This window comes from Streptopelia decaocto (assembly GCF_964273445.1).
Source record: "Streptopelia decaocto genome assembly, chromosome: Z".
Lineage (NCBI taxonomy): Eukaryota > Metazoa > Chordata > Aves > Columbiformes > Columbidae > Streptopelia > Streptopelia decaocto.
In genome coordinates, this window is record NC_138657.1 from 71,872,524 (window position 1) to 72,128,692 (window position 256,169).

Below are 256,169 nucleotides of genomic sequence, written 5' to 3' on the forward strand. Positions count from 1 at the left end.
GGGACACATGTCACAGGGCCCATGCCACCATTGTATGCATTCATGAAGAGGCAGAAAAGTCAGCTTGAAAATTAACTAAAGGCTGAGACATTCGCCAACCACACTGCTATTTTAACAATGACCTTGTATACGTAGCAAGACCCTACCATCCTATTTAAAATATTTTTCCCACATGATCATGATTTCTCACTATTTTTGTCATGTCCTATGAGCCGCTGTTGCAAGCCCTCTGTAGAGGACTCATTGTGCTGTGTTGGAGCAAGACCTCTGGCAGAGCTGCTCCGACAAAAACCAACGTGATTACCTTGCAGAGAGACACCTGTGGTTGGTTGGAGCGGCACTGGCCCAGCAAAACCGCAATGCTTGCAGAGTCTCATCTCTGTATTCCTGCATGGCACCGGGTGGTGCGGTATGACCCCGCACAAGGTAGGATCCTAATGGAGGTAGAAGCTTGCATGAGTGGTGAAGGACACACTTACTCCTGACTAGAGTGCCACACACAGACCAGGACTAGGGCATGTTGGTGTTGTGGGTATGTGGGAAATCTGCTTGTGCTGCCATGCTATAGAAAAAATGAGGCTTGCTTTCACACTATTTGACAAGAAAATTATTTTATCCTCACCAAATACCCTGTGTCAGTATTTTGGGGTGTTTATAGTTCTGCAAAACGGTCCATTACTTAGTCACAAAACACCTGCTACATGCAAATGACAAACGTGAGGGTGCTACAGAGCCATAAGTGCCTCCAGAGGCCTGAGAAACCTAACCAGAGCAATACAAGTCCTGCAGCATTGTTTCTGCTACAGAAATAAACTAACTATGGTCTTTGCTCGATTGTGCTAGAACTAGATATTGTATTTTCTCCATTATTTGCAACGTCAGTCACACAGAAAGAAATCCCTGAACATCCAGAGCGCTTGTTTTTAATAGGGGAACAAAAACTATTTCTGCCTGGGATTCCCATTCTACAGAACTACATGATCAGATAAGACTCTCTAAGGAACTGGCTAGGTGTAGAAGAGAAGCTGGTAAGAACCCAAACCACTAATTGGCAAAAATACCTCAGTCCTCAGTGGGCTGACCTGCTATTTACCACAAGCAGTTAACAGGATTAATTGAGAGGCCTCCAGCAGGCAAGGTCCTTTAATTGAAAAAGCTTTACTTGGGACAGAGATGCCAAAGGAGCTCAGAAAATTATTTGAAGCTGTGAAGAAGAGCCGGGTGGAAACCCTCTGCAGCACAAGTCAACATGACCATAGGACCTGAAAGAGTACTTCTGCTTCATCCCAAATCTGTTAACCGTTATGACCTTGAGCTTTTAAGCAAGATGTATCCACCAGACGTGCTTAGAAATACCTCAAGGGTGGGTGTGAAGAGGATGGGGCCAGACTCTTTTTGGTGGTGCCCAATGACAGGATGAGGGGCAACAGACACAAACTGAAACACAGGAGGTTACATCTGAATATGAGGAGAAAATTCTTTACTTTGAGGGTGCCAGAGCCCTGGAACAGGCTGCCCAGAGAGGCTGTGGAGTCTCCTTCTCTGGAGACATTCAAAACCCACCTGGACACATTCCTGTGTGATCTGCTCTGGTGAACCTGCTTTAGTAGTTGGGTTGGACTGGATGATCTCCAGAGGTCTCTTCCAACCCCAGCCATCCTGTGATTTAAGTAAAGGGAAGCTTTTTGCTACCTATAACCCATGGAGGAAGGACTAGATGAATCTCTGGTATTTCACAGGAGAGGCTGGAGAAGGAAATAAATATATTTAGTCTTAGCTTATTTCTAATCAGCTGGTCAGTGGGATGGAGAGGGGGCAATGCTGCCTGATCCTTCCAAGAGACGCCCAAAGTATTGAAGCATATGACCAGATAACGATTTGTTACATGGCATTTCTTTGTTCTGGGCCTAACGCCGAGCTGATTGGGTCCATGGGTGCATTTCAGCAACTAATGCTTTTCTGGCAAACATGCAGCTGGACAACCCCAGCCAAACCTCTCATCTTCTCTTGGTCCGAACACCTGCCCTCCTGTCACAAGTGTGTAATAAAGTAAGAACCAGTGGCTGTAAGCTTCAGACCAAACAAGCATCAGGAAGCAGAACACTTCCAAACCATTAACCAACAGAGCAAAACACCAACAGCTGATCTCCATTTCTTAGTGTTTTATCAGCAAGATGAAGAGTATCTTTCTGGGAGTGTTGACAGACACGTCCAAAGCCACTGAGCTCTGTGCAGAATTAACTGGGTGATGCACTACGGCCTGGACAATGTAGTAGATTAGGTGGAATGATCTGCTGGTCCTTCTCTGCTTGAATTCTATGGATGTTACAAATACAGCCATCGTTGTTGCTTTGGTGGAGTATAGGGAAAGGTCATAACAGTCTGTAGGGAATTGAGCAGATGGTGGGGTGGCAAACTATGAGAGGGCTGATGGGCTCTTCTGTCACAGAAGCTGATGGCTTCTAATTGCTTTAGAGGATGGCTTTTAAAACTCAAACTAGCAATGCTTTCTGCCAAGTCACGCTTTTCTGTCAATCTTTTAAAACCACACTGCATGACTTGGATGAAACACACAGCATGGACAAAATTTGCTACAGCATTAGCACTTGATTTACTGATTCTCAATATATTGTAAGAATTCTGAGCTATTTCCAAGGGTGAGCTATTACTGGTTTGGGGGTGGCACTGGACAGATACTGGCGACTGAACAGTGTCAATGTCAAGGAGTAAAACATGTTTCCTCATCTCCCATCTCATCATCCCGCAGTGTGCAAAGAAAATTACAAGTGGGATATCCTCAAGCAACGTTCCCTTCTTGTCCTCCTATTTCCATTTCCTCCTGCACATTAGCTAACAATTTTCAAATTTCACCAAAATGCCTGTGCTACGGTTACTCCAGGTAGCATGGGTGAATCCTGCAGATTTTCTTAATGTCAGAAACAGAAGACTGAACATAGACAGAGGCACAACTCACCTTGAGTGTCTGGACAAGAAATGCTGTTATGAAATATAAGAGAAAGCCAGTAGATGACTTGTCAAGGAGAGAGAAGAAAAAGAATTCCCATGCAAAATGTATCAGCCTGCATTTCATTTGTTGTTATTTTTAGTGGAGAAAAGCATTTTCTGGCATTGCTACATTGATGAAATTTGAGGGTCATCTGTTGCTTACAAAGGCATCTTTTTATCATGAAAAGTCCCCAAACAGACAGGTGGGGGTGATCACTGAGTGCCATCAGGCCAATTGCCAGGCAACTGCTGGGAAGCACGGCTTGTACCCTCTGGCTTATGACCGTGGAAATCCTTGGTCTGCTGGCACAGAAATGTGGAAACTGGGTTTGAGGTGTGGGTGTCTGAGTCTTCCAGTGGAAGAGGTTTGGCTTATCACCCTGGGGCTGTCACCTTCGTGTTTCTCCTTTTTAGAGAGTGCTCCTAAAGAAAAAAAATGTCACTGCCCTACAGATCTGTCAAGGAAAACTTCCTCTAGCAGAGGTTTTGCTTTCATAACTTGTCACTTCCAGAGGAGGATTTGATGGCATGCAGCACTGGCTGGGTGACTGAAGCCCTTTCACCTTCTTCATTAGGGTGATAATGGCAGAAGTTTAGTTAATCTGGACTCCAGCTGAGCAAACCAGATGTTTTGCAGTTGGTTTTTCTACTTCAAGTGTCTAGACTGGACTACAAGCTCCCCCTGCAGAAAAACCAGCATGGATTGCTCATGCAGCATTATCAGATTAAAGAAAGGGCGGTTTGCAGAAATCAGCTGCAATACCATAATCTCACATCCAGCAATGAGCGGGGTGTCCTTCTTTAGCTACTTCCAGTGGCGAGAAAAGAGACAAGGAAGAAAATGCCTTCACTTGTGCAGCATGTGGGGGTTGAGGGTATCTGCGAGAGGGTGGGTGGTTTTCTTGAGAAATGCTTCAAAACTGAACAAGAAACTTCCCTTGACACTCAGAGGGTATTTGTGTCTCACCCCGCCCAACACACACACAAGGGAATAAGCTCTTGCTGCTGCCAAGCTTGGAGAGAAAACCTTGTTCGCTATTGTGTGGGTTTATTGCATCCGTGATGGTCATCCTCAGAAACTTCCTCCTCTGGTGAAACACATGACCTGATCCAGGCTCCGCTCCAGCCGCACTAAAATAATTCCAAATAAGGATCTGCAGCCTGACAAGCTGCTGTGCTCCAGAGAAGGATAAACTGACCATGTTTAGCAGCAACTTGAGTGCAAGGAGGCTTTTTGACTGCATCACCTCTCGCAGCTGCCAAAGTGATACACCTCTCTGCACCCATAGCTCTGATTAAGAAGAAGTTAAATCACAGTAAATTATATTTTCTGCTTCTGGAGATGCTGACAGACAAGGTTTGGGTTCCTCATTTTGCAAAGCACCAGTGGATAATAAGAGGGAGTCTTGGGAAAGAGCATCACACGTAGGCGGGGAGGGGGAAGTGGCACAGAAAAGAAAAATGAAAAGAAAAAAGGAAGAGAAAAGAGAAGAAAAGAAGATAAAAGAAAAAGGAAATACCCAGCAGGCACTGTGAGTGCTTCTTGGTTTGCAAAATTCGCATAAATCAAATATACCTCCATATAGGCTGGTTCACTGGGTGGATATTCTCACATTATCTGGATTATAGCCAACAGAGAGAAACCCCTTTGGTTGACAGTTGTCATTACAGGCCACTAGCATCTCAGTGATTGTTGAATAGCTGCTATTAATAATGGCAATACCAGATGTGACAACTGACAGGTTTTGTCACCACATAGTCGCAAAGATGACAAAAAGAGGTGTTATTCTGGGTTTGGTTCCAATAAGTAGTAAAAACACTAAAAAGAGCAACTCATAACAGCACTATTTTCCAGTGAATAGTTATCTGCAGTTAAAATGCAAGGATAAGTAAAGGGTTTTTAATTTCTGAAACAACAACAAAAAACCCTGTGTGTGTTGAAAATCAAGTGAAAATAAACAAGAACTGGTTAAAGTTCGTCTGAGTTAATCTTGCCAAGGGAACAGAGAAAATTTAGAGGTTCTTTAAGACACATGTAGCTCTGAGCGCTACGTACTTTGTCATGGCAGAAATTTGTGCTCGTGCTTTGGTCTAAAAGTGAAATCATTACTGGGCTGGAAGAAATCTTGGGCACAGTTTGTGATGAACGCTGCGGGCCTGACATTATCCTGAGTGCTGCAGGGTGAGATGAGTATCTCAGAATGAAAGCTTCAGTCTCCAAGTGTTCTGAATCTTATCTGATATTCCTTGAACTTTAAATACGTTTACATTATTTATCACACAGTATTGTACTGAAATAACTAATGCCACACTTCCAGACTTCTGCTTGTCACCTGTAGGCTGCCAGAAACCATCGCTCTTCTTTCCCAATGCGTAACTGCTCTAATTTTCAGTATATTTTGCAGTGCACTAAAGTTGCTAAGAAATCGGCTCAAGCATCTCACCATCGTGCTTTTGGTCAGTGTTAAGCAGGATTATGGGTACGGAGGTCTCTGGGTCAGACAGACAGATGTCACCGGGGTGTGGGATTAGGGAGGCGCAGTTCACCTGCCTGCTCTTCTGCTTATGTTTGGCTTGGACACGTTTAAGAGTGAGGAATTTGCGAAGGCGGTTGCAGTGCTGCCATTCTGCCTTGCTCTCTCCTTGCAGCTCATCACAGTTTCTTGAGCTTTTGAGGTTGCTGATATGATGCTGGAGGATCTTCACAGAATCACAGAATGTCAGGGATTGGAAGGGACCTCAAAAGTTCATCCAGTCCAATCCCCCTGCTGGAGCAGGAACACCCAGATGAGGTTACACAGGAATGTGTCCAGGTGGGTTTTGAATGTCTCCAGAGGAGACTCCACAACCTCCCAGGGCAGCCTGTTCCAGTGTCTGTCACCCTCACTGAGAAGAAGTTTTTTCTCAAATTTAAGTGGAACCTCTTGTGTTCCAGTTTGTGCCCATTGCTCCTTGTCTTACTATTGGTTGTCACCGAGAAGAGCCTGCCTCCATCCTTGTGACACTCATCTTTTACATATATATAAACATTAATGAGGTCACCCCTCAGTCTCCTCTTCTCCAAGCTGAAGAGACCCAGCTCCCTCAGCCTTTCCTCATAAGGGAGATGCTCCACTCCCTTCATCATCTTTGTTGACCTGCATTGGACCCTCTCCAGCAGTTCCCTGTTCTTGAACTGAGGGGCCCAGAACTGGACACAATATTTCAGATGTGGTCTCACCAGGGCAGAGTAGAGGGGCAGGAGAACCTCTCTTGACCTACTAACCACCCCCCTTTTAATACACCCCAGGTACCATTGGCCTTCCTGGCCACAAGGGCCCAGTGCTGGCTCATGGTCATCCTGCTGTCCACCAGGACCCCCAGGTCCCTTTCCCCTACACTGCTCTCTAACAGGTTGTTCCCCATCTTATACTGGAACCTGGGGTTGTTCCTGCCCAGATGCAAGAGTCTACACTTGCCCTTGTTATATTTCATTAAATTTTTCTTGGCATTCTGCTCTAAGGGGGAGCAGGGCAGATGTTTCTGGGGACTCTTCCGAGTCCGAAGTCTGTTTCGTGGTCATGGGCAACTGAGGGACAGGCTTCAAAGGGACCCTGGGGTGCCTTCTGTCACATGCTCCTTTTCAGGAAGATGGTGGTCAAGGACAGGCAGATAGCAGATAAAAAATCCCACAAAAGAAGAACTTGGCCTCAGAGGGACCAGCCATAGAGAAAGAAATAGCTTGAAACAGAAAATGAGGAAATAGAAAGCACGCCACCGCAGTCACTGAAAGTTCAGAAGGCTCACAGTTTCAGTAACAGTCAAAGGTGGAGCTGGAGGTTTGGCAGAAAAGGTCTGATCATCTGTGGAGATTTTGTGACTGGAGAATAACATGCAAAATACATAACATACCCAAGTGACTTCCAGCATGTGTGGCTGACCTGGACAGCATGTGAGGCTTTAGAAGAAGTCTTGAAGAATGATAAAAGGACAGATGGAAAGTGAGACAAAGGGCAATGTTGGTTTGGCAAAGATAGAACGTGCAGGACCAACTTGACCCGGGCTCTGCTAAATGACTTCACAGCTCCAACCCGTAAAGTTGTACATTTCTGTAAGCTGGCTCCATTGCTTATGAGATGACTTGGGAGCAGTGGCTGCTTGCGGAGCTAAATGTGTGATTGTAAGTGGCATCCAGTGTCTTTCAGGCACTAACAATCTTATCACGGGTTGCAGCTGGGTAAACCTAATTCTGGGGACAAATATAGCAGCTCAAATTTAGGTGGACTCGGAAAACAACGCTGCCTATATTGTCAGATGGGAACTCTTGGTGAAGCTGAAGGAGCCTGAGGTTAGTGAAAGGACTTATGAGGTGACATAACAGAAATGAGCTGAGAAATATGAGAAGCCCACGAAGGCAGGAACTGGTAATGAGTAGTTGTTCTTAAAGCTGAGAAAAGTGGTGCTTGAAGGGCTCCACATTAGAGCAGATGCAATGGAACTGTTCACAGATTACTAGAAATGGAGAGCACTTCTTAGGAGCAGAAATCTCGCTCTTGTCCAGTTTAGCGGAACAAAGTTTAGTGGAGATGGCAATGTTTTCCAAGCATTAGGAGCTACTGAAGAGGCTTCATCATTATAAACAACACTGTGCTGCAAAACCAAGTGTTGCTAGATTGATGTTGAGCTTTAACCCCAGCCATAAATCACAGGCAGCAAATAAGAGCAGTTTTAAGAGCCAGAGAACTGAGACCCTGAAAAAAAATCCTCCAGTGCCCACACTCCTGGTTCTGAGCCCCAAGGAGGGCTCAGACCCACAGCATATGTCCCACTGATCATTAGGGAATACCATCAGCCCCATTAGCCATATTGCACATGTGCACAGGCCCACATCCAGAGATTTCTCTGGAAGGCGGAAATGAGAATGTAAGAGCAGAAAAGGAGGAAGATGACGTGTCTGCAGGAAATCCCACGAGCAGCCCGACCTCCTCTGCCACCACAACCCTGCCTTTTCCTCCTCCTGCTGCTCAGAGACAGGGATGCTGATTCCCATCCCTGCAGTGCCAGTTCCCTTCTCAGTCTGTCCCAGTCACTCCCCAAACCCTCCTGCTCCCCTGCCCGCCTTCTTGTCTCCATCCATCGACTTGCTTATCTCTTGCAGGCAGAATGACAAGCTGCCCTCTCCCCACCTCTGCCCTGGGTTCTCTGCTGTCTCCCATCACACACTCAGAAACACAACGTTTCTATCACCCTTCTATCCCCATCACCTGCTCACAAGCACTGAGTCCTGCTCTCTCACTCCCCAAACTCATCTTTCCTGGCGGTGTCACAGCTCCGAGTTGGCCATGGCTTTAGGAGGGACTTTCCCAAAGATCAAAAAGTCTGTTAAGTCCAAAACACAGGCTTCCTCTCTTCCTATTCGCAGAAAATTATCTCATCTTTACAAATAAAGGCTAGAAATAAAAGGATTGTTAACAGCTCTCTACCGAGTCTCAGAAGGGTGGCTTTATTCTCTCTCAGGTTTTCTCTGAGTAACAGAGTTCCCAAGCTGCAGCAACCTCTTGAACTTCAACTTCTGGGTTCCTACAAAAGGTGTCCCTGTCCCCAGCGAGGTCTGGAGGTTTGCCTGCTCCCTGCTCGCCCAGCAGCCTGACAGTGTCTTCTGCTGGAAGCTTTTTTGAATTACTGACTACTGCTCTTAAGATTAGCGGCAAACTTCTCCTTTCCGAAGGCTACGTCCTGGCAGCTGGTTCACATTTTGAATGCTGGGTGTTGATTTGGTCCTCACAGCTCAGAAGTGATCCATATAAATGGAAAAGGTTCAAAAAATGGCAAATATTATCTAAGGTTTGAGGTAAGTGAATAAACTGGGACACTGCAGTCCCAAAGAGCAATGACTAGGGTGGGGTATGGTAGAGATCTACAGTATCTCTATTGCACAGGTAAGGGCAGGTAGGACCAGCACTTTAGCATCTTTCTGAACAGAATGGCGGGCACGAAACTAAAGTAGTTGGAACCAGGTTCAAAGCAAAAAAACTGTATGTCTTGGCATATAGATAATGTTCTTAGGGACATAGTTAAGTGCAAGAGTTAGGTTATGGTTGGACTTGACCATCTTGAGCGTCTCTTCCAACCAGAACGGTTCTATTATTCATGCAATGATTTATAAGTCCCCAGAATTGTTCAGAAGCCCAAGGTGGGATAGAACAACAAATTAGGACTTACTAAAGAGAAACCATGGAGTCTGAGACAGCCCCCGAGTCAAAAATTACCACCATCGGGAAATGCATCATTAATTTACCTTGTTCTTACCCCTCTCTGGACAGCTGCTTGTAAGCACCCTTGGAGGCAGAACTCTCGGTCTGACACGGCTCTGCTGTTCCCACAGATCCATGGGAAAGCCCGCAGGCAGGAACAGTGAGACCATCGGCAGAACCCACCTGCCCGCCTCGAGCATCCAGCACCTCTCCCACCTCTCTCCTGTCCCACCTGAAGCTCGTGTCACTCCACAGACCCTCCTGGGTGGGACAACAGGTGACTTTGCATTCCCCGCTGCTTGTCACCTTTGCCACAGCGTTCTTGGACCAGGCTTTTCCAACTCAGGATAGCCGCTCCCACCCCAAGTACACCAGCATACCTATATACTTATAAATATGTATTCTATTTACTCATTTATTATTATTTTTATATATATTTGATACACACAGTGTATACCCTAAATCCAGCTGTCATTTTGAGAAGTGTTCAGAGTTAAGAGAGCCATGTGCACAAAAGAGCATTGTTGCCACAGGTACGAGAAAAAGCCGGAGTGTTTGTTGCTTTGTGATTTTTCAGGGAGGAAGGAAAATTTGAAGGCGTCACAATGAGTTTAAGCCCAGGAAATAAGGCAAGATGGGCAGACAGTTTTAGACAAACATGTTACAAAGCAACACTCCTGGAAACTGAATCTATGATAAAGAAGTTCACACACTTGGTTTGCAGGAGGAGCACTAGATAAGCAATATATTCAGGAGCCTCCGGTTCCTGTCTCTGTTAATAACAGCCAAACCTTTTGCCCTGGCCCGGGCGTCCTCCCCATGGTTACGGGCAGTGCTTTTCCTTTAAATAGTTCTTTATTGGCTCCTCTCCACTGCAGCACTCGCTGAAGTGATGACAAGCAAGCACATTGATGGGTTAGAAACCTGTGCACCATCTACCTTAGTACTGGAGTGGGGCTTTGGAGTCAGGCTTTAATCAACACATCCCATGGGATATGCCATCAAACTCAGTAACTTCCCCATGATGAAGCCAGAAACAGAAATACAGCTGCGAGCCATACTGTCAGTTACCAGAGTTACTCGCATTGATAAGCATATGTTACCTAAGGAAAAAATGACATCTCGGATCACAAAAATTCAGAGACCTGCATTATCATGAAATACGAGTTTCTGAGTTATTTGACCTTGTCTGTTGGAAATTGGCAGCACCCCCCAAAAAATGAGGAGGGGGAATAATTTATTTGGCATCAAGGTTTATTCTCTCATCTCTTGTCAATACCGTCTACAGATTATTAATGCTCATATCAGACTCAAAGTTATGAATCAAGTTTGGTATATAATTATTTTTCTTCACGTGTTATCTGCAAAGTACCTTACTGCCTGCCCGAGTCTCTCTGTTCAGAAGGCTACCTGAGCACACATAAAACTTGACTTAAAGGCCAAATGGGAGAAAAAAATAAGTTATTGTGTCTCAGTGTGTTATCAGAAGCCAAGAACTTCATGGAAAGACGTCAAAGACAGAGGCGCCACGGACGAGGGGGAAATGTCTGACTCATACCCCTTGCTGGGCACCTACAGCACCAAGGAAATATCTACATACTAAACAAGAGTAAATTGCAAAGATGCAGTAGTGATTCCATCCTACGTGATTTAGCAAACCCAATTAGAGTCACGCTTCAACAGACAACTCCAAATGCTGCTAAAAGAGTTTATTAAAGACTGTACTAACAGTTCTCATAACAATGGCACGTACAATGATTCAAAATCATGACAAAGAGCGTGGAGTCTTGAAGAGCATTACTATAATACACCATGGACAAGAACAAAGCAGATGTGCCGTCTCAGAACGTTACGAGCAAGCCCATGTAATACAGGAGTTGTATCATACAGCTATACAAGTGTCAGAGAAGATAGAAAAAAAAAGTCATTCAATATGCAGTCCTTGAATTTATTGACAGCATTACAGTACTTTATGGGCAAGGACTGGCTTGTTCCAGCTGCACTTTCCAGAGTACAAGGGTAGCTGGAAATAGCAAAAATATCCCCAAAAGAATTAAGACCCTCCAACAAACATACCTCAGATGCAATCATTACTCTAGACCTTCCTGCTCATGAATTTTCAGTCAGAAATTCTGACCTCCCTGCAATCTACTTTGCTCAGGACAGCGTTCTGTTTCGCAAGAAAACAAAACCAGGACGCTTCTTTAAGACAGTGCAAAAAATATTTTCAATGGTATCATTAAATCACAGATTAGTGACAATCAGCAAGGATCAACCACAGCACGGCCAAGAGCGACTTCATGATCAGAACTGGCGGGACCTGCTGCCCCTTGACCAGCGCTCCAGACCGAGCGCTTGCCCAGGGGGAGGATTTGCTCCCCCCGAGGCGAGCCACCATGTCTGGGTTCATTGTGAGGAATAGTCTCAGCTACTCCAGGGTAACAAAATGCTACAGAGAGCCTGCAAGTAATAAATTATCTAATCCTATGTCAAAAAGCTAAAAAAAAAAAAAAACCTACTGAAGTGGAAAATAAGTATACAGCAGCCATGCTATTTGTCATGGCTCTAACGTTGTTCCCTTCCTTACTGTGCTGGTCACAGTAGCCAAAGCGTGACTGGTGGAGTTCAGCAGCTTACAGCACCCACAGCGATGCCGGATTCTCAGCAGCACGTGGGGATTCATTAACATGTTCTCCGAGGCACACCATCTAATTAGGGCAGCGGGGCAGCTGCGGGCTGCTCCGGTGTGCTGCCCTCGCAGCTCCTGGGTACGAGATCTCCGGTCCCACGGCTCTCGCCCATGCTCCCAGCAGCACATCCGCGGCCAGACATCCGTCCCGAGTGCATCTTCAGAGCAACCTGCAACTGGCGTGAGCAGACGTTCGGTATCTGCAGATCACGTTGGGACACTGGTATAATCTGTGCAAGAATATGCCCTGGCAGCTCCACAGTACAGGGTTTCAATGGGAGACAACTGTGCTTTGCCAAACCCCCAAATCATTCTTATTCTCCCAATTCCCACACAGTTGTGTGTTTTTATCACAGGGTGATTATGTAGAACCTTTTTAACGCCTGCCAGCTTCAGAGGATAAAATCACAGTGCTGCATATCAACAAAACCCAGCATATCCAGCCTCCAATATAAAATAATTTATATACACAAAGCAGAATTTGCATCTTAAATAAGAAGAGATTGTCTCCTTCTCTATGGTGTCTTACCCAGCTACTAAAAAATAAATAATTCACATCAGATTGATGGATTTGTTTCCTGTACAGCACACGTGCGCTATCGGAGCTCACAAAGACAACATGAAAAAAAAAAAACTTTGTAATTAATAAAAGAGAATTGTTGAACACTTGCACATATTGGCACAAGGCAGAAGAGGAAAGGGAACATTACACAGCTGAGCTTAGGTGCCCTCCTCCATGGAGCGGGACTCGGATTTCAACTTCACAAATTCTTTAGCGACTTCATCGTTGGTTCTTTGAGAGAGAATCCTCAGGACTGTAAGTCCAGTCTCATCCATGTGAATCCTGCGCCCGAGGGGGCACCAGCAAGCGCAGCTTCCTTTGTCTGCGATGTCTCTGAGCTGCATCACCGCTATCCCCAGCACCCGGTCCTCCCGGGCAAAGCAGTAATCCTTCACGCAGACTTGGAGCTCGTAGGCGTCGGGGCCGTCCTCATTCCCCAGGATGCTGAAAAACACACAGAGGTTAACCTGCAGTTTCTCAGAAGGTATAAAATCCTCTGCAAAATAAAGGTGTCAGTAGCTGACTGCAGAGCTTAGATGAGACACAGAAAAATCCTTTCTACAGATAACCCTGGTCAGAGAGAGAAAAGTAAAACCTGCAGTGTATGGGCATTTACAGCTGATAAAGACAACCTGGCTACTTGAAAAAAACAAACACTTATGAAGTTGCCTTTGCATGTGTGTGTGTGTTAAATTGTCAAATAATAGGAGCAGGGAATATTAAATCGATTCTAATACGTTTTCAACTCAGATGACTTTAAATATTTCTGCTTCTGTTCAGGGTTGCTACATTTCAGTAATGAATATTTTAATTGGATGAAGTCTTTGTTAAAGATTCACAATCTTCCATTAAAGAAAAAGATAATAAAAATACATCCCCAACCTTTCTGATATTTCTAAAATTAAAATAATTTTTTAAAGGGACAAAATCCCTTTACTTAGAGGAAAAGCCTGCCTTTTCTCACACTAAAGAGAAACTGCATGGACAGTTCCTCTCCCCCAGTACATTTATAGTCTTTTGCTGGTCGTATCTTCTTTCATTCTTACTGCACAGCTGGGTGAGCACTAGTCTGTAGCTCCCTTTGTTGAGCCTTCCGAGAAGGAAGATGCCTTTGTAATAACGAAAGACAAATAAGAAGAGATCAATACTCGGCGTTGAGAAAGACAGCAATTTCAGCAGTGCAACTTACTACCAGCTGCAAGGGCTGTCTCCTTGGAAACAAGTTCAGAAAGCATGTCCTACAGGTCAAGTTGCGATAAAAACACACACAAAGATTAAAAGAACTACAAATAAGTAAGGAACTTTCAGCCTCTATCAATAAAAGATGCAAAGTTCATTAAAACAATGGAGCACAGTAAAATACGTTGATAGGACAAAACGTGTTTCAGAAGGTAGCCAAAGGACACTGCTGGTACAGAACAGACCTCAGCATCCCACCCAGAGCAAAAGCTCCCATAAAAGCTTTTCCTGCCAAGACTCCAAACACTTGGCCAAGCCACTGGTTCCCACACTCTTTTGGGCCCCGAGCAGGGTGTTGGTGTCTCTTCTGCATCTGCACTTGCCATGTCAGACCTCCCGGCTATTTTTCACACTTACAAGTGAAAGGTTTCATTGTATTTGGGAGCCCAGTTGTTGCTCTTCGACTTGGTTGTGAACTTCCTCTTCTTGTCACTCTGATGGGGCCCGATCATGGTGATTTCAACGAATGGACGGAACATGCCGGACGTTTGCCACTTCAGGTCATTGGCTGCCACAACTGGAAAAGAGAGTCACAACCTGTTTTACAGTAAATACTCATTTGTTCACAGTGCTCTGGACACCTTTCCGTTCTGCTATCAGTGTCTGGTTTCAGAGGACAAAGTCCAACTCAGAGCACGCGAGTTTCTTAACACACATGAGCAGGACTTCTTTGCAACAGAAAGATATGTTTTTTCGCTCTAGCTTAAGTTCTGTAAAGGGAATTTAATGTTTTGGACAGCACATAGTTTTTGCCATATGCAAAAGTTGGTCCAAAAAAAACCCCAAACCAGTATTCATGCATCTCTGGGCAGACTGACCTGCCAGTTCAGTGCTTAACTCTACGTCATGTGTGGGATGAGGGGAAAAAAAAGGGGGGACATTTTGGGGACCTCTATAAAGGTCTCTGTTGAAAAGGAAAATGAGACTGCAGGTAAGACAAACAAAGCCCATAAGCTGTGGGTGGTTCCAGAACCCAGAAGTATTAGCTCTTTAATTCTCATTCTCCCAGGTCACTGCAGGGAGCAGACTAAAGCACAGGAAATAGCTCTGAAAATCAGCTTTCGTATTGCGGTGTAGATTTAGCCAAGGGAAGAGAGGCCTGAAGAGCTGTTTGTATATATCTTTAGAGGAAATTAAAGTAGTTAAACATGCTGTCTATGAGCAAATGAGACCGAGGAAGAGGAAGCCTGAGATGAATCACTGCTATGGTTATTTTCAGAGCAGCTCTTCAGGGACCAACGTGGCCTTCGGGATGGGGGAGAGGAGCCTCTGAACTCTTGCTGGCTCTGTGATGTCTCGGTTTACACTGAGCAGTTTCACAACGCGGCCCTGTCACGCTGCCCTGTTCTCTGCAGCACAGGCTGAACTGTGGCGCCTGGCGAGAGCCATCATCCGATTTTTGTTTACTCTGTGTACCACTGCCAATAAACAACAGGACTGCACATCGCTGTGTCACTGTCTGGACTGGACGAGCTCGTTAGCTGTTTCTCTACATGTTCCTGATGTGAAACAGAGGGAAGAATTCTGGGTTCACGTCCCATGAGCTAACACACAGATATAAGGACTGCCAACTGGAGGTTTGCCTCGACACAGTCGCAGAGCCTGAGCGGTACCGCGTGCTTTGCCGTACCTTTCACCGTGACCTTGTGTTCACCAGTCCCTGGGTGGGTGTACAGGTCGATCTGTATGGACACTTCACCCACAGGATCGTCCACACCAGAGCCTGTTGGAAGAAAATCGACACCCCCCCCGTGGACACATGAATTACAGTTTATTGGCACCTGTCTTTAGTTTATGGCCTCAGCACGACAGTGTTTTCACAGTACACCTTCCATAGCCAGCTTTTCAGTCAACATCCATAATGTAACATCAATGCAAAATAACATCAGGCTTGCATGCCCAACACGCATAAACACTAACTTTGTTGGTTTTCTTTACACTCCACCATAAAGTTCGCATCCTGTTGAGAATACTGGTAAGAATTTTAAAAGAATTTAAGAGATCTAAAACTTGACGACAGATTCTCACAGACAGCAAGGATTTTTCAGAGATTCCTGCCAAGCTATTGTGTGCACATGCAGGCATTCCAGTGGTGGGCATCGGCATTCCTGTCTGTGCAGGGAAGAAGGGAGGACACAAAAAAACAAAGAAACACCACCAAAAAAAACCAAAACAAACAAACAAACCACAACCCAAAAAACCCAAACAAAACACCAAACAAAAAACAAAGCCAAAAAAAAGACAAAGATGTTAATGATTTGCACTGAGCCACAGTGTAGTCTCACCCTCCAAGAAGCTTTTTCCATGTTGTACATCAGATAAAAGTTGTCATCCTGACTGCCTATCTCCTTCCCTCCGGAGGATAATGAGAAGCCCTTCACTGTTGTGCACCAAAAATGATGAGAGAGAAGCACTCACGACTGGCATACTTATTGCCCTTCATCAATTAGCCAGGGAGAAAACAAGGTGTAGCTTCACAGAGGAAAAGATAATGTGTTGTAACAGAGGGAGATGAACTTTACAGTTCGAGTACTAAGATGTTTTCAACTTCTTAACTTTTAATCATAATTTTTATGCAATATGTGGAAATGACATTTTTCTGAGTAGGAAAGTCAAGATGTCACGTAAATTACAGAAAAAGACTGCTTTGCAAAATGAAAATGAAGTCTTTGATAAGACAGCCAGATTGACTTTACGTCCTTTTTGATAACTGTCTCATCTCAGGTTGACAATTAGCAATGCTGTTGCAATTGAGGTACCTACAGAGTAATTGGGTACCTACGAACAGCAGTGTTATTTTGTCAATTTTGGGGCTGACGCACTAAATAAGTGAAAGAATTGAAGTGTTTGAAATTCAAGATAAAGAGCGTGAAAGTATCATTAAACAAACATTTTGTTAGGTAGATCTAACATGTCAACTTTCACAAGAACAGTCTGCAGGCTGCAAAACCACACATTTAACATTTAAAAACCAAGAGGTTGAGAGCTAATCTGTGCAATCTCTGAAGAGAATTACATGGCACAGAACCGTAGGCAGTGAAAGTCACATTAATATACAAGTAAAAGTATCTGAGCAAACATAAGAGAACCTCAAATTATTATCTTAGGGTAGAATCTCATTCTTGATCTGAGCACAGTAAACAGCCCCTAGGCTGTAACATTCGTACGTGATCCTGAATGTACTGTTCTCTCCCTGCTTAGAAGGGCAGCGTGCCTTCTTTTCTGTACATAAGCACAGACTTTTAAAATCGGTAGGCTTAATTATTGACCTGACACACCTGATGGTGTGGATATGTCACTTACACTGTTGGCATTTTCCGTAGGAACAGACAAGTTTACCAACAGCACATAACTACTTTATCAAGCCACACTGGCGAAAATATCAGCTGTCAAACACTCAGGTCTTCATTTTACTGATCTTCAGTGCGATTAATAGGTGTTAAAGGAGACACTGATGCTTTAGAGGAATGACAGCAGAACCATCTCATCACCTTTGAGGGAGACAAAATTTAGATATTTTCTATCTTCATTCTTGTCTTTTCATACAAAAATATTGTTCCATTAAGTTAAATGTTCGGAAACTAAAAACGCCACTTTGTAGATGGCCAGTGAAAAATATTCTGATCATGTATAACTGTATATATACACATACTTGCACATCTAGTGACAAGCAGATTTAAATTGTGACATAGAAGTCTCATTTGTATTGTGATACTGGAAGGTGAAACTGCAGAACTGAGCTTGTGCAACGTTTTACAGACGTATTTCACCTAAGATAACAAAAAGACTTTGTACAGCAGAAAATAAATCGAGAGATGAAACAGAACAAGACTTAATTTTTAGGGCTCTCCAGAGCACCAAGATGTTTAGCTATCCCCCTTCAAGCCAGATGTTTCAAGCTCGGCCATAACCTTGAATGCATATCAGACATTACCATGTATTACTGTAGCCCATCTCAGCAGACCATACGCATGCAAGTCTAGGACTTAAACCAGCCATACATAGCCCACGGTAAAGGGTCGGGGAACAAGTCTGTAGCATCTCTCAAGAAACAGTTTTTGAGACAGCTTTCACAGGCCGTGAGTCAATCTCAAGGCTGGGGACAGGCTCTCAGGCAGGGGACAGGCTTCTACACCGCACAACCCGAGGCTCCGTCTGCAGGATGCAAGCATTCGGTGCGAGCTCACGTCTACAGGGAGCTACGGGGAACGGGTCTCTGGAAAAGGTTTCTGAGCATGGGCAAGGTGACTTCAAAAGCAAGGCAGTTGGCTAATGTTGTTATGGTAACAACATTAGTCTTGAACATACCCTTATCAGGAAGAACATCCTCATTAGCGGTAAACCTAATACCTTTCCCATCATGCACTGAGACATGAATTCAAAAGGCAAGAAGCAAGCAGGATAAAGAGAGAAGAGTGTGAATTACAATCCAATTAGCGGTGTCACTTAAATAAATACAAGACAAATATTCTAGCTCTTAATAAACAAAAATATCTTCTTAGATCTTCTGCACCAACACAGGCTTTGGAGAACAAGGCTGTCTGAAAGAAAAGGGTTGTCTGGGTTAAAAGAAGAACAGAATTTGTGCTGGCATAACTAAACTGCAAGCCCTGATCCAGCTTCACAGAGCAAACATTCAACAGCAGAGTGGTATAGAAGCCTGCTCAGCAAGGAAATGAGCACAATAGATACCTCACAAAATGGAAGATGCAACCATTGAGCAGCAAAGTAAGAAAGGCAAACAGCCAGCATTTAAATAGCTGTGCATGCAGCCGCTTCCTCCTGTAGGGCTGTGGGAAGCTTGACTTATGCAAACATCAGTCATAGTGCCCTGGTAGCAGATGTCGGCTGTAAATACTGGTGTTGTCCCTCCTGTCCCTCCAATGCATGTGCAGATCTCCAAACCGATTGATCAACGAGGGATACTGAGAAGTGTATGCAAGCCATACCCTTTCTTATCCCCAATCTCAGCACCAAGTCATGCCTTTCTCAGACATACTCCATCATGGATCCTACAGATATTAGGTGGCATTCCCAAAACAGGGTCAAAAACTCTCAAAACGCAGAAGATGCTGATTTGGACCAGCTCAGTGGCCCACCATGTCCAGTACCTGTCTCCTAAAGTGGCTTAGATGAGACACAAATAAATGTCATCAGTCAGCTGTGAGATACAGCCCATGACCTCAAAACAAGTGCATGTTATGTCCTAAAACTAGAGCTTAAATATTTCTAAGCTTCTGAAAAAAAAAAAAAAAAAAAATAACACACACACTTTTGTGGCAACTCTATATATCCTGCTCCTCTCAGATCATGTTCAATTCTCTTTGTGTGTCTCCAAAACACTCAGCCTCAGTGGAATTTTACAATCACACCCTCCGTGGACTCTGACAATCAAATCATGCATTGCATGCAGCTCCTTCCTCATATCACCTTCGAACTTGCCACTTCACAACTTCAATGGAGCATTGCCTTCCTCTAATTTTAAACACTCCTGCCTGTAGCATGAAGTGTAGAACAACAGTGCTGCACACATCCTTATATCTTGGCTCATCACAACAACTTAATAGCACCCACATTAAAAAAAAAATAGATTCAGTTCATATTTTGGATATATAATGGGAAACTGTTGCAGATATATAATGGGAAACATTTGCCATAGAACAGCAAAGCTTGAAAACACACTGTACACACAAGTTCCCAATTAAAGAGTGTTTGTATGACTCCAACAGCAACAGCCAAGCCCCCGGAGTCCCTTGCAGATGCAGCAGACTTTGACCTGTCTGGCCACTGGATGTCATCGTTGCTCTGCTGGGACACAACTATAGGACCACGCTCTCAAATGCATGTACTGACTCTTTTGTTAATGCAGTGTATTTTATGACGCAGTATATGTCAACCTAAGCAAGAATATATCATGCTGCTAAAGGCATGGATGATTCAGTCCCCCAAAACTACATTCAACTTTTCAGTTTAAAACTTTAAAAAATAACTTTGTTCTGCTCAAGAATTCTCGGTGATTTCTGCAGTGTTTGGGGAATCTCAGTATCAAGCTGTCTCACTTGCGCAGGAGGGAACGGTGTGTTAACTAGGGAGTGCTATCCCCTTCATTTCAGGGCTCGGTGTGACAATATACTGACGCAGTTGAGACTGACTGATTCACTCTGACTGTGAATACAGTCTGAGGGACCGCCAGCTCTCATAGAGCTTGAAAGGATTAAAGGAAAAAGGTCTCAGAAAGACACCCCATGGAGTTGTATGACTTTTGCTGCTGAGATGCAGCAGCCCAACACCAAAGGCTTGTATTTAAACAGCCTAAAAACTTAAAACATCAGTTTCAGGTTTGATCTAACCTCTAATAGCATCTGTCCCCTCTCTCTGAGATTAGTGAGATTCTCAGTCAGTCAGTGAAGCTTCCTGACTATAGACCAAATTGTTCTGTACAACAATCTGGAGATGTTTGCATGAAATCAATGAAAGACAGAGACAATTAACTATTTATCCCTTCCAAATCAATGAAACAGCATCACTATTGTGCCTTGCCGAGAGAGATCCAGTGACACATCCCAGCAGCTTACTAATACGTTGTCGTGGTTTGAAATAATCTAGCTCGCACATACCCTGCTACTGGCTGCAGACAGAACAGTGCTTTTGTTTACCCTCCTACAAGATCTTTCCCTTTACAGGCTCTCGTCACACTGCTGTCAATCAGCCCCAGGCTTGCACGGGGTGCTGGCAGCTGGCCGGTGACACAGGCACTGACCCGTTTCTGCGTGGTGTCCTGCTGAAATGGTCTCTCTCATCGACATGCAAGCCTCGGTACCTTCAAGTTTCACTCCTTTTAAGACAACTACCCATTTTAATTCATGAAACGTGACTGTTGAATGAGGATTGCAGGGAAAAAAAAAAAAAAGAGACCACAAACACCTCAAGACTTATGTTCCACATATTTTTGCGCACTCAAAATGTAGCTTTTGAGTGGGAAATAACCTCCTCTCTCTCCTTCCCAGTTTCAAAAGCCTGAACTGTCACGTTTCCAGAAATGTTACTGCCAAAAGCATTCTACGAGCTGGCAGTACAAGACAGAGCAATTACCAACAGAGCAGATAGCTCCATTCAACTTTGCCAACAACACAAAAGAGTCTTACCCTGAGCGGTCTGAGTCTGGACAAAGGTTTTTATGAGAGTGTCTGTGGTCTGAGTGTAGAGAGAAAGAGCATATCGAAGCGATTGCAGGTCAGGACTCTTCTCCAAGAAGGTTTTCTTCAGACCGTTTCCACCAGCATGGAAATATTGCTAAAAGTAAAAAAAAAAAGAAGAGGAAAAATACTGAGAAAGAATTGCAACCAGCAAACAATGTTTATGGGCTATTGTGTGTGTGGATGGGATAGAGCTGGAAAAATTAACAAAATAGCTTCTGTACTGGAAATACAGCTCTTAGACCAACTGGCACCAAACTGCTCATGACTCTCCTCTTCCAAAGCACTTAAATACAAACATGCTGGCTCCCAGCACACGCCAGCCACCTGAGGCTATTTGGGTTTACACAGACACGGCAGTATCACTCACTTAGTGCATTCAATGTTGTAACAGCACTGAGAGACTCCTACTATCTCCTGAATGGGGCAGGCACTATCCTCCCAAATACTATTCCTTTGGTGCATTAGTAAAAGGGTGGCCAACAGGTCAGGGGAGGTTGTCCTTCCCCCCTTACTCTGCCCTGGTGAGGCCACATCTGGAGTTCTGAGTCCAGTTCTGGGCTCCTCAGTTCAAGAAGGACAAGGAATTACTGGATGGAGTCCAGTAGGGAGCTGTGAAGATGATTTAGGTGTCTGGAGCATCTTTCTTATGAGGAGAGACTGAGAGAGCTGGGTCTGTTCAGCCTAGAAAAGAGAAGCTGAGAAGGGGATCTCATCAGTGTTTATAAATATCTCAAAGGTGGGTGCCAAGAGGATGGGACCAGACTCTTTTCAGTGGTGTTGAACAACAGGATGAGGAGCAGCGGGCACAGACTGAAGCACTGGAGGTTCCATCTGAATGTGAGGAGGGTGCCAGAGCCCTGGAACAGGCTGCCCAGAGAGGCTGTGAGTCTCCTTCTCTGGAGACATTCAGACCCACCTGGACACATTCCTGTGTGATCTGCTCTGGTGAACCTGCTTTAGCAGGTGGGTTGGACTGGATGATCTCCAGAGGTCCCTTCCAACCCAAACCATTCTGTGATTATTTGGGATGGAGCAAGGGGATGAAGGAGACAGAAAAGGAATCACTTACTTTGATAGTATCCAGTGCCAGATCCAAAACAGCACACTGCTTTGGAGTGAGGCTCCTAGTTTCTTCTCTCACCATGTGATCCTGCAAACAACCATTATATTTGACATGAGCAAGCTGTAAGAGACTAAATGAAAGGGAGTCCCCAGTATCATCTCTTTCTCTGGATTCATGCTGTGTCAATATGGCCACAGCATTTATTCAGCTGTCTATGGAATGCTTAATGGAGTCTCTCAGAGTCACTTATTACAGCTTAACTTAAAAATAAAGCCACTGTCTCTGTTTCTTGCAGGCACAGAAGAGAGAAATAGGAAAGGAACTGGACAGAGGTAAGTGACAATTTAAAATCTCAGTTTGTCTCTCAGAAAACCCAAACAGGATTCACAGGAGTCTGCTTGCTACCCCTGTCATTCTAGAGCAGCCACAACAAAGCTCTCAAAACACCACCTGAAACAAGGAATTCTGAAAAGCAGATATTGGGCAAAGTTGCTAGATGTAGGTTTGTTTTTGTTTTTTCTTCCATCTACAAAGGTCCTTAATTGATCATATTGTTGGTGTAGAGGAAGAAAAACAAACAAACAAGCAACATTTTCTAGGAAATACCTTTGCTAAAAGAAGTCATTGCCATTAAGATCGACCATCTTCAATAGCAAAGAACCAGGGTACCCTTGGGAACGGATTCCCTTTCTTGCGTGGGAATGTATCCCTGTTAGACTCCTGCCTGACCACAAGGATGTATCACACTTTCCTGTTTCACTAAGCTCTTTCTCTCTGATGCTTAATCTTGGTCTCAGGGAAAACAAAACCCAGATTCTAACTGTTTGAACTGCTGGAGGGTCAGGCCAGCTGGCTGCAGCCTGGATGCTGAAGCGTTCGTGCATCAGACGCAGGTAAATCAGGCAAAAGCTACTTATCCCTACCTTAAACATGACACAGCCTCTGATGAGAGACACTTTCCAGGAGATGTTCACTAAATTGTCTTTCAGTAAAGCATGCCTAATGTGCAGCATCATGTCTGCATTTCATGCTTATAAGCTATGTCACAGCCCGGTGATTTTGTGGTGGAGTCACCAATCCTGGAAGTGTTTAAAACATGTATAGATGATGCTCTTAGGTACATGGTTTAGTGCTAGATTTAGGTTATGGTCAGACTCAGTTATGTTAAGGGTCTCTTCCAACCAAAACGATTCTGTGATTCACATTGTCTAGTGCTGCTCCCACACGTTTTCCACCACCATCCATCTTCTGCCCAATGGAGATAGGGCTCACTGTGGTCTAGGCGCAGTGCCAGGGGTCTGCCACGCTCCCCACAGACACCGAGACAGCACCTTTGCACAGTGCTGCACCAAACTGTGCAGAAGATGCCTCTCCAGTCACCAGTACCTCTGACAAGGCTGTATCGTGTTTTCTTGAGCACTAGAGACATGAATCAAGTTGCCTCTTTCCCCCACACGGGCTGGTCCTGGTCTGCAAAGCGACGTGCCGCGGCACAGCAGCCTGTAAGCTGCAAAGCATCTTCTGCTGTGACAAGCTGTCCTGAGGGGAGCAATAGCTCTCCTCCCTCTTCTTCATGAGTAATTCAGTTGAAGATGATGTGGCTTCACACTTCAGTACACAGAGGGTAAAACGTTCTTTCTCTGTCTGACAGTCAGATTAAATGCACAATCAGCCAGAGCCCAAGGCCATGTCCATGGGAGAGGCCAATTTAGTCAGGGTAGCTGTGTCGCCAAGGCAAGAGTGACTTTTGTGTCTGTTGAAATGACTTCTTGGGTCTGCCTGCCAGATTCCCCACACTGTGACGGAAACTAGGTGGTCAGGATTTTTCTTTTAAACTCCTAAAGAGTTCATTTAGCCTGCTCTGAGTGGCCGCTCTGCTGGTGTCCATGCAGAACACCGTGTCACAGCTTTCTAAGAGGGTTTCCCGGTGCCATTTACTTCAACACGTTATGTAAAAATAACGCAGTGACTGGACTCGTAATGCTTGCACCTACACACAGAGGAGCCCACGGCTGCCATTCCCCTGCACACCTGCCTTCTGCAAATCCCACACTGTTCCTATACAGGACTGCACAGCGTGCTACTGCGCACCTCTCAGATTGCCAGCCAGCAGCAAGTCACAAATATTTACATCAAGTAATTATGCAACATCAAGTAGAAGAAGTTAAAGAAAAAAGCCTCTTTTCCCGGTCTCTCATACTCATCCTTGTATTCTCCACAGGTTACCCTGGGGGAGCACAAGGGAGAAGAGGCAGCTGCTCCCTGCTCCAGCTGCTGGCTGGTAAGCAAAGAGTTTGGTAATAAATGGAAGGCAAATATGTGGCACCAGTGTGCCAGTTTTATGGTTGGTTTTCTGAGCATTATGAAATACACTGTGAAATTGACTTGTCATCAGGATGAGAGCCTGTGCTTGTCAGGTCTGTCAGTCTCAGTTTTCAGATGAGTTATCTGATTCACTAGGACTCTGTTCCCCCTGTTCTATTTAAGACAAAGCTTAAAATTCATCCCATAATTTTCCAAGGCTTTTAGTGGAACTGTAAAATACATAGAAGAGGTGATCTGAAGAGGCATTTACTCGTGCCTTCCCTATCAGCTTCTATGTGCCCACAAAAACAAAAGGACAAAAAAAAACCCAACAAACATCCATGATGCTTACATAGACCCAAGCAACTTACACTCTTGTAACATCTTTACTCTTCTGGAAATTTTTGGATGCAGTGTTGATTCACACCATCTGTCTGAACAAAAGGTTTTCAGAATTCAGGTGGCAGAGCGCTTTCACACTTTCGTACGGTTCTCTTGCCACATGTAGAATCCTGTGTACTTGTGCTGCTGTAGTCCTATATGTGGATATGCAAATATGCAACCTCGAACACACACGCCCAGGTTTGCCTGATTTACATGATTACACGCATTTCTAAAAATGTAGTCCAGAGTTACCGAAGTTAAGGTTTACAGTAACTGAACTAACGACAGGCTGCTGCTGAGGGCCTTCATCTCACCCGTGCGAATGGAAACAGGCAAAGCTTCCAGCTCACTCCCGCCAAAAGGCACCTTATACACATATATTAAGAAATTCCAGTAATGAGAAAATATGGAAGAAGTAGAAGATAACAGTGAGTGCCACTGACTATGCCTGAAAACACAAGCAAGCCACAGGAACTCACAGGTGTCTGTGCACAGACTTGTCCTTCTGGCCTGGGAGGAGAAATGGAGCAAATTCAGAGCTCTCCCCCTTTGACAACAGGATGGCACGTAGATGGCAGGCATGTCCTCTCTTCCTCCAAGTGCTGGGAGACAGATGTTTTTGAAAGAGGAAGGGGATATCATAGGAAAATGGAGTCACATTTGGAGGCTGTGGTCCAGCTCCCACCCTCCCAGGCTGGATACAAAGCTCCTCTCTACCCATTTCTCCCATGAAGTGGCATGGAGCACAGTGCAGAGCACAGTGGAGGTATCGCAACCCTTGGGAGCCACCAGGTCACCAGGAAGGACAGGATGGCTGTGGGAGTGCAAGGGGCCATCCCTCAGCACAAGTGACAGCTATTACACTGGGGAACCACAGCTGAGGGTTTATGTTATGTCACTGCTCACTGCTATGTAACAGCCTCAAAATGTGGCTGGAGAAAAGTGTGTGCATCTACTCACACACCTGCATGTCTAGATTACTTATTAGGATTGCTAAAATGTGCCTGCTCGCCAAGGGAAACTAGACTGGACATGAGCCAGCAACGTGCACTCACAGCCCAGAAGGACAACTGTATCTTGGGCTGCATCACAAGGAGCGTGTCCAGCAGGTGGAGGGAGGTGATTCTGCCCCTCTGCTCCGCTCTGGTGAGACCCCACCTGGAGTCCTGTGTCCAGCTCTGGAGCCCTCAGTACAGGACAGACATGGACCTGTTGGAGAGGGGCCAGAGGAGCCACAGAAATGATCCGAGGGCTGGAACAGCTCTGCTGTGAGGACAGGCTGAGAGAGTTGGGGTGTTCAGCATGGAGAAGAGAAGGCTCCAGGGAGACCTTACTGTGGCCTTTCAGTACCTAAAATGGGCCTATAAGAAAGATTGGGACAGATTTTTCAGCAGGGCCTGTTGTAACAGAACAAGGAGTGATGGTTTTGAACCAAAAGAGGGGAGATTCAGGTTAGACATGAAGAAATTTTTTACAGTGAGGGTGGTAAAATACGGGCCCAGGTTGCCCAGAGAGGTGGTGGATGCCCCATCCCTGGAGACATTCGAGGCCAGGCTGGACAGGGCTCTGAGCAACCTGATCTAGTTGAAGATGCTCATGGCAGAGGGGTTGGACTAGGTGACCTTCAAAGGTCCTTTCAAACCCAAACTATTCTATGGCAGATAATTGTACCAAGACAGCTGTAATAAGTGCTCAATACAAAAGGAAGAAATAATGAGAAAAGATGAATGCATTTTGAAATTGCACTGATCACTTAGAAGAACGCTCTCTGCTGTGGGAAGATTTCCCTGATCACGCTCTGAGGCAGAGTTCACATTCGGCTCCATCTTCCATGCAGTGCAATTTGTGCACCGTGATACTTCAGATTTAGACCTCCTCTTGCACAGTATCTGTTTTGTAGCACACGTCAAACCACAGCATAGTGCAAGTTGAATGTTGTAAGGCATCACTATTTTCATACCATTCCCGTCATGACCAGCGAATTAATGCTTGATTGGCTTATGATGAGGCGGCGTGCACTTAGTAATGCTCATGTCATGCACTGTCACGTCATGCACTGTCAAAACACATCAACATAGCCTTCATGCTAAATGCCAGCTTGCCTGTAAAGAGAGCCCACGCAGAAGGAATTTACAGACACAGGCTCTCTTCTATAAGCAAGTTATTTTTGTAACAGTTCATATAATTCATCAATAGCTAGCACAATCATCTTTCCTACCGAATCTCATTATCAGGATCACATAAGGGACTCCCTTTAATAGATGGGCGTAAAGAGGAACTGGCCAGATGCTAAGATCTCTACTTTTTTCATTTTAAATTGATATACCAAACGAATCACTGTATATACAGCAGAGAAAAACTACTTTGGTGATTAAAACTACAGTAAAATTTAACAGTTAATTTAAACACAATACTAATGTTAGCAGAATGCATTTAAAAGCACATTTGATGCATTTAAAAACATTTCTCTACAATTGCATTCAGCGACACACCACGGGAAGCACAAGACATGCTATGTGCTACTACACTTCTGTGCTTACACACATGGACGTTAACACAAGCCATGCAGAACAATACCTTCAACTTTGACAAGTGTCCCAGTTCCTTAGCAGCACTGAAAATCAACTGTGTGCCCTATGATTGCAAGAAGTTAGAAAAGGAGGGGGGGAAAAAAAGATTATAAACAAGCTTTGCATGATTTTCCTTCAAGCAAGTCAGTTTGCAGATAAAACTTTACATAACCATCCCAAGGCCAGCCACAACAACTTGACTCCTTGCCAGTCTATTACCCAATATAAAACCTGGCATTTCTGTAGACACCACTTCAAGACCTATTTCAGAGCACAAATGCTCTGCTAGCTGGTTCACCCTTGATTACAGCAGCCACCCATTTAAAGAAACGGATTGCACAGTGTGGGGTGAAGGCAGTGCGCTGGCTTGGTCTCCAAGTGCTCCTTTAGATTTCAAGTCTAAATACTCACAAAGACACCATAATATTGGCCAAAGCAAAAGATAACACAACTGATGTCAAGCTGTCTATACAAGTAGAGTCCAATCAGCAGGGTGGGGGTGAGCATACACCAGATAAGAAAGAAAACTGGATCTGAGCAGTTTTTGTGTGAGAGATAGCTAAACAAAGTCCAGTGAATACTACAGCATCACCTTTGCACGTCGAAGGTTTGGCAAATGGCTCTTCTTTCCCCACAGTGGTTTACTGAGGCTGTAGGACCAATGAAGTAACATAAAGGGAAGACAAATCCCAGTGATGGGAAGTCTTGCTTCAAGTCGCTTACACTCTAGTATAATGGATTTTTACACACTTTCTCTGCAGTGGTTATGACAAAGATATTTTTTCCTTTTCCCTACCACATCATTTGTCTGTTGTGTAATATTACTTTTGCCTGGGGACATAAGTCCAAAATTTAATGAGAAAGCCAAAAGCAAACAAGACAATTCTCCAGTCTTTTCTCCTAGAGATGCTTCATGGGGTGTGCTGGAATTTTTCTTCCACTTTGCTTCTTTTTATTCATCTAATTTTGCTTTTTTCTTTAAAAAAGTCACAACTGCCTATTACTCCACTTGGAATAAAACCCCAGCCTATTGTAATTCTGGCTATGAATTGGGCATCTACCATATCACGAAACTTTACCATCCACTTCAACTGTCACAAACTAGTCAGATTTGGGCTTTACGGCCAAGAGAAAGCTCTTCTCTAATTAAACCTCCCCTCTATTACGTGTCTCAGAAATGCCTCAGGTATGTCAGGAGAGCTGCCCTCTCAAAGATTATCTTTGTCTCTCCTTGATTGCAACTGATCATTAGAAGCTTCCTCATCTTAACAGTTGTTCACCTTCTCACTTAACCCCACCTGCCATGACCACTCCCCAGCCCGAAACCCTTTGAACTGTAATGAACCAAGGTGTAAAACCAGAATTATTAGATTGCCCTTTGCCCCTGCATATGCCACTCAGTTTGTTTTCTTTGCTGCCTTCTTTGATATGTGCTTATTTGTTGCCTTTTAAGTCAGTACTCTGTGGAGCAGGAACATGTATGACACATGTATTTGCAGAGAAGACTCTTAACATCAGCCTCACTCACAGGTCTTTATATCTGTTGCTAGAGGTAGCAGGTGCCCTTTTACAGAAGTAAACAGTTTACAGCTGTTAACACTGGAAAGACAGACCCGTTCTAGGGACACTGGACACCACCACTCTGCCCATTACAAGAGCAGTCCAGAAGTGAATTTTCAGATGAGATACCTTTTCTTTAGCTTTGGCAGCTTCAGAAATGTGTTCACGCTGAAAGACTCTGCCCTGAAATCACAGACTACCTCTTGATTTGCTCTATTCGTAACCATCACCTAACCCTCGCTGCTCCTCAGCCTTTTATGTTTGTTGAATACAAATCAATACAGAATGAACATTATTGACCTTGCAGCTAAACAGAAGCTCTTGATAATTGATTAAATTCACAACTCTTGGAGGGGGAAAAAAGCGCAGGCAAGGGCAACACATCCGTAAAGGAAAGTTTCTGACATAAGACTGGAAGCTTCACTCACTGTCAGTATCCCATGAGTAGCGTTAGAGTACAAATCTGACTGGAAGAGTACAAAATTCTCTGTATTTCAACAGAGAGAGATTGAACATGACTGCGCACCAGAAGCAACAAAGCGATTTCACTGTGGGCCACACCAAATAATCCACCAAGGGACACAGCTTCAGCCAGCGCTCGGTACCCAACGGATGTGCCAGCTGTTCTGTACAATTGGTCATAAAGTTTGTTTGGCTAATGGGTCTGGAAACTTAAGGTTTACATGCCTGTTGACCAAGCAGAAAAAACAAAACACATTTTTATAATCTGAATTAAAAAAAAAAATCAGTAAGTAGTCTCAAAACACACTAACACAAACATTTCTTGATCCAGTATTTTCAGCCTTCATCGGACACTTCTGTTTTTTAAAAAAAATACACATTTGATCAACAACATTAACTGATCTAGGCACGTAGTCTCCCTGCCACAGGCTTCTAAAGAGGGCAGGTCAGTAACACTGAGCAATACCCAGTGGCTTGATACGCTTCAAGGAACAAAGCTGCTCAGATAACTGCTCCTCAGTTCTTGCCCACTAAGAAAATCCTCATCCATCAGTGCCAATCTCTGTCAATGTGTCTGCAAAGAGAAGTGATTTCACTGTTACGTTGAGTTTATCATCAATGCTGGTAACATCTAATGAAAACCTGGGCAGTTCCTTCCTCTGCCAAATGGCATTCTTGTAAACAAGATGCTGTAACTCCTCAGAAAAGTTATTTATTCATGAAAAACATATCATACAGCCCTACAGATGGCACTTATTCCAGGTGTGCCTCTGGGGAATGAAAACAACTGAACTGAAATATCATGTAGTTTTGAGAAAAGCCACCCACAACGGATCTGATTAAAACATCAAGGATGGAAGATGTGGAAATAGTAGGTCCTTATTATGAATAGTTTCTGCCTAGCTCTGCGGCAAACATAGATGGAAAGAGGACAGACCTCAGTGCTGGTTTTCATGAAATTAGTTTTACCTTCCTAAATTTTTTTGGAAACAAGGAAGACATCTATAGTCCATAACACAAATATTTTAAAATCCTTTTAAATTCCTTGTTACGGGTATGACTGCTTTTTTTCCCCCAATAAAAGGATCATCAGCTGACTCAAGTCTAATTGCTAGAAGCCAACAGAAATGCACTGATTTATATGTGAAGAGGTTCAAACTCTCACAGCTTAACTGTCCTATCGCTTGGTTGACAAAGTTAGGAAACAAAAGCCTACTGCAAGTCTTTTGAATCCCAGTCCTTTTTTGGAAAGCATATTATTACTCAGTCTTATTTTTCTGAGACATACCAGTGCAAGGAAGTTTTATCTGGTGTTGTACATTCCTTTGCCCTCCCCCCCCCTTTTTTTTTAATTTTTACATTCAATGAGATCTGATCATTTATTAGCAGCATTTAAGCTCATTTTTAAAACTTCATCACCAGGATATGTTTGCTAGCACCCATTGAAAATTAGCCTATATTTTGGTTGTTGTGGTGAATTTACCAGTGAGAAAATAGTCTTGAAGTTGAGGATGAAAAAGGCAAAACAATTTCCTTTCTTTACAGAGATCTGGGCGTACGTGCAATTCACAGACCATCACTTCATTCAAGGCTAGGAAAGCTTTTTCTCCACATCACAGTGGCAGCCTTGGACTTTTTCGCTCCTGGCTAGCACAAGGGAGAAGATTCATTTAAACTAACACAGGTTAAGAAAGGTTTCAGAAAACCTCTTAAAGCCACACACTGTTCCACCACAGAACAGCTCCCGGAGCGGTGCGGCTGGCAGACGAGCCTGATGAACAGCCAGTTTGGAAGCCACGTGTAAAACCTGTCTGCAGCTCGAAGAATGTTTTTTTCCTTATCCTGGACCATGTTCTCATTTAGTGAAGAGAAATCGGATGAGTAGGAAAAAAAAAAGCACAGTAGGAGCAAGCACAAATAGAGCCTCACATGGACAGCTACATCATTCCTTGTGAAATAAATAACAGAGAGGCTCCAGAGTGTGTAAATTAAGCAGCTCTTCATTGACCTGACTAGTCACCAATGGCATGATAGAGTTTCATCCTAGGCAGTGAGGGAGAAAGAAATGTATAACTAATCCATTAATATCCCCAAGCATTGTGCACTGAACCCCAAAATAAGGACTCCAAGAGAGCTGTGTTTGCATATCCACTCATCCAGGAGAAGACAGTGTTTAATTAAATGTTGATCGTTACTTAAAGCTAGTGAGGTGTGCACTGCTTGGTGAGTTAATGGAGATCATGTTGCTACTAATCTCCAAGTCTATGAGCAGTCAGTGCTCGGAGAGACAGAGGCCAATTGTCTGAAAGGCATTATAAGGCAGTTCAGGCCATCAGGGGCTGTAGAACTGCCCTGTTCCCATTGCATCCTTCATGGACTTCCTTTCTCACCTGAGTCCCACCCTACACAAAATCTTCCAGAAGCAGCAGGGAACTGAAGTGCAGAGCTCAGATTTTCTTCCCTGTGTGATACAGGCTTAGCTGATTTCAGTGGAATAGATCCGTCCGGAGAATAACAGGCATTAAAGCACTGTGCGGTGACAAGGTCATGCAGGTGACAAATGAGACACACCGCAGCCAGTCGAGAACCTTCTACATGCTTTCCATTAAACCACTTCTGCACCTCTGGCAAGTTCACAGAAAGGAGAGAAAATATTCCATAAAATGGATTATTTTCTACCATGCATAACCCTCCTTTAAGGGCTGTAGAGAAGTTTTAGGACAGAAACGCTCATCCAGTGGTCCTTCAAACACACAGAGGCCGCACTAGGGCTTTCTGTTGTTGGGGACAGGGAGGACAGTGAGTTACCATACCTGGGCCTGTTTCTGAGTCTGATGTGCCTTCTTTTAAGACAAAGCAAATTAGATAAGAGGTGCATGGCACAGAGGAGAACAGCCAAGGGGAAGCACTGCTTCTGCCCACACTGCCCGGCTTCAGTTTTGCCTTGCCCTGCCATTTTTCACTGCTAGGATGATGGACCCCGGGTGGTGACAGAATAAATCACTATATCGCAGGGGAGAGTGGAAGCAGCTCTTTGCCTCTGTAGCCCATCCAGCCTCACCACAGGTTGACAAGGACTCCAGACAAGGCCATTTTAACCACTGCATTGTTCACATTGTTCACAAACACCTTTCTGAGACAACTACTCTCCTCCAGTTTGGACTAGTTCAGCCGCCTCACTAAGATACAACTGACTAGACAGCTGAAAATCCAGCTATGAACATTTTGCATTGTCTCAGAAAACTGAGGGTGTGCTTCATTACACAAAAAGAGCTTCTCAATTTGAAACTGAAGTGATGGCAACAAGAAACTCTTTGTAAAAAAAAACCTCAAAAGTGGCTTATAGCAACATCCTGCAGGTTGGAAGAACTGGTTGATCACAGTTACTGCCTTCATCATGACACAAGCACTGAATCACTCTCTTACTCCACCTTTAAAATTCATAACTGGCTAGTATGAATTTCAAGCAGCTCTTTCCTGGTTCTCTCTGAGGTCCTTGATCTCACTGATTCCATTCTGAGGGGTCATGTTAATGCAGCTCTTAGATGTTGATTTAGCACCTGTCCCCAAAGACTTACTTTTAAAGCAATCCAACCAAGAGAAAGAAACTTGACGGTCTTAAATTTAGATTTTTTTTTTTTTTTATCCTTTAAAAATTAAAAAGACAGGCAGAAATGGTTACTCCAAATCTGAGCTCGGAGTTAGTGATCTTTACCAAATTTACGTCTCATGCTAATTTTATGCTTAGTAGGTATGACAGCACACCACACCTCAGCAGTTTCGTTTAGAGTCCACATCATCAAGGCCAGAGGCAAAGAGGCCTTCCCTCTCACAGCAAGAAACACCTAGTAGAAGATACAGGTTTGCCTTACTTCTCTAGAGACTGCAACCCAAGAAGTCCACTCAAAATATGTAGGCAACCGCTGAACAGTGAAAACCGCTATTGTTCTACCCACTAATGGGAAAAAGAATCAGCATAAATTAGCCACAGACCACAAGTTTATTCAAACACAGAGATGAAAAGTAGTTCTGGATCACCTCCAAATAATGAGGTTATAGCCCAAACTTCACACTGCCTCCAATTGAGTATCAACTTCCCCAGCAGCTGGGTGTGTGTGAATAACATTTTATCAGTTTCTGTGGTATCTCAAAACTTGGGAAGAGATTCATCTTCCATTGTTAAAAATGTCACTACATGCATGACACACGTTCATCCAGCACATCCACACAGGTGAACAATTATATAAAAGACTGCCTTTGAAGAAAAACTATCTGGATACGCTTCCAGCTTCCCAACATCAGAGATACAGAAATCACGGAGCCCATACTGATGTTAAAACCTTCTGGGGAGTAAAATGGGGGGTGGTGCCATTAAAAAACAAGCCCAAATTAACCACATCTATACAGAGAAACACTTGACTAATAGATGAAAATAATTAGGCAAAAGGTGTTGATCTAATGCCATTAAGACAACACTAACTGCTCGACAATCCCACATATACAGCTGTCTTTGAAGGATGGCAAATCCCTAATCAATGAGATTTGATATACTTGATGGCAACTCCTTTTGGATCATGGATTTTGACTTTTTTTTTCCTAGAGTATGCTCTGTATCTTGCAATCCCACTATAAATAGACCTGTTCTCTGACTTTACTAGGTTACAGACATATTTTTCCATCCTTGAGCAGGCTACATGCAGGTAAATTTACCTGGATAGATGACTCATTATTTCAAGGCAATTAATTACATAGGCAATGGCAACACTTTCTGCTATGAGTCAGGAAGGAGAAAATGTTTTACCGTATGGTCTGTAAGAGGAGGCAGCACAATCAGCTTCTCCATGGTGTTCATTACCACCCTCCAGAGCTCCTTCAGCACCCGTTTCAACACCGTCTTTTCACACACAGTCGCAAACAGCGTCAGACTGCAGGGAGAAAGAGCAAGAACTGAGTAAGTTCAACAAATGGAATTTGCAGGGAAAAAAGGGATGTGTACGGCAGAATCAGTGGCCCATCCAAAGCAGTTTATCGTAACAATTGCTTTAAAGGTAGAAGTCTTCGCTTTTCATAAAGCACAGTCTGTCTTCACCCTTGGAGTTCTAGCACTAAAGACAGTTGGCCAAAATGGATTGTTGACATTTCTGATCTCAGCCATTTCTATTTATTGACCTGTGGGTTACAGAAGGTATCACAGTTATCATGGTTGGGAATAGTCCAAGTAAGAGCAGGTATTATTGAATTGGTTCCCTTTAAGAAGATACTTCCTGATGTATTGGGTTTGCAGAGCATATAAGAAAAAACTGCAAACACATATAGAATAATAGGTTTTAAACTTGAAGGGGTTATTATAACCTAAATTTATACTTCCCAGATGTTTATGCAGAAGTTCCTGCACAGCTTCTGAAGTTTCTAAATCTTTCGTCTCTGTAACCAACCCAAAGCATTTCTGGGACTCTTCCGTATTTTGTAGCAATGGCATTCACCACCAACCAGCTGCCACACATTTATTCCATTTTACATCAAGATGTTCTGCTTTATCTCCCTATTTATGCCCCCTTTATTACTGCAAAGGCTACCCAAAATGCCAAAAAGGTTAAGATTTTTATTTGAAATGATCGTTGTATTTTGGCATTTACTGATCAGACTTGGAGAGCTACAAAACAGGAACTGTGCAGCCAGTAGCAGTGCACAGGTGATGGCTGATTCTACTACACTGTGTAACATCTTCTTCCAGAATCCCCCTCTTCCCACGGCTGGTTAGACAGTAAATGAACAAAACTCAACAGGGACAAGACTGATGAGTGTAGGAGGTAGGAAGCACTGAAAATTACTTTCCTTCTGTAAAGGAGGAAAGAAAATAATCCAGGCTCTGATAATGATAATCATAATCATAAGCAAAATTACTTGCTCCACAGCTGGATGAAAAGCCTGTAGCATACTAAGTTCCCAGAGACACAAAGGAAGGTAGCTTCTCAGGATTCATGAAGGCATGCAATGGAAAATGCTCAAATGAGGGGGCTCCTACATGCAGTGCCTGTCACAGAGAGTTACTCACTACATGGTGACTCAAAGGAAAGATGGGACAATCAATACAAAGTGTAGGAAAAAAACCTGTATTTTTAAACTTGCAAAGCTTCACATCTCTTGTACCATCTATTAGGAAAATTGCTGGACACCCCTTTCAAAATAAATAACTGCTGTGTATCAACAAGAATTTAAACTTCTACAACGATTAAAAACTGTTTCTCATTGTAGATCAAGGTTTAGCTGATGAGAATTATGCACAGCCACAAAAAGTCCCTGTACAGCTGAATCATGCTGCTCGGTGTCAATGGTAATAGTTAATCAAAGCAATGGATCAAGCTTACGTACCTCTCATAGCTCAGAAGCTTATTTCCTAGTCAGAGCAGCACCAGGTATGACTAGAATACACATGCTTAACGTGACTGGGACACTGAATAGTGTATGCATCAAGTAAGAATGGTTTGCAATACCACTGGATACAGTATGATTTGTATAGGAAAAACCCCATAGTCAGTAAATTTAGAATTTCAGTATTTCCCACTACCTGATCAGCAGCGTGTTTTGCTGTAATTGCCACAGCGAGAATGAACAGAATGTGCTCAGGCACTGAATGAAGGCTGAAGAGGTGATCCATGGCTTGAGAGAGGGGCAGATATGGGAAGAAAAGCCACTAACTCTTCCTGCGAATTCAGAGGCTGGACATCTCAAGAACCTTCCCCCATCCTGTTCTCAATCCAATACATTGTACATGTAACTTATATTTGAACACTTGCTTACTTTCCATCCAGAAAATCCATCAACGGCCTCAGGACATTATCTGCATCTTGTGCGACTGTGTTTCTGGCATTAGCAGCAACATTTCCTGTTCCTTTCACTTGACACAGGATATCAGACATTTGCTTGACACACTCATCAATACGAGTTTGAAAGCTAAACAGATAGGAGAGAGGCAAAACCAAGATTATCAGTGGCAGAAATCTCAACTCCAGTACATAAGATAAAATATTGCAAGTCCATAAACCAGGTACTCCATTACCTGCCCTTCCACTCTAAAAACTGCTGCTCATTTCCTTACTGTATTTGTTGCCAAGGGGCACGCTATCCAGTTCCTTATGCCCATCGTCCACAGACAGCCTACCACCTCTGAACACAACACAATCACATTTGAGAGGAATCCATCCTGCTTGCAAAAATAAACTATCATTTTCTGATTTCAAGAAGCACTGTTATTCTTAGCTCAAAGTGCGCTGCTGTATCTTTGTTTTCTACACAGGGTGTTATGCCACAAAGGCTGGGACAGAGCATGGAGCAACGGCACAATGAATGCACAACTCTGAGCATCCAGGGGTCCACCAGTAGTGATGTGGTTATGACCCAGCAGAGGTCTTTAGAACAACAGAAACAGCCTGAAGGCAGGCTGAAACCAGCCCACTGCTGTACAGTCCATGCTATATCAAAGTGTCAAAATGGGATGTGGGGCTCAGCCGCGAAATGAGCAGTGTCACTGTAATGAAGTGACATGCAAACCATTAGAGCACAGTTACTGTTCCAACTCTTACTGCTAAGTGGAGGTTCAAAATGAAATAATACAATGGTTAAAAATGATGAATAGATCAGCAGAGCTGTCAACACATCAATTCAGCGAATAAAGGAAAATGCTTTGACATTTAAAAGAACAGTTACTAACAACAGGCATTACAAGTGACATTTAGCTATCCACTAATGGCACACAGGTTTGAAAACAGAAGAGAAGCCAGTGTTAGGAGCTAGGGTAAAGATTTAAGAGCAGGAGCACAAGTCTGGAAGTCAGCTTTATATCTGCATAAGTGGCCTGAACTTCTGCTGTGTGAGCCACCTCCGACATCCATGGGTTGGGTGACAGCACACAAACCCTCTGCCCTACAGCTCTCACCTTCCATCTCCACCCCCTCACCGCTTTGCTCTCCTGCGCTGTCACCTCCAGCCACACCGTCCCTCTTCCTCACTTCTAACCTGCCTCCAATTCCAGAGAGCAATTCCAAAACTCTTTTGACATGCAGCCTCCAATTCCACTTTCCCCATTTCTCGCAGAGTGGATTGCAGCAGTCAGTTGTGGCTACGATGACAGCTCAACCGGAGACGTAAGTCACATCAAATGAAACAGTACCAAGAATTTCCTGTACTGCTGACAGACCCTGTCTGTTACAGGCTAATCTGACCCCACAGTCCTCCCAGATACTGCATCAGTTGCAGGACCCTGCTTCAAGATGCTGTAAACCCGTAGCCAGGGGAAGAAAAATAACAGAATCCCTTAAAAGATAAAAATTATTATGATGCAAAATTGTCGTCCATTATGAAAAATGATAAACCAGTTACTGTGGCAACAAGTTCACCTGAAAGTGAAGCTTGTTAGATGTACAGCTTAACAGGAGCCCTTGGCAGCAGCATGTTAAAAGACAACGTCACCTATACTGTCAGACAAGGCGTTCTGCTCCCTAATTCCCGCAGGAATTCCCTCCTTCACTCCTACAGCCTCCAAGAACAAAACAGCAGCCTAGCTTTGCGTGAAGCACAAACCCTTTCAAGGCTCCTTTCCTCTATGATATGCTTTAAAGCAGAAAATGCTTCCGCGTCCAGACATAATCCTCTCTCAGCACAAAGGTAGTGAGCCTCTCCGGACGCCTGCTGCTTTCCCAGCAGGCACAATTATCTCACAGGGATGAAGAAAAGTTAAAATCTGCAGCGTCAGGTGTGCACAGTGTTGTAGGAGTAACTGTTTACAGACTTCGCACAGAATACTGTAGATATTTGTCTTATCTCCCACACTTATACCCTTCAGAAGATCCTGCTTATCCAGTAGACTCCAGCTCTGCTTTTCATTCCCTATTACTGTTAAAGAATGAGCAAAGCATCTGAGCTGTCTGACTGCCTAAATCTCTTGCTGGCACATCTCTCTAAACACTCCCTGGTACGTATGCTGGTACTGAATAAGCTCTTTAAATTATACTTGCAAATGTCAAGATTGTACCTTAATTGTCTTATAGCAGTGACACCATGGAGACAGGTTTCAGATAACAAAATTCAACCCCTAATTATAATTCCTCTCTCATCCCCCATCTAATTATGAACCTTCTCGATTCAATTAAGTTACAGTTTGAATCTCTCCATTTCTTGCTATAGCATCCGTTACTGGCAATGGGAACCCCTCACTTATCTCCCGACTTAGCTGTCTGTGCTGAAATCCAAATAGTTGCTGACAAATCCTACCATTATTTTTTGGTCCTAAGTACTGCAAATCTGTAGACTGGAGGAGGCCAAGTTGGTACGAATTTGCTTTATTCCCCATGCCCATATTTCAGCTGTACTACAGTTCATGCCTTCATTAATCTTGTTATAAAGAACAACATTAAATGAATGGGATTTATTATGAGAAGTGGATGTTTTTGAAGATCAGTGGGGAACCCTGTATTTCTAGATTTTGCTTAATTGACATCTTTTTATGGTTCACTACAAAATTATTATGAAGTTGAGCACACTTTTATACTCAGGTAAATGATACCACGATTTGCAATAAAACTTAATTGCCATCAGTTACTCTGGCAATACTTTAAAGAGCTCCTCCCCTTGAAGTGTTAGAAAACACCATTCACTGCAACATTAGAACAAGTCAATCTCAAATTCTAAACCTGTTTCCTTCTTATTCCAATATTCACTTAACAATCAGAAATCAGTCAGCTGTTTCATACATTCAGAGCAAAGCGTTTAAACAAGAACGTTACTTCATAAACGCTAAGCTGGAAACCACTTTCCAAGCAATAAAGGAGCAGGCAATTCTGTTATTGACAAGCACTACTTACAGAAAAAAATCACTTTATATAATTCAAATATATTTCACAGTTGAGAGATCTCCATGTTACATTTCTAAGCAGAGCAACATAGAAAAGAGACTTCAAAAGCATTTCTCGCTTCTTTAGATAGTCTCAGTATTTGAAAGACCACGAATTTATGACAAAAAGAAAAATATAATGCAGCTGACACGATTTTCTTAACCTTACTGAATGAGATTAGCCAAAACAAAGGAATGTTTCAAGGACAGAGACCTTGTTATACTCACCTGTTACCAAACACAGCACTCAGCTCATCCAAAACATTGTTCAGCTTCACCTGGAGCTCTTTGAGATGGTCACTTGCTTCTGCATCCAACTGTGGATGAAAGAAGAGCACTTAGCTTGAACCCAGAGGGCAGTCTGCTGCCCCTCACATTGCTCCTCCTCACTGCGGAGGCTCCTCTTAGCAAGCAGGTGAACTACCACCACTGGCCTCTGCCAGCTAGATGCTCTCCTCCACTGCCTGCTGCTGTTGCAGAAGCTCTGAAATCATCAACAGATACTCGCCTAAACAGCAGCAAGTGGTTTCCCCAGGCTCCAATACCCTTCCTGGTATTTGCAAAGTTGAGAAAGAAAAGTGAATGCAAACTCCCTGTGGCCAGCAGAGTAAGCAGGCTGAGAATCATAAAGCACTGTCCATTACCTTGGGCTCACGGGTCATTTCACTCTTCTACATCTAGAAGGAGAAGAGGCTTTTCAGACTCAATCTTATTAATATTTACTTGTGCAATTCATGCATGGTCTGGAAAGATGTTATTTCACCTGACCCAGCCACTGCTCTCACAAGACTGGACCCCAGCTATTTGCAAATCTAGCCACAATATCGAACTGTTGTGCACTGATCGCTTTTGGAAAGCATAATGCCAGCTATGGATATTAAGCACAAGTCGCTCTACCCTCATGTGGAGCCAAATAGCTTTTTTGTATACAGCTGTTCAGAGCAGACATCACAAAACAAACAAACAAAAAAGTGCCCCAGGCACTACATGGACGCTGTGGACACCTTTGAGAATTCTGTCAGAAAGTGTTTGCTTCATTATTATCAGCCTAACAATGCCTGTTTTACATTCAATAATACCATGTATTCCAGCTGTAGTTGTCCCTCCAGTCTCAAAAGAGCCAATTCTGAGCAACCTGCTTGTGCGTATACATAACGATACACGTTGAACGCTTTGGGATCATTTTCTCTGAAAAAGTAACTCATAAAACAGATCTGCCTTTGTATGCAGACAGGCAAGCTGCTTGTAAAACAAAAACCTTCCAGAAATGTTTGCATTTGGCATTCTGAGCTTCCGCTCTTACCTCTGTGGAAGAGATCTATTTACAAATGTAATGAGACAGATGCCAGTACAGAGGTTAAAAATCAGTTTAGATTTCTACGGTATATCCATACATGCAGCTATACAGGATTTGAACATTTCAGGAGTTACCACTTTCATATTCAGTGCTGAAGCCCTTTTCATATTCCTCAGCATCTGTCAGAGAAAATCAAGCCACAGGGGATTTGGAATCTGATCTGTCCATTTTTCTGTTCTAAGCTGGCATGGAAAACTGACTCTATTAGGCATCTGAGCCTGTGCTAATGAAACTCCTGGATCAGAACAAAAAAAAACCAAAAAGAAGCAAATTATGATTACTTAAGCCTTATAACTTCAAGCATCGCTAGCTCTGATTATTTTTCCTTTAATAAAGTGAATTTGTTTTCCTATAACCTTTATAACTCCCTCACTCTGTGAATGCAGAAGGAAGCCAATGTCATGCCAACTAGCAGTCATTCTATCCAGGCTTGTAGACAACAAAACAAAACTGGCATCTGTTGGTGGTGGTTTGTCTTGCCCCTGCATTAATCCTTCCCTTCTCCTGCTGTGTAAAAAGGTCAATGAGTCACAACCTGACTGGTTCGCTATCTACAAATAATGGTATTGAACAGCCCTCTGATTGTAGCTGTTTCTAGTAGATTTGAGGCAGGACCAGTTCATGATTCATCAAAACATCTCAAGTTACTCTTTTTACAGATGGAAAAAAACGAAACAAAAGAGAAAACAACAAAACCCAGAAGAATTTGGCACAAGATACCTGTCCCTCACTATTCACTCCTGCTTCTTTATAAGTTACCAGATGTGTGGTCTACAGGATGTTTGAGGTCAGGATTAACAACAGATCATCCTTCCTCACGAACCATGCAACAGATGACTGGTTTTAATGTGAGGTGACATGGGGAGCTCACCAACTACCTCTAAGCTTCCCCTTGCCATTGTACTTGTTGACTGCAAACTGATCATCTCAGGAGCAGAAGAAAGGCTGGTTGCCAGCCCTGTAATGGCAGAAGGGACATCTGGAGCAATGATTTGCCAAGGGGATGAGCTCCATTACCTGCAGTGATTAACTCTCTCTCCTCCAGAACACGAGCTCACAGCTCTCTGGGTGCAACTGCCTAAACAGCTGCCCAGATTTAACTCTGAGGTGCCCAGTCTCGCCCTCAGGAAGCAAAGCTCTGGTGGTAAGCACTTCAGTTCAGTATCCACCAAGTCCTCTGTCATATTAGAAAGGCTGTTGTCTTCTGAGCAACTGCTACTAGGGAAGGAGGAGTCCAGATGATATATTACTGATTGTTAGTGCTTAGGCATTTGCAAACTTTGGCGTGCAAGCCAATTTCGTGGAATTACTTGAGTGTGATTTAAGTCCATTAGGATGGTGCCAGTAGGTGTGTACTTCTGTTTCACATACATAAATCACACATCGGCTACTGAGTCCCTGTAGCACGTGGTATAACCGCAAACTGTTCTTTGCCAATGTGGTGCAGCACTGATAACAGCCCACAAATGAAACAGCCTACGTTTTGCTGCTGCTGCTCAGCCAAGGAATTCTAAGCGCATCAGCTATCACTGATAGCAGGAAATGCATGAGAAATCTGGTTGGTAAAGCAAAAACCAGTATTAGGCAGGTGGGTCACTGCCATGTGTCACATCCAGACCACTTCTATTGGAAGCAAGAGTTCAGCAAGCTTATGATCTCCATTCTATGCGTGTATTGGAGATGATTCTGAGGAAGAAAGCTAATGAAAAGCTCTCTGTGCAAAACACTGACAGTAGCCACAGGGAGGTGGTTGCTGATCTCTAAGCAAATGCTCCAATTCCAGTGGAAATAGTGGCTGGCATGGCTACCGTCCTACAGTTGAGACTGAATATGCAATACAGAAAACTGAGGTTCATGTGAAGAGGTGACCACCTGTTTACATTTCAGGGAAGAAAGTGGGGCCCTGTTTGTTTCCTGCAAAGATTTGGGACTTGGCATTTCAGAGAATCCATGCCCCAAATCTCACCCAACTTCAGATTTGGGGCTGGAATCTGAAGTTCTCTGCTAATCTGAATGGTGGCACTTATAGCATAGTGCTATGAGCTTCAATTTAGGTTGATCTACTCTCATGGATGAAATGGAACCCACGAGACCGAGACTTTGCTGTAATGGGCTTCCAAGTTTTCCAAGAGATGTCATTAGTTCTTCTTTGGTTTCTACATACAATGGTGAAGTACAAATGACCAGAATTGGAAGGCTCCTCTGTAGCTGGAGAAACACAGCTCTTGCCTTCTTGAAGGTTGAAGATATTAATCAATTCACATCTTCAAGCCAGAGAACCTATTAAATCATCAGGTCTGATCTGACATAGCAGCAGCTAGAGACTTTTGTCCTGCTGTCCTGTTTTAGCTTTCAGCAAGTTAGTCTGGTTCCAGCTTGAAGTTGCTGCCTCTGCTGGCACCTGGGAGCTGCCCCCTGCAGAGCTGGCTGTGAGGCTGGGAGCTCAACAGATCCAGCCTCTTCAGGGACTTGCACTCAACTTTGATGCATTGCCCCTCTTTCCTATAGGATTCAAGAGTAAACAATCTGTAGCACTGCACCCAAACAGTCGCCAGCTTCTCACATACTACGGTAGCCTTAGCTAATGGCACATGGGATGCTGAAGAGGAGCCATCTGTAGATACTGCAAATTCTTTAAGAAAATTCCTGTCTTGGCCATTTCTAAGCTGTCCTGTAATTTGTTATTCAGGTGGCTAGCCTAGGATTTAAAATGTGGACTAACCCTGGCTGAGCATTAAGAGGAGAGTTTCCTGAAGCATTAATTGTACAGATTAGCTTGAAAGCAAAAGCATGAAAATTGTATGATGACAATCTGCTGCTACTCAGCAGCTAATTCTTTGGGTTCCCTAGGCAATGCTTGTCTCTGATACTCACCTCACATGCTTGACTTCGGAAAAAAAGAAGCGCAGAAATGCTTTAAACTAAGCTTCTACAGCATGTCTAGACTCCAGCAATGGGCAATGCAGCACAGCACCGTTTAATTTCAGTGCCATGAGTTCATAACCGAGCAAAATAATGGCCTGCAGAAAGTCATCTCTCTCAAGCAAAATAAGAAAGGCTTATTCCGGTGTCAGGGACAGAGCACAGAGCAGGCTGAAATCTGCAGGAAAGCTGCACAGGTGCGTAGAAAATACAGGTCACATTAGGTTTTATTCGATAATGTATGAATAATTAAATTAATGGGGCCAAGTTCAGGCAAACACTAGCAATGAATCTATATAGCCAACTTTAGCACAAAGCTAAATTACAATCTCATTTCTGTGGGTGTAATGGAGATGATTCAGAGGAATGAGAGGTTTCAAAAGGTATTTATGTACCCAATTTCTGTCCAGCATTCACCCTGATTCCAGCGTTCATTAAGCCTTTAATGCTAAGTGCCAGTACGTGACCACTGCCTTTCCAAAATCTAAATCAGAAAAGTCTGAGAATGCTACTGAACCACGCTGAAACTGTTCTCATCCTGTTAGATCAACACATCTCAGAAGGGAAACAAAAGTACTAATTAAAAATCCTAAAAATCATTTAGGATACTTTTTATGGTATGTATGTGTATATATATATATATATATGTGTGTGTGTGTGTGTGTGTGTGTGTATGTGCCTTGAGATCCCAAGCACAGGCTCAGGAGAATCACTCCACACAGAGCTCTCTAAAGCTTTGCTGTCCTTACTGGTTCTGACTAGTAATGTCCACAGACCACACGATATCATCACATCAAACCCAGAGATGCAGGGTAATTTTTGCTCTGTTTTATGCCTTCTGAGTACTAAGGTTGGAAAAAAGAATAAGGAAAGTAGAGGTAAGGGTATCATTCCTCATTTGGAGAAAAAAATAAAGGAAGGCACTATATCAAGGAGCTCAAACTAAAGAAATAGCACTGGGCAAGGGTGTCTGTTCCACGCTATGCCATTATGTGTTCTGGCTTCACACATGGTACATCTAACATACCTGCCATAGGAACAACGGAGTATTTGGTACTTAGTTCTCAACAACACCTTTGAGAACACAAAAAGGCGAACAGTTCAAAAGGACCAGGACACACCACTATGCTACTTTCTTATTCCCCAGGGAAGCAGTTCCTTTCTGGGTAGAGAAGTCAGGACAATGTTTACATTTGTGCAAGCTACTTTGTAATGTATAGATGAATATAAATAAAACCTATCATAGAAAGTAAGAACTGCCCTTCCTGAAGGAGAGGATAAAACCCATAGATCCACTTCCAGCAGTGTGTTTGTCTACGTGCTCTACTTTCAAAGCTGTTGTCTCACCAGTTGTTACTCGCTAGCCAGGTTCAACCTACATCAGAAAAAGCATTACTCAAACTAGGACAAGACCTTATTTACTGCAGCAAAACAGAGCACCTGGCAGGTTTCAAGAAGCAACGTACTACATAGCCACCAAGGGGAGACCCCTGGGGATAGCAAATAATGCAGGCACCTAACACAACACAATTTATTTCTGGTGATCAGCAGCAGTCTAATGAAGTGGAGAAGCAGTATTTGAAAAAAAAAAAAAAGAAAAAGATCACTTCCAAAAACCAGCTTCCTAGTGTGTTAACCAGGTTTCTTCCCATGTGTTTTATTGCTCACAGTTTGGGTTCCCCCTCCTTTTTTCTTTTAATTCCACAGAGCAGGGGAAATAGTGGATCCACCACTCCTGTTCTACCTTACCTACACCTCCTGAGGAATATTTTAAAGGGCAAAATTCAGATAAAAGGTCTGGCCTAGCAAAAGTACCTGACAGTCTTAATATTTTTTTTTCTTCCTCTATTTAACACATTATCAGGTAGTATTTTCAATTTGCAGCTGGTATTTTAAACTCAAAATATAGGGAAACCCTACTTAGGGGCCACCACTATGGCAAAAAAGTACCAAATTGATTCCTTAAGGGAAATTAAGTGCACACGAGTTAAAAATGTATAAACCACTTTAAACATTTCATCACAAGTTCATTTTTTCCTGAAAAATGAACGTTTAGCTACCACTGCTATTGGAGCTGGGAGCACGTACTTCTAGTTCTTCACACAGAGGTCAGAAATTAGGATTGTTGAGATCACATGCAAAAGAATGGCAGTTGTTCCCCTTGCCTCATGGGCTAAAACTACATGTTGAGACTTTTGCCACTTCATAGAATTCTGCCACTGAACACAAGAAAAATCTGAAACAGGAATACAGGCAAAATCTGAGGTGCCCATCCGCAAAGCTGACTTTCCTCTTGGTATACAGGTCACAGCATGGGTTCTACCACAACACAACAACAGCAAATGCACTTAGACTTTGACATATTTTTTTCCTAACATCAGCATCAGCAGCCTTTTCTTCATCTTCCCGAATCTTGAAAAGCAATGAAAAAAAGAAGAGGAAAAAAAACAGATACACAAATTATATCAGAACAGACACAGGGATCTGGGGTAGGAAAAACCTTATTTCTCTACAAATGGTTCTCTCAGAGCAAAGAACAAAAACTAAGATATTTAATAATATACCCATGGACACATCTGAGAGTCCAACAAAGCATGAGTACATTACTCTTATTTGCATGTCTGCAATATATTAGATGTTGGGTATCTAATGCGAAAGGTACTGTCCCACATTTATATGCCATATAAAATGACCTGACGTCAACAGTTCTTAGACCTATCTCTCTGTCTTCAGAGCTGTGAAACCACCAGCCATTCCCATGTGAGCACAGGACATACCCTTCTCTTTCCCCCTCCATGCTGTTCTGTTCCTCAAAACATTCACTACTGCATCCTATGATGAATTTTTTTGAAAATTCTTCAGGCATGGCTGACCCCTCACCCTTCTTATAGTGCCTGGTGTCATGGGGCTCTCCTTATGATTGCAGTCTGCAAGTACCAGTATGATGCACATAACCTAGTAAACAGAGCAGCAGGAATGAGTAATACTCAGTCTCTTAGCCCTCTTACCTCTTTGCCACCCATGGCTTCAAACATCTTCTCTAGCTGCACCCTCAGCTGTTGGATGTTATTCATCAGGATGCAGGGCTGAAGGGACAAAAGCAGGTGTCTGTTACTGCTCAGGATGTCAACAGATTTTCACCAGTGGTACAGTCTGTGCCTACACACCCTTCCCCAAGTACCACCAGATCTGAGAGTCCAATAGGAGGTAGGGCATGCACAGATTTCAGCACTCAAACCTAAAAAAGACAAGCCATTTCCTTTCTCCAGCTTGAAATGGGATGGCTGGTTCCAGGAACCACAGATCAGGGAAATCTCTGCTGTTGTATTTTCCTCCTCAGCTTTATTACAAACCAAAAATGAGCTGACGAGAAATCAGCAACATGACAAGTCCCAACTCCCTGCAGCTCCTGCCATGCCCTCCAGTGTCCAAGCTGCGTCACCTTCAGCCTCATAATGCTGCAATATACTATTGTGAGTGAGGATATACTATTCCCCCAGATCAGAAGGGGAACTGCCAGTCAAAGCTGTGTTCAGAAACACAAATGGGTCCTGCCAGGCCAAGCTTGGGAGCAACAGACAAGGGCAGCCTGAGCAATAGACTTTTCCCTCTACAGTTACATCCCCAGCACAGGTGTGTGAGACAGCAAACCCAGCATGGGACAGACCCAGGGTTCAAAAACATAAGAACATATTTTATTTAATACACAGAATCCTACTTAAATCAGGATTAAATAGCAAGGTAATTAGATAGAGGCGACAGTAAACCAAGAATGCTGCTGAGTACCACATCTACAGAGCAACTTGTGCCCATGTTTTAGGCTTTTTTCATTTCATTTTGTTCAGGTTTTTTTGTTTTGTGGTTTTGTTGTTGTTGGGGGATTTTTTGTGTGTGTGGGAGGGTTTTGATTGTTTTGGGCTTCTTGTTGTTGTGCATTTTTTTTTAATCATCTCTGTGACACACAACCTAGACAGGCAGAGTCAAAGTTAATTTCAAGGGCACCTGACAGTCTCCATGCCCTGCAAATAACCCTCAGGCCCAGTCTCCAAGACAGAATTCAGTCCAGAAAAGTTTGGGAATTGTGACAAAAAAATATACTGAAAATATTTACACCATTGAGATGGTCAGGTGCAACGCAAGTAACCTGTTTTTATGAGGACAATTACATGATTCTTCAGGGCAGAAGAGAAACTCAGCATGACTCACCAGTTTCTCCTTGGAACAGTAGGACTGGAAGCTCTTGGAGAGGATGTCGGCATACTGCATTAGCACCTTCCCAATAGTCTGCAAAGACAAGATGTCAGCACTGTTACCTGTCCTCTGTCACTCCAGGAGAACTCCAGGCAATAAAACCCAAAGAAAACCATCATACTGTTTTGCATCCCACTAAGGGAAGATAAACAGCTGGATGTTGACGGTGTTACCTTAGCAAACCTCCTGTTATAATGAGCAACAATGACAGGGTCCGGGCACTCCAGCTTCTTAATGATCTCAAAGCTCTGATTGAGCTGGGTGAAGACGTCCACCACTGAGCAAGAGAACAGTGCATGCTCGGATGTTTGCTGGAACTAAAACAGAAGTAAAAAAGAGTCATTCTCAAATGCAAAGATCTGAAATACACCCATTCTCCAGGTGTATCCATCATCTGCTGTGTTGGAAGCAGGACAACTTCACCAAAACCTATATCCTCCGCAGAATTAGTCAAATGCTGTCCAGAAGGCACAGAGGAGCTAACCAGCCAATTCTATTGGGTTATAGGGTTTACTTCACCGAATGCAATATGACGAGCACCAAGTAAATGCAAGATGATGCTCCAACCCTTAATGAAATGCACATCTTGCCTGTCAATTAATGAGGTAAGGAGGAGAGAGTGAAGAGCTTTTTAGAGATTTTTCTTAAAATTGCGATATTAAAGTAAATTAGTATTAGCATCACAGACTACAGTGCCAACAGTCACTGAACAAATGGGAAGGCTTTTGCTCTCCACTGGGAATACTCAGCAAATTAAGAATAAGATTACTCTGTCAATGGATTAAGGTCACATTCTCACTGCATGACTAAGTATATGCAAAATGCCTTATATTTCAATTACATCTCACAAACGCAGAGAGATGAGAGAGCAGCAAGCTACTGGCTCACAGATTAACAGCAGTAGAAAAGAAAACAGATATAAATTAGTGTATGCACGTTGCTATTAGCTCTCTGTGATCTGTAGAGAAAAGCCTAAAATAAATGAGTTTCCTAGTTGTACAGAATGCAAAAAGGGCTGTATCCTCCATTTGTACGAGAGCTGAATTTACAGCGTTGTTGTTTGGATGCAGCGCCAAGTGACCTACATACCCCATCTTTTTTATCTCTCTCCAGAGCACCATGCAGGAATTCTAGGGACACATCTTCATTTTCATCCAGCCACTGCATCACAAACTGCTCAAACCACCTGCAGGAGGGACAGGAAAGACAGCAAGTTACAGCAAGAAACAGAGCACCCTGACCAGACTGACAGCGCTGTCGTTCCAGCAAATGTTGTGAAAGCTTGCCACTTTTGGATTTCTGAATGCTGTTATCTGTGCGCGCAGCCAACGTTCCCAAAAATACTGCTCCCTGTGCACAAGCTACCAGTCAGCAGTGGCTGTACCATCACTTGGGCTGGACAAGCAGAACACAGCCCAGCCTCTGCCGATTGTTGGTCCTGTGCTGGTTTTGTCTTTCTCCCGGCTTTCCTTTTTCTTCAAACCTTATCCTTTCCTCTCCTTGAGCACCAGTTTTAATTTTGCACCATTTCAGACCACTTTTTCTTCCCCTTTCACCTCTGTGCCAGACAGGACAAGGGAGAGCTCCAATACCGCTATCTCTACATGCTAAGAGATGACACACTGTCCCACCACCCACGTGGGTCTACCATCTTTCATGTGAGAACTGCAAGTGAATTCAAAGGGAGGAAAAGCGCCTGTTTTCCAGGGCCTTTCAGCCACCTTATCTGCAGATACAGACATAATTCTGGAGTGCCAGGAGAGAGAATCAATGCTATAAGCTCTGTGAGCAGCCCTGCATTGTTTTGTTTTAAAGAAGCACAGATTTAGTTCATGTTAAGTACCGGACCTTGGAGCATGGTCAAGTCCTCAAAACAGGCAGGTCCTAGAAGCAGGAGAGCAAAGTTTGTCTCTGTTGTTTCTCCTCAGTCAGCAGCTAAAGGGAAGGGCAGAATCCAAGAAACAGCCACTGCTGAATCTCAGGGAGATGCCTTACTTGAGGTGGTGTCTGGAGCTACCTGTTGCACGTCCGCACGACCCCACCTTGGCCAAACAGGCAAGGGGAGAAGCAGCTTCAGTGATGGGATCTTATAGCTGGCCATCTCTCTGTTCTCTGCTCCATGGGACATACCCACATAGTACAAAAGCAGGGCGGTGGGGGCGTGTCTCTGTTTAAGCAACAACAGAGCACTTACAACTTTATTTAAATGTCTATCTAGGATTTGTTGTGTGCAAGTGCCAACGTACCGCAGCTGAAGCAAATCTTAATTTCAAATATTACTAAACGGCCTTCAGAAATAAAGGAAAAAAGCACCCGTGTGTGATTACAGTCTATACAAAAGATTATTGCATGAGCTTCAGAGAGTACAGCTTCCTCTAAACAGGCAGCTGTGCTCATAGAGATTGTGCTAATTATGGGCTGAGTTTGCAAAGAACATGAAAGCGTGTGCCAGACATGAGAGGGAGATCAAAAGCAAATTCACAGGCACAGCACACTAGATAGCCTTAAATACTCTCTGCACTTTGAAATATAAAGCATATCAATGCTAATATTGGAAATTGTAACTGACACTGTGTTAAACGCCAACAGCAACCTGTCTATGCGCTCCTGTTTAACACAGACAGCAGCAGCGGAACATTGTCACAGACATATGGACTTTCTGTGTTCTGGAAAAATTCCTTTTGACTGGCACTTCAGGCTCCTAAAAGTCAGCATATCTGGGAGTTTGCTGCAAGCTTCTCGGGCTTTCAGCATGTGTTTAAAATTACAATAGTCTGTTTTAAATCTACAACACAACACTTGGTTGGTAACTCGGGCAGTTTACCAGGAAGCAACAACAGATCTTCCACCTCTTTCAGAGTGCCCAGGCTGCAGGTTGCTGACCGCTTCTCATGTCATAGGTCCATGTACAGGGAGGATTACTTGTTTGTTTTCACTCTGAGAAGCAGAACGACTTGCTGATTATCATTCATCCTTATTTATTGCACCACATCCGTATGAAAGGGTCACTCACTGTTGAGAACAATCATTGCCCATTTTTATGGCTACCACAGGTTGATAGACAAAATCAAGTGCATAGGTATTTTACAATCTTACCAAATTGTCTAAACAAAGGTGCAAGAAGAAAGGTGCTGCTGAGCGAGTGGTGGTGTGTTTGCTCTCCCTCCCATTAAAAAAACAAAACAAAACACAAAAACAAAAAAGCAAAACGCCTAGAAAGAGGTTAAATAGGAATATTCACATGCAAAGTGAATCACTTAGGTCAGGTCAGGAAATGCTGTAACTACGTTTGCAAAGCCAGCCTCAACTTTGTCCTTTACTGGCTGGCAGGAAAACACAAGAGATATAAATAATCTATAAATGCTTCCAGTCCCTAGGCACATTCAGGACTAAAATGTGCTTCCAGCTGTAACACAAACCTAGAGTTATCTTAAGCCAAATACCCCTAGCAGTATTTTACTATCACATCTTGGGCTGCTGAGCAAGTGAGGAGGGACTCCTGAGACTATGAACGCAACGTATCCAAAATTATATTCAAAATTATCTAGCGCAGAAGCTAATAAAAATAATCAATCTCATGCAGAAATAGCTTCAAAATGTTGTTATATAGCAAATATCTTCTCCTTCATCTGCTTCAATTATTGATCTAGAAGCAAATGCCATAATGACTCACACACCGACAAGCAAGGCAGAGGCTCACGGTGCTGCCTCAGAGACTTTCTGTGCTTGCAGGGTCAGCACAGCCCGACTCCAGCCGGCACAGCCAACCTCTCCAGACAAGGTTTTTTCACAGAATATGTCTCACAGAGCAGTGCTTTGTGACTAAATGAAGTTCGCCGCGGTTAGTTGCACAACAATAACGTAACCCAAAAGGCCGCAAATTCAGCTTGGCCACCATCCTGGCTGCCGTGGCCTCAGACTTTACAGGTGAATTAATCTTGCTCATTTGCTGTGTTGATGCATGTGGGTACCCGAACAACATCCTTGGCAAGCACACAGGCAAGAACGCAGGAAGGGCTTCCAAGAGTAAAAGTAGTAAATACTTTGCTTGAAGATGTGAGTCAGAAGAGTAAGATGGGATTTCAAAGGAAGGAATGCGTTTCCCCACCAAAGAGGATGCAGTCTCCAGTACAGCTACAATACTGGCTGCACGATAACATCAGTATTAAAACAAAACAGAACACTTCTTTACACACCTAAAAAGCCAGGGTTTTTTAGAATATGACACTTCATAGCTTTTAGCTGGCAGCTAAAACGTGATCTGCTCCCAGCAACATTGCTGCATCAGTTTCAGAACTGACACTGAATTTCAGAAAATAAGGGAAGCACAAAAACTTCTGCTTCAAAACTCTGGAGCCTTCGCTTTATTCAATCATATCTCAGTTCTATCAGAAACATGGTTTCTCACGGTTTCAACACAACAAGCGAGATTCTAGATAGCCTCTTGGCTGTTGAGTAGACAACTCACCTGTTCTCTAGACAGCTGCAATTTAGTTTCATCTAAAGAGCTTACTGATGTGCAAACCCAATCTGCGGACTCCTTCATTTAAGGAAGCTTCAAGACTAAAATACTAGAGACAAAGCAAATCAAAGAACAAGAGGACATTGCCATAATTGACACCAAGGTGATATTTCATGACAGGTGAAGGTTGTGGTTGAAATAAATGTCACCTGTGTCTGACAATATGGCTATGGTACTATAATACAAGAGTGGAGTAACAGAGCCAGCGGCTGCAAATGTGCATGAGCACTGAAGCTCCACCACAAAGCCCAGCAGAGCAGAACAATCTGCAAAAGACTGCAGAATGAAACTGAACATCATTATCCTGATTACACAGGAGAAAAAGAGAGATTAAGAATATCTGATGGCTTGGCTGAGAGTGCACTGACTCAGAGGTACAGCAACAAGAACAGGGCTTTGAGACTGTCACCCCAGCACCCTGTTTGCTGAGTTAATGTCTCTCGCTGACCTGATTTGTTAAGCAAGGCCCATAGCCCAAGCTGAGCAATTAAACTGACTACCTCAAGTCTTACTAGTACGCAGATAGCACCAGGCTGGAGGAACCGCACGCACTGCAGGATGGGAAGAGAATTCAGAATTCAAAACGAAGAGTCATATACAGGATGGGAAGAACAGCGAGACAGGACACTCTGTTAGCAGTGCCTGAGGGGGCTGGCTTGTGGCCCACTGGAACCATCACTAGGCAATGATACCACTGGAGAGAGAAGAAAAAGTGCTGCTATCATCCCACATGTGAGAGCAGCAGCACTGTCTGCAGCATATCATCATAGAATCATAGGATACCAGGTTGGAAGGGACCACGAGGATCATCCGGTCCAACCTTTCTTGGCAAAATGCACAGTCTAGACAAGGTGGCCCCGCACCTCGTCCAGCTCAATCTTGAAAGTGTCCAATGTTGGTGAATCTACCACTTCCCTGCGGAGGTTATTCCATCCTGGAAGTGTTTGTTCTCATCATGGAAAATCTGCCTCTTGTGTCTTCTAAGATCTAAAAGAAACATCAGTATTTAAGTCTGGTGTTTTATGTCCAGACTCAGACCAGCTGGAGAGGGGTGAGTAAACCTCAAAAGGAAAGCTGGGAACAAACGGGAACCAGCAGAAGACTGGGAAGGGACATGAGAAAACCATTTTACTCCTGTAAAACCAGAACAATTTGTTCTCTGTGCCCAGACTGCTTGGACAGGATATAAAAAGCTCAAACTGAACCAAGAAAGATTTGGAGGGTAAATAAAGGGGAGTGTGTTAAACTCCCAAAACCCAGTGGAGGAGTAATAATGTAGCACAGGGAAAAAAGCTGCCTGAAAGAGATGCGGAGCAACCAGCACTGAAAGTCTCTGAAAACCAGCTGAACACTGGTCAGAAACAACACACTTGCTGTTGCTTTAGGCCAAGTGTGAGACCCTAGCTATAATATTCTCTCCAGGTTGCTCAGACAACTTTTTGGGCTCGTAAACCTTCTTCAGGTCTGAAATCTGCTGCTGCTCTTCTAAAGTTAAATAAAAGTTGCAAACAATTGCTTAGAGCTTAAGAATGACATCTTATCTGATGTTTCCGACTAAACCACCTGGTCTTACTGAAAAAAGAAAGCATTATTTTACTTACAAATCCTGTTGTGTACGTATACATAGGACATCAATACACAAACATACAGACACACATACAGTACATACAGATAAACCTGTATCTATTAACACAAGAATGTAAGCACACATCCAGAAGTCTGCTGCTCAAGAATTGATCAAAGCCAAAACCGCAGGCACAAAGTAGCTTAAAGACCGTCCATGCCATTGGTAAAACTTTTGAGATCTTGGGAGATATTGTACAATAAGGGATTGAATTGTGTCAGGGGCAGTGGCACAGAACACCAGAGGGGCAAACATGCACATAAACACAGAAAATCAGGAGTGAAGAAATGGTGTATTAAGAAGGCAGCCACTGGAGAACCAAATGACCACTCTCAAGGTAACACAAGGATGCATAGTGGGGATTTACTGCAGGAGACATAACACACTCACGCTGGATATTCAGGCACTTTTCCCTTGAAGGCAGGCAGATCACGAACATATTCATTGTACAGCCACTTCACTTTGAAGTGTAAATTCATATAGTCTGCACTTTTACACAGTCTGTGCTTCTCATGCTCTGTAAGGAAGGAAAAAAGCAGTTAGATCTGGATTTACCACTATCACTGCATCAGGCACGGGAGGGTTTTATAAAGCATGTCAGCAGTATCAATGGTTTTGGGGATGAAGCACCTACAGAGCCACACAGTCTTAATGACACATAATTTTGGCAGCATGCAGGGGTTCTTGGCAGTTGACCACTGGGACTCTGGAGTTTATTTCTCCAATTAATACTTCCATTTATTAAAACTTTTTGGTTGTCAAAGCAATAAAAATAGAGCATTATCTTATGGTCTTTGCATTTAATATATGACAGTTCAGAATTCGTCTTTGATGGAAACAAATTGAGGAGAGTGAATCTGTTCATTCTTGGATATAAACAGTCAATACTAACACGCTGCACTACATCCCGTAAGAGACAAGAGTACAAAGAATCAAGTTCTTTGTGGTTTGACAGTGTGAGTCACAAGCAAGTTCAAACAAGCTACACAGGAGCTGGAGCCTTTCCTATCCCCAGCAGGGAGAAATTCATGACACTTTTTCAGAAGGCAACTGTTTTCTTATTGGTATCGCCTTCCTGAGCACCATCCACTGAAGCGACCCATGGGTATCTACCTGCTGCTGAGCCTCTTCCTCCCGACAGGTGTTATGTTTTTGTAACCATACTACATCAGGACAATGCAGTTCCTCCCTGTATAACACAAGTACGTCCACAATATGGCCCTTTCCACACACCTATGCTGCTAAAGCACTTGCCATACTCCACCCTTCTGCAGAGATCAGCTCTCTAGACCACCACTCCTCTTCGCCTTCACAAGCAATGTATGCTCCATGTCCTCACTATCAAGGTCCTTCGCAGCCTACGCCCACACTACCATCTTTCAGCAGTTAAGTCCCATTGCTGATCAGCCCACAATTCCTGCTTTTAAACTATTTAAGTTCTCCCTAAAGCATCTCAATGCTTTCCCTTTTTCATCCCTCATGTACTTACACACGCAGATCCTTCTACTGGCATTGATCTTCTTCAAAATCCTCCCTGAAATGAATATAATTAATTCATTTTTCACTATACTAAGAGGACCCAGCAGCCACCTTTTGCCTGCACTGCAATCCTGAATTGTGACCTGACAAATCCTGCACCGCTGACCCCAAATGCCGCCTGTCCGTATCCATCTCCTTCTTCTGCCGAGCTCCAACAGCATGAACGCGCTTTGTGCCAGGCTTCTCCGTTCACTCTAGCACCACAACAAGCTGCTAGTCCATGACTACAGGGTGAGATATGAGACTAAAACATACACGATTTTGGCTTAAACTTGGGGTTTGTTTTTTCCCAAAATTTGACTCCAGACTTGTCTTCCTACCTTTTATGTGGTTACCTCATTACTGATGTAACTTTCCAAGGGTATCACTGCTGACATGTAGACAGGACTTAACTATGTTAAAAGTGGACGTCTCTCTCTTAACTTTGAAGGCCTTTAATCTAGGACTTTGGTAAAAGTATCCAGGAACTGGGTAGATATATGCACACACGAGCAATACATGCTACAGATACTCACCAGAAGATAACATCTTAATGATGTAAAATGGCCCCAGCTTTCTAATCAGGTACCCGACAGAAAAGCTTATCTTACAATATCATCATCTGTTTTCATGTAAATGTGAATTCTTGCAACTATTTCAAAACATAAAGAAACTTCCATGTCTCTATTGAAGTTTCAACAACATGCACAAGAAGAAAGGCCAAATGAATTATGAATTGCCCAACTGAAAACACAAAAACCAAAGAACTTTTCATGCATAATTATTCCACAAGCCTTGTCAGCTCCCATGCAGCAAAACACTGCAGAGAGTTGTTTGCAAATCAGTATAATACATATTTCCTTCTAATTCATCTCTAGCAGATCCACACAGATACAATCCCCCCCAAAAAATAAACCCAATCTTTGTTTTAAAGAAATTAAAATACCCAGTATTTAAGAGACATAGTCCCCAGGTTCGACGGACTAATTACTTTACATGTACTACTGTTTCACTTGTACTACGATCAGTTACTCTCCATAGTGAATTTTCTTGTGTTGGAGCCAAGGAAAGCCCATTCATGTTTTACATTAATAAATCTGTATCTTTCTTGAATGCTAAGGAGGTGTGAGTACACTCAGTGTCTGAACTGCTGACCTCCCTCAAGAACAACTGCAGAAGAGAATGCAAAGCTCTCTCCACAGATCTAAAACTGGAAACACACACAACAAAACCAGGCCCGCTTAGCTCCCTGGGAGAGCGAGGAAATCAATGGACAATCAGAACTTCATTAACGCTGATACGTGCTGCCACCCAGGCGCTGCTCCAGCATGGGGAAAGTGCTGCTCCTGCAGGGGGGGAGGCGTCACTTGGAGGTAAAAGGGACTCAAATCAGATTTACTTCCTCAAAATTAAGCAGTGCAGTAAAAGTAATTCAAACCTTTTCCTGTTTTTTAGGACATTTAAAACACTACTAAGCTGCAAAGAGGAAGATGCAAAACAGCCACAGAAGCATAAGCCCAAGGACTGCCACTAGGCCTACCTAGACATCTAAGCAGTGAAGGAAAGGAGATAAAACTACAGGAAAGTAAAACAGAAAGTAGAGGTCTTACCACCATAAAAGAGAACTTTACGTATGCGAAAGAAAGGTGGGGCTTGTGACAGAGAAAAGACAAAAGTGAACTATAACAGCTCAAACATGATGGAAGACAAAGCCCCTAAGTCCCCTCATCCCCAACAGCTCGAACCATCTGCCTTCCTCCCTCAATGGATCCTGCACAGTTTTGATCAGCTGCTTTATTTGTGAAGGGACATGTTTAAGAGCACTCAAAGGCGACAGGAAAACAAGCTGGCCAGAGTTAAACATTGAAAGCCCTTTTTAGAAAAAGTGAAGAGCATGGGAGCCATCAGTCTCAGCACATTTCTGTTCTGCTTTACAACCTGCTGGCTTTTAAAGAGCTTAGTGGCAGCAACAGTGGAAGAGTACACAGATATTATATTTTTCAGCAACTGCTGTGTTTTATCCTGAAAATACCACAGAGTTCTGTTAAGGCCCTCACATTTCCTCAGCAGATTTCATCTGCAAACAGTCTCCTCCAGAGAAGAGCTTTTAGGGTCACCAAGGCCATATTATTAAAGCATTAATAGGGAACTGCTTCCTAGCAGCACAGTTTCTAGTGTCATGTCTGGATCTATTTTTCAGGCAGAGAAAAGGACTTCCACCACACCCTTAAAGCATGTTTTTATTTTTCTTGATCGTCAACCTACTTTTCATGTGTTAACATTTAGCAAATAATGCTGAATTTCTGCGAAGAAACTCTGATAGGTACTGAGGCTGTTGAAGCGTTAACACTTAGATGGCTGGCATCTGTGTGTGCACCCGACACCACTTCCCTTATTAGAAGTGAGAATGTAGCAGAATGATTTATTTCAATACTGCCCATGAAGTCTACTCAGTCTCTCTTTCTATGAGACATGCTTCCAATTTGCAACTCTCCTAATGCTGATGTGTCCAAAATAAGATGAACCATTGCTGTCAAGGATGACATTGACTTTCTATTACTGTCTTTTAATGTCTTCCTTGTAAAAGAAGAGTGAGTCCTCTTTCCTCAGGGTGTTCGTGTTTTCCGAGTCACGCAAGTTTCACAGAGGATGAGAAAACTAGTAACTCCAGTTACCAGAGGGCTCACAAGGAGGTTACCCAGCTGCTGAGCACTGGTCAGTGTCCCAGAGGTGGAGTTAACTGTATGACTTGGAAAAATCATCCTCTAAGCACAGTGACTCCTGGGTAGCATGATCTTGCCAGCCAAGCCCGGGCCACACAACAGGTCTGTCTGATCTGTTCTACTCTTGGGTTGATGGGCAACAAGGGAAACGTCTCAATGCCTTGTCTGGTAATGCTTTTGCCAGTGAGTTGGGAAAGGACAGGTCTGCTGTTCTGGCATCCTGAGCTGTCACTGCTCTGGGAGAAAACAAAACAAACGGGGTAGATCCCGAGGCATCTGCTGTGTCTCAGAAGCTGAGTCTCCTTAGGGAAGGCGAAGGCATAAGGCAGGTCTGCAGCGCACTTGCCTTCCAGAAGTCACACACACTGCTGCCTTGACTGTTGCTATCAGCTGCTGAATGTACTTTAAATAGAAAAACAGGTGTTTCATCTTTATGACTTGAACATGTCACACATTAGCAATCTACCCCTTCGGAAGGAACTTCTGGTTCTGAAGGCCCTAAGCACTGTATTGTAGGTATAAATTACCCTTTATACATTGTCTTGCACAGGGTGCACGGTGCAGAGGGGGGTAAGCTCCAGCTGGGAGAGGCACGGTTAGCTGCCACCGGAGGGGAAAAAGGAAAACAACTGATGCAGCCAGGCACTGCTCTCCAACTCGGAGAAGCCGCCTCTCACCTGAGCTTCCCAGCTCTCTCTGCAGCTTAATGCCTGGGACACAGCAAAGGGGCTCTCACCCACAACTGTTCAGTGTATCGGGTACTGTCAGAAAACAACTGGAGTGACTAGTCAGAGCAGAAGTCTCCTAAGCAGCACATACCCTCCGTTTCTGCAGGAGTAGCAGTATGGTCTTCCACATCTTCTTTGCAGATCTGCTCACCATCGGCACAGAGCTACAGGACACTAAAGCTAATACCAGCAACTACATCCAAAGTGATAGAACTAGAGGCAGTAGATGGAAGTCTTTACAAATATAAACTCTACTAAGGAACATGAACTTACCACTTGGTGAGGTGAATGAGCTCATGTTATCTAGAACTTAGGAAAAGAACATAAGGGAAAACACCACAAAGAAAGTTAGGAGTAAATCTTATATTCTTGAGTTTATGTGCACATATCTCCACTAAACAGATTAGCTTTTGTTGCAGAGGACTCCTGAGGCACACGTCTTAGAGCACACCAGACATGCACCCAGGGATTACTCTACAAACTGGCAAAGACAGGAACACAAAACTCTTTGTGTAGTTAAACTGGTAGAGAAATCAGCAACTGAAACCGAGAAATGTCAGAAACAAGAGCTGAGGATGGCAAATCTAATCATCTTTCACATCACTTAATCTGTTTCCTTTAATCCCTTTTTTCCTCTCATTTAAAAAAAAATGCAGTGAGCTAATCCAATCATCTATATTTAAAATACATGTGGTAAGGCCTCTAAATGAACTATTGTAGAACTTGTTACAAGGTTATCTTCATAAGTTTCTGGAGAGCAAAGCAGTGAAGGATCACACTTGCCTCAAAAAGAATTTTGCACCCTGTGAGCTTCTTGAATACATATTTGGAAGAGAAAAACACCAAAACAAATGCTGCCATTGTTCAGTCTTCCTGCAGAACTTGCACAGCTAGAGTATATACACATGTACCATGCAGTTTTTCAGCTTTTGTTCAAAATGAAAGCCCTTCCTGGTCCATCAGCTGCCTTTGTATCAACTTTTCACACCAAGAAACGATTTGAAGAGGGATATTCTTTCAGCAAGTATTTGCTGTGCACTGATGAACTCGCAGGTGGAAACATTACACTGATCCTTGCCTTCAGAAGTGACCAGAAGGATGTCAGGAAAAGCCAAAATAAGCCCACATTCAGCAGGGAAGAAGGAGGCAGAGGGGACACGGTATGAGATGTAAACAGAGAAAACCTGGGAGGCAAAGTTAAGATGGGCAGTGGCAATCAAATAGAGCCATGTGAAACAGGAAAAAAAAAAAAAAAAAAAAAAAAGAAATCAAAGTCGCATCCCTTTTGACAGTCAAATTCACTCAGACAATCAGTAACCTTTCTGCAGCTGCATTTTGGATGCAACAGGAAAAGGGAATCTTAGGAAAGTCAGTAACTGTGCCTAGAGAGATCCAGTTCTAATGGCTGCTGGGAAAGGAGGAAGATATGGCACTTTCAACACATGGAAGAGCAACCTGCATTATAACTTCCTGAGGGTGAGTGCACAGGGGTAAATAAGGACAAAATGGAAAGGGGATCCAGAAAGGATGCATGAGGAAACAGTTTCTAGGGAAAGTGAACGTGAAGTTATCACAGATGCATGAGCAAGTAGTGACAGTCACTGTAACAGACACTATAACACAGTTAGTAGGTCTTAGCCCTTCTTCCCAGTGTCTGTTCTTATATCAGCATGACCTGACAAGACAAAGTCACTGTGGGGTACAAGCATATATAAAAAGTTCCCAACACAGAAGGGAGAACATTTAATCCAGACCTGCAGCTCACTGAATTCAAGCCCTGAGCTGGCAAAGGGTGTCGCCCCACAGCGCAGTCGCTACCCCCGTCATGTTGACAGAGACTGAGAAAGAGAGGGAGTCGATACTCTTCGCTTACAGAACAACCCCACAGACTGTTCCCGAAAAACAAAATGCAGGAAACTCCCTGAGCTGGCAGCAGGTTTTTTCCTAGCAGTCTGAAGTTAGAGACTAACAGGCTGTCACTCTTACAAGCAAGCTTAGATCAAACCAGGGGCAAATGGATTAAACAGAGCTTTGTGAGCAAACAAAACCAGTAACCTGACTTTCTTCTGGAATATGAACACAGCTAGCATGCTGTGGGCAGCACAGGCACTTCTGTTTTGTCACAATATCACCTTACAGATGATCATAAAGCCTGATCCTGCAAAATACTGGGAAAACAACTGCTACTGCAGAGCTGGTGGGAGCCGTATGCTCTCTGAACCTTGTAAGAAGCTGGTAACATTGTGCAAATGAATTTATAGAACTAAAATCAAGTTCAGAAACTGTAATCAACCATCAGAAGAGTACTTCAAGTAGCAGAATTCCTTTCTGGGAGTTCGTTGGACTCTGCATACCTAACTCATTTTCAGAAACAGTAAAATTTCTCCTTTACTAGAAGTCAGGTGGAATTATCCAAAGATTAATTCAAAATGAAGATGTCTCCAGCAGGATTTGTTCTAACACCATGTTTCTACCAATGACTTAGGCTGTCTATGCTGAATTATCCAGGGAACTAGCTGTATAACCCAGAGTCCATTTACTTCTCCAGCCCTTTCTACCACTGTACACTGCAGAAAGAAGGTGGTGCTGATCTAAGCCACGGCATCCTCGGGCCAAAGTGAGCACCTAATTTCAAACCACCTGGGATGAAAAACAGCTTGCAATGCAGGCTGACACACAGGTCTAGAGCTCACACACATCTCAGCCTCAAATTTTAGCCATAAGGCAGCTCTTCACAAACAAAACACTAGAAATCCCTACTCCAAACAGTGGTGCGACTAATGCGCTCAAGCTTCATTTGTACCAAATGGACGGAGAATCAAGAAATCATAAACAAGTCAGCTAGCAGTAGTGAGGAATTCTCTTACCTTCCATGGCATATTTCATATCCTGGGCAAAGAGACTCCACATCACCTCGGCGCTGATCTTCCCAACAGCAAGCTCCTGAGGAAACCTGAGGGGACATGTGGGAAAGGTTTTGGCATGTATCAGGGCAAGGGACCCTTCTTTATTCAGCACTGAGCTAAACTACAAGCTTAAAAGCTCAACATCACAGACACTTCCTTCACCTAGATAAATGGCCAGGTGGAAACTGGAGATCTTGGACTGGACTCTGTGGCACAGATTAAATAACCTGAAAACAATACTGGTGTTGAGACTGGTTTTAAAGTTGAAAAGCCAGGTCTGGATGGCTCTCTTAGAAGAGATGCATACAATAATTCTTGGAATGTGATCTCTATGCCTTTGCACCTTTTTCGCTTTTCTTGTCCATATTTCTTTCTTTTTTTTTCCTAGAGTTACTAGGCTGACTGGTGAACACTAGTCAGGTGTCCCTGCCATGTTGCATCAATAATCACTAGGGCACAACCCAGCTCTTTATGTATAACACCTTGTCAGATATCTTCCTCTCTCCTGCCCTGTGGGAATGTTGCAGGAGTATCCACCAGCTAAACAGACTGGTTTCAGGTTCCTTTCCAACACTGTGCCAATCCCACCCAATGCAATCTCCCAGTGCTACACTGAACACCGTGATCCTAAATCACAGCGCCAGGCATTGTCACCACGGCACTGCTGTGTGCGTTAATGTGCATCCCAGAACTGCTCAACATCAGAAGAAACCAAAAGAACTCTCACCCCATTTTCAGGTGCCTCCCTGAGTTCAGGATTGTAATAATCAGGGTGTTTGTGCTCGAACGCCATCGTAACAGAACCTTTTGAAACTCTTCCATCCCAATCAAAAAGAGTTATTTATATAGACAGAGACAGATAAGACAGAAAGACAGACAGACAAGATAAGTACTTCTATAAATACACAAGTGACAGAAGAGATAGAAAGCAGTTTAACAAATGAAGCAGAGCACACACAGACTAGCATTAGCTATGCAGGACATGGAGGATTCTTACTGATTCAGGACTGGGGTATAAGAATTCTTATCCTCTTCTATGATGGAAACTATCAAAGTGATGAGCTTGGGCCAGAAGTCCAGGTTCCTGATGCTGGGGCCTTGTTCCTCGGGAGGAAGGTCCTGATTTTTGTTCTGGAAAGGAAGCCATTGGAAAACCAGTGTAAACTTCAAGGGGAAAGAAAAAGCTGACAAATGCAGATCACCATGCAAACACCAAACATTAATTACTTGTGGACCCTTTCTTCTGAAGAGCTTAAAATAATTTATGTTTGCTGGTAACTTGCAAAACACAGTAGCGTGCCAAACCATGTTGCCTACCAGTGTCCTCAAACCCAGATAATCTCTGTTTTATCTTTTACCATGCCAAGAGCAGGACAGGCTCCAGGAGAGCTGCTGAGACATCATTTGCTCTAAGCTTGTTCCAAATACTTAATTTTTAGGCACTTGGGTTGATGACTATATCCATGTTGACACATGGTGTGTGCATTACTGCAGAGTGGCCAGCAGAGTTCTCATGGATTTGGAAGCAGTTTGCTTCCAGAGGTACTTCCGAAGCCCAGTGCAGGACAGTGGGTGAGAGAAAACAAGATAAAATTTCACTGCTTGAGGTTTATCTATGTTAAAGACCATTTTCTTGATCGGTCTGCATTTGCTCTAATTGGATTTTGTTCAGTCAAAGCTGCATCAAACCTTCCCTTCACAAATAACCACTCGTGAAATAAAATAGCTGAGGCTGGCAAAACGAATCATAATTAGTTAGTGTAAAACAATTATCATCCTCCACTTACTAATTAGTGCTCATTAATTGGTTACAAGTTTTTTGCATTCAGAAGATAGCAAGTCACATAATTTTGTTTGTGTTGGCTTTTTATATCAATTAGTGTTCTTGTTATTATCTTAAGAAAATCAGAAACTTGGATTTCTGCATGCTTATCAGCCACTCACAGGATCTGTCTGGTACTCGCGACTGTACAGCTCATGACAGTTGTTGAAAATGTACTCGTAGGTGGAGTTGAGACAAGCTTTCACACAGTCCTTCACTACCTGGCTGGCGCGGGGAGGACTCTGCAGCTCTTGGACCTGGCAAGGAGATAACAAAGAGTCAAACAAGGCACGGTTCATAAATCAAAGAACAAGGTGACGGGCTTTGGGAACTACCCAGGACTTGGTGGATCTGCCCTCAGCAACTTGTGAATTTTTTTGAGGATTCATAAGCGCCAAGGAAGATTCTTCAGAATAAATAAATCATGTGGCTTGATACATGTATAATCTGAGCAAAGCACACTCCATTTCTGCTATTTTTTTAGGATTTTGCTATAAAGCCAGCAAGCAAACTTTCAACCATCGGAAGAAGATGCAGCGGACTAGTGGAGAACACTATATCTGATCTGGAAAGTATTGGTGAAGACCAAATACTGACATGCCTTTAAATACAATAACTTTCTTTAAGGACATCTTTCTTCACAAGCTTTACTGAATTTTAAAGCAGACCAGAATCCTTGGGGACGTGCCAACTGGTACATATTCTCCTCTTGCAACAACAGCTCTTTTCATTATTCCATTGTTGTGGAGTTACAGATTTACAAGCATCACCCTGCGAATAAAACTACAACCTGAGAAAATGTTGATACTGCCACTACATCTAAACTTTTTGGAGTATTTCTATAAAGCAAACCCTCAATACTGACATATGAGCACTTTCAAAATAAAGTTCTATGACATAATTTACCCAAGGGCTTCAGAGTAAAATTTCCTAAAAATATTTCAAATTAAAGACCTGTTTTCTTTTTGATAAGATAAAAATCACTAAGTGGTGTGTGCTAGCCTATAACAGTATTTTAAAAGCAGTTTAGGAACAAAGATCAGGAACTAAAATTAATTTATTTGCACATTGATAGAACAATAAACTTAACTGCAGAACCAGCTCATAGCATTCTTGGATCTCTACTAAGAGATACTACCCCGTTTCAGTATCTTACCCTCCAAGAAATAAATTTTAAAATATTTGCTAGATAAAAGATGGTGAAGAGATGTTACAGGTTGATAAATATTGTAGACAAGTTTCTAGGAAAACCTTCTTAATGTTATTTAAAAAAGTGAATTATCTTCCTAAAACCCCAGGCTTTCATCTTCATGATGCAAAATACAGTGAAGTAGAGATAAAATGTGGATGTTTATCACATGGTCAGCAGGTGATCTCTATTTTCCTTAAGGGCCTATAAGCACAATGACATGAAACAATGTTTTGAAAATGGGAATCCAACTTCGGCGGCAAAAACTGCACAGGCCCCATTCCCGCTCATAACACTACCTTCATCCTGAAAAAAGTGATGCTGGTCAGCAAATCCACCGTAGACTTCAGGTCCTGCAGCCGTTCGCGGCTGCTGGCTGGGAAGTTATTCTGTCGACAAAAAAGGGAAATCCTGTTGGAAAGCACAGCCAGATCCATGCAAGGCTTCAAGCATGTGCTAAATAAGGAAAGTGTCTTGGAAACATTTCCTGCTCGAGAAGCTTGTACCAGTCAAAACAATGCTCAATAAATAAGACCCTTTTGCTGGAGCAGCTTATCTGTTTGCTTAATTAAACAGCTTCTCATATGAATGTAAAGTTTGAGGATGCCAGGAGACTGACAGCCCTTGGTGGCAGGAGATCACTCCTTGGCTGCAGAAGGAGCAGGTGGGGAGCAACATCCTGGCCACCATCAGCCCTGGCCCCCTGCCCCAGGTTGCTTCCATGTGCCCTTTCCTTTCTGCAATCGCTGCTCGGATTTTGGCTTCACACCAAGAGGTGTGGGATATTAGTGACCTCTCCAGAGCAACAAACCGGACTGAGAAGGGAAAACGAGCACTTTTCACTGTAAGGAGTCATCAGAACCACTCGGTCCCCTGTAAGATCCAATCTGTCAACATAAGCATTTATCCTTCAGAGCCTCCTTTGTTATGAGGCATTTATTTTACCTACTGTGCCCACCACCCTGCTGTCCATAGCTATAGCTTTCCCTTGCACTCTCTGGGTTCCACTGAAATTAGAAGTATCATTGTCCCTTTCAGATACGGTACATGTGTGTGTGTGTGTGTGTACATTTATGTATATATTTGTATGTATTAAAATATATATGCTGAACTCAGCAAGCTTTGTTTCTTGCAAGAGACTGTTCCCTTTCTGACCCCAGGCACTGTGCCCTTTCCTTCCTCTGTCCTTTAACAGCATTCAGGCTCCTCAGTGTGCTCTTATATTTAAGTTGATGTGACTGGCTTGGCTGCAAGTAAATTACCAAAGGCAATCTTCATCTGGATAGTCTCTTCATATTTGCACATTCTAAAATTATTAAAAAGATGAAGGTAAAAAGATCTTACTTTTTACTGAGGACTTGCAGAAAAATACGCTGTCTCTCAGCAGCAATTGAGTACTGCTGCAGCTCAGCTACCGACTACAAATGATTTAATGCTCTTCACAGTAATTTGTAGATGCTCATTCCCAGACAACTCTCCTTTTAAAGTTAAACTGTCCACAAACGGACTCTCTGGGACTCGGGGTATTAACCGAAATCAAAGATTTCCGTGTGTCATTTCAAACACAAACCACTGGATGAATGAGACTGAATCCATGTTCTTGATTAAGAATAATAATCAGGAAAAGATAAACATTATCTGTGTTGAAATCCAACCTCCTGTACGCTTATGTCAGCTAGTGACCAGCCAACAAAAGGAACAACCAACATACATACAGAAAAACTGCACTTGCTTACAAAACGTTTTTCAAAATACTTTTTCAGAGAGTGACTTGGAGCTGCTCTTGAGGGCTCCACCGCTCCCCTCCTCACCCGCCACCCTGCCCTGGAAGGAACATGCATTTTCATTCTGACAAATCCACACTGCTGGTTCTTCATTGTTTTAAGTGTTTACAAATAGCTCGATTAAATTTGGGGAGGGGAGAGGCTTAATCTGGGTAATTAAGGTTGTAAATTGCCATCTCCCATCTTGAAAGTTGGAAACTAACACCTTTTTCTTCCAGAACTTAACTTGCCTTTCAGAGGTCTTAAAATAATCACTAAGAGTTCTCAAATTGCTTCAGCCATTTACCTAAATAGACTATCAATTAGATAACATCTATATTATTTACACTGCACAAGACTTTCCTGGTCCTTTACAGCAGATCTTGTCCAAGGTTTAGTTGCATTAGCTGCCAGAAAGCAGCTCTTATTGAAGACCAAGCAAACAAAAAAGGCATCACCACTGTGGCTTCCCATTGCTAGGTGTTGATAATTTTCTCCCTACTACTAAGTGTAACAGTGCTCTCTTCAGACCTTCTCTTACTACTAATGTAACTTTAGAACAGCTCTTTACACAACATTCCTTTTATCTTCTGCTGCACTTTGCCCCTTGTTCTTTTTGTTGGCTTCTTGATGCACTTCTCCTCTTAGTCTGCTCGTGTTTCCCTCCTCTCTTTGTTTTACTGTGTTTCAGACAAATGCATTACCCAGAAGAGGATCTACTTTTAAATAAAAGAAATAATAATAAAAAACCAAAGCTCACATTTTGCCACCATTTTAATTTTTTTCAATGAATTAGTCACTAATTAAAATAATATAGCAAGGAATTTAAAAAAAAAGTCAAGTCATATGGTAAGACTATGTTGACACTGGAGAAGCAAAGAGAGAAACCAGAGGGCTGATACCAACATTTGAAACTCATCTCTTCCCAAAGTGCTGAGGAGGCGGGGATCTCAACCTCAGAGCACATCCTGTATGTCCAGAGTCAGGGATTCAAGTTTGCCAGACCTAAGGTAGCAATGTGGCTGCAGGTCCTCTAAAAGATTTCTGTCTTACTAGTGGGGAACAAGACTGTTTTCTCTTTGTAGATGATACCTGAAGCAGCTGATAAGAATAATTCAAATGAATTAATCCAATCCAACCCGCATTTCTGGGAGAGTATCAGAGATGAGCATAGCTCACAATCCTTACATTATTTCAGATGTCTAGAGGAAGTTACAACGGAAGAAAAAGACACAGTTTAAGTTCTATCCACAAGAAAAACAACCAGCAACAAACTTGTATGAAAATTCCATCAGACACAAACTACCTAGAAGATTAGAAACGTAAGAAGAATACAAATGGTGTCTTTCCCCTCTGAATGCCCACCAGAATGCCTGAAATTATTCTGTTTATTCCCACTCACCCTGTACATTGAGAGATCAATCCGAAGTGAATTGTGAAGCTGGTCCAGAAGCTTCACAAATCGTTCTTTCTGTGGAGCAGAGAACACCAAAAAATATCACATATTGTCACTGCCCAATCAATATTCAGAGTAAGCAGGATATCAGGGAATTAGTGTCAGATCTCAAGAGAGCAGGAGGAAGCAATATGGATGCATTGCATTGTACAAACAGTATTTTCTTTTGATACTTGGATTTACTCTTATACTGTAATTATTTCTGAAGTCTATGTAAGATAAGAAGTGTCAGAAAAATACTCTGTTATCACTCTGATACAGAGGCAGAACAAAAACCCCACTGATTTCTAGTCTGCAATTTGCACCAAACTTACATTTAAGAGAAAATATTTATTCAGAGATGAGTAAAGGAACAGGCAGAAAAGGGTCTAATTCAGAACAATGACACAGCTCCAAGGTTTTATCTATTAGTTCAGTGACAAGAATTACAGGCTTCTCGTGACTATCTTCTCGAGGTCAGGCCTCCGCTGGGTTCTGGTTTGGCATTGTGAACACCTCCTCATTCAATCTATATATTCTCAGTCTGACGAGAAGCACGAGCTTTTCCAAACACTTTTCCAGCACATGCAACTCCGCCACACGTTATGCAAAAAACATTCAAAGCATTAGGGGGATAGACTTTTTTTTTTTTCTTAAAGCAGTTGCTGGTTTTAAAAACAAAGTTCTGAAACTATCAGATCACACGGTATATTTTATCAACAGCATCACCACGCAGAGTTTAATATTATTTGCTCATTTCCATACCATCTGTGCTTCAGTGCAATTTGATCACGAAGAGTAAACAGTGTAATGCATTACACTGATTAATATCTAAAATGTGTGATGATGACAACAATAAAATCGTGCTCTTTGTCTAGTCTAGAAGAACTCTGCAGCTTCCAGCTCCTCACAGATTTAATGTTCCTTCAGCAGAGCATGTTATTTATTGAAAGGCAGAAGCGCCACAGGCAAATTACAGGAGTCAAATTGTAAAATCACCAAACAGAGAAACATACCCCAAAATTGGAGGCTGCAAAGCGGTCCGAAGCAGACACATTTGTGGAGGCAGTTGTGTGCGCATAATAAGCATTGATATTGGCAAGTAAGGTGCTCATCACAGCTGGCACACCTGGGCACATGTATTTAGAAGAGAGACATGCAAAGTGCCTGCAAAAGGACAGTTGTGTAAGTCATTCTGGTCTCTTTTGTGTAGTGCAACTTGGCTATATCTTGAATAGTCCCCTTACTCTAGCTGGCACCATGAACTGGTGAAAGTGATGTTTTCTCCCTCTCTGTAAATCTCCAGCATCGTAGAGGTGGGGGTTTTTTGTCTGTGGTTTGGTCTTTTTCCCCAGAAAGATGACATCTAGACAACAGATACACTCTAAACAAAAGAAATCACTCCACGACAGCCCTTTCCAATTCACAAAATAGCTTCTCAACTATTGCCAACAGCTTGTGACCCTGGTGATACCCTTTGTCCTAATGCCAATTCCTAGAACCAAGCCTGACACAAGGAAACATATGTAATTTGCTGCCACTTGAGGTAGCCACACGTTGTGAGGTGACATGAGGCAGCAGCGACTGCAAATCACTCAATAACAGCAAGATCACAAATTGGCATTTCTGTGCTGCACCGACACGTGATTCCTTAAGGCGAACCCTCCAGCCTGCACTGTGCATGCTCATCTGCATTCTCCCATTTAACTGCTCTCATTAAAGCACAAGGAACCCTCCTTCAGGAAATCTCAAAATTATGCCAGAAGCATCCGGGCTTGTGAAATGGCTAAACAATCAAAGAAAATTTGTTAGACATACGGGGAAAAAAAGTTGGAGCTTAAGAGGTCTGATAACATGGTACATTGCAAGTAAAGCTCATTCTAACAGACAGGAGAACTGGGCCATTTTCAGATAGTCCTTCATGCAGGAATCCTCACTGAGCTCCCAAACTAAATTTGGGCAATGTTTTCTACATGTAGCATTGTCTCTAAGGGACTCATCACAGACATTAGCATCAGTGCTAGTTAACCTAAAAATTATTATAACAAAACAAAAGTTCAGTGATAGAATTTTGTGGAAATTCACAAGTATTTCAGACAAACACGATACTGATGCCTGAATGATGTTAACTTGCTTGCTACGTGCTATCTATGCACCAATCAGTCATTGAGGCACTTGGTAAATACAGACACATAAAATGGCTTTGTTTAGCTTGAAGAAGAGAAGGCACAGGGATTTAATCAATGTCTTGACTACTTAGCAGAGAGGGGAGACTTAGTGAGAAGACTGAGCCAGGCCAAAATCCTTTCAGAGGGAAAATTAAAAGATAAGCAGCAATATGTAGCAGTTACAGCACAGGAAATTCACAGCAGGATTTTCCAATTCGGATTTCAACCAGGAATTTCTTTCTCAGAGTAATACAGCCTGAGGACAGGAGCCCAGGGAGGTCGTTGATCTCCACCCTTGGAAATCTTCAAACTGAGAGAGGCCCTGAGGAGTCTGGTTCAACTTCCAAGTTAGCCCCGCTATAAGCAGGGACTAGAGCCCCAGATGTACCTTCTGATTCTTCTCCAATTTTGCTTAAATCAACAAGCAGGAAAGATGCTTGCGAGGTGACATAAATAGAGATCAGTCCAAGGACCCAGGCCCCAAAACCTTCAGCTTCCCACATGAAAAAGTTCACTTTTATTTGCTATATTTAACATTACATTTGAAATAAGAAATGATCTAAGCATAGCACTACTAGTCTTTAAGACGCTAATCCCAAATCCAAGTCAAAGTAGAGTGACAAGGAAAATGCGCTTTGAAGATGAAGAACTGCATGAGCCTGGCTCCAAAGAGGACAAATCAGTGGCTCCATTACTCAAACTTCCTATAAAAGCCCTCAGTAGCACATGGGAAATTAATAACTTCAAAGGACTGTATCAATTGCCACAACAGACATGTAGGACAAACACTTCCATAAAACCTCACCTCTTTCTTGCATGATCAGAAATCTTCCGTGGGATCTTTGAACAATATCTTTTTAACAGAAGAATGCTCAAATAGATACTGTGGAGTCTTAAAACAGAAATGGCTCAGCTATCAATAATAAAATATGGTCAGTTACACTACCAAAGTTGGTGTCATTCCTTATAATTGGTTTTTAAGGTGCTCACACAAACTGTTCAGATGGATGCTTAATTCCAGCACTTTGTCAGACATTAATTTTTAGACTTTGAGGAAACCAGTGATTCAGAGGCAAGCAGTCTCTTCCCGCTCACAGTAAAGCCCATAAAGAGCAATGTCACTGCCAAATCTTCCATTACCAACACATTTCATCTTCTAAATATTAACAGTCACATCAATTAGTTACACCAATTATCAGCACTCAAGACAAAAGGAAATGCATCTTACGTCATGGCCTGGTATATCGATTCAATGCCGTAACGCATTGCAAATTCATCCACGATTTCTTGAGCTGTCTCATCAAAATACACCTTCCAGGCATCATCTCCTTTGGCATCAGGAATCTTCACCACCCCATTCCCTTGCACGTCTGTGAGATGGTGAAAGAGGTTCTGAAATACAAAATAGGAATGAAATTATATGTGAGGCTGCTGAAGCCTCCAAGTGAGTTTCATGAAGAGCCTGGAACTACCGAGAAGACACTAACACAAGTTTCTTTGCTCTCCCTTCCTCTTTCTTGCCTCCTACCCACTACATATTTCTCTGCTTTTACCTTCTTCCCAAGTGCTCCTAGCTTAATTTTTCACATGTATACCTACAACTTTACCCAGCAGACACTGTGAATGATGCAGAGGAGTGCTCCAATGCAGTGAAACCACAGACTGATTAGTTTCCTGAAAACTACACATTTCTGCCCTCAGAATTAAATGCCTTAATATGGACAAGCCGTTTAATCTAGCTGACGTAACAGCCCCATATCAGATTTTTAATTATTATTATACAGCTGAACAGCCCAAACAGACTCTTTTTCTTCTGGGAAAGATACATCCTTAAGACCACCCCTAACAATTCGACACTTATTATTATTAATCATAACCTTTCACTTTATCTAACACTGTAAAGGCTTTCAGCTACCATTGCTCTGCAGAAATTGCACATTCACTACAGTGGGTTTCTCAGTAAACCTCAAATTCACATCACTTACAGATTCCAGCCTTTCAGACAGCCAGCTCCCTGTAGTAAGTGATGCAAAAGTCTAATGATCTCATTAGGAGCTAGAATACCCTGCTTCACATTCCTATTTTTCCTGATTGAATTATTCTAGCTGTAAATCATATTTATTTTAGGATACACAAATGAAAGAAGGTGATACTTAAAAACTGACATATTTGCAAAAAAGAAGGGCAGCAAGTGATCATGCATGTTCAGAAGGAAAGCAAACCAAAAGAGCTTATCAAAGAGAAGCCATCACTGAATTAAAAAACCAAATATATGTTGAAGCACACAACACGGCCTTCTAAAAGCAGCCTACTGATGTTTTTCTAAGCTCTGTGTCTGTCTGTTTCCTCGTAAGGCCAGAAGACAGCACAGGGATCATCTAGCTCAGTATCTGGATAAATATGTTGTTCCCGTAGCTGAACACTCCTCTGAGATACATCTGTCTTTCTGTTCTAACCTGTACCATAGCTGAACATTATTCTGTGATACATCTTTCTTTTTTAATCTGAATTTGCTTAAACCTTACTGGACCTCATCATATTCTTGTATGTCAGGTGAAAGGAGCTCTGACTACTCTTCCTTATTCAGGCACTTAGAGGCTGACCCTACTGTCTGCCTTCTCTGACTGACAGACTGGGCACCACACATCTCTTCGAGACAGAGTTTTCCCTTTAATCTTTCTTACAAGTCATCTCTGGATTTCTCCCAACTTCTGCATCACTGCCTGCCCAGTTTAGTGCACCCTGAGACATGTCAGTACCCAGTAACTGGAAAATCTTCCACTCCTCAGTGCTTGTTCATAGTTATACACCAGTGCAGGACCACAGAAGAATTTACAACATCAACATCTGCATCACTCAACAGCCAGAGTCAAAGCCCTCCCCAGATCAGAATTTCTCATAAAGCATTTTAGTTTGCCTTCTCCAAAGAAAGACATACTGAAAACATCGCTCAAGGAAATTCAGAGGTTTCTGCACGTTAAACCCATGGGGGACTCTGAGTTAAACCAACGTGTGATCCCTGTCGGACAGCAGCACAGCTGTGACAGAGGGACAGAGTGAGCCAGCCAGCCCTCACCACAAGGGAGACAGCCTAAAACCTTCTTTGCCTTCCTGACAAATGTTTCCAGGCCTGCAGAGCAGGGAAAAGAAAGCTCATCTGGGGAGAGGAACATTTCAAGGAAATAAAGGTCAGAAATCTGCTTTTTCAAGAGACAGAAGTGACACCGTGATGACAGAGCTGAACCCACTTCTTACCTCATGAAGGCAAGTGTACTGAATATGATATGGAGCCACCTTCTCTTCGCCTTTGATCTCCACGCTGATTTGCAGGCGAATAGCCCCAGACACTGCGGACTTATCTGTTCGCTTCTCTAGAAGGAAAAATCATCAGCAGTTACATGCATTTTTCATGTTCAGAGCACAGCCATCTTGGGGCAAAGAGATTGGAAAAGAAACTGCTGGAGGCTCAAGCTGAGCTTGTGATCAGAGTCACCATGGAGTAAACTTCAGACCTTTTCCTTTCAAAATTTTGAAAGACTGACTGTATGCCAATCTGTCTGACAGCAAATGCGCTACAGGGTCCCTCAACCTGGATTCAGTCAGCTGAACTAGAACCTGCAAGGACAGATCCCTTTTTTGCAAACAGGTCTGACTGATGTAGAATTTGCTCCTGACTTCACTACAGCTCTGAGCTCCTGGGAATTGCTGGTTGTCCCTGTCAAGACCTGCTAGGATTATTACTATGCCTGTCAACTCAGCAGTAGCAGTACTTGTCAGTACTTTCTACAACATTCTATTTTGACCACTTGAAAAGGTCTCAAAAAATTCCCAGCCCAATGCAGGTCAACTTGCAGGTCTTGGAGGCTGGTAAAACACTTGTGTCAGCACAAAGAGGCGCACAGGAGAGAAAACATGTTTCCAGCACAGCTGGAATCCAAGCCTTCTCCAAGCATTTACTCATTGTACATTCCAGTGCCTGACAGGGAGAATCCATCACCCTTCTGACACATTACACTCCTCATTTTCATTTTAACTCGGATCAAAGCCTTGCATCTGCTCCACAGCACCTTAATATGACCCTTGAAATCATGTGGGTTTTTTGCTTTTTCTTTCTTGCAAACTGCCCAGATGCACCCAAGTATTCTCCAGTGTCCCCACACTAACACGTGACATTGTTTCCAATCCCAAAGCCCTTCTCACCAAGGTTGTACCACACATCCATTTCTCCGCTCAGAGTACGGACTTCAATGATTGTCTGCCCCAGGAAATCATCCGACTCGCGTTTCAGCCTCTGCTTGACACGGGACTTGATGTCATCATCTTCATCCCATACTCGCACCTTGATCCGGTCGGAGGAATTATGGCACTCACTGCAAACAACACAAACATCATATTGAAGAGCACATAATGCAGCCAACTTCCATAGGCTATAGGCTTCATGTTCCTCTTGACCCACTTGTCCAACAGTAGAGGGATGCATAAACAAAACCTAAACAAATGCCTATTTATTTAAAAGTGGAGTGTCTGATGGGAACTGTACAACTTCCTGGCACACTCTAAACGCTCTCATGACAGGATAGATGTGTATTTCAGGTGTGTGCTGAAGAACTGCCCTGCCCTGACTGCAACCACCAACGCCACACTTGCTAAGTGGCTGTGACCCCCCTGCTCGTCCTCACTCGCAGCAGCAGCTCCCTGAGCTTGGGAATTCTCTTCACTGTTGTTACATTTGATTTGAAGCCCACAAAAGCCTGGTAATAGCCGCACTGGTAAACTCAGCCCACACACCCCAAAAATGCCGATAAGCACCTCACTGGCTTCTGAGAGCTCTCTCCGTCAATGATCTTCTGTTCAGCTGCAGGTGTTGAAGGCTGCTTGTGTTTAGGCATGTGCAGTATTGAGGACAGCATGGTCAAGGCCTATGACAAACAAACTTTGTGCTGTTTTCAAATGAAAGATAAATAGCTCAGGTGGAGGTAGCTCTCTTATTTCAAGATGGTCACAAAGCAGTAGTGCATTAATGTGCAATACACTATAATCAGATGATACAAATACCACCTGTGTGCGAGAGGAACGGGTGGGATACAGCAGCTACAAAGTTGGTATTTAATTACTAGAATTGATTCTGCCTATTATTCACAGCTCAGACTAATACTGCATGCTCTGGGCAGATCATTAAAGACATTTCTATTTTAAAAAAACCCAGTTTACTGTTCGCTGAATGGGCACCCTAAGGCACAGGCAGAATTTGCAGTCTCCCTCTCTTTTTATGCGTTCATATACCTTTTGTAGACAGGAACAGGCTCCTGGACGTCAGAAGTGGGTACAAGAACCTTATTCTAAGAGCTCTGCTCATTTACAGGGCATGCAATACAATAAAGCAATTTCAATGCTCATACAAGACTGTGACAAGGGTGATTACTCACCATAACCACTACAAATGTCTTCCCTCAAGGAAACGAAACCTACAAAAACAGGCAACTTCTGCTGAAGGCCTGTTTTCCAGGCTTTTTAACATGCTGCATCTGTTGCTAAGCAACAAGGAGAAGGAAGAAATGGGTCAGAAGAGATCTGCTAAGCCTGGTCAATAAAATGTGGCACTGACTGGTATTTGCATTCTCCCTACCAAGAAATCATTTGGGGTCCTATTGCCACCGCTGTGTTCCAGGACTGCTCAACAGCCATCTGTGCAGCTCCTCCTGGCTCTTCCAGCGCAGAAGAACAGATGAGAATTATATGGATAAACTTATAGGCAATTCCAGGCAGTTCTGATCACAGGCAGAGAGCATCGTCGCTCCCTGCCTTTGCTGCGCAATCAAAGCTGTATTTAGAGTTCAGAAGAAAGAAGGTTCAGTGTTTCTCTCCTGCCTTTATTCTCCCCCTCCTCCTCCTCCACTACTTCAGGGATGCCTTCCTTTGACAAAACCATGCAGCAAGCGTTCACAAGTACGTAACGCTTGGACTGCTGCTCTTTGTAGCTCTCAAATTTGTCTGAGATCATTGCCGTATCTACCAGCAACACAGCATAAGCATGTAAAAGAAAGCTTCTGTTCCTGACACTGCACACTAACGTACATCCTGGCAGTAACACAGAAGCTCAGTGTTCAGAAGTGCATGGGTGCCTCAAAACACAGATTGGCACGCAGCGTCATTTACAAAGCACCAGGCAGTTAATTCCTGACTTCTTCACACATCACATTCTGGCACAACAGTTCTTTGTTAGGCCTGGTTTGATCTTGTTTCTTTGCTAGCAACAGTGAGAAACTGCTCTTTCCTTTAGGAAAACATTAGCTGGTTAGATCTAAATCTACCTTAGGTGGTACCACATGGAACATCCCACACTCCTGGAGTGGCTGGCTATCATCCTTAACTCACTAAGTGCTATGGGAAAATTTCCAGTAGCATTTATTATTTTTTAAGTTAACGAAGCTTCTATTTTACTGCACCTTTCTCTGTTGTTTTTCAGAGACTGCTCAATTCGTATTCCTTATGCTGCTCTCATGTCAGAGAGCCTTATCACTCACTCACAGCAGCTGAAAGCCTTGGGCTGGTGGCTTACCCATAAAACATCACCATCTAGGTCTCTTTCAGTGAAGCTAGACAGCTGTGACAATACCAGTTCACCTTCCAGAGAACACCCCAAAACAGAACCATGAATACTGGGGAACTTAGGCTCGCTAACTAACAGGCTTTCTAACTAATGAGAAATAGCTTCCAACCTGTGACAGCATCACGACTCTGTAAGACTCTGCCTAACAAGCTCTGCTGCTAGAAGCTTCCCCCTTCATTAGAATTGTGCCAGATCCTGTATTAAAGATGCCTGCCCCACTTCTTGCTACATTTTTGTGAAGACTGATTTCACTGTGTGCACACATACATCCGCTCGGGCTCCCACAGCTTTCCCAAGAGGCTGAAAAGAATAGAAACACTCTGTGACCCCATTGCAAGGAACAAACTATTGAATGTTTCAGGCCCATTTCAGAGTGCAAGAGACTGGAAACCAGGTTCCCTTTGTAGATAGCTTGGAAATGGTCTCTCTTTTATATCTATATTCTCCTGATGTTTGCAGTGGTGCTGTGTTTATAAAGAACTTACTTTTACACTTCAAGCTACCAAATAAAGTAACATTTTCAGGAAACAGCAAACCAAATCTTTAAGCAAAATGAAAATAAAATAAACTGTGATTTTTTCCTTTTCCCCATGAAGCTTTCCTGCCCGAAGCCAGCGGTTGCAGGAGCAGTGGAAGCAGCAGAGCCTTGTTCTGCTGACTTGCTCTCTGTCCCACCCTCCACCGGCATCTCTTCTGCTCCACTCCCAGTCCCAAAACACCAGTTCCCCACACGTGTCCCCTGTGTGTCAACACTCTGGACTCTTCTCATGCCCAACCAGCAGCTGGGCTGTGGGGAAACACGCCAGCACACGAGGCTGTAGTTAATTCTGATCCGCACACACAGTGGCATGCCCACACACACGCTAATTGGTATATTGGTGGCTAAACAGAACAGGCAACTGCTGAAATTACATTATAGTGCCTCCCACAGTGAAGTTAGTAATTTTGTATCCTTCTAGCTTCAAATTCCACCAAAAAAAAAAAAGTTGTAGAAAGTGACTCTTAGCTTCGAGACCTCTGCCCACCTTTTAAGGCTGGCCTGAATTGGCTCAGATCGTGTCAGAGGTCTGGGATGGAGTACTGCGTGTGCCTCATCTTCTCCAAAAAGTAGAGAGAAAGAAAAGGAGAAGTGTCTAAAAATGACCAGAACATTACTTCTGAGCCAGCAATTCGTACTTTGAAGCTAAAAACTCAACGACATTTTGACCTGTTTAGGAGGCTGGTTGGCAGAGTCCCTTGGGAGGGCAGCTCTGAGGAGTCCAGGAAGGCTGGTGTCTCTTCAAGAAGGAAATCTTAGAAGCACAGGAGCAGGCTGGTCCCATGCGCCAAAAGACAAGCTGGCAGGGAATTAGACCATCCGGGCTGAATAGAGAGCTGCGTCTGGAACTCAGGAATAAAAGGAGCATATATAACCTCTAGAAAAAGGGGCAGGCAACTCAGGAGGACTAGGAGGATGCTGTGAAGTTACACAGGGAGAAAATAAGAAGGGCTGAAGCCCAAGTAGAGCTGAATCTGGCTATTGCTGTAACAGGGAACAAAAAATATGCTTCTACAGATACATCAGCAACAAAGGGAGAGCTAAGAATAATTTCCACCCTCTGGTGGATGTGGGGGAAAACACAGTGACAGAAGATGAGGGAAAGGCTGAGGCACTAAATGCCTTCTTTGCATCAGTCCTTAATACTCAAAAGAGTTGTGCCCCAGGAAACAAGTGCCCTCAAACAGAAGACAGTGATGGGGAGCAGAATGAAGCCCCAATGATCCAAGGGGAAATGGTTAGTGACCTGCTACACCACTTGGACACCCACAAGTCTATGAGGCCAGATGGGATCCACCCAAGGGTGCTGGGGGAGCTGGTGGGTGGAGCTGATCACCAAGCCACTTTCAATTATTTATGAGCAATGTGGCTAACCAGGGAGGTCCCAGTTGACTGGAACTTGGCAAATGTGATGCCCATCTACAAGAAGGGCCAGAAGGAAGATCTCAGGAATTACAGGCGTGTCAGTCTGACCTGGGTGCCAGGGAAGGTCATGGAGCAGATCATCCTCAGTGACGTCACATGGCACATACAAGACAACCAAGCGATCAGGCCCAATTAACGTGGGTTTATGAAAGGCAGATCCTGCTTGACCAACCTGACCTCCTCCTGTAACAACGTGACCCCTCTAGTGATGAGGGAAAGGCTGTGGATGTTGTGTACTTAGACTTCAGCAAAGTCTTTGACACCTTATCCCACAGCTTATCCCTGGAGAAGCTGCAACTCATGGCCTGGATGGGTGTTCTGTGATGGATAAAGAACTGGCTGGAGGGCTGGGACCAAAGAGTTGTGGTGCGCAGAGCCAAATCCAGTTGGCTGCCAGTCATGAGTGGTGTTCCCCAGGGATCAGTATTGGGGCCAGTTCTGTTTAATCTCTTAACCAATGATCTGGATTAGGGGATTGAGTGCACCCTCAGTAAATTTGCAGATGACACCAAACTGGGTGGGAGTGCTGATCTGCTAGAGGGCAGGAAGGGTCTACAGAGGGATCTGGACCAGCTGGATCATTGGGCTGAGGCCAATTGTATGAGGTTCAACAAGGCCAAGTGCCAGGTCCTACCCTTGGGTCACAACAACCCCAGGCAGTGCTACAGGCGGGGGAAGAGTGGCTGGAAAGTGCCTGGGGGAAAAGGACCTGGGGGTTTTGGTTGCCAGTGGCTAAACACCAGTGTGCCCAGGTGTCCGAGAAAGCCAACAGCATCCTAGCTTGTATCAGAACTACTGTGGCCAGCAGGACCAGGGCAGTGATCATTCCCCTGTACTCAGCACTGGTGAGGCCAAACCTTGAATCCTGTGTTCAGTTTTGGGCCCCTCACTACAGGAAAGACATTGAGGTGCTGGAGAGAGTTCAGAGAAGGGAACAGAGCTGGTGAGGGGTCTGGAGCACAAGTCTGATGAGGAACAGCTGAGGGAACTGGGGCTGTTCATCCTGGAGAAAAGGAGGCTGAGGGGAGACCTCATCACTCACTACAACTCCCTGAAAGGAGGTTGTAGCATGGAGGGGGTTGGTCTCTTCTGCCCATTAGCAAGTGATAGGATGAGAGGAAATGGCCTCAAGTTGTGCCAGGGGAGGTTTAGATTGGATATTAGGAAACATTTCTTCATGGAAAGGGTTGTCAGCCATTGGAACAGGCTGCCCAGGGAAGTGGTGGAGTCACCATCCCTGGAGGTGTTTAAAAGACGTGTAGATGCGTTTCTTAGGGACATGGTTTAGTGCCAGAGTTGGTTGGACTTGATGACCTTGAGTATGTCTTCCAACCAGAATGATTTCTGATTCTACGAATTTGCTGCTTGTGTTAACAACATTTGCAGGACTGTTATTGAACCTTCACACTGCAGGAACACTAAAGCCAAAGTCATAAGCCTTGTTAAGTTGTGGCAACACCAACAGTTTGCAAAAGTTCTGCCAGAAGAGATACAAAGGTATATCTATAAAACTGTGTTTCCAGTAGTTCACAAAATTGTCTTTACACACTGTAAAGATCATAAGTTTAAAGCATGGAAAGTGTCAAACTGAAAATCTATAACCTTCTGACACCATTAGCTCACATCGGTGGACCTGTTCTCACAAACAGTCTGGCAAATAACCAAAGGGTTTTTTAAGGTCCATTTGTGTCACATCTGCATGAACATTTCTTGCCAACCAATTTCTCATCTCAAGAAAGGCGTTATCAACATGTTAACCCTGCAGGACACGCCAAACCCACAGTTGCATTCCACCAGTTATGCAGTGAACATAAGAGTTCGCGTCTCTAAAATGCACTGTGTGGAGAGGTGGGACACCAACATGACCTTATTGCTCCGGGTGCTCATTTCACATTAACGTGTTTCTTTAAATTATGCTGTTTTCTCCTGAGTTCTGCCTGAAAAGCAGGAAAGTCCAGAAGCCACAAACGCAGCCAAGACTCCACTGTGCTTGGCAGCTCCCAGAGAAGATGACAGCTCCTGCCTTGTAGAGCTGACAGGCTAATAAAAACAACAAACAAGTAGACATAGCAAGTACAAACAATGGAAGTGAGGGAGCAGAGGCAACAATACTTTGCAGATTTAAAAGCAGGTCAGTGAAGCTCAGAATTAAGTAGTTTTGTTGTGTTATGATATCAAAGAAAAGAAAAGTTATGGTTCAAAGAATCTAAATAGCCATATTCTGTGAGCAGTTTCTCTTCTGCACCACGGCAGATGCAGCCTGTAGTGCAGCGGATTTTTAATGTAACGGTAGGGAAAGAAAAAGTGAAGAAATAATAGATGAGGGTGCAGGAGGTGGGAAAATGACCAGGGGAGAACAGATCAGCAAGACTTTAGGACCTGTGATCATTTTAGGAGGAAAGTTTTGCTTCTGAGGAGCAAAATTATTAAAAAAAAAAAAAAGTGATTATCTGGAAAATCAGAAAGGAAGGAGTAGTTGTAGCAACCAGTATAAGAAATCCTAGTAAAGACTTATAACAACATATACAGAGGGAGCAGAGAACAGAAAAAGGTTGTCTCTGGGAAGTGGTCTGGCTGAAACAGCAGCCAGATTTGGATGTGGTTCAAACCAAGTGTCTTGGCCTGGCAGGGTCCAACTGGCAGCTCTGTTGTGGCCAACCTCAATGAGAATGGGAGACAGAAGACTTCTCATGACAGGTTAATTTAAAAAAAATACCAAGTCTCCTCTATTAGGGAGAAAAAAAGGAGAGCAGAGAAGACACCAAAGGAAAAATCAGCATGGTAAGAGAACAAAGCTAAAATCTTTAGCAGCTTAGAAGTTAAGCACGACAGCACAATAATATGCCCCGAGATCCAGCTGTTGCTGTCTAAGAACAAAGAAATGAGTTTTCTGTTATTACTAGCATGAAGCTCTTTTCTTAGGGGAACAAGTACAATCATTTTGCTGTTTCAGTGCTACAACACCAACTGACAAATTAATGGTGCGGCTCTCGTAACTACAAAGAACAGATAAAGTGATTTTGAGCGTTACATCCTTAGCTACATTAACTCAGCTTCCCAACAGGCGCTGGCCACAAGGCATCAACTTTGATTTCAAATTTTCGTTTCGCATTGGTAACTGAGCAGGGAAACAAGCAGGATTTTATCAAACTGCCAGTTTCTGTATCTGCAGTACCCAGAGAACATAAAAAGCAAGACAAACTAAATGGTCGCTGCCACGCAGTGAAGAGAAGCTGAGGGTGCAAGGTTACAGTGATGTTTATAAACACAGTGGTCTCAGGAGGGCAAGTCTGAAAAACAGCTCTGGAACAGTCACAAATAACCACAGAGATAACTGAAAGATGCTTGATAACAGGCTCAGCAGCCGAAAGGAAAACTGAGGATCTAAACAGAACCTTTTGGGTGACAACCCAGTGGTTAGCTGTGCAATAGCACCATTCCCAGAGGATTACCAGGAGTGTCTACCATGTGGGGCTCTCTGCATGCCCTAGTAAAATATTGAGTATCTGCTAGCAGGAGGCACCACGTTTATTTCAACTCCGTTACTCTTCTGCAGTGAGAGAGAATAAACACGCCTCTTGCAAACTGTTCAGTGACAATGTAATCTGTTCCAGGCAGTGATTTCACACCCACCATTCAAAGCTTCAGACACAGCTGTACTCAGACAATACAACTTCAAGGGGATATTACTGTAAAACGAATGAGTCACTTTGTGCCTGGGCCAAGAAAAACAGCAAAGTCCTCTGAATCCAGTAACTTCTAGTGCTCACAGTTATTAAAGACTGAAGCGCTTCCTGAAAAAAAAGGTACAGACTAGTAACCTCCAACCAGGCCCAAGGTCTCCCTTTAAAATAGAAACTCCATCCTGTGGTCAGAAGTTTATTCTCCTAAACACTCTCTGTGATTATAACACATTTAAGTGGATGCTCAGCAACAGCCTTTACAAAAAAAAATATTCTAGGAACCCTGTATTTTCTGCTGACAGTCTAACACATGTCTAAATGGGGAATTAATGTCCTGTTCGGATTGAACTGAATAGTGAAAAAATATCATCCCTCTAATATTACTGGGCTGTTTCCCAAGGAAATGGGAGTTATGCCGACCTGTTATGAAAGCTTCTACATTTCAACAAGTTTTGTAAAAAAGATTACAGCTAAACAGAGAAGAGAAACCCCTGCCAGCAGCCATCCCTGAGAAGTCTGCAGGCACTTGGCTCTCACGTACCAACTGATCCAAACCACCCAGAACTAAATGGAGGGAGGACACGTGCTGCCTTCTGTCCAGCCAGGGTTAAGTGCACGGGCAGAGAGCTGAGGGCACAGAGGAGAAACCTACAGGGCAAAGCAAGGAGGCTGCCTATAAGCCCGTTTATTGTATCTATAGGAAAGGGATCTGGGATTATTGCAGAAGGGGAATGGGATGTAAAGGAAGGGAAGCAGGCTTCCTTGCTCACAGAACAACGTTCCGTGTCGCAGCAGTGGCTGGCGCCCCTCAGCAAGCTTCTTGCTGCCAAGCGCCGCATGTGCAATGTGCCTTTGCATTGAGCCTGCAAAACTCTGAACTGAGCAGAAACATCAGCCCCATGTATTTTTCACAAGTCTTCAAACTCCAATGAAAGATGCAAAAACCTAACAACACATTTCCTAAAGCTGAAGATGTAAATGTACAAAGAAATAATTTTCAGAAAGAAGCATGACCTGCAATCGCTTGCTCAAACAACATGAATATGGTCCAAGAATTGGACATTATTCTAAGCAGATGCCTACAGTGACACACACTAATAGTGACCTAAATAGCACTTATAATGGAAACTTGAAGTGTTTCAACATTGCCTTTTCTAAAACGCAGTTCTAAATCTGGACTTCCAAACTGGGTCAAGACTACCACATTTTTTTTCTGAAAATATACAGAAAAGGGAAAAAAAGCCACAGTTGTAGCAACCACAGGTAAGGCGAGGTACCTAAATTAATATACTTTTCCATCCATCACTGTAAATAAGCATAGAAAAACTATTTGGAATAGGTTACCACTTTACCAAGCTTGTAGAAAGGATCATATCAGATGTACATAGTTTGTCTCAATTCATGCCATGGATTACATTATAAACACTGTAATTATAATGACTGATGCACACAGATTTCTGGCTCTATATCCAACCTTTCAAAAGACACCGGAATTGTGATCATATAAAAGACACTGGGCACCTAATGAACACGAGCTACGAAAAAAGTCTGTCCAACAAGACTAAAAGAAAAGGAGCAGCAACTACTAACCCACACATTAGTTCGCGACCTGACCTCTCTCTACTCACGTACTTTGCATTTTGAACACCAAACTTCTCATATGTCTACTGCAGAGCAGGCGTTCAATAACTACCAGCACACCTTTATCCCACTAAAACAAACTAGCTTAATTCTAAGAAACAAGCACACACCCCAGCCCTTTAAACTTGACTATCTCTTGATTGTCCTGACAATGTCTTCTAAAAAAGCTTGGTACGTAATGGGTATTTTTGGCGTGCATATGTTCACTTAAATTTCCATTTGATTATGGGGTAGAAAATTCCAGAAATTTTAAGACTTGCAAGCTGAAAAAAGATCCATGAATGCTAAAAAGGAAGATGGGCGTGTAAAAGTTCTGTGCCACATGCACTTCTAAATGACTCTGTCCTCATCCAGCATAAGGTGAGCTTGGACATCTGCTAATGAAACAGCACATAGATTCTGGAACTGAATGCTCTCCTGCCATCGTTCTGGACCCTGTGCTCATTTATTTCATCTCTTGCTATTCCAAGGCAACTAAAACAACCCCCTAGACATAGGCAAGAAGTGGCATCAGCTCTAATGCCCAACAGCATATTATATGCTGAGTCACAGGCATGGCGACAAAATCTAAACAGTGGCACTGTTAAAACTGTGACAGTTATCACATTGCGCTATCTTTAAACACAGAATTTGTTGACGCTCCTAAAATCAGAAGGGAACACACTGCAAATACCATGGTAACTACTTGGCATGGTAAATCAAGGTCCTTAAGGCTCCCACACAAACTTACTGCTATTGTGACTAGTTATCCAAATGGCACCTAAGCACACTTACTACTTACCAAGCACTAATGTTACCTTGGATTAAACTAAGAATAAAGCCAAGGCTTACTTGCTCAAAATAGCACCAAGATTTTTTCTGATGTTAATGAGTAGCTGAAAACTACTTTAAAAATAATTTTGTTTGCACTGCGCATTGTAAAGACAAAGCTGAGCTGATATAAGCCTGATTTTAAAACACAAACAAATTTCAGTTTGCAGAGAGAGCTCCCCACAAGGAGCTTAGGAAAAAACAGTGAAGAAAAAAAAAAGGGAGACAAGGTACAACGGAAGAGCTTACGCATTAAGTTAAATAAAGATGTTTGAGGTTGAAGGAGATCATCTGGAATCTTCAGAAAACGTTTGCTGAATTTCATGTATTCATTTTGTTTTATAACATGTTCAATGATAAATTGAGGGTACTGTTTATTTATTCAATAAAAGCAGGATGGAATAACACATTCTTCAGCCTTCTGAGAGTAGCTGATATCTAAAGAATTGCGCCTCCAGCTTTTGCTCTCAATTCAGAGATGAATACATTGCTCATCTTGAAAGCAGACAATCTCTCAAGTTACTGTTACATTGATTTTCCAGAACTAAAACGGGAGACTGATAGTGTCACATACAAGTGACAGACAACTAAATACCTTTAACCTCTGTTAGTCAAACACCAGCGGCAGGTCAAAGCAACAGGTCATGGGAAGTTTTTGCATAGTCTTTTATACGAACTTCAGTCTTTTTGTATTACAAAGAATTTTGAAAGTATGTCCATTATGCAGGAACAAAAGTCCCTGAGTTAAAGATTTTTCTTTGTCTTTAGCTTTCTCTAGAAGAGTCAATGTAAAAGTGTTCACAGAGCAGACAATTTATATATACGCAAGTAAGACAGATAAAATGGACAGGTGTGTACTACATACATTGTCGAAGGCATCAACCTTCCAGACACAGACACACAAAGCTGAGCAGAAATGAAACCATCAGGCATTACAGGTGGTGTGGAAATTCCTACTGACAGAAAAGACACAGCTGCCGAAGCACAGATTGTACAAACAGGAAAAATGGAGCTGAGAGTCCTTGTATGAGCACTTACAAGTAAAACTTCTCTTCCCAAACAGGGTTCAGATTTCCAAAAATGGTTTTTGTCCTCTTCTTTGTTTTACCCACTTGAACAGTTACATACGGATCACTGGACCCAGTTTTGTCTTTGGCCTGCAGACCCTGAGCACACAGCACTGGAAGGAAAAAAGAAGGGTTACCACCATCACACAGTGTGTCCACACACCACGTGAAGCAGCAGCTCAGAAGGGCCAGAGAAACAGGAATATCACCCACGAGAGCTTTTCTGATGAGCCTCAGCTCGTGGTGCACTACAGTACCTGGAATAGGAGTAACTCCACTTGCTGTCTGTACATGGAGCAGAAAGAGACACAGGACAGAGAAACCCTTCCTTTCCCTTCTCTCCAGCTTCACACCAACCCCTTCTTACCTTGGGCTCCCAAATGAGGCCATGAGAACCCCTGACTCCCTCACTCACCCGTGATCGTGATCTTTGCTGACCATTTTGAGGTGCCATCGAGCACGCTCTGTTTCACCGTCTTCATCTGCTGAGCGTGTGTCAGTTTGCTCTCACAAAACACATCTCTGATCAAGTCAAAGATCTCTGGCTTGTTCCGCTCCCGGATTTTCATACGATCCTTCATGGCCATGATGAAATTCTGGGTTCGGTCTTCAGCTCCATGCTTCGAGCTCTTCTCCGCTGCTCCTGTGCACCAGAAAGTACAGAACGCTCATCAGAAACAGACAAAATTATGTTTCACTGAATCTGGACACCAGGAACAATGTCACAATTCAACCCTCTACACAATGGCTCTTTATACTGACCTTTACAGTCAGACACCCCTCGTTGCAACACACACACAAGACAACCCAGACCACTCAGAACCGGGAAGGTGCAATGGAAGGGGAGTGCCCAGATTCCTCTATAACCAGATTGTTCTCCTGACAACAGGCCTGAGTTTAATATCCTCTCAGCTGAGAAAGACAGAGATCACAGAATCACAGAATGTCAGGAATTGGAAGGGACCTCGAAAGATCATCTAGTCCAATCTGCTGGAGCAGGAACACCCAGATGAGGTTACACAGGAAGGCGTCCAGGTGGGTTTGAGATTACGTTCTTATTTCAGCAGCGGACATCAGCACACCGCTTCCTCTCATCACCTTGCTTTGAGTAAATCTCTCTGTGCTTGGGCAAGTGCTAAGAGGATGATATAGGTCCTCCGTTACAAATAGTAACTATGAGCTTGTCTCAATGCTCCACCTCACCACCACTGAAAAACAGGAGCTCAGATGGGCCAACATGGTCAGCATTTCCTACTGGTGTGTGCCACACAAGTACACATCCAGCACCGAGTCACTGCGCAATCGACGCCCTGTTCTTCTGCCTGGAGCCACCTTCTTTGGGTCAGGCATCAAGCTGGGGGCATCCAAAGCACCTGTCTGGATCCCACTCTATTTCATCATTTTGTAAGGAGACAACTAGAACGGCCCATTATTAGAATCATATAGGGATAGTAACTATAACAAATACCTATAAGGTAGCAAGTCCAATAGTTAAAAACTTGGGCCATCATAAGTATGAGACAACAGTACCATATCTATCAGCTGGAAACAAGAGCCAGCCACAGGATCTTTACTACATAGGTATTGAACTGTGTCTGAAAAAAGCGAGGCCTCTAGTCACTTGCATACCTCGTACAAAATTTAGAAGTTCATATAATTATGAGACAAGAATGTTCCCACAACCAACTACTCCCTATTCAATTTTGACAGTCATGTTTGCTGTCAAAGCTCCACCACTGACTGCTGTGTCCGATGTGAGGCACGTGTTAATGAAAGCACCGACACCAGCCAACAGGGCAGACAAACCAGGGTGAGAAACGAAAAGCGGGGACCCAGAATTACACAGGCTCTCTACATGCAGTCTGCATCAATTTCACATTATGATCTCAAGTTATTTAAACCAGTACAAAAGTCCTGTGAACACATTCAATCATAATATTTATGTTTAGTTTAATATGCTTTTGCTTGTTTTTCTTCTCTGGGATAAAGTAAGCTTTGCCCTAGAAAAATGAGCTTCATCCAGGTGTTTTCCAAATATTAAATTACCTTAAAAATATGTATTAAAGCAGGTGCAAGTGATGGTCATCAATCACAAAGAGAAATAAGACTGTTTTCTTCTGGAAGAGGTTGGTAAATATGATGTCTCTAGCACCTTTACTATAAGGCATTACAGTTTTGCATATGAAACACTTTCAGCAGGTAGCGACCAAATATAAACAAAGTTCTATGAACACACACACACACACACACACACACACACACACACACACACACACACACACATGACCCCCAGCAGTACAACATAACAGGGAGCCTTGTTAGCCGGCTCGACAGGGTGCTCAGTGACTAACACAGCCTGAAGACATCCATTTCTAGAGCCTTCAATCTAACACCTTTCACCGTTACTAAATTCACTTCAATAAAGAAACAAAACTCAATTATAATTTCTACCATCCAAACCAAAAAGAACAAAAACACAGTGCGGAACAGACTGTGACAGCTGAAGTTTCAGAAGTTCATTAAGGACACCAAGGCATTCTATTAAAGACCTGGGTATAAAACAAGCCAAACTTCGCATTTCCTTATAATTATTTTTTCATTTTACTTGCTAGAGGCTTGATGTTCAATATTTCATTTAGTACAATAAAATGTATCTGCCCCAGAGTTTCCTATTGTTGGCTTAAGATGAAATGAAATCAAAATACTGGAATTAATTACGCAGTCCCTGATGTCTGTACTCACCAGTGATGAAGAACCAGCACCACCCAAAGTGATGTCTTGTATCAGGCAATCATCCAGATGTAGACCCAACATTTATTAAAGGAATATGAAACCGAAATTATACCAGGGGCTATACTTTGAACTTCAGACAAGAAGTGCTATTCAGCTTTAACAGAACTAGGTCCTCTGGGGATGGAGGTGGAGTATGTGTCTATATATACTCTATGCAGCATATGCAGAGCTAAAGAAAATTATTGGGAAAGGCCAAACTGAAGAGTTTTCCTTTCCTAGCTGGAATTTTGAAATCTGTAGTGATACAAAGAAAACAACCCTGTCCCAACCTTTCTGACTTTAACAAATTTAGGAGCAAGATTAAAACAATAAGAGTTTACGTTGTGCATGAGTACTCTATTTCAGAACCATTTTCTAAATAAAGTCCTAGCCAGACAACTTGTATATATAAACTTTCCACTGCTCATCACTGAGATGGGACAAGAGTTACCACAGTTTGGAAGTGGCATCACCTGCATCACTGCCTTGCTGCAAGCACCTCAGGAGCATCAAATGGGCTTTAGAATGCAGCCCTGGACAAACTGAAGAATTTCAGTTACAAACATGTTTAACATCCCCACAACTTCTGGAAACCTTGAATTAGTGGGGCCTTTTATCCCTCTGGGAGTCCAGCCTGTGCCATCCTGGGTTGCAGGACATGCAAGCCATGTCACACAGACACCTAGACAGCCCTCGATTTTGTCACCTCTAAGGCTTCCTGACTTTCAGATGAACCCCTCCACCTCCATCCATGCCGCTCCCCACTCTGCCCAGAGAATTTGTCTAGGTAAGAAGACTCTGTCGTTCCTTCCCTGGGAAACGTTTCTCTCCTTGCAGAGGTTGCACTTGAACTGCAGTGCAAAAAACAGAATCAGACAGACACCTTATTTAACAATATGGACTAACAAAGAACAGAAAAAACCTCTGTCTCACAACATACTCCTTAATTTTAACACCTGCTTATTGGTAGAAAACTACCAGAGTTTCCAAAATAACCAGAGTACTAATTATCTATAATATATGTGATACGAACCCAAAGCATGTCACTATACTGGATGGCAGAGGGTGCTTTTCCTGCTCTTGGACTTGGGTCATATTTATTCAGCTGCAAAAAGAAGCTTTTGGTCCATGGATCAGCAATAGAAAGGCACAGGAATATACAAGTACTATGCACAGTATCATACAAATGGTACTGGGCTTTTCTTCTCTCTTCCTTTCTAGGACTGAATTATGAGTCAATTTATGACTGGAAACAGAAAGCAAATATGTCTATATTGGGAATTGTATTGATACAGCTATTAGTAAACCACCAGTGCTGTTATCCTATGCTTTAACAGGAAAAAGTCAAGAAAGCAACACTGGCAGGATAGAAGACAGCTGTTCAGTAGGCGGATAATGCTTAGAAATCAGATATTCCTGAAACTTAAAATAGATATTCATTTTCAAATAAAGGTATCCTTCCTCCTTCTGTGCAAATATTTTCCTACATAGGATTCTGGGAGCAAACAAGCCTTCATCACTATGGCATCTCACCATCATTCAACCCAGAAGCCAAGATGATTATCACCGGAGTGACTTAGTGGGTCTCACTAACAGTCCACTCACCGAGTGGTCTCTGGACTGCAATACCAATATTCAGAGTGCAACACACACAAGCTTCTCATCAAAAAAGCAGATATACATGACTTCAAGTCCTGAGTCAAAAAGCACCAAAAAACTCCAGAGGTGAACCAAAACACTACCAAAAGCTGGGCATTAGGTAATGCAGCCCCGAGAGCCTGTGTGGAGTTCTCCAAGGTTTGTTGTTCCAGCACACCATAAAAAAACACTAATAAAGCCATAGAGCTAATCATGCTCACAACACAGATTTCATGTTCAGGAGTAGTTTGAAGCTTGAGTTCTCATCTCCTCACTTTCAAGACCTCCGAAGGACCAGATTCTGATATCCCAGGGCAATCTCCTTTCTCAGGTTTAAATGTAATCTACCGAGGACCAGATTTGCATCACGACAAAAAATCCCGAGATGCACTTGCAAAACCAGATTTCTACAGCTTTTCAAATACTAGTCCAGAACGGTACAGGTTCCTTTCACTAGGATCTTGCTGGCATAATGTCCTTCCCTTCCACCCTCTTCGTAACTCTGTATACTTCTCTGACTGTTCCTTGGCATCCTACACATTCATCCTCAGCTTTACTCCTCCTTTGATACCAACATTGCCTAATTCATTGTATTTTAGTTAGTACCGCTCTATTGCTCAGAGCAAGAGATAAATGCTCTCCAAAAGGTTTACAAGCTATGAGGATTTTAAAGAACATCCCTCCACCCATTTTCAGCCAAGTAAGCCAGTACACGTGCAGCGGAGATTTCAAGTAAATCCAACAGCAGAAGGCTAAAAAGAGAGCATCTTCCCTTGAGCAAGTATTTACGAGCTCACGATAAAAAGGTAAGCGCCCCATCATCAGAATAATATCTTCTAAGCACCTACAGTACAGAAACATCCCCTCAGAGGAACAACCTGTTGCCAACAGAGCCATAAACCAGATGGCTGCGGGACACGTGCCACAGCTGATTCCACCTTACCGCGCTTCAGACATTGCCAGTTCATGGAACAGCCCCGCCGAACCAGCCTGCTAATGGATTTTCTTTCAGATTGCAACAAAGCGTTGCTGAATTTGAGTAGTTTGTCACTGCAGCCCCACACATTTGTTGACTCTATCAGAAATGCAGTTTCTCGAAAATATAGAAGGTAAGAAAAACACCCTCCAAAGAAATAACCAAACTTAATTCTAACAGACTTGATGAAAGAGATCCATTTATTTCCCACAGAAAGGTACTGAAGGAGAAAAGATGTATAAGCAGTACATTCTGATTCTAAGGAATAATATCCCAGGTGTCTAACCAAAATTTCATGGCATAGACAACGGAACTGTATTTGTGACCAGCCTGAAAATTCATTTTACAACAGACTTACACAGACTGAAGATATATCCTGAACGACCATGCACAATCAATAGAATTGTATTTGTTACCAGCCTGAAAATTCATTTTACTCCAATGTAACATTTTCTGGAAGCCTTTAAAAATAAACCAAAGTGAAGATGCATCCTGAGAGTTTTTTTTTGTTTGGCTGGTTGTTGTTTGTTTGGCTGTTTTTTTTTTTACCAATGGGAACAATAAAGCTTATGTTAGGAAGAGACCCTTCCGAGTTCAGTATAGAAGGAAGTTCAGCCTTGAATTTATTTGAACTCTAAACAGCTGCTTGTCTCCTGGAAACCCTGTTTCTCATTCCTCAAGCACAGCCCATGTTCTTCAAACACATACAAAAATTAATTTTTCCATTTTCTTTTGGCCTGATGATGGGCTCCAGTTAGAAGGATTTTAGTATGAACATGTCAAAGCAAAGAACGCTGTTGCATGAAAAAGCCTTTTACAAGATTTCTAGTATCAATAATATCTGTTTTGGCAACCCAGCAGCACATCCACGTATTGGCCTCACCATCTAAATCTCCCAGCGCTGTCTTTCTGACTCCTCTGTCAGTTTTCTTCACATCTCTATCCCACATAATGATACCCACCACACTCACACTGGCTCCCTCACAGAGCCCCAGCTCAGTCTCTGCATCCTTCCTGTTCTGATGCTGGGCAGCTTCCAAACAACTCCTAAGTAAAGTTTTTCCTCGGTTGGCTTTTACCTTTCTACATGCTTCGTAGGTTTTGAGCGCAGTGTACTCTCAGTGTTTCTTCTCTGTTTCTTCAGCTCTTCATGCTGAAGTATCTTGTGTTTACACTTTTAAGGGAAATGTGCAAAGCAAACATCTGCAATCCCAAGAATAAAATAACAAGTTCTTATCTAGTGCTTTGCCATATAAGAAAAGTAGAGTCATTTCCAGTTGTTGCTTTGGCTCCATAGAAAAGTGCAGACTGTTGCCATCATCACATCCCACAGTCCATTGCATAAGCTTATTTAATTCCAGAGATCAGAAAACCTGCCCCCGTGGTTATTCTTCAGAGGCTGTTCCACAGACTCCAGGTTCTTATAATTGAAGTTGTCTTCTACTGCCACCTTCAATTAACTTACAGCAAATTTATTCAATTTTTCCTTTTGTAAACAGTAAGCTTAAACAGGCCATCTTCCTCCCTGCTGCTTATCTTCCTCTTCCCCAACATAGTTCAGGCATAAACAGGTTCAAACAAGGATTAAACCAATTCAAAGAGCCATCACTGCCAGTTATTAAACACAGCATCTACTGCTCAGAAAGGCTTTAAGACATGGATAGCTGCAAGAGTAAACCAGAGCCATAGGAGCTCTACACACAGCTTACAACTTCACCTTGGGTCCCAGAACATCCCTTTAGAAACTTTCTATTGGACAGACCCAGTGTGGCTATTTTTACCTTTTTGAAACAACATTGTTCCTGTGCTTCTCCTGTCCCACACTTTTCTTTCGAAAGTTTAATAAACTCACACCTTCCTCTCTCAAGACAGTCTCATATTTTCCCCATAAGCATTGAAATCTCACCAGTACCCATCCCAGTATGACATCTTCCTTCTTGAACATGGATAGCCACAGCTGTCCTCTGCAGGAATATATGTCCTCTTAGTTACTAGCTATTTCTTAAATTTAGTTTTTCTTCTATTGTTTTTGACTTTCAAAACTATTTGTTTCAAAACTGTGTGTTTTGCTGCTGCTGGTGTGAACCTAATTTTCTTCTGCTCTCCATTTTATCTTCCCCATACTGAAATACCACAACACCACTGCCTTATTATAACATCTTGGACACGCATCTGAATCAAGCCTGGAGGCAACATATCAGCATCTTTTCACCTCAAATACTGAAATCACCAGCCAGTAGAGGGTTTTGGTGAACTCCAGAAAGTTCTCCTCAGTCTAACTGATCCCGTACCTCAGGTTTTGTCAGAAAACAGAGTTATGGCTTAACTACATTCTCCTGAATCAAATGCAACACAGCAGCTTTTGCGTAGTCACAAAATGGTCCCAACAAAGCGAAGGTGTCAATGATGCAATTCCTCGAATGCTATGAACTGTAAAGATCACCTCGCAACCCTCAAAGACAAAGCTATAAACAATAAACACCTGAGGAGGAATGTTTCTGCAGAAACGCATGTTTCTGCAGTTCCAGTTGTGCCTGATAAAAAAGCCACTGCAAACAGCCCCAGTCCTAACTATGACTCATTTAAAACTGCACACATCAAAAATACAAGAAACAAACAGCGTCCATTAGGGGGTCTCAAATAAGCCATAAGAAAAACAAATGACTTATGATTCACTGGTAGCCCTTGCTGGATCATCCAGTCTGGCTTTCCTCAACAACCAGATTCTGAGACGTTTCATATTCCTGTAATCTCTGGCATGGATTTGCAGTAAGTCTGTTCGTACTTCACAAACTTTTCTGATTCCTTAGACCTAGTCCATCACGCTGGAATGCAAAGAAAATCAAGAGTGAACAAAAACAGCCCCACCTTCCTACTCAAGTTTTAACACATGTGGCAGAAATATCTATTCCATTTAGACTAAGACATTTTGCTCTCAAGCAGGAACATACATTTGAGACCAAATTAAGAAACTGTTTTACAAGCAAATAAAAATAACCAGACCAAGCCAGATACCTAAATTAGAATTTTCTCTCCTTTTTTTTTGTTTCTTTTCTTTAATCAAGTTCCTTTTAAACTTCTTGATTGTTTGTGTAAGGTTTCATAGATTCTGCAAAGTCACAGCTCAAAGAAGGGCTCTTCTTTGAAGAGAGGGATTAGTTTTTGAACACTGCAGAAAAAAACCCAACAAAATAAACAGAAATGCTAGTAGGAAGGTGAAATACTGCCCAAACACTCAAAGAACACCATCTGACCCATTATCTGTGCTGGTTCAGCCCTAGGTTTCTACTGTGATTCAGCAATGAGACCCTACTGTTAAAAAGACAAAATGCCTTGTCAATCTGCATTTTGTACAGAGTATCCGAGCTAAGCCCATGGACTTCATGCCCTAAGCAGGAATCCAGTGCTGCTCTGAAGAGCTTCAAAACCAGAGTAAAACAGGCTGGTGGTTGAAACAAGAAACGGGACTGGGATACCAGGGCAGAAAGGACAGAAAGGAAGTCAGAATAACCAGCCTAGTAGCTTATTCACCCATCCCACTGCCACTCTTCCATGCAGGATGTTAGCAAACACATCACCTCAGCTGACACTGAGAGGTTAAACAAGTTACACAGGTTAAAAAAACCTAAATGTATGTATAGATATAGATAAGTATATTTGAAAGAGTCAAGAATTAAACCTGCTTTTAAAGCACATCAAGCACTATGTTACAAAGAAGTTCTGCTGTGTCAGTGGAGCTGTTTGTGTCCACAGGACGATGGGGACAGGTTTAGACCAGTGGCACCTTTTCTGAAAACACGCAGTCGTTAAGAAGGATAAGGAATTACTGGAGGGAGTCCAGCAGCAGGCTACGAAGATGATTAAGGGTCTGGAGCATCTTTCTTATGAGGAGAAACTGAGAGAGTTGAGTCTGTTCAGCCTGGAGGAGAGAAGGCTGAGAGGGGATTTCATCAGCGTTTATAAATATATCAAGAGTGGGTGCCAAGAGAATGGACCAGACTCTTTATGGTGGTGCCCAACAATGGAATGAGAGGCAATGGACACAGATGGAAGCACAGGAGGAGAAAATCCTTTACTTTGAGGGTGCCAGAGCCCTGGAACAGGCTGCCCAGAGAGGTTGTGGAGTCTCCTTCTCTGGAGACATTCAAACCCACCTGGACGCATTCCTGTGTGATCTGCTCTGGTGAACCTGCTTTAGCAGGCGGGTTGGACTGGATGATCTCCAGAGATCCCTTCCAACCCCAACCATTCTGTGGTTCTGTGATCTTCTCTGACCACCGAGGTATCCCCTATATATTTAGGAAAGTTCTGGTAACGCTTTTGGAACAGCCGCAATCCTCTGACGGCTACTCACTCTGTAAGCAGTCAGCATTCAGCAGGTCTTGGCACTTCTCGTGGCACTTGACTCCGCACTCCCCGCAGCGCATTCCCTGCCGCGCGATGCCCCACAGCAGCCCCTCGCACTCGTAGCAATAGGTAGGAGTTGTGGCTGTCCACACTTCAAAGTTGTGCGGGGTTGTACAAGAGATGGGGTAAATTAAGGCTTGCAAGGTCTTCTTGTAGACATGAGATTTCTGAAAGGCAAGAGCACGTGTAAACCAACACCCAGGAAGGTGACTGAACCTATTTTTGCTGGTTGACAAATGAGTTCTAAGGGAAAAGGCATGAGCAGTGCAATAAATCTACATACTAAACATAGCCAAATTTATCAAACTTTTACAAGCAGCAGCAGAGGACACCCTTCCAAAAATGTTTCTCGGGGGATTTAAAAAAGTAGAGGAGATGGAAGAAAAGAATTAAGGTTTGTGGATGAGAAATATCTTGCAACAAGCAAGTTTCACACACTGTCCCCCATGGCAGATAGCACAGAAGGAAATGGTAAGATTACATTTTTCAGGATCATATTGACACATTAAATGTTATTTTTTATATGTTTGGTTTCTTTAAACAAATGATACAAGATGCTTTGCATCTTTATTTTTAGATATCTGTGAAGCTGGCTCTGCATCTGAGAGTGCCAAATTCCCTTAATTTGCTTACTAAAACTAAACAGGAGCCAAGCAACCCTCCCACTTACCAGCTCTTCATCTTTGAGAGATGTTCTGGTGGCCATTGCTGAGGTAATTCCGGCTTTCCGGGACTGAACCAGTGACTAAGGAGGAAGAAAGCTTGTTATTCACCATCAATATTCAGAAATGCATTGGCATTACACACCCAGGGAGGCGACCAAGGGGACTCTGTCATGCCAGACACTAAATCGGCAGTCTATTAAATACAATGGGTTTCTTAAATGATAGCTCATATCTCGGAAGAGTCAAATGCATACACTAAAAGGTCTCCAACTTGTTTCCATCTGCCCACAACCAGTCTTACTCTGGTAAATTTTTATTTATCTGGTAAGAACTGTCAGTGGAATCCGGGTTCACACCTCCGTTTCTATGTTCTTGTAACGGTAACTCTGCCATTGACTAAGGTCACTACCTAGGACTCAGTCTTCTATATTTAACTTCATTCGTATCCAAAAGGAGATTATTTCATGAGTTTTACATTGTACACAAAAGCCCCAAATGTCACATTGAAACGGTTACAAATAAATGCGATAAAAAAAGAACAGAGTGGGTTGGGAGCACAGGTTTGAATGTGCTGATGTAGCACATTCATTGGCCATCACTGAACAGAATGAACAGCACTTTCCACTCAAAACTGCCTCTTCCACACCACAGTGCAGCTCTGCAGCCTGGGACAGCACAGGTCAGTGCCTTTGCAGCACCTCACATTGGCATACAAAGGATTCCTTCAGCAAGTTAGATGAAGGCAGAGAAGAAAATTAAAGCTAGCAACATCTGCTTTGCAATCAAACTCTGTCAGGAACCTTCATTTATGCTCTGTTTTATGCTGTTTGAAGAGAGATTGAGAAAGTTCATTCCAGCAGTGATGGAGCAGGACAGAGCGGTGGACACGCATGCAATGCAATACTGCAGGTTCAAAATAAAAAGCAAAAAAGTGGAGGGAAAATTGGGTAAAATAACTTTTGTTTCTGGTAAAGATGTGGTGGGTAGTCTTTAGCTCCACTTACCATGGCCTGTGAAGAGAGAAAATGAAAGCATACAAAGGAAGTAACACAAGTTAATGCCATTATTGCAAAGATTTAAGATGCAAGCAGTTAGTAAGACACATATTAAGCTTTCCATGCATAAGCTGACAAAGAGAACTGCATGCATCTTTTCACAGGAATTACAGGATACAGAAACTTTGGTCTTTCAGCTGTTACAGCATTTCTCCCAAGTATGAAATTGCTACATGTAATGAACACAGCCAACAGAAAGCCATTTGTCCCACTGAAGCCTTATTTCACTGTATCGCACAAGCATATGAGACTTGTCCTCATTACTCTCTTGGTTCTTGTGCAGAAGCCTACTGGCAATGTTGCAAATTGATTTAAAAACCCAAGCACATATGCTCGTTTATCTATCCTCTGAAATTCCAACCTTCTGGTAAGATGCCAAACCTCACATGGACATTATAACTTTCCCTAAAGTATGTGATTTTTAGGAAAACATTTGAAAATAATGCAGGCCTAAAAATAATCAAGTATTCTGTGTAGAATAAAAAGGAAAAAGAACATGAAAAATATCTTATTTCTGCCAAATAAATGAAACTGTCTGCAAAACCACAGCTCATTCTTACTCAGATTTTTCCAAGCAGAACTTCTGATCCTTTAATGTAAGAACTAATTTAAAAACAGTAAACAGTAAAAACAGTAAACTTCCAGCTTCTTGAAGTGACAACAAACATTACCATATGTCAAAAAGTAAAGCCACTTGCACTAATGGCTGTGTGGCAAAAGGAAAACAAATCTCTTACCAGATCACTGACAAGTGGAATTGGCTTTTTTTTGCGTAGATCGGGCATGCTGTCAATGCCATAGAGACCACCTGCAGGCCTGGAAATTCGGGAGGAAAACAAAAAAGAAGATTAAAAATCTCACCAGCACTGAGACAGACAGTACACAGATGACCAAAAAGTTTGCTTAAAACATCAGTCTCCTTGCTAATATCATAGTCAATTACAACAGAAAGAAACGGTTCACTGCAGATGCAACCTAATAATAACCTGAAGTTATTAACAGAGTGAAAAAAGGTAATTTTCCCACTCTCAGTTCTGAGCGAGCTCAGAGTGGACTGGGCATGGGCTTGCAGAGCACCCAGAGCTCCAGAGTCACTGCTGCCAGGGCGGTGGGTGAAGGCGGCCTCAGCGCCACCGCTTCTGTGTGGCACAGATTTGGCAAAAATACTTACCCAACAGCAGAACCAGAGCTCTGTGGCAGCAATTCACACGTGGCTTAGTCTGTGGGGACTGAGCCACACATCTCTGCTTTCAGGAGAACCTTGTTTTCCTTAGGGAGAGCTCAGTTTATAGTTTACTACTGGCATTGAGTGCCATGGTAGGAAAGACTTTGGAAATGTGAGAACATCCTGTTTCCAGTCCTTCTCCATCCCCTTTCTTCCTATTTAGTTAATTTAGGGTTGTGGGGGTGAGGAAGGGCATGCTTTACTGGAGAAAGTAAAATCGAACGGAAGATTACAGTTGAAGTGTAAAGTTAATGCTAAAAGCCGTTAAGTGTTCATCTTCTTCACATGCAACAATCCAGATGTTCCTGCCGGGTGTCGGTGGTTTGGAGGGAGCATGGCAGAGTGTATCAGCTCAAGGGCAGAACGCTGTTACCCGTCATCTGATTATAGGCTAGAACGTGCTTAATCCTGACCCTCGAGGTCCATACACTTATTAGGAAAAAACTCATATCTGAGGAGAAAAGAGATTAATTTTTATTTCTATAGAAGGGACCGTTTGTGGTGCTTGGCATTTCAAGTCATGCAGACCCTACATACAACAGCTGCCATTTACTGGTGGAAGTGGCAATGGAGCAGAAAAAGCCATTACCCCAGCAACACTTGGAGCCTGCAGAAATAAAGCACTATAACCTGCTTCCTTCCCGATGACACCAGCCTGAATAATTGTAACTGGATCCTGCCATGCACTGGTAACACCACATGGATTTAAGCCTGTGCATGAAGAAGGTCTGTTAATTCAGCTTAAGGGCCCCATGTAAAGCACCTGCATTCATCTGTAAGATGCTGCTTTTTGCTATGGTTGGAAACTGAGCACACATTTCTCTGCTAGGGCTGTTTAGCCTGGAGAAAAGGAGGCTGAGGGGAGACCTCATCACTCTCTACAACTCCCTGAAAGGAGGTTGTAGCATGGAGGGGGTTGGTCTCTTCTGCCCATTAGCAAGTGATAGGATGAGAGGAAATGGCCTCAAGTTGTGCCAGGGGAGGTTTAGATTGGATATTAGGAAAAATTTCTTCATGGAAAGGGTTGTCAGGCACTGGAACAGGCTGCCCAGGGAAGTGGTGGAGTCGCCATCCCTGGAGGTGTTTAAAAGACATGTAGAGGAGTTTCTTAGGGACACAGTTTAGTGACAGAGTTATGTTATGGTTGGACTCAATGATCCTGAGGGTCTCTTCCAACCGAAATGATTCTGTGATCCTATGCTGTTGCACCCTTCATATTTGTTCTGAACTGAAGAACCGACCTGCAATGTGGCTCCCTCCCCCTGCAGCGACCACCCAGCCCGCCAGGCAAAACCCACTCAACCTCCCCACCTCCACGCTGCCCTCATACCTCACTAACACTAAGAACATGGTTCCTGAAGCCTTCTTCTTGGCTACAGAGACTGTAAATGAACCTTCTGCCTCCTTAGCTATTCATTTTTACTCCATACTGTGCCAGCTTAAACCTTTTTGCCGTTGTGTGATAAATCGTCTGGCACTTATTTTACTGATTTGGCACACCTCACCCAGGTGAACTGCTTTAGGACACCACAACTATAGGAAAGAGGAGTACAGGTCAGACTGTTCTTGCTGCAAAAAAAAGACACAAATAGAACTACCCTTTAAAAACAATCTCTTTAAAAATAATCTAGGAAAACAAATTGCCGCTATAAACTTGCACATGCCATGAAAACTGGGAGGCTGGTAAGTGGCAAGAGGAGACGTGCATCCCTTGGCAAGCAGGACCTACTCAAACCCGCTTTGAATACAGCCAAAAGTCAAAAAAAACATCCAGGGTGACCAAACCTACATTGCAGCACGCCTAGTCCTAGGATGGACAAGGATGTCACAGCACAGCCTGGCACAAGGCTGTGTCAAAGAGGGAAACGGTCTGTTATACACAGAAAGGTGAGGCCACACCTGGAGTATTGTGTTCAGTTCTGGGCCCCTCAGTTCAGGAAAGACATTGAAGTGCTGGAGCGAGTCCAGAGAAGAGCAACACGACTGGTGAAGGGACTTGAACATAAGACCTATGGGGAGAGGCTGAGGGAGCTGGGGTTGTTTAGTCTGGAGAAGAGGAGGCTTAGAGGTGACCTTATCACTCTCTAGAACTACCTGAAGGGAAATTATAGCGAGGTGGGGATTGGTCTCTTCTCCCAGGCAGTCAGCAATAGGACAAGGGGGCATGGGCTTAAACTCTGCCAGGGGAAATTTAGGCTGGATATTAGAAAGAAATTCTTTACAGAGAGAGTGGTCAGGCATTGGAATGGCCTGCCCAGGGAGGTGGTGGACTCGCCGTCCCTGGAGGTTTTTAAACTGAGATTGGACATGGCACTTAGTGCCATGATCTAGTAAACGGACTAGAGTTGGACCAAGGGTTGGACTCGATCTCTGAGATCTTTTCAAACCCAGTCAATTCTGTGGTTCTGTGAAACATGTCACAGCGCTGCAGTTGTAGAACTGACTGTTTTGATGGGGTGTGGGAGGGCGACATGTCGGAGCCAGGGCTGAGCTGACAGCCGCCGCTGGCTGAACGAGCCGGCGGGAAGGTGAGCGGTCACACGGAACCGCGCCGAGCGCTGGGGCTCCGCGGCAGCACGAGTCACCTCTGATGGCAGCGCCGCACACGGCTCTGCGCCCCGACACCAGGAACCGCCAGCGCTCAGCCAGACCCCGCAGCTGGGAACGGGGGACGAGCTCAGACGTGAGAAAGGCAAAGATTTACAGCAGCTAATTAATATCATTGGAATCTTTGGCCAAGAATTAGAACAGTTTTCCAATGCTATGAGGAAGATTGGGACAGACTTTTTAGCAGGGTCTGTTGAAAAAGGACAAGGGGTGATGGTTTTAAACTAAAAGAGGGGAGATTCAGGTTAGACATGAGGAAGAAATGTTTTTTACAATGAGGGTGGCGACACACTGGCCCAGGTTGCCCAGGGAAATGGTTGATGCCCCATCCCTGGAGACATTTCAGGCCAGGCTGGATGGGGCTCTGAGCAACCTGATCTAGTTGAAGGTGTCCCTGCCCATTGCAGGGGGCTTGGACCAGATGACCTTTGAGGGTCCCTTCCAACCCAAACTGTTCTATGATTCCATGCTGGACATCCTTACAGCGAGGCTACATGCTGTTTTTACTAGAGGTTACCCACATTTCCAAGAGAGAATTCCAGAAAAAACTTGCCCAAGTTACACTGCAATAACCCTGTCTTGCTTATTACAGAAAAATCTGACCCACATCAAGAAATAATATCTGCATAAAGTGTTTATACTATCAGAACTCAGTACGGTCTTGCTGGGATTAAACATGGAATTTCATCTGCTGTCCCAATGTTACAAACTCTTTCTGATACTCATGATACTGTTTTGGAGTAAAATAGGTGTCATACAAAACTATTCAGATGATACCAAGAACTCCAGCATTATTTAAATCACAATACAATATTATTGGTAAGTTTTGTGTCAAAAATTTGTGTTGAATCACTTGAATTATGAAAGCATATGCAAAATAAAAAGGGAGAGTCTGTAAGCTGAAAAGATGAAGCAAAATGGTCACAAGTAAAAATCCAGAGTTAATGCTCCAGCTAGAATTTAATTACACAGCTGGGAATTCACATTTCTTTTCTACACAGCTTCCAATGATTATTTTTCTTCTAATTGAATTGAAAGCAAACTGTGAGTATAAACAAGTTATTGTGCTGGAGAAACATGCCTAGTTACAACCTAGTTTGTTGTAAAATATTTATGGTAGACTGAGGTTTATGATAGAATCAGCTGTAAGCCAGACTGACGGACAAAAAGACCATCTGAAAGGTGCTTGTATTTGCCACTGAAGAGAGGTATCCTATTATAGTGCCTACACAGGCACTCAGATGACCTCCTTTTAGCCTGTTTATAATAAAAAAAAAAAAAAGAAAAATTCAGCAACTATTCTTAATTTACAAAATTATTCCACTTGTTGTGCTTTCAGCTACCTCAGTCTCTTTATTCAAGCGAAATCTCTACTTTGCTTAGCAAAATTACAGTGTTTATATAAGCAGAAGTACTGACAGTACCTCAAATATGCACACTGTAGCTTCATATGTAATAGGGGAACTCTCCTCTGCAATGCATCTAATATTTATAGCATTATTATGGAGTTCTGTCTTGAGAAGTGAATAGCATTTTTGTATGAGATGATTTGCACTAATAGGGTATATAGATATGAGATATTACTCCCAGAGACTGATCCATAAAACCAATTGTACTTTTTTTTGAAGCTATCTCTCCAGAACCAGTGATTACAGACAGGGAGCTACCTTTAGCATTATGCTAAAAAGTGCAAATAGCTTGAAGCATGTATTCATCTTTTAATAGAAGTTTTATCACACAGATGCTTACATTAAATCTTGAAAATTTAAGCAAGCAAAGTTGGTTTGCAATGACAGAAAATGATTACTTCCTTCAAACGACACCACTTCTCTAATCTTCACATGAAAGAACTCCAAACACAAGTGCTTTAACAAACTTTGTGGCTAATAAGCCACAGCGAGGCTAACGGTGGGATTAAAGGTTCCCCACTCACAACCACCTTTTCTGGAAACCCTTCGCATGGGGGAATACAGTGAATAAGCCAAATGTTTTTCAAAACTACATGAGCCAGTCTGTTCTGTTACAGCTCAAATAGAAAGGGAAGAAAATTACAGACAAAAGCAAACATTTCCTTGAATTGACAAAACACATTTTTCAGTATTTTGGGACTGTAGGTGTACTCATCTTTCAGACCTGGAAATAATTTTATGTGCAGGAACCAACAAACTCAGCACATTGTTTCCTTGTTAAAGCAGGAAAAGGTGCTGGTTATGGTCAGATTAAACCACTGTCTTTCTGCTCCAGCTAATTGCCACTTCTCCAGCAGCCTGCTCAGCGAAGCCTCGGGCTCCTCAGGACTGCGCGGGGTTACCAGGCGGCCCCACACATCGCGGGTGTAGAAGATGCTTTGTGGGAATACCAACATCGCACAACAACGGCTCCAAAAGCAGAAAGCCGTGTAAGGAAGCCTCTGATTTAAGATTGCATTTTATGAGGGAAGCTTCCTAAAGTAGTGTGAGAATTAACTTAGGCGTGTAGCAAGCTAACCTCTTGCTGAGATTTCAGGGCAAATCTGCTGCCACACCAGCTCCTAACGAGCGCACCACCACCAAGCTGTATCACCCTAATCACCTGCCTAGCAGCTTGTAAGATGTGTCATTGTCTTTTTATTTTTTTCCCAGAGAGGATTCTAGGGAAGCTACCATGCTGGTGCCTATTATGCAGAGTGTCACGACAGAATTACACACAATCAAAATTTGTCTGCTTCATTTGCTGCAAGTAGCGCATTGCAGAGAGAATGCACGGCCTCTCGTTCTCACCTGTGCAAAAGAGGCATGATGATCACTGCTTTAAAAATTACAAACTGCAATTATTTCCAGAGTTACCGCAGTTTTGACTGCTACAGTGACTGTAGAAATCATTGCAAAGATGATTCTTCTAGAAGAGCAAAAGACAATCTTTCTGAGCTACTCTTTCCCTTCCTTCATGCCATCAGTGACTGATTCAGGAAAAAGGATCTCATCCAGACCACCTGTGGTGTTCAGCAAGGATTATTTAATACTACTGGCATAAGCACTTGCCACCATCACATCAGACAATATATATTGCAACTATAACCTTATTCTTAACCACAGACCTCCTGAAGAGCTGCACAGCCCACCTTCAGCTGCTTAAAAGGAGACTCTGAAGCAGAACAGCAGCCTGGGCCTAAGTGAGGCATGATCACTTGATTCTTCCTGGAAACAGCCATTAAAACCATCAGAAGTGCTGCTTCTACCTACGCTGAACTGCAGACCTCTAAGTGCGCTGTAATTATAAACACGGGGAAACAAGGTCTCAAAATTCCACTTACCCTCCTTTGAGCCAGGGAGGTTTTGATGGATCAGCCTCATCTTGACCCTTAAACAGGGGAAGGGAAAAGAACAACATGAAATTAGTTACTGAGAACATCAGAGGTATTCAGGCTATATTCTGAGGAAAGGATAACAGACAACACTGCATGCAGGCAAATGCATACAGAAACTTATTCAAGCACCTCCAACAACCAGCACATCATGACAAGTCATACAGACACAGACAAGCTATGTGATTTCACTGAACACCTACAACCAGGACCAGAAGAGCCTGTTCAGTGCACCCCTTCTTTCAAAAGGCAGGCTCAAAGGCCAGTTTTTTGGTTTTTTCTCCCCAACCCAACAAAAGCATGAGTTACAAGAGAGCTCCTGTTACTGCAGGTCACCACTTACATGATCATGGTCATAATGAGGTTGTTGTAAATTAAAAGCACCTGTATGAAATGCACAAATGACTGATCAATGTGGAACTTTGTACAAATATTTTTGAGATTTGTTCAAGGTCAAATGCAAAGACTCTTTAGCCCTCTAAGCACGGAGGTCCCATTGCAGCTCTAGTCATCCATATACAAGTATTTAATTTCCAACGGGTGTCAAGCAAGGGCCATCACTTGCAAGATGACTGCAGATGAACTGGGATCTCACAGTATGATGGAAAACACCACAGACTGCAATATGAGGGCTCATACTCATGAATTCAAACCATGTTCTTGTCTTCATATTAAGCGTGTATTTACAGAGCTATGTTTTGTTTCTTTAAAAATCTTCTGTGTACTGATTAGCGCTGTGGAGTGTTTAAAGACTTGCAGTGTACCTGGAGAAAACAAAAGGTTTTGGATAAGGGGGAAATGGATTACACTATAACTGGAAACCTTTTGTTCCAGCTTCATATATTCTCCTACGCTGCCTGAAAGAAAAGCTGGTTTCAAACAGGAGTAAACTAGACATGCTGCTAATAGCTAACACTCCAACCTCCTATCATTATGTGTGCTAAGAGTATACAGAGACTGTAACATGCACACAGTGGAAAACAAAGTAGTTTCAGCCATAGGACTTGCAACCTGAGAATCACCACAAAGTAAAAGACTGTCTGTCAGGAAATAAGCTCCAGTTTTATGCCAGGTAAAAGAGCACAGCCCCAAAAGAAAGATTGATTTATTTTGTCCTGTGCTTTGGATGAACTGTGCAACTTCGGGTGATCACAGGTGATATACGAGGTATGCCAAGAAGAGCAGAAACAATCAGTGAAAACGAGTTTGTATTTGAGGCCCCAAATTGCACAGCAGCAAAACTCCAAACTTTTTATCACTCAGTCCTACAAGTCCAGGGCTAGGCAGATCTGAATGGACACTCCAGCCTTCCTATGTAATCATGCAGGCCTGTAGAGCAGGCAGGAACCCCAGCACACGGTCCAGAGAAGATTTAACAGCAACCAGATCCTTCAGAGCACACAAACGAGGACATCTTTACCTTTGCTTTTGAACACATAAAAGAGCTGCGGGCAGAAAGCAATCATAAAATGGAACATAATTTTATACTGGGCTGAGCATGACACAAGTCGGTTCAGCTGTACCGAATGACAAAAAGTGACAAACACAGCAACATTTACTGGTAAAAGGAATTAATGCAATGGGTTTTTCAATCAGTTTATCTGAGAAACTCTAAATATAAGAGGCCAATATTTAAGACATTAACTAGATGATAAAGAGCGCAGGCAATACTGCAGCCAGGAGACCACGAGAGCGTCAAGAACCCTTTTTGGGGGAAGAAGATCCAGGGAAGGATGTTACCAAACTGAGCAATAACGATGCTGGGGAGTGTGGACGCAGGGAAGGGCAGAAAGAGCCATCAGGAAACAAACCTCCATAATCTCCCACATTTTGTGACGTGCCAAGTAAAAATTGCCAAGAGTCCAGACAGACTGTACTTCTGTTCATTTATCTTAATTCATTTTGCCAACCCTTTTAGACTTGCAAATAAAAAAAGAAAACTAGAGAAGAGCTTCTCTAGGGTCAATATTAAAAACCATCTGGGTACAACAGCTCAAAACAGAAGGAAGAGCTTTCAGTGACAATACTGATGCAGGGGCAAGGCAGGTGATGGCTGCGTGGAAACAGGAGTCATCACCTGCTGAAAGCAAAGTAAAGAGGTAATTTGCTCCAAGCAGCATTCTCCCTGAGAAAATGCCAAGAGAACCAGCACCTGACATCCATCAAATGAGGGCTGATGCCTTAATACTATAGAAGAGATGATGCAATACCCACTGTTAAGGTGAGAGGGGGAAGGAGGAAAACGTGATCTAGACTAGCATTATTGTCTTCAGTGGCTTGAAAGGCTTCAGAGCAAACATGAAGGAAACAATTAAAATGGAGGCAACTGGAAAACCTGAAAAATATCATATAGGGTACACCAGTTTTTGAAAGCACCTTTTGTTTGACAAAGCAACCATTTTTCTTTAGACCGTAGAACGAATTATCAACCGAATTTCCATTTCAATAAACAACTTTTGATGCAATGCCATGTGACGTTAACACGTCCGGATGAGCAGAGAAGGAGTAGGGAGCTTTGAGGTGGGTAAACAAGTAACTGTTGCGGAGCCAGCCATGGACAACGCAATAAGGAAGCTGGTGGGAGTAAGTAGGATCTGCTGATAAAATCTGCTGATGACAAACACCGGTACTGATACAGAACTCAGATGCCCAGCAGAAAGAACTGATGTCGGTGAAGATTGCACCACTGGAGGATTAAACGTAGCACGAATGGCAAGGTCAGAGCCCCAGAGCTTGCTGCGAATTTGACTGCATACAAGGTGTTCCTCGGTGGAGAAACAGAGGTGACAGTGGACTTGTGTTCCAGTCATCACATGAGCCACCATGATACAGCCACGTAAGGAGAGAGCAACTTCCATAGAGTATGTCCAGTGAAATGTCTTCATAGAAACAAAAGCATAAATACCACTGCACTGTGCTGGCAAGACTCTCTCAGAAAAGTGTATATAATCTTTTCATTCTATATCAAAATTTAAAAATTCACACAGGAAAACAGCAAAAGCAGCATGAGGGTGGAAACACAATTCTGCAGGATGAGAACAGGACAGCTTGCTTATGGCAGAAAAAGAACCTTTTTCTGTGCTGATTCAGTAGACAGCAGAACATACTGCACAGAAGAACTGCCGCTAAATACAAATGGAAGATGAAAATTTAAAGGTGTCTGACCATGACAGTTGTGTAGTAGCCTGCCAAGAGGAGAAGCAGACACCAAACCTAACCACTTTTAAAGAAGTAAACTGTGCACTAATGCCACAATGTCACAAAGTGGCAGAGGGCTGGCAGTCACCAAGGAGTCCTCTGCAGCCCCTTGTCGCACTGACATAGGCACTCAAAGAACCAGAGGCTGTAGTACCTACGAGTGTTGGCATGAGGGTTAACAGGGTCCAGACACCTCTGGGAGTGCCATTTAAAGTAATCCAGTTTACACCACTGCTGCGGGTAGGAACACTTCATGCATCCATCTTCATTCAAAGCAAGCAAATGGCAATGCCATCTAGATGGGTTTGCTGCAGCTGGGGGGCTTCCCACCCTCTGAAGGCAGCACTTGCAGCAGGACACAGGAGGACTCCAGCAGCTGCTCTGGGTCTTGTCACCAGCCACGGATCTGCAGGAGCTGAGCCCACGACGACAGCCTGGCTCACTCAGAGCCTGGGCAAGCACAGGAAACAACAGGCAGAATCACAGAATGTCAGGGATTGGAAGGGACATCAAAAGACCATCTAGTCCGATCCCCCTGCCAGAGCACTGTGAGGCGTTCTAGCCCTGTCCTCCCCAGAACAAATGGGAGAGCAAAGGGCAAGCAGGCACGTTTAACATCTGGTCACCCACACGCTGCCTATCGCAGAAAGCGTTTTGCTGGCTTATGCTTCACTTCTCTGCACAGCTCTGCTGCTCGACCTCTCCATTAAAGCAGCCAGACCAGGCTGGATCCAAATTTGTGTTTGGTTTTTTTTTTTTTAAACCTCCAGTAAGCACATAAAGCAGCACTGAAAAGATGGAGAAGCAAACATGTAAACAAAACAGCCCAACACACCTCTACACAATTTTCTTTTTCTAATGCTGATGAAGGACAGTTTTACACCTACTGTCCGACAAATACCTTCAGCTGGGAAAGCGCTTGTCACCCCTAGTAATGCAGTATATTCATTCACAGTAAAGCACGCTGCAATCAGTTGCTGAAAGGTCTTTTCCAAGTAGTTAAAGTTTCTTATCAATCAAGAACCAGTTAGCAAAATAATGCATAGATTTAATACCCTGGATTAAGCAAGTCGACAGACACGATCATTTAACACACAGTACTCAGTCACAGGGAAAGCAAAGTTTAGTGAACCCTAACAAGGAACCTAACAGGAGTTTTGCTCACTCAACAAAAGCAGCAGCTACGCTTACAAGTGATTTGAGAAGTTATTTAACCAAGCTGCAATTTGTGAATTTCACAGTTTATCTCACACACAATAAGATGCTTCAATGGACATAACAACTACATACTCCTGTAGAAGAGAAAGTCCATAGAATGGACAGAGAGGCATACTACAAAAAAAGGAAGAACATCCTCAGCTCTGTTAGCCCTCTCCATATAAATGCATCTTTCCACATAAAAGGCTTTCTAACCATGTTACTTTCCATCACATTTAAGTATCATCTCTAGCACATTATCCTCTTAGATAAAAAAACACATGTAAAACATGGAAAGCTGCTTTATTTAAACATATGAAGAAAAAAACCAATAATGACTTTTTATTTGTTTTGATCATCATCCTAACTTGTTGTCAAATACCATGCTTCATTATTAAACCTCAAAGGTCTCAATTTAGCTATAGATTAATCTGAATCAGGCTAAAACAAGGAGCAACTGTTTCACTGTCTAAATTAAAGTTCTGGTCATGTCTAATTAGACCATCTCTTCAAGGGTATTAGCAGAATCAGAATGAACTAAATCATCCCATGTAAACTACTTGGTCTCGTGGTTCAATGTCTTCAATGACTCAAGTATTCTACATTTTACAATTAATCCAAAGCTGCAACAAGAGAAGGGATAATTTAAATTCACTGTATTCTGCAACAATATCAATTTAAATAATGACCGAAGAGCCCCCAAGGAAGCTCCTTCCACCTGATGTATCTTCCAGTACCAGTTTTCCAAATGCCAGATGAGCAGCTTAAAGGAGGCTGCAGCATTTTTCAACTGAAGCCAGAAAAGGACAGAATTTGACACCAACATTTGACATTGAATATCTCTGCATTCCTGACAAAGCATTAATGGGCAGGCACTTACAGTAAGAATGAAACAAAACTGCTAATACACGAGCCAATAAAGTTTAGAAATGCAAATTTGTCAAACTTAAAGGGTGAGATCTGCATGGAGGCCCAAAAGCCATGCAACGTTCAGCCTGCTCCAGGGAGCTGATTTATCTGGATTCATACAGCTCAGGGAGAGGCAGAAGCACAACAGGCACCGAATCCACACTGAATTCCAGAAAATACAAAATTTAAGAATCCAAGAGACAGAATTTGTTCCGTATGAGGCACAGTTGCAAACACAAACTTATATGTTACACAGCAGCCAAGAAAAAAACTCTGTGGACCCTCTTATGCGTGAAGTTACCTGTTGCTCACAGTGTGATAAACAGAGAGGAAAATGGTCGATGGGTGGAGAGGCAATAGCTGTAGGCATTGAGGGAAAAGTCCTGCCCTTTTCAGGAGGTGCAAGGCCCTGCTCAAAGCAAAGTGCAGCCTGCAGCCTGCTAAAAAGGCATGGGATAGGCAGCAGACACTGCCCAGCATCCACAGGCTTGCTTAATCTCACTATTATAGCCCACAGTGGTATTTTTTGAATTTGATTAGCGTAAGTATATGAACCAAGATAGACATGGAATGAAATAATACAACTGAGGAAAAATGAGTAAATACTTGGTTTAAACAAGATGCATAAAGAAGAAAACCAGAAACGACAGGATAAACGACTTGTACTCTGCTAACGTGGTGCCTGTGCACATTACACACACCCCACCGAGCATCAAAGGGAGGAGATCACTCCAAGCACTCATGTTTTCCTCTCTGTACAATGTAATACGCACTGAACAGACTCGTACGCAGTGTTAACAATTCCTCTGACAACCATAACATGCTAAACTGGATCTCAGCGCCTCAGCGGGAGCCACTGGCTACACACAGACAAGGCATGCAGACACAGGAGTTTCAGAAAGAGATGCTGGTTACAAGGGACAACATGTACAACCTGGAGCTCTCCTCTACCTCCTTCTGTGAAGGAAAGAAATAAAACAAAAATAAAAAAGAGAAACAGAGAAGAAGCAGAGGAACAAAAGTTAATAGACCAGATTTCTGCCATGAGCTCTGTAACATGATTTCAGAAAAGTGGGGTAAACATTTGCTGCAAGTTGATAAAATATTTGTGCAGCGGAGAGTTTTCCCATGTGCTTCCTGGGACATGCACCAGTTAATTAATCTCTACCAATTAATCTTGAGTTAAACTAACCAAATTTCATCCATAACCGCACATGCATTAGAACATATGCTTTCGAGAGCTGATTTTTAGAGTTACAGTTCCTGCTTTGTTAATTCAAGAATTTTAAGTAGTCTTAATGCAGAATTGGAGCTGCTATTTACCACACTGGAAAGAAAACCTGTATTTATTACAGAGAGGAACAGATTTGGTCCCCCTTCCCCCAGACTGCAGCCACTGCCTGAGCCTGAAGCGCCTCCCCCCGCTTCCCTCCTCGCCCCCTGTACGTTTTGCCCGTTCAGAGGAAACTGGTCGCTCCCACGGAACACATTTTGCTTTTGCAAATACCATAATGCAAAAAAGATATTTTTTCTGGTTTTATAGATCTAGGCAATTCTCCTTTGAGAAAAAAAAAAAAGTATCCAGAAGCCACCTACAGTAAATCTCATGTTTATGGATAGGAAACTTCAAGGCTAGTAAAGTTATATGAGAGTCATACTCAAAACTTCCCGTACAGACATGACATTTTTTAAGTCTTCCAAACAGATAATCTAAGAAGAATTATAGAATGCATAGAAGATTTATATTATTCATTTACATATGAAAGATGGAGGAGAAGGAATATCTTCATGGCAACAAGGGCCACTCAAATTGGTTTAAAAGCTAAAATAGTTTTCGAAGTTACTGTGTATATGGGTGTAATTACACACATACAATCACTAAGACAGGAAAACAGAAAAGCTATTTTAACTCAGTCACTAAGGAGAAGTCAAATTACTTTAGCAAATGAAGTGCTGAATTGCAGCTAAAATAAAAAGCCTACTTTCCACCTTACGACATGCCCGCATGCATCCTGATCAGGGAGGAAAGGCTCTGGACCACCTGCAGGCCTCTCCGTGAGCTAACGGAGGAGATACCACGAGCAGCAGGACACCACAGAATCACAGAATGTCAGGGGTTGGAAGGGACCTGGAAAGCTCATCCAGTCCAATCCCCCTGCCAGAGCAGGAACACCCAGATGAGGTTACACAGGAAGGTGTCCAGGTGGGTTTGAATGTCTCCACAGAAGGAGACTCCACAACCTCCCTGGGCAGCCTGTTCCAGTGTCTGTCACCCTCACTGAGAAGAAGTTTCTTCTCATATTTAAGTGGAACCTCCTGTGTTCCAGTTTGTACCCATTGCCCCTTGTCCTATCACTGGCTGTCACCGAGAAGAGCCTGGCTCCATCCTCGTGACACTCACCCTTTGTCTTCACCGTTGATGTCTTCTGTGTAAGAGCCGGTGCTGCAGCAGTGCCGTGTTCTGACAATCACCTCTGCACACACCTGCTGGCCTGGAGAAGCTGAGAAAGCCCAGTGTCCACCTCAGACTCAGGTGGGAACAGGCTTTTTTGGGCACAGACGCTCCTGACTGTTCCCCTCGAAAGTGATTTCCTATACCATCCTTCTACCTGTCCTTCTATTAAGAAAAACCTTCCCACCAGGCAGCCCCAATTCCACTGCAGGTTCTCTGGTTTTCTCCTCCTTTTCACACAGTCACCCCAAACACTTCAAACCCAAGCCCAGCCCCTCCTGACTTGATCCCTGGAGTTGCTTCAGTGTGTCCCAGGCAGACCCACACTGCCCTCATTCTTGGTTCATTTATCTGCTTTGCATCTGAACCAGGTTCCTCCCTGATGTCTCCTGTGAAGTATCTGAGTGCAGAAGATGCAGGAGACTTGGACTCGTGTCCCCTCTCAGGTCTGCCAGAGCTCTCAGCCGCGCCGAGCAGGGAAAGCCCCGCTTTAGCCCCCGGCTGGAAAACACTGAGGACAGATGGAGTCCCTGGCAGCGCAACAGCTCAACTCCAGCAAGCTACCAGCGAGCATATGCAAACTACGCATTTCTCAAAAGCTTATTCACTTCGCTCATTTGGGGTTGATTTGCCATGGAAAAATCCTTGACACAGACTAGCACTGCCAAATTTTAAGGCCTGAGGGCACTAGAGCTTCTCAATGTAGGTCAAACTTATTTTTACACAGATGCAAAGCAATAAATCTTACATTAGATTCATTTTTCGAAGAAAAAAAAAAATATTATTTTGGCTTACGTTCCATACACATCTTTGATTTCTAAGCCCCTTCAGTTTTCAGCTGCTAGGGACAGATTCAGGCCAAATATAAAGTTTGTCGAAGTTCTGGGCAACTGCAGACAAAGATTTAAAATCCTCTGATTATGTCTCATTACAGCAGGTGTGCTCACAGCATCACCAATGCTGAATAACATCACTAAACCCCAACCACAGAATTCTTCCACCCTTACACTTCTGAGCAATCAATTTACATCTACAAAAATCACTACCATTTCAGGGATTATTTTAAACAAAAACAAAGTCAAACTATCTCCATCTTATGCTTTTTCCCCCTCCTTTTTCTCAAATTAAAATTTTGAAAGGTTGCTCAGATTTTCGGGGGATATTTTATTTTTTTTCTCTTTTGACTTCAAATTAAACACAAGAATTATTTACATGCATCTGCCAGGTTCTAAATTGTTCTAGTAATTTGCATCTGTGTACAACTATAAATAATTTAAACCTTTATGCCAGCGCATCATCTCTGATTCACCAAAACACACAGATTTACCAACACCTTCAAAGTTATCATCCGTTCCTTTGCTGCAGGCTGCTGCCAAACACATTTAATAAAATACCTTGAACTGAACTTTCGAGCAGGCATGAGTAATACGGTGGTTCAGGCTCAGAACCAAAAAGCCAGCAGGCAGAACTAGGTTTTCAGTGGACCTGACCCAGGAAGTTAAAAGCCTATTAAGAACAAATCATATTTTTCAAGTAAGACATAAACACTCATCTGCAGCCTGGGGAGAAAAAAAGCAAACCAACAACCTCTCATTGCATTCTGAGTAAGACGCTTTTTCCAAAGGAAGAAAACAAGAACTTGGCTCAAACTTACTTTATGTTGAGTACAGTGCCAAAACAACCCTATATCAAAACGAGTGAGTATATGATTAATTTTGCCCTGCTCTACAGCCCTTGGCAAGACTGTCAGCCCCTTCTCTCGCTCCGGCTACTGCCAAGTATTTATTCAGCCACCGCTTCCTTGCACACTTGCTCTGTTCTCTGCGAGTGCTGCTGCTTTGATTGTGTCCCTTGACCTCCACCCTAGACAGGTCACCTCTGCCCAGTGCCCCTGCATGGCCCTGATGGTCCCTCCAGGGTTTCTTCCAGGTTCTCTCCTACTTCTCATCCCTTACCCAGCGCTTTGCACTACCCTTGATTCCTTGAGACACCTCCTGTCTCTTGGAGCACATTTCCTACATCGTGATTTCACCCCATGCTTATTGTTGTAGCCTCCGTTGTCCTGTCTACCGTACAGATGCGCCTTTGGGCAAGTGTCACACAAAGTCAAATCTTCGTCCCATCACTAGATGATGTTCAGGGATGCCAGTTCATACTGGAGCTGGATCTAAGGCACCAAAGTCCAGCTGTGATCTTCCTGTTTTGGCTGTTTCTCACTTGTGGACATGTCTGTCCTGTTCAAATTCTGCTGAGATGAGCAGCTTCGTCTCACTTTCAGAAGCAGGTTTTCAACACTTTTGTTGCACTGTGGCAAATGCTAAGCCAAACCACTGTCTGCTCCCTCAGGTCCTAAAATTAGGACACATGTCCAGGACTTGAGCACTAGACAAACACTACCCAAAAAATCAAAAAAGGAAAAAAATAACAAAAATAGATTTCTGAATTAAAAACAATTTCATCTGTACTATCTGCACATTACTAATCTAAACATTCCCTTGAAAGACAAAAATACACATGTATCTGTGCCAAGCTTGCTAACAAATCCTAGTGTTTCACTCATTAAAAACCTATTGTTTCAATCAAGCCTACACTAAGGAACTACAACATAGGAAAGCGAAGAGCTGATTAAAAGCTTTATGATCTGCAAAACTGAGAAGGTCACTGGTGCAGAAGTCAAATACAGATTGACAGATTGTTTCTTCACAGTCACTGGAAAAGACATTTAGAGCAAGACAACTCTTTCAATGTGAAAAAAAAGAGCACTCTGATTATTCTGACTACGTTTTATGACTGCAAGAAGTGAACAAAATAGTTGGTACGGGAAGGCTTAGAACAAGGATGTGAAGACTTAACGCTGTAGCTCCAATACCTACCTCTCTTTAAACTGTCAAGCCTCTTCCCTTAACTGTGTAGTGATTTGGACAGAGATGACACTGAGAAAGTTTTCTCCCTGCCTGGAGAGGAAGGGGACAGATGGACCTATATTTCAAGGTTAGGTTTTATTTTACCAAACCATGGCCTATTCTAAACGTGGCCCATTCAAACATGTCAGTCATTTCTACCTCCCACATCCTCAGGAATGGCTTAACCAGCACTTCTCCACATCTGCTGTGGTCAAGCACTTCGTTATCTGTGCTGGCAATAAGGGATGTAGCTCCACATAAATGGAAAGTTTCTCATCTCGTGGACAAGTTATGGAAACAACACCAAAACACAGGTCTCAACTTTTTTACTTTTATTTTTAAAGGTCTCTACTGGGATAACATCTAGCAGTGATTAAACACTGAGAACTCCCACTTCGTGATGGAGCCACTTGAAGTCTGGATCCACTCAACTCCTGAAACTGTAAATCTGGCTACTTATAGCTCAACTGCACACTTGGTAATCACATGTCAAAGCTATTATATTTAACAAGAAACCAAGTCACGAATTATGACGAAAAACCCTAACACCTGCTATTTTGAAGATGCACTGCAAATCTCCCTCTCTCAAAAAAAAAGAGGAAAAAATAAAAAGAGGTGAATCTTGTTAACTTGCATTTCAGTGTGTTACACAATAAATTTTAGGATTTTTTTTGGTCAGTACTCTTGCACAGCGTAGGTATTTGCCTTTGTAACTATTCACTCACAACTTCTAATAAACTGTGCACCCACAGAATGAGGTGTTGGTTACCATCTGCACAAATATCACATTTTTTCATGTTCTTTAAAACATTTTTTTTTTGTTTACCTGAATTTGTTTCCTCTGCAGAAATCCAGTTTCCTTCCTGCGCTAATTCTTTTAAGAGTCTCCTACGCATTTGTCTCTTTTCCCTCAGCACGTTTTTGAAATTGTTGATGCATTTGTTCAGGTAGATGGTCTCTGCGCACACCTTGTCAAGGCTCATGGGTCTGCACTCCTTTGCTTGCTCGGGCAGAGGGGTCACGTCTCGTCCAAGCTCCTCAGGAAGGGAGCGCTGCCCAGCGCGGATTTCACAGTCGGATGATAGCACCAAACTGGAAACAGGAGGCTCATGCGGAACAGAGGGAAGGCTGGAAGGAACAAACTGCATTTGAGCAGACGTTTCGCTGTTGGCAGTTGTGTTTGCCTGGCTCTCAGAGGACTGACTAGGAGGGGTTTCTGCAAAGTTGTCAGAGCTGCCACACATACCTGAACTGGTCAGCATAAGCGTATTGTCATCGTCCATCTGCAATCCACTATCATTTTCCAAAAGGATTTCAGAATCGCTCGTCTCCAGTTTGTGAAACACCACCTGCAGAGCAGACCTGAAGTGATGAATAGCTTTCCCAAGCTTATTTGTGTAAAACTTCATGTCTACAAGATCAATGTTATCCTGGGAATGGTCAAGGAAATACTGGGAATTTTCCAGGACGTCCCTAAAGACCTGATCAGTTGGATCTTGATCATTCAGGTCCATTTGTATCATATCTTTCAAGCTGTCACTACTATCAGCCATTTCATCCGTTGTATGATCGTAGCTAATGGTTGTCACTCCACTAGAAACATCTTCTCTTTGAATATCAACTTTCTCCGCACTGGTAAGTTTGCATGAGGTATCACAGTCTATTTCTGCTGCAGTTATGCCCTCAACTTTATCGAGAAGGGAAGAACCATTCTCAGTGACACTTTCAGTGTCAAGCCTGTGCTCACCACCATTGCTTGAAGCACACATATGGCTCACAGGGCCCAAGGAGTCAGAGGAGCAGCAGTAACTTCCATCACCTGATCTGGCCAAACTGGTCACCTGCGCATTTTGTAGAGGTTCACAAGGGGCCTGGTGCCTGTCATTCTCATCTGAATGCTGCTCACTGCAGCTTATTGTTTGCGCTTCCTTCCCAGTTCCAGGTATCGAGTTGCTTTTCTTAGTCAAGGTTGACTTCTGCACAGAATCAAATTTATCCCCTACGCACTGTGTTTTCCTGCTCGTGCTTTTACACCTCACCTGGAATGAGTCAGTTTGAGGGTGACCAACTGCATCAGTTCGCTGGGCTGCATCAGGATTCACCGAGTTGCGATGATTTTTCTTGAACCCAGACTGCAAAGAGACTGAATCCATTTTGCGGCCCCTCTGGCCATTCTGCCGCTTTTGCTCTTCACTGGTAGCAATCCGGACCCCTGAGCTTTGCAGAAGGACAGACTTCTGTAAAATAAAGTCTCTCTGTTCACAACTGACAAGTTTCACAACTGCTGGTCGTGGTGTTAATGGCTTGCCTGTACCAATATCTGATCTATAAGCATCTTTTATATACTTACTGCACTGGATACCATTGAAACAGTGATATTCAGACAAGAAGTTGCAGATAAGCTCTAGTGTGTTTTCACCATCTTCTTCTGGGATGCCATAAAAATATAATACTGGTTCTTCCTTGTGGACCTCCCTACTGGGTTCTCGAGCATGTGTACCCTGGGTTTTGCCAGCAGAACCACCTTGCAAGCCTTCTATCTCGCTCAAGACCGTATCCACACAGCTGGAGACTTCATCCACAGAGCCTTTAATCAAGGTGAGATGCTGTCGGAGCTCTGCAATCTCTGTCTGGATGCGACTTATTCCCTGGAGCTCTTTGACGATGTAATCCACCACATCAGCTGAGCGATCTCTCGACTGCCGTCTGCGACTCTTGTATGCAGTGGGCTTCTCCTGGGGAAAGCACCCTTGCCTTTCGGCTGCCTCCCTCCAGCTCATGGTAACGTTCAGGGAAGAAAGGTCCTGCCCCTCGGACACTCTGCCCTTTCTGTCAGCAGAGCCCTGCGTCACGCCATCAGAAGAACTGCCCTGCGCGTTCACCTTGTTCTGCTGAACAGAGCATGGTATTTTTACATAGCCATCCCAGTTCAGTTCCACCTCACCAACGCACACTTCACTCACTCCCTTGGCATCACGTCCTTCATCCTGATGGAAGTCCCCTCCAGCAGTGGAAAATTCAGTGCTCGCAGAGTTCCTCTTCATCCCGCAAACGAACATGTCCGTCTCGATCTCCACCGGGGAGAGCTGGCAGTGATGAGAGTGGTTTGGATTCTCATCCACCTGGCCTTGAAGAAGCCTCTTCATCTTGTCCCGCAGAAACAAATGGAGTTTTTGCTTCCGGAATTGCTTCCTGCCCCAGAGTTTTACAACAGGTTTTGTGTGCAGAAGTGCAATTTCATTTTCTTGCCTTTTCAATCTACTTCTAATAAACATCATCGGCAGCCGCACCCGTGTTTCTCATAGTGCTACAAGCTGCACAAGCACACATCAATCACTTCCCAATGCACAACTCACATCCAGCTTTTATTCTGTCACGAAGCAGCTACCAAAAGAGGGGAAAAAGCATTACAGTTTGGTTCAGACAGAAATAGCCAAAGTAACTTAAGCAGCAGAATAAAAGAAATAGCATCCACACAAAAGCAGACAGAAAGAGGATGTGCTATTTAAAGTGTACAGAGTTCATCTTGGTTTTGGCCACCTCCCCAGATCAGGTCCTTCTTTGTCAAAATTACTGCTCTTTTCTCCCTCTTCTATCCAAGAAAGTTAGTTGTTCGTTTGTTTGTTTTAAAAAAAGGATAAATTCTGTGGCCATTTCCTTTTTCTACCAGGTTTGCAAATTACTCAAAGATGAGCTCCTGGCAAAGGTGCACTGTGTAATTTAATTACCCCCCTGAACACAAAATTCTGACAATTATTAGGGAATCCATTCCTGTACATTTCCTTTCTTTTCAAGCACACAATCTTCATCCTTTCTTGCCTCAAACCAAAGCAGAAATCAAGTTTAACTTGGCGCGGTACCAGCTATCCCACAAGAATTGCACAGAGCAATGTAAAGTGGCAGGAAGACTGGGTGACAGATTTTAAGTGTAAAACCTTTTTGCTATTTTAGTTTTTTATCTTAATATTTTGCTACCAAACACTAAAAAAAAAAAAAACAAAAAGCCTCAAAGCTTACAAGCTCCCAAGCTAACCTGCAGTTAAATATGCCACACTCAGCATATGTACGAACAGGCTGAGCTGACAACATGAAGATTCTGCACATCACTTCTACTCCAACCCTCAAGATTTTGCAGTGGATCATTTTCCCAATTTAAATCCCCTCTGTAAAGAGAAAAATAAAAATAAAAAAATTACTACGTTAACTACTCAAAACTGTCGCGTGTCTTCACTGCTGTCCTTTCTAAGCAACACACAATCAGATTTTTCCTCCAGAGTAAGGCACACAGAGACCCATACAGAGGTTCTTCTGAGCCAAGGTAACTGCACAATCCCCACAGCTTTGACAACTCACCTTGGACCTGCTGCTGAAGCACAGATTCTTTCTCACGTTCTTGTTTGATTCAAGACCTATAGTAACTGCTTTCGTTTTTATGATTAAGTAGTTCTTAATAAAAAAAAAATTAAGCTCCACAGTGCACTAATATAATCATCACATGCAGTTTTCAGACTAACTTAAATTTTTCCAAGTGCATCCAGCTTTATGTCGGAAGGTTTCCTGCCATGTTGAAAGGAACAGAATGAGGGCTTCTAACCTTGGTTTTGCTGTTTTAAGGCTAATGTGTTATAGTTTATACCAAGATGTTTCATGCTGCTTTCCTTCCCACCTTCTCTGAGGTCTGGTAACCTCGGCTCTCCTAACACCGTCTTTGCAACCCTGAAGTGTTCTGCAGAGAGGGTTGCATGTTGTCCCAGCAGGACGTGTCTCCCAGTGGAAAGTGCTGGACCAGGTGCTGACTGCAAACATTTCACACTCTCATGCTAAGCAGAGAACTGAACGCTACAGTAGGTCTGCACTGGATTGAGGCCTTGATCTAAGGCCCAGCAAACTCTCTCCATGCAATTTTACTGCCCAAGGACCAGCTCCAGAGCTCACAGAAGCTTTCACCCAATGCCTCTGTCAGACCTCAGTGATTTTCAAAGCATTGGTTCGAAGTTTCCACACCTGCACTGATCGCAAGCCGCTGCAGTGCAGAAACCCTCCCTAATACGCCCTCCAGCTCCACCTGACTGCCATTTACACTACCGCCAGCACTGTTCTGTTAGTGAGAGCGTTTGGTTTCATTTCAGCTTCTTAAAGAAAACAAGTTTTAATTCCATAGAATTTTCAGGCCATTTGTCCATTAAGATCAGGTTTTCTTTTTAATGTCTTTCCTACCTAACTACTCCCTCATGGAACAGTGTCGACTTCAGAAATGTGAGCTCAGGCTCTCTTCTTCCATCGCTTACACAGTTTACCTTTCACTTGAGTGGCTAACTGGTGTTTAACACCAGAAAAACACTTCAGTATCAATATTAAGAAGCAGTCCATCAGAGAGCAAGCAGCTGAATTCAATGGCAGCCAAGAAGTTGTGGCTCCCTACCTGTGTTGCTTGAGGGCAGCAAACAGAGATGCTCATTTCAAATATTTTCCAGCATATCTGAACCCCAAACGCTAGGAAGAAAAGCCTGCACGTGCTTGCGCAAGGATTCCCTCAGAAAGCTCAGTGTTCACCACACTCCCTTCTGAATGCAGCTTTCCGGGCACCAGAGGGGCTTAATGATCATTTTAGCTTGAAAAAAGAAATCGACGCCAGAGTTCGCTCTCATTTCCTTTGTCTGATGCAAAACTTGACTGCAGCAGTTTGTTATGGAGAACGCTTTTTCCTGCTGAACACTCAACTTGCAGCGCTGCAGCCGTTCCAAAGCAGGCAGCTCAGGGCAAACACTAAAATGCCATCATTTTTATTTATATATATAGTGTTTGTGGTATATATGTATCTGTGTATATTATAGATACACACAAATGCTTATTTCATTTGAGATTTTCAAAAAAACATCTTTGATTCTAAATACCAGTGACACCTTTCCAGTTTGCCCCAAAGGAGAAACTGTTTCTTCCCAGGCTGGGGACAAGACCAGAGCAGAACACGAGGATGGCAGCTCCGGCTCAGGGGGAAGCCTCTCTACCTCTCCCTACCGTGGGTAGAAGCGAATGGAGATCTCCACCAAAGAGCTAAACACTGCCCACTTACCAGTCTGCCGGGAGGCAGGTGTGGCAGAATGCAAACCCCCCTCTCTCCCCCTCCTTCCTTCAGTATGGAAGGAGTAGACACATCTCCCTCTCTCTCTGCTACTTGAGGCTGACAGCTTCTTTTGTTTGGCCCCAGAGCCCCTGGCCAGGGCCGTTAGGAGAAGGGAGTGCCGAGGCGCCAGTGAGCTGCTGGGCACCTGCGGCCAGTGTGGGGGATGTTTGGAGGCTTCAGGGGCACCCACAGCCAGTGTGGGGGTGCAGAGAAGCTTCTAGAGTGCCTACAGTCAGATCTGATCAGCCTATAAAAACGGGATTCTCATCGAGACTCCGCCCATTGTCGCGGGTCTCTCGGAGCACGAGCAAGGTGCTGCCCCCAAGAGCCCCCCCGCCCCGGGATGGAGACTCCGCTTGCCTCGCCGCCACGGGTGTGAGTAAAACTTCTCGTAGGATTGCGAGTACATTTATATTTTCTGTGCACATGAGCACGTGTAAAATTAATCCTTGCATAACTGTGGGTGTATTTTCCTTCCGTGCACATTTGCACGTGTAACTTTCCGTGCTTAATACAAGCACGTGTACTTTTCTGTGCGCATTTGCACGCGTAACTTTCTGTGCTCAATACGAGCACGTGTATAAAATATTTCCTCGCACAATTGCGAGTGTATTTTCCTCCCGTGCTTCCACATAAGCACATGTAATATTCTGTGCACATCTGCACATGTAAGTAAATTAACCCTCGCAGGACTGTGAGTGTATTATAAATTTAGCCTCGCAGAATCACGAGTGTACACTTTCCGTACTCACTACGAGTACGTGTATCTCTGTAAAAATAATCCCACACTGTGTTCAGGCAAGTGTGTACTTCTCCAGGACTCAGGGACAGCTCCAGCATTGTTCTGAGTGAAGCCATGTGCATGCACTCTGTGGACCGCCTGTTGTAGTAGTTGCTGCCCCTTAATAATTTTCCTCAACTGATAACCGAACCTTCATTTAAGTCACTTTTGGAGTGCTAAAACCCTGTTTCTCACTGGTTTAATAAAAGTTGTTTTGGACCCTGTTGTCCCTTAAACTAACCGCGGGGTGCCTCCGTGACAGCAGGTAAGAGCATCGCCCTCTCCGCACGTCTCTCTCAGTCTGCCTCCCTCTGTTCCTTGCCTTCTGCCAGCCCAGACCCACGCTCACACCTGGAGCTCTGGGTATCTGCCCTCTCGTGCTGTGGGCTGGCCCCACGGTGCTCAGCACCTCCTGCCAGGGCCCCGCGCTCCTCCTCCCCACCGCAGGTTGTGTGCGCGCTCCCGTTCCCTTCCACTGCTCCAGAACCCACGCTCTGCAGGCACTCGGCCCTTGTAAAGATCCCTCTCATGTTGCCTGGGTTAGGGTCATGCTTCTTCATAGCACAGACAGGCAAAGTGATAATGGAAGTTAATGCACGTCCAGCCGGGGCAGGGGGCGGAAAAAATTCTAATCTGGATGCGAATCCTTGCTGAAGTCCTCTTCTCTTCCACAATCACTCCAGGAATCACACTAACACATAACAAGAAATCAAGTCGATAAAGAAAGAGTATTTGCATCCTGGTATCCTGCCAGATACCGCAAGCCCTCACTGACTACACAAGCTTTGTTCTGACTGCCTTTTAGCCGGCGTTTCCCTCCAGGAGCGCTCCGTGCTCGGTTCAGCACAGCCATCTCTGGGTGTGCAGACTGGAGAGCAGCACGCACAGGGACCACCGTTTCTACATCCCCTCACTTCCCAAAATGAAGCCAGGCTCAAGCCAAGCAGGAGGAAGACATCGTTGGCTTTCCCTGGGGATGTTTGGGTTGTTTTGCTATCCCCATGAGGACAATATTGACATATTAAGATTTTAAACAGGGGAAATAGGTGAACTACCACAAACACTGCACAGCTTGTTACCTTGTCATCAGGCACACTCCTGAAATATCCTTGTAACACACGGGTAACAGTTACTTTTCCTCCTGACATGCAGATTTGTAATGACGACCAGAGCAAAATCATTGCATGCCAGCATCAATAAGTGAGGAAAAAAAAAAACCAAACAAACAAACACGAGAAATCCCATGAAGGAATATAATTCAATTATAAGATATCTCTCCTCATCAACTGGTGATCAGTCATACTTTACACTTACAGCACCCTGGGGAAGGTCAGGCTCTCAGCAGAGAGAGGAGACTCAGCTGCAACCTGCTCTGAGCAGCATCTTCACTTGTGTGAGTCACTGGACAAAGGGGGTTCAGAACAGCAGCAGCTCTGTGGTGCCTCCAGCCCCACACAGCTCTGAGCTGGCTGCAGACAAGAACAGGGCGGGAGAGCTCTACCCCTCTGTCCATCAAACCTCTGCTAGAAGAAATCATAGAATAGAATAACAGAATCGTTTCAGTTGGAAGAGACCCTCAGGATCATCAAGGCCAGCCATAACCTAACCTAACTCTAGCACTAAACCATGTCCCTAGGAACCTCATCTACATATCTTTTAGCCTGTTTCAGTGCCTGACAACCCTTTCTGTGAAGAATTTTTTCACAATATCCAATTAGAATATTAGGATAACATCCCCTGGCAAACTTGAGGCCATTTCCTCTCATCCCATCACTTGTTACTTGGGAGAAGAGACCAACCCCCTCCATGCTACAACCTCCTTTCAGGTAGTTGTAGACAGCGATAAGGTCTCCCCTCAGCCTCCTTTTCTCCAGGATGAACAGCCCCGGTTCCCTCAGCTGCTCCTCATGACACTTGTGCTCCAGACCCTTCACCAGCTTTGTTCCCTTCTCTGAACTCTCTCCAGCACCTCAATGTCTTTCTTGTAGTGAGGGACCCACAGTTTCACAGTATGTTTCGGATTGGAAGGGACCTCAGAAGATCATCTAGTCCAATCCCCCTGCTGGAGCAGGAACGCCTGGGTGAGGTCGCACAGGAACATGTCCGGGCGGGTTTTGAATGTCTGCAGAGAAGGAGACTCCACAACCTCCCTGGGCAGCCTGTTCCAGTGTCTGCCACCCACACTGAGAAGAAGTTTTTTCTCAAATTTAAGTGGAACCTCTTGTGTTCCAGCTTGATCCCATTACCCCTTGTCCTATCATTGTTTGCCACCGAGAAGAGCCTGGCTCCATCCTCGTGGCACTCACCCTTTATAAACATTAATAAGGTCACCCCTCAGTCTTCTCTTCTCTAAACTAAAGAGACCCAGTTCCCTCAGCCTTTCCTCATAAGGGAGGTGCTCCACTCCCTTAATCATCTTTGTTGCCCAACACTTAACACAGGATTCAAGGTTTGGCCTCACCAGTGCTGAGTACAGGGGGACGATCCCTGCCCTGGTCCTGCTGGCCACACTATTCCTGACACAAGCCAGGATGCTGTTGGCCTTTTTGGCCACCTGTGCCGCTGCTGGCCCATGTTCACCTGCTGTCACCGACACCCCCAGACCCTTTTCCCCAGGCACTTTCCAGCCACTCTTCCCCGAGCCTGTAGCGCTGCCTGGGGTTGTTGTGACCCACATGAGGTTGGTTTACCCTTTTACCAGCTATCTGCTTTTCCTCACACCAAGAGGAATACTGAGACACCTTTACCCCACACCATCATGTTTAGAGGGTGCTGGAACGCCAGGGCAGACGTGATGTTCAGAGGTACCAGCAAATAGGTAAAAAAAACCCAATTAACTATGATCAAAAACATTTCACAGCAGCCTCTCTGGTTATCAACTCATGGCACTGAGTGGAGTCTTTTGGATTAGGTTACATTTACGATATCTTCCACAAAAAGTGATATTGCATTACTGGTATTAACAATTACAATAGGAAAAGCAATAAAATGACTGATATATGGTCCTGACACTTTATAAAGAGTCATTTAAACAGTAAGAATAGCAATAACTAAAATGCAGGATATTCAGAGGAGAGAAAAAAATATTTTGGCATTAAAAAGAGAAAGAAATCATAGCTAAGGCTGCCATAGCAACATCGCCCCAGCACTGAAACACCGACTCTTCCTGGGAATATTATAACATTTTTAAACACATTAATTGCTGAAAGAATCCTAACAACAAGGCTTGACAGAGATATGAAAGGTTACCGCCAGCTTTGCTGATGTTATCACTTCTGGAGGTGAGCATGCAATTTTCTAATTAACATAATTAGATTTAATTTTGGGTTGGATCATACCTAAACATGGCACTATTGCTTGCTTCTGAGAACGCGTGTCTTTTCAAACCTTCTCCCGATAATTAACAAAAACACTAATTTTTGAGTCCGGTGTGAATGATTGGAACAAGAAGGTACTGAGCTGAGCGATCCTGGGTGAAGAGCAGCAGGACCGGAGAACAAAACATACCTTCGAAAAATGCATTCACCTCAGGACATTTCTGCCAAAAGGTGCAGAAGAGACACATGGTACTTCACAGTGGCTTAAAGAGGAAATCAATCCATGCTATGGAAAAGACAGTAGCTCTAACAGGATCAAAATCAGTTTCTTTGCTCACATTGTTTTAATTTTAAGATATTATACAGACCCTTGGTAACCTTTCCACAACCCCTTTGCAGCCGAGCCTCAACTCAGGCTCTTGTTCAGGAATTACTGTGTGAACTGTGAAACCACATCCCAGCCCTGCTTGTAGAACTCTCCGTAATTTTTAAGCACTTCCAATGATGTTTTCCAGGTTTCATCTGTACCTACAGGTTTGTGTCAATAAAGCTGAACAAAAACTGTGTCAGAATACTTCAACGAGAGCCTGCCTTCCTGGCTGTCACATTTCAGAAAAAACACACTTGAAAGGTTTCCAAAGCAGTTTGGTAGATGTGACAAAAGGTCAGGTTTGGCCAGTCAGTCACCCTCACCGTGGAAAACTGCTCCGGGGAACACTGCATATTGGTGAATGAATTACATGGTTCTGCACCTCCCACATCGCAGTTATTTCTTACCCTTTATACAGGGCCGTTCAACTGAGGCAAAAAACACCTCTGGATAATATTTTGCTGTACCAGCAAGTTATCAGTGTAGCTACAAAGTGAAGGAACACTAAAAATCACTAAGTATGATCATAATACACCCACTAAAGTGTTGCAAGTGCATTCAGCAGTGTAAGAAATTCTGTTGCAAACCAGTATGTAATTAAATTCATCTAATTAAAAAGTATTGCTATGTAGTACAGCAAAGAGACAGCACACACTGCCATAATACCCCCTAGCAAACATAGGGGACACCACAAAGATTGCCGAGTGTCTCGGCTTCATGTAAAATGGGACTGATGTCAGTCACCCACCCAGTATCACTTCTGTAAGCACAGATGGGGAGGGATTGAGATGTTGGGAGCACTGGGGAGCACTGCTATTCCTTGAGATGTGCTCATTCCCTCTGCAGCCACATCCTTTCACCACAGCTTCTGCAAAGCCAAGAGCAACCATGGCTGGCACAGCGATGCACTGGTGGCAGTAACAAATGAGGACCGTTGTCACCTGGCAAAGGCAGCATCCAGAGGCAGAGTCAAAGAAACTGGGATTGTCCCCGAGTGCAGAGGGAGGCATAGGCTGGAAGCTGCCAAACGCAGAAATGCAGGGCTTGAGACTAGCCTGCAGCAAGCTAAGTTTAAGGCACCTACCTAGCCCTGAGACCTCTCTGTGCTGGGAAATAAGTAAAAAGGATAATGGACTGTTATTACGTAAAGTTACTTCGCTCCTTGGCAGCAACTACAAAACCAGAGCAGTAGCTATCACCAGCTTAAAAGCAAACATAGAAGCAACTGAATTCAGTAGCCCTCTTATTTCCAGAGCATGGGGATTTTGTACACAGCTGAATCTATCAGTAAATGCTTTACCTACGACAACCCGAAGCACTAGCTGTTCCTTAGAAAAGACTTTTCCCCAATCAGGATACTAAGAATCAGGTGTTATATTGAACAGATGAGCCAGGAGAAAGAACCAATTTTTGTTTAAAAGAACCAGCACCAAGAACTGAAACACAAACATTGGACCACGCTGGTAAATTGGCTGGCCTTGGGACTGGAACTGTAGAAGTGCCAACTAGCCTTTGGGGAAAGGTTTCTGATTATTCAGCTGCCTGTAACCAGAGAGTAGACAGAGAGCACTGCTGGTAAGAGCTCAGTACTTCTGGTTTAAATAGGGTTTACGTGCACCATAATGAAAATGCTGATGGATGCTAAGAGCTCCGCCCTGACTAACAGAAACAGAACATGCTGTACCTTTCCTTATAATCCAATTTATAACCCAGAGCTGAAGCAAAAGTGTGAACTCTGCAAGTGCTGCATTTCTGTCCAGAACCACCAGGAAACGCTCATCCTAGGAATTTTCTCAAAACTCCGATTACCTGCTGAGGAGATCTGGAGCTGCTTTTCCAGGTAACAGTGCCCCAGCTCCCAGGGATGCTCAGGCAGGGCAGGCACAGGCAGCACTCACCAACGCAGGGTGACGAGTTAGGAGCTCCAGCTTGGGTTGCCAGGGCAGTGCTGGCACAGCTGTGGAACAGACTGGTGCTACATGATCTTGCTCACTGTTTCTGACCTGTCCTGTGCTCCTTTAGAGCAGACACTCGGGTAGCGTTCAGCCAGGCTGGGTGAAGGTAATGTAGGCAGCTGACGGAATAATTAGGGTTTCCCAGTTCATGCTGCTAAACCAACACTAAAATCCTCCCGGGCTAAAACTGCAGCTTTACTTCTATAAGCTTTCTCCTTTTCATCTTGAGGGCAGAAGACCTTAGCGCTCTGTATGAAGCCTTGTTTATCCCCCAAAGGCTCGCTCCATTAGCAAAAGAAAGCTGCCCATGTAAAAGGAATGGGAACTGAAAAGATATCTGAAACAGTCACACCATCTGCTCTGATTCACAAGCCTGTACAGCATCATCGCTCCTGCATGCCAGTCATTCCATCTCAGCTCATCAGCTCACAAGCTTCTCAGCACAGGAGATCAGGCCAATGACAAATACTCTGGGTTAAAAGCAAGCCTATTTTAAGTGACATTTAAGGAAGAATCAAACCAGTCATTTAATTATGCTCAAGCTATTTGTTTTTCAAGTGATCAAATTTAAATTATCCCCAAATCCCTTTCCCTTTAACTCTTCCTCACACAGTGATTTTGATGTCAAACTCCAGCTGAGATACAAACCCTTCTAACACAAAAGTATGAGAAGTAAACAGACACAACCTCAATTATACCAGCTATTAAGACACCTACAATTAGTGCCTAATAGTTGAACATAAAAACTAAGAAACAGAGCATACAAATGAACATGCTAAGAGTAAATTGCCTTTTCAAAGCACGTGTTTAAATCCAGTCAGCTTCCAATGGAGCTACTGTATTGCTGAAGTAAACACACACACAAAGTCCACTCTAAAAATAAAGAACAATTATCCTTGGTAGCTGCCTGCTTGCAGTTTATACCCAGCCACTTCATTTGTTCCAATCATTCACTTACCTCGTTGCTTCAAAATAAAATAAAAGGTTAAAATGTAAAGGAAATTTATAGAATAGAAAACTACAGAATACAACAGCTTGTTCTCATAGAAAAGACAAGTCCTGAAGGGTTCCTAATCTTGTTAAAGGTTCACCACATAATGAACTTTCACTATGGAGATTATCAACATATTGTTGGTGTCCCATCGCAGGTACTGGGGGAAGAAACGTTAAAGGCACCGAGAGTATTCCGTTCCACGGCAGCACTAGGATAAGAAATCACGTAACGTTGAATGCATGTTTTGAAGGGAAAAAAAATAAAAAAATGCAAATAGCTACTAAAAATCCAAAAAGCAGCAGAAGCCAACGAACGTAAAAGCCAAAACTGCAGAAATCCTGTCGGCTTCCAGGAGTATCCCTCAAGAGAAATTCTTCAGTTCACCAGCACAGCGCATCTTTTCCCTTTGTCAGGCAGTACCAAGTACAGTTAAAACTTTGTCCTTCTCTTCAGTTGTGACTCAACAGAAAATATTGTACTTCAGAGGCAGAGAGAAAGCTGTGCAGCTACTGCTACTTTACTCCTCCTCGTCAGCTGCTCACTGCCTGGCTCCTCACACACGCAGCCTCCCGCTCCGCTCGCGCACCAACACTCCTCGCCTCGAAATGATTCCCCACTTTATTATCCATTCAGGAGGAAATACGAACGGATGGAGCCAATCTGACTAAAGGCAAAACGCACTCCTTCGGCACGGGGAGAGCAGGCAGCGCAGCGCAGCGTGCCGATCCGTGCTGGAAAAGCGCTGTGCCTGACTCCTGGCATCCTGCAGGACTGCGGAGCAGGGGGGCTGGGGAAAAAAGCCCAGGACTCAACGTAATTAACCAGCTCCAGGAAGATTCTTCGCTCAGCTCTGATATAGATGTTTATTTTTATATCACCCAGCTCACTCCTCGGCTAACCCACAAGATTCAGCGATGCCCTCACTGAAACGAATCGCATCCAGTTTCCAAGGAGGACTTGCACCGGTTCTGCTAGGAGTGTGGGGGATTGAACACCCGTTGATCTCGCGTTTCCCAAAAATAAAAGTCACATTGTTACATAAAAGAATGACTGCAGAAGTGCTGTGCACAGAATCAGATCCACTCACGTTGTACCGACACTTCTCTCCTGGGAGCGAGCAGCAGCAGTCACTCATCCTGCAAGAACTGCCTGAATTACAGGCACCATTTCATTTGCCCCACAAGCTGCCTCGGGGGCATCCAACGCGCTGCTGCTAAGAAAATCTTCCTGGCCAGTTGGTCCCCGTTCACATCCTCCCTTTCACAAATGCTCCCTTCATCCTGTCTCCCTTCTTCATGCACCCAACACAAGCACCCACCTCCTTCCCAAATGCTGTTTCTCTGCCTTTAGCACCAAAGGCAGTGTATGGGAGCTGTGCACATTTCCTGGTTTTGCTCAAGGACAGCTCACTGCATATTTCAAAACAGTCTTTTCGCAGTGTGGGGTGGGTTTTTGAAGAGGCCTATATGACTTAGCTGTGGAAATGCCACTACCGTCCCATCTGCTCAAATACCTCCTACCTCCTCGTGAGCCAGCCTTGCTGTGAATGGTACTTCCCCTCCAATCTCGTACCTACACCAATATCAACTTTTATTCACCGCTTCCTCCATAAGCGTCACTATGTCACCAGAGCTGCCCGCGCTGCGTGGGATATTTTCCATGCCACCCTCTACCCCCTGATCCCACAGCTCCATCCCAGGACCCCGCTGAAGTGTCAGATGACGACAACCACGCCGGTGTTCCCACCAGCTCACTTGTTTGATGGATGCAAGCACAGGTTGTGCATACGGGTAGGTTAATGCCACGGCTCTCAGTACTTTGTCTCAGCAGCACCACCAGTGAACAGTAAGCCCCCTGCTCTTTCCATGTGCAGCCACAGCACAGAAATCAGGCCACCGACCTCCTTTCAGACCTCCTGTGAGGATGGTGTTCCTCTTTGGTCACTCGTATCCCTCAGAAAACCCTCTGTCTTTTTGCTCTTTCTCTTGCTGCAGGGGCAGGGACCACAGGTCAGATTTTCAGAAGTGCTGTAGCTTTGAATGATTTTAAGAGTCTGACCCCAAGTTTTTCATTATATGTTTGCACCTTGCCAGGACGACAGGGCTCCTACCCAATGGAGGGCACTGAGCTCTGCTGCACCAGAGATGATTGCTGCTGAACACACCAATTATAGCACTTGAGCTCAGAGGCGAAGCTCCGTATCAAATTCATCCACATAAGGATGAAGACTGCCCAACTGAGAGAATAAAAATGCAGTCCAGGATTTGTGCGGCACTTTGCATCTTCAAAGCTCTGCACATGAATAAGACAAAAAAGACTTTGCCAGGGGTCTCTCTTACAGCAATAGTTTAAAAAAAATATTAAGCATCCATCAGACAATACTTTCTCATTTATATTAACTCTCTGTTAGCACCTGAAGCATTAATTAAGACAGCCTCCCAGGCTTCCACATGCCTTACTTTTTCCAAAAACCCCACCACAAAATGCATCCATCCAATCTAGTCTCACCATCGCTGCCTCTGTCCTTCACATCTCTTCCCTCCTTGGTCTTTGCCCATCAACATCAGACAGTAGCACACCCAAGCCAAACATGCACAGGGGCCAAGCACTATCCTGCAGCCACAGCTCTTGAGGTCCGAACAGCCTGTGCAGATTTCCAAGCACTGCCACATGAAATCCCAGTACTCCTAGTACTCCCATGGCTGCCTTGTAAGAGACATGAGACATCACTGATGGAGGTCATGAGCAATTAAGTGCTGGACCACATCACAGTCCTCACCACAGCTCACAAGGAGCTAGAAAGAAAAACGTGGCTACGAAAAGACAAAACACAAGTGCCCTCAGAAGCAAAGAAGACTGTACCTTTCAAATATTTAAAAACCCTTACCTAATAGACAGGATATTGAGAAAGGCTCTGATTTTCAGGGATGTTTTGTTTGCTGAAATAATGAAGATAATTCAGAATTGGGGAAATAGGCACAACTTGCATCTAAAAAAAGCCTATGAGAGTGTGCTTTACCTTAAGGCTCAGAGCATTGAGTTATTTGCCTTCTACTAGAGAAATAAACTTCCACTTAAAAATTTAAATACTTCTTACTGCGATTCTTTAATTCACCAACAGATTTTAATTTTAGGTTGAGCCAGCAGGGAATTATTAAAACTGATAAAGCCAGGCTCAGCTATATAGGCCAAATGCTTTGATGTCTGCGAGGTATACATCACCCTTTCTTCTTTTTTAATCCTCATTATCTATTTCATTCCAACTTCCTGTGAAGTACTGAATTACTGATAAAATTGTAAAAGTAAGCAATTCCTTCACGAGCACGAGTGGATTAACCAAAGGAAAATGAGTACGCTTCGAGCACACGTCCTGCTCCTCCCTTTACCACGCTCACGTTCCTTCTCCCTGCAGGAAGAACATTTCTAGTGTCTTGGCTCTTGGGAAAGCACAAAACTGGGGAGATATGTAAACTGGAGGATAAGAATGTAACAGAGAGAGATAAAATGAAGACATAAAAGCGGAAAAAGTCAAGACAGAAGAGGGAAAGAGTCAATGGAGAGAGCTTATCTGGAACAGCAGGGATAAACTGTGCAACTCACACTCAGGTTTAATGGCCTCAGGCATCTCTGACACAAGAGCTCTCTAAAATAACTTTTTATTTGTTTCACTGGAGGAAAATTAAAAGTCATTTGTCCCAAATGAAACTGCCTGCCACATTTCCCTGAAGACAAGGTTGTCAGTAAGATAGTTCGGGTTCAGAGCTGCATTAGACCTTGAAACTTCAAATACCCAGCGTAAAGTTTATCAATTAATTCAGCAGTGAAAACGTGCCAGTTATTATCTTCTTCAAAGCCACAAGAAGATCAAATCAAGGAGCGGTCTAAAGACTGAAATGTTAATGAAAAGGCAGCGATGTCCCGCTGTTTGACAGCTGCCCTCACTGAATACCAGGCTTGGAGGAGCTGTGCATCACCACAACCTGAACAGAGATGCTGAGATAGAACCCTGGAAGAGACGAGACTGTATATTTCAAGGCATTTAAAACTACCCTGTCAATGGTTCCTGTCATGACGATTCTGTCATTATGATAGCTCCAGAACACACTTATGAAATATATGCTTAAGATGTTGCCTTTAGATGAAAGAGCAAGTTTCTTTAAACACAGAGTCACTCAAAGCACTGATTCTTTCTTTTCCCCTTAGGAAAGGATAAGGCAAGGAGCAAGGGCAACCTGCAAGCTCCGGAGGGAACAAAAGCACAGGTCCCTGATATCCCTGCTACAGCACCCTGGAAACTGGTAACTGCCCAACACTGGCCTTGAAGCACTTGAAGAAAAGGAAGGAAACAATCTTTCCCAAAAGTTTTCGCTCCTGAAAAAGCGATTTTTTTTTCCTCCCATGTTGACAGAAAGACAACAATAATAGCACAGACACGTTGAAAAAACTGCTAAAGATTGGAGGTACTAGGACTGGTTACCTTTCAAAGACAGGCAACATAAGTCCATTTGTTGTGAACAGCTGAGACCAAACCATTGGCTTCATATGAAAGATGTTTACGCTCCAGATGTTAACATTATTTTACTGTAAAGATGTCTGCTCTACCCTGAGACAGGAACATTTCTGAACTAATAGAAGGAAAGGCTTTCACATAGCCTGGGAGTAAAGGATATTTCCAAGGCCAAGAATGCAGTGGGATTCAAGTAGTGAGACTTTTATAAGGTTAAAGAAAAAATTAGATAACATAGCACTAACATTTTCGCAGATCTATGAATCTTTACACTTCACAGTTTAGGCCAATCTTTATCAAGCAGGTATGGATGAGAGACCTTAGAGACACCTGCTGTGAGTCCTTCCAGCTCCATCCCCCTGACCCTGCTGCTGCCACCCCTGGGGCTAGAACAGATCTACTTGAACATGGTGATTTTTAGGGAGCAAATCCTTAAGGGAGTGTTGGTCGTAACGTCAGAAAAGCTCAGATTAAAGTCATCCTCCACTTGTTTGTCTATACTCATCACCATCGCTCGCAACAACAGACGAAGCCTTTCCTAAGGGATGCGAGGAAACCCTTGAAACATGCAGGCTAAACCGCTTGCCCCTTTCTTGTTACACGCGGATGTTCACACTCCTCAAAACCAGAAAAGGCTATTTTATTCCTCACCCAGTAAGTTCCAGCCACTCCATGGCACAAACAAGCCTTACCTTCAAGACACCATGGTCCTTTCAGAAGCCACTGCCGAGGCAGCGCCCACCCCGCTTCACCGCAGCCCACACCAGCCTTCAAAATCAGAGTGAGACTTTAAAAGCAAAGCTGTCTCAGGTGACAGGCTCCGGGGTAGCACGTTGTCCCCTTGTGCCCCAGTAATAACATACACAAAACCTTCCTTAAATTTGCTCCTGAAAACAACTGAATGCCCCCCAAGCTCCTCCTGGGTTTTGGCTGCCCATCCGAAAGCACGGGAGCCTTTCTCTAGCTGAATTGTCATTCTCCACTTTTAATCAAGAAGTAGAAGATGGACTCTTAGTAAATCTGTGCTGCCCTCTGCAACGCAGCTGACTCAAAAATTTTACCAGCTGGCTGCCCCTATACCAAAAACAGCTATTATCCTGGCTTTTAAACTAGAGTCAGCTTGAGTACCTTAGGTCAACAGGCAGTGAGGAAGCATTATAGCAGAGAAAACTCTCCCTCTGCTGCTTCCTCCTTCAAATTACATCTCTGTGCCTCCTACTGGCATCCGAAACATAAGGATTTGATATTTCATAAAATTGGAAAATTACAATCAATGTCTTAATTGCACATCTAATTAAGTAATCAGCACCACTAAAATGCAAAGGCATCCAAGCACAGACATGTACTGGGGGTGGAAAAAACTGAAATTATACACTCACAGCTGTAATTGCTTTTTGATCAAGAAAAATGGGAAGCAAAAGTTGCAGATGTTGTGAAATGCAGACCTCAGAAGGGCCTAACAGCTTCCAAACATGAACTAGTTGAAGCCAGCACAAGCGAAGTCAACTAGTCAGCATTTCTATTGTAAATACAGATAAAGAAATAACAGGCTTAACTTGCAGCAGTGGAAAGCTAGGTTAAGCATCTGGGAAAGCTTTAAAACCTAAGTGAGCATGGATTGTCAAGGGAAACTACAAAATCTCTATTCCTGGAAGTTTTAACAAAGGGTGTACATGCATTTATCAGTGATGATTTTGAAGAAAACAGATGGTCTAGTTAATCTGTTCACATGCTGCCCAGGTCTCTGTTTTACTGCTCCTTAGCGATATCATTTCAGAACCTGTTTCAGGTAGGAAACCACATGGTAACACACACACCTGCTAACAGGCACCAATGTATTGCAGCCTTGCCTGTAATCCTGGTAGGCTGCTAGAGACCCTGGTGTCAGCTCAGGACTGTCACCCCTTGGAGTTCACTCCTCTAGTGACAAAAGTCGAGGTTGCATTGCTCCCTGCGGACGGTCTGCATGACAACCCAGCCGTCCACAAGACAACAGTTTAGTTCAACACTGTAGAGTGTGTTTTCCTACCTGAGCTTGACAGTGAGGACAGGGAAACGCTCTCTGACAAAAATGCTCATGCATTCTGCAAAAGTTAGGTCCGATGTATAAGGATTTGGCTACAGGAGTTTCAGCACCTTGATCCCGCAGGGTAGCACCCAGTATGAACTGAAAGATGGTTCCTTCTCCAGTTGGTGATAAACTCCTTTCTCAGCGAGCAGAGAGGGTGTCCTGCTGCTCATGGAACAAGAAACTACTGAATACCATTTCCTGCATGTTATTCAAAGCACAACCAGATCCATTATTTGTTTTAAAGCCTAGGCTCTATCACCACATGCAGTGGACTAAGGAGTGCTCTTTGCACTCATCACCATACTACTGAACTAATTCAAGCATTAATTGGTGTTTTCATAGCATAACTGTGAAGTGAAAAAGTCCCCATTACAAGTGAGGAACGAGGGCAGAGTCAGATCAAGACCTTCTCCATTTGGACAGCCATCTCAAGGTGACAGCCTGACTTTTCAGAGTGCTAGACTTTGGAGCATATCAAACACTATGAAGTCTGGCTTCCAGCTACTTCACTTACTGCTCCGATGGCTCGTTTCCAGCATCTTAAACCAAATAACCAGAAATCAATTAATGGATCAAAGGGAGAGGCAACAGGAAAATCTTTTTCAAAAACTACCGCGGTTTTTCCAGCATCATATAACAGCGTGGCAGCAGAATAACAACTAATAACCGTACGAGGCAATGCCCAGCTACCTCTGCTGATGGATTGCTTCCTCTGCCCGCACTTCCTTCACCCTTTGCTACAGATGTGCTAAGTTTCAAAAGGCAGGGAAATAATCTTTTTTACTATCCTACCTACAACTTTGTGACTCCTGACTTAAATAATACGATTTTCTCTGCAGGTAGGAATAATTTCGTACATTTGTATTCCCCGCAGAAGGCAGCAGTTGATTAATGAACCAAAATACCCCATAAATACTTGTTACGAATGACATATAAGCCTCTGTCAGTCTCTGAGGACACTGTTAGTGCAGGCAGTGCCACACCATAGTTCTGACAAAGTCAACTCCAGCAATCACACCAGTATTAATAAGCCCAGACACAGCTTTCACACCTCCAGTCAAGGCATTTGACAAGCTCTACAAAATGGGCCTGAATTAACTGGATCTACAAACCCAGTCAGTTTGCTCCCCTGATTAGGAGGGACAGGGGAGGAAATATAATGCAAAATAATTGAAAATGACTGGATTTATAAAGCCTCTGCAATGGGACAAAAATTGCTCTACAAACCTGATTTTGATTAGGTGGCTGACCTAAATGATTGAGAGGCCAGTCAGTCCCTTTGGCAAGTCTGTGATGGGAGGGACAAGCACAATTTGGGCAAAATGCACCCAAATACTGAGCAGGGATGGTTAGGGGTCATTCCAGTCACTGCCTCGGCTCTGTGCTCTTGGGTCACAGAATCCACTCCACCTCCACCGGAACTGGGGAGAAACGGATTCAAAGACAGCAGGAGAAAGGGACGATTCTGGCAGCTGCACACATTCGTATATTAACCAGCTATTACTACTGTGAGCTAAAAATAGAGTCACTTAATTAGGATGAGTAACATGCATCCATATCACACAAATATGAAGGAGAGTTGCACTTGCTTCTAATTAACTTCCTTAATTTAGGCATAACAAAATTCAGAGTGAATGTATCAGCCAGTCTATAGATTTTTGTGTAGACAAAACTGGATCCTTCAAGTACCCCTTACAAGAGGTATCACAAAAACACCTGCATGCATTTCAACCTGCTGCACTAACATGATACACTGAATAAAACTGAACAATTTAAATAAATTGCAGTAACATTTAGCACTCTCAGTTTCTCAATAACAGTTTCTTAAAAATGTGTGTGTTATCTTAAAATACAAGGTGAACCTTGACTCATTAACAAAAATAAAAACCAGATGGTTAAAATAATCTTTTACATAAAGCAATCTTCTCTGGTATTTTATATATTCTTGTATGAAACAGCTTAAAGTATTGATCGAAGTGCAACTAAATAGATTAATCAGTTCAAGGCTAAATCTAAACTTCCTTCCAGCTGGATAGCTCTGTTATCTCTCAGAACACATCACAGATTTTGTCTTTATACTCTGCTGCTTTTCAGGCTTTCCTAGAAAATAATTTTCCACTCTCAGCTTTTAAAAACTTGCAATGACTACAGGCTCGATTGCAATTTACTGTCTAAATAAGCAATCCAAATACCACGGGGAATTTTTAAAACCTGTTTACAAACTACACCGTATTGTCTGACACTGTTACTGCTTGAACATTTTTCAGAAAACAAAATTGTATCTGTGACAGGTTCATTACCAAGGATAAGTCACTAATAACCACCCTTCTTCAAGAAACCCCTTGTGCAGGCTGGCATCCTTCATATCTGCTGCGCAACCGCATGGAAAAGCCACCAATCCAAGAGGACATGCGATATAATTTTCACAATTTTACTTCACTGACAGCATCTACGTAGCAAATCGCTCTCCCACACATCTCCGTTTGTGCTCCAAACCCACAGGGTCCTGCAAGGCGTCAGAGCTCGGCAGCAAAGGCAGGCGGGTGGGCAGCGTGAACACGGGGAGGCCACGCCACGAAAAATAGTTACAGGGGCTGGTGGTTCCACGGACGTTTCTCACAGCCCACTTAGAGGCTTCCTGGGTGATGAAGACCCATTCTTTGCTCCCACGGGCGGCTGTCATATAATAGCTTTCATAAACAGGCCCATTTTTAGATTAATTAGAAACAGAAAGGGCAAAGGAACCCATTTGGAAGCTGCTCGCTAACAATTAGAAAAATCACTTTCTGATTTCTAGCCTGAGTTTGTTCATAGCCAGCTTATACCCTTCTGTTCTTGCGCTAACATTAACCTTCAGCTTAAATAGCTGTAAACTTGCCAATATTTACTCCCATGCTCTATTAGTACATGGCAGCAACATCCACTCTAGGCTTCTAGTCTGCTGAGCTGAGCCACGCTTGTTTGGTCTCATCTCACATGTCCTCAGCACCTCTGCTCCCAGAACTACCACAGTGTCCTCCCTTCCACTTCTGTGTAGGTTATACAGGTTTATCCAGGTTATTCTCCGATTTTTGCAATAGTTCCCATCTTCTTTAAATCCTCCCCCTCTATGCTGCCCTGGGGAGGCCACATCTGGAGTTCTGTGTCCCAGCCTGGGCTCTCCAGTTCACGAAGGACAAGAAATTACTGGAGGGAGTCCAGCAGTGAGCTGCAAAGATGCTGAGGGGTCTGGAGCATCTTTCTTATGAGGAGAGACAGAGCGCTGGGTCTGTTCAGCCCGGAGAAGAGAAGCTGAGAGGGGATCTCATCAGTGTTTATAAATATCTCAATGGTGGGTGTCAAGAGGATGGGACCAGACTCTTTTCAGTGGTGTTGAACAACAGGATGAGGGGCAATGGGCACAGTCTGAAGCACAGGAGGTTCCATCTGAATGTGAGGAGAAACTTCTTTGAGAATGCCAGAGCCCTGGAACAGGCTGCCCAGAGAGGTTGTGGAGTCTCCTTCTCTGGAGACATTCAAACCCGCCTGGACACCTTCCTGTGTGATCTGCTCTGGTGAACCTGCTTTAGCAGGTGGGTTGGACTGGATGATCTCCAGAGATCCCTTCCGACCCCAGCCATTGTGTGATTCTGTGATTTGCTGGGCTCCTACACAGCATATTAGAAATACTACAGAAATACAGGCAGATTAGACCTTCTGCCCACCTGGTCTGTCACAGCACAGCACAGAGTACAAAGCAGAATGCAATTAGTGTTTTTACTAATTTCCCATTTGTCAGGAAGTAACACTTTCTTCCACAGTTATTCCTACAGCCTTACACACTAGTGAGGGCAGACTATAGTTACCCAGAACAGCCCTTCCTTCTCTCTTCCTGATCCAACGTGCAGCAGCAGATTAACCAGGACCCTCCTGTTTTTAACAGGATAGTCCCATATGCCAGAGAGGAACACTGGTACCACCCAACACCAAACCGTCCCACAAGCCTGAAGGCACCAGCCACCCTGTAGAGCAAGAAACTGCTGCCTGTGGCATCCCAGTAAATTATCACTCAGACTTGTCACAGCCCTTCCAGCATCTGGCACGAGCATGTTTGAGTGACAGATAAGAATCTCAAGCTACGTTTGGGATTTCACCCCAGCTTTATGACTAAATTATCTCTAGTTTCATAGCACACAAATGATGAAGCTGTCAATGTGCTCAGAAAATTCTCCCTCCAGAAGAGAATATCCAATACCTTGATGTTCTCGAGCGCCTTTCAGCAGAGGATGCATGTTACAAACCCAGATCACAGACTGCCAGGAGAGGCTGCAGGCATTTCCTTACAGATTCAAAAGAAGAGATGGAACTGGTATCACCTTTATCACAGACAGAATCACAGAATGTCAGGGATTGGAAGGGACCTCAAAAGATCATGCAGTCCAATCCCCCTGCCGGAGCAGGAACACCCAGTTGAGGTTACACAGGAAGGTGTCCAGGCGGGTTTTGAATGTCTCCACAGAAGGAGACTCCACAACCTCCCTGGGCAGCCTGTTCCAGTGTCTGTCACCCTCACTGAGAAGAAGTTTCTTCTCATATTTAAGTGAAGCCTCCTGTGTTCCAGTTTGAACCCATTGCCCAGTCTTACCACTGGTTGTCACCGAGAAGAGCCTGGCTCCATCCTCCTGACACTCACCCTTTATACTTATAAACATTAATGAGGTCACCCCTCAGTCTCCTCTTCTCCAAGCTCCAGAGCCCCAGCTCCCTCAGCCTTTCCTCACAAGGGAGATGCTCCACTTCCTTCATCATCTTTGCTGCCTGCGCTGGACCCTCTCTAGCAGTTCTCTGTCCTACTTGAACTGAGGGCCCAGAACTGGACACAATATTCCAGATGGGGTCTCACCAGGGCGGAGTAGAGGGGAAGGAGAACCTCTCTCAACCTACTGACCACCCCCCTTCTAATACACCCCAGGATGCCATTAGCTGTCCTGGCCACAAGGGCACAGTGCTGGCTCATGGTCATCCTGCTGTCCACCAGGACCCCCAGGTCCCTTTTACCTATACTGCTCTCTAATAGGTCATTCCCCAACTTATACTGGAACCTGGGGTTGTTCCTGCCCAGATGTAAGACTCTTCACTTTCCCTTGTTATATTTCATTAAATTTCTCCCCACCCAACGCTCCATCCTGTCCAGGTCTCTGGATGGCAGCACAGCCTCTGGCGTGTCAGCCACTCCTCCCAGCTTCATGTCATCAGCAAACTTGCTGATAGTACACTCTATTCCCTCATCCAAGTCATTGATGAATATATTGAATAGTACTGGTCCAAGTACTGACCCTTCAGGGACTCCACTAGATAGAGGCCTCCAACTGGACCCCACCCGACTAAACACGACTCTCTGGCTTCTTCCCTTCAGCCAGTTCACAGTCTACCTCACTACCCAATTATCCAGACTGCACTCCCTCGACTTAGCTGCGAGGATGCTGTGGGAGATTGTAAAATGCTTTACTGAAATCAAGATAGACCACATCCACTGCTTTGCCATCATGTATCCACCTGGTTATGTCCTCATAAAAGTCTATGAGGTTGGTCAAGCACGACCTCCCCTTGGTGAAGCCATGTTGACTGCCCTTAATTACCCAGTTATCCTTGATATGCCTTGAGATGGCACCAAGGATAAGTTGTTCCATCACCTTCCCAGGGATGGAGGTGAAGCTGACCGGTCTATAGTTACTTGGGTCCTCCTTCTTACCCTTTTTGAAGACTGGAGTGACATCTGACAGCTTTCTAATGAAGCCAAAGGGGAACCATCAAAGGGCCCTTTTGAAAGTGCCAGTGGTTAACCATCACAGCAATGGAAATGAACCCACAGCCTGACCCAGATCAGGCTCAATCTGATCAGCCCTCCATAATGTCACAAAATTGTTTAGACTCTAAATATGAGAAGGCAGTAGAAAACATGTTGGTGGCCATGATATGGCTTAAAAAACCTGTTTGGATGTCAACAGAGGAGTCTGAATGCAAAGAAAGTTCTTTTATCACCTGGCAAGACCTACATCCTAGTGGGAAACACTCATTTGCTGTACCGCAAGACCTTCAAGTGGCTTGAGTTCAAGAAATCATTGACATTAAAATGTGTAGAAAACAGAAATGTTACTGTATTTTGCACACTACCTAGCAGCAGCCAGAACTGGAGTCCTGCTGTCTCCAGGCATTACATTAAGCATTATTAACACCATTTTGACTTCCAAATGTCATTTTTACAATGGGGGGGGCAGGGAGGAAAAGCCATCATCTTACTTAAATCTAGATACACCATACTAGAAGACTCCATCTATAACAACCCTTACACAACTTCAAAAATTACCTCCAAAAAAACCCATGCAAGCTAACCCTGCCCTACATCTAAATGAGCTGCGTAACCATGTAGCTTGGAAAACCAGAAACAAGCAAAAGAAGAACAGCACTAGAAAGACAAAATTGTCATGGAGCAAACCCCTTTTTCTGACCTACTGCTTTTTTTCTGTGAAGTTATGATATTATTCAAAGCATTCGCTAATAGTTAATGCATCGTTTGTGATGCTCTCAGCCAGTGCTGGTTAGTTCCTCTTTTCCCCAAGTCTTGTGCTTTATAAGCCAAAGCCCATTTCTATCTCCCCAGTGCAGCATTTCTTGTACAGATTGCTTCAGTAATACACAACACTGGGAAATATCCCCTCCTCCCACACAGAGCCTTAAAAATAAGAGTGTGAAGTCTGGCTCTCCCAACAGCCAACGCTATATTTAAGGGCTGTGTATGTGGCAGGTAGGAGTCCCCCCACCCACCTCTCCCATTGCACCCCTATTCTGAGCAGGAGGAACCGATTTACTCCAATGCTGGATGAAAGTCAGTTTCTACTGATCAGCACCATGTGCCAGTGGCATGTTGAGGTGGTCAGGACACCACAGGTTTCTTTACCCTACGGCACATCAGATACAAACCTCTAGTAACAGAGCACACGTAATTCTTTCTGCCATTACATCCCCAAAACAAGGTACAAAAAGGGGAGTTTTGCATAAGGTGGCAACAGCTGCCTTGGCTCCAACTCTCAAAAAAAACCCAGGTTCCATCTCTCCAGAAAGCTTCAGACAATTGCTGCAGCAGGTCCTCAGAAAAGACAAATACTTGCTTGACAAAGTATTTGGAAGAGTCTTGGTACAAATGTGAACGCAAGCTGGGCAGCACCAGAGAGGGCAAAAGAGCTTCTGTGGTTCATCCCAGTTCAGAGATGCTCCGTGCACATTAACAGTTCCGTCAGCCTGCAACATGCAAGTCACTTCTGGAGATAAACACAGAAATTGCTGTAACCAGATTGCCTAAGAGAAACGATGCCAGAGACAAAAAAAAAATATAGCAACAATTCTGGGTACGTAGGCTAATTGGGAACCTAGGAGATGTACAAGACATAGGTCATCTATCTGCATTGCCAGCCCACTGCTGCCACCCACATCTTGCTCTGCGATCAGAGGTACAACTTCCATGGAGAGGAAAGAAGGTGACTAAGACACCTTTTTCTTCAGAAAACACCAACTGTCAGAACCAAAATCTGTTTTACAGGACCGTGATGAATTTGCACGGGAATATTTCTCTGGTTTAACATGTCCAAACAGGACAGAAAGTTCAGGAAAGAGCCATTCCCTAGAACAGTGTTACAGCTTACCAGCCAGTGCACTTTGCTAAACCATGGGAAAGCTCATTTAAAACCTCAGTATCACACAGTTTAGATCAGGAGCTGGTGTCCTGTTCACACTTTACATATATTCTAGCTTAAACTGCTGGCTCTTCTATACAGAGATGCCTCCCATCTGTCATATCTCAAAAAGTCAATCTCAAAAAGTCAAAATCAGAAAGTCTAAGCCCCCACCCACACCAAAACCCCCCAACACTTTGCAAAAGTAGCAAACACTTTCTATCCAGCTTCACTCCAGAAGTCAAACACACGTGAAACGTTTTAAGTATAAAAAAGGAGATAAAACAGCAGACTATTCACATATATCCCAGTACCACCACTACCACAGGTCAGATAAGCATACGGTTCAGCCAGACTGGATTACCTGAACTCAATGTGCAGTACTGGCACAAAGTAAAAGATGCACCTGATTGTGGAACATCCCATGTTTGTAAACTACATCCCAGATATTGCACAAACACCTTCCCTTCAAGGAAACCAGAGGGATAAACCTTGGAAGAAAAGTAAATTACACTGAGATTCCCATTCAAAGACTTCAGTTTTGACTCCTGATAAGCAGAGTTTATGATACAAAACTGGAGAAGCAAAGCTATAGTCCTGAATACTACTTTAGATCAGGAAAGGAAATAGCATGTCAGGATTCTTTTCCTTCTCATGGAGGCTACCACTGGTCTTGCAAGCCCACGGGAGGCTTGCAGTGAAAAGTAGAATAAAAGTAGAATAGCATTACAGGAAAGTTAGATATCCACTCTGCAAACTCCTGTTACGACTAAGAAAACTCCACAAGCTTGTTTGGGTTTTTCTAACCAGCAACAAGAAGGTATGGAAGAACTTTTTTGTGACTGAAGGGGACGGATGTCCTCTGTGCTGGGGAATACGGACTGTGAACACCAAAACTGTTTCTTTAGCAGAGGTGAATAGAAATCCAGTGTCAGTATAGAGAAATGTTCAACGAAGCTTGCACAAAATGCTGTTAGCTACTGAACACAGTCCTAGCTGCTTGGTCATTATGAAAAGCATTTCTGACCAGCATGTTGCTCCACAAAAGAACATTTCCCTTAATTTTAGCATAATTACTCTAAAAACTACAAGCCTGCTAATTTTTCCCACTGGAGGTAAGGTTATCAAAAAGATACTCAAAAATCACTATAGCAGCTAATGAAGGCACAACACTATTTCTTGTATGTACATACAAATAATTATGTCTCTGCTGTAACATAACTGCTGACATTTATTTCAAAGCAGGTTAAAAAACAGTAGTAGGTCTCAGAGAATCTCAGTAAGGATAAATAAACACGCATTTTATTCCAAACCGATCTGAATATGCAGATACTTTACTTAAGTCACTTGGAGATGAAAGGACCTTTTCCTCCTCTCAGTACAGTATGTCAGCAGGACACTTGCTCACAGAGAGGTTACCAGAAGAGACAGACACAAGTTGTTCAAGCACCAGGGAACAACCCCACAACTAAAAGTGCCTTGGGAACACTGTGAAGGGTTTTGGGGAGTCCCATGAGACTTTCCAGTCTGCAAACTCAGATGCAACACAGGGAAGTAAGATTATGACATGGGGACATAGTAGAACATCTTAGCTACTTTTGTATTTAAATATTTTTGAAATAATTATTGTTGTGCAATCCTTAAAGGATATGAAAAGAAGCATCCTGGCTTGTATCAAGAGTAGCATGGCCAGCAGGCCCAGGGCAGGGATCATCCCGCTGTACTGGGCACTGGTGCGGCCGCACCTTGAATCCTGGGTTCGGTGTTGGATCCCTCACTACAAGAAAGACATTGAGGTGCTGGAGAGAGTTCAGAGAAGGGAACAAAGCTGGTGAGGGGTCTGCAGCACAAGTCTGATGAGGAGCAGCTGAGGAGAAAAGGAGGCTGAGGGGAGACCTTATCACTGTCTGCAACTACCTGAAAGGAGGTTGTAGCATGGAGGGTGTTGGTCTCTTCTCCCAAGTAACAAGTGACAGGAAGAGAGGAAATGGCCTCAGGTTGTGCCAGGGGAGGTTCAGGTTGGATGTTATGAAAAATTTCTTCATTGAAAGGGTTGTCAGGCAGTGGAACAGGCTGCCCATGGAAGTGGTGGAGTCACTGTTCCTGGTGGTGTTTAAAGGACATGTAGACAAGGTTCTTAGGGACATGTTTTCAAGGTGGACTTGGCTGTGTTAGGTTAACAGTTGAACTCACTGATCCTAAAGGTCTTTGCCAACCAAAATGATTCTATGATTCTATATGCCTTTTATAGATAGGGTAAGCAGAAAGCATTTGACTGCCATTGTGAGCGCAGCTGCCTGACAACAGGCAGTCTGCACTACAGCTGGCAGTGACACTCACATCACACCTTACCTGCACAGACCTGCTCTCCTCTGGTGTACAACAGCGATCCCATGAGCATAACGGTATTCTACAGGTCTCTGTGACATTTCACAGAATCACAGAATGTCAGGGATTCGAAGGGACCTCAAAAGCTCATCCAGTCCAATCCCCCGCCGGAGCAGGAACACCCAGATGAGGTTACACAGGAATGTGTCCAGGCGGGTTTTGAATGTCTCCACAGAAGGAGACTCCACAACCTCCCTGGGCAGCCTGTTCCAGTGTCTGTCACCCTCACTGTGAAGAAGTTTCTTCTCAAATTTTAAGTGGAACGTCCTGTGTTCCAGTTTGTACCCTTTACCCCTTGTCCAATCATTGGTTGTCAAAGAGAAGAGCCTGGCTCCATCCTCATGACACTCACCCTTTACATATTTATAAACATTAATGAGGTCACCCCTCAGTTTCCTCTGATTGATTAGCAATGCTAATCAAGTATTGACTCAAGTATTTTGGCTAAAGATAACCTTAAAAAACATAACAGGTAGCAAAGAAGGAAGACATAACCGGAGAGACAGTTCTTCTGCACAAAGAGAAGTTAGACTCTGTTAGAGTCGCAGTGCTTCAGTTTGCTTCTTTGCCACTGTGTAGGAGGCTTCGAAAATGCAGAGCTTACTCATCTTCATGGGACTGATAAAAAGACACCTAGGCAACAAAGCTTAAGGGAAATAAAATGCCAAAAGTAAACTATTGCATGGACGGCACAGTTCATGAGAGGTGGAAAGGGATAGTTTCTAATCTTTTGGTGACTGGCTCAAAAGATTGAGCCAGTCTGGGCTGGTTTTACCCATCAGAGGGCCTGGATTCACATGTGGGGCATAGGGGCAGGCAGATAACTAACAGCTGAACTAGCAATCAAAACTGGCACCAGTTAGTGCCTTGCTGGTCTCCTCACTAGCAGTGGAAGTACAGAAAGGACTCTTCAGGTCACCCCACAGCTACAAAATAAGGGCAGAGTGGTGGTTTGCACCACATCTTCCTTTCTCAAAATAACAATAAGGCTTCACACTCCAAGATCACCAATACAGCACTCTGCCTGGTTCAGGGCTTTTAAAAGTGAGACACTGATGGTTCTAAGTACTTTCAGGTGCTTGATCAGAAGTGCAGACTGTAAAGCTATGGGCTATAGAAAAATAAGACTGAAGATATGACTAGGTACCTGTAAAACTAGAGATCAGTCATTTAGTCCTCCCCACTGTAGGTGCTTATCATAACCCATAAAAACAATGCCATGAACTACATCTGCAATCTCAGTGTGATCTAGCTACACAGCAGTCAAAAAGAACAGACTGTTGGCATTTAACAAGGAAAGACAAAGATTAAAATCAATAATTGGTATAAAATGGCATGCAGAAGAAAAAACAAAGAGGAAATGCCGTTCCAATGACTTTGGTTTTGAAATCAAGAGTAAATTGATGCATTCAGTCTCCTGACATAGAAGAGGAAAATCATGCATTAGACTTTCTCCCCTGTAAACAAATTCAATATAAGCGGATAAAATCCCAGACTGCACGCCCTCTTGTAATACTTAAATATACTTGAAAGAACTGGTGAGAGAGGCAATTTGATGGTTTGACTGAATTTTTGCCCCTCTCCAGCCTGCCAACTCTTCCGTGTTACACAAAACTCAGACTGAAATCTGTGTGATTTTAAAAGTCATGCAGCCATGTCCCTAGCTGAAGGCTATTTCAGCTAAAGAGGGTTGCGAGCTGAAGATGCGATAGCTATGTGTTTGTTCTTCTGGAAAAGATGCTCCCACAGAGGGACTGCAGCACACAAGCTATCAATTAATTCCTCTTTGTAGACAAAGTTCTCAGTGTGAAGGTGAGAATTATTGAGTCATTCCTCTCAGGACTGAAAACCCTAGTTTGATTCTGGCATAATTAAGGCTCCTCTTCGCAAACACAAGGAGAACAAGCAAAACAGCAGAAGTGAAGGAAAAAAAAGTGCACGCTACCACAAAGCTTTTTTAACATGCACAGTTACAAATTTCTTTGCCATTTTATAACTGTCAAGTCTTAATTAAAATACTACATTTCTCTGACTCATGGTGCTGTAGGATGCATGTATATTATTCACATGAATATTAATCTCTTCCCAGGTAGGAGGCTGAATTGCTCAGGGGATTTATAATCACATCACATATGGAAACTTCTTGGGTGTATTTTTTTTCTCCTTTCTCTCTTTCAAATTTCAGCCCAATCATTAACAATTAAGAGTCATAAGAAACGTTTCAGTAGTCTATGTGACAGGAATCCAGCAGTGTGGATCTGTGAGCTGGAACTCCACACACATCTATGAAATTACGTTGGTCGTTGAGTAAGGAGAACACAGAAAAGAGCTGAAGGCACCGCTTTGAACATTAAGGACATAAGCAGCTCTCTAAATGCTGGAACAAAAGAGAAGGATAGTCTTCTTGAAAGCTTCTAAGTAATGACAGAAGGTAGGAAGATGTTAATAGTGTGATCAGAGAAAGGAGACATGACCTTTTTTAACTACCAACAGAGTCACTAGTTAGATCATCATCACAGGTATCAGTCTGCCTGATACCTTAGAAGGAATTGTACAAGCTAGAAAAACACTATGGGATTCAGAGCACAAACTACTAAAAAAAAAAAAAAAATCAGAAACTCAGTGGCTAGCACTCATGAGAAACAGGCTGAAAGGACCAGGGACTTCAGGAACCTGTTAAAAGTTCATGAAATAGCATTAAAAGACAAAGCTATCCCAGTGAAAGGAAGGAAGAAAAAGACATACAGTGTCAGAAGGCTTGAACCTCCAACTACAGCTGCCCTCTTGAGGAAGATTTTAAGGTCAAGCATGGTTGCACAGGGAAGAAATCAACAGGCCAAAGAGCAAAATTAAACACCTATCAGAGAAAACACATGAAAAAAATACACAGCTGATGCTCATGGAAGGCAAAGCTATCATTGGCTGGCATCAGAAAGGCTGGAACATTTGACGCCTTAATTCCTTCAGGTCTTCACTGACAGGGACAACTGCAGTCAGGCAGCACACAGAATTAATATTGTTTATTTTAAAAAGGGAAAATAGACATTTAGCCAGCTATAAAAACAGGCTGCGGTAAACAAAAACAAATTTGAAAGCAATCAGTTATTTTTAAGTCAGCTGATAAATCTTCATCCTCAGGTACCAGGCTGCAACACCAGCAAACACAAAGTGCTAAGAACTTGATAAAAGGCAATCTGCTATGAAGATCTGAGAAGAGCAAAGCAAGCATTTACGCTTAAAAAACAGGAAGACTCAGACAATTATGAAAGTGCTAACTTGACTTTTTTCACCCCCTCTTGGGAACTGAAGACTGGAACAAATACTCAAATTATTTGTGAATCTTCTAGAACATAAAAAGGAGAGAAAGAACAGCACGCATGGTTTCATCAAGAGTAGAAGTTCTCTAACAAGGTAAATTAGTCTTAGAATAGAAGAAGAACAGAAGAAATTTTATATCCTGAGGTGAGGATGAAACTGCTAAAATAGATACATACACTGGAAAAAAATATACTTGGGATAGCCGAACCCAAAGAATGGATCGAGCTGGGTCCCTCAGGCAGTTCTGGTCGCACACAGCCTGGTAGCTTGGGTACTACAACACTTCTCACATACAATTTCATCAATTTGTAGGCATAACAGATTAGGAAGAGATAGGCAGCAATGTGCTTGAGGAGCGAAAAAAAAAAACAATTCAGTAAGAACAAGTGCAAAGCCATATTCAGTCGTAGTCCAACACAAGCATAGGCTACGACTGACAAAGCGCTGCTTCAGAAGAAACCTCAGCTCTGGAAAGGATAAGAGGCTAACTACACATCAGTGTTAGCCTGCGATAAAAAGGCACCATCACAGCAGGATTCCTGATACCTTGGGATATCAGGATCACAGCCTGGTGAACAAAGTCTTGGCTGCTCTGTAGTGCATATGAGCAGGCTCTCAGGTGGGTTTCTACATTCAGTTGTGGACACTGCACTTCAGGAAAAACAAAGGAAGGGGCTGGGGAAAAAGAAAGAAAGAAAAATAACCAATCTGATTAAAGAGAGCCTAAAACAAAACATCACGAGAAAAGGCTGAAAGAAAAATGGTCATTTAGTGAACATGAGAAGAGCAAACGGGGCTTTGCCCTCTTTGTCCTTGCTTTGCAGCAACCCTTCTCTGTTCCAGAGAGGAAGGGAATCGGTTCTGCTCCTTTACTCCTTGTCCTAATAATGAGAAATGTGTTTATATAGCCCAAGGGAGATCTAGAGCAGAGGTTGGGAAAAGCCTTTGGATGGCAAAGACAGCTCAGCCCTGGAGCGGAATCCCAGAAGGCTCCATCTTTTAAGTTTTTTCATTTTAAGGAGATTTTGGATCAATAGCTGTTAGGAGCGATCAAGGCAAAGCAAATGGTGATATTTTGCTATCATAACTAAACCAGTGCTTCTGTAACAGTCATCTCAAAAAAGCATGTCTTCCTTCCAGCTCAGCAGAAACACAAAGATGGATGCTGAACCACCTCATGGACCTTGTACTCTCTGAGAAAAAAGAGAGACATTCAGGGAGTGGCATCACTGAATCTCTTGTCCCTTCCCATATGTTTGTGCACTTGTTTTCCATAAGGCACAGAGCTAAAATGTTTTGCTTGCATGCTCTACAAAACCACAACAGAAGTTGCTTTTCTTATTAGATACTGACGGCGTTCCTGAATTTCACTTTCCGTGTCATACGAACAGTTCTGACCCAAATCCCTTCTGTTCAGAAGTGAAGAAAAACAGTAATTGTTGATGGGAAAGAATTTATAATTTATATAAGCCAAGTGGAAAACTATTTCTGCAATGGCATTTCAGATGGTGCCCAGATGAGGAAAAAAAATAAATAAATAAAAATGAAAGAAACAGTTTTCCTAAAAATTTGCAACAGATCCAGGAAAGAAAGAAAAGTCCTGCTACTGATAGATGCATAGATACTGTCAAATAATTTCTTATAAAAGCAAAAGAAGAGAACTATAGAAGAAAGTAGTATTTCTAAATGAAATATATTAGCTCTGCATTTTGGGTAGTAAGCAATAGTTTATAATCTATAGAATATGAGCACCATATGTTATCTTTCTGTAGGCATACAGATGGATGAAAGCATAAGACTTTAAAAATAAAAAACACCACAACTTTTGAGTCTTAATCGCTGTTTTCTAAAACAACAGTGTTTATACTGTTGAAGAAAATGTCACAACCTTTTCCTTTTGACTTCCCAAATCAAGTTTATTTATTTTTAAATCTTATTTTCATGAGATGGAAATACCAGTACTTACTATACACCCACTTTCAATTAGTACATATAAAAATATTTGATGTAAAGTTTCCTAAGGAACACTTCACATGACAAATAATACATAAAACTCCTACTGAGGTAACAAGATATCCTCAAGTTGCCTTGAGAAAAAGTCTTCATTTCCAACAGTTTAACACAAACAATTTAGTCTTAGATATTATTATTACTGCTTACAAATTCAGAGCTAATATCTCTGCCTCTGCACATTTTCTGATATTCATCTCTAGTTCCATACAATGACGTTCCAAATATTTCATAGAATTAGACAGCTCTAAGACCATCACAACATGCTGCAGTCCTATACAATGCATTTGATCAAATTTGTGTCTGTAAAACATCAAAACTGTAAGTGGTGTCTTACAAGGAAGAAGAAATGACTCCTTCAACCACAGATGGAAAACCCAGGTAGCAGAGAGAGGGAGAGCAGCAACACTCCATCCTACCTCTTGAAGCCGCAGTCGAACTTTGCTGATGGCTCTAATCCAGTGGGCTCTTGCCGGAGGAAATGGTGGTGGCTCGTTGTCACCATGGCAGCTTAAAGAAACAGAAATCACTACATGAGGAACACTCATCAGCAGCATTAAAGACTCGTCATTACACAGTGCAATTGCAGCTTCATCTCTGGAAGCTGGAGTGACCAACAGGCTCCGGTCAAAACAGCCCTGCACATGTTCTGGGAAGTGAGAGGCGTTTCCGTATACATAGGAACCATCATGGAAACTTCTGAGCTGAAAAATATAAGTCAGGATACAATCCAGTCCCAGTAGTAAGATGACATTGGTCAGAAGATGAGGAAAGCAGACCAAGATAACTGGCTCAAGGCAGATCAACATGTTGGTATGATAACTGCACACACAAAGAGGCAGATGGAAGATTTTCCGTCCTTGTGCCTGTGGCAGGTCCTTTCTAACCACTGCCTCTTCCTGCTCACCCCTACTGCTACAAATTTACAACCTCTTTTCAATGGAAATACTGGCAACAGGGCTCAGCTGTGATTTTCCCCATGCATTCACCATTCTCACTCCACACTCTCCCACAGTTTTTCTAGAAGGCACGTGAATCTGGCAGCACTACTCCATCCCAGTGCCCTGCAGCACATTTTACACTCACGATGTAAAACCTCGTGACACATTGTGCCTTTGGTTGCATTCCTTCTTTATTATGTTGCTGAGGTGTAAATCACCAAAACAAACATCTTCCCTCTCTGCAAAGGACCCCACACAGCTGACAGTATAAAAAAAACGTAGCTGAGAGCAACGTGCATCCAGTGCTACACAGCTAACCCAGGTGCAGCTCTAAAGATCAATGTTCAGATCTCAGTTTGTCCTGGTTTTGTTAAAAACAAATTTCTCTTTTAGTGAATTTGCCTGTCAGCTAAAGCCTTCATATTAGCTGCATTTTCCTGGAGAACCAGACACATGTTTTGGTAAACATAGCAATGGAATGCAAACTTATTGATAAGCATGGATGGACATGTCGCGAGAGGGGCAACGAGAAACTGGTGACCAAGAAACTGACCATCTGTGTATAACATTCCATTCACGTGAATACTTCATATAAAAGTGGGAGATCATGAGGATCTCGTCCCTTTTGCCTTTGCTTTTTCCCTCCTGCTTATGGCCAACATTAGGAGAGGACCTTGCTGGTCGTCCCTGCGAACTGAGGCCTAGTGAGAGGCTGAATCCAGCTCCGGTTGGCTGCAGAGTCTAATCCAGGACTTTGGTTGCCGGCTCTGCAGTTGCTGAGTCTTTCAAGATTGGTTTTGTATATTTTGTATTATTTTCTCTATTCTTATTAGTAGCATTAGTAAAACATTGTTAATTTTTCCAGCTCTCTTCTCTCTGTCCTTCTTTCCCTCCCGATCGCCTGTCCTGAGTGGGAAGTGGGGAGAGGGAGTTAACAATACATCTGCCAGGGTTTTATTGTCACCCCACAATCTAAACCCTCGACACAGTTCCATGCATACTCCATGGAGACAGGAAAGCATTGCCAGCGAGTGGAAAGAAAGGGAGCCAGTGATGCAGGAGTATCCAAGTAGGATGGCTAAATTAGCCTGAAATAGACTCTGTGGATAACCTTCCCTGTGAACAAATATAGGCCAGCCATTCTGGGACAAGACTCCTGCTGCTCTGTAAGGAGAAGAGGAAAGTGAGTCAGAGTTTAAAAACAGCTTAACACCTTTTCTAGTCTTGTTTTCCTTTTTTCATCTTTAGTTTAAGGGTTGCCTACACATGAACCGCTGTGGTTAATTCTCTCACAGCACAGTGACACCATCTGTACTCTCCAAAGGGTACAGACAAGCAGACATCTCTTCATGGATCTAACCAAACCGGATGAAAACAATCCCTCAAGCATAACCATATCCACACCAGGGGCTGCAAAGACTTGATTACCTCAGGGAAAAAAAAGTCACTCCCAAAGTTAAGTAGTGAAATTTGAAACTCCAGTAAAACCTGTACAAAACCCAGTGCACTACTCCCCCAAATTTAGCTGAAATACTTTTGAAGACTGTTTTCAATGCTGCTGACAGCCTGGAAAGCCCAAGTGCAAGGACAAGAAAAGCTGCCACAGTGAGTCAGAGCAACATGCCTATTCATATTGTAATTCTACAACCTACAACTACATAAACACTAACTCTAATTGTGGTAGCCTACTACAGAAAGGAACTAGTGCAGCTCTAACCATGACTACGGTTAGTTCTTGGTTGCTCACACATGAGCCTTATCACACATGAGAAATGGAAGCAGCTATCTTCAGGCTAGACTACATTCATCAAACCAGACACAGAAAATACAGCAAAGGGGCTTCAAAGCACTAGCAAGCATTCCTCTTCATATACATACTGAACATAATTCAAGCTTGGCCAATGTCTCATAAATAAGGGGTCCTGCACATAAAGATGTTTCACAGATCAGCAACACCAAGTTAGTTGTTAAGAGAAGGCTGCAAGAACAATGTATATAATCTGCCCCAGAAAATGGCAAAGACAGGAATTCTTTTTGGATTGGTTGAAAAGAACTCAGTAATAGTTTCACCTACCTCACTTGTGCCGCTGCATCAACATCCTTGGGCTTCTCGAGCTCCAGAGGTATCTTAGCAGCAGAATGGTCTGCGCATTTCTGCTCTGTCTCACAGACCTTCTCCTCCTCTCCTTTGCCACGGGGCTCCTCTTGCTCCCTGAGCCATGCCTGACCATCCTTCTGGTGGCTGCCCGAGCTGTGGTAGGAATGATTTGACCCTCTCTCCTGGTGATCATCTTCTTGCTCAGAGGCATGGGCGCTTTCATGAGACTGGTCCAGCTCACTTAGGTGGGAGCTTCCCTGGCTGACATTACAAGAGGAGCCGTATCTACTACTGCCAGCGGGGCTATGAGAGAACAAGAAAGCCCATTAGAGAAAAAAAAAAAAAGAAACAGTGGCCTGGAGAAACACAAAGCAATCTGCACATCTAACAAGCTGAGAGGAACACTAAATATTATTGAAAAGACATGTTATGAAGATGTATTTAACTATTATGCTGCCTGAACTAGATGTAGGCAGTAGAAGTACTTCACTTGTAGCCTACCAGGACATAGAACATATATGCTGAAGGTCTTTCTTGCATCAACTAGCTACTTATTCACCTTACATCAGCCAGAAACCGCCAGTGAGGATATTCTAATGACCAGACAGAAATAAGAATGGAAACATAGCAATTCAGCGTGGAAGTGTTTCTGTATTCTGCAGTTCCACTGCAGCTAAGCTCTTTACAATGACCACTTAAGCTGACTGTTGTTAAGAAGTACCATTAACTTAACATTACTTTTATATATATTATACGTTTGTGATAAAATACATTGGAGTCAAGATTAAGGTTTCCAAGACTATCAACTTAAAACCTTTTTCAAAAGTAGAGCCATTGTTCAAATGGAAGCCGCATGTCTCATTCCAAGAGAGATATTTCCAGAATTAAATTTATATAAAAAATTAACACCACAGGAGTGAGATCTCTGTGATTCAAGACACAACTTCCAGGACTGAATTCCCAGAATCCTCACACAGAATACGGTGGATGGAAATTTCTCATGCAGTCAGGACAACTACTGCTGAGAACTAAGCAGCACTAATGTTTCTCTGCCACACTTAGGACAATTTGAAGCCAGATAGGAAGTTTCAGAAGTGCAGTGTTACAACTGTGTGATCAGAGGCACAAGTTTCACTTACATCACACAGATGTTTAAGTGCAGTGACCCTCTGTTTTGATTTTTGAGGGCAATTGTAACATAATTTGTGCACAGGACTGAATACACACCCATGAAATACTGATACCTTCCCTTTAGTGGCTTTCCTAACTGCATGAAATAACCTTTGCACAGATTTTAGGAAAAGCAAATATCAGAATACCTTCACTGGTGTCTCTGAAAACATTTTAAAACCTTCAGTAATGTGAAATGAACCTAATTAGTTTTATTATACATTGGCAGTTAGTTAAATTTCTCTCTAAAATTAAAAGCCTTTACCTTGCATTTTGAAAACAAAATGCTCGTTCCTTCCCATACTTTCTATCTACTCCTACTTTTTTCTTAGCAAATGCAACATCATTATCACTAAACAAGAAAGCAAAGTGAATGGTATGCAGCAGAATTAACACACAAAGAGTATAACTTCTGAAAGGCTAATGAAATCAGCATTAAAAGCATCTCATTTAGTGGGACACAGTATAAGAACATGGGAAATCCAATTACACTCACAGAAGAAAGAGTGGAAAGAGGTGAGAAAATAATCTAAAGGCTTGTGCATAACTAGTGGCTGCAGTTTGCCACATCCTCTGTGACAGCTATCAGTAATACTACAATCACTTGACAACAAACAGGGGATGGGACTGAGCTACTAACATCAGACACCAAGGCCAATATCTACTGCTGCAGTACTGCATTATAAATGGCCAGAACCTAGAAACCATTTATTATGCCTCATTTGTAACTAGCCTTTTCTCATTCAGCTGTTCCACGCTATTCAGCTCTGCAGCCTGTGTCCCAGGGTGAAGCACTGCTCCATCAGGAGCAGAATCAAGCTCAGCTTCTTTCAGTTCAGGCTTGTCTGCTGCATGCTCTTCTGCATGATCTTCTTTCTGCAGTTCACCTGAAATCACGTTCTGTTGTTGATCTTCTGACTCGTTACCCAACTTCTCTCCCAGCTCTTTGTTGGATGTATGATCAACAGCACTTGCACCAGATGGTTCTTCAGAAAGTTCATTGTGTACAGTGTCAGGCTGCTTTGAAGACAAGTTTACTTCTATATTTGCATCAGTCAGTTGATCTGAGACTGCAGACTTCGAGTTTGCATCTGAACTGACTGTTCCTAACACCTTGTCATCTGGTTTTGACAAAGCCTGTGGTGGTACATGTGGTTCCTTTTTGGCAGAGGTCTCCCTGTTGTCTTTTTGCCAGGGAAAGGAGAAATCTAGCTTTTTGCCAAATACTGCTCCTTGGGCACTCTCTGGCTTACTCGCCTTTTCTTCACTACCTCCTTCAAATAAAGTTGAAGAAAGCTTCTTAAAGCTGGACATGAGGCCCTGATCTGCCCCTGCTTTATTAACAGAAGGTGGCTGCTGAGAGAAGAATGACCCAAATGGCTTTCCACTATCAGCAGATGACATAAAGCTGAATTTTGGCAAACTGGGCATGTTTGGTATTTCAAAGACTGTTTTACTGCTGTTTGCATCTGAGGGAACATTAGTAGGTTTATCCTGTTTCTTCAGGTCACATTTGGAAGCAATTCCTTCTGCAGGCACTTCATCAATCACTAAGTGTTTTTCCTGTTCAACAGTTTGCTGTTCCACCTCACTTGTCTTCTCTCCATTCAGCTGCGGCAGATGACCGTGGGGCTCATCAGCTGGAGCTGTGGGTTCTCTAACATTGCTACTGACCACGTCCTGCTGATCAATACCAGCATTGGCCTGACCCCCTGTAACAGCAGGCTCTGACTCAAGCATAGCACTCTCCTGCAACTGGGAAAGGTTTGCATCTGCCTCATTACTTGGGGCTTCCTTTTCCAGCTCAGGCCCATCAGTAGAGCCAGTACGAAGGATGACAACATCTGCCTCGTCTGTAGAAGCAGCTTGTCCCTCTGTCACATGTGGAGACCCTACATCTAGTTGGTGAGTATTTACATCAGCCTGGCCAGTGGCCTCAGCCTGCACCGTATCAACTGCATTACTGAAATCAGACTGGGGCAGCTTCGTGTCCACCATCTCCGAGGGCTGCGCATCATTACCCAACTGCAGAACCTCGAGGGCCTGATTTTCACTAGAGACTGCTGTTTCTGGAGTGATACTCAAGGGTTCCTCCTTACAGGTTTCAGAGTTCCTATTTTCCTCAGTTTCTGTTTTCATAGAAGACTCTTCTATGGAGTTGTCTTCTGCTGAAACAGGTACTATATCTGCCTTCAGAGAGCTTGTGATGTCTCTCTTAGACTCTCCGGCTGCAGCAGTATTTTCTGTCTCCCTAGTGTCTTTTGCTGGAACAGACCCAGTGACATCTTTCACACTAGTGCTTTGGGGCCTAGGGGTGGATTTTGGAGGCATCTCTTTTGGAGGTTCTTTTGGGCCTTTGAAGATGCCAAAGAGATCACTTGTGAAAGCTGGGGCTGGGCCACTGGGGAGGGAGGAGAAACCAAAGAAAGAGGAGCTTTTCTTCTGTGCAGGAGGAGGTGCAGTAGCTTGAGGTTGGGAAAAGAAACCAGATAATGTTTTGGGTGGTTTCATTTTTGTCATGAAACTTGAAAACATTTCAACTGAAGAATCCAGCACCGATTTATCACTCTCAGATTCCTTAGGTCTGTTTTGCAAATTAGATGCCTCTGGCATTTTAGAGGGAGTGTGTAGCTCTTGTGCCTGTTGTAACCTGTCACCAGGAGTTTGTTCAGGTAATTTACGTTCTGGTAACTCACGTTGTACACGTACTTCTTCAGACACTGCTTCATTTTTTATGTCACTAACGATATTTAAGTCACTTAGACCCTGGGAATCCATTTTATCACCCAAGGCCATGCTATCATCTTTCTTTTCAGAAGGTTGTTCTTTTGAAGAATAAGACTCTTCTTTATCAGTAGGAAATGCAACACTGTCCATTTTCCCTGTGCTATCCAAAGCATCTTCTTCTGCCCCTACGGAAAGAGTCTGTTGGCCCTGAGAACCCTCCTGCACACTGGGAGTCTGAAGGCAAGGATCAGCAGCAGACAAACTGGCTCCTGCAACATCATCAGCCTGTGGAAGCTTCTCTAAGTCATTCTCTTTAGCTACCTCAGCAACACTTCCTACGTTTTCCTCTGCCAGCATTTCTGATTTATTTTCTGGGATTGTGAGGTTATTCGACATCTGTTTGCCAGTCACTGCTGCAATAATATCATCAACTTCTTTTTTATTGTCTGCATCCTGTTGCCTGGCAGAACTGCTAATTTTGACACCAGAGTCAGTAGAAATATTTTGCCTCACATATGGCTTAGAGTTCACTGGTTTAGCCGGTTTTGAATTGTTCTCCTGTCCTGGAGCAGTTTGTGGCTTTTCATCCAAAAATGAAGTCAAATTGAAGAAGCTGAAGCTAGTACTTCTTTGAGGTACACTCTTCTCAGCAGCTGGGCCGCTGGAGAAGAACGAGGGCAGATGAAACAGCCCCTCTGTTTCTTGCTGCTTCCCACCCGCAGGAGCAGCGGCAGGTGCTGCAGGCTTTGGTTCCTCTGACCCCGTGAAGAAGGAGAATAAGCTCTTACTGGCCGGCTGTGCTGGCTGGGATTTCGAAGCAGTAATACCAGAAAAGCTGAATGGCAAACCAAAACCTGACTCTTTAGGTGCCTGGTCTGGCTTTGGCTTTGCCTGATGAACTGTGCCTCCTGAACGATTTCCTCCTTGTTGCTTTGGTGCAGCCATGGGTGCGCTGCTTTGCTGCACAGCTGACAGACTCGGTTGGCTTGTTTTGGGACCTATTGGCTTCTGCAAAACACTTGCAGGATGCACTTTTTGACTCTCAGGAGACTCCTCAGCTTTACCTCTTCGTTGTTCCATTTGTACCCCAGGGCTAGGAGAGACAGGACTGTCCATGCCTTCTGTTCGCAGCCCTTCCTTGGGGGTGGAGGACAGACATGGCATACTGGCACTCTGGAGACTCCCCGACTTCTCAGTTTGTTGTCTCGACTCGGCCCCAGTTCTGCTATTGGTTTTTGGCAGAGTCGTAGTACTTGGGGTTGGCTGAGAAGACACAGCCTCCACTTTGAAGATATCTCCAAGGGATCCAAATAACGACGAGATGCTGGAGGTTTCCTTACGTTCTGGCTGTGTCACCTTTTCCGGTTTATCACTTTGACTTTTTTGCAAATCCGGTGATGGCTGCGGCGCTTTGCTTACTTGGGTTTTAAAGAAATCAAAAAATCCAGAAGCTTGGGTTTTGTTGGCAGTTGAGCCTGCAGGAGAATCTTCTCCAAGACTGAACAATTTCAGAGCACTTTTAAATAGTGTCTCCTCAGGCTCAGTGGCTGGGTGGCTCTGATTTGGCTGTGACTGCTTTGGTTCACTAATACTTGCATGACCTTCAATATGCTTGGAAGGTGGTGTTGCTTTAACAGGTCTGTCTTCTCGCTTGGGTCTGCCATCTGGAGTTTCGCTCAGTTGAGAAGGAGATTTTGTTAGTCCTGTTTTTTTAGCATGGATGTTTTCATGCTGATTTAATTCTGGCTTTTCATTTCTAGCAGCCTCCAAATTAAGTTCTGATGAAGTATTTCTTCTCGGTTCTGACATAACAGGAAACTTTTGCCCTGTTCGTGCCTCATCTGATTTTCTATTTGGTGCAAGAGAGAAAATATCAGTTCTGTTTTCAGATGACTTTGACTGCGCGTCTGTTCTCTTCAAGGCAGAATCTTCTGATGTCTCAGGGTCAGGACCTGAAGACTTTCCAATTAGTCCACCCAAAGCAGAAAATAAAGAGCTAACTTTGTTCACTGGTGTTTTCTTATCCTCCTCGGTCTTTTTTGCTTCTGTTACTTTTTCAGTAGATGCCACAGTTTCTTCAGCTTTAGGACCAGATTGAAACAGATGGAAACCAAAGAAACCTGATGACCCACTCCCAGTAGTTGTCACGGGGACAGCCTTATCCCCTTCCTTGGTGTGGACTTCTTTACTCAGAGATTTACTGAAAGCTGCTCTGGAATGTGTTCTGAGATCAAGGGTTAGCGGAGACTCCTCTGAATAATTCAGGGTTTCCTTCTCAGGTCTAAAATCTACTTTGAGTTTTTGAAGTTTATAACCTGAGAAATCTAATGGCTCCTCTCTCTGATAATAAATAGACTCTTCAAACATTTGTGAAAAAGTCTCCAAATTCATGTTCATTAGCTGATCACTCCTCTGCAAAGCTACTGACAAATCCAGAGGTTTATTTGTTGTATAATCTTCTAAAGACTCTTCCTCAGCAAACCAAAACAGCTCATCTTCACTGCCGAGAGGGACTTTAAAACCACAAACAGCAATTGTGTTGTCTTCTAGCACAGCTCTTGGGATGGAATCCATCTGAAAATTATAATCCCAGCAGCCTGGGTAGGAATATGTTTCAGGAGCACACACGTAGACATACTGTCCAGTGGGATCGGTGAGCAGCGAATACACATACTGGCTGTCACTGTACATGTAGTATCCACAATCACCATCTTCTGATGGCCACCATACACCCTGCTCAAGCATCATTAGCCACTCCTGATACTCCTGGCTATAGGATGAGTACACAAAGCTCTCATCCATACTTAAAGTCTCTTGGTCAATTAGAGTCCACATAGTTCCATCACAGCCAGAAGAGTAGCTTAAATCCATGGGCAACTCTTCTAATGAGTAACTGCCATCTCTTTCAAATGGTGGAAACTTACTATAACTTTCACTGAGAGAATTAGCCGTCCACGCATCATTTTCTTCTGAACAAACATCTTGAGACATTAACTGGTCAAATGACTCATATGACATCACACTTAAATCCAAACTCTGCCCATCAAAATTGGCATTAGTCTGCCAATCCATCACATTTGCATTTCCATCCTTTTTACAGAGATTCACTACTGTATCATTTTCAGGCCAGTCCAAGAACTGAGGGGGCAGAACAGAGTTGTGGTTTAACACGTAGTAAACTGGTACTGCTATTTCCTGAGGGGCAGCCAGTTCCTCCACTTCATATTCCCATTCAAAGCTGGAATGGCTTCTTGTTTCCTGATAAGCTGCATACTTCTCTGTAAGGTTATAGCTTTTATTAGTTAGATTGAGAAATTCATTTGATCCTTTGTTTAAAAGGGTTGGAAAAACTCTAGATTCCGCATTCTGGTAAGGGATATGCCTACTATTTATAGGCTTTCCAGATAAGTCCTGTACCTTATCTTGAAGATTTAGAGCATCAGGATGCCCACAATAGGAAACATGGGGCTCAGCTATTTTATTTACTTTTGCATTGGACAGGTGGTCAGTAGTTTTGGAAGGTTCCATTGTTTTTACATTATCCAATTTCTCCTTTGGTTTAGGCAGGAGATTTTTTAAGAAGCTGGAAGATTCCTGCTTTTCTCTAGCGCTGCTCTGAGTGTCAGAAGCCATTCCCGAGTTGCTGGGTTTTGCCTCCGAGCTAGAATCCTCACCTCTATCAAACAGCTTCCTGAAGCCTAGAGAGTTTGTTTTTACTTTCTCTTGCTTACTTTCAGACAAGTTTTCATTTGAAGCAAATTTAAATAAGCCAGAAAATAATCCAGGAGAAGTGGTTTTCTGGCCATCACGCTCGCTTTTAGCAGTCAGGTCTTGATTATTTGCTATGTTTTCATTAGAAGAAATGCGAAGAATTCCAGAAAGAAAACCTGGTGTGTGCTTCTTCTGCAAATCATCGGCACCTGCAGCTTCTGGCCCTCTGGCTGAAGAGATGGCTTCAGCTGAGCTGTTATTCAAGTCTGGTGCATTTAGTCCTTCTCTTGTCAATCCTCCTTTTGCATTTCTAGGTTCTTCCTGAGTACCCTTAGTTCTCTGCTGCTCTCCTGCAGCCCTAAATGTAGCAGAGTCACTCTCCTTGTGTTTTTTTATGTTTACTTGGGCACTAGATAGGTTTTCTTCATTCACTTTTTTTGTTTGTACAAGTTCCACCTTATCATCTGATAAATTTGGAACAGAGCTAGATTTTAATGAAGTGGCATTTTCTGAATTACTGTTTCTGTCTTTAAGCAAAGAAGTGCCACTAGAACTCTGATTAACTCTTTGGTCCTGTGAAGGTGCTAGATTTTCTGCAGAAGAAAATTTAAATAATGAAGGAATAAAACCTCCTTTCTCATTCGCATGTTCCTGTTTTTCTGAAAAACCCAACCCACTGAAAAAAGGAAGTTTTCCAGTGAAAGGAAACGAGTGTTCTTCATTTGATGAACTGTTTTGTCTTACATCCTCCTCAGACTTGTGGCCTTTAAAATGCCCTGATGTACCTTCTTTCTGCCCGTGTTCAGCAGAAGGAAGCAACAACTGACTAAAAGACTTTTTGAGTGGACTGAAAAAGCTTTCAGATGCTGCACCTTGATCTTGAGGCTGCAAATTAAGTTCCTCATTACCTTTGTTTTGCTTGTTTTCCAGCCCATGACCTGCTTTATGCTGGTCCCCTGCACGATTTGCAGAAGGCTGCTCCCTGGCAGCGGGGACACCCTGTTTCACAGCAGCATCTGACTGCTTCTGTGGCACATCCTGCTGCCTGGGAGCCAGGAGACCATCGAAATTGGCTTTCAGACTGAAGGAACTGACTGAGCTTGTGAGCTTGCCAAAGATGGAAGACACAGAAGTGCTGTTTGCATTTACCTCTGCCTCGCTTCTGGACTCACTTGTCCGCACCTCTGGAACAGCGCTGCTGGTCCTGGCTGCTGCTTGTCCAGATGGCCTCTCGCTTCTGTTTGTCTCATCAGCTTTCACAGCATGACTGTCCTCCTTGGTGTGCTCCTCCTTTACGACTTCTTGTTTTGGCTCTTCCTTCTCAGAGAAGATCTTTAAAGGATTAAACATGCCTAGAACAGAATTCACAACCGAATGTTGGTTCTGCTGGCTGCTGGCAGTAGTTCCTTGTGAATGCTGCAGATGATGCGGTACAGAAGCCTTACTGTCCATTTCAGTGGTTTCTGGCTTGTTGGAGCTTATGTTCTGCGCTCTTTTATCACCACTCACCTGGGATGGTAGCAGAGAGTGAAGAGAGAACTTGGCATCAGCTTTATTGTCTGTCATCATGCCAGAAGATGAACTCTCATTTTTGGTCTTACTAGAGAATAAATTTGAGATTCCGCTTTCTGATGGGTTTCTAGTTTCTGTCTTCTCTGGAGTGGAAGAAACAAGCTTTTCAACAGAGGCTGTGAGCTGCTTTGTGCTTGACCCCACCTTTTCAGTGAAGGAGCTGAACAGGGAATTCACCGTATTCTTCACACCTGACAGGTCTGGGAGAGATTCAGATTTTCCCTTGGTACTCTCCTCTGCAACAGGAGGTTTGGTCTGTTCAGGCTTCCTGCTTTCTACTGAATTACCAGCACTTTCCTGCTTTAGTGACACGCTCTCAACATTTTTTCTAGTCTCTGGCAATGCACCAAATTTGTTGATTTCCTCCTCCTTTTCAGCCAAGTATTCTGAAACTGATTCTACGAGACACTGAAGTTCATCCATCGTGTCTATGTACTCCTTGCTGGGTTCTTCAACAGGAGACAGTGCTAAGTCTTGCACAGGATGACCATGCTTGCTCCCTTTAGCCTTGTGTTCTTTATCACAGCTAGCCTTTAACTGGGAGCCCAGATTTGCAGGGTAATTAACAGTGAAGTTACTCAAATGGCTGATGTCAGAATCATGCCACGTTTCTGAAAGAGTAGCCAGCTCCTCCACCTCTTCATCTGAAACTGGTGAGTACTGGAACTCATCAGAAGCACTGCTGTCAAATTCCTCAAGGATATCCACAGGCAGGAAAGTGTTATCTGGCATCCCTATAAGTTTCATGTCTTCACTGTTACTGAGGTGAAGTGAGCCTTCACGGTTCACTCTCTGCTTGTTGGGCAACTTCCCACTTTTAACCATTAAGCCATTTTTATATGGACGCAGGACAGGATAAGCAGGTAACCGCTCCTTATTTTCAGAGCTACTGGTATATTTTCCAGTTCTATCATATACTGGGAAATCATCATTAAGTTCAGAACTACTTGTCACACCATTGAAATAAACCGATTTCTCCCCAGGAAACTGCAGACCCTTATTACTGTGCAGGATTATTCGTTCACTCTCTTCAAAATTGTGCCGCAGCTTCTTTTTCCTTCTCCTGTCTATTGTATCGTATTCCTGAGGATATCTGGGGACATTTACAGACCCTGACTCAACACATACATTTTGGCAGCACCTTGATCTTTCAACATGATTTAAGTTTTCTCTTTTTGGGAGAGTTTCCTTCTTCTTTATGTTCACTTCCTGCCGACTTCTATTTTTATGGCTCTTTTCTAAAAATTCCTCTATTAGCTGTTTTCCTAGCTCTTCATAGTCACTCTTCTGTTCTTCTTCTCCGTCTTCAGAGTTAAATGGAATGATCCTGACTCTTTCATTTCTACCTAGAGATCCTTGTCTAAGAGAAGAAATAAAGGGGGTAGGAAAGGAAGAGAGGCAGCAAAAAAAAAAATAGGAAAAGGAAAATAACAGTTTTAAAAAAAAACTCTGAAAAGGACAGAAAAAACAGTAATGAAAAAACATGCATTAAATAAAGGCAAATTAAAATGGGGAAAATCCAGAGATAACAAAACTGAAAACCTGCCAGTCTGCTACCTTTACGTTTCAATCAAACAGTCAAAAAAAGCAGCATGGGTTATGATATTCCACCTGTTACAGCTGCACAAAATTTAGAAATGCCTGTTTGAAGGAGAATAGCTTTTCGTGATCAAGGGAGGGCACACAGCCTTGGCTGTACCAGTACTCTGCTGTTGCTTTTTTAAGCATGCGGAAAAAGTCACTTATTACAGTAACAGGGCTACTTTGAGGCACGGTGCCCACGCACCCTGTCCCACTGTATGTTGGTCGCTCCAGGCTGCAGACGTTGTTTTAGCAGTATTCATGAAGCACACAGGCACTCTGTTTCTGCCAAGGGTGGCAGCAGAGCAGGGGCTGCACAAAAAGCCTCGGGAGCCATTGGACCCCAGGGGTGTGGAGAAAGGGGACAAAATGCAAACTGTGCACAGCAGCAACACGAGGAGTTCCGGACACTCTTCCGCTCCCACTGCAGCTACTGCCCTCAGGAGGCTCTTACCAACACAAAATGAAGATCCTCGGAGCTGTTACTAGATCAGAAGGCAGAACAAGACACTGGTGGTGGATATCAGCCCATCATAAACCTCAGATGCTTCTCAGGATCTGTACTTCTCATTTACAATGCATCTAAACAGATCCAGCAACCTATACCTTGTCCGTTGTGGGAGAATGGACTAAAGCAGCTAGCGTTTTGCTATCAAACAATCTGAAGCTTCCTAGAAACCCAAGAAAATGATCCTCGGCATTTTGGGATTAATTATCAGCCCTTTATCAGAAGGATTAACTCAATTGCTCAACAACGCGAAGGCTATCAGCAGGTAAGTTTCCTCTTTATCTAAATCTCACAAAAAGAGTTCCTGCCAGCCAACATAAAAATAAACAAATAGAAACTGGATGTTAAAAAAAATAAAATCAAAATGCTCATCTGAAAGATGCACTGCAGCTTTGCCCCACATCATTCACTGTTGAAAACTAAGGCGCATGAGGGCACGCGTGCCCTGGCCCCATAATAGCAGGGCAAGAGAAGGGAAAAGGCAAAGGGCACGTGGGCATTGTATGGATACTGCTAATGCAAGAGTCTACACCTTGAGAGCTGCCTGGGGCACCCCAGTGTAGGACACCGACTGGAGAGCCCTGAGAGAGAAACAGGTCATTGCATCTTCACTGCTGCTGCTTTAGCGCTTCACTTCCACCAGTATTAGCTAACTCACACTAACTGGAAAGATATTCATTACTTTAAGTGAGCCCTGCTGTACACAGTTTAGAACACTTACTACATTTCTTGCTTGCAATTTTAAGTCGGTAATTGAAATTATTTTCTTAAAAAAGCTAATGGAATTTAAAAGACTCCCAGGGCCACCATAGCTACTGGATCAAGCCCTTCCAAATCTCAGCTGAAAGGAATGGGAGCTACATGAATGCCTGAAGAGCCATTAACTGTAAATGCTGAACCAACAATTGACTAATTTAGGCATAAAGGAAATTACTTTTCCTTCTAATTGATCTCCCCCCGTGTTTCCTATGCTACTCTACAAAGCATTCATTTTACTAGAAATAAAGCAAATGACAAGAAGTCCATCACCTGAGAGGAGAAAAAGATGACAACATCAGCCTAGCGTTAAACTAACACAGAACTGAAATGGAGCCAAGGGCAAACAGCGAGCATCAGCCGAAATGTATCACAAGACCACTTCACGGCAGCAAACAGCAAAGAGACAAGCACACAGGCTGCAAAGAGGTTAACCCACCTATCCGACAGCTCTAGAGAGCGCCTGCTCTCTAGCGAGCACTGGCGGCTTGTCATTTGGCTAGACTGGGACGCGGACTCTAGGTCAGTTCGGCCACTCACTGTGGAATCTAGGCTACTGTACCGCCTTGGAAGTAAATAGAGCAAGAGCAGGGAGACACGGAGGACACATGGTTACACAAAATGAACATTGCAAAGAAAGTTAGTGCTAAAAAAAAAAAAAAAAAAAAGGAGGGGGGGAAAGATATCAGATATTCTGAAGCCAAACTGGCTGTTGGCAGCAAAACACACTCCAAGGACAAATAAGAATAATGCTGCTTGTCCTTACGAGAGGGGGGAATAAAACACATATACTTTACATCTATCAAAGTAACACAGTAACACGTAACAGCTGGTAAAGAAGATCAGAACTCTTCCAGTCAAACTCATATGTTGTAAGAAAGATAAAAAACACAGGTGTCAGTAGAGCCAGTTTCAATTGAAGCATTTTGGCACAGGCAACTTTTTGCGCCATTTAAGACAGGTTCCAGCAGAACCTTGTCTGGGTCTGCCCAGGAGAGCTTCCTGCAAGGTGTCGTTTCCTCAGCAATCACCGACTGCAGTCTGCCAGGAACACTGATTTCATCAGGTGGCTGCCTGGTCCACAGCACCTAGAGCTGCTAGGAGCAAAAGTCAGACACAATTCGGTTTTGCAATACTCAGCTACAACTGTGTTTTGAAAATATTTAAGATCTACCCACGTTCTTCTTTTCAGCCAGCTCTTGTTAGAAATACCTTTCTGGTAAGAAAGAGAATCCCACATAGCTTCTTTGGAAAGCTCATTTGCATTTTCTAAGTTCTAAGATTAAATACGTAGCAAAAAAATCTTGCTGGGCATGTGGAAAATGCACATGGCAACAGGGATGCTCAGAGGGAATCAATCACCACCTAGAACTTGCCTTCCTGGGGTGACATTCATTTTAGACCAGAGCAGACTGCAAAATTCATCATTCTTAAGGAAACTTCACCAGTCTAAATCCTTTCATATCAACATCTTCAGAAAAATCAGAAAAAAAAAAAATACATATTCCATCTTGGTGTTCTTTAACATCCAAACCAGCAGTGCTTCTTTGGAAGGTCTTGAAAACACATTTATCCATTAGATACAGTTAAAAGTGTATACACCCCATAACTCCAAGTAAGGTGAGCCATAAGATTACTTGTATTGTCAACATCACCCCAAGAAGTCACATAACTGCAAAAACATGGCTGGGGACCCAATACCACTGTCCAGATTGGCTTTTCCATACCAAAAAAAAAGTGCTTTAGCTTATCTTTCCAGACTCTCAGTAAGATCTTCAGCTGCAAACCAGCAGCACAGAATAGCATGGGAGAGGGAAAAACTTGCTTATGTAAGACATTTAATAGACTAGGAAAAGAGCACCAAGAATGACATGTCACACTGCAGTAAATGCATTTTATTGGCACATTTGGCACTGCTGCTTGAAATCTCAATAACAGCAATAACGTATGCTATCATTAAACTTTAGCTCTTAACATCAAAGACCATAAGGCAAAAAGAGTAAAATTTAGCCTCAGCGATACACCTGTGAGGGCAACTGATTTCAGGTTCAGGCTTCAGGAAACATGAACATTCTTACCGAGGTGGGCAAGGCAAAACAAATCAGTTATAATACATCTAAAACTTCTAACTGTGGCAGAGCTTAAGCAACTGCCTCTTACTTCCACACCGAAGGCAGAAGCAGCAGCACGGCCTGTTCTACACACCCACACTGAGCAAGATGACCCGCACTGCCCAAGTTCTGCTCTTCCCTTACGCTTACTTAACTCATTCTTTATTTGGAACAGCAGTTTTGTAAAGATTCTGCAGTTCCCAGCACAACCAGCTGTAGTTCACATAATTGGTTATAGACTTCCTTCTTGAATATGCTGTTTTGCAAGAGCTAATAGAAGAACGGGAACTAACCTGAAACAGAAAACCGATCTGCCCCAAGAAAGAAATTCATAATAGGATAACTCTGCTAGACCATGTTTCATAACTTGGGAGGCACACCCATGCAATGTCACCAGGACGACCAAACACCTAGTGCTCCGGCCTCCAAAGATAAGTAGAACCAAGAATAAGTGACCTCAGAGTCTAGCATACCTTTTAAAGGTTATTTACTAAGCTGACAGATCTGGTATAACACATAGCCTTATTTTTCCTGGTTCACAGCAGAATCCTGTTGTTAACACATACCATCCTCCTATCCACGGGCCTTTCAGAGCCCCTGAGCCGCCCTCCTCTGCCCGCACAGCACCCCCAGGCTCCACTGCGGAAAAATCAACGGGGAGAGCCACCCAGAAGACAGCACCCACCTGATGGCCGCGTGCTCCCGATAATCCAGGTCGTAGCTTTGCAGGGAGTCGGCGCGGGGATCCCGCACGACCCCCTGCTGCTGCAGGCGCGACGGGACGGTGAACTGGTGCACGGAGGCGTTGGGCTGCGCGGTGGTGTGGTACGGAGGGGGAACGCTGCTGCTCGTCTCGCTGCGGTAGTCGCTGTCTCTGTCGTCCACGGCACTGTCAGCATCTTCAAAGGCTGGGAAAGAAGAGCACTTATGTACACAGCTCTCTCGGGTAGCCTTGCTGGGACAGCGAGGCCCGTTTATTTTTTTAAAGAATGGCAAAAAAAACAGCTATTTCTGCTACAGGTGAATCACTATCTGGTAGCTGGTTGTAACCTCCAGTGCATACCACGCAACTCCAGTGATTGTCTCCACACCGTCCTTTCCCACTTCCTATCATACAAGTTTATTTCACTTTAGTCATTCACAATAAGCATATTAAGACATTTTATTTAAAACAAAGAACAAAAACCACCCCCAACACCCAAAATTTCCAGTTCTTTGCTGCTACCAAAATGAAAATTTAGATGGGGGGAGTAGGGGGGAATCCTTTTTGGAAAGGAGCTCTTTCCTGGAAAATTTTTCAACCCTTACATTGTAATACTAATCTCCTCAGTACAGAATCCTCAACTAGTACTCCAGAGTTCTGGATGTTTTTTAGTGGGTTTTGGGTTAAGAGAAACTTATGTTGACTTTAGTTAAGAGAAACTAATGAAAAGCTCTCAACAGGAAAATCAGAACTGAGAGAGCAGCTCTGCTTATAAACAGTTACAGTACTTCTTATAGGGGAAAAACTGCTACGTTTAACACACATCAGTACATCGGCTTAAGTTTAGTAGCCAACACTAATGACAGTCTTCACAGAGGAAAAAGCTCCTTTCCAGCGAGTCTCTCTCCCTGTGGAGACACTTCTGCTTGTTAAACCTTTAGAAGAAGAGAATGCAGAATCATAGCCAGGAAAGGCATAAAAATACAATATTGGTGTACGGCTGTGTTTGGCTGTGCAGCAGAACAGAAGGTTATCTCTGCAAGCTTAAAGTGAAATACACACACCGTACGGCAGCGGAGTGCACCATTAACATGCTTGAAACAAAGGAAAATAAGGATCAGCCATTATTCACTCTCTCCGCCACCAAAAGTCTGTCTAAAAAGGACAATCAAATTAAAGTCCCCTTCTGATACGTTATTCAATAATATGTTCCCTACACAGCCATTTCCCATGAGGCTGAACAATTAAGTCAAAGTGCTGTTTTCATGCCGGATCCTTAAAAAAGATTAATTTAATTGCTGAAATTAAAAGGAGATGGAATGCAGCATCAGGGAACAGCTTTTTCTCCCTCTGGTGCTTCCCATGCCTCCAATTCAACTTCCATCTTTTTTTAGTCCAAGGTAGAGTTTGTTCTTAGTGATCTCTTCAGTTCCTTCCCATCTGAGTAAGTTTATATCAGTGCCCTGAAGTGGACTGAAGAGCAGAAAACAAGCCCAGCAGAAAACACCTCTGCAAAATACAAAGCACTTGAGAAAGCCCAGCTCTACTCTCTTAAGTACAATCAACTCAATTTGATTGTCCACACTGAAAAGAGAGTTAAGTCTCCTGTTTTTCGTACTCTAAATGCTGCACAGTTCTTGTCAGTCTCTAGTCAATTGAATAGAAACGAATAGCAATCATATACTGCTTTATTCAGCCTTATTAAAAGCACAATGTCCTTCAATTTTATTACAGTTCAGTGCTTAGGAGAGGCACTCAAGATGTGCTACACAGAGATGATTGGATATGCCAAAGTACCAAACCTCTCTGAGAAGCACCAAACTTCCAGTCTGTGGAGCAAGGGCTGATTTATTTGTACATCATAAGGCACACGTCATCCTCAGAAGATAACAAGCTATTACTCAGCCGAACAATGTCATTGCTGAACACTTGAGCCATTACCGTCTAATGCACAAGAATTATTTTTATTGGGACAGAGATACTGTTCCAAAGAGCTTTCTAATGCCTCACTGTGCTGCTCTACTAATTTCTCCTTCCCATCAGATGTAATTCTTTTTTAAGGTAAAGCCTACATAACTCTGGTATGATGCAAAGCTCTTCCAGCTGTGAGTGCATAATCATTATAAGCACTTGTAGGGGCTTAAGGCAGCCCAACTGAGTTAAAGGGTTGGGATCTGGTAAAAAAACACCAGACCAACAGCTTTAGGAATAAACAACTTCTCTCACCACAATGGTATAATAAAAAACACAAATCAGTGTTATAATTATCTGAGTCAGAACAACAGCAAATCCACTAACTCACTAATACTTGGCTACAGTTACTATAAGGGCTTGCAAAGACTTACACAGTTATGGTTATGAGGAAGCGGGACACAGGTTTTCGTGGTCAGCGACTCTGCCCAGCTGAGGGCTCAGAAATTTCCAGACGCCCTGATGAGACTTTTGCAGCAGCACTACCTGGATTTGTCAACCAGTCATTGCATATCACCTCTGCACTACCAAACCACGATTTCCCACGTGAACCACAGCATCTCTAAGTGGCATCTAAAACAGGGGATTAGCTTAGACATTAATCCAAAGTAAACAGCGTATACGTTTAAAAAAGGGGGCACCAGAATTTCTCCCAGTTCTCACTGGTGTTTAGCACAAGGAAGTCTCTTAGAGGTCACAACACAAAATGCGTCCCCAATGACACGTTTAAAGGATGCAAAGCTCCAGCTCAAACGCCAATGAGGCAGGAACATACTGTTTCTCACCACGCACCCAGAGCATCCCATAGATGTTAATACGAGGCAGAAATCCTCAACTGACTCATAAAGTAAGGGCCACCTCCAGAAACTCTTATTCATGCTGAATTGCACCTGCCCTATGAGCAATCTCGCTTAAACAGAAGTGTTCACAAATTAAGACATTGCTCAATCTGATGAAAAGCACCAAAACTTGGCTTATATGTGGCTTATAGCCCAAATCACCTTTGCAAGAAAGTACACCGTGAAACGCCTGCACATGATGACGACCCCACTCACTACTTTGACACCTGAATTTTATTTAACCAAGAGACTGACAAGGACTTGCAGAAGCAGCTTTGGGGGTGCAGCTCCCCTTCAAAAGGAGGGGTCAGGCATTACAGCCCATGTTTCAGCAAAATATCCCTCAACACACATGGTGTGATAAATTCAAGCACTATCTTCTTCAAACAGATGACACACCAAGTCTTCCATAAGGAAAGCTGTAGCTTAGCCTCAGTCTCTGAAGATCAATTAATTAATAACACGATACATAACAATACACATAAAAAGACAGTAATTGTTTTACCCCAGCTTAAAAAATTTCACATGTAGCAAAGAGGTCCCAAGGGATGAACACAGTGTCTTTGTTGCTGGACCCACTGTGTAAAAAGTGGGGGGTAAGGCTGAAGGAAAGGGCAAAAGCATGCTGTTCATGTTTAATCATTGAATATTCATGCATATAGGCAGCATAAGAAGCAAACCTATTGGACAGTCACATCACACAGTAGGATTTCACAAAGAGTGGGGAAAATCAAGAAAGGAGATAGCTTCTCTGAAACAAAGTGCCTCCTTGCAATCCTGTTACTCCTCTCCACTCCTGCCTCCAGAAGTTATTACACAACTGCTGCGGGGCTGAACACATACATTTTTTAATATACTGACCTGAAAACCACTTTGCACAGTCCTGTCACACCAGCTCTACTAGTCACATTTAACCTCTGGCAACTTTATTTACATCAAGCTTCACAACAGGAAGGAAAGCTAACAGCACAATTATCACAGGCAGGCGGATGAATGCACTTTCAGAGGTGGTTTTGTTGTTTTAAGGTCCCGATGCACAGCAGGAGCTCTTCTCAAAAGGCCACATTCAATTGCAATTGTCTCCTGCTTTTCTAGCAGTGATGTTTCATCAGCCACTGGGAGATGGGGTCTGGTCCCAAGCTTAATTATTCTCCAAAAACTTGGACAAATGCAGTAAAGTGCAGCACATCTGGGCACTGGGGAAGAAGGTTCATATAAGGTGTAACCCAAAATCCCCACTACTTCGCCAAAATAAGCCACTGAGCTTTACACAGCTTTTTTCTATTTTTATAATGTTAGAAGAGAATAAAGTGTACTAACTGAAGGAATGACTTCCAGTCCAAAATCAGAAGAGATCTATGCCAGCTCCACACCAGGGCCTTTGCAACTTGCCTTCCTCACCCTTCATCCATTGAAATTGCTCTTCACAACAGCTGCCAACAACTTCTTTCCTTAAGTCTCAGATCCCAGTTCTCCATTGTCTACTGAACTATTGGTCACTTTGGACAATCATGTACACTTTTGGAAATCTTGTAATCAAAATGCACATTTAAAGAGAACTACTGAAGTAACAAGGGACACAAAGGCATTTTTTGAGGATCTTTTATAGCTCTCCATGCTAAAAATTCATAGGTTTTGAGAAAGGTTTTAAGTGCAACTTTGCAGGTCATTAGTCCATCCTATTGCACTCACCACCTAAAAATACATTAGAAATTTGCATAACTTTAAGACAGCAAATTAGCAATATGCAGTCTTCAATTCAAGAGCTTTCATAATCTTGTTTTTACCACCTGAAAATACTTCTTGCTGGTGAAACTCAACAGGCAAGAAGGGGACTGACAGTCTGAAGTGCAAAGACTGCCTTGAACACCTTAAAGTCTTTCTCTTTCCTAAAATGAAACCAGGTCACAAGATGTCCCTTTTCTAAAGCACCCTCTGCCCAGCTAGCAAGGCTCTGGGCTATAGCACCCTTCTTGCAAAAAGCTCTCACCAGGAAAAAGTCTTCCAGCTACTAACATGCTGTTTGTGCTGCTTTCTTCTCAGTTGCTGTTATAAGTTTACAATTAGAAGTACTTTTTCATTACATCATTAAGCTAATGGAGTTCACTTGGAAACCTCATCAATACTGGCCCAAGCCTGCCTGTAAGGATGGTGATGTGATTTCTAAGAGAACAACATGGGAAGGATGGAGTAGAGGGAGGGAAGGAGCTGCATGAACACAAATACTTTTTAAAACAAAACCACCACACAACAATAGGAGAAACACCCTTTGTACAACCCTCCTAAACCTCTGACTGACCAATGCCTAAAGCACCCCACTTCCCAAAACCACACAGAATTGGGGAGTAGAAGAAAGCTATTTAGGACACTAATCTTTGTTCTAGCAGTATACAACAGTTCGATTAATCCCCAGTTATCCTATCACACCTCTGAGAACAACCCCAAACCACTCAGACATCCAACACTGACAGTGTGAGGAAGCTGGTCAGTTGGGCCCGGAGAACTTATGGTTTGATCAAAAATTGGAGAACAAGGAGGACGAAACATGCTGTGGGAGGAGAAATGGGGAAGTCAATGGTGGAAGTCTCCTAAAATGCAGAACAGGTCCACATGCAAAATGCACTGGCTGCAGTTAAGCATCCTCTCCAAATTGCATTAGGTTAAAATTAGAAAAGCAGCAGGCAGAATCTCCTCCCCGCTGGCAGTGGTCACAGTGATCTTTCTTTGCCTGTTTCTCTCAGCAACACCCTCGCCCTTGGTTTTGACACATGGAACAGAAGCCTTCGTTTTCGACTGATGGGTCAATCTTTGCAGGCTCTATGGGCAGTAGAAGTCAAGCAACCTACTTTGAGCAGAAGCCTTTCCTGTAGGAACCTGTAGGACTTCCAGAAAGCGAAGATGCTTCACGCATATTTTCTGGAACAATGAACAAAAACCTTGCATCCTCTGCAAAAGTTATCACACAGTCTTCACATTAGCTTTACAGATCACAGATGGCTGCAGCACCTGAATTTCATCTTTCCAAGGCTGGTAAACACTAGTTAAAGCAAAGCCCTTGACCCTTTTGCCATGATACTGTCTCACTCATCTTGAATATGTTACAATACTTACAACCTTTCTGTCACACTGGTGAGCACCAGCCATTTCTGCTTTTGGATTTGCTCCTTTTCGCACTATTTGGAATTTCTGTGATCACATGCAGCGTATCTTTGCATCTTAGTGTAACGATTACTACAGATTCCCTCATGTTTTACAGTTACTCAAAACACTGATTTGGGCTTATGGGTGTGAAGACCAACACAAAAGTTGTATACAAGCTTGAAAACAAGTTGAAAACAAGAATCACCTTTACAGAAATACTGCCATCTTACCCTCAAATTGCAGTAGAAGGCACAAGCAACTCATGTAAAACATGGCCAAAACAAAGTTAACAGTGAACAAATGAACAGCCATCCATCCACAAAAACATAAAGGCTCAAAGTAAAAGAAAAGACAATGGAACGAATATTCTATATGCATGAATATTTTCACTTTCCTCATACTCGACCATGCTGCATCACTACAGGATCAGAAAACTTGCAAGAAGTCAAACTGTTACGTACTCTGCTGCTCTCCCCATCCGAAATAACTCCAGTTGCCTGCATGTAACACAAATGGCAGCAAAGAATAGGAATGGAAAAAGAAAGCTTAGAAAAACAAACCACAAGCATACTTTTAGTGTATTTAAAATGCCTTATATATTGCGAGCTTCAAAATTTAAGAGTTTTTTTTATTTACAATATCAATTCTATTTAGGAGCTTACTCTTCAATGTCCAGTTTGTTTATAAGACCTTCTGAAGATGAAGATAACTATAAACTCTAGGAATTAGTAAGCAATTATGCATTTATTAACAAAAGTAGACAAAATACTTACCAACACGCTACTTAGCAAGAGCAGTTAAACACTTATTTCCTAGTCCACCTGTTATCAGGATAACAGACAGAACATCCCAGAAACGAGAGTCCAGTTAAGAGCAGTATGTGATTCTAGGCTAAACTCTGCAAGGCAAGCACCAGAAGTTTCATGCTTCCACTTCCATCCCATTTCCAGAACAAAGGTAACTCAGTGGTGGAAGCACCACACCAGTAATAACAGTGTGAAAAGCTAACTACGTGCATGTAAACCAGGAGTAAGTAAAAGTACTTCCTTAGCTCAATATACGCGCTGGTATAAAAACCTAAGAGCTCCCACAGCATCCTAAGGATGCAAAGGCTCATAAGTTAATTCTACAAACAGTAAGTAAATCTCTCCATGTTAAAATTAAAGGCGACAACAAATTCACTCTAAAGCTAAAGTATAAGTGGGTAAGACAGCCAAGTTATTACTTATCAATACCCATATGTTGTCACGCCAAGGTCATACTCGGTATAACAGAGGCAACAAACTATGACATCCAACCCTCAAAGCACCCTGGAAACACACACACAAGTTGCGGCGCCAAGAAAAACTTCAGAACCAGCATTTCTAGAGGATGGTGTGTAAAAAGCACTTTAAAAAGTGACGTTTACAGGAGCGTTGATGCATAGGTGCAGCAGGCAATAAACAAAATCCCTCAGATGCATGCACAGAACAAGCGAGAGCTTTCTGTCCTGGCTACCAGCCTCACCTCTGCTACCAGCCAGGTGTACACTCTCAGGAAGGGATGGGACAAATCCCTTCCCCTGCCCTCATTTAAGAAGTTAGAATGGGATAGTTCTTGCTTTTAGCCAAAATTGCAGAAAACAGTTCTGAAAAAAATCTTTATTCTAAAAAATCACCCCAAGACTAGCTAAGCAATAACTGGTTCTGGTGAGTAACTCGGCTTCCCAAGGCAAAGGTCCCTATGCACATGTACTACAGATGGACTCTGGTGACATTTCAGTTCTATGGGGAACAAAAAGGTGAACAGGAAAGAAAAAAATGCAGAAATGCAGACTATCCTAAGAAAAAATAAAAAATAAAAAAATAGAGGAAGCCATAGTGTAATCCTCTCTCATCTGGGAACTAATGGTGCACCAAAGGTTCAACCAGGTTGTTCCTTCCTTCTCAAACATGAAAGGCTTAAGAAGAAATGCAGTTCCTCAGATACATCTCAGCACTTGCAGGGCTCCTGGACTCCAGGTTCACACACACGTGTGGTGCTTTGCACAGACACGGCCAAAGCCTGAATTCAAGCAGCATTTCTGTTTCCTAGCAGAGGTTCAAAGGTAGGTCTTTCCCTTCCAGCTTCTACAAAAGTAGTTAGGGGGTTAAAAAAAAAAAAAAGCAATGGGTGTTTTGCATTGGTCATTAAATGAAGCAGCTCCGATCAAGTATGTGCACTGAATAAATTCAATGACATTTTTAACTGAGTTGATTTAGAAAGAACCATATTTTAAATTGTTATAATGCTGAATACATGCAGTTTCCACAGAGTGTAAAAGGGTTATTCTCCTCCTGTCTACAGAAATAACAAATAGAAACTTTTTCCTTATCTACAGAAGTGAGAAAAACTGAAGTCCATAGAGCCGAGCACCAGCAGACTACAGTCTGAGACAGCACAAATCCTGCCTCTCTGGTCCACAGCAGCAAGTGTGACAAGCCACCCCTCGGACAAAGCACCTGAGCCAGCCGTGCTGGCAAGATGAGGATGTACCCAGATACCTCAGAAGCCACCAGGACCCACCACATGGCATTTACTTGACCCTGACCACAGGGCTATCATCTCAGGCTTGTTTTTTATGACAATGAAAATCCACTGATTGCCTGAAGATCAGCTTTGACAGAGGTCTGAGTCTTCTCCAGGGGAAAAGGAGAGGAGAAAGAGGAATACGCAACCAAGCTGGTACATAAAACAGAAGTAAAACACACGCAGCAAAGAGAGATGAGAAAGGGAGACAAGCAGAAGAAAGGGTTTGAAAACATGAGGCAAGGAGAGCAGGAGCATCAGAGAGGGACATGGAGAGAGGGCTCAGGAAAAAGAGCAAGAAGTTGACAGAACTCTGCACTGACATTTAATACGCTGCAATAAATAGATCGTGTTAAAGAGAGACTATTTCCTATTAATGTTTACGTCAAACAATAGCTTATGTCTGTCTCATTCCTGGAAATCTCAAGCCACTAACACATGGGATAGCAAACCCCAGCAACTCTTTCCATCACACGGTTCCTATCTCATGTGAACAGCAAGAGGCAAAAGAAGCCAACATTCAGGCATTTGCAGCCTGGATTACTGTTAAAGAAGCAGAAAAACTCTGCAGTGGCACAACATTATTGCATTCAGACTACCCACTGGTTAATCTCATTTCATTGTTCACAAATGAATGCACAGGTAACATCCCAAAGCAACTGGAAAAGAAGCATCGGAAGATACTATAAATTTCCAAAACCAGTATACAGATCAGAACAACTGCAGAGGAAATGAGACTTACCTGTCCTGCACCTTTCCAAAGACAAACTTCCCAGACAGGCAGGCTCTGCACAAACCACTGTAATTTGCACACAGGCAATGAGCCGCTCCTCAAGAGAAAACAGAAAGCCTGATCCCTGAAACCTGCTCAGACTGTTCCTAGCCCTTTTTTCCTTGACAGAAAATGGTCCCATGGCTGCCACAACACGACTCTCATACTGCAACAAGGAGAAAACCAAATGCTAAAAACAAGTCTTGCATATACAAGGTCTGTCTTTGGAGTAGAAACATCACCACCTCCCATAGAGTCCTCAAACTGAGGCAGCTACTGACCTGTCTGCCTTGCTGGTACCAAGCTCCTTAGGAACAGCAGGACAACTCCACTAACTTTCAAAAGCAGAATGGTGACTATTATTTCCACACCTAAGACAAACAGCAGGGCAGGGAGGAGAGAATAGCAGCTGCCTTTAGACACCAGCTCCTTACCCTCCAAGTTTTCTCACGCTAACAATTTGGGTCTTGGCTAACGAGGGCTACAACTAGAGACTGACTGGGAAGACAACACTGCAGGAACGAACAGAAAGAGATGCAACAACAGAGAGTAAGGGATTTTCAGCCAGAATCTCAAAACTCCGCTTTTGTTTGTTTTCACTAACACCCACTTCACTTCAGCATCTAACATTTTGGATAAAAGATGTATTTATTAAAGATTCAACACATATGCTGTTTCATTTAAGATTCAGGAGCTAACAGTATATATCTCAGTCCTTCAGCATAATCGCAGAAGACCTGGGCTGACAGTCTTGATATCCTGAAGGTTAATGAAAACAGAATTTCTTTTTAGCCTTTTCAAGTTGTTTTTCTGCTTCATGAAAATACCATGCATAACCTCAACTTGTTAAGAAAAGTTCCCTTCCAAATCACCTTTGGGAACAAAGTGAAGCCTGTACGAACTTGAAAACACCAAAAGCCCAGGCAGATAGAAAATGGAAAGTGTAATTCTGAAAAAGACAACAACAACATCATACATTAACACTGTAATGGATGATACAGGCAAGTCAGACTAGTTACTCCATGTGCTTTTTAAATACCAACAGTGTGTGTCTCGGTTATCACATTATTTTGTATTCATAAGTTTCAGTACTGAAAAAACGAGGTTTCATATAAACCTCCAATTAAGGACTAAGCGATGCCAGCAGCCTGGTGCCTTGGAAGCTACAACATTCTTGTCGTTAACACATTTTATAAAGCACATCTAAGTTCCCACAGTTAGCTGAACACAACATATGCTTGTTCTGTGTCTCAATTATGCAACTATTCAAGGAGGAACTCCTCCTCCCCACTTCACACTGTCAAGCCTGGATCAGCAGGGACACTGTAGAAAAGCAGAATATTCCAAGTCTAATTTGATTGCCTGCGTGCCATTTTGTTTCATTTCTGTTTACAAGTCTTTGAGAATAGCTGGGACCTATCCCCATCAGAACGCTATTGTTTACTGCTGTCCACTGCTGACAGTCATGCTGATAAATTATTTAATACTCCCGCTATATCTCATGCTAAGCAAAGACAGAGAGCATCTAAACAAGTTTATAAAAAAGTAAACTGAGCTCAGGAAATTACACTATATTTTGTGCTGATGAGGTACAGTTTATAGAATACAAATAGAGCTGGGAGGCCCTGGTCAGTTCTTTCTTCGAGGTTTAATAAATCTCCTTTTCCCCTGGCTAAGACCCCCACCCACAATGTCCACAGATCTCAGATTCCATTAAAATGTACATTCTTCCAGTACTCGATGTACTTCCCAAAATTAAACGTGGTATTTTAGCGGAATAAGTTTCCGAAATAGAAAACAAGCATTGAATAGCTTTTTAGAACAAAGCCAAGTTTTCGGTAAGCAGGATGACCAAGAGGGTTTCATAGCAAGTACCATTTCCAGCTCAGCTTTGGAACATCGCAGACAAGGGCAAAGACCTGTGCACAAAAGGAGATGAGAAAGCACAGGAAGGAAACAAGCTAAAAGGAGCTGACAGGCAGTAGAATACAACAGAGGGGTACTCTGCTTGCTCCCTGTTCCCTCTTTTTCACCACAATTTACTCCACACTCACTCAGCTTATGATGAAATGTCAGAGTATTTTATTTCACTAAATGAAATGACCCTTCTGGCCACCATTACTATGGCTAAACAACGCCAGACTGACAGCTGGCAATCTAAGCAACACTTGGATCATCATCAAATAATTGAAAGTATCTGCTATGTTGCTACAAGCTTGTGTGCCTCACTAATAACCACAGTAAAAAAGAACTGGGCAGACTGCCACTTGATTTGATCTACAATGGAAAAACTTCAACATCTATCACTGCGCTAATCCCCAGCACAACTGTCCCATCTTACAAACTTCTGGGCTACAAAATCACACAGATTATTTGGCTACGAGATACAAACACAGCAACCAACAAATGTTGTATATACTCCTCATAATATACAATTTAGGACTACACTAGTGGATCACTGCTATATTCCTGAAGAGGAATATAATGTTGTACAGCAGCTGAGATAAAAGATTTGTTGACTTTTCTTCTTCTGATTTTCAATTCTGGACTTTAAATACAAGCCTCGTTGCTCAAGGACACATATTTATGGTCTGTGTATAAAGTTCGGCAATATTTTTTCCAGTTTAAAACATTTAATTTTTAAAAAGGTCATATTCCGTTGTGGTAACAAAATGCAAGTTATTGCTATGACATTAAAGGATAACTAATAAAGTTTCAGAGCCCTTAAGAAATCCCCACCAGAAAAGAAAAAACATACATTCATTAAGCATAGTAAACAAACCATGAAATTTAGAGTCATCAACCAAGCATTTACTTATTTTGATCACTGCTTATAGAGAAACATGTCAGTATTAGCAGTGTTCAGCATCTCAGGAAGAGCTTTATGTTTGGGGCTTATTGAAAAGTCAAAGCTTTATTTCTTTGCCAACACCTTTCAGAATACAGCACATACTCTAGGAAAACAACAACTAACAAACCACACATCTGCTCTCCTCTCAAGTTCAGCAGTAAGCCAGATTTTGTTAATGTAAAATCTTCTAATAGAGCTAGTATTTTTAACTTCTAAAATAAGCTAGTACTTCTAACTTCTAAAAGTACTTTTTCTTAGACGTATCTGGTACTAAAGTAGCAGTTTTATTCCAAAAATGCAGGCAGACATAGAGCAAGACCTTGAATCTGTGTTCCTTTGAGCAGACCTGCTGCGCCCTCAGCCAGCCCAGCCAGTGAGTACTGCAGAGCCACAAAAAAACACATCTCCCAGATGGGATTTATCCTAAACAAAGAGGAACAGGGGCTACCAGTCACCCATAAACAGAGAGCCCAAGGAACTTGCTTTCTCAGCCCGTCAGCAAACTACCACAAAACAGCTCACACAATGGTTTCACTTGTACAGACAGGAGTAGTTTTTCCTCTGCCTAGCTTAATTAAAAAAAAAAAAAAAAAAAAACAGTCATTAATGTGTCCTGTTTTCAATTACGCTTACACTGAACATTCTTTGAGCACTGTTGTAGGGCTTGCTGTTCGCACTGTGGCCAGTAGTTTTATTAGAGCACAGCTTTTCAGTGACTGCCACAGGATCTTTAGTGTCACCTGCCCTTGAGAAGCATAAAATAACCACTGACCTCCTCCTTACTCTTCCCAAAGCGGCCTGGTCTAGAGATGTCATAGGTAGCTGCTGACCTCTGTTGTTTCTAAGTGCAGAAGCAGGCTGGTCACCAGAAACAATACAAAACAACCACAAGCAAAACAAACAAAAAACCCACCAGCAAGAACCTAGATGTACAAAGAATCTAGATATAGAGCAATACATCTCCACAACAAGGAGGGCGGTATCACCTCCCAGCAATCGCAGGTGACTGTGCTGCTGGCCACTGCACTGTTACAGATCATACATCTCTAGGACCTAGTAAGATGGTCAAGTTGTGACCTGCTAGGAGTGTTTTGATGCTGCCTGGCTTTGAGAGTCTGGCATAGTAGATAATTTTTTTTTTTTTTTTTACATATTGCTACTAAAAGGAGAGAGAGAAAAAAAAAAAAAAGTCTTAAAATGATGCCATTCCAGTGCATTTGCTCCCATAGTTCACCCAGTTGAACACCAGAGCAAGGCAGCCAACAACTTTGACTAGAATAAACCACAGAATTCAACAATGGCAAAAGGTGGCATGCCCAAATGAGTGCACATATAACTCTGGATGGTTATGACTTCATTCCATTAAAACAGAATCATAGAATAATTTTAGTTTGAAGAGAGCCTCAGGACCATCGAGTCCAGCAATAACCTAAGCTAACTCTGGCACTAAACCACGTCCCTAAGAACCTCGTCTAAGCGCCTTTCAAGCACCTCCAGGGATGGCGACTGCACCCTTCCCTGGGCAGCCTGTTCCAGTACCTGTCAACCCTTTCTGTGAAGAATTTTTTCCTAATATCCAATCTAAACCTCCCCTGGCACAACTTGAGGCCATTTCCTCTTGTCCTATCACTTGCTGCTCAGGAGAAGAGACCAACCTCCTCCATGCTACAACCTCCCTTCAGGTAGTTGCAGACAGTGATAAGATCTCCCCTCAGCCTCCTTTTCTCCAGGATGAACAGCCCCAGTTCCCTCAGCTGCTCCTCATCACACTTGTGCTGCAGACCCCTCACCAGCTTCCTCGCCCTGCTCCATGCTCTTCTAGTATTTCAATATCCTTCTTATGATGAGGGGCCCCACACTAACACAGGATTCAAGGTGAGGCCTCTCCAGTGCCCAGTACAGGGGCTGCAATGCAAATCCTGCCAACCAAGCTCTGTAAACAAGAGCTTTACCCAGCTGCCTTGGACCCACAGCCTGCCTAGATCTGTGCCCTTGGTGCCACCGCTTCTGCTGGAACCGCAACAGCAGTGCTGTGCAATCCTGGCAGCAGGGTTTAACAGCCCCAACCCAATGGCACATTAATGGCAGCATAAAGACGCTGTTATAATATCCACAGTGCAGCGCCCTAAACGCAAAACCAGCGTGGATGTCACCAGGGGCTTGCTGGGGAGTAGGGGCTTCAGCAGACCAAAGCTCCTGATGGGTGCCATGGAAAGCACTGCAATCTCAGCATCAGAGTCAGTCTGCGCAGAGGAACCTACAAGCCTCGCTGATGCATCAGTGGAATTTGAGCTCCTGGAAAAGAGAACTAATGGGCATCAGGAATGAAACCTCTCAAAGTCAGCCTCTGGTACTTTTGAAACAGTAGTGAATGTGTAGATTCTAACAGAACTTTGCCTTACACATTTTGCAGAAATAAGTTTCTTCAAATATTAGTGGGAAAGAAGGGTCAATACAAAAAATTAGTCCAGCATCAAATGACACACATTCCTATTTATATAATATGTATAACACACTTTGTCAGCTTTTAAGGTGTTAAAAGGCTACATAACTACAAAACAACTGCAGCATTTTTTTTCCTGCATGCGTGTGGACACATATACACACTCCAGGCAGCATTCTGGGTTCCTTCTTACTCTCCTGGAGGAGATGTTGTCTTGCTCCTTTCTCTCCGATCTGCTGGCAGACCAAGCACAGGCTTGGTTCTTTCTGCTGGTATAATAGTGTATCAGAAAAGACACTTCTTTTGTTGCATCAACTCACAATCCAGAGCCAAGCAACAAATTTAACTACTTCTGGAGGAAAAAACAAACAAACAAAACAAACCACAAACACCAGAACAGTCCTGGTAGACACGGATTTTACACAGCAAAAGACACGCAAGACAGAACTACAGTTCACCGTGGTCTATCAGGGTCTTACTGTGAAAAGATTAACACCATAGACTCAAGAAAGTGGAAGAAAACATACATGCAGAGAAGGAAGAATAAAGCATTCTCAGAAAGATCATCAGTCAAATATATGAGGACAGAGACAGCTGGTTGTTTCAGTGGCACGTAATTTATCTTTTCTGAGAATCATACTGAACAAACCTGCTGTCTTCCAGACTTGTGAGGCCCCCAGCAAAAGGTGCAGGGCAGTATTCACAGTAGCTGGCAAATCTTCTCCACAAAGATACAGAATACCATTTTCAACCCAGTTTGCATGGTGTCTGCTTCAAGCCAGAGCTTCATTTAAAACACTGACAGAGTGACTCTTTTATGGATTATAATGGACTTTTATGTTGCCAGAAAGGATCTTGAGTGTACAAGGAAAATAAATCTATAGCTACCACAATAAATAACTTAGAGCTTATTGACTCAATGAATGCCAAAGTAATCAAATAACAGTTTTTCATTCTGCTTTATTTAATGTGAATCTCTAGACAATAAAGTTTGTTTTCTTTTTAATTTACATCTAATTGCACATTGCAGGTAAAAGCTAATATGAGAATGCTGCAGTTATCCAACAATGAGGTATCAGGAAATTAAGAATTATGATTACATTTAATAGAAATGCAAACAAAACTGGATCCATGGACACTATAATGCTCTGCTTATCATTTGGGATGAGTGAAAGTGAGATCAACTGGAAGTACATGATCTTTATAGGGCATAAGAAATATATAGGGAAGCATGGAAATCAGGAGGTAAAAATGAAATTACTCAGTACATTGAAAAAAGAGGCAAGAAGTGTCAAAATCAGTAGAGCTTATAAGAGGCTGAATGGATAACAACAGACCCACCTGCTTCATTTAAGAATAGGTAAGAAGCCCAAATCCCTCATTACCTCAGAAACGATGGGTCAGATTCTTCCTAAGAACAAAGCAGCATTTGAGACTGTGAAACTGGGCCTGAAAGCTTCATAGTCTCTGGAAAAATTAGAGCACCCAGTCTGGGCTGAGATTTCGCACGGCATCATGCCCATGCACGGTCAGAAATGAAAACCCACCCTCGCAGATCAGCTGGTGGCTTTCAGACACGGCCCAGAGTTCTTCCCTCACACCCTGCTCCATCCTTCCCCCCGTCCCAACTCAGGGGAGATCACAGAACCACCTGCACCCACGCAGGAGATGGGGAATTAACCACAAATAAAGGTCGCTTGAGAAAGGGATCAGACATGTATGGATAACACAGGAGCAGAATAGGGAAGAAAAATAACCTAATTTTAACACATGGAGACTTGTATTTCCCCATTTAGTGAACCTGACCCTGCTGGCTGGAGTAGGGTTTTCTCTAGTTAGGTCAAAGAAGCCAGAAGATTCTCCTGAGAGCTGCAAGAGGGCTAAACAGGACATCAGCGGCATGTATAGTTATACTGTTATTTCTTAAAATGCAAGCTACATGGAGTGTTTTGTTGTACTTCTACTGCAGAGTGCATCAGGTTTTAAGATAACTTCGTATTTTTTTAAGACTTAGTAAGATATACTCATGGGTCGAAAACTACTCAAACTCAGGAGGTGTTTTTGCTCCTTCCAGACACCTCGTCTGCTGTCCAGCTGATTGTGTCCTGCTCCAGCAGCAATCACATCTCATCTAGCACATCGTGATGGAAAATGGGGTGAGTCTAACCAATGTTCTTGAGGGTATTTTTATTATATCTAAAAAGATATCTATCAATTATTTACCCACGTGTTGAGTAAGAACACTTGTTTTGGATCAGACCCCACCCTGCTCCTATGTAAAAGTGGGTTGAGCTCCTGCGTCATATGCAAAGGTTACGTCAGCTGTCAGAGACTCAATCGATGAACCTTCTGGGTTGAATTCTCAGGTTCCAAAGGACTACGATACATTCAGGCAAGCTTACAATTCTTATGCACAGATTGACGCAAGCAGAGTTCATTATTCAAAAGTGCTTCTACATTAAATGTCTATTTTATATTTGTCCATGTAATAGATGTTGGTCACTTGCAGGCAAAAGTACATGCAGTGCCACAAGCTTTATTGAATCACCAGAAAATTCTTAAATACATTAGCCACATACTGCTATGAAATATTTAACATCCATCCTAACGACCGCTTTAACACCATGAATGATTAAATTAATTCTTATGCGATATTAATTGTTCGAGCCGGGGCCTTCAATTAATTACTGTAAAAGGTCAGTTTCTAGCAAGATGCAGGCTGTTAACAGGCAACACAAAAAGGGCAGCTGCAGTTCTGCTCTTTACTGTGTCTATTTTCATGAGCTGAGCTGGTCCTGCGGGGAAGAAAGCGGCTACAAGAGCCTGGAGGATGCGAAAGCACCGCGCTGCAGCAACAGGTGCTGCTGCTTTCCCTACACAGCCGCTTTGCTCCTAGTTTACCCACAGCCCAACACGCAGCAGAGTCAATCAAACCAGCCGCTCCTGAACTGAAGCAAAATCCAGGGCACACAGCCATGAAAGTCATTTCAGAAAACAACACATTAATTTCTTCAACACTTCGTATCAGACTGTTTCAATTCAATCTCTTGATGCTACAGGTTCTGCATACTGTGCTAGTACGACTTAGTCAAATATTAGTTTCTCCAACAACACTTCTTACCCATAGACTTTACAAATCATTTGTAGCCTGTTCATTAATTTAAAAAAAAAAAAAAAAATTAAAAAGCTTTATTCTTTATATACGTGCTTTTTAAAGAAAGGATGACACATTTGGTGTTGCCTAGAGTACCACTGCCAGAATATTTTCATATAGCTTTGTATGTATTCTAGCTATGCAACACCTTCAGATTTCCAAGCCAATCGGTTAATCTCCATGTTTTGTCGCAGATGGTTTTAAGAAAACATAATAACATTATACAGATAAATCAAGTCTTCTCAAAAAGGTAAACAGTAATTAACATTTCCTAATATTAACAGTTATGTACAGATTCTGTAATCAGCCTAATGGATAAACAGCCTGCAAAGTGTAATATGCACCTTATAGGATCTGAATTACAGGATAAAAGATCTGTTTAAATTACGAGATTTGAATTTCATTAATGTTGCCAAAAGTAGGTAAGACATTCATAAGAGACATAAGTGAGCTTTCATCTATTGTATGTCAAAAGCAGTGTTTCAGAAATCTAATTTTGCAGACCATCAGATACGGTATGTCCTATGTTATTTTTCCATCCATATTTTCAGAAGCATAAAAAATGCAAGATAAGCAGAAATGAGTAAAAATCTTTTTCATCCATCAAGACAGCATTTAAAAGTAATATCAAATAAATTAGGCACCAAGTACAAACCTCTGGTGCATTTTAAAAGGCTACCAGCAGCACGTCTGCATCTATTCTCCTCCTCTAAAAATGTCATCAAGAAATCAAAAATAATATTCAACACATGATGTTTAAAGAGTACATAGCCTGACTTAGTTATATGACAAAAATCAGCATTGCCTTACTTGTGTTGATATTACAAGGGTCTGACAATCCAGGTGACTTGGAACACATTCTGTGTTCCTATCATACATGACGACACAAACAGATTAAAGACTCAATGCCTGATTTCACTTTCTAGCATCTGAAGAGGCACGGCTTTTCCTAACTGATGAAGGTTATCGGCTTCACAGAGATTTAAGTACTTCTAACAAGAAAAAAATTGTTCAGAGGTATCACTGATAACAAACCAGAGAAGGAAATAAAGTACAACTGAAAGAGTAAAAAAAGTTGAGAAGAAATAAAGTCTAACTTACAACACTGGGAGGCAGCACTGGGCAATGGCTTCTTCTGGACTTCCTCCTGAAAGGAATACTAAAGGAGGATAAAAAAAAAGGAACACAGAATGATAAGAAAGCAAATAGTAACTTTATGAAACATCATTCAGAGTACCGCATGCCACACGTAAGAGAAAACATCCCTGGTAGCATCAAAGCATTAAATATTCTCCCTAATATCCATATTCAATCACAGTCCTGTAACTCTGCTCTTTTCTTGTGCCAAAACCAGGCGTTAAAGAGTGCACATCTGGTCAAGGTGAAGTCGGCTTTTACAACAAGCACAGGCCCTGTTGTCAGTTCTGAGACCTCAAATTAGACATCTAAAAGATCTGACTCTCCACACCACAGTGTCACTGTGATGGGAAGCTCAGAACTGAGAATAAGCCCGTTTATGGGTAGACACTCAAGCACGGCTTCAACAGCTCAAAGCTCCTGTGGGCTCATAGCAACGCTGCAGTAGGAGATGGAAGCAGTTAGATAATTAATGTGCCCAGCAGGGTACTAACACAATGTTTGCCCAGCCAGCACTTACAAACTCTTCTGTGATCCACTGTACATCCAAAAATGAAGTACTTTTCATCTCATTTAATACTAAATTAGAGAACATGGAGATATTTCAATTATCCAGCTTTGACTTTCTACAAAGCTATTTGTTACAGCATCAAAGCGTTCCCTAGGGGAATGCCAGTGGTTTTATTTTGTTATTCTCTTCTGTATTGTATTACATAGAGATACGAGAAAATTAGGACAATTGAGCAAAATAACGAGAACAGTCTTTGCTAGGAAAAAAGTTTCAGCAACAAAGGAAGTGGCAACCTCAGCAACCTGGCGCTGCAACCTGTGCGAAAAAGGGCCACCAGACAGCCTCTCCTTGGATTTGGTGAGGATTAACAACCAGTTCATTACTGGGAAGGTGACAACCTGCTGATTTCTGTTGTGGCTGTCTTCCGATCAGTGCTATTTAAAATGCACAAGTGATCCTGAAAGGCGGTCAGTCTTCTCATCAGCAAAGTGCCAACTCACTGAACTAATCAGGACTGTGAGAACAAAAACTGCTGGATCTTACAGGACTGATTTGTTGATAAAGTGGTAAAAGGAGCTCTGTTGATGAGCAACTTCAGCAGCACAGGACAGCAATAGGTTTGGAATTATTACACTCAGAGATGCAAAGATGGCTGCAGTTTTCTTTTTATGGCATCAGCCCAACAGCTATCAGCAGCCCCCAAAAGAAAACTGAATATTAAGCATTTGCAGGAATAGAGGCTGGAAAGCATTTTTATTACACCATATAAACTCCAAGTGAACGTGCTTCTTGAATAGTGCTGTGCAACTTCAGTCTGTTCATCCATTGTCTCAAATGGAGATAAATGAACTTAATGCACACAAAAGAAGATAAAGGCACAAAGCTGTCCTGACAAAACATTGCTATGCAGACTAAGAGTTTGCAGCCTGAAAGCCATGCAAGAAGGTGGGGTCTGTAAAGCTGGGTGTCACAGAGTGGATTAATGAGGATCAGTCATTCAATTTATCCAAATAAACGTGCCTCCAGCTGGTTTCAAAACACAGTTTTGCTCACAGCAAACAGAATGTTTTTGCAGGCAACACACAATCAAGGTGCCAAACTCCTTTGCTACAACATAACTGACCTGTGTGCATTCAAAATGCACCTGATATCCACACAGGAAAAATCCATCAAGTGCTGTTAAACACAAAGATACTGCCTCTGGCTCTGGAAGTTCCTGAGCTACAAGTCACTGCAAATTAGAGGAATATGCAAGGAAAATATCCCCCCCACTCTAGGTCACTGTCAGACATGGGACAAGATGAACCTTAGGTCAGGCCCCGCACAGGTGTTCTTATTTTCTCACTGGTGACTGGGAACATCCATAATAAATTTGGGATCGTTAGGTTACAAGTACAAAGACATTATTTTGTTACTAGTATTTGATCAAAGCATGCAATTAGCACACAGATGGATGGCACTGCAGAGAAAGGGGAGTCTCACAAAGCTCAGGATACTTTTCAGCAAGTACCGGTTCAGTGAAGCACTAGAGGGCACCTAAGCTTCACTGAAGGACCTGGCACACAAGCAGGGAGGCACCACAGCCCAGACCACAGATTGAGCTCGTCATCAATTCCAAGAGGTTCTCAAACCTCTAGGAAGGCAGGAGAGGTTGCCTTCAAGCAGTTATGTTTCCATACACACTCCAATACCGGTCTGTCCTCACACAAAAAGAAAACCCACCTTATTTTTCTCCATCTGCACAGTAAACCGAATGACTCACAGAAAGAGCAGAAAAGAATATATGAAGGATTCCAGAACAAAAACCCCCTAAAGTCACTGACAGAACATTTTGCAAGTTATCTTGCTACAAAAAGAGATCTACTAAGAGTTTAAGCAAGCACCATCTTCCTACTCAATGATGTTGGCATCAACACATGAGGTTTGGGGTTTGTTTAGGTTTTTTTAATGCTAAACTTCTAGCACAGGCATTAATACGTCACGCCTTATTTTGCAAACAGTCTGAACTGTAAAGAAAAGTTTTAATCATGTTACAGTGTCTCTTTAAAAAAAAAAAAAAAATTATCTTGTAGTTAATAGCTGTTTAGCCAAGTACACAGTAGAAAAAACAGGAAACCAAAGCCATAGCAGGCAGGTACAAAATGCATATAAACTGAGCCAATAACAACTGGATTAGGACAAAAGCTCCAACAGTCCTTGGTTCCATGAAAGATTCAGTCTCTTGCTATGTCATCTTCCCAGAAGCACCTAACTGCAAAAATGTCCTTTTTGACTTGATTTCACAAATGAAGAGAACCTACCGCAGCTTGTCAAAAACAGCTTCACTCTCTTGTGAGGTAATGCATGATATTACCTTTCCTTTGAGTGTATGCACTTCAACAAAACAGTTCTTGCTACTTGAGCACTTCCAGCATGCGGAAAAATTCTTCTCTCCTTTACACTATCAGTAGACTTGAGAAAACAGTTCTGTAAACAGTTCACGAAGACTTGTACATGATAAACATTCAGTAGTTACCTTAATCACAGGGATCCAATACAAAAAATAAAAGCAAGTTATACAGCATTCAGGACTACATTAATCTTTCTGTTTACATATTTACCTCATCATCTCCCAGTGAATTTATTTGTTCTAATTTTCTGGTCCAGTATCTCGCCTCTTCTTCAGGGATATCTATAAAAGAAGAATATGTCACACCATTAACCACACGAATTTGCATTTATCACCAGTAGCATTTAAACAGATCACACCATCCAAAAAAAAAAAAAAAACCACACGCACAAAAAAATTAATTTTGAAGTAATATATGAAGTCATACAACTGTCTTATGTTAGCAGTCAGAAAATAAACACTCTTAATAGTAAAATCGTTCAAGGGCTTACATTGCTTTGTTATTGAAAGCTGATTAACCAAATGCACACTGCATAAAGGTAGGAAAGAGTAAGACAGACTGGTTCAGATTTAATTCAAGTATTAGTTTTATGAAGAGCCACTTCACAGTGATAGTAATACACTTGCTATATGCTTGATAACACATAGCAAGATCAAGAGCCTCTTCTGGAGGCTTTCATAACCTCAAAAGAACAAGACATCTTTTGAATAGCACATCTTTCTTACGTACTTGGTGTGACACAAATTAAATACCAAAAAATAATAATAGTGTCTTGTTTTCCTTTGCAGGCAATGGGCCAGATCTTTTGAGGTAATGAACAGTGTTACAGGCAGTCATATTCACGTGAAAACATGCTCCTATTTATACACCACAATGCAACTTCATTGTGAAATGAATCACAATAACCCTTTTACCTTCTAGAAGATTTACTGACAGCAAGTAGCAAGCATTATCACCTTTATTTTGGTGACTATTTTCTGTTCCACACTTTGAAATAATATAACGTCCTAATGGTTTGAAGGGAACACAGACTTCTGCCACTCAAAATTTCATCTGTCAAAGTACACCCTTAGAGGTGCAGCTGAACTGCTGTGGAAAGCTCAACACAAGACAAGTTAGGTACAAACAGTGCTTAAGGAATGCAGCAAGAGATGCACAGCACCAAGGGAAATAACCTACTGGAAGAAAAAATATTAGGCTCCCAGTCCAGAAGAAATAGCTAATTTATTTAGGGATGGGGAGATGTAAAAATATTGGAAAGAAAAGTTTGAGGTTGGGTTTGGTGGTTTCTGTTTGGTCTTTTTTGCCTCCAAGAAAGAACAATGACTTCTGAAATTTGGCTATTCGTGGCCTGAAACAGCAGCGAAGCAGAAGCTCCAGAGCTCATACAGGCAGGAAGCAGAGGGACTGCTTCAGCAAGACTCACCATCCCCAATGCTGACTAATGGGGATGAGTATAATACTAGTTCAGCTCGTTTTCCCATCTCTTGTTACGCTTTACATGCTGAGGTGCCTCCTTAGGAGCCAAGATGTTTACACCTAACAAGTTTGTTTTCCTGCAATGAACTGCACCCTGTGAACGTGGATGTAATTATATGCTAAGCAAGAATGGGACAAGTAGGCTGGGATGGTCTCCTGACAAAAAGGTGGCTCTAAAAATTACAGCCACTTTCACTTCTGAGACCATCATCTTATGAAGCCATTGACCCCAAAACATCAGGAGATAATAGTGGCCAATGTACTAGAACACAAACCACTTTCAATGAGGACAAGGAACACACCAGATCTAGTGGAATTTGAAGTTTCAGAAGTATTTCTGTGGACTACAAATGAAAGTCTACACCTTTCTACGAGAAACAACACTGTATTTTTACACAACTAGTTTCACTCTGACAAGAGGGATAAAACAGGTCCCACCTGAGAAAGTTTCAGAGAACTGGAAACTTAGTACCTGGCTCTAGAAAACGTGCATTAAATAGAAAAAAGACAACCTATTTCTCCTAGCTTGAAGGGAGTCAGCAAAGTAATTTATTTTAACCATGATATACAGAGCCAGTTTCTCTTTCCGATGTACAATACGTTGCTTTGTTGTTATATACTCTTAGAAAACAAGGTAAGGGAAACGTGAGAGAGTCTTCCACAATCACATTTGTAGAAAAACATACATGCTTTTGATCATCAGGGCTGTGGATCACAGCTGCACAGATTTATTAAATGAGCTCTACACAAATTAGAAATGGCACTCAAAGGAAATCTGGACAGAATTGATATGGAAAGAGGACAACAATTAACTGATGGGCTATCGGCATCCGCCCTGATATGATTTAGGTAGACAAATGCCAACAAGGGCCTGAATCAATCCAAATGTTAAAGCCTATGGAATGTTGTCTTTGAAAGCTATCACTTCTCTAAAAAGATGAAGAAAAACTCATGAACTGATAACTAAAGGTCAGAGTCAAAACAACTCAAGTCTGGAGCCTGAAATCAAGACTAAAGAGATCTGGGAGGGATGAAGCAATGGATTACCGTCAGCACTGCAGGAACTGCAGTTGTCTCGGGATAGGCTGCAACACTTTCCCACAGACCATGGCTTAGCAGTTTGCCCAGAAACCAAGGAGCACCATGTGTCTCTTGGAAACAAGACAGGAACAACAAATCCAAGGTGCCCATTACAAAAACAGAGCTATCAGATTTTTAGTGTAGGATTGCTGCTGTTCTGTTGAAACAGCTTCTTATGCAAGTCAGAGATAAAAATCTGCTGCTGTCTAGATAGTTGCTACTTTAAGGACACCTTCTTGATCTTAAGAGAAACTTGACATTAATTCTAATGGCAGTACAGCTATTGCACAGCAAACCTTAAACAAGAAGCAACTGACCTATGAACTTGAGTCAAGTTACCTGCTTAGAAGAATAAATGCACAGTAAGACAATTCTCAATTTTTTGAGGAAGGAGTTTATAACTATTTTTTAATCTCACCGTCCATTTGTGTCGCACCTCAGTCAGCTGTCACAGGCTGACTGCTTGCAAGGCCACATCCATTGGCCAGCTCCTACACCACTGCTCAGCTTTGATTACAAGTCCAAGTTACTCCACCGCATTAACTTTTACATACAAGAAGCTGAACTAGTTCAAACAGAGGCCATCTGATGCCAGCTCAGGACTCTGCTGACATCTGGGGAGGTTTATATTGGAAATTAAGAAAAAATTCTTCAGAGAAAGGGTTGTCAGGCATTGGAGCAGGCTGCCCAGGGAAGTGGTTGAGTCATCATCCCTGGAGGTATTTTAAAGGCATTTAGATGAGGTTATTAAGGACATGGTTTAGTGCTAGAGTTAGGTTAGGTTATGGTTGGACTAAATGATCCTGAAGGTCTCTTGCAGCTGGAATGATTCTATGATTCTATCCAGCCTGGCAAACACGAGAAGCAAGGCCATATGTCAGTGAAACAAAACTGCTGAATAAGAACAGACAGAAGATGGACAGATCTGTTCACTCACTTTTGGGGCTTCTTAATTTGATACCACCATGGAAGAGGCTGCAAGCTTTATTGTCCCTGCTCCTACTGCCATCTCCAACTGGAAGCTGTAACCCCCATCTTCTCTGGGTGTCAGGGAGCAGTGAGGTCTGATTGCTCCCTGAACAAGGGGAGATCTCAGGGCTGGCATGGCAGGGGACTTGCCAGCCAGGGCCCCATCTTACAGTACCCAAGCCAGGTGAGCAGGGCAGGACTGGAGATCATGGCCAGGTTCAACCAGGAGCCCAGATCAGCAAGCTGGTCCATGGTGACAAGGTATGCCTGAGGTCAAGCCTGGAAGTCAGTCCACATCTGGACCTGGATATATTGGGTTCATAAGGACAGAGGCAGCTGTAGCTGAAGTGGGGAATCAGTGACTCCCACAGCATCACCCTGGAGTGAAGGCTCAGAGCTGAGTGGGAGCCCTGGGCCCATGAGCAGGGGGTGTGGGTGGAGGTCCCAGGTGAGGCTGCACGGTGCTGTTAAGGCTGTGAAGAGCCTCCAGGGCCCTGGCGCCTTGACACACTGCATCACCACAGAAATGGGGACATTGCAATACGGAGTCTTCATCAGACTGAGGAAGGAATCAGGGAATTTACTGCATCTGTACAGACCACTCACAGTTAGGCCCCTCTCAGTACCTAAACATGACAGTATTCCCACTTAAGAGATCTCTACCTTGGCAATAAGCAGTCATGTCAGCCCTAAAGCTTTTTTCCACCTCAGGCTTGGTGGTCCTTGCTCTACTCCTTGCACATCACCTTGTGTCACCTGAGTTTTTCCCAGGCAGCAAGTCCTTGGCTGGGGCATAACCCAGGTATGCACAGGTGAGAACAAGCACTGGAAGTAAAAGAGATACCCTCTCTCTCTCCCCGCTTTCCTACAAGCCTTCATCTGGCTTCCTTTCTTCCCAGCCCCAGTTTCTTCCCTTTCAAGATGTATGAGAATCTTGACAAGTTCCTACCGAAATAATGTTCATGCAGAGCTGAGCACTTCTCTTTCTGTAAAGTTCCCAAGACAATAAAACAACAAAGCACATTTACTCCACCTGATGGCTGGATGTAGATCAGCATGCTCCCAGCCTGGCAGTGGTGAGAACACTAAAAGCGTTTCACTCCAACTAGCTAGTAGAAACATCCTGACACAGACCCAAAGTGCTATGGCTTGTGAGTCAAAAGCATTTTTGAGTATTCTTCCTGTAAGGGACTTGCACATAGCCGCCGCACCTCTGAAAACAGGGGGACAGAGTAAAACTTCTTTTAAACAGCATGATCTTACACTCGAAAAGCAGCATCTCGGAAAGTCTGTGCCAGCACACATTCATTGCATCAAGACAACAACAGCAAGACTGTCTTTTCCCTAGCAGCAAACTTTCTAAACCAACCAAGAAGAAAAACTGTCTTCCTTCCTTGATATGCCTTTCTCCTGGGAAGAAGCAGATATGATCAGTGGAGAAAGCTGCTCCAGCCTGTCTTCACTAATAACCACTTCCTCCCATCAAGAAAGCAGTTTATTGTTGTTTGTTTTTAAAATACTACCAAGCATAAAAATGCTTTGCACCCTAGGGGGTTAATATCAACTCTCACTAACACTTCACATTTCAAATGCTTATGCTATGCTGCACTTCTACAGAAGAGGATTTTCAGGCATTCTATTTCTGCAAGATTGAACATTTAAGAATACAGGACCAGCAGAGAACGTAAGACAACAGTCTGGTCCCCAGCACCACAGCCCATCACACACTGGTGCTCACTGCAGAAGAGCCCAGAGACCTGCACTCTCCCTGTACAACACAAGCTAATGTCACACTAACAACACTGGTGAACACAAAGCAAGAACAGCATCTGGAACATGCAATGGGACACATGGAGCATCTATCACAGCCACCATAGATGTTCTCTGTCCCATCAAAAATCTGGGCATTGACTAAGTTTAAGTCCTGGATGATTTCAAGAAAGGTTATTTTTACATCACCAGGAGCAGAGACCACAACTCTCACCAGACTCTGATAGGAAACAACTGCTTCTCAACCTCAAGCCTGGTAGACACTAAAAACCAACTTCATATGGAGAGGAAAGAGGGGAAAAAAGATACGCACAACACAATAACAACAACATGCAAACCTCTTAAGTTGCCTTCATCACGTACTACCACTAGCAGCATCAGCACATTCTGCATTTATTTCAGCTTTAGCTCCTGCCAGTACTCAGAGTGCCAGGAGAAGACATACCAGGGAGGAAGAATCCTGGATATATCAGGTGGAAGCAGAAGCAGCAAACTAATCCAGGATAAACATCGTGCAAATAACGAATCAGTTTCTAAATCTCTTTACATATACAGCCATGTTTTACACCAAGGACTTCAGCCTTGTTGGGTTTCGTTATTTATTTATTATCTCTTAGGCATCTGTGTGCATCACCTGACCTAAATGAAACAGAGCAGTCAGAAGTGATAGAAGCAGCACATCCAAACAGAATAACACACTATTTCCTTAGAACTGCTATCCCAGACAGCTGTTTTTTACCAGATTTGGAAAGCAGCACAAGCTGCACGTGTGCAGACATCCCGCTCTGGTTGTCATGTATCTACAATAGCCAGGAGATCTTCACCTGGGAAACAAAACGTGATACACAACACTCCTAAGTGTCCCTGCAAACATGCCGTTATTGAAATGTTACATCTACAGCAACAGAGTTGCAGACTTAAGAACTTCCACAGCAGATCAATGATCCGTGTAGTTATCAGTGTAGGTTTAAAGCAGCAGTTCCCAGCTCGTGTGACACCACACGTGGGGCACTACGCTTCCATACTGCAACCTCCCTCTTAGAGGGAAATCAACTTCCACACCCATCAGGAGAGATGCAGAGGCAGGGCTGTGATCAGAGCCACCTCCATGCGTCCCTCCGAGCCTCACAGCAGCTCAAGGGCAGGGAGACCGAGACTAATGCAACTTGCAGGGTCCTTCCCCTCTATCCTGGTGGCAGATGTCCAGTCACCGTGTGAAGGGAAGCACCACTGGAGAAGGTGACATGGGTAGGTACTATCCTCTAGAGAAATACCCCACACTCTTAGTGCCTACTACCTCTCAGCCTTCTTCTGACTTTGCCACAGCAGACTGAAAATGGAGAAGATACAAGGAAATCCGCAACACTCTTCAAGTGAAGTGCAGCAGAAGCCTTGACCGAGCTAACTGATGCATCCTTGTTTTCCTGGAAACACTGGACAGACAGACAACTTTTCACACTCTAAAATAAAAATCTTTCAATACAGCAGTGTGAAATTCCTGTTATTTCAGTATTTGGCATGTAAGAAAAGCAATAAGCAATAGATGTGCTTTAAGTGATCAACTAAAAATAGAAGAGTCACAAAAAGCTTGTTATTTAATGGTTTTAGTTTTCTGCATTAAATCCTACTTCTCAGAATTCCATGTTCTATGGAGCATCACACATTTTAAAACAGTAGTGTAAAAAATAAAACAAACAAAAAAGAGTCTTTTGTTTCGAAGACAGGAGTAGGGAGAAAACACACTACTAGCTCACATTTTTTATTTGTTAAATGTAGATGCTCTAACACAAAATGGTTTACATGAAGCCTGTTTTTCTATACTTAAAAAAAACTAATAAATCACAAAATGTAATGCTGTCCATAACATAAATTGCAGAAGAAAGTAAATTCTCTTTTGGGTACTCTCTGAATAGATGGGAAGAGATCAGAACTTAATTTTCTTTTAAAGCAGACAGTTTTGCAAGCAACAATGTTAGAATGAACTCATATGAGAAGGCTGGGGCTACAAGCTTTGCCTTCAGCCATGTACCCTGTGTTCTCTCCCTCCCAGAAACCCACACACTTGCCCCAAAGAACCAAAGTTTCACCCTACAAGGAAATCAAGCAAGTTTGTTCCTCTTCTTACATAACAAGCGATTTCAGTAATAAACTTCCCGCTGACAGGGTGACAGTAACAGTGAATCGCCACAACGTTTTCATGAGGAAGGGGGATGGCTCCAGCCCCACAATAGGCAGCTTGGTTACCAGTTACATTTTCCCCTTTACACACAGCACTGTAGATAAATAGCAGTGCCCATTATACCTACAAAACACCGCGCTCACCCCAAATTGCACCATCTAGCCAACTGTGCACTCAAAACTGTGTACCCAGCTTAGCTCCCTCAGCACAAAATACAATATTATTTGATTTTAGTGCTGCAGGGCCAAAGCCTACATCTGCCCTTGCACCAGGAAGGGGAGTAGGAGACTAATGGATGACCTAACTTTTTCCCACAACAGATGGGCGATCCTGGCAGTCGCTGGCCAAATGCCAGTGGGTGCACAAATGCTCCACCAGTACCGAGAGCGTGATACAAAATGCTCACACTGTCAGGGGCTTGGCAGCAAAAAACAAGCAACAGGTAGAGGGAGAGGAGCACTGCAATGACGTAACTTTGAAACACTTCAACACCCACTGCAGAAAAACAAAATACCACGAGTCCCGCTTTCTTCTTGATCCCAAGAGTCAGCTAAGAGTTGGAAAGAGAAGATACGTAAGCCTTGGATGTATTCTGGTTAACGCCTTTTGGGGGGCTGTTCATTTGTTTGGGTTTGTTTATTTAGATTTAAGTAAAATTTAAAAAAAAAAAAAAAAAATCACACACAACTTCACTCGGGATGGGTTTGCTACAGTTAGCTACTTTTCCACATTCTGTACTTTTCAACCACAAGTAATTCAGTGTAAATCAGTGTTCAGAAGCATTGAGCATTAATGTTTCACTAACCAAACTGCAAGCTCCTAACAGGGTTTAAGTGTACCTACCACAAAACATCTCTAACAACACACCTGACCTCTTCTAGAGCCAAATTTGTTTAGATACAAAGAAGTGAATGTTCCCTGCTCAGGAACAAAGTGTCTGAACAATCTTGAAATAGTATTAATAGTTTCTTAAGCTGCTGCTAGTCTAAACATTCCAGCACTCTGAGATCACCAAATCTTCCTTATTTATTCTGCTCTTGTTAGAAAGAAGCCAAACAAGAAATGAACATCAGCTTTTTAATTTGCACTGAACTATTTTGGCTGAACTGTGAATGAGCACAACTCAACTATAAATCTGAAGTTGCTCCCAAACACTTTCTCTCCACTGTCGGTGTCCTGGCTAAGTTATTGAAATGCACTCACCAAAAGGTAATTCAAATCTTGTGTCCAGCAGAATTTTATGAGGAGTAGGGTTTTTGGTTCCACAGATTTCATCATGTTTCATTACAACTTCTGCCTCCAGCGTCGACCACTCCCCAGGACCCTCCTGTGAATCACAAGCCATAGTTTAAGTTTCAAGTCTGGCAGGTCCTCATGCAGCAACTCACACACGTTTTCTATGACTAAAGACTCCAGGAAGAGCCTTAGAGTATTATCAAGACGTGGTACCCCGTTTTAACACCAAATAACATCTGTTCATCACATGATGGCAGCTTTTCTTCCAAATCTCAAAGGCCTTTACCAAGACAAGCAGCAAGCACCTCCTCGCAGAACTGCTGCCTTCTCAGACCAAGGAGCCTGGACAGCACCAGGTGGACATCATGGACACACAGAAAATATAACCCCTCTCTCTCTGCTCAAATTCAATAATCTTAAAAAAAAAAAAAAGCCCTGAAATCTCAGGTAAAAAACCACGCATGTCCTGCTTAGCTGCAAGAACTGCCAAATACAGTAGTTAGGGCAGTTACAGACATTAGCACATCCCATTTCCTACTTTTTTCAATTCATATCAGCACAACTAGACACCCTCTAAGACTGCACCCAGAAGCTTTAAGATGATGTAGACATGCTCTGGGCCTACCTCAAAGTCCAGCTTGTCTATTATCAGGGCACCCTCTGTATTTAGTGGGAGGTCATAGAAATTTGAGCATCAGACTAAGCATTCAGTCCTTAAGAATTCAAGTACTTGTCAGTTATATGCATTCCTTAACAGATTACGCCCTGTTTTTTGAGTCCACATGAGTGAAATGAGACCAAAGACCCCTACTTAAGCTCAGTTTTGGTCTCATTATTGGTAGCCACCTTAAAAAGAAAAAAAATTTTAAAAAGCGATGCCAACAGCCCTCTCCTCTCACCCAGCCTCCCTGACTCTGCAAGTGGAAATTCTTCTGAGAAGCACAGTCCTGGGCTGCACCAGGCCAGAATTCTAACACATTAACGACCAAAATTGGAGCTGTCAAAATAAAGCGTCTGTGTCAGCTTAACCTCATCAGATTGGTGAATGGCCTTCAGAGCAATCCACACGGTCCCAACCAGCGTGTCCCAGATCAGTCCTTTGTTCCATACTTCAACAATTAGGCCCAGGTCCAGCCGACTGATCTCACTGCAAGAAAAGAAAACGGCAGCACGGGTAAGAAAAAAGCAGAATACGACCTAATTCTGCTTTTTGTTCTGCATTGCCATGATTATACCAGTGAACTCTTTCCACACAGCTGTGTCAAGCTACAGAGAGCTTCTAGAAGTGTGTGGTTGTGGCGACTCATGCTCACAGGGAACACTGGTTTCTAAAGACTGATTTCTCAGTTTAACACTAACTACCGAAAGATTGCAAACAAAAACCCTGAACTATTTCATGCATCGACTGCTAGTCCGGAACTTCTCTGCAGCTATGTACACAGGAGGAGGAAGTGTATCTTGGGCCAAAACCTAGAGGTGTGCTGTTCTTTCTCATCAGGCGCCCCATTTCTAACAAAGCAGGCATCTCTTTTCCCTTGGCAGCACCGTGACACAAGTGTACCCTTGCAGGTCCAAACATGCCAATACTTACCTGCGAGTGGAGCTGCCTCATGCCAAAAGTCACAGTCCCGAAAACAGCACAGCTGCATCAGCAGCACTACCTATGGCTCAGGGCCGCATTGCACCAGCTTCTGCTCCAGCACCATCTTCTTCCTCTGTATGACACTGCAAGGCTCTGAGCCATGCAAATCTCTGGCAGCAAGCGGCAACGCAGCCACATGACTTAGTGCCAAGTTCTTGGAAATACTTATCTGAAGGTCTGAATGAATATCTTCCCTCTCTGTAAGAACAGGATGAATCTCAAATACACTTCTTCCCAATGCTTCACAGCTTTTTATGCCTCATTTTTTCATGTCGGTTTATAACATGCCTGCTTCAGAACAGCATAACACAAGCACAGCCTGAATGCCGGTAAAAACAACAAAGTGGAGGAAAATCCTGAGCTGTCTGTTGACACACAACTGTCTTGCTTGTTATGAAGAAAGGCTGTTGTTCCTACTTCTTTGAGCTCGGGACTTGCCCCTAAGTGCAACTGATAATCCCCAAAAGCAGGCATCGTGGACACACGGTGCTGCTGCCCACTGTCCAAATGCAATCCACGTTAAGTTTCTCAAGGGAATACAAAAGCACATTGGTTCCTAATTTCTACAGACTGCCACCATGGCACCTATATGAGCTTTGCTCCAAAGACTTCTTACAAATTTAAAAGAGAATATTGTATCCACAAGGTTCCAGACAAACCCTACAGCTACAGCAAAGCACATTAATATATATTTCAAACCTAAATACTTCTGTTGTTGTTTAAGAACACAGGAGCTGAAGTCAGGGGTGTCCAGTATCAGGTGACTCAGTCTACATAGTACAAAATAAAGCTGTTACACAGGCTTATTATGAGTTTACTGCTCGCATGTTGCACTTGAGTCTCTGGCTTTGTGTTTGGATATGGCTACTCAATACAGACAAGCTGACAACTATCCACCAGCACCATCAGTGCACAGCCCTTCCACTGCTTGCCTCTTGCAAGATGGTATTTATCTGATTGCACAAACTTGCAATAACAATAGAAATTACTTATTTTTTGCAGGCTGGATTAGTGTGAGGCCAGAAAGGGAAGGGAGGAAGCAACAGCATATTTTCAGGCACACTGTAAAACCACATTCCTTGCTTCAACATACATTGACAGAGCAGGATATTGATCATAAGACACCCAACAGGCTTCTGTATGGAACTCCATCGGACAGGTCACCAGATAAGAATAATAAAAAGATTTTCAGTACAGTGGCTTTGACTGTCTTTGTGTCTCCCTTTCTCCACCTTCTGGTTAGATGCAGAATAGCTTTGAAGAACAAAAGAGCTGAGACGGGAATTCAGTGTCCCTCCCATTCCACACACACACAGAATGTAAATGAAAGACGTTTCTAAATAACTTCAACAGCAATTCAATCATCATGCTCTAGACATCAGTTTGCACTTTCAAGTGGTGCTTGATGCAAATACTCACGTCCTTTTAAAGCAGCTGCAAAATTAGAAGATGTCCACAAAGACAACATTAAAGTACTTTATTGGTTTGGTAAATAAGCAAATCTCAAAAATCTCCACAGTGCCAAATTCTGAGGTGTTATATCTCACAAGGAGTTTGGACACAAAAAACAACAAACATAGATAGAAAACGTTTTCTTGGTTGTGGTCTACTCTTCTATTATACTCCATAAAAATGTAAACAAAAACACAGTAAAAGCATCCTTTCCTCAGAGACAAACTACTGTGTTCAAAAGCCTTTGCCAACTCCAGAAAGAAAAAGAGCAAGTCAGTGAATAGTAGTATTGGAATATCAGTGCTAATCCTCCTGGGACAGCTTAATGTATGCAGGATCATTCAAAACACGTTTCCTGCCATGTGTAACATTTTTGTTGTAAAGAAACATCAGAACAACTGTGCTGTTGCCTGGCTAAAGCAGAGACAATAATGGTGAGGTAGTTCAGCTAATATTCTGCTTTCATATCGCCTAGCAACTAATTACAGAGCAGCACAGTGACCTTACAGCAGGCTAGCCAAGCTCCCAGCTGATACTGCAGAGCAGTTCCAGGAGCTGTGTGAGGGGAAGAAGGAGGAGCAATCGTGAGAGCCATCACCCCACACAAGTGCCGTCCTTAAATCACTGGTGAGTAGCCTCCTCCGTAGCTGGCCATGTTTAAAGCTAATTCTTGTCCACAGGTCGAACACAAATCACCTGAAGAATTAGTTAGTAGTCTGAGTACAGCACAGGCATGTGATTTGGCAGACAGGTACCATTCCCTGCCACAACCTAACCCCAGTCTTGCATGGTTTACGTCAGTGATAGATGGTGGCATTCAGGAGCACACCAGATGTGTGTTTCATCATGTTTCACCAGATAACAAGAGGGGGTCTCCACACTCTGCACAGCAGCACACACCTCACGTGCTGCTGCAAAAGCAGTGTGTCACACAAACAAAAAGGGAGTTGGGAGCACAGGAATGATGGCAACACTGCACTGACCCAGGTGAACTCCTCAGCCAGAGGCAAAAGCTTCCCACTTTCAGCAGAGGAGAACCACCTGCTGCTGGATTGGGAAACATACTCAAAAAATCTCATGTGGGTCTTCTGCTATGTAAACACCTCAGTCTCACTCAAAACCAGCAGCAGTAGCTTTGAGTCCACAAGATGAATGAAACATCATCTTCCCCAAATAGCAGTGTCTACACCAAGCTCAGAGAAAAGCAGAGTCCAGGATTTAGTACATTTAGTCCATTTTGTCTTACAAAGCTATAAAAACAGAAGCAGATGCAATGTATCAATGAAACATTCATCCACCAGCAAAAAAACCCCACCATTCTAAAAGATACTGGGAAATCCCTGGCTGTGTGTCAGGATTATGAGGACCAGAGCAAATCAGAGGTGCCAACTGCACCAGAAACCCCGGGAGAGCTGGAACTGGTTCTGCTGCTCATGGCAGGGACTGGCAGCCCCTCAAGCTGCAGTAGGGCACCTGGAAAACACATTTGTGGGCACCAGGCCAACGGCAGAAAACAACACACGAGAGCAGCTCCCACACCAAGCTAACCAGGACCACAGTGTTGAGACCCTGAGTGCACTAACAACAGCCTTTAATTGCCCTGACCACCCTCACACCAGTGGCCTCCACCCACACCCTCTTCCTATGGCACAGGAGCTCCAGTTAAGCTCAGCTACTGGCCTTCAGTTCTTGCTTAAACTCTGTTCTAGGTGTGCTCATCTCCAGTTTTGCTGCAGCCGTGCTGAAGCCTAGCCACAGACCACATCAACCCAGACACAACCCACAAACCAACTTCCCAGCTCAACCTCAGACTTGCCTCATCACTATGGACCTCATCGGCAATTGCTGGGCTGTGTCTGACGCTGATTATCTTTACCAGACACCAGTACTGTGCGACTATATATAAATTGGGGAATGGCCTATTAGAGAGCAGTGTAGGGGAAAGGGACCTGGGGGTCCTGGTGGGCAGCAGGATGACCATGAGCCAGCACTGGGCCCTTATGGCCAGGAAGGCCAATGGTACCAAGGGTGCATTAGAAGGGGAGTGGTTAGAAGGTCAAGAGAGGTTCTCCTACCCCTCTACTCCGCCCTGGTGAGACCACATCTGGAATATTGTGTCCAGTTCTGGGCCCCTCAGTTCCAGAAGGACAGGGAACTGCTGGAGAGAGTCCAGCGCAGGGCAACAAAGATGATGGAGTAGAGCATCTCCATTATGAGGAAAGGCTGAAGGAGCTGGGGCTCTTTAGCCTGGAGAAGAAGAGACTGAGGGGTGACCTCATTAATGTTTATAAATATGTAAAGGGTGAGTGTTATAAGGATGAAGCCAGGCTCTTCTCAGTGACAGCCAATGATTGGACAAGGGGTAATGGGTGCAAACTGGAACACAGGAGGTTACATTTAAATTTGAGAAGAAACTTCTTCTCAGTGAGGGTGACAGACACTGGAACAGGCTGCCCAGGGAGGTTGTGGAGTCTCCTTCTCTGCAGACATTCAAACACACCTGGACACCTTCCTGTGTAACCTCATCTGGGTGTTCCTGCTCCGGCAGGGGGATTGGACTGGATGAGCTTTTGATGTCCCTTCCAATCCCTGACATTCTGTGATTCTGTGTGACTGGGCTGGTGAGGACGCTGCGCTACCAGCAATCCTACCACACTCTGCTCCCGGCTCCCCATCCCCGCAGGATCAGCTGGCCATCGCTGCACCCTGACACACAGGGCTAAGAACAAGAATTCAAGGCAACCTGGCGCTATTAAAGGACATAGGCTACTTCAGCCAGTATGTGGCCAGGGACAATTTTCCAACACACACCTCCTTCAGCACACGTCAGTGTGTACAACAGAAAAGCAAATGATTTAGTTTGTCACCAGGCTTGTGCATTTCAGATATATAAGCAGTGCAGTTTACACAACACAACAGCAGCTCTACATAAGCATCAGTACTGGGAAAGGACTCGAGCACAAGCACCTCGTCACTGTGCAACACTGTACTTACAACATGAAGTCCTGTTCCCAGCAGGGTTGGTCACCTCGCACAGCTACCGTCGTGCTCTTCACATTTTGCACTTTCAGAGTCACATACGTATTGAATTTATCTGGGGAACAACAGGCAAAATGTTATCTTCTTCAATATACCCTTTCATCACATAAGCACAACGTTTCCGAGTCTTCAGTCCTTACACTGCAACCCAGGGTGACCCAAAACCAGAAGCCCATAGGGGAATACATTGCTGGGTTCAAGATGTTTTTCACCTGCCATCAAATTTTAAAATCGCAGGTTTTTAGAAATTCGTGCACCAAAAAAAAACATGCAACTAAACACTTGCAGTAAGTCAGGGACTAAGAAAGTGTGTAAAATCCTGAAGAATACAGACACCTTGTATGCAAGGTGCTGCTTACTGAAATCATACAATCATAAAATCATTTATATTGGAAGAGACCCTCAGGATCATCAAGTTCAAACATAACCTAACATAACTCTAGCACTAAACCACCTCCCTAAGAACAGAACCTAAACACCTTTTAAACACCTCCAGGGATGTGGACTCAATGTAGATGAAAGGAAGAAAGTGACAGTCCAAAGGATAGGGACCATCATGCAGACCACAAAGAGCTAAAAACAAACTTGCAAAACATAAAAGCGAGAAGCAGTTGGATTGATCATATCATTTCTTCCCTTCTGACCCAACTGCTCTCGTAGTTCCAACCCAATTTTCCACTCCTGAGTCCACAGAGAACTTCATAGACTAGTCAGGGGCAGGAGGAAAATACAGTGAATTATGCTGATGATGCTAAAACTGACTTGTAATGCTTCAACCTGCTGACCTAGAAGAACCACATTACATTCACATTTTGACAAGACAGGCTTTGTTTAGATATTTTGCCTTTTCTTTTTAATCTGAAGAAGATGACTAGACAGCCTTGTTTTTTTCTAGTTGCACATAGCGCTTTGCTAATAAAACCAAAAGCAGCCAAGCAGACACATATGAACTTTTAACATCACCATCTGAGAACGAACGAACTCCCTTTTAAGGACCACCTCCGACCTGTCTATAAATTCCACCAAGCCTAGAACAAGATACATGCTAAGTAGCTAGAAAGCAGCGTACAAATTCTAACACTCAAAGTTCTGCTGCATCTATTCCCAGCATAAGTTAGATCACAGCCCATTCTAATACTGCCAAAATTCACATGCATCATTGCCATGGGCTACTAGAGCACATCCTAGCATCTAGCTTAAGATGTCCTAACAGAGAGGGAGGAAAGGGAAACTACATGATTCAGAAACTCAGGAAGAAGTTGGAGTCACTGGAAGTCTGATTCACCCATGTCTAGCTACACCACTTGCATCCTCCAGGGACACTGGGTTTGTCAGAGAAACCATATGCTTCAGTTTAGTTAAACCAAGACTACAGGACAAATATTTTGCAGATGTGAGTAGGCTTCTTGATTAGAGAAAGGATAAAGTACACACTATCTCCCTTCCAGTCTGGGTAATCAGTTTTCCTTCACTGGAAATCCAAGGTTGGTGCACATGCAGATCTTAACCTGACATAGAGTATGGACAAGGAGACCTGGCAAGCTTTCAGCTATAACCTGAGGACAGCTATCTCAAGAGAATAAAGCTGAACAAATAAGCCATGAATACAGCTGTGCAATTGTTTTGGATCTAAACACTTGAAGAGGTGCTATTCCAGAGGCAAACTGCTTATTCTTTTGTAAACTGTAAATCAAATTTTATTCAATAAACATATTTACCTGCTAAGGGATTCCTTGCTAGCTACTGAACCACAGTGGAATAGTTGCCTTGACTGTAAATTCTGGGTGTCACCAGCCGGTTTTATTTCATTATGCAGACACAAAACCTGGCAGATGGGATTTCAATCCCAAGCACAGCCATTACAGACTGCCACAAAAGAGAATGAATCACTTCTGCGATACCATCCAGCAATCTCAATCAGGATCGAGGGGGTACTAAATCCAGACGGGCAAACAACAGTTCTGCTCCAGGGACATTTTCAGATCCTGTTTTTAACAGCGACAGAGGAGGAATGAGAGGAAAGGGCAGGGTGGGGTAGGAACTGGTGACAGTAAAGGAACATCTGTCCTCACCCATCACCTGTCCAGTTGAGCAGGTAGACGATTCCCAGCACTGTGACACCAGCTCACATCCTCAAGCTTCCTAGAAACTCAGGCTGCCTGGACTCTCAGGACAGCATTTGTCCCTGCTAAGGAGAACACGGAGGAGCAGAGAGGAGGTAGATAGAAACCAGAGGGAGCAGCATGAGCAGGAGTAAGAGGGCAAGTGTCACCACTGCTATGCAGTAGAGCATGGCTTACCTGGTGGTCCTTGGAGTTTAGCTTTTTTTACTGTAAAGAGAAAAAAAAAAAGTGTTAGTGATTTTGTCCTGCTACAGTTTGAGTCAGAATGTCACAGAGCATTATTGCATTACTTGGACAGCATCTGCAGTAGAGGCCTGGTGGCTGGAAACCTGCACTCTTTTCAGCAGTTTAACAGATACGGAGGCAAAACTGCTTCTGTAGTCCCTCTCACTTTTCTAAATCAATGTACATAAAAAAAAATAATCCTAGGATTAATATTTGGAAAACAATGTGACATGGCTAATGCAAAGCAATTTCAAAACCAGTCCTTTGCAACCAGAAGTCACTGATGCTGAGCAAGATGTCATTTCATGGCATCTCACTTAAGTTATAGACACTCTAGAACAAACATGTATTTAAAAATGAAGAATTTCTCCTCAACAGTGCAGAGCAGACTTTCAACCACAACTGGAAAATAATCAAGCCTGGATAGCAGCTCTGCAGTATGACATCTGTAAATCAAATTAACCTGCTATGCCAAACAAGCAGCAGTCTAAACTCAAATGTCACTTTTCCAAGTTCTCCTCTGTTAATTTAATTTCAGGACATTATTTATCAAAAACAGCACTGGCTTTTATCTTACCAGTTAGAGAAGGTCTATGTCTACCTAGGGGAGATCTTGTTCATACTTCTCTTTTGCAAGCTCATATCCTCACTGGTGTTGCTAAGTGTAAGCACTAAGAGAAGACATTTCTAGGCTTCAGCTAGTTTTCCCAGTGGAAAACTAACACTAAGAAAAAAACATATTTAACTACATAGGAAGCAAGATACACCTGTGAAATGAAAATTTTTGAAATTAGCATAGTGAAGTTTCCTCCAGAAAACAGAGCACCCAACACTTAAGGAAGTGTCATAGAGTTTAACTCCCAAGAGAAATGTCCTAGAACATTTAAATATTAAATTAAAATAAAGCAACAGCCCTTACACATTTACATGCAGAGAGATGCAATGGGGTATGATGCTGGATAACTCCCTTGCTATTTGAGAAATTCTCTTTTGAAAGCATTTACAGTGTTTGTATGGTGTTTGTATGATGGAAATGCTATACTGGGTATAGTATGAGCCAGAGGCATCTCAAACAGAAGTCAGAAGACCTGTGGCTTTTACCTAGACTGCCAAGGCCCACGAGCCTTTAGGTCCAAAATAACCAGGTTCATTTTCTCCCAGGTTCAGGGTCTGAAGCATTCCTGATGCTAAACCTAATGGTGCAAGCAAAACACACAACGGGGGTGGGGGGAGGAGTGTTCCCGTTGACTGAAGATGCAGATTCCTTTCTAATCTCCAAATCGATCAGTCTGTTTAACCACTGAGAAACAGCCAAGGCAATCTTACCCACCTTCTCAGTGCCTTTGGATACCACACAAAAGCAGGGATTTAATGAAATACTGCCCTGGAGTGGGCAGACACCAGCTTCTCTCTGATCCTCCCCTCTCCCCGCCCTTTGCAAGAGGCAGGAGACAAAGAAACAAGGTCATGTGCTTGAGGGAAGGAAAAAAGGAGAAAGAGGGCAGGGGATGCATAGAAAGCTTTAACTGGTCTCTCGCTCTGTTCATAACAAGCACCATTGCTGTTAGCAGGGAAGCAGAGGCGGCCTCAGTGTGGAAATTTGGTATTACTTTTGACAAAAAAAATAGCAGCCAGAGTGGGCCAATGGCTCCTAGACACAGAGACGCTGCCTCTGCAGCAAGTGATATGCAAACTAAGAGACAGATGTTGTCTGTACATTGTGGTCTCAACCTGTAAATATTAAGATGTTCATATGATGAAAGGCAGCAAACCCTGCACTGCCTTGGCTGGAAAAAGGGCTCGTGTGGGGCTTCAGCAAGAGTTGTCCCAGGGCTCACAGCAGTGGGGATATTCTGGGGCAGCAGCCAGGCTAAATGAAGACCACAAGCCTGCTACAGACCCACATAACAAAAATGAAGTCTTGTATCTTAAGTACCTACCAGGAACAAACCCCATGCCCCTAGACAACCCACATGAAATAAATTACACTTCCAGCTGTGGAAGCAGGGCTTATAAACAAGAGCTGGATTGCAAAGCTGGGATTCATGTCACCAGTAACTCTTTCGCTCTATCTGCAAGTTTACACGGCGCATCCAAGAAGTTACCATGAGCCAGCACTGTGCCCTTGTGGCCAGGAAGGCCAATGGTACCTGGGGTGTATTACAAGCGGGGTGGTTTGTAGATCGAGAGAGGTTCTCCTTTCCCTCTACTCCACCCTGGTGAGACCACATCTGGAATATTGTGTCCAGTTCTGGCCCCTCAGTTCCAGAAGGACAGGGAACTGCTGGAGAGAGTCCAGCGCAGAGCAACGAAGATGATGAAGGGAGTGGAGCATCTCCCGTATGAGGAAAGGCTGAGGGAGCTGGGGCTCTTTAGTTTGGAGAAGAGGAGACTGAGGGGTGACCTTATTAATGTTTATAAATATATAAAGGGTGAGTGCCACGAGGATGGAGCCAGGCTCTTCTCGGTGGCAAACAATGATAGGACAAGTGGTAATGGGATCAAGCTGGAACACAAGAGGTTCCACTTAGATTTGAGAAAAAATTTCTTCTCAGTAAGGGTGACGGACACTGGAACAGGCTGCCCAGGGAGGTTGTGGAGTCTCCTTCTCTGCAGACATTGAAAACCCGCCTGGACATGTTCCTGTGCGACCTCACCTAGTCGTTCCTGCTCCAGCAGGGGGATTGGACTGGATGATCTTCTGAGGTCCCTTCCAATCCCAAACATACTGTGAAACTGTGATACTGTGAAAGGTGACTCAAACGTGGTTTTATTCTGTTAGCTCACTGCAAAGCACTTGCTAGGAGTGTGTAAAAATCATTGCAAAAGCACAGCTCCCGTAACATCTCAGGACCAGGACTGGCTGCGAAACCAGTGGGTTGCCCATACAAAAAGGTGAGCGTCTAGGAGCTGAAAAAAATCGAGCGAGCCATCAGACGCTGCCAAGAGCCAGTTCATCAGCCGCGGGACTTCACGGCTCGGCTGTGACACAGAGAACGACGTGCACCATGCTGCTGCCGACCGACCATGGCAAGGGACAACAAGGTCAGCTTCCCGGGGAAACTTTTGTGCCCACACCTGCTCGTTCCGTCTGCTTAGAGCTCCTGTATGCCAAGTGCCCAAGGAAAGACACAAATGAGTAACCAAGTGGTGAGGAAGCCTGACACATTAACATGCTGTGTTGCAACAAAGCCCGAAAACTGTTTGCTACTCGATGGCAGGAGGATGGCATGCTGAAATGAAGCCATATGGAATGGTACATTTTGCAGAATAAAATCTGTACCACAAATGGAAACCGTCCTCTAGAGCTCTCAGCAACACCAGGTTTTGCAGATACAGTTGCTTCTGTATTGCCACAGAGTGGCACAGAGAGATTTGTTCCCGTTTATCCCACAGACACCTCTAGGCTCTGGGGAAGCCGGATTTTTAAACTACCCAGAAATCATAAATTCCACTTGGTTTCAAATGGCTTCTCTCAGCAAACTGAGTAGCATAGAAAGTCCAGTCATCTAGAGGTAAACATTGGACTGTGCTGAGCTGTAATCCTTCTACTCCACAGCAACACTCTACAGTGAGGGTGACAGACAGGGAATGAAAACAATAGAAAAATCAGAAAGGAAAGCAAGATCTAGAGCTTTGCGCTGCCATGTATGAGCACTGCATGATACAGATGCACAGAGATGCACCTGCTCTCACTGTGCAAGCAAGATTCATTTAATCACTAAAAAAGACTTTGGCTTATCAGAGACACAGCTATTGCCCCTCAGTTCAAGGAGCTATTAGAGAGCAGGCAGGCTGCACTGAAGTAAGTGGGTGCAAATTAGACATCAGGTATAAATGCAACGAAAAGTGATGTAAACATTCAATTCAACCAGAGTTTTTTCTTTGGAAATATCTCACCATTTTGTTGTTTGTCTAAATAAAGAAAGAAAAAACAACAAAAAAAAAAGTCTTGCCTGCAACTTAAGAAAAAGGTCACAAGAGAATTCCAGAGGCTCTACAGCTGCCAGTTACAAAAGGCTGGAGAGTCAGACTCCTGACGACTAGGAAAGCAAAATATAAGCCAGCGACTGCAAAAAAAGAAGTCCAGAATCATTGCGGGAAGGTGGAAAAACATCAGCAGAACATATATGAGCATTCTTAAACTCAGCTCTACCAAAAAAAAAAAAAAAAAAAAGTGCTATCCATTTATTTTTTCAATCCATCTGAAGGATTTTTTTTTCCTGACTAGGTGCCCCATACACCAGCCAGAGAAATAAAACTGACCATGCTGAATTATTATGAGGTTGAGAGAACACATTGCTCAAATGTCCTAAGCAGGAACACGATCATATCCAGGTAAAGGGAACCTGGATGTTCTGAACATCTGCAGATTCGAGACCAACTTCAACATTCGCTTGCAAATCAGAGAGATGCGGACACAGTGAGTTCCTGAGCAGATGGCCAAAAGATTACATCCCAGCTAAATCCAGCACGTGACTTACGAGCTGGTCACTCACCACGCTACAACAAAACCTACATCCTTACACAAAGGCCAATAAAATGCCGTGGAGGGGCTGTGGGAAAAATTAGAAGAATGAAAGGGATGCAGTTTAATTAGTGCTCTTAAAAAGAAATGCAAGACTGAAAGCAGAGCATTCAAAATGCATTTTCACGATCGGCAACCTCACAAGCAGCTTCCTCCTCCCTGTGAAACACGAATGCAATGTTAATGTGTTTTGGAGAGCACTCTAACTTCTACATCAACTGTCCCCAGCTGAACGGCAGAATCAATACATATTTCCACTTCACTCTGTGCTTTTCTCACATCTTCCAGGTGCTCAGACTTCAGTGCACAGTGATTCACAGCACTAAGTGCAAAGGTTGATTAAGCAACAAAAATGAGAGACTACCACACAATGCTCATACTACGCAAGACTAAGTCAACACACCAAATACGTGGCCTGTGCACCCTGCAACACGCACATGGAAAAGAGGGAATCCCTTCTGGAAGGAAAGCACTGGCTAGGCAGTATTATAGCCCTTGAGATCTGTTGCATTTTCTCTAACTGAGCCTTTGGTAGTAATTTTGCTGTCTGAACCCTGCACCAGCAGCTATAGCACATGTACTCATTGCAGAGCCAGGAACTCAACACCTCCTACTAACCTCTTGAAAGCCATTCATAAAACCCGTGAGAGGTAGGCAAGCAGTCCATGACCATCTAACAAGGACTGTTCTGTTCCTGGGGATCCCACCCTGGCACATGGGTACATTTGCCTCCCCTGGAAATCAAAACATTTTACATGCATAGCACCTGCACATCCTCACCTACCTCCTAAGGTCGAGGAACCCTTGTGTTTTGCACCACCTGAACTCAAAAGGTGTTCCAGGCTGAGGGAAGCAGAGGCCATGCAGTGACCTCACCCCGATTCTAACTCAGTCAGTGTTTTGTTTCACATGGTCCATATAAAAGCCCAGGATGCTACTAAGTGCAACTGCACAAGCCACAGCAGAACAGCAGTACTGACTGTGCCGTGAAACTCTTCTCATCCCTTCATAACAGCAGTTTAATAGTTTTTCCAAGCCTGTTACAAACATTTGACATGTCATGACCACCTTGGTATTCCCAGCCTGAGAAAGGTTTAAAAATAAAGACTCCACCACATTCTCAAACTCAGAGCTAAATCACATTCAGAAAGAACAAATTTTCCTGAACTAGCCCAGAGGAAGAATAATTGCACAGGAGGCCCCCGGGACCCGGCAGCACTCGGCAGCCGCTGCTGCAGCTGCAGAGCCCAGAGCAGCGTCTGCTCGTGCTCCGTCTCCTCGCATCACAGCCCTGTGGAGCTGGGCTGGTTGCTGCAGATGAGAGACTCCTTCAGCCTCAGGGGCCATCGAGACACAAGTGACTTCAGTCAAATTTATTTCTAGATGCTTTGTCTTTCTGCCAGTGAAAACAAACCACTGGCTTATATGTAAACACTGTTCTACTTGAGCAGGGAAGACAGCACTTTATGCACCACTGTGTTCCTTTCAAGAATGACGCGACAGAAACACAGTGGGTAACTTCGTGTACCAACAGACATAAAAACCTTAGACTGCATTGACAGTTCACACTTGATGTGAACAGAGGGCTGGGCTGAGCTGAGAACTGCTCTGCCACTAGAAGCAGGAGCCACTGAGAAATGCCACTTTCCTCAGTACCTGGCAAAGACCAGGAACATAGCACAGATTTCCATCAATACTCAAAGAACTGGGCTTGCATCCAGGGGTTGAGCTTTTCTGATGTAAAACCTGAAACAGTCCTTAAAAAAAATCCATCACCTGTTTGACTTGGAAAACTGTGGAGGAATCCGTATAGCCTCCAAAGAACACCGTCAGTATCACTAAAGCTACGTCAACTGAATAAAGAGATCATAGAACAGTTTGGAAGGCAGCTATGCTAACCACTATACACCAATGCAACTGATTGACTTTAATAAGTATTCCAGAATAAACAGAATGGACACAATGTGAGTTTATTAATTTTTAATATTCATCAAAATGAAAATAAAAAAAACAACAAAGAAGTTCTACATTGCAGTTCCTGTTCACGTAACAAAGCTTTCTTCAATTTGACCACTTTAAATGCCCATAGGATAACTTGACTCTCCTTTCTTATGGCCTTGGGAACCATTTCAAACAAAAAGAAGGTATGCTCACTTCAGCAATCAACTACATCGAAAAAGAAACTACTCTTGGATTTTTCTCAGGAAGGAGTGGGGGGGAAATAAAAGAGATTCTATTCTGTTGCCTGTGGTAGTAAGTCAATCTACCCAAACCACTTCCATTTTGCCAGATGTCTTCAGAATGAATTAGAATCCCTCCTAATTGACATGAATTAGCATTTTCCTGCTCAGATGATCTGCAAATTCATTACCCTGTCCAGAGACACACAAAGCTACTAAGTTTATTCAATTTATAATGCAATTTCCAACAAACAGCTTTCTAACAGCCAGACCATCCTTTCTGCCCACTGGACAGTGACTGATAGTGGCTGGGACACATGTAACTGCTTGGAAGGGTTTTCCAGATTACTGTGCTAAGAGGAGACACGCTCAACACTAACCCCACATAATTTCAGCACCGTTTAACACAGGAAATCCAAGAAAGCACGACAAAGTAACACAACCCTCTACACTACCAAACCTCACTAGATGCTCCCCTCTTCATCTGTAAATTCTCTGGTCAGTTCAGATCCAGGTCTCGCACACCAGTGTCACAACTTGCCAGGGGACAGCACCGTCCTTGTTTGCCCCACAGCCCAGACACCCCATTCCCTGGGGCCAGCAGACGTTTGCAGTCCCAACGGGACATGGCAGCTGCTGCCTGCTCCTGCTTATTAAGCCTCATCCCAACATTTTTTTCTTCCCAGAATTTTCACAGCTCCAAGTGCAGCATCCCAGCACCTATATGGGCCAAACTTTGGTGAGCAAAGTACTGAAATCTACCCCGAAAAAGCCTATGTATTTTATATATTAAAGCTCTATATCAGGATATCTGTAATATTCCCCAGCGTTTCATTCATACAAACCTGGGAGAGAGCTAGCAGGACAACGCAACGGAAAATCAACACAAAACTGAGCAAATCCAGAGTTAATATATTGTGCTGAACCAGTTATCAAATTAAAGATATGTCTGACTATCTTGTTCAATCATCCAGTCTGATCACCTCAGTGAACGAGGTAATTTCACACCTCCTGCAGATACTTTCACTTTTCAGCTCAGCTTTTGCATAAAACTTAGTAAGTGCATACAGCACAGCTCAGTTCATATCAGAGCTTTGCTTTTCTGCTTCTTCCATCCTTACCAAAGTTGTTAGATAACCTGCACAGAAGAAATTTTACAACTTGTTAGGAAACCCTTTCTGGCAGCTGCAAACACTCCAATCAAAACCATGTTCTCACAGCATGCCTGGAGCAGAGGATCAATTTGCAGACCCTCTGGCAAAGGTTGTTTGGTTTTTAAAAATAAAACTCAGTCCTTGTCAGCAAAAGAAGCCTTGTCTTAAAAGACTCTACTTCTCTAAAAGGTTCCATGGGACAGAAGGGGTGACAATTCAATTTACTTTCTATGATGGTTTAATGTGGTAGGCTGGTAACGTAAGCAGGCTTCTAAACACTTTCCATGATAAAATAGATTCAGACAGCTGGGAGGCACCTGAGTCTTGTTTACAGGTTAATCTTTTACCAGATTTGATTTGACACACTGACTTAGCATCACATAGGTTTTCAATCTCCTGAACTGAAGAGGTTCATATGTATTCTTGTTTGTTACTTAGCTCAAGAACTCACCTACTTGAAACATCCCTCGAACTACTTCAGCAACAGAAATACAGAGGTGAAGAGAACACTACAGCAAGTTTTAAAAAATACAAACAGCACTGCATAACATGTGCCATGGGGTCTGCAGCTGTCAACAGAGTTTTGGACAGAAAAAATGAACCTGTATGTCAAAGAAACACAAACTAAAAATCAAAGCCCTTTACTAGGAGAACGCAGTTTCAGTTCCATTTTTCCTGTCCTAGGTATGCAACTTGCAGAAAGCAACTGCGACAGAATACAAAATGCAGAACTACAGAGGTCTACAGCTGGTTCCTTCCTGAGGACAGACATCAGATTACTCTTCCAGGATCCTTACACCACCATTTCTCTGGCAAATTGTATCAGGCAGCAAGGTCATGTTGGTTTGAAAACAAAATCTGAAGTAGAGCAACTAGGACAGGACAGGTCCACAGAGAGGAAGGGAGGGAGGAGACTCACAAAACAGCAGGTCCTAAAACCCATAATTATCCTCATCTCCAAACCTGTAAGTGGATACAGTGATTTTACTAAAAAGCTAGCACAGAACAGGGTCTACATGGGCAAAATACAATAAATATACCATGACCATGAGGTACTGCAAAAATATTACAGCATTTTAAAACATGCAGATCATTTTATCCAAAAACCCTCAAGAGATCTTACCAATAAAATGCTTAAAACATTGACAAGTTATTTTGGAAACCACATCTCAAATCATTATTACATTAAATATTAGCACTTAGTGACACTTCTGCTTTGCAGTAAGGAAGCTGCATGAAGTTTTCTTTCAGCTGATCCCAGAAAAAGCTTTCTGAAAGGCAGTAGGAAGAATTAAATTGATTTCAGATAAGCAGCAGCTGAAATAAGCTTGACAATATTGTTTCTTCTGTCTGGCGTGAGGAGAAGCGTATTCATGAACGATACAGCCAAAAAAAGCTGGAAACAGATGCTGGAAAGCAGTAAAGAAAGTAAGAACATGCAAGCCTTGAACTCTACAACCTCTTGAAACATATTAGCACTGCCAGTGAATCCAGTGCCAACAGCCCATAAAATATTTTCATGGAAAAATATATTTACTTGGAAACAGAAAAAGTGCAGAAGCTTCTGCTTCCAGCCAGCTCGCACATCTAAACGCTGCACAGCAGAGAGGAGGAGGTTTGAGGAGAGGAACTCATCATGCTGGAATTCCCAACGCCAGGACACCCTTCCAGGAATTCCCATCACTGCAGATGCCCTTCCAGGTTACAGGGCTGTCTACCCCCTTTCTCCTGCCAGCATGGTCCCTGTTCAGCTGGCAGGCAAGCAGTATCAGAATCTTCCCCAGCCAACACAGAGTATATCAACCCACGAAGCTCATGTCACCTTTAAGGTAACTACAACAAGCCAAGAATCATAAGCCATCTTGTGCCTGTCTTGCAACTTGCTGGAATGACAGCTTCCCAGTGCCCAGACAAAAATCATCTCTCTGGCAATACATCTAGTTATCATCCTTAAAGGCTGGGCAGAAAGTATTATCTCCAGCTACCAAGAGTCCCACAGCCTGTGCTGGAAGACAAGGAGCCTCAACGACACGCCAAGTCTGCGTGCAGCTCTCCAGAGAGCCCTTTGCCTCATTACTCACCTTTTCTACTTATCTGACAATAACCATGATTTCAATGCAAACTGACAAGTCAATTCTAGCAAGGTGAGAGCCACCATACTCAGAGGCTTATCCAGAATTGTGCTTTGCCTCTTCATTACCTTCCCACAGACATGATACCATCTACTCAAAATTGAACTTCGCTTCTAGCCGTCACCTCAACAGGTATTTGCTACTCAAACCCAAAGGCCCAGGCTCTGAGATGCAGCTAGTAGAGCACTCAAGCTGTCTTCAGATGCTTTTCTTCACCACGGAAAGACTCTGAAGTGTCAGTACTCCTGGCCAATTTCTCCACCCGGAACTGCAACAAAGTCACAGTACCATATTTGCAAAAGATACCCCACAGACACTTTTCTCGCCAACGCATAGAGGTATGTCTTGTTACTGCCTCTTCCCCCACCAGCATCACAGAATCATTCCAGTTGGAAGAGACCCTCAAGATCATTGAGTCCAACCATTAACCTAACTCTGGCACTAAGCCATGTCCCTAAGAACTTCATCTACATGTCTTTTAAACACCTCCAAGGATGGTGACTCCACCACTTCCCTGGGCAGCCTGTTCCACTGCCTGACAAACATTTCCATGAAGAAATTTTTCTTAATATCCAATCTAAACCTTCCCCAGTGCAACTTGAGGCCATTTCCTCTCATCCCATCACTTGTTACTTGGGAGAAAAGACCAACCCCCTCCATGCTACAACCTCCTTTCAGGTAGTTACAGACAGTGATAAGGTCTCCCCTCAGCCTCCTTTTCTCCAGGATGAACAGCCCCAGTTTCCTCAGCTGCTCCTCATCACACTTGTGCTGCAGACCCCTCACCAGCTCCATTCCCTTCTCTGAACTCTCTCCAGCACCTCAATGTCTTACTTGTAGTGAGGGGCCCAAAACTGAACACAGGATTTGTGATGCAGCCTCACCAGTGCTGAGGGACAATTGCTGCCCTGGTCCTGCTGGCCACAATATTCATGACACAAGCCAGGATGCTCTTGGCCTTTTTGGCCACCTGGGCACACTGCTGGCCCATGTTCAGCCGCTGTCACCAACACCCCCAGGTCCTTTTCCTCCAGGCAGCTTCCAGCCACTCTTCCCCAGCCTGCAGCGCTGCCTGGGGTTGTTGTGACCCAAGGACAGGACCTGGCACTTGGCTTCGCTGAACCTCATACAATTGGCCTCAGCCCGACGATCCAGATGGACCAGATCTCTCTGTATGGCCTTCCTACTCTCCATCAGATCAACACTCCCACCCAGTTTGGTGCCATCTGCAAACTTACTGAGGGTGCACTTGATCCCCTCATCCAGATAATTGATAAAGAGATAAGCACAACTGGCCCCAATACCGATCCCTGAGGAACACCACTCGTGACCAGCCACCAACCGGATTTGGCTCTGTTCACCACAACTCTTTGGGGCCGACTCTCCAGCCAGTTCTTTATCCATCACAGAGAACACCCATCCAGGCCATGGGCTGCCAGTTTCTCCACAAGAACACTGTGGGAAACAGTGTCAATGACTTTGCTGAAGTCTAAGTACACAACATCCAGTATCCTCATTTACTCACCACCTGCCTGCCTTTCATAAACCCATGCTGACTGGGCCTGATGGCTTGGTTGTCTTGATTTTATACTATTTGTGTAACAGAACACCTTTTAAACAAAGGGGAAACTGCAGATGCAGCCAGCTTTCCTGATTCTATAGAACAGCTCCACCTATATACACTTACATCCAAACACTATAACCAGCTGCTAAAAAAGTACAACTAGGAGAAATCCTCTAGGATCTATTTCTTCCCTTTTTGGCTGACCAACACAGACATTTTGCTGAAGATACACTGAAATTTCTGTTCAGCACCTGCTTTGAACTGAGCAATGAGGACAGGAACAAAATCTCTTATTCAAATCACAGAGATTATGAGAGGTTAATCCTCCTGACGCTGGCAACACAGACAACTCTGTCAGGTGACCTGGTTCCCCAACCAAGAGGTGAACTGAACAGTAATCCAAGTGGCCTCTTGTCTCCAATATCCTGTTGCAGCCTTTATTTTATTTTATTGGTAAAAAAGCAGCTTGGGTGAAACACACTGGAGTTACTGTGTTTGTGACTCTCTCAGAAGAGAGAGAGTTGTTCTGTTAGATTGTGCTTCGGTCACTTTGCTTTAAGGACTTCCCTGCAGGTTGCAGATTTTTCCTGAACTTTTCACTGTTTTATGGTAAGAGGCATCATTCCTACTGCTGAATCTGTGCCCCACTAGCAAAAAAAAACCCAAAAAATAACAAAACAAACAGAAAACTTTCAAAATTTTTAGATATAGAAGATAAATATTACTGGACAGAGAATAAAGCAGGCTTCTAGTTTTCAGTGACATAAATTACCCTTCTTTGAAGTTTTCCAAGGTTTAGAAATATGTTATTTTTAAATGAGTAGAAATACCTTAATTGAATAAGGGAAAAAAAAAAAAACCACACTACTTAATTTTACACAAAACAGACATCAACTTACATGTGCCTCCAGCTGTCAAAGACTAAGGAAATATGCATAACGAAAGCCATATCCTTGCACCAGAAGGCAGGAAAAGAGACAGACTGATAAGCCTGCTAGGAGCCAGTCTGAGTTGGTAAACCGACTTTGCTGACAAACCAATAGTTCAACTAGTTTATAACAAAAGCCTCAGTGAAAAAAAAAATTTAAAAAAAACCACACAAAAAACCAAAAAAAAAAAAACCACACCACACACACACATATGCCCAAAAACTTAGAACTAATTCAGAAGCCTGGACAAGTTGTGGCCTTTTTATTTTTATTTTGAAAATAAGATAGATCTCTTTACAGAATAATTTCTTCCAAGACACAAAGCACATGCAGCTGCTGGTCAGACATTGTATGTAGAGATAAAAGTCACTTAAATTACTAGAATTTTGCCAGAGTTGTTAGGTCAAATCACACCGTCCGGTCACAGTGAGGTAACAGCAGCTAGAAGACACAACAACTCTGGTACCAAACAACGAAGAAAGAGGAGGAATTACAGATGGAATAAATAACTTGTGTGCTTTTCTTTTTGGCTGCCCTGTGCTGCTCTCCTCAGTCAACAAAAGCACTGAAGTCACCTGTATACTCTCCCGAATGACTCAGGTTTCTGCATTCCTTGTTCAGATTTAGTTTAAACGAGATGCACTCTGGAACAAGAGCTGCTGACTAACCACACCAGAAGTGATCACTGCCTAATCACGGCCTTGGTATGTTTTCTGGTAGTTTCACTTTAAGTTACAGCATTGCAAGCGATCAGTCAACTGGAACAGAACCACTTGTCAAGCAGGACTGAGCACAAGCTTGCCCTGAAAGGCACCGAGCTAAAAACTGACACACATCATTGTTCAACTTCAGAAGTCTTGCATATGCACCAAATGAGAAATTAAAAAATAAATCAACAGCAGTCTCGGGGGATTCAGAAACCCTTTTTTTAATAAAAATAATTTAAGCCAAAACTTCCCACCATACTACAGCAAATGAGAAGATCCCAGGAAAAACAGCAGCTGTGTCTTCCTGCACCAAACAATGAGGAAGAATTGGTCTAGTTTGAAAAATAGTTTTAACAAAAATATTAATATTGTGTTACTTATATATTTACTACATTGGGTTCAAAAACCAGAGAAAATATTAATAACTAGGAGACAAATAAGCTGCCTATGAGCATTAGGAAAGAGTAGAATTGTTCAGAACTGTAACTGAGACTCCCAGGCAGGAAGGGGAGATCTAACAACACTGCGCACAAATTCTTCGGTAGCCTGACTTTACCCTTTGCATTCACAAACTACTCAGGCAACACTGGTCCCTGGAGGACATGTACAAATCACAAAAATAGGACAGCTAGATTGGCATCAATTTTTTGGTGTTTTTTTCTGATTTAGGTCTCGGGACATCAGTCACAATATTCCCCCAGAAGGAAGCTGAAAAGGATGGTTTGGGGATGTTTGTTTTTTACACTTGTAAAGACAGAACGTGTTTCATAAAATTCAGCCCAGAGACTGATACCCAAGCAAGTACATGATTTTAACTCCATCTGGGAGAAGCAGCTGAGTGGCTGCTCCCACAGCAGCTTTACAGTATCTGAAGGAGCTGTGTCTCCCAAACACATCAGCAACCACCTGCCAATACTTTTGTTTTCACACAGCATGTACACAAAGAACTGAACCACAACCAGGTGTTACTAATGACAAGGATTATGCCCAAGACCATTCTCCTGAAACCTATGCTGTTTGCTTGCATCTGGGCCTCCATAAAAATTAAAAGTGAAATTCCATCAGGCTAAATGCCATTAGAATTAAAATCATTAACTAAAATAAACAGCCTTAGGTAGCAACTGAGTATGAGCAAGTTGCCTCACATGTAGTTCGGCGTTTTTTTAATTATTGAAATTTATAACTAAGGTGCTACATCAAAATTTTACCTTAGTATACAACTTCTCAATAGCAAGCAGTTGTCAGAGCAGTAATTCACATCATAATGAACTTAGTGCTGTGAGGATCATAAGACCAGAAGGGCCTTCGAGGTCACCAACTCTACTGTTAGTTCGCCAAGCACCTGTATCACTTAAGCCATTCAAAATCTCTCGTGACTTCCAGCCTACACTTTAATGAATGGCACGGTTATACCTTCTGTATCTTATGTCAACACCATCCTCCACCTTAATGTTTTACCTCACTCCATGTTTAATTTCCTGATGGTTTTTAATGGACAGGACTTATAGATCCCATCAGTTCCTGTTTATCAGGCAGAAGAAGCCACAGTGCCCTACTCTTCTCACCACAGAGACTAAAAGGAAAAGAGAGACAGTTAATGTTTTCTTTCACCTTCTCCACTTAGCCCTACCTAAGTTCATCCTCCCTGAACAACGTCAGTCAGTACAGGCCACAAGGACAAATCACCCGTGCCTTTGTCCTTCCTCCTCTGCCAGCAACACTTTCCCCAGCGCATACTGGTATCAACTTCTCTCCCCACAATTATTCTGAACTGGTTGACACCACAGTGCTGAGTTACGAGGGCTCCCCAACACCTCTCCTTTCACCAAGCTTTGCCTCTTTCAGTAATTCTTGTCTTTTGCTTTTAAGTGCAGAGCTCTTCTATATATCAATTTTCATTATGGCTGTCCTCAGGGTCATTGAATCCTTCATATGTTATATTTATCTACTTACAAATTGACTATGCTATTAGGACTTAGCAACTTTGACAGACACATTCTTACCTTTCTTTCCACACCACAAGTGTAAGACATCTATCTGTTTCTCCCATGAGTCTTTGTGATGTTACTAGCTTCTGCTACAGCCAGTTCCTCATACACATTATATTTCTCTTGCCAATTCCAATTTTCCTCAAAAAGAAATGTCTGCTATGGTGACATTGCAGGAGTCCAAATATATGCATGCTTTTATCTAGAAACAGGAGGTTAGTCCAGCACAATCTTCCTCTCGCAAAACCATGCCACATGACCTTCCACACTGCTTCCATACACCTATAAAGCTTTCATTATTCTCTCTTTAATGCTTATTTTAAACCTTGCATATTATTACAGTCTTGACTGCTTCTGAAGTCAGGACTCATACTTACCCACACATATCACCCATCTCCCTATCTTCCTGTCAACCCCAAAAAATCCACCTTTCTTGTTCTCCAGGTAGGTAATGTCACTGCTTGCTTACAGCAGCACTCACAACTTCTGCCAACAGATTTCAGATTTAAAGTGTTACATGTCTTGGCACTCTGGGCTACTCATTACGAGGCTCAAATTCAAGGTGTTAGACTTCTGATCCCAACCCTTATATCTGTGTACCATTTCCAACGTCACCCTTGTAAGAAACAATTCCTACAGTTCAAGGATCATGCCCAGATCATCTTTGCTCAACTTTCTGGCCTTGTGCACAGTAGTACAACTCCTTCCTTCATGAGGTAGGTTGTTTCTCATTTTCATGTGACCAAAGCACCTTCTGTTACCCATTTTAACACCCTTTGTAGGATTCCACCTTGTCTGCTGATGCGGAAGCCCCTGCCTTAGCCCTGGACTTCCTGAACCTCATGACAGACCTCCCTTTACAAACTGATTTTTTGCCCACACCTCTCAGAGCTTCTGTGTTTGCTCACCATGTCCTGACGCAATGATTAGGTGAATCATCAGCTCTGGGGTGATTTCCTAGGCGGAGCCTTTTCTAGTTATTTGAGATGCTAATATTTACCCCGTAGTTTCACTGAATTCCAAGCCCTCCTCCGTATCCAAGTGCCTCATTTCACAGAAAAGCTCCTCCAGTTTCTCTAGAGGACTGACAGTTGCTGGTCTGAATGTTTATCTGTTTAACTTAACCTAGGTTAGGCTGTGATCACTCAAACCAAGTTCACTCCTATGTCTAGTGACCCTGAAGCATCTTCTGTGCTTCCTGGGGCCACATCCACACTTAAGCTCATCAATTTTATGGCTTCAGTCATTAACTTCCAGATAACACAGCTCTCTGTACCCAGCCATTACCAACAACATTCATTTTCTAGTGTGGCAAGTTAGTCTGTCACAGTGACAATACCCAGAAATACGTCTCTCTAACCAGATCACAAGATTTCTACCCACATTTAAATCCTGGACTACGTGTGGTAGATCTCTTGTTCTATCACAGCAAAATCTCTTATCAGCTCTTCCCAAAGCAATTTCAACCCAGCTGGTTCCCTTTTATCCACGCTAATGCTGCTTTACAATTTTGCACCACTAACGCACAGTGGAATTTTCCCAGTCACCTTTATTCCCCTCTTTCCAGAGCGGGGCATCCTCTCCAACATCTCTCTTCCCCTGATAACCCCCACTCCTCATGGCTCCTGCTGAGCCTATGAGGGCTAGACCCAAGTCCTACACCACCAGACACCTTTCCCAGCACTTCAGGCACAAACTCCCTACTTTGCTTTGTAACACTGATGCCTCTGCACCCTCTTGGAAACAAACTCAAAACTACTAAACTAAAACGCTTTTCACTGTTTACTTCATGTAACTGTACCACTTGCCATTTCAGGATCACATAATGTCTATTTCATCTCCAAAACCAACTCTTTCCTGATGCTCTATGAGGAAAAAAAACACAACACAGGCTCCCAGCAAAAGTGTACAGGGTTACCACACACATATTCCGACTTCTCTCACATGCTGCTCTGCTCCAGTGAAGCCTGAACACATTTCTGGATTTTTGACCAAAGCACCAGATATATACAGAACGGTAACTTCAAACTCAAGTTCACAACAGAAGTAAGTTTGTTGGCAGAGCTCTGTTAAACCACATTCCTCCCACCTAGCCAAAGTGTAACAAAATGCTGATTTAACACCGCAACCCGATAGGTCATGCCATGTCTTGATCGCTTTTTAACCATGGAAGAATATGTAAACACTTCTTACTGTAGCCAGATTAGTCATAATACAACAGCCACATACCTCTACTCAAGAAACAGACATTACCAAATCCCATTTTTTCCAATCCTTAAGTAATGTAAGGGCAAGAAGTACTAATTTCATAATAGCCTAAGCAATCGAAGGAAAGGCACACCAACTTCTGCTGTGGTGATGCTGACATTAGAAAAACAATTCAGTCTAAAAAGCATAAATTTGTCACATACGATGATACTCAATATACAGCTTACAAGAGCTGCAGAAAATCCTTCATCAATTTTAATTCAGAATCTTTTCAGAATCTTTAATTCAGAATCTGTTTCTAGGAGACTCCAGGTTGTTAGACTAAAAAAACACTATGTCCTACAGGGGTTCATATTAGATGATTACAACAATCCATTCTGGTCTTATAACTATAGAGTTTTTAAGCAGTTAATCTCCTCAAAAAATCTCCTACTAAAACGGAGCATACACAGATGACACTTAATTTGATATGTCAAAATCTAATAAAATTTTGCACATGCAGTAAGTTACACCAGGTAGGAAAGGCTGAAATAAAATTACTGTTTCACATCCATTTTCGCCTCCCAACCAGTCCACATATATGTTGCATGCCAAATTCAAGTCACGTACTACAAGTTTGAGTTCATATCAGGAGTTCACGGTTAAGGGATGTTTGAACCAGGACATAAAATTATGTATTTCATTAAAAAAGAAGACTTTATTAATCTAAGAAATGACATTGTGATTTTGGCAGTGTTGGAACTCCCAGTCTCAGCTTTCTAGTAATTTATGGGTCCTCAGACTCTCAAAGAAGAGCCACACGAATTGTGCCTTTCACAAAGGCCAAACGATCTTTCGGAGAACATCACCTGCTTGCCTTCACAGAAGCCTCATGATTAAGAATATAACTCACGAAATTGGAAAAGTGAACAGGAATGATACAATTTTTAAAATGTGTGTAATTGTTTACTCAGCAGTCAAATTCTTTCCTCACCCAAAGCTGACAAGCTACTTGGCATCATCTCAATTAGTGTCTGGTACTCCTGGCCCTACAGGAAAAAACAGTTAAAGAGTTCCAGAATAACAGTTTGTAGATCTCCAGTGTATAATTGCAGCCATAACACTCCACAGTGACTTCATTTGCAAAGGACTATGGTTGTTGCAACAGAAGACTGTGATGATTGAATGTGAATCCTCACAGGTACTGAAAGCCTGAAGTCCCTGGACATTTCCGGAAAACATGTTCTGAGGTTTTTACAAGCCCTCCAGAAAGGAAGATGTCTCTAAAGAGTTTCTCTCTAGAAATTTAGATATCTACATGTTCTTACATATATATATATATATACATACATACACACACGTTTTTGTTGTTGTTGTTTTTTCCCATTCCTTGGAAACTGCTATATTTGCTAAGCAGAAACTTTCAGTTTTCAACATAGCTTAAGTGAAATTTGACCTGGAGCTTCTTCATGCCTAGGCTTTCCATCACTACCTGACTATAGGGAACTGTTTTGATATATTCTTAAAACACATTTTAAATCAATTAAAAAACAGCAACAACAACTACCAACCAAAAAAAAAACCAAACAAACAAACAAAAAAAACACAAAAACAACAACTCTGAAATAACTGTTTGCACAGTACTCTTTGAACAATCTGGTGACGGATTTGCTGATTAAAAAAATGACTTACAGTAAGTAACCTTTTTGTCATACCCAGGATGCCAACAATCAGTACAGAGCAGAATAAAGCACTCAGCTTCCCATGCTTGAAGCTTATAAAGCTGCCTGGCCTTGATCAGGTTTCCACAGGCATATAACAATAAGACAAATGTATGAAAACTCAAAAAATTATGGCACGCCAAGACAGGTGTCTGGGGAACAGTCCCGTGAAGGTTTAGAAGCACAGTGCACAAGAGGCTCCAGATCAGTGCCTGACGCTGAGGCTTTGCTCTCTGTGCACAGCACCACCACCCACCCCGCTCCCCTGGTACAGCTGTGCAGAGAGAAGGTCCAGTGGCACAAAGTCACCAAAACCACCAGCCAGCGGGACAACACAAGACAGGTTTGATACACCACAGAGAAAGTCCAAGAAATAACCCTTGTCTGTTCCCAAGCCAACCAACCATCTCCCAGACCAGGCTTGGGCAACAGCCCCGTGTGATCCTCCAGCACAGGTTTCAGGTGATGCAGTCCCTTCATCAGTTCACTTGTCCTTGTTCAAGCATGCCTGCACCTCTGCCATGGGGTCTGCACCACCATGCTGCCACTAAAGTTTGGAAGAAATAAGGGTTTAATGGGCCACCATACTTAGCTCCAGGCCCGAACTCCTTTCCTCAGGAGAGGACAGCAAGGATGACAGCAGGTTGGTTATAACTTCCAGACTTCATCTGCACAGAGGGGTGACGCAAGAAGTCCTTTAACATGTAATTGTTTGGGTTTTTTTGTTTTGTATTTTAAACTGAGTATTACAACATTAGACAAAGCTGAGGAAATAAGCAGAGTGTACCAAGACTCAGAAGTGTAATTCCGCAGTTATTTTATACCTAGTAACTACGTCTCCATGGTGGAAATGCTGGAGTCTGTTCAGCAAAGCATTTAGCTGTAAAGAATTAAGAGAGTTAAGTCACAGAAGCTTTCAGTAATAAGGTTAAAACCAGTATTCCTTAAAGGGACACGGTCAAGGCTGGAAGCCAAACTTCTTTTAAAACTCGCTAACAGTTTTAGGCTAGAGATTATCTCGAACAAGACGCCTCCATTTATCCCTCATCAGACATGCCATTCCAGTCCAATTCACTTTCCAGTCATACAGGATGTTCAGCTGCAAGGAAGAGCACCAGGAGTCTGAGGTCAGTGCACAGTTGTTGAAAGATCGTACCTTCTTTATGTTTCTAAATGCCCCAACTCCCCAGATACAGGCAAGCAAAAAAAGAGCACAAAATCAGTTTTAAACCCCTTTAACACAGTTTCTAGCCCCTGCACCATGCCCAGTAATGTTAAGACCTTTACAAATTCAGGCCTGACCAGCAAAAGTAAATCCTGTGAACAAACGGGATGAGGCATATATATACCTGACAACACCTCAATTTAGTTTTCTCTCCACACTCGATTTCCTTAGACTTAAGGTCTCTGAATATATGCTTCCACGTTGAATGCAGATACCCAATTACCTTGCAGTTCTTTCCAAATCCCGTCCCAACTCATCTGACAAAAGAGCGAACATACCGACACTCAAGAGCAGTGTGCTGGGGGGACACAAACCAAGTCACAACCATTAGCTGGCAGTGTTCCCTTTCATTTTTAATATGCGCTCACACAGCTGTCACAGATACAGCACACCTGCCAGCATCATGCTCCAGTTCCTGGCCACCTTCCACAACAGCAAGACATTAATCCATGCCATGACACAGTGCTTATGAAGTTATCTCAACATCAGTCAAAAGAATTTCTCAGTTGAGGACTTATCATCATCTAACTTGATCCCATAGCCACCACTGCTCTCTCGAACTTCATGCTGCACAAGAAGTAAAAAGCCTCTGATATCTATAAATACTCAAATGTGTTGTTTGTTAGTTACAAGAGTAATTATTCAATTATTTGAAGTAAATAATGGGGGAAAACATCAAAAAGGTCATTAAGGAATCTGTTTTGAAAGTTTGACACAGGAGGCGGGCATCTCAGCTTTTTGTGATATGCCAAATAAACCTTACTTCCATCTTTTCATTAAACTATCAACCAGATTAGAAAAAAATCTGGATTAAACTTGAAGCTTTCTTCCCAGCAGAACTAGAAATATAGATGCTCATAGCGTATTTCATAATATATTTAACTGAAATCTGTGAAGTCACAGAAGACAGTATTAGTCCTATAAAAACAATTAAACAGAGAAAAGCTGGAGAGTTCATTTGTCTGCCAGTACTTTTAAAATTCTTTTAAAACTTGTAAATAGCATTCCAACTCAAAAAGTGTTAAACAGGAGAACAACTATTTTGGATCCCCACTGTGATTTACTTCTACAAAGCAATCATTTAAAAGTTACCTGCAGTAGTATGCAACTTGATCACAAGAACATCCCTAGCAATACAGAAGAGACAATTCAAAGGCAGCTAATTTCATAAACCTGACAATAGTTATTAGCAAATTGACAGGGAAGAATAAATTTTGAACTAAACTTGTGATATGAGACACAGAAATTGTTAATTAAGAGTTTTCTAAGGGACAAAAAGCCACTAGTCCTCAAAGCAGGAGGACAGGTGAAGTCCAATCCACTCCAAAGAGATATAAACTACAGTATATATACAAGAAATAAACAGTATCAGCACAGGTTGGGTGGCTCTAGGTATAAGTAGTTAGATGTAGAGGGAAATTAGAGAGTTAAATATTACAAAAAAAAAAATCTTAATTATATTAGAGAAAAAAAACACCAAATTGCCCTCCCATCCCATTCATTGACTTAACTGCTAATGATAAACAAGCAACAGGCATCCAATAAACATTTGCCCTGTGCTCTGGCAGAGGCACGTGCCTGTGTGACCATGTACTTTCCAGCCCATCAGCAAGTGAAGATGACATTAAACATCCAAGATGCAAATAATAAAAATAAGGTCTAGGTAACTGGCACTCAGATGTCAGTGAAAAAGTCTGTAACCCAGTGACATTTGTTTCAAATGCATCCTGAGATATCAGAAAACAGGCTCCAAGGAGAGCAGAGTGTGACACTCAGGGCAGAGTTGAAGGACAAGTTACCTACAGACCACTGAAAACATCAGACAGATGGCTGAAAAAAACCTAATACAGCAATCAATATGTAAGGAGTTAAAGTCCTGAAAAAATCATGCTTACTACTCAACACTGGCTTGGAAAGACTTAACTACACAGATCTAATATGCAGAATTGAGATATACAACTTACTAGCACAGGATATTCTCATTAAAGTGTAAAATTACATAACATGGTAGAAATCCCGTGGAACAGAGTAATGGTTAACCACTTGAGAGACCAGTCATGATTAGTGGGGTTTCCCAAATACCAGAATTAATGTTTGCTATGTGTCAGCGTTTTTACTCATAGATGCACTTGCCATTTATAAAAAAACCAAGCAGGACACAGAAGCCAGCAAAGAGGCAGATAATAAAAGAAGCATTATGCACAGCAGCCCAGTCAGGTATTAGGAAGGCATAAGAGAAAAGAAAATCCATCTGAAATCCTACTAAATGTGGAGAGATCTGATGCGAACACCCAGGATATACCTATAGAATAGGTATTCGTGTCACAGAAAGCATCTGCCAAATATTACAGGTCAGAGTAGACAAGCAAAACATTATTTCAGGAAAGTCCTTGGCAAAGACGGCTAATGCATGCACAGATAGAAATAAAGCAGATTTTAGTTCTCTATTTAATGATGATGAGATCAACACAAGAATATTAAATCCAATTTTCATTTCTAAGGAAATTTCAGAAGTACGGTCAAGAAATAAAGACTGCAAAGAACAACAAATTCAAATGCTAATGAGAAACTTTTAAAACTATAGACTCCATAAGTCCTTCTTTCTAACAAGAGATGGGAATAGCAAGTTGCTTTCATACACTTAGACACAAAGAAAATGTCAGGTACTAGTGAGCTTTAACCTACCAAAACCGTAGGCAGAGCAAGGTAAGACGCTACACACCCTCACAGTGGCTCCCAGTCTGTTTGTAAGACCACACAATGAATTATCTGAATGAAAAAGCAGGAGTTACAAGGCACATCACTCTTGTTTAAACTCTCTTGGAAGAGCATTGATAATGGTTTTCAGCAACTGATTAAACTATTCCTCAAAACATCACGGAAAAGTTGATCGCAAAGCATTAAAAAAAAAAAAGGCACAAGGAAATTTCAAAGGAAATCTATAAGAGGATCATTTGCCATCAGACATATTCATTTCACATGCCTCCAAGTCAAATATTTGAAGTAATGTTCTGGATTTAAAAAAGCAGTTTCATTTGCTTGGACTTTATATGCCATTGTGTAAATTGCAACTAGCTCTCAGCCTGTTATAGTTCAAAATAAGAATCTTTTAGCATTTGGATTAAACCCAGCAGTTCGATGCATACTAGAACCACATGTTAATAACAACTTTAATATGTTTGAACTGGCATTTCCCAAACTGTAGGAGTCAACTGAGGGGACACCAAGTGAGCAAGAAGAAACCAGGCACTATTCAGATTCAGGAAGCACCTCTGTGCATTTCTTTCATCCCACTGAAAATTACAGAGAGGTTTCAAGTAGTTCTTAGTCCCTAAATATTTAAAACAAACAATCCACACTGTCTGTTGAAACTTTTGCAACAAAGTGTATACAGCTGAAAGAGCAAGGTTTTGAAACACGAAAATGAACGACCACCACAAGCCAGGTTTAAAAGATTCATATTATTTAACAACAGAAGAAGCTTGAAAGCTTAAAAGTTTTCTCTCCAGTAAAGCCACTAATTACTACTTCACAAACCCTAAGACTCAATGCAAAGAAGCTCCTTTAGTAGCACAGACTCTTTTCTTTCACTGTTATTATACAAGTTTCTGATGCATTTTATTTTGTTCCAACACCACACACACTGGTAGCTTCCCGACTAATTGCAACTACAGAAAAGGAGTTTATACAACTTATACAGCAAATTCTTTATCAAGCATTCTATTTATAGCTGTATAACCTGTACTTCTGCTACTGCTTTTAGAGGCCAATTCTTTTCCATTTTGATCAACACAGAGACAGACAGGTTGTTTGTTTGGTTTTCTTTCAATTCTGCGATCATTTCAGAATACTGCCACAACACAGCTACACAAATACCCTATTGCTAAGTGTACCATTTACAAGTGTGCAATGCAGGGAGTTCCAGCTAGAGACCTTCACCTGGAGGCACTGCATTCAGCCATAGAGAGAACACCAAGGTAAGTTGGGGCTATTGCATCACATGGAGGGAAAAAAAGTCCTTTGAACACAAATAAAAAGGCCTGACAATTGACTACTGGACTTACAGTTATGGATATTTCTAAGTATTCCACAAGACGAACATAGTTTCATTTCTGTTGCTGCTAACATTCATTTCCATTTTCCCTGTTTGCTTCTTTCACTTGGATGTCAACAGAGTTCAATTTGGTGGACAAATACTGGAACCCAAATTTTGCTGGCAAGACAGGGATGTTTAGTTAAGTTCACTAACCAGCATTCCAGCTATTCTGACAAACCAAAAATGTCACCAGATTAGCCTTCCAACTCTTCAGAGCAGCAGCAAGATAAACGATAGGCCAAAAAATAACATCCCTAGTCTCAAGACAGCGTCATTTAACGCAGCAGTCACTTCAAAAATTGTAGAGTGTAAGACCAGAAGAGACCACCTAACTCAATTTCCTACATACCTCAGGCAGCCAAATCTCATACAGATAATGCAGACCAGGCCCCAAGACAAAAGCACATCAGATAAAAGCACTGTGCCCTCATGGGACTAAGCCAGGTACTGTGCACAGTGATGGGGGAAGGTCCCCACTGCCAATATCCCTGCAACAGCAATGCATTTCAGGCAGCATTTCATAGAGTGTCCAGGACAGGCAACATAAGAGACAAAGAGACACTGTTTTTATACTGTAATTATCAGATGGATAAGGTAGGTCAAGAAGCAAGGAACACAATAGCACTGAAGACACAGCATGGGCTGTTATAAAGCAGAGAGGAAGAAAACTAGAAGAGAGCCGTCACTATCCCAAGATAGCAAGATGTAATAAAAGTGGGAAAGTGAAAGGGTCTGAAGTGTGTCTCGGGACAACAATGTAGAGCAAAGGAACTGATGACAGAGCACCCACGACCAAGTGATCCAGCCTCAGCAGGGTCCTCCTTTGCTATGACCCTTGCAAGCTGTGCTGAGACAGCAGTTGTTTCTCTCTGTAAAGTCAGAAGACAGGAAAGGCTAGAAGAAATCTAATTAAGTCGAGATCTGAGGTAAAATCAAGACTTAAAAGAAAAGGCTGAGAAAGTTAACAATGCGAGACCGATGGGAAAACTAGACTGCTTCACTGGGATTAGTTTTATTTAATATGTGCGATTTCCACAAATACAAAACTAAATGCAAACTAATAAAGCAAACTATGCCAAGAGAAGATTATCAGACATAATCCAGACACAGCTGCTCTAAACAGGAGTATATGCAATCTCTTTTGCACTTAAGCAGCAGAATGAAAACATGAAGAAGTCTCCTCTAAAAGCCTCAATCATATAATATTCAGGATTTGTTTTCTCCTTCACTTCACCTGCATCCTCTGCATATTTTCCTCTTTCTAAAGAACCCCTCAATTTGCTTCTACAACAGCCTATTACCACTGGCTCACTTCACACATCCTCTGAATAGTTGCAAGTGAGCCCAGACTCAACAATTCCCCTGAGCTTAGATTTTCTGTCAGGTGCTTCTATGGCAGATATAGCTCAATGATTTGGGGAAAAAAAAAGAAAAAGAAAAAAAAACAAAACACACAATACAAACAACACCACTCATCCATTCTCTAAGAGGAAAATGTAAAAGCAATGCACTACTAAACATGAGATCAAGAAGCCATGTATGTTACCTGCTCTTTCAGGAAGAAAGGCAACACTCAGACACATTTGGTGTGCACTGTTTTAGATTAGCCATGAATTAAAATACTATTACTGTGTGTAATTCTGGGGGGGAATAAATCAATGAATTACAACATTATCTGTCTGCCAGGCTTCTTGTTACACTGCCACTAAAAGGCTTTTTCCACATCTCCCTTTATCTGTTAAACTGCAATTCAGAGGTTACTAACAGTGCCCCAGTCGCCTACAATTATTTCACAGGGTTTTTTCTTGTCTTTCTTTTTTAATCCCAGGTCTATGGCATCCAACTCCACATTATTACGCAACGTTATGGTGCACCATTTTTTACAGAACAAGAAGCAGCTTTTCCAATTTTTGTATTAATAGCTGCACTACTTGCTCAGCAAGATTAGTTCATTTCAGTGGAAAGGTAAAATGCAAGAAAAGTGTCGCTTTTTTTTTTTTAATAGTGACAGTTAATAGACCTTTCTCCAGCTTGCCCCAAAAGCTGTTATTTCATCTCAGCTCCTGGTATCTGTTTTGTTTTCCAGACTGCTCTACTTCAGCATACCTCAATTTTATGTTTAATGGTTCACACTTGTGAGATCAGATCAGCTCACTGTTTCAGTCATGATTACTGCAGAAAGCATGTTTTTTCATGTTTAGCAAAACTGACAATAGTGTGCATTCTTATAATAAAGCGGGTCAGTATCATCTACCTGAATTACTGCTGGTATTTTCTATGGTCTTAGTACAGCACATGGAAATTAAAGCTATAATTTTCACAATAACTCTCCAGCACACACAGTCACCAGCCACCTCAAGTTTCTTCTTTAGCTCTTCACACATAACCAGAGTAAGCCAAACGTGAAAGCACATCAGTCCAGGCTGCTGAAATGCTTTTGTCCGGAGACTCTACAGATCAAGAATTGACACTCTGAAGAGGCAAGATAGTGTCAGTAACTCAGTCATCCAGTTCGTATTCCTTCACTACTCTTAGTAGATGGGGCATAATACATCTTTAACACAGCTCCAAGTGGCATCAAAACCTCACTTCTTTAAAGGACAGCCTGAGAATGTTTTGAGGATGAACCACCAAAAAGAATGAAGAATCATCTGTAACATGTGAGCATCCCTGAGCAAGTAACAATCAGCTGCAATAAAGACACTTTGGCAAAGCCTTCAAAATAGACTAGACAAGCCTACCAGAGATGCTGTGTGTGCTTCACAGTTTACACAGAACTGCAAAAACATTTTAAACAGGTGTTTATTAAAGGGCTGAAAATTAATTTTAAAATACTTTCCTACAAGAACAGCGCTCTCCCCAAAATAACACACCCTCAAGATATGCTCCTGGCATCTTTTTATTAACACCATCATCAATGCACGGATTTTGATTCAAAAAGATGACTAACAGCTGGATGAAGAGCTGTTATCAAATCAACCAATGTAAGCGAAAGAAGAGCTAAACTGTCAGCAGCACACCAGTGCCTGTTTTTTTTATCATACCTGGCAAAGGAGCTGAGAACATTAAAACCATACTTTTAAGCCTCAGGGCACGGCTGGCTTTCGGGGACACCCTGTGACCACAGCGTTCAGCGCAGAACGCTGACAGCAGACACGTCCCAGAAGCGTGAGTCCCGGCAGATGGTTTTCTCCAGGGATTTTTGTTGTTTTTTTTTTCTTTTTGGCACAAGAGAGCAAGCAATTGAAAACCAGAGATACGGAGCAAGCTGCTAGCACTATAATCCAGCTCGCATGAGAAAAGTGCTGCCTTTCTGTAAACTGTTCAGCACCGGAGGGGAGCTTGACTGCAAGATGAGAAGACAATCAGTAATGCATCTGAAATAATAACACATGTTCTAGGTGAGTATACGCAGAGGGAAAGCTGCAACATTCGAATCAGTGACAGCAACCTGTTTCCTGCGAGCACAGTTTCGCTCAGCGGCACCGTTTCAACTCGTGTCCAAACCAACTGCGAAAGTCCAACACGGCTCCTCCTCGCTCCCGGGCTCTCGGCACCAGGCGGGACGGCAGCTCCGCGACATCGCACCTGCTCCTGCGGCCCCGACCCCACAGCGGCCCCGGCCGCCCGGCAGCCCTGGGCGGGCACCACAGCCGGACGCTGCCAGCCGCGGCTCCCCCGGCCCCAGCGCCGCGGCTCAGCCGGGAGGTCACGGGACGCCCGTTTCCGAGAGGCAGAACTCGTTAATCCAGAACCGGACGGACCCAAACCCCGCAAAACCCCGAGTTCCCCGCTCAGGTGCCCGGGTGACAACTTTGGGGGCAGGAGCCTGGCTCGGCCTTTCCTCTAGGGGCTGGGCGGCTTCGCCCCACGCCTCTCCGCACAGGCGAGGCAGGAGACCCCCGGGGCGGCAGAGCGTGACCGGCCAGCGCCCGGCCCGGCCTGAGGCGCTCCCGGCACCGGCCACGCCGGCTCCACCCAAGCGGGCCGTGGCCCCCCGCCGCTCCCCGCGGGAGTCCGGCCCCCCGCGCCACCGCCCCGCTCACCTCGCACGCATAGCAGCGACATGGCGGCGGCAGCCGTGCCTCAGCTGCTGCCCCAGCCGCCCCCGGCTCTCCTCATGCCGCCCCGCGGCCACGGGGCAGGCGGGCGAGGCAGCGACGCCGTGAGCGAGGGCGGAGCCGCCCCGTGAGGGGAGAGGGGCGTGGCCACACCGGGCGGGGCGGGGCCACACGGGGCGGGGCGGGGCACCCCGCCTCGCTGCCATCGCCTCCCCGCGCCGGCCGACAGGGGGCGCCGCCGCCCCCATCCCCGTCGCCACGGCAACCGGCGGGTGGGACGTTCCCCCCAAAATCAGCCCCTGCGGGAGGGAGCCCGCGGCCGGCCACCGTGACACCGGGACGCGCTCGCTGCCCCGGGGATGGGGCGGCCCCAGTTCGCGGGGTGTGGTGTGCGCGCGGGAAGGCCGGGGGGACCGGGCCCTAGTGTCCCCTCCCCTCCCCAGCTCCGAGGTGTGCGCACCTGGGGAAGCGGAGAGCTGTATTTGTCACGTTTATTTGTACTTTGCCTCTTTTTTTTTTCTCTCTCTCACTTTTGTTTTACTCCTGAAAGGTAACAGAACTTGCTGGACACAAAGCATCCTGCGTGTGTCTCTGCAGGAGTCATTCCTGCCATTTATAATCAACACGTTCTGGGACAGGTTCGTCGCTGTCAGAAGCTCAGCTGATGCACAGGAACAGCCCTTTGTATCCCCTCACACGGCAAAAGCCGTAAGCAAACACTTTGGGAAGAGCAGGAGCAAGACAAGCAGCTGTGATTGCTGTGCCTTAAGTTCTCCCTCAGTGCCATTCCAGTTCTGAAGTATGGCTCGTTCTGAGACCACACCTGGAATACTGTGTCCAGTTCTGGGCCCCTCAGTTCCAGAAGGACAGGGAACTGCTGGAGAGAGTCCAGCGCAGGGCAACAAAGATGATGAAGGGAGTGGAGCATCTCCCTTATGAGGAAAGGCTGAGGGAGCTGGGGCTCCTCAGCTTGGAGAAGAGGAGACTGAGGGGTGACCTTATTAATGTTTATAAATATGTAAAGGGTGAGTGTCAGGAGGATGGAGCCAGGCTCTTCTCAGTGACAACCAATGATAGGACAAGGGGCAATGGGTACAAACTGGAACACAGGAGTTTCCATTTAAATATGAGAAGAAACTCCTTCACAGTGAGGGTGACAGACACTGGAACAGGCTGCCCAGGGAGGTTGTCGAGTCTCCTGCTCTGCAGACATTCAAACCCTCCTGGACGCCTTCCTGTGTAACCTCATCTGGGTGTTCCTGCTCCGGCGGGGGGATAGGACTGGATGAGCTTTCGAGGTCCCTTCCAGTCCCTAACATTCTGGGATTCTGTGATTTCCTGAGCCTCATGTGTTTGTGAGGCCAGTAACTGCCAGCACACCCCTCTGCTTGTCTACTGTGTCTGAGACTCCTGCGAAGTCCTTGCATCCCCACCTTCTGATCAGGTATTTCACAGGTCTGCTGCCTGTTGTAGTAGCAACCACTCAGTGGTCTCCCTTGAGCCTGCTTTGAGTAGTTGTATCTCTGATGGCCTCTAATGCTTTTAGTGCTGCTTCATCCCAGCCTATAAATAACCAAAACACTGCAGCATGTGCTTCTAGTTCTAGACAGAGCATCTGAGATGAAACAAATAATTTCTGATATTGAAACTCAACAGCAAAGCATCACATAATGTGATTGCTATTACATTATTGTTTAGAATAACTCAAAAGTCCACACAAAGTGTAGAGGACAAGACTGCTAGCTGTGTGTTTCAAAGACACAGTCAACCTTCCCAAAATTCAGGAGAGATTTTATTTCCGTCCTGTCCATGATAGCATGTTTTACTATCCTTATGTTTGCTGTACAGAAGAGTATCAGTCAAGAAAATGTGTCAAAAACAGACATAAATCTTCTCTGAGGTACCAAGACAGACCATTTGAAAGGATAAACCATGATGTTCCTGCAAGCAAACAAGCAGACTGTGTGAGAAAGGTATTACCAGGAGCAGTCTCAGGGGACTGAGGTCACTTCCACTTCACAGTATGAAGCTGTAGTCAGTGTGGGGAGCTGCATGTGCCAGCACTGAGCTGGGGAGGGGAAGGAATCTCCTCTTCTTGCCCGCTAAGCTCAAAGGCTCTGCTTTGCTTCTTTATGTGTTATTCAAGTGTAGAAGCACCAGACTCTAAGGCCTCTAGCACACCAACCTCTGCATTTTCGCAGAACAACATCAAAGCCTGTCCCACCTGTGGGCTGGGCACAACACTGGCTTTTCAGTTAACTTTGGGGACATTCAGTGTTTTGCTCTAAAAAGTCCTTTATTATTTATCTCCTCTGTGCCTCAGGGTAGGATATCAGGTCCTCAGCCTTTTCAGATTTCCATTGCTCCTCTGCATCCACCAGAACCTCAGAGCTTTTCAACAGCACAAGGTCTATGCAAGGGTCCCCAAGCTGTTCTGATGCCTCCCCTGTCTTCCTTTGCAGCCTCTTTGCAAAAGAAAACTCCTAAATTGTGCATGAGTGAATCTCTGCCATGACCACATAATCCCAGCATGACTGCTCTGCTCCCTTTGCAGGGCCCCATTGCTCTGCCTGTCCTAATTTAAAAATGAAAGCCTTTGGGGACATGATTGTCACCTACTGCGTCACACAGCACCTGGTACAAGTCGTCCCTATCTTCCCCACGTTTTGTAAATGCTACCATAACACAGAAATTATCTCATCAAGGGCAGATGATGTCACACGCATTTTAAAATAATAGTAATGTGTTATTAGCAAGCATGATTATGAATTCCCTGCAGTTCTGAGGTCTAATTAGATGCAAGTGTTTTACCAGTATTTATCTAATCAAAAGAAATAATTTGTGTAACTCCCAGTTCCCAATTACAGTGGTTACTTTTGTGCCTGTCCATCCCTCTTCTCTTTTCCACTTCAAATAGGCTGGAAGAATGACCATGCCAGTACTGCAAAACTTTCCTAAGGCAGAAATACCTATTTCTAAATTTGCTTGCTCCTTATATTCAACTTGCTTACATTTTCCCAGCTGAAGTGATACTCCCTAAATACACGTTTCTCTGTTATTTTTTTCCTAGTTTTTCCTCTGGACATTATTGTCATAAATACAAAAAGAGTTGAGAGATAAAAAACACTGTGATAGGAAGAGAAAAAAAGCCATGGCACTTCCCGTGCTGCCCTCAACCTCTTAAACATGAACGATCTTTCCAGGTCTGTTTCTATCAATCCACAAAAGGGAATGCCAAGTTCACAAATACTTAACGATAAGCGAAGCACCAAATCCTGTGGTAGCAGACTGTGTCTAAATTCTGCAGCTGACAGCATGCACTGGCAGCATGCTCAGTACACTCCATAAGCAGTGTATTTTTTTTAATGGTGAATTTGACTTAATTAAAGAGTAGTGGAGCAAGCACACCGCAGTAACCCTCATACAGGCTGAAGGTATGTGGCTGTCTGAACAAAGACAGAGGTACTCTGCAAACTCAGAAGGGAGGCATTACTGCCAGTTCCAAAGTAACACACAATTTTCATACCTTGGAGAGTAAGAGTTAATTTTCTCTTGCTACTCAGACCCCAGCCATTGGTCTCAGCTCACCTGCTGTTAGATGGGAAAGCAATAAATGCCTGATCTTCCGCTCACTGCAGCTTGCCAGCTGTTTTATACCTGCCTATTTGCTCTAGTTACTCTGTTCAGAGAGCAATACCATAGCTATATTTGCAGCCTAAGTAAACTGTGTTTTCTTCTTCTCTTTATTCTGCCTTTTTTGAGTTCTGTATTTCTGCTTCTGGAGAATGGCTCAATCTGAAACTTAGCGTGTAGCAAAACCACGTGGGCTTTATTTTAAATCAAAGGGTTTAGATCTGTTAAACCATTTTTCTGTTATGCAACTGACAAAAAAAAATCATCTCAGACCTGTTTTTTGGGGCTAAGCTCTAAAGATAAGGAAAAAGAGCTTTTAATTTACCCTATGACATTTGGCAGGAATTGAGTGCTGAATATAGATGAAGCAGTTGATTGATATTCTGGCATGAGCATCCCTCAAATTTGACTGTAATGGTAACAGGCTACTGAAATGGCTTTCTCTGGTGTTTCTGCTCTTTTTGCTTACTAATAAAATGTAACATTTGCAGAAGAGCTAGAGTATCACAGGACCTTTTTCACAGTGCTGTGTGGTATCTTACCTGTGGTATCTTACCATTTAATAGCACCTTTAAATGTTGCTTTCTCTGGAGTGAATGGTAGCTGATAATCAGTGCAGTAGCTGAAGAACACCATATACATGCACTGAAACTTGCAGGGAAGCAGCCTGCAATCCTCTCAGTTATATGTAAACCAGAATGTTGGTTTTAACACTCCAAAATGCTCAAGTGGGATGATACCAGTGAAGTTCTAAAGGTCCAGGAATGCGTATGACTTGTGTACCTGCAGGGCAGCAAGGGGCCTCAGTACCCATCAAACAACCAGCCAAACTTTGGGCTGCAACTTGGAGCATGTTCTTTCCAGTGCCCCATCTTGGTTTTGCCTGAAGATTGGTGACATCTGGAAATGACAATGGTCTGTCAATTTGAGGCATTAAGCCGTGATTTCATTTTAATCCCCTAAAAAAAGAATCAGAAACTCTCCAACTGTCCTGTTCAACCTGCCTCTGTGCCACTGAAGCCTCTGCACTAATTCTTTCCTTTCAGCATGCTCAGGTGTTGTCTTGGACGTTTAGCTTTCCCCCCTGCATAGCACGGCCACTTGGGTAGGGTTTAGTCTTTGTGCCTCAATTCTCCATCCGCAAAATGGAGGTTGTGTTAATACTTTAGGGAAGGAGGTATCAAAGATAAGGGGTGCCTTGATTATAAGTACATTAGCAATAATGAGATGCTTGGACACTGTCACCACATAACCATTTAATACAGATAGCACAAAGAGATCTGCCAGCTTTTAGATTACAAATCTGTGTTCAAAAGACTGGAGAGGCGAGAAGCATCCTTTCATCTCGGGGAAAAAACCCTATGCATAAGAGGGCAGCTTCCATGGGAACTGAGCTTTCAATTACTGCTGCTCTGACGAAAAGTCTTTCAGCCGCTCATGCTGGAGTCGATAGAACTGAACCCATTTCTCATGCAATTATCCCAAGTGTCCCAAACACAGTGTTTTTTGTTCATATTGGGGTGCTTTGTCCTTGAGCAGCACAGTGGGGTTGTACTGCATCTACACCCAGGGCTACAGACGTTTAGCGTGGGGTCTCTGCCAGATCAGCGAGCAGCAAAGCAGGCAACACAGGGTCTGTGTAAAATACAGACCCTGACAGGGGACATTTCTCTAGCATCTGATGATCTCAGATCCTGTTGAGGGTTTGCTCTGCTGCGTTACAGAAACCACTCAGTATCCACGGTTTCCAACATATTCATGTTCTTCATCCTCCTGCCAACTTCACCCTCCAGTTTTTCACACTGTTTAGTGTTTCTGTCTTCCTGATATTTACCCAGGAGATGTATCCATAGATGGCAACCCTGTTTCCTATCTAATTTTGCTTTGACAGATTTATCTTTTCCAAGTTGTCCAGAGATCACTGTCTCTGCTTGATTTCTGTTTTGTAGCTCTTTCTGTTTGAGTTAACACTTCTCAATCGTGGATGGCACATACTGTGCACAGCAGGTCACATCAGGATCAGGCCAGTATTTCTGATGCTGATGCCTCAGATCAGCTACACAAATCTATGTGTTCCTGTGAGATAGTCACCTTCTGATTTAGTAGGAACAGGTGACACTCATTCTGCTATTCCATACTCCACTTTGGTCGGATTCATATTTAAACTGAGCCATGGCTTCTCTATTACATAGGGAGACAATAACTTTTGTTTTAAAGAAAGCAGATATTTTGCCTTCCCAACAGGAGTAACTTTTAACTTAGCAAGGTGCAGAACTCCTCACCTCAGCAGGGCTTGTTTCCTGCCTTACAGCTGTGTCTTCAGTTTTTGTTCACGTTAACAGACATTTGAGGAGTGCAGGAGGTTATTCTTCAACAGAGAAGCCTAGAGGTATAGATTTCTTCTTGTTTTTGTAGTTTTTTATTCATTGAAGAGGAACATTTACCAGAGATAAAAGAGAACCTATTTGTCAAACTTAAAGTTGTTGGCAAATATAGCCAAAGTGATGGGCTCTTAGGAAGAAGCACTGTGAGATGACAAATGACTCTGTCTCAGCTTCACCTCCTTCACCATCCCAAGACCACACTCAAAAGCCAGAGCCGGTCAGCTTCTAGCAAAGAGCATCACAGGTGTAAGGGAGATCGTATTACCCCATGGGGATGCTGGATCCCTCTCGCTTTGCTGTGGAGCAACCGGCCAGAGATTCTTCCCTCCGATGTGATTTCATGTCATAGTGTATCTGCTATCTCTGAGCGACAGGGAGAGAAGGGGGGCTTCTACATGAAAACAAAAAATGCCTCGGTAAGACCCATGAAGAATATGGGAGGCCATCTAGCTGTATTTATGAGCAACATGGTTTGTGTCAGAAGATTTTTATAGTGCTCTTGTAAAACTACTTTGCAGGGAAAGGCAAACCTCCCACAGCCTACTAGAGCCACCAGCCCTCTAGAAGTGGCCAAGTGACTGACATTTCCTATACAAACAGGCTGTTTAACCTTCCAGCTAAGTTGTTCCATAGGTGCCGGAGTCCAAGTGGCGTGCGTGTGTACTGTGCCTTCCTGCTACGTGCAGAACAGGGGGAAAGCAGGCAGGCAGGCTCGCCCTCCCTGGGGCACACACATCAACCTTTCAGCGCTGTGATAGCAGAATAAAAGCCCTGTTGTGAACACTTTCTGCCACCAGCTTCCTCAGGGGGGTGTGCAGAGAGCAAGCATTTCTCAACTCCGTCCTCCCTGGTTCACCCAGGAGTCTCTCTAGTTCACATTTTGACTCCCCTTTCTGTCCCTTTTTCCAAAGGATTTAGAAAAATCCTTTTCTGAATAATTTAAAATGCAAAGATAAGAAAAGTTTATCTATTTCATTAAACATCCATGCTATGTCTAGCACTCTGCTGCTGATTGTTGCAGGTTGACACAAGCCATAACTAATAAACAGGAAGCATCACACTGTCCAGATTGTTATTTTTCCCACTCCTCCCTCAAATACCCTTTGTAAACAATAAAAATAAAAATTAAGGGTTCTCCATATTTTACGTCTTTGTATCCACAACACAGCCAGCCTGGCAGCTGGGTAACATGGTTTGCTTAATAACACAGCAAGCTGCAGGTGAAGGTAAGTCACAGAAGATGTAGCATGACAGCCTGAAAGCTGTTGTTTTTATGGGCCATACCTCTTTACTACCTATACATGCGTGTTGCTGAACTTGTATCCATGGTGGTAGGTCTGAGGGGGTGGGTTTTGAAAAAATAGCAAAAACAGACGATCCTTTTGAAATCTTCCCCAGGAACGTCTTGAGTAACATCTGTTTGAACAGGACGCGTATCATTTAAGGACTATTTCTTTATACCGTTTGCTACATCTTTGAATGAAAGAAATTGATAGAAAACAAATACAAAAGTGAAATTCAAGGCTGTAGCCAACAATCCCAGATTTTCTCTGTTTCCTAGGGTGGGTATTATTGTTTTATGTTGCAAGCAGAACAGATACCATTTGCAAGCTCTTTGAGCCTCTCCCAAGAGCTGAGGATAAAAAGAAATAAAATATTTTTTTTAAAAAAAGCACAAAGGTTAGAGAGAAGTAGCCTGGCACAGGTACAGTTGTTCAGTTGTTCAAACACTGGGTTTGTGATAAGGGTCTGCAAGGATCCTGCCATGGTCAAGGTTTGCCCTGGCAGGAAGCTGCGGAGGCTGCGGAGTGGGAAGTCCCCAGTTACTAGATCATCACCGGGGGCAGTGGGGCAGGCAGACCCCAGCTTGCCATAATGCCGGGAACCCTTCACAACACACCATGACCCAACAGCCAGCCTTCACCTCACCTGGGAGACTTCTCCAAACCCAGAGCAGGGGCCACCAACACCTCCATCCACATCTCCACCCTGAACAGTACCTGCATCACCCCGGGGCTGTTTTTTCCCTCCTTGCTTCTCTTCCTTCTCATCTCTTCCCATCTGCCCAAGAAGGGCTTGGCTGAAGCATCTCTCAGACCCTACAAACAGAGGCTCTGAGAGATGGCTGCAGGCAATGCCTTTAACAACCTGATGCTGACACAAGTTTCCCAGGTGTTGTCTTTAGAAAGTAACTGATGTTTCCCACTGAGGAAAGGGACACAAAAGCAAAACAATCCTGGAGAAAAAGGCAGTGACAGAGTAATGCCACTGAGAGCGGGTCAGGAGCAGCAGCAGAAAGCAGGTGGTGTAGGAGGGATACAGAGCAGCTCGGGTCTAGTTTCCCAACACCTGCAGAGAAACGAACTTTCCTGGTCTGCTGGAACACCATCCTCTGTCCCCATTTGTGTAGTTTGTGACATCTGAGCACTGAAACCACACAGCCTGTAGTGACATCTATCAGTACAAGCTGATAACATTGCAACAAAGGTGGCCAGCAGAAGGTTAAGTTCACCTGTCTGGATGAAAACCTCCTCCTGCCAATAAACAGTGGGGGGGTCTAAGACCAGCCAGCAGGCAGGATTTGGTCTCTAACTTCTAGAAGTAAGAGGCCATGAAGAAGCAACCTACCTGAAATTGCATTTACTTAACCCAGAGTGGCTTTGGGCAGTACCAGGCATGCTTTCTGCCCCTTTACACTTTCTTCTAAGTATATAAAGCCAAGATCCCAAGTGCATGCACATACCAGAGACCCTACAACTCTTTCTTTCGGGTACTGCTCTTAGTCCAGCATCCTGGCCAAATTCCAGTAATTAGACCATTATTAGGTAACTGCCTGCAGATGTCATTCCTCTTCCCTGGAGAGCCTGGCTCTGAACTGTTCTATGCTTTCCGCATTTCTAGTAATTAGCAAGGCTGTTTCCCTTGCCAGTGGGAGACTGAACACTGGCAGAGCTTGGGGAACGGCTCCGCTGTCCATGGGCTGCCCAAGGGATGGACATTGTCTAGGTGGGTATTGCCTATGGCCGTCAGAGGTCCTCCTGCCATTTGGGGAGATGCTGGTGTGATCCTGGTCACAGAGCTGAGGTGTAAGCAGTAAGATTCCCAGCTGGGAAAATGGACCCAGTGTCATTGTTATGCTTAGTGGGTAGGAAAGAAACAGACTGGTAGAGTCATTTACATTGTGCTAAGGATCATTTTGTGGTTTGCAGATTGAAATTCTTAATGGCACTCGTTAGACGTCGTTTGCTTCCAGATGCTGTTTGCTTTCATGTTCAGAGCTATACACATTAACGCAGAAAATTCTGCTTGGAAAAATGTTGAGAACTGGCAATCACAGAAATGTAGAAAAAGTCAGCACCCAAGATGCAATCAATTTTAGGTAGATACTATAATTTTGCCCTGTCTTTTGATCCTTAATTGCTAGTCATTTATCTTCCATGGGATGTTTGTGCAGATACATACAAAACTGCTGATGGCTGACAAAGAGACCAGGTAAAGAGATTTTTGCTTCTATCACAGGATCTTTTATCCACCATCTGCTTCTTACCCTACCCAGCAATTCCCTTTTAGTCTGCAGCTCTCATCCAGCCAACTATCCTTCCTGTTCCCATCTGGTGACACCAATGCTGTCTTCTGCATCCAGAAGCTCCTTAAAGCCAAGCCTTGGCTGACACATCCACAAGGAAAAGCCCAGTTTCTCAAGCTGATTACAGCATCCATGGCAAGCTTGACTGTAAAAAGCCAGATATTCTGGCACCAGGGTCCCCTACAGAGACAACACAGATGCAGAAAAAAAGCATCTCTAACTGAATCTGCCTTACCATATGGTAACCAAGTTTCTCTGGAGGTGTCCCATGAAACTACCAAAGAATCCAAGTCCTGCTTTTGTGTGCAAAGATCTGCTAAGACAGCATCTAGCAGCAATAAAGTGCATGTTTCCCTGCAAGATCTGGAGGTTTTAGTGCAGAGGCTGGAAGTACCAAGGAACCTTGTAGGTCAAACCTAATGTTTTTCTTCAGGGTTGCTTGTAATCTGATGATTTAATAGAAAACTGCTCCTTTTTGGTGTTATTTAGGGAGAGTTTCTCCCTGTGATCTCACCAATTTGCCACTGACAGTGAGTTTCTACAGACCAAAGTTTCTAACAGTAGGATGCTCTGAAGGCAACATAAATGCCCTTAGGTACTAAGTTTAAGTAATAATTACGTCTACATGTGGGGAAGGAGAAGCTGGCATCTGTATCCCCTCTCAGCATTCTGGAAGGAAGAGCAGAGGTTTTCTAGCACTGTAGGTGTGTGTTCGACCATCAGCCAAACCATGAGCCCTCCCCAAAGGCAGGGAAAATGCAGCAATACACACAGGAGTGTCCGTCCAGGAGCCGAGCAGGCAGCACAGCTGGGAGCCAGCAGCTCTTTCATAGAAGTAAATTGAGATACACCATTTTTTTTTCCACTTTGCACATGGGGGTTTTTCAAATCTCATCCTTGCACCTTCCTCCAAGGCCATCAGTGCTGAACGCTCTCAGCTTCATCATTTCTATATTTTTGTGAGTTCATAGAGCTACATGAGCAGCTTCAGTTGTTTCATGGAGGTGGGATGTGCCAGCGCCTTGGCCACGAAGCAAAAGCAGGAGGGGTTGCTTTCTCCTGACAGTGAGTTTGTGCAAGCCTGTACAACTGCTCTACTCCACTGTGAAGCTCCCAAGGGCATTTTCTAACCCCTTTGTGGTCCTGCTGCTGTCCCAATGCAGCATTAGGGGGTGAGATGATGCTTTATCCTCCCTGATTTGTCACCGCTGACTCACTGACCATGTGTTTCTCCTAGAGACCTCATTTTTCTTCAGATTCTGTGTCCTCACTGGTCATTCCCTCAGAGTGTCCTTCAGAGCAGACATCTCCCTGGGTTTTCTGTGAGATTCCTTCTAGGTCAGGATTTAGCTGAGCAAGTGCAGGTGTCTGCAGCACAGGTGTCTGTCTCTGAGCTCTTCCCACTGTGTCCCTCTTCATAATCCATGCAAACACTTCTCAGGAACGGTTCCCTTCACTCTCAAATACATATTCAAACCAGTTTAGAGGCCTGAAAGTACCTACTTTTCTCCACCGACTGAAGAGGGATTCTGGGAACCTTAGCTCAGAGGAAGGAAAATGTCATATGAGATTAATCTAATGTTTTATCTCTGAATATGGGCACCAGCACATACAGCTCCATACTGTGAACTCGTAGATCTGCCTCTCTGTCTCAGACCCAGCTTTCTTTGTCCAAAACGAACCTCTAGCCTGCCACAATTTTCTCCTCACAGACGCATCCCATGGCCTCAAGATCAACTTGGCTAGAACAAAGCTCTTCACATCCACCAGGTCCTTCCATCATGGGATGCAAAATCATTAGCCTGCCAATTTTTCAGGCCACAACCAATATGTCATCTTCAAGCCAGGTTCCTCTCTACACCAAGGTCTTGCAGAGCCTTTCAGCAGAACACCTCTGATCTTTCCCCCTCTTGCAGTTCGGAGTCGCTGATATCAAAGCTTCCATCAGAGCGATTCTGAACTATGTGCCAAAGGCCCTTTCCCCAGCCAATTGTCGGACCCATCTGGCTGACACATTCCTAAACAGAAACCACAAAAACCCCCTGCACTGGTCATCCATCTCTCCCAGTGCTTCACTGCCCACTTGGCTTCGTCCCTGAGGTTTTCAGCGTCCCTCCACACTCTTCTTGTGACGCTCCCAAAATGTGAGCTGACTGGTTATCTCAGCCAGCGTGCTCAGATCGTGCAGCGCTGGCTGACCTTGTTTTCCCCCAGCACCCCTTGGTGTTGTCTCTGCCTGCTGCTGTGTTTCAGATCGCAGCCTCTCAGAAGCAGGTTTGTCTCTTTATTGTGAGCTGGCACAACAGCCGCTGGAGAGAAGCCCCTCTGGAGCAGGTTGTTGCTGCAATAACCCAAACTGCAAAGACTGAAATACACTCTTTGCCTGATTAAATCTGAATGGGGATTAGTAATGGAGGAGGAAAGGGCTGCAACTTTAATTCATGAACATTATCCTCTTTTCCTGCCTCACCCATTTGGCAGCGAAGTGGATGTGTGGCTGCAGAGCAGCACTTTTGTGAGCGATACACGCAACCCTATGCTCCCCAATGTTTTTATTCCAGCTGCAGCTAGCAGAGGTGAAACTCCAGAGGCAGCTCTGTTGGGGTGAGTAGCCAGCTTCTGAAATCAGCTTGTTCAGATAGCACAACCTGGGGACGGCTACCCCAAATGTAGCCAAGTGCCTCCCACCACAGCCCAGTCACCTGCATCCAGAATGACTTAGCTGGGATCTCTTCCTGACCTGAGCCTTGGGCTTTCACATTGGAGCGCCTTGCTGATGAAAGCAACCCTGTTTGTTTCCTTTTGCCTCCACAGCATGGATATGGTGGCCGAAGGACACAATGGCACAAGCTGCATCAGCAGGTGGCATTTATCAGCACTAGGTCACATTTGGAATGTGCTTTTCCAACCGCCCAAACTAGAATCAAACCGGCTTTCTGGGCTGGAAATCATTGCAGAGAGCCTGAAAACGCTTCTCACCCATTGCTCTCACTTCCAGCATTGCTGCAGCATCCTCCACCAGTGTAGTGCAAAGCTCACAGGCCGGAGGGCCTTGCTCAGCCCCCAGCCACCCGCGCCTGTCCCCCAGGGCCCCGGGGAGCCGCACTCCAGCAGCTGCTGCCCTGGGACAGGGGCAGCCGCGGTTCTCGGAGCCGGGGGCTGAAGCTCCTGCCTCCCTCGTGGCCGTGACCTCGTTTCCTTGTGCACCCGCCGGCGCTGAGCCAGAGACTCATCCAGGGAGACCCGCGCGGGCATCTGGCAGGGATTTTTGCATCATTTAATTCTCAATCCTCCCAAGAGCCTGGGATTGAGTGTGTTCACTGAAATGAAGGGCAGGAATGAGGGGCAGAGCTGGGCACCGGGAGCTGAAGGGGCACAGTGAGAGTGGTTTGCTCCCAGACATCCCTGTGAGTGGGAGAACCTAAGGCAGAATCTTATCACAGAATCACAGAATCAATCACAGGATGGCTGGGGTTGGAAGGGACCTCTGGAGATCATCCAGTCCAACCCACCTGCTAAGGCAGGTTCACCAGAGCAGATCACACAGGAACGTGTCCAGGCGGATTTGAATGTCTCCAGAGAAGGAGACTCCACAGCCTCTCTGGGCAGCCTGTTCCAGGGCTCTGGCACCTCCAGAGTAAAAAGTTTCTCCTCATATTCAGATGGAACCTCCAATGCTTTGGTCTGTGACCATTGCCCCTCATCCCATCCTTGGGCACCACTGAAAGGAGTCTGGTCCCGTCCTCTTGACACCCACTGTTAATGTATTTATAAACACTGATGAGATCCCCTCTCAGCTTCTCTTCTCCAGGCTGAACAGACCCAGCTCTCTCAGTCTCTCCTCATAAGAAAGATGCTCCAGTCCCCTAATCATCTTTATAGCCCACTGCTAGACTCCCTCCAGTAATTCCTTATCCTTAAACTGGGGAGCCCAGAACTGCACACAGAACTCCAGATGTGGCCTCACCAGGGCAGAGCAGAGGGGGAGGACAACCTGTCCCGACCTGTGGCCAGAATGGGCAATTCTCTGACCAGCAGACCAGGAGCACAGCCAGACCTGGCAGCTCCCACCCCAGCTGCAAGGAGCACGCTGAAACATTGGGCAGGGTCCCAGCCCTGTACAAGCAGGGGTGACAGCCTGGGCACAGCTGTCATTTGTGACAGGAAGGTTTGTCCTCTCTGCTACCTGCTACTCCAAGCACAGAGATGCCTGTGCTGTGGTCCTGGATGTGTTTGCACATCTGAGCATGGAGAGCAGCTGTATGCAGGTGGATGCTCAGACAGGGTTTTTCTGGATGCAAAATGACACGCTGGCACTGCAGAAGCTTGCTCGTGATCCCCAGCTCTTTCTGGTAATGCTGGCAGCTAGTGTAGACCCACCTTTGGATCTGCCCCTCTGCTCCATGGGCTCCTTCTGACCTGGTTTCCTCTATAGATGCAGATGAGCCTAAGATGCACAGAGAGGAAGATCAACTGTTCAGTGAGGTGTCTGTCCATCAGAGTTTCCTACAGAGACTGGGAGCAGCCTCTACCCAAAACACATCATTTTAAGACAAAGGTGTGGTGGTCTGGAAAGCAAGGTACTGCAATGATGGGAAGGGTTGGGGCTGCCCAGCTCCCAGCCTTAGGTAGTCAAGGCTCAAGTTATGCCAACAAGAAGGGTATAAATAAGTCTGGCATGAGATTTGACTGTAAATCCAAAGGAAATGCTAGCTAGTGCAGACTCTAACAAGGTCTGTCACGTCAGCAGCATTCTCATGTGTCCCTGTTACAGACAGGCAAACAGAGGATGGGAAAGTGTGCACATCAAGACTGAGCTGATCCAGCAACGCAGGCACACACAGCAGCTTGGGCTGCATGGGGTACATGGGTAAATCCCAAGCCTGAGCCAGGCACCATCAGATAGATCCACTGAAATATCCCATGGCAGAAGCTTCGCAGCTCTTCTTGTTCTTACAAAAATGCATCTGCAGAGCAGACGGAGGGAAAAAATGGGAGCCTGCTGTTTGTCCTTATGGCGGTCTCATTGAACACATTCATAGGGAATCTTGGGCACAAAACAACCTCCAACCTGCAACAGGCAGAGGGAAACAACAGGTATGGGAACACAACGAATCCCAAGAAGTAAGATCTGATGCCAAAGAACCAGAGCCTCCACAGCATTATGGCTTTTTGAAAACGCCTCTCTCTATCCCTTTGGTGGAGGAGCACAGTCACATCAGGGTGAGAAGCCCATGAACAATCTTAATGCATCCTAACACCCCCACCTTGAGCTGGTTATTGCAGATCCCAGGGTGTCCCTGGTCCCCACAAGGGCAGAGAAGAATCCATCATTCCCCATCGCCGTGCTGGCTCATTTCCCTCATTCCTGCGTTGTTCCTTCTTGCTCAGAAAGGCCCTGAAAGAAGGTTCTGGTAGCAACCATGTACCTGGCCTGGCCTCTACCCCGAGCACTCTCTAGCCCAGGGACTGCTGGACTGGAGCCCACCAGCTTGTCCCTTGTCCCCATATGCCCTCACAGAGGGAACATGCAGCAGAGCCAGGACAGAGGTGTAACCCAGGGGTGTCCATGGGCAGGGCTGCCCTGTGCCTTGGGGAGACCTCACTGCCACACATCTGAGCAGGGAGAGCTCAGTGGGCAGGGTTCTCCTTCCTCCAGAGAGTGGGCAATGTGTGTGCAGACCCCAGCCTGCTTCCCGCAGCCCTCCTCTGAGGGCACATCAGATCTGGTACGAGACAGACACTTGCCAGTGTCTTGTTCTGAGCTGCTGGGTGCGTGCTTGCAGGGGACACACTCTGCAAGGTTGCCCAGTGCTGGCAGGGGACAGGCTCTGGTTTCTCCCACCATGGCCAGTTTGGCCAAGTGACCCAAGGTGCTATCCCCAGGTGCTCCCCATGACTGGTGGGGCTGTCTCCTGCATTGGGGCTTGTCCCTCCTGTGACGCTGACCCACGGCAGGGCAAGAGCAGCACCTTGCAGGGGACAGGGGCCACCCGGGCAGGGGAGGGGAAGGCCCAGCTCCTCCCGAATGGCACCAGACATGGCCCTGCTAAAAATAAGCTGGGCTGGGCTGCCATCTTGTGCCAACAGGCAGCATCCACTGACCGAACCAGGCATGGGAAGGGGTTTTCCGTCACCCCAAATTTTCAGTGACCAAAATGGAGATATAACCCCAGACCTCAGGTGCAGAGCTTAGCACCTGCCCAGCAGCAAGGAAGGGGTTTTGCTGTCCCTCCCTGCAGCACAGCCCCACAGACATCTTCACCCACAACCTGGCGTTTAAAAATCCTGTATCTGTGCAAAGCTCAGCCCTGCCATCCAGCAGCAGTGTCCTTGAGGAAACGCCAGGTGCTGGAAAGGGGGTGCAGCACCCCAGGGTGCCGGGGCTGTGTGAGGTGCAGCATCCCTGCGAGTGCTCGGGCTCGCAGCGCTCAGAGAAAGGGCTCAGCCCTAAACACTGGTGTTCACTAAGGACAAATACCCAAGCTTAGGTGTAGGCAGGTACCTGCAGTGAGTGGGCAGCCTGCTGCAGTGGAAGGCATTTCTGGGCGGCCCCAGCCTCTGCCACCCTGCCAAGGTGGCACCAAGGGGACTTCACCTTCTGCTATCAGCCCCAGCTTGCACACGTGGCGTTGGCAAAGGCTGCTGGCACGGCCGGGAGCTGCGGCAAGGCCGAGACGTCACTGCCCGGCTCCAGGCGGCCCTGACACGCACCAGCCTGGCACAGCCCACGCCGGCGGCTGCTTGAGGCCAATGCTATCTGGGTGAGTAAACAGAATTTGTCAGTTCCCTGGAAGGCGCAAATGGAAGGAAACATTTCTGCAGGGAAGCCACAGTGGGAGAAGCTAAGGGACCCGTTTCCATGCTCGACACCAGGGCAAGGTACATTTATGCCGGCACCAGTCCCTGGTGTCACCCTAAGTCTGCAGCCCATCTCCCAGCTCGCCAGCTGCATGTCAGGGTGCAGGGCCACCTTATTGCGGCCTTTGAGTACTTAGAGGGGCCTGTAAGAAAGATGGGGATGGACTTTTTAGCAGGGCTGGTTGTGACAGGATAACGATTTAAAACTAAAGGAGGGGAGATTCAGGCTGGACATGAGGAAGAAACTTTTTACCATTAGGGTGGTGACACACTGGCACAGGTTGACCAGAGATGTGGTCGATGTCCCATTCCTGGAGACATCCCAGGCCGGGCTGGACGGGGCTCTGAGCAACCTGATCTAGTGGAAGATGTCCCTGCTCATGGCAGGGGGTTGGACTAGATGAGCTTTGAAAGTCCCTTCCCAAACAAACTGTTCTATCATTCTACATAACGTTGGGCAACTCCAAGGGGCCAAGTGGCAGCAGGGAGAAGTTCGTGTGCCCAGCAGCAAGGGATGAGCAGGGATTATTTCCCTGTGCTGACTGGCACACACCATCCCCAGAAGTTGCTCCAGCACTGGGTATGGGGTGACAGCCAGACACCCCCTGAGCACCACTGGCAGGGACAGGCAAGGACATCCCCAGCCTGACCTCCTGCTCAGAAAACATAACCAACACAACATCAGATCTGCTGTGGCTTTGTGCTGCAAACTCCAAGGTGTGGAGATCCCTCCTCTGGGTAACCTGCCTGGAGCTGCACATCTCCCTTCACAGAAATTCTTCTTGCTGAGCATCCTCAGCCTGCAAAACTGCAACCTGCAGCCCTCACCCTTTGTTACGTGCTCTGCCAGCAGCACCCGGATGGCCCTCCTGAGTGTTGCCCACAGCCAAGACCCCTTTTTGTTTCTGGGGAGCCCCATGTGTGTCTCAGACAAAGCAGCAGTGAAGTGTGGGGGGTAAAGCACTGAATTAATGACTTGCATCCAGCCGCCTAGGCGGGAAGGTCTCTTTGCTCCTCAATGCCTTATTTCCACCATGGTCCCATGTGGGTCACAATCCTGCCCTCCTTTGAAAGATGCTGAGGGCAGCTTGTGGGATAGAGGTAATGCTGGAGCTGTGAGGGTTGTGTGGGGTTTGGGAGCCCACACTGACCCAGCCACCATTGCTTGTTAAAGCAACGTTAGATCCATCGTTCCTCATGAGTGCTGTCACCCCCCACTTTTCCCAACAGGACTCTGCATCTCAGCAGACATCCCCAGTTCGGGATGAGGTTTTGGTGGGCACCGGGGCTCAGCCAGGGTGCAGCAGTGATTTGGGCTGGGTTGTGACGCTAAGACCAGCTCCGAGCTGTGCAGGGTGGGATTCCCCAGCAGAGAATGCCAGCGCCAGCAGAGAATTCCACCCCTACCCCCGAGGGCTGGGGGGTGCTCCGGCAGGGAACTCTCCCGCCTGATTCATGTCTCTGGTTTCACAGCTGTTTGGGTTGAACAGGTAAGCTGGGTACGTTGCTGGGAACAGGTTCCAGATGGGGAAAGGTCCTGCAACACCAGTCCACACTCTCCCAGGGGCGTTCCCCAGCTCCAACACTGCACTATGGGGCACCAGGATGCATCCGCTTCCAAGACAGCAGCGGGCAAAGAGAGGCAGGGTTTGGTGTCCCTCTCCTCCATTGCTAACCGTGAGGAGGGAGGATGATAGGTGTGAAAACCACGCGAGGCAATGCTGCAGGAGTCGAGGTCTCTGCAACACACAGAGGGCTGAAGAGAGAGAAAAGCCAAAGCCCTTTTGCAGCAGCCTGACAAAAAGCTGCCTGCGTGGCACGCCATTAAGAGGGGAAGTGACACCCAATGCTCCTCTCTTACGCCCACCCCTGGGGCTTTCTCCATGTCCTTTGCCAGCTGAGGCAAGGCCATGAGTCACCACGGGGAGCCTGGTCCAGCCCTGGACCACTCTGCACCTGTTTGGCCCGGCACAGCTCACCAGCGTCCCCCAAGCAACATGACAGCTGATTCCCACCAGCTTCCTCCATGGGCCTTTTAAAATTCCCTGCCGTCTGTCTCTGGCAGGGCTCCAGGTCCTTCTGGGCTCACTTCTGCACTTAGGACCTTTATTGCTTTAGTGACACAGACTCGGACTGAGCATGCGAGGGTGGCGTCATCCCCATGGAAGCACATCTTGCCCCACCAGCTCTGGGAGATGATGCCTGCACTTTTCAAAGGTGCTTTTGCGATTGCGAAACCCGCTCACACCAACAAAACAATCATGTACGTGGGGACGTCACCCTTCCGTGGTGAAAACTATTAAATCAAATTAAAACGGCGGCAGGTGCCTTGCCAGCGTCGGCCCCTCAGCCTGCCAGAGCTCAGCACCCGGCAGCCTCTGGGGCGGGAGAGGGCGGCCTGGCGAACCGGCTGAGCGGCCCCAGCTGTGGAGCCGGCCGGTCGGGCAGTGCTGGCGGCTCCGGGAGGGAGCTCACCCCGCCGTGAACTCCCCAGCACCCCGTCACCTCGCCGGCGCACCCCGCCGCGGGAAGCCCCGCGGGCAGCAGAGCTCATTGCGGAAGGACGTTGTTCTACAGCGCGCTGCCCGGGACACCTCATCTTCCTGGAGAAACACCCTCTTCCCGGCCCTGCTGGCAGCCTGGACCTTGGAACGCGGCCAGCCATGGCGCAGAGCCCTGCCTAATGTGTTTAAATCTCCCCGCTTGCCTTCACAGACCCTCCTGAAGCCCTTTGAGGGTTGGCAGAGAGGGGACGGAACCTGCTCCTGGCAAGCTGTGGATGGGCTGTGCCTCCCCGCAAGGCAGTGGCACGGCTCCTGCCCCAACACCCCCCGTCACCAAGCCTCTGGAGGTTTTTTCCTGCCTGTGTTACTGTTCCCTACCAAATGGCCACGGTTGAGCTCCTGCCCTGTGCCCGGGACGGGTGGGAGCACCCTCACCGCACCCAGCCTGTTAAAAGGAGCTTTTACGTCCTGCCCCTTAATCCTGTTTCTGGAACAAGACTGTGTTTTAAAAATCAGGGGAGGTTGCTAAGGGACAGTGTGCTCAACAGGGACATCGCTTGCAAACCCTCAACACTCAAAAGCAGGAGGTAAATAACTTGGGATATTGTTAATCCTTCACTGCCCACACAAAAAACATATATGTATTATTGTTGTCAGGAACAAAGGAGCCCGTATTTCCCCACAGCTGAAGAGCAGAACCAGCAAATCTTTTGGATTCAGCTCCACGGTGGGTTCAGCTGCGTCTGAAGTTGTTCCAGTTCAGTTCCGCTCAGGCCAGCAATGGTTCATTAACCATTTGTTAGCCCTGAACTAATTTCAGCCAGTTTAAGCTGGAAAAAACAGCCTTTGGAAGTGGCTGTGTGATGGGGACTGAGACGTTCTCGGCCCATCTCTGGTTTCCACGGCCTCCGCTCCCACCCCACTTGGTCACCAGAGCTTCTTGCCACCTTGGCAAAGTTGACACACGGGGCCAAAGGGCAGAAAAGCTGAATATTGCCCTCAGAGCATGTAGGAAACCTGTGCTGCAAGGGATGAGCAGGGGTGCGGGGAATAAGAGCCTCCTGGGCTCTTCCCCCCTGAAACCGGCACCTGCCCACTCAGGGTTTGAGGCAGGAGCTCCTAAAACCCCAGGGGCACTGGGGATCATG

The 256,169-nt window shown here is 43.7% G+C and overlaps 2 protein-coding genes across 8 annotated transcripts; both read right to left on the reverse strand.

Annotated features, from left to right (window-relative positions):
• Nucleotides 1-10,830: 10,830 nt before the first annotated feature.
• LOC309450982 (protein unc-13 homolog B) lies at nucleotides 10,831-236,172 on the reverse strand. 7 transcript variants are annotated; one of them, XM_082074277.1, is made up of 40 exons: nucleotides 236,039-236,172; nucleotides 207,534-207,563; nucleotides 205,189-205,288; nucleotides 200,130-200,247; nucleotides 199,068-199,191; nucleotides 190,598-190,668; nucleotides 187,451-187,508; nucleotides 168,614-168,836; nucleotides 153,769-154,095; nucleotides 151,173-151,263; nucleotides 104,500-104,546; nucleotides 98,113-98,191; nucleotides 96,326-96,400; nucleotides 95,603-95,822; nucleotides 86,278-86,505; nucleotides 85,834-85,975; nucleotides 74,289-74,458; nucleotides 73,344-73,459; nucleotides 71,317-71,480; nucleotides 68,937-69,087; nucleotides 67,888-67,956; nucleotides 65,022-65,111; nucleotides 63,656-63,790; nucleotides 62,709-62,842; nucleotides 61,673-61,758; nucleotides 54,227-54,353; nucleotides 48,780-48,876; nucleotides 47,864-48,007; nucleotides 47,646-47,723; nucleotides 46,448-46,525; nucleotides 39,389-39,477; nucleotides 36,073-36,225; nucleotides 34,073-34,196; nucleotides 27,257-27,313; nucleotides 21,998-22,078; nucleotides 20,875-21,022; nucleotides 18,038-18,094; nucleotides 15,360-15,452; nucleotides 14,087-14,246; nucleotides 10,831-12,934 (listed from the first exon to the last, which is right to left on the reverse strand). In XM_082074277.1, exons 1-40 carry the CDS (start codon nucleotides 236,058-236,060, stop codon nucleotides 12,649-12,651), a joined length of 4,842 nt encoding a protein of 1,613 aa, XP_081930403.1. In that variant the 5' UTR covers nucleotides 236,061-236,172; the 3' UTR covers nucleotides 10,831-12,648. The 7 variants fall into 7 exon arrangements, with proteins under 7 accessions (XP_081930403.1, XP_081930409.1, XP_081930405.1 ...); XM_082074283.1 differs by lacking the exon at nucleotides 18,038-18,094 and adding an exon at nucleotides 166,257-166,382; XM_082074279.1 differs by lacking the exon at nucleotides 27,257-27,313.
• LOC309451447 (uncharacterized protein) lies at nucleotides 109,558-118,355 on the reverse strand (the record flags this gene model as incomplete). The annotated part of the gene is made up of 2 exons (XM_082075126.1): nucleotides 109,558-109,568; nucleotides 116,036-118,355. 2 exons carry the CDS (start codon nucleotides 118,353-118,355, stop codon nucleotides 109,558-109,560), a joined length of 2,331 nt encoding a protein of 776 aa, XP_081931252.1.
• Nucleotides 236,173-256,169: the final 19,997 nt, after the last annotated feature.

Coding starts and splice junctions, on each gene's coding strand:
- LOC309450982 (XM_082074283.1), bottom strand. CDS start 236,060: ATGTCGCTGCTATGCGTGCGAG. Junction 166,383..168,613: donor CGGGAGCACGCGGCCATCAG/GTGGGTGCTGTC, acceptor TTTACTTCCAAG/GCGGTACAGTAGCCTAGATT. Junction 22,079..27,256: donor GACACTTGTCAAAGTTGAAG/GTATTGTTCTGC, acceptor GGTTGTTTGCAG/GATCACATGGTGAGAGAAGA.